Raw genomic sequence first — 288,358 nt, forward strand, 5'->3', positions numbered from 1 at the left:
ATTATTAGCATTGCTTTTTTTTGCTGTGTAGGTGAAGGCAGCTATTATTCCCTGTTATCAGCCGTCTTAGTCTGTGAATGTGACACTTTCTTTATATATCAGTATTTTAGGAAGTGTCACAGGGCGGATGGTAACCGGAGCAGATCAATTCCTGGACACATTATACACTGCTCTAAAAAATAAAGGGAACAGTGAAATAACCCATCCTAGATCTGAATGAATGAAATCTTCTCATTGAATACTTTGTTCTGTACAAAGTTGAATGTGCTGACAACAAAATCACACAAAAATCATCAATGGAAATCACATTTATTAACCAATGGAGGCCTGGATTTGGAGTCACCCCCAAAATTAAAGTTGAAAAACACACTACAGGCTGATCCAACTTTGATGTAAAGTCCTTAAAACAAGTCACAATGAGGCTGAGTATTGTGTGTGGCCTCCACGTGCCTGTATGACCTCCCTACAATGCCTGGGCATGCTCCTGATGAGGCTGAGTATTGTGTGTGGCCTCCACGTGCCTGTATGACCTCCCTACAACGCCTGGGCATGCTCCTGATGAGGCTGAGTATTGTGTGTGGCCTCCACGTGCCTGTATGACCTCCCTACAACGCCTGGGCATGCTCCTGATGAGGCTGAGTATTGTGTGTGGCCTCCACGTGCCTGTATGACTTCCCTACAACGCCTGGGCATGCTCCTGATGAGGCTGAGTATTGTGTGTGGCCTCCACGTGCCTGTATGACTTCCCTACAACGCCTGGGCATGCTCCTGATGAGGCTGAGTATTGTGTGTGGCCTCCACGTGCCTGTATGACCTCCCTACAACGCCTGGGCATGCTCCTGATGAGGCTGAGTATTGTGTGTGGCCTCCACGTGCCTGTATGACCTCCCTACAACGCCTGGGCATGCTCCTGATGAGGCTCAGTATTGTGTGTGGCGTCCACGTGCCTGTATGACCTCCCTACAACGCCTGGGCATGCTCCTGATGAGGCTCAGTATTGTGTGTGGCCTCCACGTGCCTGTATGACCTCCCTACAACACCTGGGCGTGCTCCTGATGAGGCTGAGTATTGTGTGTTGCCTCCACGTGTCGGTATGACCTCCCTACAACGCCTGGGCATGCTCCTGATGAGGTTGTGGATGATCTCCTGTGGATGATCTCCTCCCAGACCTAGACTAAAGCATCCGCCAACTCCTAGACAGTCTGTGGTGCAACGTGACGTTGGTGGATGGAGCGAGACATGATGTGCTCAATCGGATTCAGGTCTGGGGAACGGGGGGCCAGTCCATAGCTTCAATGCCTTCATCTTGCAGGAACTGCTGACACACTCCAGCCACATGAGGTCTGGCATTGTCCTGCATTAGGAGGAACCCAGAGCCAACCGCACCAGCATATGGTCTCACAAGGGGTCTGAGGATCTCATCTCGGTACCTATTGGCAGTCAGGCTACCTCTGGCGAGCACATGGAGGGATGTGCGGCCCTCCAAAGAAATGCCACCCCACACCTTTACTGACCCACTGCCAAACCGGTCATGCTGAAGGATGTTGCAGGCAGCAGATCGCTCTCCATGGCGTCTCCAGACTCTGTCACATCTGTCACATGTGCTCAGTGTGAACCTGCTTTCATCTGTGAAGGGCACAGGGCGCCAGTGGCAACTTTGCCAATCCTGGTGTTCTGTGGCAAATGCCAAGCGTCCTGCACGGTGTTGGGCTGTGAGCACAACCCCCATCTGTGGACGTCGGGCCCTCATACCATCCTCATGAAGTCTGTTTCTAACCGTTTGTGCAGACACATGCACATTTGTGGCCTGCTGGAGGTCATTTTACAGGGCTCTGGCAGTGCTCCTCCTTGCACAAAGGTGGAGGTAGCGGTCCTGCTGCTGGGTTGTTGCCCTCCTACGGTCCCCTCCACGTCTCCTGGTGTACTGGCCTGTCTCCTGGTAGCGCCTCCAGCCTCTGGACACTACGCTGACAGACACAGCAAACCTTCTTGCCACAGCTCGCATTGATGTGCCATCCTGGATGAGCTGCACTACCTGAGCAACTTCTGTGGGTTGTAGAGTCCGTCTCATGCTACCACGAGTGTGAAAGCACAACCAACATTCAAAAGTGACCAAAACATCAGCCAGAAAGCACTGGTACTGAGATGTGGTCTGTGGTCCCCACCTGCAGAACCACTCCTTTATTGAGGGTGTCTTGATAATTGCCAATAATTTCCATCTATTGTCTATTCCATTTGCACAGCAGCATGTGAAATTGATTGTCAATCAGTGTTGCTTCCTAAGTGGACAGTTTGATTTAACAGAAGTTTGATTTACTTGGAGTTATAGTCTGTTGTTTAAGTGCTCCCTTTATTTTTTTGAGCAGTGTATATAGTCGGGTCCTGATATAAAGGAGCAGCTGCAGCGATCGGCCCCTGTCAGGACACGTGGATCGGCCCCCGCTGGGAAGTCAGGGCTGTTACATCTCTGCTGTCAGGAAAAGGGTCACTCCTGACTAATAGAAAACAGTCAGGAGAGGGACTGTGCTGCATCCAACTGTAACAAACCCTCAGCTCTACCATACAGTCTCACACCCTTAAGTTAATAGTTGGTTCCATAGGACAATTGGGTGCAGTTTACCCCACTGCGTAGATTTAGATATGCCCCTTTATCCAGCATCAGCGTACTCACTGCCAGCCACAAACAGAGACCCCCATTCTCCTGCAGAGGAGCAGAGTACCCTCTGCCGGGCACAGACAGAGACCCCATTCTCCTGCAGAGGAGCAGAGTACCCTCTGCCGGGCACAGACAGAGACCCCCATTCTCCTGCAGAGGCGCAGCGTACCCTCTGCCGGGCACAGACAGAGACCCCCATTCTCCTGCAGAGGCGCAGCGTACCCTCTGCCGGGCACAGACAGAGACCCCCATTCTCCTGCAGAGGCGCAGAGTACCCTCTGCCGGGCACAGACAGAGACCCCCATTCTCCTGCAGAGGAGCAGAGTACCCTCTGCCGGGCACAGACAGAGACCCCCATTCTCCTGCAGAGGCGCAGAGTACTCGCTGCCGGGCACAGACCGAGACCCCATTCTCCTGCAGAGGAGCAGAGTACCCACTGCCGGGCACAGACAGAGACCCCCATTCTCCTGCAGAGGAGCAGAGTACCCTCTGCCGGGCACAGACAGAGACCCCCATTCTCTTTCAGAGGAGCAGAGTACCCACTGCCGGGCAGAGAGAGAGACCCCCATTCTCCAGCAGAGGAGCAGAGTACCCTCTGCCGGACACAGACAGAGACCCCCATTCTCCTGCAGAGGCGCAGAATACTCGCTGCCGGGCACAGACAGAGACCCCCATTCTCTTTCAGAGGACCAGAGTACCCACTGCTGGGCAGAGAGAGAGACCCCCATTCTTCTTCAGAGGACCAGAGTACCCGCTGCCAGGCACAGAGAGAGACCCCCATTCTCCTGCAGAGGAGCAGAGTACCCTCTGCCGGGCACAGAGAGAGACCCCCATTCTCCTGCAGAGGCGCAGAGTACCCTCTGCCGGGCACAGACAGAGACCCCCATTCTCCTGCAGAGGCGCAGAGTACTCGCTGCCGGGCACAGACAGAGACCCCATTCTCCTGCAGAGGAGCAGAGTACCCGCTGCCGGGCACAGACAGAGACCCCATTCTCCTGCAGAGGAGCAGAGTACCCTCTGCCGGGCACAGACAGAGACCCCATTCTCCTGCAGAGGAGCAGAGTACCCGCTGCCGGGCACAGACAGAGACCCCCATTCTCCTGCAGAGGCGCAGAATACTCGCTGCCGGGCACAGACAAAGACCCCCATTCTCCTGCAGAGGAGCAGAATACCCACTGCCGGGCACAGACAGAGACCCCCATTCTCTTTCAGAGGAGCAGAGTACCCACTGCCGGGCAGAGAGAGAGACCCCCATTCTTCTTCAGAGGACCAGAGTACCCGCTGCCAGGCACAGAGAGAGACCCCCATTCTCCAGCAGAGGAGCAGAGTACCCGCTGCCGGACACAGAGAGAGACCCCCATTCTCCAGCAGAGGAGCAGAGTACCTGCTGCAGGGTACAGAGACCCCCATTCTCCTGCAGAGGAGCAGAGTACCCGCTGCCAGACAGAGACCCCCATTCTCCTGCAGAGGAGCAGAGTACCCGCTGCCGGGCACAGACAGAAACCCCCATTCTCTTGCAGAGGAGCGGAGTACCCGTTGTGGGGCACAGACAGAGACCACCATTCTCCTGCAGAGAAGCAGAGTACCGGCGGCCGGGCACAGACAAAGACCCCCATTCTCCTGCAGAGGAGCAGAGAACCGGCTGCGGGGCACAGACAGAGACCCCCATTCTCCTGCAGAGGAGCAGAGTACTCGCTGCCAGGCACAGAGAGACCCCCCATTCAGAGGAGGAGCAGGGCACCCGCTCCCAAAGACAGAGACCCCTATTCTCCTGCAGAGGAGCAGAGAACCGGCTGTGGGGCACAGACAGAGACCTCCATTCTCCTGCAGAGGAGCAGAGTACCCGCTGCCAGACAGAGACCCCCATTCTCCTGCAGAGAAGCAGAGTACCCGCTGCCAGACAGAGACCCCCATTCTCTTGCAGAGGAGCAGAGTACTCGCTGCCGGGCACAGACAAAGACCCCCATTCTCCTGCAGAGGAGTAGAGTACCTGATGCAGGCACAGACTGTGCCCACCTTGGACACGGTGGCAGCCGCTGTGCACTTGGCTTTTACATGTCTGATCTGCTGCCTGCGTCTCCCTCCAGCAGATCGATACTAACATGGAAAAGCCCCCTGACCACAGACGAGCTGTAGCAATGCAGATTGCCCCCTCACTGAGCGCCATCTGCTCCCCCTAGTCGTGGGGGTGATTAGGCAGAAGTAACGGGAGCTTTTCATATCTTACCTGTTGTAGCCACCACTTATGTGACCCCCACGTCCCGCAGGCATCGCCTCCTCATATCACAAGACAAGTGTATGGAATATTGTTTATTTAATAGGCCTCAGTGTCCCCCAGCCAAGGACCCCTCCTCTGCCGCTCCAGTAAAACCCTGTTCACATTACCACTGAAAAAGCCACCAAAATGTGCAGAATCCACCATGGAAACGCTGCGGTTTTACCACTGCAAAAGGTGAAAGTCATCATGGAGGCACACGAGACCACCTACCTTAATGCTTCGGGGGAATAGTGCAGATATTGAGAGTAATGTGAACAGGGCAAAACACTGACCCAATAGCAGAGAGCACAGCGGGGTGGGGTATATATAATATATACTATGACATATGGCAGTGTCGTACATCTGATTGTCAGCAGCACAGATAAACCTACAGAATAACAGATTATTAATGTCAGCTCGCAGACACCCCAAGATAGATTTAAAGGGGGCTCTGAGATAAAGAAAAAAGTTTGGCAACTTTCTCCTTTACTTTGTGCTTTGATTCTTCGCCAGTCAGAGCAGCCGCCAGTCAGAGCAGCCGCCAGTCAGAGCAGCCGCCAGTCAGAGCAGCCGCCAGTCAGAGCAGCCGCCAGTCAGAGCTCCACTTGCTTTTTAGAGAATGAAAACCCTCAGAAGGCATCAGGTCAGGATGGGTTTTCAGCTTCAAGAACAAAATAATGTTTACATTTACTGACAGGAAGCTGAGATCTCGACAAAGGCGAAGAATGGCAGCAAAGAGCAAAAGGTGGCTGCAGAACGTCTCACTGTACAGCGATTACTATATTTACATAAGGCTGCACCGGCCCTTTAAATGGTTTGCTTGACTTTGGGGACCTGGAAAATCCACCATTGTTCCTGTGATGTCTGTAAGTAAAAGAGCACTTGGAATAAAGGCAATTAAGATGCTCTGTTGTATAAGGCACACCGGACGAGGCGCTCACACAATGTCCGACAGGTCCTGCTCCGACCCCTCCAAGTCCAGAGACAGAAAGTGGAGCCAGTTCTGGATAAACCCCTGGCTGAACGTTCCTGTGTCCACGACCAGACCCCCGAGGAGGCAGCGGCCGCTCCTCTCCCGCAGCGCGATCCTCGCCTCTCGCTCGGTGACGTTGTAGCTGATGTTCAGCAGCTGAATAAGCAGCAGATAGAACAATCCGGCGGTGACAATGGCGCAGTACCACACACACGTGAAGGCAAACGATGTGCTGGCAAAACACAGAACAGCTCAGTAAGAGGGGAACTCCATCTACAGCACTGAAAATTACACAGCACAGACGCACGCACAGCCAAGACAGCCGGCCGGCCGGCCGCACGCACAGCACAGCCAAGACAGCCGGCCGGCCGCACGCACAGCACAGCCAGCCGGCCGGCCGGCCGCACGCACAGCACAGCCAGCCGGCCGGCCGGCCGCACGCACAGCACAGCCAGCCGGCCGGCCGGCCGCACGCACAGCACAGACAGCCAGCCGTACACACAGCACAGACAGCCAGCCGTACACACAGCACAGACAGCCAGCCGTACACACAGCACAGACAGCCAGCCGTACACACAGCACAGACAGCCAGCCGTACACACAGCACAGACAGCCAGCCGTACACACAGCACAGACGTGTACACAGTACAGACCAAAAGTTTGGACACACCTTCTCAATTAAAGATTTTTCTGCATTTTCATGACTATGAAAATTGTACATTCACACTGAAGGCATCAAAACTATGAATTACCACATGTGGAATTATATACTTAACAAAAAAGTGTGAAACAGCTGAAAATATGTCTTATATTCTAGGTTCTTCAAAGTAGCCACCTTTTGCTTTGATGACTCCTTTGCACACTCTTCAAATTTGAACAAATCCCCAACAGTGTCACCAGCAAAGCACCCCCACACCATCACACCTCCTCCTCCATGCTTCATGGTGGGAACCAGGCATGTAGAGTTCATCCGTTCACCTTTTCTGCGTCGCACAAAGACACGGTGGTTGGAACCAAAGATCTCAAATTTGGACTCATCAGACCAAAGCACAGATTTCCACTGGTCTAATGTCCATTCCTTGTGTTCTTTAGCCCAAACAAGTCTCTTCTGCTTGTTGCCTGTCCTTAGCAGTGGTTTCCTAGCAGCTATTTTACCATGAAGGCCTGCTGCACAAAGTCTCCTCTTAACAGTTGTTGTAGAGATGTGTCTGCTGCTAGAACTCTGTGTGGCATTGACCTGGTCTCTAATCTGAGCTGCTGTTAACCTGCAATTTCTGAGGCTGGTGACTCGGATAAACTTATCCTCAGAAGCAGAGGTGACTCTTGGTCTTCCTTTCCTGGGGCGGTCCTCATGTGAGCCAGTTTCTTTATAGCACTTAATGGTTTTTGCAACTGCACTTGGGGACACTTTCAAAGTTTTCCCAATTTTTCGCACTGACTGACCTTCATTTCTTAAAGTAATGATGGCCACTCGTTTTTCTTTACTTAGAATTTGTATTATGGCAAGAAAAAAGCCGCTAACAGTCTATTCAGTAGGACTATCAGCTGTGTTTCCACCTGACTTCTGCACAACACAACTGATGGTCCCAACCCCATTTATAAGGCAAGAAATCCCACTTATTAAACCTTACAGGGCACACCTGTGAAGTGAAGACCATTTCCGGTGACTACCTCTTGAAGCTCATCAGGAGTATGCCAAGAGTGTGCAAAGCAGTCATCAAAGCAAAAGGTGGCTACTGTGAAAAACCTAGAATATAAGACATATTTTCAGTTGTTTCACACTTTTTTGTTAAGTATATAATTCCACATGTGGTAATTCATAGTTTTGATGCCTTCAGTGTGAATGTACAATTTTCATAGTCATGAAAATACAGAAAAATCTTTAAATGAGAAGGTGTGTCCAAACTTTTGGTCTGTACTGTACATACATATATTTATTCACACACAAGAACTCTGCAACCAGTCAGTGAGAGACAGACATCACCCAACACTCAGTCCCCGAGTGATCGCACACAGAGAAGACGCATTACCTGTAGTCATCATAGACTCCCGGACAGTAGAATAAGGCACTGAACACACTGCGATCCCAGCACACAGAACCGAGCGTCATCACCATCCCGTATACAGAAGTGAACTGGAAAACCACAAGCAGCAAAAGGAAGGATTTGTGGTTGCGAGATCCAATACAGTTATTAATCCTGCAAAATGAGAACATGAAACTACTATAATACTGCCCCTATGTACAAGAATATAACTACTATAATACTGTCCCTATGTACAAGAATATAACTACTATAATACTGCTCCTATGTACAAGAATATAACTACTATAATACTGCCCCTATGTACAAGAATATAACTACTATGATACTGCCCCTATGTACAAGAATATAACTACTATGATACTGCCCCTATGTACAAGAATATAACTACTATAATACTGCCCCTATGTACAAGAATATAACTACTATGATACTGCCCCTATGTACAAGAATATAACTACTATGATACTGCCCCTATGTACAAGAATATAACTACTATAATACTGCCCCTATGTTCAGGAATATAACTACTATAATACTGTCCCCTATGTACAAGAATATAACTACTATAATACCGCCCCTATGTACAAGAATATAACTACTATGATACTGCCCCTATGTACAAGAATATAACTACTATAATACTGCCCCTATGTACAGGAATATAACTACTATGATACTGCCCCTATGTACAAGAATATAACTACTATGATACTATTCCTATGTACAAGAATATAACTACTATGATACTATTCCTATGTACAAGAATAAAACTACTATAATACTGCTCCTATGTACAAGAATATAACTACTATAATACTGCTCCTATGTACAAGAATATAACTACTATAATACTGCCCCTATGTACAGGAATATAACTACTATAATACTGCCCCTATGTTCAGGAATATAACTACTATAATACTGCCACTATGTACAAGAATATAACTACTATAATACTGCTCCCTATGTACAAGAATATAACTACTATGATACTGCCCCTATGTACAAGAATATAACTACTATAATACTGCTCCCTATGTACAAGAATATAACTACTATAATACTGCCCCTATGTACAGGAATATAACTACTATGATACTGCCCCTATGTACAAGAATATAACTACTATGATACTGTTCCTATGTACAAGAATAAAACTACTATAATACTGCTCCTATGTACAAGAATATAACTACTATAATACTGCTCCTATGTACAAGAATATAACTACTATAATACTGCCCCTATGTACAGGAATATAACTACTATAATACTGCAGCTATGTACAAGAATATAACTACTATAATACTGCTCCTATTTACAAGAATATAACTACTATAATACTGCACCTATGTACAAGAATATAACTACTATAATACTGCCCCTATGTACAGGAATATAACTACTATAATACTGCCGCTATGTACAAGAATATAACTACTATAATACTGCTCCTATGTACAAGAATATAACTACTATAATACTGCCTCCTATGTACAAGAATATAACTACTATAATACTGTCCCCTATGTACAAGAATATAACTACTGTAATACTTCCCCTATGTACAAGAATATAACTACTATAATACTGCTCCTATGTACAAGAATATAACTACTATAATACTGCCCCCTATTTATAAGAATATAACTACTATAATACTGTCCCCTATGTACAAGAATATAACTACTGTAATACTGCCCCCTATGTACAAGAATATAACTACTGTAATACTGCCCCCTATGTACAAGAATATAAGTACTGTAATACTGCCCCCTATGTACAAGAATATAACTACTGTAATACTGCCCCCTATGTACAAGAATATAACTACTGTAATACTGCCCCCTATGTACAAGAATATAACTACTATAATACTGCCCCCTATGTACAAGAATATAACTACTATAATACTGCCCCCTATGTACAAGAATATAACTACTATAATACTGTCCCCTATGTACAAGAATATAACTACTATAATACTGCTGCTATGTACAAGAATATAACTACTATAATACTGCTGCTATGTACAAGAATATAAGTACTATAATACTGCTGCTATGTACAAGAATATAACTACTGTAATACTGCCCCCTATGTACAAGAATATAACTACTGTAATACTGCCCCCTATGTACAAGAATATAACTACTGTAATACTGCCCCCTATGTACAAGAATATAACTACTGTAATACTGCCCCCTATGTACAAGAATATAACTACTATAATACTGCCCCCTATGTACAAGAATATAACTACTATAATACTGCTCCTATGTACAAGAATATAACTACTATAATACTGCTCCTATGTACAGGAATATAACTACTATAATACTGCCCCCTATGTACAAGAATATAACTACTATAATACTGCCCCCTATGTACAAGAATATAACTACTGTAATACTGCCCCCTATGTACAAGAATATAACTACTATAATACTGCTCCTATGTACAAGAATATAACTACTATAATACTGCCCCTATGTACAAGAATATAACTACTATAATACTGCCCCTATGTACAAGAATATAACTACTATAATACTGCCCCTATGTACAAGAATATAACTACTATAATACTGCTCCTATGTACAAGAATATAACTACTATAATACTGCCCCTATGTACAAGAATATAACTACTATAATACTGCTCCTATGTACAAGAATATAACTACTGTAATACTGCCCCCTATGTACAAGAATATAACTACTATAATCCTGCCCCTATGTACAAGAATATAACTACTATAATCCTGCTCCCTATGTACAAGAATATAACTACTATAATACTGCTGCTATGTAAAGAATATAACTAGTGTAATACTGCCCCCTATGTACAAGAATATAACTAGTGTAATACTGTCCCCTATGTACAAGAATATAACTACTGCAATACTGCCCCCTATGTACAAGAATATAACTACTATAATACTGCCCCCTATGTACAAGAATATAACTACTGTAATACTGCCCCCTATGTACAAGAATATAACTACTATAATACTGCCCCCTATGTACAAGAATATAACTACTATAATACTGCTGCTATTTACAAGAATATAACTACTATAATACTGCCCCCTATGTACAAGAATATAACTACTGTAATACTGCCCCCTATGTACAAGAATATAACTACTGTAATACTGCCCCCTATGTACAAGAATGTAACTACTATAATACTGCCCCCTATGTACAAGAATATAACTACTGTAATACTGCCCCCTATGTACAAGAATATAACTACTGTAATACTGCCCCCTATGTACAAGAATATAACTACTGTAATACTGCCCCCTATGTACAAGAATATAACTACTGTAATACTGCCCCCTATGTACAAGAATATAACTACTGTAATACTGCCCCCTATGTACAAGAATATAACTACTATAATACTGCCCCCTATGTACAAGAATATAACTACTATAATACTGCCCCCTATGTACAAGAATATAACTACTATAATACTGTCCCCTATTTATAAGAATATAACTACTATAATACTGTCCCCTATGTACAAGAATATAACTACTATAATACTGCTGCTATGTACAAGAATATAACTACTATAATACTGCTGCTATATACAAGAATATAACTACTGTAATACTGCCCCCTATGTACAAGAATATAACTACTGTAATACTGCCCCCTATGTACAAGAATATAACTACTGTAATACTGCCCCCTATGTACAAGAATATAACTACTGTAATACTGCCCCCTATGTACAAGAATATAACTACTATAACACTGCCCCCTATGTACAAGAATATAACTACTATAATACTGCCCCCTATGTACAAGAATATAACTACTATAATACTGCTCCTATGTACAAGAATATAACTACTATAATACTGCTCCTATGTACAAGAATATAACTACTATAATACTGCCCCCTATGTACAAGAATATAACTACTATAATACTGCCCCCTATGTACAAGAATATAACTACTATAATACTGCCCCCTATGTACAAGAATATAACTACTATAATACTGCCCCCTATGTACAAGAATATAACTACTATAATACTGCCCCCTATGTACAAGAATATAACTACTATAATACTGCCCCCTATGTACAAGAATATAACTACTGTAATACTGCCCCCTATGTACAAGAATATAACTACTGTAATACTGCCCCCTATGTACAAGAATATAACTACTGTAATACTGCCCCCTATGTACAAGAATATAACTACTATAATACTGCCCCCTATGTACAAGAATATAACTACTGTAATACTGCCCCCTATGTACAAGAATATAACTACTGTAATACTGCCCCCTATGTACAAGAATATAACTACTATAATACTGCCCCCTATGTACAAGAATATAACTACTATAATACTGCTGCTATGTACAAGAATATAACGACTAATACTGCTCCTATGTACAAGAATATAACTACTATAATACTGCCCCTATGTACAAGAATATAACTACTATAATACTGCTCCTATGTACAAGAATATAACTACTATAATACTGCCCCTATGTACAAGAATATAACTACTATAATACTGCTCCTATGTACAAGAATATAACTACTATAATACTGCCCCTATGTACAAGAATATAACGACTATAATACTGCTCCTATGTACAAGAATATAACTACTATAATACTGCCCCTATGTACAAGAATATAACTACTATAATACTGCCCCTATGTACAAGAATATAACTACTATAATACTGCTCCTATGTACAAGAATATAACTACTATAATACTGCCCCTATGTACAAGAATATAACTCCGATAATACTGCCCCTATGTACAAGAATATAACTACTATAATCCTGCCCCTATGTACAAGAATATAACTACAATAATCCTGCTCCCTATGTACAAGAATATAACTACTACAATCCTGCTCCCTATGTACAAGAATATAACTACTATAATACTGCCGCTATGTACAAGAATATAACTACTATAATACTGCTCCTATTTACAAGAATATAACTACTATAATACTGCACCTATGTACAAGAATATAACTACTATAATACTGCCCCTATGTACAGGAATATAACTACTATAATACTGCCGCTATGTACAAGAATATAACTACTATAATACTGCTCCTATGTACAAGAATATAACGACTATAATACTGCTCCTATGTACAAGAATATAACTACTATAATACTGCTCCTATGTACAAGAATATAACTACTATAATACTGCCCCTATGTACAAGAATATAACTACTATAATACTGCCCCTATGTACAAGAATATAACTACTATAATACTGCTCCTATGTACAAGAATATAACTACTGTAATACTGCCCCCTATGTACAAGAATATAACTACTATAATCCTGCCCCTATGTACAAGAATATAACTACTATAATCCTGCTCCCTATGTACAAGAATATAACTACTATAATACTGCTGCTATGTAAGGAATATAACTAGTGTAATACTGCCCCCTATGTACAAGAATATAACTAGTGTAATACTGTCCCCTATGTACAAGAATATAACTACTGCAATACTGCCCCCTATGTACAAGAATATAACTACTATAATACTGCCCCCTATGTACAAGAATATAACTACTGTAATACTGCCCCCTATGTACAAGAATATAACTACTATAATACTGCCCCCTATGTACAAGAATATAACTACTATAATACTGCTGCTATTTACAAGAATATAACTACTATAATACTGCCCCCTATGTACAAGAATATAACTACTGTAATACTGCCCCCTATGTACAAGAATATAACTACTGTAATACTGCCCCCTATGTACAAGAATATAACTACTATAATACTGCCCCCTATGTACAAGAATATAACTACTGTAATACTGCCCCCTATGTACAAGAATATAACTACTGTAATACTGCCCCCTATGTACAAGAATATAACTACTGTAATACTGCCCCCTATGTACAAGAATATAACTACTGTAATACTGCCCCCTATGTACAAGAATATAACTACTGTAATACTGCCCCCTATGTACAAGAATATAACTACTATAATACTGCCCCCTATGTACAAGAATATAACTACTATAATACTGCCCCCTATGTACAAGAATATAACTACTATAATACTGTCCCCTATTTATAAGAATATAACTACTATAATACTGTCCCCTATGTACAAGAATATAACTACTATAATACTGTCCCCTATGTACAAGAATATAACTACTATAATACTGCCCGCTATATACAAGAATATAACTACTATAATACTGCCCCCTATGTACAAGAATATAACTACTATAATACTGCCCCCTATGTACAAGAATATAACTACTGTAATACTGCCCCTATGTACAAGAATATAACTACTGTAATACTGCCCCCTATGTACAAGAATATAACTACTGTAATACTGCCCCCTATGTACAAGAATATAACTACTATAACACTGCCCCCTATGTACAAGAATATAACTACTATAATACTGCCCCCTATGTACAAGAATATAACTACTATAATACTGCTCCTATGTACAAGAATATAATTACTATAATACTGCTCCTATGTACAAGAATATAACTACTATAATACTGCCCCCTATGTACAAGAATATAACTACTATAATACTGCCCCCTATGTACAAGAATATAACTACTATAATACTGCCCCCTATGTACAAGAATATAACTACTATAATACTGCCCCCTATGTACAAGAATATAACTACTATAATACTGCCCCCTATGTACAAGAATATAACTACTATAATACTGCCCCCTATGTACAAGAATATAACTACTATAATACTGCCCCCTATGTACAAGAATATAACTACTGTAATACTGCCCCCTATGTACAAGAATATAACTACTGTAATACTGCCCCCTATGTACAAGAATATAACTACTGTAATACTGCCCCCTATGTACAAGAATATAACTACTATAATACTGCCCCCTATGTACAAGAATATAACTACTGTAATACTGCCCCCTATGTACAAGAATATAACTACTGTAATACTGCCCCCTATGTACAAGAATATAACTACTATAATACTGCCCCTATGTACAAGAATATAACTACTATAATACTGCCCCTATGTACAAGAATATAACTACTATAATACTGCTCCTATGTACAAGAATATAACTACTATAATACTGCCCCTATGTACAAGAATATAACTCCGATAATACTGACCCTATGTACAAGAATATAACTACAATAATCCTGCTCCCTATGTACAAGAATATAACTACTACAATCCTGCCCCCTATGTACAAGAATATAACTACTATAATACTGCTGCTATGTACAAGAATATAACGACTAATACTGCTCCTATGTACAAGAATATAACTACTATAATACTGCCCCTATGTACAAGAATATAACTACTATAATACTGCTCCTATGTACAAGAATATAACTACTATAATACTGCCCCTATGTACAAGAATATAACTACTATAATACTGCTCCTATGTACAAGAATATAACTACTATAATACTGCCCCTATGTACAAGAATATAACGACTATAATACTGCTCCTATGTACAAGAATATAACTACTATAATACTGCCCCTATGTACAAGAATATAACTACTATAATACTGCCCCTATGTACAAGAATATAACTACTATAATACTGCTCCTATGTACAAGAATATAACTACTATAATACTGCCCCTATGTACAAGAATATAACTCCGATAATACTGCCCCTATGTACAAGAATATAACTACTATAATCCTGCCCCTATGTACAAGAATATAACTACAATAATCCTGCTCCCTATGTACAAGAATATAACTACTACAATCCTGCTCCCTATGTACAAGAATATAACTACTATAATACTGCCGCTATGTACAAGAATATAACTACTATAATACTGCTCCTATTTACAAGAATATAACTACTATAATACTGCACCTATGTACAAGAATATAACTACTATAATACTGCCCCTATGTACAGGAATATAACTACTATAATACTGCCGCTATGTACAAGAATATAACTACTATAATACTGCTCCTATGTACAAGAATATAACGACTATAATACTGCTCCTATGTACAAGAATATAACTACTATAATACTGCTCCTATGTACAAGAATATAACTACTATAATACTGCCCCTATGTACAAGAATATAACTACTATAATACTGCCCCTATGTACAAGAATATAACTACTATAATACTGCTCCTATGTACAAGAATATAACTACTGTAATACTGCCCCCTATGTACAAGAATATAACTACTATAATCCTGCCCCTATGTACAAGAATATAACTACTATAATCCTGCTCCCTATGTACAAGAATATAACTACTATAATACTGCTGCTATGTAAGGAATATAACTAGTGTAATACTGCCCCCTATGTACAAGAATATAACTAGTGTAATACTGTCCCCTATGTACAAGAATATAACTACTGCAATACTGCCCCCTATGTACAAGAATATAACTACTATAATACTGCCCCCTATGTACAAGAATATAACTACTGTAATACTGCCCCCTATGTACAAGAATATAACTACTATAATACTGCCCCCTATGTACAAGAATATAACTACTATAATACTGCTGCTATTTACAAGAATATAACTACTATAATACTGCCCCCTATGTACAAGAATATAACTACTGTAATACTGCCCCCTATGTACAAGAATATAACTACTGTAATACTGCCCCCTATGTACAAGAATATAACTACTATAATACTGCCCCCTATGTACAAGAATATAACTACTGTAATACTGCCCCCTATGTACAAGAATATAACTACTGTAATACTGCCCCCTATGTACAAGAATATAACTACTGTAATACTGCCCCCTATGTACAAGAATATAACTACTGTAATACTGCCCCCTATGTACAAGAATATAACTACTGTAATACTGCCCCCTATGTACAAGAATATAACTACTATAATACTGCCCCCTATGTACAAGAATATAACTACTATAATACTGCCCCCTATGTACAAGAATATAACTACTATAATACTGTCCCCTATTTATAAGAATATAACTACTATAATACTGTCCCCTATGTACAAGAATATAACTACTATAATACTGTCCCCTATGTACAAGAATATAACTACTATAATACTGCTGCTATATACAAGAATATAACTACTATAATACTGCCCCCTATGTACAAGAATATAACTACTATAATACTGCCCCCTATGTACAAGAATATAACTACTGTAATACTGCCCCTATGTACAAGAATATAACTACTGTAATACTGCCCCCTATGTACAAGAATATAACTACTGTAATACTGCCCCCTATGTACAAGAATATAACTACTATAACACTGCCCCCTATGTACAAGAATATAACTACTATAATACTGCCCCCTATGTACAAGAATATAACTACTATAATACTGCTCCTATGTACAAGAATATAATTACTATAATACTGCTCCTATGTACAAGAATATAACTACTATAATACTGCCCCCTATGTACAAGAATATAACTACTATAATACTGCCCCCTATGTACAAGAATATAACTACTATAATACTGCCCCCTATGTACAAGAATATAACTACTATAATACTGCCCCCTATGTACAAGAATATAACTACTATAATACTGCCCCCTATGTACAAGAATATAACTACTATAATACTGCCCCCTATGTACAAGAATATAACTACTATAATACTGCCCCCTATGTACAAGAATATAACTACTATAATACTGCCCCCTATGTACAAGAATATAACTACTGTAATACTGCCCCCTATGTACAAGAATATAACTACTGTAATACTGCCCCCTATGTACAAGAATATAACTACTGTAATACTGCCCCCTATGTACAAGAATATAACTACTATAATACTGCCCCCTATGTACAAGAATATAACTACTGTAATACTGCCCCCTATGTACAAGAATATAACTACTGTAATACTGCCCCCTATGTACAAGAATATAACTACTATAATACTGCCCCTATGTACAAGAATATAACTACTATAATACTGCCCCTATGTACAAGAATATAACTACTATAATACTGCTCCTATGTACAAGAATATAACTACTATAATACTGCCCCTATGTACAAGAATATAACTCCGATAATACTGACCCTATGTACAAGAATATAACTACAGTAATCCTGCTCCCTATGTACAAGAATATAACTACTACAATCCTGCTCCCTATGTACAAGAATATAACTACTATAATACTGCCCCTATGTACAAGAATATAACTACTATAATACTGCTGCTATGTAAAGAATATAACTAGTGTAATACTGCCCCCTATGTACAAGAATATAACTAGTGTAATACTGTCCCCTATGTACAAGAATATAACTACTGTAATACTGCCCCCTATGTACAATAATATAACTACTATAATACTGCCCCCTATGTACAAGAATATAACTACTATAATACTGCCCCCTATGTACAAAAATATAACTACTATAATACTGCCCCCTATGTACAAGAATATAACTACTGTAATACTGCCCCCTATGTACAAGAATATAACTACTGTAATACTGCCCCCTATGTACAAGAATATAACTACTATAATACTGCCCCCTATGTACAAGAATATAACTACTATAATATTGCCCCCTATGTACAAGAATATAACTACTGTAATACTGCCCCCTATGTACAAGAATATAACTACTGTAATACTGCCCCCTATGTACAAGAATATAACTACTGTAATACTGCCCCCTATGTACAAGAATATAACTACTATAATACTGCCCCCTATGTACAAGAATATAACTACTGTAATACTGCCCCCTATGTACAAGAATATAACTACTGTAATACTGCCCCCTATGTACAAGAATATAACTACTATAATACTGCCCCCTATGTACAAGAATATAACTACTATAATACTGCTGCTATGTACAAGAATATAACGACTAATACTGCTCCTATGTACAAGAATATAACTACTATAATACTGCCCCTATGTACAAGAATATAACTACTATAATACTGCTCCTATGTACAAGAATATAACTACTATAATACTGCCCCTATGTACAAGAATATAACTACTATAATACTGCTCCTATGTACAAGAATATAACTACTATAATACTGCCCCTATGTACAAGAATATAACGACTATAATACTGCTCCTATGTACAAGAATATAACTACTATAATACTGCCCCTATGTACAAGAATATAACTACTATAATACTGCTCCTATGTACAAGAATATAACTACTATAATACTGCCCCTATGTACAGGAATATAACTACTATAATACTGCCGCTATGTACAAGAATATAACTACTATAATACTGCTCCTATGTACAAGAATATAACTACTATAATACTGCTGCTATGTACAAGAAAATAACTACTATAATACTGCCCCCTATTTATAAGAATATAACTACTATAATACTGTCCCCTATGTACAAGAATATAACTACTATAATACTGCCCCCTATGTACAAGAATATAACTACTATAATACTGCCCCTATGTACAAGAATATAACTACTATAATACTGCTCCTATGTACAAGAATATAACTACTATAATACTGCCCCTATGTACAAGAATATAACTACTATAATACTGCTCCTATGTACAAGAATATAACTACTATAATACTGCCCCTATGTACAAGAATATAACGACTATAATACTGCTCCTATGTACAAGAATATAACTACTATAATACTGCCCCTATGTACAAGAATATAACTACTATAATACTGCCCTTATGTACAAGAATATAACTACTATAATACTGCTCCTATGTACAAGAATATAACTACTATAATACTGCTCCTATGTACAAGAATATAACTACTATAATACTGCCCCTATGTACAAGAATATAACTACAATAATCCTGCTCCCTATGTACAAGAATATAACTACTACAATCCTGCTCCCTATGTACAAGAATATAACTACTATAATACTGCCCCTATGTACAAGAATATAACTACTATAATACTGCTGCTATGTAAAGAATATAACTAGTGTAATACTGCCCCCTATGTACAAGAATATAACTAGTGTAATACTGTCCCCTATGTACAAGAATATAACTAGTGTAATACTGCCCCCTATGTACAAGAATATAACTACTATAATACTGCCCCCTATGTACAAGAATATAACTACTATAATACTGCCCCCTATGTACAAGAATATAACTACTATAATACTGCTGCTATGTACAAGAATATAACTACTATAATACTGCTCCTATGTACAAGAATATAACTACTATAATCCTGCCCCTATGTACAAGAATATAACTACTATAATCCTGCCCCTATGTACAAGAATATAACTACTATAATCCTGCCCCTATGTACAAGAATATAACTACTATAATCCTGCTCCCTATGTACAAGAATATAACTACTACAATCCTGCCCCCTATGTACAAGAATATAACTACTATAATACTGCCCCCTATGTACAAGAATATAACTACTATAATACTGCCCCTATGTACAAGAATATAACTACTATAATACTGCTCCTATGTACAAGAATATAACTACTATAATACTGCCCCTATGTACAGGAATATAACTACTATAATACTGCCGCTATGTACAAGAATATAACTACTATAATACTGCTCCTATGTACAAGAATATAACTACTATAATACTGCTGCTATGTACAAGAATATAACTACTATAATACTGCCTCCTATGTACAAGAATATAACTACTATAATACTGCCTCCTATGTACAAGAATATAACTACTATAATACTGTCCCCTATGTACAAGAATATAACTACTGTAATACTTCCCCTATGTACAAGAATATAACTACTGTAATACTTCCCCTATGTACAAGAATATAACTACTGTAATACTTCCCCTATGTACAAGAATATAACTACTGTAATACTTCCCCTATGTACAAGAATATAACTACTGTAATACTTCCCCTATGTACAAGAATATAACTACTATAATACTGCTCCTATGTACAAGAATATAACTACTATAATACTGCCCCCTATTTATAAGAATATAACTACTATAATACTGTCCCCTATGTACAAGAATATAACTACTGTAATACTTCCCCTATGTACAAGAATATAACTACTATAATACTGCTGCTATGTACAAGAATATAACTACTATAATACTGCCCGCTATGTACAAGAATATAACTACTGTAATACTGCCCCCTATGTACAAGAATATAACTACTGTAATACTGCCCCCTATGTACAAGAATATAACTACTGTAATACTGCCCCCTATGTACAAGAATATAACTACTATAATACTGTCCCCTATGTACAAGAATATAACTACTGTAATACTTCCCCTATGTACAAGAATATAACTACTATAATACTGCTCCTATGTACAAGAATATAACTACTATAATACTGCCCCCTATTTATAAGAATATAACTACTATAATACTGTCCCCTATGTACAAGAATATAACTACTGTAATACTTCCCCTATGTACAAGAATATAACTACTATAATACTGCTGCTGTGTAGAAGAATATAACTACTATAATACTGCCCGCTATGTACAAGAATATAACTACTGTAATACTGCCCCCTATGTACAAGAATATAACTACTGTAATACTGCCCCCTATGTACAAGAATATAACTACTGTAATACTGCCCCCTATGTACAAGAATATAACTACTGTAATACTGCTCCCTATGTACAAGAATATAACTACTATAATACTGCTCCCTATGTACAAGAATATAACTACTATAATACTGCTCCCTATGTACAAGAATATAACTACTATAATACTGCTCCTATGTACAAGAATATAACTACTATAATACTGCTCCTATGTACAAGAATATAACTACTATAATACTGTCCCCTATGTACAAGAATATAACTACTATAATACTGTCCCCTATGTACAAGAATATAACTACTATAATACTGCCCCCTATGTACAAGAATATAACTACTATAATACTGCCCCCTATGTACAAGAATATAACTACTATAATACTGCCCCCTATGTACAAGAATATAACTACTATAATACTGCCCCCTATGTACAAGAATATAACTACTATAATACTGCCCCCTATGTACAAGAATATAACTACTATAATACTGCCCCCTATTTACAAGAATATAACTACTATAATACTGTCCCCTATGTACAAGAATATAACTACTGTAATACTTCCCCTATGTACAAGAATATAACTACTATAATACTGCTCCTATGTACAAGAATATAACTACTATAATACTGTCCCCTATTTATAAGAATATAACTACTATAATACTGTCCCCTATGTACAAGAATATAACTACTGTAATACTTCCCCTATGTACAAGAATATAACTACTATAATACTGCTGCTGTGTAGAAGAATATAACTACTATAATACTGCCCGCTATGTACAAGAATATAACTACTGTAATACTGCCCCCTATGTACAATATAACTACTGTAATACTGCCCCCTATGTACAAGAATATAACTACTGTAATACTGCCCCCTATGTACAAGAATATAACTACTATAATACTGCTCCCTATGTACAAGAATATAACTACTATAATACTGCTCCCTATGTACAAGAATATAACTACTATAATACTGCTCCTATGTACAAGAATATAACTACTATAATACTGCTCCTATGTACAAGAATTTAACTACTATAATACTGTCCCCTATGTACAAGAATATAACTACTATAATACTGCCCCCTATGTACAAGAATATAACTACTATAATACTGCCCCCTATGTACAAGAATATAACTACTATAATACTGCCCCCTATGTACAAGAATATAACTACTATAATACTGCCCCCTATGTACAAGAATATAACTACTATAATACTGCCCCCTATGTACAAGAATATAACTACTATAATACTGCCCCCTATGTACAAGAATATAACTACTATAATACTACTCCTATGTACAAGAATATAACTACTATAATCCTGCCCCTATGTACAAGAATATAACTACTATAATCCTGCTCCCTATGTACAATAATATAACTACTATAATCCTGCTCCTTATGTACAAGAATATAACTACTATAATCCTGCTCCCTATGTACAAGAATATAACTACTATAATCCTGCTCCCTATGTACAAGAATATAACTACTACAAAAGTGCCCCCTATGTACAAGAATATAACTACTATAATCCTGCTCCCTATGTACAAGAATATAACTACTACAAAAGTGCCCCCTATGTACAAGAATATAACTACTATAATACTGCCCCCTATGTACAAGAATATAACTACTGTAATACTACTCCTATCTACAAGAATATAACTACTATAATACTGCTCCTATGTACAAGAATATAACTGCTATAATACTGCCCCTATGTACAAGAATATAACTACTATAATACCGCCGCTGTGTCTGTTTCACCTGCTCCGGCACGGCGGCTCCTCCACTTACCACACACAGTGGTGGTCCAGCCTCTGGACACAGCTCCCGCAGATTCGGCAGTGGCCGCTCCGTGGAGATCTTAGGACTTTGCAGATATGACACCAGTTCTTGTCTGTCAGTAGATTTTCCTCCTGAGGGGGTCGATCCTCAGATTCCCAGACCCCATTGGCTGACCCCGTCTTACCCCTTGCTGCCCCCCGGGGGCTGGATGTGCTCTTGTTGACGTAGCCCGGATCCCGCTTTGCTTTTGCTAGACACAGAAGGGTCAGCAAGAGGCCGCAGGTGATGGCTGAGAAGTGGCCCCAGCCGATGTGGCCCTTCAGAAGCACCTCCTGCACAAAGTTATAGTACATGTAGCCCAGAGAGAAGAGGGCCAGGCTGAGGAACAGGAGGGTCTTCCCCTTGCGCCGATGCGTCAGCTGATAATACCAGATCACCAGTACGGGCAGCGAGCAGAGGACCACCACCCCCAGGAGAACATGATAAGCTGCCACATGGAGGGAGATGGGCAGCAGCACCAGCGGGGGCAGGACACTCAGGTTAACCTTCCTCGCACCACGAATCCACGGGACACGGAAGCGATCAGACACCGTCCCTATTGCCCTCGCCAAGACCTCCGGCTGCAGAGACTTACAGGTGATCCATCTGGAGGAAGAAGAGCAGAGACCGTGACACGACCCAAAAGAACCGGATTAAGGGTACAGGAAGCATCAAAGAGGCACAGCCCAGCTGGTCCTAAGAGGAAACAGTCAGCAAGCTTGCAGCTCCTCTAATGTGGGGGTAATGTATGTACACAGTGACTTCACCAGCAGAATAGTGAGTGCAGCTCTGGAGTAAAATACAGGAGGTAACTCAGGATCAGTAATGTAATGTATGTACACAGTGACTGCACCAGCAGAATAGTGAGTGCAGCTCTGGAATATAATACAGGATATAACTCAGGATCAGTAATGTATGTACACAGTGACTGCACCAGCAGAATAGTGAGTGCAGCTCTGGGGTATAATACAGGATGTAACTCAGGATCAGTACAGAATCAGTAATGTATGTACACAGTGACTGCACCAGCAGAATAGTGAGTGCAGCTCTGGAGTATAATACAGGAGGTAACTCAGGATCAGTAATGTAATGTGTGTACACAGTGACTGCACCAGCAGAATAGTGAGTGCAGCTCTGGAGTATAATACAGGAGGTAACTCAGGATCAGTAATGTAATGTGTGTACACAGTGACTGCACCAGCAGAATAGTGAGTGCAGCTCTGGAGTATAATACAGGATGTAACTCAGGATCAGTAATGTAATGTATGTGCACAGTGACTGCACCAGCAGAATAGTGAGTGCAGCTCTGGGGTATAATACAGGAGGTAACTCAGGATCAGTAATGTAATGTATGTACACAGTGACTGCACCAGCAGAATAGTGAGTGCAGCTCTGGGGTATAATACAGGATGTAACTCAGGATCAGTAAAGTAATGTATGTACACAGTGACTGCACCAGCAGAATAGTGAGTGCAGCTCTGGAGTATAATACAGGATGTAACTCAGGATCAGTAATGTAATGTATGTGCACAGTGACTGCACCAGCAGAATAGTGAGTGCAGCTCTGGGGTATAATACAGGAGGTAACTCAGGATCAGTAATGTAATGTATGTACACAGTGACTGCACCAGCAGAATAGTGAGTGCAGCTCTGGAGTATAATACAGGAGGTAACTCAGGATCAGTAATGTAATGTATGCACACAGTGACTGCACCAGCAGAATAGTGAGTGCAGCTCTGGAGTATAATACAGGAGGTAACTCAGGATCAGTAATGTAATGTGTGTACACAGTGACTGCACCAGCAGAATAGTGAGAGCAGCTCTGGAGTATAATACAGGATGTAACTCAGGATCAGTAATGTAATGTATGTGCACAGTGACTGCACCAGCAGAATAGTGAGTGCAGCTCTGGGGTATAATACAGGAGGTAACTCAGGATCAGTAATGTAATGTATGTACACAGTGACTGCACCAGCAGAATAGTGAGTGCAGCTCTGGGGTATAATACAGGATGTAACTCAGGATCAGTAAAGTAATGTATGTACACAGTGACTGCACGAGCAGAATAGTGAGTGCAGCTCTGGAGTATAATACAGGATGTAACTCAGGATCAGTAATGTAATGTATGTGCACAGTGACTGCACCAGCAGAATAGTGAGTGCAGCTCTGGGGTATAATACAGGAGGTAACTCAGGATCAGTAATGTAATGTATGTACACAGTGACTGCACCAGCAGAATAGTGAGTGCAGCTCTGGAGTATAATACAGGATGTAACTCACGATCAGTACAGGATCAGCAATGTAATGTATGTACACAGTGACTGCACCAGCAGAATAGTGAGTGCAGCTCTGGAGTATAATACAGGATGTAACTCAGGATCAGTAATGTAATGTATGTGCACAGTGACTGCTCCAGCAGAATAGTGAGTGCAGCTCTGGAGTATAATACAGGATGTAACTCAGGATCAGTAATATAATGTAAGTACACAGTGACTCCACCAGCAGAATATTGAGTGCAGCTCTGGTGTATAATGCAAGCGATTGTCCATGAGCTCCTTTTCTCTATATTGGAATTTTCTTTTATAAAGTGATTATGAGTCTTTTAATCTTCAGTCCTCGCACTCAAGACTTTGGGGTCCCTGTAGACTTAGGACCTTACACTTGTGATGTGCCCTCGTCTTGGGGGGCTGTGACTAGTGGGGGTCTCTTACCTGTCACAGGCCTCGTCCAGGTCCTCGCAGTCACACAGACAGGCGGCCAGGTGACTCCTCTCGCCCTTCTGGTTGATGTACTCACAGCAGCACAGAACGTCATCAGTGTCTCGCCCGCCTTGTGTCGCCCTCTTTTTCCTGACTCCGTTCATAGCTGCTTCTTTTGCTATAGAGGCCAAACGTCCAACACCTGGAGGGCGCAGCGGGCACCCGAGGGTCGCATCATCAGACGGAGCGCCCCCTACTGGTCACTGAAAAATAAGATTAGTTAAGACTGCGCAACCAGCAGCCTCACCCCAATCCCCACAGTCGCCCCCTCCGCCGCCTCACCCCAATCCCCACAGTCGTCCCCACCCAATCCCCACAGTCGCCCCCTCCCCCGCCTCACCCCAATCCCCACCGTCGCCCCCTCCCAGGCCTCACCGCAAACCCCACCGTCGCCCCATCCCCCGCCTCACCCCAATCCCCACCGTCGCCCCCCTCCGCCACCTCACCCCAAACCCCACCGTCGCCCCTTCTGCCGCCTCACCCCAAACCCCACAGTCGCTCCCCTCTCCCCCGCCTCACCCCAAACCCCATCGTCTCCCCCTCCCCCGCCTCACCCCAATCCCCAGTCGCCCCCCTCCGCCGCCTCACCCCAAACCCCACCGTCGCCTCACCCCAAACCCCACACCCCACCGTCGCCCCCTCCGCCGCCTCACCCCAATCCCCACAGTCGCTCCCCCCTCCCCCGCCTCACCCCAAACCCCACCGTCGCCCCCTCCCCCGCCTCACCCCAATCCCCACCGTCGCCCCCTCTGCTGCCTCACCCCAATCCCCACCGTCGCCTCACCCCAATCCCCACCGTCGCCCCCTCCGCCGCCTCACCCCAATCCCCACCGTCGCCTCACCCCAATCCCCACCGTCGCCCCCTCCGCCGCCTCACCCCAATCCCCACCGTCGCCTCACCCCAATCCCCACCGTCGCCCCCTCCGCCGCCTCACCCCAATCCCCACAGTCGCCCCCTCCCCCGCCTCACCCCAAACCCCACCGTCGCCCCCTCCGCCGCCTCACCCCAAACCCCACCGTCGCCCCCTCCGCCGCCTCACCCCAATCCCCACCGTCGCCCCCTCCGCCGCCTCACCCCAAACCCCACCGTCGCCCCCTCCGCCGCCTCACCCCAATCCCCACCGTCGCCCCCTCCGCCGCCTCACCCCAAACCCCACCGTCGCCCCCTCCGCCGCCTCACCCCAATCCCCACCGTCGCCCCCTCCGCCGCCTCACCCCAATCCCCACCGTCGCCCCCTCCGCCGCCTCACCCCAATCCCCACCGTCGCCCCCTCCGCCGCCTCACCCCAATCCCCACCGTCGCCTCACCCCAATCCCCACCGTCGCCCCCTCCGCCGCCTCACCCCAATCCCCACCGTCGCCCCCTCCGCCGCCTCACCCCAAACCCCAGTCGCCCCCTCCGCCACCTCACCCCAAACCCCACCGTCGCCCCTTCCGCCGCCTCACCCCAAACCCCACAGTCGCTCCCCTCTCCCCCGCCTCACCCCAAACCCCATCGTCGCCCCCTCCCCCGCCTCACCCCAATCCCCAGTCGCCCCCCTCCGCCGCCTCACCCCAAACCCCACCGTCGCCTCACCCCAAACCCCACAGTCGCTCCCCCCTCCCCACCTCACCCCAAACCCCACCGTCGCCTCACCCCAATCCCCACTGTCGCCCCCTCCGCCGCCTCACCCCAATCCCCACAGTCGCTCCCCCCTCCCCCGCCTCACCCCAATACCCAGTCGCTCCCCCCTCCCCCGCCTCACCCCAAACCCCAGTCGCTCCCCCCTCCCCCGCCTCACCCCAAACCCCACCGTCGCCCCCTCCGCCGCCTCACCCCAATCCCCACCGTCACCCCCTCCGCCGCCTCACCCCAATCCCCACCGTCACCCCCTCCGCCGCCTCACCCCAAACCCCACCGTCGCCCCCTCACCCCAAACCCCACCGTCGCCCCCCCCGCCGCCTCACCCCAATCCCCACCGTCGCCGCCTCACCCCAAACCCCACAGTCGCCCCCTCCGCCGCCTCACCCCAAACCCCACCGTCGCCCCCCCGCCGCCTCACCCCAAACCCCACCGTCGCCCCCCCGCCGCCTCACCCCAATCCCCACCGTCGCCCCCTCCGCCGCCTCACCCCAAACCCCACAGTCGCCCCCTCCGCCGCCTCACCCCAAACCCCACAGTCGCCCCCTCCGCCGCCTCACCCCAAACCCCACAGTCGCCCCCTCCGCCGCCTCACCCCAAACCCCACCGTCGCCCCCTCCCCCGCCTCACCCCAAACCCCACCGTCGCCCCCTCCGCCGCCTCACCCCAAACCCCACAGTCGCCCCCTCCGCCGCCTCACCCCAAACCCCACAGTCGCCCCCTCCCCCGCCTCACCCCAAACCCCACAGTCGCCCCCTCCCCCGCCTCACCCCAAACCCCACCGTCGCCCCCTCCGCCGCCTCACCCCAATCCCCACCGTCGCCCCCTCCGCCGCCTCACCCCAAACCCCACAGTCGCCCCCTCCGCCGCCTCACCCCAAACCCCACAGTCGCCCCCTCCCCCGCCTCACCCCAAACCCCACCGTCGCCCCCTCCGCCGCCTCACCCCAATCCCCACCGTCGCCCCCTCCGCCGCCTCACCCCAATCCCCACCGTCGCCCCCTCCGCCGCCTCACCCCAAACCCCACAGTCGCCTTGAGTCCTAGAGTCACCCCCTCGCCCTAAACCCCCGAGTAGCCCCTCCCCGCCTTGCCCCGAACCTCAGTCACCCCCAATCATTGCTCGCCCAAAACCCCAAACCCGTCCTCAGTATGTCAGCCTCTCCCGGTATTGGGGGGCCGCTACCCTTCCCCCCTCCTGCTCCACTCCCGCGTCTCCCGGTTACCTGTGCTCTGCGTCCTGTCTTCCTCTCTCCTCTCAGTGACTGACTGACTGACCGGCAACAGCTGAGGGGCGTGTCCACACGTCCTCTTTCAGCCCCTCCCACATCACATGATCGGGGACCTTAACTGTCTGCTGCCCGCGGAGCCCGCTCCCTCTCACTATTAGCTGCATTTCCTGTTTGTCGCGGACACAAAGTGTTACTGCTCATCATCTGCCGGATGGAGGCGCCCTCTGTACACTTATATACGGCGGTACAGCTGCAGGCCCCTCCGCTGCCGGAGCCCTGAACTCCTTGTTGGGTGTACCAAGATGGCGGCCGCAGGTGTGAGGAGTTGTGTGCGGTTCCGCCCCTCTCCCTGTGCTGATTCTCCGTCTTCCTGGGCTCTCGGTGTGGCGCCCCCTGTCTGTGCTGCCCATCAGTGAGATCCCGCCGCCCCATTCATCACTTCTGATCTTTGCGGGTCACGTCTTCGCTTTTTGTCTTTTATTCGCCAACTTTTTTTTTTTTTTGCGTCAAATTCCAAATAAAAAATTAGTTTTATTTGTGTCTTCCTGCAAGGAGCGGAGCGAAGTGCGGAATAAAGCCTGACATTGGGTAAAAGCCGCATTTCATCAATCTGGATAAGGAAAGTTGTCAAAATTTTTTTAAAAAAAAACGAAAACAAGAAAGACAACTTCAAAAGTGTCACAAAACATAGTCTGAGATGATGAAGATATTTCTTTACCTGTTGAATAAAGTTTCTGAACTTCTCAGGGTGGACAAAAATAAAAATTAAGCAAAAAAAAAACCCCCCCCAAGATTTTGTTGATTTTCGGGGGCGCAGAGGTCTCCTGGGATTCAGAGAGACGTGAAATATTCAGACAAGCAGAGAAGATTCTGAACAAAGCAGAAAGTGACCTGTGACCGAGGCCGCGTCCTCCGGGGGGCAGACTGAAGACCTTCTCGCTGGGCAGAATCCTCCGACGTCGGCGGCTTTTCTTTTATTCCAGAGGTTGTAGAATTCCAGGAAACTCCAAACGTCTATTTCCGGTGAAACGTGCTCGTTCACACTACGTTTTTTCGACGCAGTAAATAATGCAGCGTTTTACAGAACCGGCAAAGTGAATCAGATTTCACAAGTACTTCTCATTTTGGAAGAGAAGGCCATTGTGATCCTTCCTCATTAGCCCAGAAGTCCTAGTATCAGCTCACAAGGACTTTTTCATGGATTTTTGGAGTTTCCCCTTCACAAAAACCTGACACAGAAAGGAGACGGTCATGCCAACCTGGAGGGGCTTCACTCCTAGGCTGGAGGCTGAGTAGGAGAAGGATCCTGAAGGTCTCTCAGGTGAAGTAGATAACGTCAGTCTCACATCCAGAAGACGTTCGACAGCCAAAACTCTTTCTCAAGCCCTCCTCAAGGTGCCGCACTAATTAATGACCCTTATAAGATGGTACGTCCGTCTTATGGCTTCTTCAGAAGGGTTCTCCGAAAGGCCTCAAGTCAGTAGATGCTTGGTCCGAGGGAAGAGATTGCGATGAATTGTCCTTGATCCACTTCCTTCCTGGGATTTGTCTTTGGTCCTGAAGTGCCCTTTTGAAGGTTCTTTAAGGAAGAGTTTTTCTGCCAAGACGTTCCTAATGTCTAAATCATCGTCCAGAAGAGTTCTGAGCCCCAAACCCTCTCAAGAAATAAATTGTGTTCCCGGTTTTCCAGTCTGAAGAACGGAAACCTGACAGTGTTCACTTGCTGGATGTGAGGCCGTCACCGGCCTTTAGACTCTGAGGCCTCTTTCGGCAATTCTTTGGGAAAGGACAGAGACAGCAAATCCACCATGGCCAGATGGCTGAGAGATCTTGAGGTTTTCTACACTCTCATAGGGACTTGACTCTCCTCCGAAGAGAAAGGCTCGTTCCATAAGATCCAACGGAGCCTCCCAGGCCGAAAAAGTTGTAGTACCACTGGACCAAATTTGCACGGCGGCAGCATGGTCGTCTCTATCCACCCCCAGGAGGCCTTATCTCTTGGATCTCTGCAGATGGCAGGGTGCTTAAGGCTGGAGCCAAACCTACTCTCTTCCATGGAGTGTTGTATCTGCTCCTTAGGAGGAACAAGAAGTGTCAAATTCCAGAGGCGGCACAATATTTGGGCACAATTACAGTATTGGATTAATTACCTGCTGATTGTTGTATCTTCTATCCAGCCATCAATGGTCATTAACTCCTTGTGTACGTGCTCCCTACTGACAAACAGGAAATGCAAATTCCAAGCAAACGAATTTTGCACATCCTACTCCCGTGATCATATATACCCCCCGCTAATATAGAGGCTGATACACACCTGATAATATACCATGCTAATGTGGGGGGGGGGGGGGGTTGGGGACCTGAGCTCAAGACTGAAGGACACTGACTGGTCTCCTCCTACTAGGGTCATTGTAGCCAAAAGTTTCCTATCTGTCTCCCTCCCAGCCAGTGAGGGGTTAACCCAGCACGGACACACCAGCCTCCCTCATAAATAGATTCTATACCCCCCCCCCGGACCCTCCTGTGAGTTGACGATGGACAGGAGTATATAAATATATTCCTAATGGAGATCAATAGATGCCTATTTCCCGGCTCATCCTTCTCCATTATCTGCGGGGGAGGGGGAGATAGCTCCAATCAGCAGATCCGCCGCCAACTTCTCTGGGACACATTATGGGAAGGTTTTGCTGCGGTTGACCATTTCCCAGGATCGGTCTCTAGCTGAGGAGGTAGAACCTGCTCCAATACATACAGCATAAGGGATACAGAAGTCTCTAGTAACATCCAGAGCTGCATTCACAGTTCTGCTGGATGTGATTAGATTATAGAGATGGGACTCAGGATCTGGAAAAGTCCTTGTAAAGTGACGCAACCTGTTCTGTAGACTATTTACTATGATGTCCTAATATTACAGGGCTGCCCTATACTTGTCAACATTTAGGAAGTGATTCAGGAGTTTCTGGGGGGGGCATATGGGGCAAAATATATTATAACATACCCTCCACCCCAACAAAAGGCTTTAGAAGCACAAGTAGACCCACATCCAAAAAGAAATACAGCCCCTCTTCCTGAAATGAAGGTGAACCAGAGCCCCTAAATACAAACCCCCGGAAATAAATGCAGACCTCAGATCATAGACCCCAAAAACAAAAGCCAAACCAGCCCCACCAAACTAATAAAGAACCCCAAACCAGACCCCCAACAGGGCAAACGTAATTCTGCTGAATATTATTTTATATTAACTTTATCAATACTGAGCAGAACTAAGTCTGTGACTCGCTGATAATACATGATATGATGGGGCTGATTGTAACCGGTAATCTGTAGCCGAGAATCAAAACCACAGAATTTACGGATTTTTATAAAGCTTATAAATCCTCCTGCTCCTGTTATTCAGCCCTTGTACCATGATCAACAGCTGCCAACACAGTATGATGCCCCGACACCTATCAACACACAGTATGATGCCCCTACACCTATCAACACACAGTATGATGCCCCTACACCTATCAACACACAGTATGATGTCCCCACACCTATCAACACACAGTATGATGTCCCCACCGCTGCCACACACAGTATGATGTCCCCACTGCTGCCACACACAGTATGATATCCCCACCGCTGCCACACACAGTATGATGCCCCGACACCTATCAACACACAGTATGATGCCCCTACACCTATCAACACACAGTATGATGTCCCCACACCTATCAACACACAGTATGATGTCCCCACCGCTGCCACACACAGTATGATGTCCCCACTGCTGCCACACACAGTATGATATCCCCACCGCTGCCACACACAGTATGATGTCCCCACTGCTGCCACACACAGTATGATGCTCCCACACCTATCAACACACAGTATGATGTCCCCACCGCTGCCACACACAGTATGATATCCCCACCGCTGCCACACACAGTATGATGTCCCCACTGCTGCCACACACAGTATGATGTCCAGACCACTGACACACACAGTATGATGTCCCCACCGCTGCCACACTGTCACGGGTGTGTTGCCACGAAGATCGTCACGAGTACACAGCCTGACTTCTCGCAGCTGACTTGTTGGTGCTTTGTGTTTCTCGGCAGTGAGGGAGTTAATTCTCTCTCTCTCTCTGGGCTAGATGAGGTCCAGCCTCGCCCAGCTGCAATCAATACTTCTGTAGTGAGACTCCTTCATATACCTGCTGGTCTGTCTGGGAGGTGTCGGTGAAAGCATTTCATTCAGACTGACAGAGCGGATCGTGGTGTTTGGAGTTGCTGAGATAAGTGTACTTGGAAGTGTTTTTTCCCTTTCCTCGCTTTATCATTTATCTCCTTTCCCTTTGGTTTTCCCTCTGTTGTAGTTGAGAAGTTGTTTGTATGCAAGGTGGTTTTGGTTTTTCCCTTGTACTGTCTCGTTCGTCTAAATACTGTGTTTGGGCATATTATTTCTTGTTCCCTTTGGTTGTGATTGGGGTCCTTCTCAGGACTAGATTACTGAGGTGCAGGGATCTTCAGGAGGTAGGGGTTACGCTGGCGGCCTGGACCTCTGTACCTTTAACAGTACCTCCAGGTTGAGGGATTAGTCAGGGCCCCAGCTTAGGGTCAGCTTAGGCCCCCTACCTCCAGTATACAGAGACAGCGTGACATTTTCACCGACCCACTTAGTTTTTCTCCAGCTACTATGGATCCAGTAGCCGGTCTAGCTCGGCAATTGCAGAGTTTGTCCATGGAGCTGGCGGACGTTAGGTCCAAGGTTTGGCATCCTCAGGAGCAAGCCGGACCAGAACCTAAAGTAGCTCTCCCTGATAGGTTCACTGGGGGGCGGGACAAGTTTTTTGTTTTCCGGGAGGCATGTAAATTGCACTTTCGGCTGCGGCCTCGGTCATCGGGGAGTGAAGAACAAAGGGTGGGAATTGTCATCTCGCTCCTACAAGGGGACCCACAATCTTGGGCGTTCTCTCTTCCCCCGGGTTCCCCGGCTCTCCAGACAGTGGATAGGTTTTTCGCTGCCCTGGGACTCGTATATGATGACCCAGATCGGATCTCTCTTGCTGAGTCTAAGTTACGTAGGATCCAGCAGGGAGATCGTCCGGCGGAGGAATTCTGTTCGGAGTTCCGTAGGTGGGCCACGGACACCCAGTGGAATGACCCGGCTCTTAGGAGCCAGTTTTGTCATGGTTTATCCGACAAATTACAGGATGTGTTGGCACAGTATGACTCTCCCGTGTCTCTGGAAGCCGCTATGGCCCTCGCTATTCGCGTGGACAGACGGCTTCGGGAGAGGTGCGGGATAACTCTACCCCCTGTGATGACTCCACCTCCTACAAGGTCCCCTCATATGGTGGTTCCCCTGGTCAGTCCAGAGGAGCCTATGCAATTAGGAGGGACATCATTTCGGGGGAGGGGACCGGTGGTGTGCCATAAGGCAGGAAGGTGTTTCTTCTGCGGGAGAAAGGGACATTTTATTGGGGGGTGTCCATCCCGTCCCTTGCAGAGTGAAGAGTCGTCGGAAAACTGTTGATCCCAGGTTGTGTGGTGGACGGCAATCTGGGAGTAGGTATTTCGTCCCTAGGTTCGTCTCAGTTTCTCGTACCGGCGGAGGTGGTGGTGGGTACGAGAACTGAGAAGATATCTGTTCTTCTGGATAGTGGGGCCGGGGCTAATCTGGTTGATGCTCGGTTTGCCCGGGTTCAAGGTATGCGGTTGAGTGAGTTGGCTAAACCCATCCCCATATTCTCGATCGATGCCAGGCCTCTCGGGCAGGGAAGTTTTTTGCAAGTTGTGCATGACGTAAAACTTCAAGTGGGGGCAATACATAAAGAACTGTTGTCTTGCTACGTGTTGGAGGGTCTTCCCACTCCTATTGTGTTGGGCCTTCCTTGGTTAGCTAAGCATAACCCGGTTATTAATTGGCAAACCAGGGAGATAAGCCAATGGAGTAAATTCTGTAATAAAAACTGCATGAACACGGTCATTGGTGCGGTTACTCCTTGGGTCTTACCTCCATTTCTGGCGGACTTTGAGGATGTATTCTCGGAGAAAGGGTGTCAGGAACTACCTCCTCATCGCGTGTATGACTGTTCTGTAAAACTGCTCCCAGAGGCCAAGTTACCTAAAGCTAGGTTGTATAACCTTTCTGGTCCTGAGAGGCAGGCCATGAAGGATTATATCTCAGAAAGTCTGGCTAAGGGGCATATTAGACCTTCATCTTCACCGGTGGCTGCGGGGTTCTTCTTTGTTAAGAAGAAAGATGGAGGCCTACGCCCTTGCCTGGATTTCCGTGAACTTAATCGGATTACGGTCCGAGATCCGTATCCGCTCCCACTTATTCCCGATCTCTTTAATCAGATCGTGGGTGCCAAATGGTTTTCTAAGTTGGATCTCAGGGGGGCGTACAATCTGATTAGGATGAAGGAGGGGGATGAGTGGAAGACGGCGTTTAACACTCCGGAGGGGCATTATGAGAACCTTGTCATGCCATTCGGTCTGACTAATTCCCCGGCGGTGTTCCAACACTTTGTTAATGACATTTTTCGCCGCTTGGTGGGACAGTTTGTTGTCATATATCTGGATGATATCCTAATTTACTCGCCGGATCTGGTGTCTCATCAGGAGCACGTTAGGCAGGTGTTACAGATCTTGCGGGATAATAAACTGTATGCCAAGTGGGAAAAGTGTGTGTTCGCCGTACAGGAACTCCAGTTTTTAGGCTTCCTGGTTTCAGCGTCCGGTTTTCGTATGGACCCTGGGAAAGTGCGGGCAGTTCTTGAGTGGGATCGGCCAGAGAATCTTAAGGCACTACAACGTTTCCTGGGGTTTGCTAATTATTACCGAAAGTTCATTCGTAATTTCTCGTCCATGGTTAAGCCTCTCACTGACATGACTAAAAAGGGGACGGATTTTTCTAGGTGGTCTGACAAGGCTTGTCAAGCATTCTCCTCTTTGAAAAAATGCTTTGCCTCGGCGCCCATACTCATTCAACCTGATGCGTCTCAGCCATTCATTGTAGAGGTAGACGCTTCCGAGGTAGGGGTGGGAGCAGTATTGTCACAAGGTTCGTCCCCTGGTAAGTGGCATCCGTGCGCCTTTTTCTCTAAAAAATTGTCGTCCGCTGAGAGGAATTACGATGTCGGCAATAGGGAACTCTTGGCCATTAAGTTAGCTTTTGAGGAGTGGCGCCATTTTCTGGAGGGGGCAGTTCATCCGGTCACCGTCATCACCGATCACAAGAACCTGCTATATCTGGAGTCCGCGAAACGTCTGAATCCCAGACAAGCTAGGTGGTCATTGTTTTTTACCAGGTTTAATTTTGTCGTTACATATCGTCCTGGGTCAAAAAATGTAAAGGCGGATGCCTTATCTCGTAGTTTCCCGGGGGCCGGGAATACGGACGACCCGATTCCTATCCTTCAGGAGGGGGTGGTGGTTTCGGCAGTATGCTCTGAGCTGGAGGAGGAGGTATTGGAGGCTCAGGGGGACGCCCCTGTTGGACCTCCAGGGAGATTGTTTGTTCCAGATCAGTTGCGACAAAAGGTGATCGAGGCACACCATAACTCAGTTTTTGCAGGACACCCGGGGAGTAAAGCAACTGTGGATCTCCTCTCGCGTCGGTTTTGGTGGCCTAATTTACATAAGGAGGTGGTAACTTTTGTCGCGTCCTGTGGGGTTTGTGCGCGCTCTAAGACCTCACATACCCGTCCGTCTGGGGCCCTCTTACCTTTGAAGATCCCGGAGCGTCCTTGGACTCATCTGTCTATGGACTTTATTACGGACCTCCCTCCGTCTTCGGGTAAAACGGTCATACTCGTTGTAGTGGACAGGTTCAGCAAGATGGCACATTTTATCACTCTTCCGGCTCTCCCTAATGCTAAAACTCTTGCGCAGGTGTTCATTGGGGAGATTGTGAGGCTTCACGGGGTACCCTCCGAGGTGGTGTCTGATCGGGGGTCTCAGTTTGTGTCTAAGTTCTGGAAGGCGTTTTGTGCACGGCGGGGGATGCAGTTGTCATTCTCATCGGCTTTTCATCCTCAGACCAATGGTCAGACGGAACGTATGAACCAGAGCTTGGAGACATATCTCCGGTGTTTTGTGTCAGAGAACCAGGAGGACTGGGCTTCTTTCTTACCTCTGGCAGAGTTTGCTGTTAATAATAGGCGGAGCGAGTCCACTGGTAAGTCCCCGTTTTTTGGGGCATATGGTTTTCACCCCCAGTTTTGTACTTTCAGTGGGGGGGGCTCTTCGGGGGTTCCTGAGGAGGAACGATTTTCCTCATCACTCGCTTCAGTATGGAGAGGGGTGCTGAAGAATCTGAATACTATGGGGAACCGATACAAACGTATGGCTGATAGGAGGAGAGTGTCTGGTCCGGACCTAAGTGTGAACGATCGGGTATGGTTGTCTACCAGGAATATAAAACTTAAGGTTCCCTCCTGGAAACTGGGTCCCAGGTTCATCGGGCCGTACAGAATCAGTTCTATTATTAATCCGGTGGCATTCCGTCTTGACCTCCCCCCTACGTTTAAAATTCACAACGTGTTTCACAGATCATTGCTTAAGAGGTATGTGGCGCCGGTGGTACCGTCACTTTTACCTCCCCCTCCAGTGGTTGTCAATGGTAACTTGGAGTTCCAGGTATCGAGGGTCATTGATTCACGCTTTAATCGCCGGTCCCTTCAGTACTTGGTTCATTGGAAGGGGTATGGTCCTGAGGAGAGGATGTGGGTTCCTGCGTCGGATATTAACGCAGACCGATTAGTTCGGGCCTTCCACACGACGCACCCGGATAAACCTGGCCCTGAGGGTCCGGAGGCCCCTCGTAGAAGGGGGGGTACTGTCACGGGTGTGTTGCCACGAAGATCGTCACGAGTACACAGCCTGACTTCTCGCAGCTGACTTGTTGGTGCTTTGTGTTTCTCGGCAGTGAGGGAGTTAATTCTCTCTCTCTCTCTGGGCTAGATGAGGTCCAGCCTCGCCCAGCTGCAATCAATACTTCTGTAGTGAGACTCCTTCATATACCTGCTGGTCTGTCTGGGAGGTGTCGGTGAAAGCATTTCATTCAGACTGACAGAGCGGATCGTGGTGTTTGGAGTTGCTGAGATAAGTGTACTTGGAAGTGTTTTTTCCCTTTCCTCGCTTTATCATTTATCTCCTTTCCCTTTGGTTTTCCCTCTGTTGTAGTTGAGAAGTTGTTTGTATGCAAGGTGGTTTTGGTTTTTCCCTTGTACTGTCTCGTTCGTCTAAATACTGTGTTTGGGCATATTATTTCTTGTTCCCTTTGGTTGTGATTGGGGTCCTTCTCAGGACTAGATTACTGAGGTGCAGGGATCTTCAGGAGGTAGGGGTTACGCTGGCGGCCTGGACCTCTGTACCTTTAACAGTACCTCCAGGTTGAGGGATTAGTCAGGGCCCCAGCTTAGGGTCAGCTTAGGCCCCCTACCTCCAGTATACAGAGACAGCGTGACACACACACAGTATGATGTCCCCACCACTGCCACACACAGTATGATGTCCCCACCGCTGCCACACACAGTATGATGTCCCCACTGCTGCCACACACAGTATGATGCTCCCACACCTATCAACACACAGTATGATGTCCCCACCGCTGCCACACACAGTATGATGTCCCCACTGCTGCCACACACAGTATGATATCCCCACCGCTGCCACACACAGTATGATGTCCCCACTGCTGCCACACACAGTATGATGCTCCCACACCTATCAACACACAGTATGATGTCCCCACCGCTGCCACACACAGTATGATATCCCCACTGCTGCCACACACAGTATGATATCCCCACCGCTGCCACACACAGTATGATGTCCCCACTGCTGCCACACACAGTATGATGTCCCCACCACTGCCACACACAGTATGATGTCCCCACCGCTGCCACACACAGTATGATGTCCCCACTGCTGCCACACACAGTATGATATCCCCACCGCTGCCACACACAGTATGATGTCCCCACCGCTGCCACACACAGTATGATGTCCCCACTGCTGCCACACACAGTATGATGCTCCCACACCTATCAACACACAGTATGATGTCCCCACCGCTGCCACACACAGTATGATGTCCCCACTGCTGCCACACACAGTATGATGCTCCCACACCTATCAACACACAGTATGATGTCCCCACCGCTGCCACACACAGTATGATGTCCCCACTGCTGCCACACACAGTATGATATCCCCACTGCTGCCACACACAGTATGATATCCCCACTGCTGCCACACACAGTATGATATCCCCACCGCTGCCACACACAGTATGATGTCCCCACTGCTGCCACACACAGTATGATGCTCCCACACCTATCAACACACAGTATGATGTCCCCACCGCTGCCACACACAGTATGATATCCCCACCGCTGCCACACACAGTATGATATCCCCACCGCTGCCACACACAGTATGATGTCCCCACTGCTGCCACACACAGTATGATGTCCCCACCACTGCCACACACAGTATGATGTCCCCACCGCTGCCACACACAGTATGATGTCCCCACTGCTGCCACACACAGTATGATATCCCCACCGCTGCCACACACAGTATGATGTCCCCACCGCTGCCACACACAGTATGATGTCCCCACTGCTGCCACACACAGTATGATGCTCCCACACCTATCAACACACAGTATGATGTCCCCACCGCTGCCACACACAGTATGATGTCCCACACCTATCAACACACAGTATGATGTCCCCACTGCTGCCACACACAGTATGATGCTCCCACACCTATCAACACACAGTATGATGTCCCCACTGCTGCCACACACAGTATGATGCTCCCACACCTATCAACACACAGTATAATGTCCCCACCACTGCCACACACAGTATGATATCCCCACCGCTGCCACACACAGTATGATGCCCCCACCACTGCCACACACAGTATGATGTCCCCACCGCTGCCACACACAGTATGATGTCCCCACTGCTGCCACACACAGTATGATGCTCCCACACCTATCAACACACAGTATGATGTCCCCACCACTGCCACACACAGTATGATATCCCCACCGCTGCCACACACAGTATGATGTCCCCACTGCTGCCACACACAGTATGATGCTCCCACACCTATCAACACACAGTATGATGTCCCCACCGCTGCCACACACAGTATGGTGCCCCTACTGCCCCCAAAAAGTATAATCCCCCACACACAGTTGAATATGATCTCTCCATTAAACCACATATCCAAGCCCTCTCCACCTCCTGCCGACTCCAACTCAAAAATATCTCCCAGATCCGCACATTCCTCAACCATGAATCTACAAAAACACTAGTGCACGCCCTCATCATCTCCCACCTCGACTACTGCAACCTCCTGCTCTGTGGCCTCCCTTCCAACACTCTCGCACCCCTCCAATCCATCCTAAACTCTGCTGCCCGACTAATCCACCTGTCTCCCTGCTATTCCCCGGCCTCTCCTCTCTGTCAATCCCTTCACTGGCTCCCCATTACCCAGAGACTCCAGTTCAAAATCCTAACCATGACATACAAAGCCATTCACAACCTGTCTCCCCCATATATCTGTGACCTAGTCTCCCGGTACTTACCTGCACGCAGCCTCCGATTCTCACAAGATCTCCAGCTCTACTCCCCTCTTATCTCCTCTTCCCACAATCACATACAAGATTTCTCCCGTGCTTCCCCCCTACTCTGGAACTCTCTACCCCAACATATCAGACTCTCGCCGAATGTGGAAACCTTCAAAAGTAACCTGAAGACCCACCTCTTCCGACAAGACTACAACCTGCCGTAACCACCGCTCCACCATACCGCTGCACGACCAGCTCTACCCTCACCTACTGTATCCTCACCCATCCCCTGTAGATTGTGAGCCCTCGCGAGCAGGGTCCTCGCTCTTCCTGTACCAGTCAGTGACTTTTATTGTCTAAGATTATCGTACTTGTTTTTTATTATGTATACCCCTATCACATGTAAAGTGCCATGGGATAAATGGCGCTATAATAATAATAATGACCCCCACACTCCCCCCATACATTATGATGTCCTCCCACTCAATATGATGTCCCCCCCCCCCACCTTCCACACACAGTATCATGTCCCCCACATAATATGCCCCCACAGTCATGACCGCGAAGGGCGGTTACCAGATACTAATGATGGAGAAGGGCAGTTACCAGATACTGATGATGGAGGCGACAGGCGAACACCAGATATTGATGGAGGCGACGGGCGGTCACCAGATATTGATGGAATTACCATTTCTCTTCTGTTCATTCACTTTACATTTTGTTAATTGATAAAAATAAACTATTATTGTTACTCTGTGTCAGGGGTAACAGCCGAGAGATCACACAGATTCCACCACTGCCACCAGTTTGTCAAGGACAACACTATGCTGCCTCCAATCGTCAGGACAATTACACAATTGACTGACAAGGATGAGGCCGCGGCTTCTTCCACTACTCGGCCAGTTATTGGTGCACTCATACTGAGCGTATGGTATATACACCTCTGATTCCAACGCATGGAATGTGTGTGTATATATATATATATATATATATATATATATATATATATATATATATATATACACAGTACAGACCAAAAGTTTGGACACACCTCATTTAAAGATTTTTCTGTTTTTTCTTGACTATGAAAATTGTACGTTCACACTGAAGGCATCAAAACTATGAATTAACACATGTGGAATTATATACTTAACAAAAAAGTGTGAAACAACTGAAAATATGTCTTATATTCTAGGTTCTTCAAAGTAGCCACCTTTTGCTTTGATGACTGCTTTGCACACTCTTGGCATTCTCTTGATGAGCTTCAAGAGGTAGTACCGGAAATGGTCTTCCAACAATCTTGAAGGAGTTCCCAGAGATGCTTAGCACTTGTTGGCCCTTTTGCCCTCACTCTGCGGTCCAGCTCACCTCAAACCATCTTGATTGGGTTCAGGTCTGGTGACTGTGGAGGCCAGGTCATCTGGCGTAGCCCCCCATCACTCTCCAACTAATGATGGTCCAACTAAACACAAACTGGATGGAATAGCATGCCGCTGCAAGATGCTGTGGTAGCCATGCTGGTTCAGTATGCCTTCAATCCCCAACAGTGTCACCAGCAAAGCACCCCCACACCATCACACCTCCTCCTCGATGCTTCACGGTGGGAACCAGGCATGTAGAGTTCATCCGTTCACCTTTTCTGCGTCGCACAAAGACACGGTGGTTGGAACCAAAGATCTCAAATTTGGACTCATCAGACCAAAGCACAGATTTCCACTGGTCTAATGTCCATTCCTTGAGTTCTTTAGCCCAAACAAGTCTCTTCTGCTTGTTGCCTGTCCTTAGCAGTGGTTTCCTAGCAGCTATTTTACCATGAAGGCCTGCTGCACAAAGTCTCCTCTTAACAGTTGTTGAAGAGATGTGTCGGCTGCTAGAACTCTGTGTGGCATTGACCTGGTCTCTAATCTGAGCTGCTGTTAACCTGCGATTTCTGAGGCTGGTGACTCGGATAAACTTATCCTCAGAAGCAGAGGTGACTCTTGGTCTTCCTTTCCTGGGGCGGTCCTCATGTGAGCCAGTTTCTTTGTAGCGCTTGATGGTTTTTGCAACTGCACTTGGGGACACATTCAAAGTTTGCCCAATTTTTCGCACTGACTGACCTTCATTTCTTAAAGTAATGATGGCCACTTTTTTTCTTTACTTAGAATTTGTATTATGGCAAGAAAAAAGCAGCTAACAGTCTATTCAGTAGGACTATCAGCTGTGTATCCACCAGACTTCTGCACAACACAACTGATGGTCCCAACCCCATTTATAATGCAAGAAATCCCACTTATTAAACCTGACAGGGCACACCTGTGAAGTGAAAACCATTTCCGGTGACTACCTCTTGAAGCTCATCAAGAGAATGCCCAGAGTGTGCAAAGCAGTCATCAAAGCAAAAGGTGGCTACTTTGAAGAACCTAGAATTTAAGACATATTTTCAGTTGTTTCACACTTTTTTGTTAAGTATATAATTCCACATGTGTTAATTCATAGTTTTGATGCCTTCAGTGTGAATGTACAATTTTCAAAGTCATGAAAATACAGAAAAATCTTTAAATGAGAAGGTGTGTCCAAACTTTTGGTCTGTACTGTATATATATACACTGCTCAAAGTTCACTTCCTGGACACATTATACACTGCTCAAAAACATAAAGGGAACACTGAAATAACACATCCTAGATCTGAATGAATGAAATCTTCTCATTTAATACTTTGTTCTGTACAAAGCTGAATGTGCTGACAACAAAATCACACAAAAATCATCAATGGAAATCACATTTATTAACCAATGGAGGCCTGGATTTGGAGTCACCCCCAAAATTAAAGTGGAAAAACACACTACAGGCTGTTCCAACTTTGATGTAATGTCCTTAAAACAAGTGAAAATGAGGCTCAGTATTGTCTGTGGCCTCCACGTGCCTGTATGACCTCCCTACAAAGCCTGGGCATGCTCCTGATGAGGCTGAGTATTGTGTGTGGCCTCCATGTGCCTGTATGACCTCCCTACAACGCCTGGGCATGCTCCTGATGAGACTGAGTATTGTGTGTGGCCTCCACGTGCCTGTATGACCTCCCTACAACGCCTGGGCATGCTCCTGATGAGGCTGAGTATTGTGTGTGGCCTCCACGTGCCTGTATGACCTCCCTACAACGCCTGGGCATGCTCCTGATGAGGCTGAGTATTGTGTGTGGCCTCCACGTGCCTGTATGACCTCCCTACAACGCCTGGGCATGCTCCTGATGAGGTTGCGGATGGTCTCCTGTGGGATCTCCTCCCAGACCTGGACTAAAGCATCCGCCAACTCCTGGACAGTCTGTGGTGCAATGTGACGTTGGTGGATGGAGAGAGACATGATGTCCCAGATGTGCTCAATCGGATTCAGGTCTGGGGAACGGGCGGCCAGTCCATAGCTTCAATGCCTTCATCTTGCAGGAACTGCTGACACACTCCAGCCACATGAGGTCTGGCATTGTCCTGCATTAAGAGGAACCCAGGGCCAACCGCACCAGCATATGATCTCACAAGGGGTCCGAGGATCTCATCTCGGTACCTAATGGCAGTCGGGCTACCTCTGGCGAGCACATGGAGGGCTGTGCAGCCCTCCAAAGAAATGCCACCCCACACCATTACTGACCCACTGCCAAACAGGTCATGCTGAAGGATGTTGCAGGCAGCAGATCGCTCTCCATGGCGTCTCCAGACTCTGTCACGTCTGTCACATGTGCTCAGTGTGAACCTGCATTCATCTGTGAAGAGCACAGGGCGCCAGTGGCCACTTTGCCAATCCTGGTGTTCTGTGGCAAATGCCAAGCTTCCTGCACGGTGTTGGGCTGTGAGCACAACCCCCCATATGTGGACGTCAGGCCCTCATACCACCCTCGTGGAGTCGGTTTCTAACCGTTTGTACAGACACATGCACATTTGTGGCCTGCTGGAGGTCATTTTGCAGGGCTCTGGCAGTGCTCCTCCTGTTCCTCCTTGCACAAAGGTGGAGGTAGCGGTCCTGCTGCTGGGTTGTTGCCCTCCTACGGCCCCCTCCACGTCTCCTGGTGTACTGGCCTGTCACCTGGTAGCACCTCCAGCCTCTGGACACTACACTAACAGACACAGCAAATCCTGGATGAGCTGCACTACCTGAGCAACTTCTGTGGGTTGTAGAGTCCATGTCATGCTACCACAAGTGTGAAAGCACAACCAACATTCAAAAGTGACCAAAACATCAGCCAGAAAGCATTGGTACGGAGAGGTGGGCTGTGGTCCCCACCTGCAGAACCACTCCTTTATTGAGGGTGTCTTGATAATTGCCAATTATTTCCATCTATTGTCTATTCCATTTGCACAACAGCATGTGAAATTGATTGTCAATCAGTGTTGCTTCCTAAGTGGACAGTTTGATTCCACAGAAGTTTGATTTACTTGGAGTTATATTCTGTTGTTTAAGTGTTCCCTTTATTTTTTGAGAAGTGTGTGTATGTATAAAATATATACAGTACAGACCAAAAGTTTGGACACACCGTCTCATTTAAAGATTTTTCTGTATTTTCATGACTATGAAAATTGTACATTCACACTGAAGGCATCAAAACTATGAATTAACACATGTGGAATTATATACTTAACAAAAAAGTGTGAAACAACTAAAATATGTCTTATATTCTAGGTTCTTCACAGTAGCCATCTTTTGCTTTGATGACTGCTTTGCACACTCTTGGCATTCTCTTGATGAGCTTCAAGAGGTAGTCACCCGAAATGGTTTTCACTTCACAGGTGTGCCCCACTCGTTTTTCTTTACTTAGCTGCTTTTTTCTTGCCATAATACAAATTCTAACAGTCTATTCAGTAGGACTATCAGCCGTGTATCCACCAGACTTCTGCACAACACAACTGATGGTCCCAATCCCATTTATAAGGCAAGAAATCCCACTTATTAAACCTGACAGGGCACACCTGTGAAGTGAAAACCATTTCCGGTACTACCTCTTGAAGCTCATCAAGAGAATGCCAAAAGTGTGCAAAGCAGTCATCAAAGCAAAAGGTGGCTACTTTGAAGAACCTAGAATATTTTTAGTTGTTTCACACTTTTTTGTGTGCAAAGCAGTTGTAACGGATCCGGAGGTGGAACCTCTGAGCTGCAATACAAAGGGGAAGTCCTTGTAAGGAAGCGGGTGATTCCCAGGAAAGGCAAGCAGGAAGTCACAGCAAGTGACAGGGACAGTCTCTGGGTAAGCAGGCAGGTGGTCACGGCAAGTGACGGGGAGAGTCTCTGGGTAGACAGGCAGGAGGTCACGGCAAGTGACGGGGACAGTCTCTGGGTAGATAGGCAGGAGGTCACGGCAAGTGACAGGGACAGTCTCTGGGTAGATAGGCAGGAGGTCACGGCAAGTGACGGGGACAGTTTCTGGGTAGACGGCAGGTACCTTCAACCCAGCGGGCAGATAGACACGGCAGGTACTGGCAGGTGCTTCCGGGTAAGCAGGTGGATAGCCGCGGCAGGTGCTGGCGGGTGCTTCCGGATAAGCAGGTAGATAAACTCAGCGGGTGCTGGCAGGTGCTTCCAGGTAAGCAGGTAGATAAACTCAGCGGGTGCTGGCAGGTGCTTCCAGGTAAGCAGGTAGATAAACTCAGCGGGTGCTAGCAGGTGCTTCCAGGTAAGCAGGTAGAGAGATACAGCAGGTGCCGGCAGGTAGCAGACAGGTGACAGGCAGGAATTGACAGGCTAGCGGAGGGACCTGAGGGCTGAAGCAGAGGTGAAGACAGTGCGACAACTGTTGCTCGGGCACCTCCATTTTGGAGGAGGTGCCTTAAATGTGGGAAGTCCTCTGGCCATTGGCCGGGGACTTTTTAGGAAGACGCGCGCAGTCCCTTTAAGAGGGGGGGAAGTGCGCGCGCGCGCCCTAAGTACTCAGCTGGAGGAGGAACGCGCGCCGGCCACAGCAGCGAACGGAGCTCAGGGAGAAGCCGCGCCAGGAGCCGGGGGGCGAGAGAGACGGTGTCCCTGTCTGACATGGGGCAGAAACGCCGCTGCGAAGACAGAGAGAGGAGCGATGGAGGGACCCACGTGAGGAGCGCGGAGGTGAGAGGGACGGCGTCCCTGCCTAGCAGAGGGCAGGGACGCCGATGCTACAGTTCACCCCCCCCCCCTTTATGCCCCCTCTTCTTTAGGCCAGAAAGAAATTTATCAAGGATGAGCGGGGCATGGATGTTCTCCCGGGGCTCCCATGTTCTCTCCTCAGGACCAAGCCCCTTCCAATCCACTAGAATAAAGGTCTTTCCTCTTACCCTCTTGGTGGCCAGAATGCTCTCTACCTCAAACTCGTTTTCAGCGGAAACCGGAGCAGGAGGCGTACCTGAAGACTTGGAAAAAGAGTTAAGTTGGCCGGGAGTTTCAATTTATAGGCCACCGGGTTGATTTGCTTGATAACTTCCAGTGGGCCGATGAACCAGGGCCCTAACTTGTAGGAAGGAATCTTGAGCCGGACATATTTGGACGAGAGCCAGACCTTATCTCCAGGACGGAATTGGAGCGGATCCAGATGTCTCTTGTCAGCCTGTCTCTTCATCCGCTCGGAGGACTGAAGAAGTGCGGATCTGGTACTCTCCCAAATGGTGGAGAATTTGATAACAAGAGATTCCGCGGCCGGGTTGTCCACCAAGGCGGAGACGGGAAACGGGATCCGGGGATGTTGGCCGTAGACTGTAAAAAACGGGGATTTGGAAGAGGATTCGCTCTCGTGATTATTGTAGGAGAATTCGGCCCACGGTAAAAGATCCACCCAATCGGAATGGTGGACATTAACAAAGTGCCGGAGGTAACTGGTTAAGATTTGGTTGATCCGCTCTACTTGACCATTGGACTGTGGGTGATAAGCAGAAGAGAAGTCCAAGGTGACCCCCAGCAGTTTACAAGTGGCTCTCCAGAAGCGAGAGGTGAACTGAACCCCTCGATCGGACACGATGTGGAGAGGAAGACCATGGAGACGGAAAATATGATGAATAAAGTCCTTAGCCAACTCAGATGCAGACGGAAGACCCGGCAGGGGAATGAAGTGGGCCATTTTAGAGAAGCGATCAGCGACCACCCAAATGACCGTACAACCAGCAGAGACAGGGAGATCCGTTATAAAGTCCATGGCTATATGCTGCCACGGGGCAGCAGGTACGGGAGGAGTCAGAAGGCGGCCGGCTGGCAGATGTCTAGGAACCTTGTTGCGGGCGCAGGACGCACAGGCCGAGACAAAGTCTATTACCTCCTTGCGCAGGGTAGGCCACCAGTAATGCCGGGCAATAAGCTGGAGGGTCTTCTTTAGGCCAGCATGGCCGGCTAGCTTAGACGAATGTCCCCAGTGCAGAACCTTCTCACGATCAGGTACTGTCACGAACGTCTTACCGGGTGGAAGACGATTCAGATCCAAGGGAGCCACTTGCATTACCTTGGCGGGGTCGATGATGTGCTTAGGCCCCTCCTCTAGATCGGAGAACAGAAAGGATCGGGACAAGGCATCGGCTTTGATATTTTCGTCTGCCGGGCGGAAATGAAGAATGAAATCAAAGCGGGCGAAGAACAAGGACCACCGAGCCTGGCGCGGGTTAAGTCTTTGGGCACTCTGGAGGTAAGCCAAGTTTTTGTGGTCCGTATAAATTATTACCGGGTGAAGAGCCCCCTCGAGCAGGTAACGCCACTCCTCCAGTGCCAATTTAACGGCTAACAATTCTCTGTCTCCTATAGAATAATTGCGCTCAGACGAGGAGAAGAGCTTGGAGAAGAAGCCGCAGGTTACCATTCTCTCCGGCTCCGGAGGAGGAAGCATCTACTTCTAAGAAGAATTGTTTGTTGCAGTCCGGATGGTGCAGCACAAAAGCGGAGGAGAAAGCTTGTTTCAAAGAAAGGAAGGCCTCTTCAGCCGCGGGCAGCCATTCTTTGGAACTAGCGCCCTTACGGGTGAGCGCGGAGATAGGGGCAGTCCGGGAAGAGAAGTGCGGAATGAAGAGGCGGTAGTAATTGGCGAAGCCCAGGAACCGCTGAATAGCCTTCAACCCCTCCGGTCGGGGCCACTTCAGGATGGCAGAAAGTTTCTCAGGATCCATTCGTATGCCGGTCTGGGAGATGACGTAGCCCAGAAATGGAAGCGAGGTCTGCTCAAAGAGGCACTTCTCAAATTTTGCGTAGAGGTGGTTCTGCCTGAGCCTGAGCGGGACCTGACGAACGTCCCTCCGGTGTGTGGGAAGATCCGGAGAGAAGACCAAGATGTCGTCCAGGTACACCACCACGCAGGAGTAGAGAAGGTCACGGAAGATGTCATTGACCAACTCTTGAAAGACGGCGGGAGCATTACAGAGGCCGAAGGGCATTACGAGGTATTCCTAGTGGCCATCCCGGGTGTTGAATGCCATCTTCCATTCATCCCCCCGACGGATACGGACCAGGTTATACGCCCCACGGAGATCCAGCTTGATGAAGATTCTGGCACCCCTCAGACGGTCAAATAATTCAGGAATGAGCGGAACGGGGTATTTATTCTTCACCGTGATCTGGTTAAGACCTCTATAGTCTATACAGGGACGGAGTGAGCCATCCTTCTTTTTAACGAAGAAGAAGCCTGCTCCCGCCGGGGAGGTAGATTTCCGGATAAATCCCCGGGCCAGATTTTCCTCGATATATTCAGACATGGCCCGGGTCTCGGCAGCGGACAACGGGTAAATACGCCCACGGGGTGGAGTAGCGCCGGGTACCAGGTCGATTGGGCAATCGTATGGTCTATGGGGGGGGTAATGTCTCTGCTTCTTTCTTGTTGAAAACATCAGCATAAGACCAATAAGGAACCGGTAGGCCGGGTAGATTGGCTGGAGTAGGAGAAGGACGAGCAGGACGAACAGGAACTAAACAAGTCTTATGACAGTCCTGCCCCCGAAGGACTTCTCCGGTCTGCCAATTCAGCACGGGTGCATGTCTCTGGAGCCAAGGAAGGCCTAACAAAAGGGCGTGAGAGAGTCCAGGTAGAACATAGAAGAAGATCCTCTCAGAGTGCAGCATTCCCACCTGCAAAGTTATAGGTTCGGTGATGAGTTGGATGGTTAGCGGTAAGAGCCCTCCATCCACGGAGGCGACAGATAAGGGTTCAGCCAAAGGTTTAGTGGGAATGCGGTATTTCTCTACCAGGGACTGGAAAATGAGGTTTCCGGCAGCTCCAGAATCGAGTTGAGCTAGTTCAAAGTAGCGGTTCTCCCTGCAGATGATAGAGACCGACAGCATCAGAGATGGAGGGGGTTTACTCTTGTCTAGGACGACCTCTCCGAGCGATCCTAGACACTGGCATTTCCCGGCCTCTCCGGGCAGGAACGGATCCGGTGCTCCTTACTGCCACAGTAGAAACAGCTCCCCTCGGTACGGCGTGACTCTTGACGGGTTTTGACCATCTTGGTCTGGTCGACCTGCATGGGCTCTGGCGAGTGCGCCCGGGGAGTTACAGAGGAAGAGACGGGTTTCTGGAAAGTGGGAGCAAGGCGGGGAAACCTCCTCTCACGGGTGACCTCTTTGGTACGCTCCTGGAACCGGATGTCAATCCGGGTGGCAAGTGTTACTAAGTCATCCAGGGAGGTAGGAACGTCCCGACCGGCGAGTTCATCTTTAATCCGGCCTGATAGGCCTTCCCAGAAGATGGACACCAGGGCCTCGTTATCCCAGGCAAGCTCGGAAGCAAGGGTACGGAACCGTATGGCATATTGGCCCACGGTGAGACTCCCTTGGCGGAGGCGTAGCAGAGAGGAGGCGGATGAGGTCTTTCGTCCTGGTTCGTCGAAGACTTTCCAGAAAGCCATGAGAAAGGCTGGCAGTTTGGACACCAGGGGGTCTCCTCTCTCCCATAGGGTATTTAGCCAAGCCAGTGCCTCCCCAGTGAGATGGGACATGATGAAGGCCACTTTGGCCCGGTCGGTGGTGAATTGGTGTGCCAAAAGTTCGAAGTGCAGGGTGCACTGGTTAATGAAGCCTCGTGCCAGGCCCGGGTCTCCACCAAAACGAGGCGGGGCGGATAGGCGGGGACCGGGAAGGGATGCCATGGTATTGATGGGCAGCGACGCTGCCGGGGTAGGAGTCGTGTGACAGGAAGCAGGTCCCGATGAGGCAGTCAGTGTGTCCAGGCGGGAGTTAACATTACGCAGGTGGCTCAGGATGGACTCCTGTTGGGACCTCTGACGGGATAGTTCATGGCATAGGTCCGAGAGCGAGGGAGCTTGGGCGCCACCGGGTTCCATGGCCCGAGCAAACTGTAATGGATCCGGAGGTGGTACCTCTGATACCTCTGAGCTGCAATACAAAGGGGAAGTCCTTGTAAGGAAGCGGGTGACTCCCAAGAAAGGCAAGCAGGAAGTCACAGCAAGTGACGGGGACAGTCTCTGGGTAAGCAGGCAGGTGGTCACGGCAAGTGACGGGGACAGTCTCTGGGTAGACAGGCAGGTGGTCACGGCAAGTGACGGGGACAGTCTCTGGGTAGACAGGCAGGAGGTCACGGCAAGTGACGGGGACAGTCTCTGGGTAGACGGCAGGTACCTTCAACCCAGCGGGCAGATAGACACGGCAGGTACTGGCAGGTGCTTCCGGGTAAGCAGGTGGATAGCCGCGGCAGGTGCTGGCGGGTGCTTCCGGATAAGCAGGTAGATAAACTCAGCGGGTGCTGGCAGGTGCTTCCAGGTAAGCAGGTAGAGAGATACAGCAGGTGCCGGCAGGTAGCAGACAGGTGACACGCAGGAATCAGGCTGGACTAGACAGGCTAGCGGAGGGACCTGAGGGCTGAAGCAGAGGTAAAGACACAGTGCAACAACTGTTGCTTGGGCACCTCCATTTTGGAGGAGGTGCCTTAAATGTGGGAAGTCCTCTGGCCATTGGCCGGGGACTTTTTAGGAACACGCGCGCGGTCCCTTTAAGAGGGGGGAAGTGCGCGCGCGCCCTAAGCACTCTGCTGGAGGAGGAACACGCGCTGGCCACAGCAGGGAACGGAGCGCAGGGAGATGCCGCGCCAGGAGCCGGGGGGCGAGAGAGACGGTATCCCTGTCTGACATGGGGCAGAGACGCCGCTGCGACGACAGAGAGAGGAGCGCTGGAGGCACCCACGTGAGGAGCGCGGAGATGAGAGGGACGGCGTCCCTGCCTAGCAGAGGGCAGGGACACCGATACTACAGCAGTCATCAAAGCAAAAGGTGGCTACTTTGAAGAACCTAGAATATAAGACATATTTTCAGTTGTTTCACACTTTTTTGTTAAGTATATAATTCCACATGTGTTAATTCATAGTTTTGATGCCTTCAGTGTGAATGTACAATTTTCATAGTCATGAAAATACAGAAAAATCTTTAAATGAGAAAGTGTGTCCAAACTTTTGGTCTGTACTGTATATATTTTATACATACACACACTTCTCAAAAAATAAAGGGAACACTTAAACAACAGAATATAACTCCAAGTAAATCAAACTTCTGTGGAATCAAACTGTCCACTTAGGAAGCAGCACTGATTGACAATCAATTTCACATGCTGTTGTGCAAATGGAATAGACAATAGATGGAAATAATTGGCAATTATCAAGACACCCTCAATAAAGGAGTGGTTCTGCAGGTGGGGACCACAGCCCACCTCTCCGTACCAATGCTTTCTGGCTGATGTTTTGGTCACTTTTGAATGTTGGTTGTGCTTTCACACTTGTGGTAGCATGACACGGACTCTACAACCCACAGAAGTTGCTCAGATAGTGCAGCTCATCCAGGATTTGCTGTGTCTGTTAGTGTAGTGTCCAGAGGCTGGAGGTGCTACCAGGAGACAGGCCAGTACACCAGGAGACGTGGAGGGGGCCGTAGGAGGGCAACAACCCAGCAGCAGGACCGCTACCTCCACCTTTGTGCAAGGAGGAACAGGAGGAGCACTGCCAGAGCCCTGCAAAATGACCTCCAGCAGGCCACAAATGTGCATGTGTCTGTACAAACGGTTAGAAACCGACTCCACGAGGGTGGTATGAGGGCCCGACGTCCACAGATGGGGGTTGTGCTCACAGCCCAACACCGTGCAGGAAGCTTGGCATTTGCCACAGAACACCAGGATTGGCAAAGTCGCCACTGGCGCCCTGTGCCCTTCACAGATGAAAGCAGGTTCACACTGAACACATGTGACAGACGTGACAGAGTCTGGAGACGCCATGGAGAGCGATCTGCTGCCTGCAACATCCTTCAGCATGACCTGTTTGGCAGTGGGTCAGTAATGGTGTGGGGTGGCATTTCTTTGGAGGGCTGCACAGCCCTCCATGTGCTCGCCAGAGGTAGCCTGACTGCCATTAGAGATGAGATCCTCAGACCCCTTGTGAGACCATATGCTGGTGCGGTTGGTTCAGGGTTCCTCTTAATGCAGGACAATGCCAGACCTCATGTGGCTGGAGTGTGTCAGCAGTTCCTGCAAGATGAAGGCATTGAAGCTATGGACTGGCCGCCCGTTCCCCAGACCTGAATCCGATTGAGCACATCTGGGACATCATGTCTCTCTCCATCCACCAACGTCACGTTGCACCACAGACTGTCCAGGAGTTGGCGGATGCTTTAGTCCAGGTCTGGGAGGAGATCCCACAGGAGACCATCCGCAACCTCATCAGGAGCATGCCCAGGAGTTGTAGGGAGGTCATACAGGCACGTGGAGGCCACACACAATACTCAGCCTCATCAGGAGCATGCCCAGGCGTTGTAGGGAGGTCATACAGGCACGTGGAGGCCACACACAATACTCAGCCTCATCAGGAGCATGCCCAGGCGTTGTAGGGAGGTCATACAGGCATGTGGAGGCCACACACAATACTGAGCCTCATCAGGAGCATGCCCAGGCGTTGTAGGGAGGTCATACAGGCACGTGGAGGCCACACACAATACTCAGCCTCATCAGGAGCATGCCCAGGCGTTGTAGGGAGGTCATACAGGCACGTGGAGGCCACACACAATACTGAGCCTCATCAGGAGCATGCCCAGGCGTTGTAGGGAGGTCATACAGGCACGTGGAGGCCACACACAATACTCAGCCTCATCAGGAGCATGCCCAGGCATTGTGGGGAGGTCATACAGGCACGTGGAGGCCACACACAATACTCAGCCTCATCAGGAGCATGCCCAGGCGTTGTAGGGAGGTCATACAGGCACGTGGAGGCCACAGACAATACTGAGCCTCATTTTCACTTGTTTTAAGGACATTACATCAAAGTTGGATCAGCCTGTAGTGTGTTTTTCCACTTTAATTTTGGGGGTGACTCCAAATCCAGGCCTCCATTGGTTAATAAATGTGATTTCCATTGATGATTTTTGTGTGATTTTGTTGTCAGCACATTCAACTTTGTACAGAACAAAGTATTCAATGAGAATATTTCACTCATTCAGATCTAGGATGTGTTATTTCAGTGTTCCCTTTATGTTTTTGAGCAGTGTGTATATATATATATATACACAGTACAGACCAAAAGTTTGGACACACCTTCTCATTTAAAGATTTTTCTGTATTTTCATGACTATGAAAATTGTACATTCACACTGAAGGCATCAAAACTATGAATTACCACATGTGGAATTATATACTTAACAAAAAAGTGTGAAACAACTGAAAATATGTCTTATATTCTAGGTTCTTCAAAGTAGCCACCTTTTGCTTTGATGACTGCTTTGCACACTCTTGGCATTCTCTTGATGAGCTTCAAGAGGTAGTCACCGGAAATGGTTTTCACTTCACAGGTGTGCCCTGTCAGGTTTAATAAGTGGGATTTCTTGCATTATAAATGGGGTTGGGACCATCAGTTGTGTTGTGCAGAAGTCTGGTGGATACACAGCTGATAGTCCTACTGAATAGACTGTTAGCTGCTTTTTTCTTGCCATAATACAAATTCTAAGTAAAGAAAAAAAGTGGCCATCATTACTTTAAGAAATGAAGGTCAGTCAGTGCGAAAAATTGGGCAAACTTTGAATGTGTCCCCAAGTGCAGTTGCAAAAACCATCAAGCGCTACAAAGAAACTGGCTCACATGAGGACCGCCCCAGGAAAGGAAGACCAAGAGTCACCTCTGCTTCTGAGGATAAGTTTATCCGAGTCACCAGCCTCAGAAATCGCAGGTTAACAGCAGCTCAGATTAGAGACCAGGTCAATGCCACACAGAGTTCTAGCAGCCGACACATCTCTTCAACAACTGTTAAGAGGAGACTTTGTGCAGCAGGCCTTCATGGTAAAATAGCTGCTAGGAAACCACTGCTAAGGACAGGCAACAAGCAGAAGAGACTTGTTTGGGCTAAAGAACACAAGGAATGGACATTAGACCAGTGGAAATCTGTGCTTTGGTCTGATGAGTCCAAATTTGAGATCTTTGGTTCCAACCACCGTGTCTTTGTGCGACGCAGAAAAGGTGAACGGATGAACTCTACATGCCTGGTTCCCACCGTGAAGCATGGAGGAGGAGGTGTGATGGTGTGGGGGTGCTTTGCTGGTGACACTGTTGGGGATTGAAGGCATACTGAACCAGCATGGCTACCACAGCATCTTGCAGTGGCATGCTATTCCATCCGGTTTGCGTTTAGTTGGACCATCATTTATTTTTCAACAGGACAATGACCCCAAACACACCTCCAGGCTGTGTAAGGGCTATTTGACCAAGAAGGAGAGTGATGGGGGGCTACGCCAGATGACCTGGCATCCACAGTCACCAGACCGGAACCCAATCAAGTTGGTTTGGGGTGAGCTGGACCGCAGAGTGAAGGCAAAAGGGCCAACAAGTGCTAAGCATCTCTGGGAACTCCTTCAAGATTGTTGGAAGACCATTTCCGGTGACTACCTCTTGAAGCTCATCAAGAGAATGCCAAGAGTGTGCAAAGCAGTCATCAAAGCAAAAGGTGGCTACTTTGAAGAACCTAGAATATAAGACATATTTTCAGTTGTTTCACACTTTTTTGTTAAGTATATAATTCCACATGTGGTAATTCATAGTTTTGATGCCTTCAGTGTGAATGTACAATTTTCATAGTCATGAAAATACAGAAAAATCTTTGAATGAGAAGGTGTGTCCAAACGTTTGGTCTGTACTGTAAATATATATATATATACACATACACACACACATACATATATACATATATATATATACACACATACACACACACACACACACACACCGGTACGGTCAGCTCCACAATAACACAAGACAGAGATATACAAAGATGTTCCAAAATGTACAAAACAATACAGCATAAACAATTACATAAAATATAAAGGATAAACAGAAGAAATGTACTAAACCTGATGTTGCAGGGTTGGCTTTGTCTATCTATTATGAAGGGAAGCTCTTTGTGTTTAAGGGGGAATCGGTACAGAACCACAGAACACTGTGGCTCCCAGGACTGACAAATGACGAAAACCCAAGCTCTGATTTTATTAAATTAAGGTTTCACCCACATACCTCCCCTCCTGTGACTCCTCCGGTGGGCTGGTCATGGGATGTGACTAGTTTTTGTTTTTTTTTAAAGAAAATTAGGGATTCCCAACTTCTACGCTATCTTTGCCCCTGGAGGTCCCAGGCAGGAGATATTACTGTCACGTTTATTATCAAGATATTACATTTCTATAGATCGGAGACATGGCATCCATCTGCTGGTACTAATTTGGGAGGTGTTGCCGCACCCGTCTAGTGACATAAGACAATGTGTTACATTCGCCATGACTCCGAAGATATGACTCTCAGGTTTGTCATGTCTATGCAGTTCATAAAAACCTCAACCTTCATAATTTACAAAGCAGATTAAAGTAGATTGCCTGTCACCTCTGTGACACTGGCATGCAAGGGCCATATAGCTGTCACCTCCCCCATTCTTCTGAAAGCTGAGGAATGGAATAGTGTCGGTGGTCAGATGACCAACATCATTCAGATAAATAATTGTAAATGCAGCTCTGGATGTGACTGAGGTGTACACCAAGAAGAATAGTGATTGCAGCTCTGGACGTTACTGGTGTATAAGATGTAACGCAACAACATGTTAGTAAATACAAACTTCGGATGTGATTGGAATATAAAGCATAATGTAATAGCTGAATAGTGAATGCAGCTCTTGGTGCCGCAATGTAAGAGAAGGATGGTAAATGCAGCAACGACGAAACAGTGAACGTAGCTTTGGATGCAATTAGAGTACAGAATAAGAAGAATAGTGAATGCAGCTCTGGATGTGTTTGAAGTAGAAAACTTGATGTAACAGTAGAACTGGGAATGCAGCTCTGGGAGTGCATTTTGCTATATTAATTTTACATGCTGAATCTACAGGTTGCGTGTTATTTTCTGGTCTCATCCAGAGCTGCACTCACTATTCAGTGACTTCATCATGTGTTATTCTAAGGTCCGGTCCAGAGCTGCACTCACTATCCTGCCGTTACCGCATAAGATGAGAGGTTCATCTTCCCGGGATCCCGTTGTAATCGTTCGCTCAGATTGAGACGCGACGTACAAAGCATTTCCTTTAATTTAAATAATCTCGTAGTAAACGTCACACATCCTATTTACACACATAAAAAGGTCGTATACAGACAACGTGCACAACCATGAGCCCTGAGAGTGGGCAGAGAGCGCCCCCTATCATCGCAGGTCGGGTCACTTCCACCATGGGGAATATTGGGAAGATTTAGACTAAAACCTGAGAAATCGTCAAATTGTACAAAAAAAAAACAAACATCATTATAAATAAATTTACAGAAGTTCTCCAGGATTAGATAAATATGGCCGCAATCTTCCAGAAGCAGCGCCACCCCTGTTCTGAGGTGGTGTCTGGTATTGCAGTTCTGTGGACAGAGGTGGAGCCGCTTCTGCAAGAAAGCGTCCATCTTTACTAATCCTGGAGAATCCTAAAAACCTAGCAGCTTCAGAGAATGGAAAGCAACCGCGCTGTAAACCGTAGGACGCTCCTCGCTGGGGGAAGAGGATGACGGCCATCCAGCAGTCACCGCGCCCCTTTAAGCGGCCATATTCCATCTTGCTAACTCCCAGAAGCCTCTTCTTCCTTGGACTTGATGAGGTCGAAGCTTTTCTGGAGGATGAGGAGGGAGCTCTTCAGCTGAATAAGAAAGTGAAATGGTGGCGATTAGCTGACCTGCAGGGGATAGAGCTCCCTGCCGGACCCCCGAGCCCTCGCTACATGTCACCAATATGGCTGCTGTTACCTGCTCCAGTGTAGTGATGGAGTCCTTCAGGACGCCTTTCAGTGCGACTCCCGGCCCTTTCCTGCGCAGGGCGTCTTCTCCCTGGATGGCCGCACTAGGGTTTAACCTGGAGAAGAGGACACAAAGGTGACATAATATGGAGGGACTGGAGCAGCGCCTTATAGACTGACAGCAGAGGTGGTATCCATCACTCCAACCAGATAATGGGGTGCAGCGATGGTCACACCCTGACCCCAAATCTCTCCTGATCCCGCACATGAGCCACGCTGCCACCTGTGCGATGATCAACTCTGCATACAAGTCACGCGGGGCATCTACTCACTTGCTCGGCCGCTCCTGCTGGATGTGGACGTGGTAGAAGGACTGGGCGGCCTGCTCGATCCTCGACAACTTGATGAACAGAGTGATGTTTAGCAGAACCAGCAGCACCAGACTGAGGAAGAAGAAACGTTACAGGGGTGGAAAGCGGGACAGGAATCACAGAGAAATCAGTGAGGCCGGGACCCTGCAACAAAGGATTATATGACTGATCCTATACTAATCCTGAGTTACCTCCTGTATTATACTACAGAGCTGCACTCTCTATTCTGCTGGTGCAGTCACTGTGTACATACATTACATTACTGATCCTGAGTTACCTCCTGTATTATACACCAGAGCTGCACTCACTATTCTGCTGGTGCAGTCACTGTCTACATACATTACATTACTGATCCTGAGTTACCTCCTGTATTATACTCCAGAGCTGCACTCACTATTCTGCTGGTGCAGTCACTGTGTACATACATTACATTACTGATCCTGAGTTACATCCTGTATTATACTCCAGAGCTGCAGTCACTATTCTGCTGGTGCAGTAACTGTGTACATACATTACATTACTGATCCTGAGTTACATCCTGTATTATACTCCAGAGCTGCACTCACTATTCTGCTGGTGCGGTCACTGTGTACCTACATTACATTACTGATCCTGAGTTACATCCTGTATTATACCCCAGAGCGGCACTCACTATTCTGCTGGTGCAGTCACTGTGTACACACATTACATTACTGATCCTGAGTTACATCCTGTATTATACTCCAGAGCTGCACTCACTATTCTGCTGGTGCAGTAACTGTGTACATACATTACATTACTGATCCTGAGTTACATCCTGTATTATACTCCAGAGCTGCACTCACTATTCTGCTGGTGCAGTCACTGTGTACCTACATTACATTACTGATCCTGAGTTACATCCTGTATTATACTCCAGAGCTGCACTCACTATTCTGCTGGTGCAGTAACTGTGTACATACATTACATTACTGATCCTGAGTTACCTCCTGTATTATACTCCAGAGCTGCACTCACTATTCTGCTGGTGCAGTCACTGTGTACATACATTACATTACTGATCCTGAGTTACCTCCTGTATTATACGGCTCCTGTGATTGTGTAACCTATGGACTTGCACTGTATAATATATACTCCCTTATCTGCTTGTTATCTCCCTTATTTCCGGATGTGCAGGTGATAGGACGGGCGCTCGCCTCGGCTCACGGTGCCGTTCTCCACATTGTCATTAGTCTGTGCCATTAACGCAGAGCAGTTGCTGGGATGTACGATCATTAATGACCCTGCTGTCGTCTTGCGGCGGAGGCCTGATGGTCACAGACCTGGCTGCAGTTCTTCTGCTTCCCCTATAGCAGGCATGTCAGACTCAGACACACAGAGGGCCAAAATGAAAAACTTGGACAAAGTCGCGGGCCAACCAGTATACAGTATAATGGCCCCACATAGGGGTGGTGGTTCTGGTGTCTCAGGCCAAATATAATCACTCTGCAGGCCAGATTTGGCCCACGGGCCACAGTTTGACATGTATGGCCTATAGATATATTGCTAGGTAATGCATTTTAGAAAACTACAAATCCCAGCATGCCTGGAGATAATTAGACCTTGTACTAAATATTATTCAAATGTAGAGATGACAAAGATCTACACGACCTGGTTTATCCCACCATAGAGATCTCTACTGAGCGCGCTCAATCACTGCAATTTTATCCCACCATAGAGATCTCTACTGAGAATGCACAATCACTGCAATTTTATCCCACCATAGAGATCTCTACTGAGCGCGCTCAATCACTGCAATTCTATCCCACCATAGAGATCTCTACTGAGCGCGCTCAATCACTGCAATTTTATCCCACCATAGAGATCTCTACTGAGCGCGCTCAATCACTGCAATTCTATCCCACCATAGAGATCTCTACTGAGAATGCACAATCACTGCAATTTTATCCCACCATAGAGATCTCTACTGAGCGCGCTCAATCACTGCAATTCTATCCCACCATAGAGATCTCTACTGAGCGCGCTCAATCACTGCAATTTTATCCCACCATAGAGCTCTCTACTGAGCGCGCTCAATCACTGCAATTCTATCCCACCATAGAGATCTCTACTGAGCGCGCTCAATCACTGCAATTTTATCCCACCATAGAGATCTCTACTGAGCGCGCTCAATCACTGCAATTCTATCCCACCATAGAGATCTCTACTGAGCGCGCTCAATCACTGCAATTCTATCCCACCATAGAGATCTCTACTGAGCGCGCTCAATCACTGCAATTCTATCCCACCATATAGATCTCTACTGAGCGTGCTCAATCACTGCAATTCTATCCCACCATAGAGATCTCTACTGAGCGCGCTCAATCACTGCAATTCTATCCCACCATAGAGATCTCTACTGAGCGCGCTCAATCACTGCAATTCTATCCCACCATAGAGATCTCTACTGAGCGCGCTCAATCACTGCAATTCTATCCCACCATAGAGATCTCTACTGAGCGTGCTCAATCACTGCAATTCTATCCCACCATATAGATCTCTACTGAGCGCGCTCAATCACTGCAATTTTATCCCACCATAGAGATCTCTACTGAGCGCGCTTAATCACTGCAATTCTATCCCACCATAGAGATCTCTACTGAGCGTGCTCAATCACTGCAATTTTATCCCACCATAGAGATCTCTACTGAGCGCGCTCAATCACTGCAATTTTATCCCATCATAGAGATCTCTACTGAGCGCGCTCAATCACTGCAATTTTATCCCACCATAGAGATCTCTACTGAGCGCACTCAATCACTGCAATTCTATCCCACTATATAGATCTCTACTGAGCGCGCTCAATCACTGCAATTCTATCCCACCATATAGATCTCTACTGAACGCGCTCAATCACTGCAATTCTATCCCACCATATAGATCTCTACTGAACGCGCTCAATCACTGCAATTTTATCCCACCATAGAGATCTCTACTGAGCGCGCTCAATCACTTTCCTAATCGATCATACGCGTTCATCCTTTTCATATCTGCAATATATCTTGCATTAGTTTCTCTGATGAAGTGGTGTAAACAGTGATACGTGTGGGATTTCTGAGCGTTCCAGACCTGAGCGTTCTATGACTTACCCCCCAACTGTGACCCCTTACCCCCGGCTGCTATGCATTTGTACTTCTTGTATTGATCCATGCCTTTCTTCTTTCATGTGCTCTCACTTAGATGTTTTATGCATTAGAGGGTTATTCCTGCACATTTAGGCGAGGCCGGGGCATACATTTTGCAGGTAATTTGTCTTTGGATTTTGCTGTCCCCATTACCTATATGGGCCCATACTGCAGGGGTGTTCGCCCTATAAGCTACAGGACTCTAATTCACGTCTGTTTTCAGATTTTTGACTAAAGTTTCTTACCCGTGATATTACTAGGCTGTTTCTCTATGATGTTGCTTTCTTTGTACTTTGTATGTGTATTATGGTAACCTGTCTCGTGGACCCCAATATGGCATCGTACCCCAGCATGGGCACAGAGGGTACACACGGGTATACGAGCCCCCCACTGCACCACACGTTATATGACCTGGTACTCACAATATGCTCATCACGATGATGATGATTGAGTTCCTCCGGCCGACGTCTCTTCTTACTACAGGAGAAGAAAAAATGAAGGTTTTACTAATTTATGTGTCAGGTGCCAACCGGGGTACAGAGCCGCCGGGCGTCAGTCACTACGCGGGATCCGGGTATATATGTACAGCACCCAACCCCACCAACCTCAGGGTATATACAGCGCCTGACCCCACCAACCTCAGGTTGTATACAGCACCCGACCCCTCCAACCTCAGGGTATATACAGCGCTCACCCTGACCTACACTAATGGTATATACAGTCCAATCATCCATGTGGTATATACAGCGCCCGACCCCACCAACCTCAGGGTGTATAAAGCGCCCGACCCCACCAACCTCAGGGTGTATAAAGTGCCCGACCCCTCCAACCTCAGGGTATATACAGCGCTCACCCTGACCTACACTAATGGTATACACAGTCCAATCATCCATGTGGTATATACAGCGCCCGACCCCACCAACCTCAGGGTGTATAAAGCGCCCGACCCCACCAACCTCAGGGTGTATAAAGTGCCCGACCCCTCCAACCTCAGGGTATATACAGCGCTCACCCTGACCTACACTAATGGTATACACAGTCCAATCATCCATGTGGTATATACAGCGCCCGACCCCACCAACCTCAGGGTGTATAAAGCGCCCGACCCCACCAACCTCAGGGTGTATACAGCGCCCGACCCCACCAACCTCAGGGTATATACAGCGCTCACCCTGACCTACACTAATGGTATATACAGTCCAATCATCCATGTGGTATATACAGTGCCGGACTGCCCGTGTGCTTCCCCTGTGACCCACTAGTAAATCCAGGGGGCCATCATCCTCTGCAGAGTCCATCGTGTACACACATGTAGTAGACACGTCTGTCATTCAGCACAACTCCAGTATCCCCAGTGATGTGCCCCTCATAGGACTGCAGGACACCAACCCCCATCATCCATACCCCGCATCAGCATTCAATCACACATTCAGCTCTGCTACATCTGGGAAATGTCTGTTCATAGAAAACGAAAACATAATAAGTGATAATAACTCTGGGGCCCGAGCTGCAGATGTCACCTGTGTGCACCGGCTCCGCACCAAATCTCATGCCCCCAGAATCCAGCTGGGGGCCATGTTTGGTCATGTGATCTGCGGGGCTGCGGCTGTGCGTCCATCTCCTTCTTCTAATACTGGTGGATTTGGTGCCTTCCTGCAGCGTGGAGCCCGAAGTTTCCTCCTCCACCAAATCCAACTCTGCAGAAAGTATATACAGAGACGGTTATATCTGGGGTGTTACATAGGACTGCAGAACATTATCTGGGCTCCGCATTGTGTTTGATCTTTGGTCTTACATAGGAGTGCAGAAATGTGTGCTATGCACTGTGTGTGCTCTGTGGCGTTACACAGGACTGCAGAGATCAGTGCTCAGCACCGTGTGTTATCTGTGGCGTTACATAGGACTGCAGATATCAGTGCTCTGCACCGTGTGTTATCTGTGGTGTTACACAGGACTGCAGAGATCAGTGCTCTGCACCGTGTGTTATCTGTGGTGTTATATAGGACTGCAGAGATCAGTGCTCTGCACCGTGTGTTATCTGTGGTGTTACACAGGACTGCAGAGATCAGTGCTCTGCACCGTGTGTTATCTGTGGTGTTACACAGGACTGCAGAGATCAGTGCTCTGCACCGTGTGTTATCTGTGGTGTTATATAGGACTGCAGATATCTGTCCTCTGCACTGTTATCTGTGGTGTTACATAGGATTGCAGATATCGGTGCTCTGTGGTGTTACATAGGACTGCAGATTTCTGTTATCTGTGGTCTCACCTAACTGTTTGAAGTAATCCTCCAGGCCGCCCCATGAGTTCCTCTCGATGAAGGTCTTGACGAGACCCCACGGCTGCTTCTTGTACTTCACATCTGTGCACACCCTGGAGACACATCAGAACCAATCAGAGCAGGCCAATCATCTCAGGTACCCGCCCCCGAGGAGCCACCACACGGGCACAGCTCTGCGGATTAGTATTCATGGGCCCCTGGTGCTTACCGCAGTCTGCACTTGTGCTTGGAGGCTCGGGAGATGCAGTACTTGTTCACAGTGTAGAAGTAGTCGTGGTACGGGACGTCGTGTGTGAACACCTCCGTCTCCACAGAGTAGTACTGGCCCTCCTGACTCTCCTTATACAGGGTCTGAAATGGGTAAAACGTCATAGTCCGCACAATAACGTTACCCTGCTCCTTCCCCTGTCACACTGTGACCTCCCACAAAATCAGCGCACCCGCTCCTGAAATACTTTGTGCTGCTGCACACAATCTACCCGCAAGATCAGTGCATTCCTCTCCAAAAAATACTCTGTGCTGCTGAGTACACTGCTCCTTCCTTAATTTATCTCCCAGTCTGTGACCTCCCACAAGATCAGTGCATTCCTCTCCTGAAATACTTTGTGCTGCTGAGTACTTTGCTCCTTTCACCATATAGCGCTCATTCTGTGCCCTCCTGCAAGACAAGCTCATCTCCTGAAATACTCTGTGCTGCTGTGAGTACTTTACTACTGTGCAACTCTTAATCTGTGACCTCCCTCAGGAGCAGTGCACTCATTTCCTGAAATACTCTGTGCTGCATTTTTTGCCCCAAGGGATTAGTGACGTGAACCTACATATAGCATGATGGAAGGAGCGGATGGCAGCTGCAGACCTGACATACGCAAACATCGCCCGGGCATCTCCCTCTGCTGATGGAGGGGGCATTTAGGACCCTGTAGAGTAGCCGGACCGCCGGTGGATGTTATAAGGTCCCGGGTTGTTCCTGCAGCACAGCGGCGCCGGCCTCCATTCCCCACCGTGACTAATGTGCTGAGTGCGGAGCAGGTTATATCGATCCACTGTGCTCTGCAGGGTGTAATGTGCGGTATAATGGACTATTATTATGTTATTACCCAGAGACGGCCATCAGGAGATTTATCTGCCTCTGTACCGCTCCCCATCCGTACCCCCGGCTGTGTCTTAAAGGGTCTCTATCGCTACATTAAGTTTTTAATATACTTGATGTTCCAGATCTCGGCTTGCTGTCAGTGAATGATATAAAGCAGCAGTGCTGCTTGGATTGTCAGCGACAGGGGCAGGGAAGCATGGTGACCCCCGGCCAAGAAATACTGCCCCCTGTATGCCACCCTGCAGAAGAAAAATCAGGAGCAACCTAGTCCTCCTCCCCTCGGCCGGCACAAGGGGCAAAATGCAGTGATCTTATTGCATCTCCTGTGCTGGGACGCCGGCGTCTTGAAGGCCATAAGTGACACAGCTCCAGATGGCGCTGGCCCGGAGAGATGTCCAGCACAACACCGCATTGTTGCTCATCAGGACGGAGTAATATCCACCGTTACCTGTTTGTCTGTAGCTGACGTGAACTTTCCGATCAGCGGGTTATTGATGGTGATGGTGTAGGTCTGTGTCCTCGTCTGATTGCCGCTGCCGTCGTGCTGCCAGGGGGTCGACTCCAGATCTGAATGACAGAGATGGATACGAAATTACACGGCGAAGTAAGGAAATCACCATCTTCATCAACATCTACGTCCTGCCTGACTGCTCGCTAGGTGTGGACATTGATATGGACGGTCACTGACCAGCCGAGGGGCCTCACTGACCAGCCGAGGGGCCTCACTGACCAGCCGAGGGGCCTCACTGAGGTCTGGTGCCGTCATCTGAACTCACCAAACACCTTCCGGGAAGAGTAGAACTTCTGCATGAAGCGCGACGGTGTGAAGAGAAGCTGGAACATTCGCTCTGCGCTGATGTTGAAGACGCGGTTGATGTATAATCTGCCCTCCACCTGCTCCTCTTGAAGACGCTCATCTGGAGGAGGACAAAGAGTTAATCAGGAGTCGTATTTAAGGGCACTGCCAACCTTTTCTATGATAAGGCACATGGGCAGTACCAACCACAATCACAAGGGTGTGGGAGAATCCAGTGTTACAGCCCCTTCTTCCTGCTGAATCTGGAGGACCAGGGATCAGTAGCCCCATACATCACACAGTCCTCTCTTATCTCTTGGAAGGGTCCACAGCACAGGAACATTATTCAGGTGGGACCTACCCTAAAAGTAACCCTCTAGGAAAAGAACCAGATTGTCCAGAGCGGCCACCCCCTGCCCCATACCTTCCCCAGAGGAGTCAGAGCCGGTAGTCCTTTCCGCCTGCTGGTTTTCATTTCCATTGAGGTCCAGGGCCAGGGTGGGCGTCCCGATGTGCGTCCGGAGGCTGCTCTTCCTGGTTGAGCTCAGGAGGGGGCTTCTCCCAACCGCCTTCTCCCCCTGACCCTCTTCGGACGGGGTCTGGCCTGTTATCTAAAATAATCAGAGGGTCAATCAATAGTGGGGAGTCCTACAGACTAATAATCATCCATCCATCCATCCCCCCCATGTGGCACCACCGTGCTGGCCATCCCCCTCTCCCATGCGGCACCACCGTGCTGGCCATCCCCCTCTCCCATGTGGCACCACCGTGCTGGCCATCCCCCTCCCCCATGTGGCACCACCGTGCGGGTCACCCCCCCCCCCATGTGGCACCACCGTGTCTAACAACTAAACTCCATTTCTAATAGCACTACCCTCAGCATCCCATAAAGCCAATCATATCCCCACTGGAGCTCTGCAATCCTCCCTGAAGTACAGGCAATCCAACCCTCAGTACTGAAGCTCCGTGCTCAGAAACATGGCCATGTGCCCAGGATGGCACTCCCTGCCCGCTACCCACAGGTGTCTCACCATCTGCAGTAGGTTCAGTGAATCAGTCTCGGTCTGGGATACGACATCTCTGGTGAGAGATCCGCTCTTGGAGGTCTTCTCAATCTTCTCTCCGAAGTCTTCGGCGGCCGGCTTCAATGGAGTCCTACAGTACAGAGGAGGAGCGATGCAGACAGGCGGATGATATGACATTCATTCCTGGTCTAATTACTGATAATTACAGATGTGCCCTTAATTACACCTGTGTGCGGCACCCTCCCAGCCCTGGAGAGCAGCCTACGTCACCTCACCACGGATCCAGAGACGTCCATTACCTCCTCACAGGCCCAAGATTAGTGATAAGGACCATAAAAAGGGGGAGCTTATCTCAAGCAGGGGCGGGGATCAAAAGGTCACATGATTTTACATTTAAATATTGTGAAAAGTGAATCTTTCAGTAATGCAGCCTTAGGATTTGAGTGTGTTCTCCTTCATTATCTTTGAACCACCAGAGTTTATAATCTAGAGGCATGTAAAAACAGACATAAGGCAAAGCTTGTTGGCGGGGCGCCCTCTTACCTGGCCGGTGCGGTGTCCTCTGGCGGGACAGTTAGGTAATCCATCTCCTCATTATTCAGGCCCAGTTCAGTCCCATAACTCTGCTGCACCAGCTGCCAGAACTCCTTCTTGGTGAGAGCCTGTGACAACAAAAGTGGCTGACTGATACTGGGCTCACACCACAGGGGCCCTCCGGACCACCCCAGCCCAGATCAGGGCCTATCGACAACAACTCAGACAGAACAGACCCCTCACATTTTCCCTTTTGCACCATCATAATGAACAGACATCCAAGGCTAGGCTGCAGGGTGACAGGGAGGCCGCCCGGGAAGGCTAGGCTGGAGGGTGAGAGGGAGGCCGCCCGGGAAGGCTAGGCTGGAGGGTGAGAGGGAGGCCGCCCGGGAAGGCTAGGCTGGAGGGTGACCGGGAGGCCGCCCGGGAAGGCTAGGCTGGAGGGTGACAGGGAGGCCGCCCGGGAAGGCTAGGCTGGAGGGTGACAGGGAGGCCGCCCGGGAAGGCTAGGCTGGAGGGTGACAGGGAGGCCGCCCGGGAAGGCTAGGCTGGAGGGTGACAGGGAGGCCGCCCGGGAAGGCTAGGCTGGACGGTGACAGGGAGGCCGCCCGGGAAGGCTAGGCTGGACGGTGACAGGGAGGCCGCCCGGGTAGGCTAGGCTGGACGGTGACAGGGAGGCCGCCCGGGTAGGCTAGGCTGGACGGTGACAGGGAGGCCGCCCGGGTAGGCTAGGCTGGACGGTGACAGGGAGGCCGCCCGGGTAGGCTAGGCTGGACGGTGACAGGGAGGCCGCCCGGGTAGGCTAGGCTGGACGGTGACAGGGAGGCCGCCCGGGTAGGCTAGGCTGGACGGTGACAGGGAGGCCGCCCGGGTAGGCTAGGCTGGAGGGTGACAGGGAGGCCGCCCGGGAAGGCTAGGCTGGAGGGTGACAGGGAGGCCGCCCGGGAAGGCTAGGCTGGAGGGTGACAGGGAGGCCGCCCGGGAAGGCTAGGCTGGAGGGTGACAGGGAGGCCGCCCGGGAAGGCTAGGCTGGAGGGTGACAGGGAGGCCACCCGGGTAGGCTAGGCTGGAGGGTGACAGGGAGGCCACCCGGGTAGGCTAGGCTGGAGGGTGACAGGGAGGCCGCCCGGGAAGGCTAGGCTGGAGGGTGACAGGGAGGCCGCCCGGGAAGGCTAGGCTGGAGGGTGACAGGGAGGCCGCCCGGGAAGGCTAGGCTGGAGGGTGACAGGGAGGCCGCCCGGGAAGGCTAGGCTGGAGGGTGACAGGGAGGCCGCCCGGGAAGGCTAGGCTGGAGGGTGACAGGGAGGCCGCCCGGGAAGGCTAGGCTGGAGGGTGACAGGGAGGCTGCCCGGGAAGGCTAGGCTGGAGGGTGACAGGGAGGCTGCCCGGGAAGGCTAGGCTGGAGGGTGACAGGGAGGCTGCCCGGGAAGGCTAGGCTGGAGGGTGACAGGGAGGCTGCCCGGGAAGGCTAGGCTGGAGGGTGACCGGGAGGCCGCCCGGGAAGGCTAGGCTGGAGGGTGACAGGGAGGCCGCCCGGGAAGGCTAGGCTGGAGGGTGACCAGGAGGCTAGGCTGGAGGGTGACAGGGAGGCTGCCCGGGAAGGCTAGGCTGGAGGGTGACCGGGAGGCCGCCCGGGAAGGCTAGGCTGGAGGGTGACCAGCAGGCTAGGCTGGAGGGTGACCGAGAGGCCGCCCGGGAAGGCTAGGCTGGAGGGTGACAGGGAGGCTGCCCGGGAAGGCTAGGCTGGAGGGGTGACAGGGAGGCTGCCCGGGAAGGAGGGATATGAATGCTGCAGCTGAATCCTCCTGTCCGGAGCGTCTGATAACAAGCAGAGCCGGTTCCTCCCTGATAATAACCATATAGCGGCGTTTCCCGGGACGTGTGATTATTATACCAGGAATATCCCGTCACATTCCAGACAGCGGCATCATCCTCATACGTCAGGGATATTCCAGGAGATCACGGTCGGGGAGGTGACGGGGGGCATTATGTGGCTCTATAACACACGGGAGCTGGGGGAGGAGGCTGAGCACGATGTGGCGGTACAGACCGGGGCAACAAAGAAGTCATGTGAATGGGCACTGTGTAATGCTTCATTTCTCCTGTGGGGGCGCTGCATGGAAACTGATCACATTGCTGCCAGTGTCAGACTACAGCCATTTGTGGCTGATCCCTGCAGGCCGACACTTTGGAATCAGCTTGTTCTCAGAGTAACTGTCCATATCAGAGAACCCCTTTAAAGCCTAAACAGAGCCCACCACAGTGCAAATGGTGAATACTACTAAATCCTAAAACCATACTGGTCCCTTGTTCATATGGGTGGAATATCCACCACCTCATCTACATCATCCACATGAGGGCGCCATCTTCAAGAATTCAGAGGTCCTTCGATATCTTGGGCTCCACCAATCAGATCTTCTGTCAACTTTCTCCCCGATGCTCGTGCCTGTACTTCCCCTTTAAATCTCTCCTCCGGGATGTGACATCCTCCCTAATCCATCCTTCAGCTACATAATTACTGGAGGACAAATAATCATTATAATATACCAGAACGTGATAACTATTAATCCTGGGGATGAACGGCTCCAGCTACATTCATTTTTTGCTATTTTATAAACTGTGCTTTACTCGCCTATCTCAGGTCCAGCACGGAGCCTCCACCATAGCTCGCAGTGTCGGAGAGCTGAGCGGCTCATGCCATCTACTCAGGAAGTCAGTGACCTTACCGATTGGCTAAGGTGACGTCAGCACAGGCGACAATAGGCACAGGCAGAGCCCAGCCCTGGACCTGGGAAGTGTGAGTAATGCACTTTTTTTTTTTTTTTTTTTTTTAACTCAATTTGCAGCCAAGGGAGAGACTATTTATATTTAAATGAAACATATTGTACACCCTGTAACACAGGTGAGTATGTTATTATCAGTCGTGATGACGTGGCCGCACCGGCGGTGGATAAGCAGTACGGTATACAGGTCTGTGATGGTATCGGTGGAATGTGGTCTGGAATATTTAGAAACAAAGCGACAATGTAACCTTCACTTCACTGGAGACAACTATGCAAAACTGCCGCTAAACACCTGGAACCGGCAGTGGATTTACATCTCAGGGGCCACAGGACAGAGAAGGGGACGCGTTCACCATGTGCCGAGCTTGTGCTTATACACAGCAGCCGGTCAGAACAAGAAGAGGAAAGAGACAACGCGAGCCTCCGACGACCGCAGCCTCCAGCACACAACGCAGCGGAGCTGGAGACTCCGATCACGGCCGTGCACACATGGAAAGAGCTGCAGCCGAAGAGATTCAGACGACTGCAGACTTGTGCACGGCCCCACAATGTCCGGACCTCCACTTGCCGGCTCCAGAATCCCAGATAGGCGACATTCGCTTGTACAACGTTTCCATTATTTGGCAAATGTTTGTAAACCAGGAGGAACAAGGACGTTGTGATACTGGGAACGACACGCAGGAGCAAAGCCACCGAGGGCCCAGACTGAAGGTTCACCTCCTCCAGAACATCAGAAGACAAAGAGCGTTGGAAAAGAGAGGGGGCAAAAAAAACAGAGAAACACCGAAAAAACCTGAAGACCCCCACATCAGGACAGAACGACTTAGAGAAGTGCGGAGAGTCGTACAGGAGCAGGGTGGTCCTGATCACAGTTTATAGGGGTCTCATGGGAAAAAAAGTTTTTAAAAAGTTCGGCAACTTCATAACAGACTTTGAATTTTAATTGCTCATCACTTTCGATATCTCTGCATGTTGTCGGTCAATGTGAACCTTCATATGTACAATAAAAACACACAACCATAGGAAAAGGTATGTCCAGATGGTGCGGAGGTGGTGCGAGGGGCTGGTGAGTGGGGGGCAGAGCTTTAGCATTGCCATATGAGCCAAAACTAACACTACTCACAGCTGAAAGTTTGTTACAGTTGAATCAAGTCAATACAATCCCATGTTCCTCCAGACTGATACATTGTAACAAAGCTCGGATCAAAGCTTCAGCAGAAAGTTAGTGCTGGGTTCACTTCACACAGAATTGTCTGGATCGCGAAAAACGGTAACAAACTCTGAGCTGTGAAGTCGCAGATTAGCTCCGATCAGGGTTTCACTGAAGGTTCTGTTCACTGACAGCAAGCGAAGATCTCGAAGAGTCGGTAATTATAAGTATATGAGAAAGCTGTAGACTTCCCTTGAGGGACACTGAACTCATTTGCCTTTTCTGGGTGCGTCCTGTCGCCTAAATTATCAGTAATCGTCTCCTGACCGTCGTATTTGCTACTAATCCACACCTGACAGCGGATCCGACCCATAATAGAGAGTAAGCTCTGCAGCCGCACTGACTGGATGGGAGGGGGCGCTCTCCAATCTGAGGCTGCGGACCAGGTAGCAGCAGTGACTTATCTCACTCACGCCACATACAATAGATATGAATGTAATAAAGAGAAGGTTCTGTATATCTACTGTATATCTGTTATCTATACAACCTGATTCTGAGCACAAGAACATTCAGCGAGCGGCAGCACGGGCGATTAGCTCCTGTGTCTGCTGATACCCGGCCGAGTGCCGCACACCTGCACGGACCGGAGGTGTCACCTGGTGGGGTGTGAACGCCGCACATGACTTCAGGTGCACAGCACAGACAGCGGCACAGCGAAGCTGCAGGGCAGTCCTCGGTACAGTCTCCTAGACAGGATCCCTACAGATCCACTCACCTGCTCTGCACAGCCGGAAGGTCAGCCGGGCGCCCAGGTGAAATCCTCACCCGGATCCTGACCCCGATCTCTCAGTGTTTGGCTGCTGAACCTTCTGTTATCATTTCACTTCCTAGTACACAGGATACAAGAGGGCAGCACCATCCAAACCTGACAGTGTGCTCCCAGAGCACGCCCACACCACCGCATGCACAGGTGAGGAGGCTTAAAGGGGCAGCGCACTCTGTACACCACCAACAGCAGCAAAGCAAGGTTATAGAATTCATCTATCTATCATCTATATATCTCATACACCAGAATATTTGTGATGCTTCATGTTTTATTACTACGTCTCTATACGCTATGTACAACTATAACTACTATAATACTGCCCCCTGTGTGCAAGAATATAACTACTATAATACTGCTCCTATGTACAAGAATATAACTACTATAATACTGCCCCCTATGTACAAGAATATAACTACTATAATACTGCTCCTATGTACAAGAATATAGCTACTATAATACTGCCCCTATGTACAAGAATATAACTACTATAATGCTGCCCCCCATGTACAAGAATATAACTACTATAATACTGCCCCCTATGTACAAGAATATAACTGCTATAATACTGCCCCTATGTACAAGAATATAACTACTATAATACTGCCCCTATGTACAATAATATAACTACTATAATACTGCCCCTATGTACAAGAATATAACTACTATAATGCTGCCCCCATGTACAAGAATATAACTACTATAATACTGCCCCCTATGTACAAGAATATAACTACTATAATACTGCTCCTATGTACAACTATAACTACTATAATACTGCCTCCTATGTACAAGAATATAACTACTATAATACTGCCCCTATGTACAAGAATATAACTACTATAATACTGCTCCTATGTACAAGAATATAACTACTATAATACTGCTCCTATATACAAGAATATAACTACTATAATACTGCTCCTATGTACAAGAATATAACTACTATAATACTGCCCCCTATGTACAAGAATATAACTACTATAATACTGCCCCCTATGTACAAGCATATAACTACTATAATACTGCTCCCTATGTACAAGAATATAACTACTATAATACTGCCCCCTATGTACAAGAATATAACTACTATAATACTGCCCCTATGTACAAGAATATAACTACTATAATACTGCCCCTATGTACAAGAATATAACTACTATAATACTGCTCCTATGTACAATAATATAACTACTATAATACTGCCCCCTATGTCCAAGAATATAACTACTATAATACTGCTCCTATGTACAAGAATATAACTACTATAATACTGCCCCCTATGTACAAGAATATAACTACTATAATACTGCTCCTATGTACAAGAATATAACTACTATAATACTGCCCCTATGTACAAGAATATAACTACTATAATACTGCCCCCTATGTACAAGAATATAACTACTATAATACTGCTCCTATGTACAAGAATATAGCTACTATAATACTGCCCCTATGTACAAGAATATAACTACTATAATACTGCCCCTATGTACAAGAATATAACTACTATAATGCTGCCCCCTATGTACAAGAATATAACTACTATAATACTGCCCCCTATGTACAAGAATATAACTGCTATAATACTGCCCCTATGTACAAGAATATAACTACTATAATACTGCCCCTATGTACAATAAAATAACTACTATAATACTGCCCCTATGTACAAGAATATAACTACTATAATGCTGCCCCCTATGTACAAGAATATAACTACTATAATACTGCCCCCTATGTACAAGAATATAACTGCTATAATACTGCCCCTATGTACAAGAATATAACTACTATAATACTGCCCCTATGTACAATAATATAACTCCTATAATACTGCTCCTATGTACAAGAATATAACTGCTATAATACTGCTCCTATGTACAAGAATATAACTACTATAATGCTGCCCCCTATGTACAAGAATATAACTACTATAATACTGCCCCCTATGTACAAGAATATAACTGCTATAATACTGCCCCTATGTACAAGAATATAACTGCTATAATACTGCTCCTATGTACAAGAATATAACTACTATAATACTGCTCCTATGTACAAGAATATAACTACTATAATACTGCTCCTATGTACAAGAATATAACTACTATATTACTGCCCCGATGTACAAGAATATAACTACTATAATACTGCCCCCTATGTACAAGAATATATCTACTATAATACTGCCCCTATGTACAAGAATATAACTACTATAATACTGCTCCTATGTACAAGAATATAACTACTATAATGCTGCCCCCTATGTACAAGAATATAACTACTATAATACTGCTCCTATGTACAAGAATATAACTACTATAATACTGCTCCCTATGTACAAGAATATAACTACTATAATGCTGCCCCCTATGTACAAGAATATAACTACTATAATACTGCCCCCTATGTACAAGAATATAACTGCTATAATACTGCCCCTATGTACAAGAATATAACTACTATAATACTGCCCCTATGTACAATAATATAACTCCTATAATACTGCTCCTATGTACAAGAATATAACTGCTATAATACTGCTCCTATGTACAAGAATATAACTACTATAATGCTGCCCCCTATGTACAAGAATATAACTACTATAATACTGCCCCCTATGTACAAGAATATAACTGCTATAATACTGCCCCTATGTACAAGAATATAACTGCTATAATACTGCTCCTATGTACAAGAATATAACTACTATAATACTGCTCCTATGTACAAGAATATAACTACTATAATACTGCTCCTATGTACAAGAATATAACTACTATATTACTGCCCCGATGTACAAGAATATAACTACTATAATACTGCCCCCTATGTACAAGAATATATCTACTATAATACTGCCCCTATGTACAAGAATATAACTACTATAATACTGCTCCTATGTACAAGAATATAACTACTATAATACTGCTCCCTATGTACAAGAATATAACTACTATAACACTGCCTCTATGTACAAGAATATAACTACTATAATACTGCTCCTATGTACAAGAATATAACTACTATAATATTGCTCCCTATGTACAAGAATATAACTACTATAATACTGCCCCTATGTACAAGAATATAACTACTATAATACTGCTCCTATGTACAGGAATATAACTACTATAATACTGCCCTCTATGTACAAGAATATAACTACTATAATACTGCTCCTATGTACAAGAATATAACTACTATAATACTGCCCCCTATGTACAAGAATATAACTACTATAATACTGCCCCTATGTACAAGAATATAACTACTATAATACTGCCCCCTATGTACAAGAATATAACTACTATAATACTGCTCCTATGTACAAGAATATAACTACTATAATACTGCCCCTATGTACAAGAATATAACTACTATAATACTGCTCCTATGTACAAGAATATAACTACTATAATACTGCTCCTATGTACAAGAATATAACTACTATAATACTGCCCCCTATGTACAAGAATATAACTACTATAATACTGCTCCTATGTACAAGAATATAACACCTATAATACTGCCCCTATGTACAAGAATATTACTACTATAATACTGCCCCCTATGTACAAGAATATAACTACTATAATAGTGCCCCCTATGTACAAAAATATATCTACTATAATACTGCCCCCTATGTACAAGAATATATCTACTATAATACTGTTCCTATGTACAAGAATATAACTACTATAATGCTGCCCCCTGTGTACAAGAATATAACTACTATAATACTGCCCCCTATGTACAAAAATATATCTACTATAATACTGCCCCCTATGTACAAGAATATATCTACTATAATACTGCTCCTATGTACAAGAATATAACTACTATAATACTGCCCCCTATGTACAAGAATATAACTACTATAATACTGCCCCTATGTACAAGAATATAACTACTATAATACAGCCCCCTATTTACAAGAATATAACTACTATAATACTGCTCCTATGTACAAGAATATATCTACTATAATACTGCTCCTATGTAGAAGAATATAACTACTATAATACTGCCCCCTATGTACAAGAATATAACTACTATAATACTGCCCCTATGTACAAGAATATAACTACTATAATACTGCTCCTATGTACAAGAATATATCTACTATAATACTGCTCCTATGTACAAGAATATAACTACTATAATACTGCTCCTATGTACAAGAATATATCTACTATAATACTGCTCCTATGTACAAGAATATAACTACTATAATACTGCCCCCTATGTCCAAGAATATAACTACTATAATACTGCTCCTATGTACAAGAATATAACTACTAATACTGCTCCTATGTACAAGAATATAACTACTATAATACTGCTCCTATGTACAAGAATATAACTACTATAATACTGCCCCCTATGTACAAGAATATAACTACTATAATACTGCTCCTATGTACAAGAATATAACTACTATAATACTGCCCCTATGTACAAGAATATAACTACTATAATACTGCTCCTATGAGCAAGAATATAACTACTATAATACTGCTCCTATGTGCAAGAATATAACTACTATAACACTGCTCCTATGTACAAGAATATAACTACTATAATACTGCTCCTATGTACAAGAATATATCTACTATAATACTGCTCCTATGTACAAGAATATAACTACTATAATACTGCCCCCTATGTCCAAGAATATAACTACTATAATACTGCCCCCTATGTACAAGAATATAACTACTATAATACTGCCCCCTATGTCCAAGAATATAACTACTATAATACTGCTCCTATGTACAAGAATATAACTACTAATACTGCTCCTATGTACAAGAATATAACTACTATAATACTGCTCCTATGTACAAGAATATAACTACTATAATACTGCCCCCTATGTACAAGAATATAACTACTATAATACTGCTCCTATGTACAAGAATATAACTACTATAATCCTGCCCCTATGTACAAGAATATAACTACTATAATACTGCTCCTATGAGCAAGAATATAACTACTATAATACTGCTCCTATGTACAAGAATATAACTACTATAACACTGCTCCTATGTACAAGAATATAACTACTATAATACTGCTCCTATGTACAAGAATATATCTACTATAATACTGCTCCTATGTACAAGAATATAACTACTATAATACTGCCCCCTATGTCCAAGAATATAACTACTATAATACTGCCCCCTATGTACAAGAATATAACTACTATAATACTGCCCCCTATGTCCAAGAATATAACTACTATAATACTGCTCCTATGTACAAGAATATAACTACTAATACTGCTCCTATGTACAAGAATATAACTACTATAATACTGCTCCTATGTACAAGAATATAACTACTATAATACTGCCCCCTATGTACAAGAATATAACTACTATAATACTGCTCCTATGTACAAGAATATAACTACTATAATCCTGCCCCTATGTACAAGAATATAACTACTATAATACTGCTCCTATGAGCAAGAATATAACTACTATAATACTGCTCCTATGTACAAGAATATAACTACTATAACACTGCTCCTATGTACAAGAATATAACTACTATAATACTGCTCCTATGTACAAGAATATATCTACTATAATACTGCTCCTATGTACAAGAATATAACTACTATAATACTGCCCCCTATGTCCAAGAATATAACTACTATAATACTGCTCCTATGTACAAGAATATAACTACTATAATACTGCTCCTATGTACAAGAATATAACTACTATAATACTGCTCCTATGTACAAGAATATAGCTACTATAATACTGCTCCTATGTACAAGAATATAACTACTATAATACTGCTCCTATGTACAAGAATATAGCTACTATAATACTGCTCCTATGTACAAGAATATAGCTACTATAATACTGCTCCTATGTACAAGAATATAACTACTATAATACTGCTCCCTATGTACAAGAATATACAGCAACTACTGTAACACTGTCTCATGTAGAAGAATATAACTAGCAAAAAATTACAAAAGACCTTGAAACCCCCTTTAAGGGTTCCGATGGCTTCTGCTACTTGCAGATGTCGGCTGTGTGACACAGCTGTTCTCTGCCAGGTACGGTGAGTCGGGTATGGTTAGCTCGCTCCATACACCTCAACCGGTGCATGACATGTAGAAGGGGTTAAACCACCAGTATAAAGTCAGGACCGTGCCGCACGTCTATGCGTGTTGCTTCCCCCTGATTACAGTAATTTCCCCTGTGTCGCTGCCTGGCTCTGCTACATTATAAAGCGTGAATGAGGAAGCTCTGGCCGCTTCTATAGAACCTCGACAAGACCACATGTGGCTGACAACTGCAGACAAAAGAACAGGTTTGTGTTCGGTGCAGGACCTTTGTTTCCTCGCTCGGAGATCATCCACATTTTTATGTAACCTGGATACTGGTTTTGTCAACGAAAATGTAACACGCACACGCCAGGCACGGAGAGCACCGGAAGTGACTGTCCGGCAGCAGCACCGCGCTGCTCTCAGATGGCTAACAAGATCTGAAAATCTCTTATTTGTAAATATATGATAGTGGCAGGGTGAGCGTTAGAGAGATCCAAATCCCCTGTACAGATGCAGGACTACATGACACATTCTGGAGTGCGGCAGCCACCACTAGGTGGAGCACTGGATACAGTCTATACATTGAACTCAATACTAACTCTGTATGCAGTGAGCTCCCTCTAGTGGTGGCTGCAGGAATTAAAAAAAAGTGGAATTATCCTGTACCCCCAGTGTCAGTATCATTATTCGGTACCCCCAGTGTCAGCGTCATTACCCTGTACCCCGAGTGTCAGCGTCATTACCCTGTACCCCGAGTGTCAGCGTCATTACCCTGTACCCCGAGTGTCAGCGTCATTACCCTGTACCCCGAGTGTCAGCATCATTATCCTGTACCCCAAGTGTAATTGTGGTTATCCTGTACCCCGGGTGTCATTACCCTGTACCCCCATTGTCAGCGTCGTTATCCTGTACCCTGAGTGTCAGCGTCGTTATCCTGTACCCTGAGTGTCAGCGTCGTTATCCTGTACCCTGAGTGTCAGCGTCATTATCCTGTACCCTGAGTGTCAGTGTCACTATCCTCTACCCCGAGTGTCAGTGTCATTATCCTGTACCCTCAGTGTCAGTGTCATTATCCTGTACCCCGAGTGTCAGTGTCATTATCCTGTACCCTCAGTGTCAGTGTCATTATCCTGTACCCCAAGTGTCAGTGTCATTATCCTGTACCCTCAGTGTCAGTGTCATTATCCTGTACCCTCAGTGTCAGTGTCATTATCCTCTACCCCGCGTGTCATTATCCTGTACCCCGAGTGTCAGTGTCATTATCCTGTACCCCGAGTGTCAGTGTCATTATCCTGTACCCTCAGTGTCAGTGTCATTATCCTGTACCCCGAGTGTCAGTGTCATTATCCTGTACCCTCAGTGTCAGTGTCATTATCCTGTACCCTCAGTGTCAGTGTCATTATCCTGTACCCCGAGTGTCAGTGTCATTATCCTGTACCCTCAGTGTCAGTGTCATTATCCTGTACCCCGAGTGTCAGTGTCATTATCCTGTACCCTCAGTGTCAGTGTCATTATCCTGTACCCCGAGTGTCAGTGTCATTATCCTGTACCCTCAGTGTCAGTGTCATTATCCTGTACCCCGAGTGTCATGCTTAAATAGATGTCCTTCCTCATCTCTGTACCCTCATACACCTGAGTGTACCACCGAGGAGCTGCGCCCGCCGTTCTCACCCTACATCCCTCGGACACCTCAATAATCACCTGCTCCGGCATCTTCCTCCTTTGCTTGCAGCTCATTCTCTCAGTATTACAGGCTGAGCTGGTGCAGGGCTCGGTGGCTCAGGTGCAGGGCTCGGTAGCTCAGGTGCGGGGCTCGGTGCAGGGCTCGGTGGCTCAGGTATGGGGCTCGGTGCGGGGCTCGGTGGCTCAGGTGTGGGGCTCGGTGCGGGGCTCAGTGGCTCAGGTGTGGGGCTTGGTGCAGGGCTCGGTGCGGGGCTCGGTGGCTCAGGTGTGGGGCTCGGTGCAGGGCTCGGTGGCTCAGGTATGGGGCTCGGTGCGGGGCTCGGTGGCTCAGGTGCGGGGCTCGGTGCAGGGCTCGGTGGCTCAGGTGCGGGGCTCGGTGCGGGGCTCGGTGGCTCAGGTGCGGGGCTCGGTGCAGGGCTCGGTGGCTCAGGTGTGGGGCTCGGTGCGGGGCTCAGTGGCTCAGGTGTGGGGCTTGGTGCAGGGCTCGGTGCGGGGCTCGGTGGCTCAGGTGTGGGGCTCGGTGCAGGGCTCGGTGGCTCAGGTATGGGGCTCGGTGCGGGGCTCGGTGGCTCAGGTGTGGGGCTCGGTGCGGGGCTCAGTGGCTCAGGTGTGGGGCTTGGTGCAGGGCTCGGTGCAGGGCTCGGTGGCTCAGGTGTGGGGCTCGGTGCGGGGCTCAGTGGCTCAGGTGCGGGGCTTGGTGCAGGGCTCGGTGCGGGGCTCAGTGGCTCAGGTGTGGGGCTCGGTGCAGGGCTCGGTGGCTCAGGTGTGGGGCTCGGTGCGGGGCTCAGTGGCTCAGGTGCGGGGCTTGGTGCAGGGCTCGGTGCGGGGCTCGGTGGCTCAGGTGCGGGGCTTGGTGCAGGGCTCGGTGCGGGGCTCGGTGGCTCAGGTGCGGGGCTCGGTGGCTCAGGTGTGGGGCTCGGTGCGGGGCTCGGTGGCTCACGTGCGGGGCTCGGTGGCTCGGGCAGGTGATGTCTCCAGGTCTCAGGCTCCTAGGTTGGGCTTGTTCGCTCTGTGCTGATGACCTGTAGTAACACTCTCCTCTTGGCCAACAATGATGCCCTCTGCCCGGCACCAAAGGGCACAGTGTGCAGTTCTATGAGTGGGCGTTACTATGATTAGTGACACAAGCGATGTGATATGGGGAGTATATCATACATGCATAATATGTGGGGCTATACACGTGTGTGATACGGGGGTGTTATATAATACAAAACAGAGGCAAATTACCAGCTCCCCCTCTTGTGGCTTCTATCCGGTCCGGGATCCGTGATCAGCGCTACTACAGGCGCTCAGGTAAATGCTGAAAAGAAGTTGATTCAGATCCCAGGACGCCAAGTTTGATTAAAATGAGATGATAGCTTTATAGGGAACTATTGTAAATCCCCTTTTTCCCCCAATAGTTGGACTATAGTTCCACTTCTCTATTGCCCGCCTCAGGCTTTGTCTGGATTTTAATATGAATTAAATAAAGCTCTCATCTCATTTTAATCAAACTTGGCGTCCTGGGAGCTGGATCAACTTCTTTTCCTTCAGGTGTAATATAATACCTGTATGATATGGGGGGTTATATAATGTGTGTAATATAGGCTGGAGTTATATAATACCTGTATGATATGGGGGGGTTATATAATGTGTGTAATATGGGGGGGTTATATAATACCTGTATGATATGGGGGGTTATATAATGTGTGTAATATGGGGGGGTTATATAATACCTGTATGATATGGGGGGTTATATAATGTGTGTAATATGATGGGGGGGGGGTTATATAATACCTATATGATATGGGGGGTTATATAATGTGTGTAATATGATGCAGGGGTTATATAATGTGTGTAATATGATGGGGGGGTTATATAATACCTATATGATATGAGGGGTTATATAATCTGTGTAATATGATGAGGGGGTTATATAATGTGTGTAATATGATGGGGGGGTTATATAATACCTGTATGATATGGGGGGTTATATAATGTGTGTAATATGATGGGGGGGTTATATAATATCTGTATGATATGGGGGGGTTATATAATGTGTGTAATATGGGGGGGTTATATAATACCTGTATGATATGGGGGGTTATATAATGTGTGTAATATGATGGGGGGGGGTTATATAATACCTATATGATATGGGGGGTTATATAATGTGTGTAATATGATGCAGGGGTTATATAATGTGTGTAATATGATGGGGGGGTTATATAATACCTGTATGATATGGGGGGTTATATAATGTGTGTAATATGATGGGGGGGGTTATATAATATCTGTATGATATGGGGGGGTTATATAATGTGTGTAATATGGGGGGAGTTATATAATACCTGTATGATATGGGGGGTTATATGATGGGGGGGTATATAATACCTGTATGATATGGGGGGGGGTTATATAATGTGTGTAATATGATGGGGGGTTATATAATACCTGTATGATATGGGGGGTTATATAATGTGTGTAATATGATGGGGGGGTATATAATACCTGTATGATATGGGGGATTATATAATGTGTGTAATATGATGGGGGGGTTATATAATACCTATTTTTATATGGGGGGTTATATAATGTGTGTAATATGGGGGGAGTTATATAATACCTGTATGATATGGGGGGGTTATATAATGTGTGTAATATGATGGGGGGGGGTTATATAATACCTGTATGATATGGGGGGTTATATAATGTGTGTAATATGATGGGGGGGGGTATATCATACCTGTATGATATGGGGGGTTATATAATGTGTGTAATAAGATGGGGGGGGGGTATATCATACCTGTATGATATGGGGGGTTATATAATGTGTGTAATATAGGGGGGAGTTATATAATACCTGTATGATATGAGGGGTTATATAATGTGTGTAATATGATGGGGGGGAGTTATATAATACCTATATGATATGGGGGGTTATATAATGTGTGTGTAATATGGGGGGGTTATATAATACCTGTATGATATGAGGGGTTATATAATGTGTGTAATATGGGGGGGTTATATAATACCTGTATGATATGAGGGGTTATATAATGTGTGTAATATGTGGGGTGTTATATAATACCTGTATGATATGAGGGGTTATATAATGTGTGTAATATTAGGGGGGTTATATAATACCTGTATGATATGAGGGGTTATATAATGTGTGTAATATGGGGGGGGTTATATAATACCTGTATGATATGGGGGGTTATATAATACCTGTATGATATGGGGGGTTATATAATGTGTGTAATATGGGGGGGGGGAGTTATATAATACCTGTATGATATGGGGGTTATATAATGTGTGTAATAATGAGGGGGTTATCTAATACCTGTATGATATGAGGGGTTATATAATGTATGTAATATAGGGGGGAGTTATATAATACCTGTATGATATGGGGGGTTATATAATGTGTGTAATATGGGGGGGGTTATATAATACCTGTATGATATGGGGGGTTATATAATGTGTGTAATATGGGGGGGAGTTATATAATACCTGTATGATATTGGGGGTTACATAATGTGTGTAATATGGGGGGGGTTATATAATACCTGTATGATATGGGGGTTATATAATGTGTGTAATAATGAGGGGGTTATCTAATACCTGTATGATATGGGGGGGGGTTATATAACATGGGTGTTATGTGGAGGGAATCTCAGTGTCCATTAATCTCCATCCTGCAGATATCAGGGCGGCCTCATCGTCACCTATGGGATTGATATCACGGAGAAGATGCAGCACGTCAGGCGCGCAGGATGGAGGGTGATAATGTGGCATGCTGTGCAGCCGGTATCTGCTACATCAATGGCTGATAATCACCGACGTGACACTGGAGCGGTCCCAGCTACATGCAGCAGATACAGACACCATGAACCCTCATGGGACTGATGTATCAGGTCCCCGTCGTTGGAGATCCTCTGCAGAGGGCGGCCGTGTTATGTGGTTACACCATGGCGCGCGGTGTCAGTGATTCCCAGGGACGGCTCATCTGCTGCTCGGTGTAACAAGCAGTATACACGTAACACAGCATCTGAGGCTGAATTTAATATAAGATGGGCGTCACGTCATTGAATCCTTCTTATTGTTTCAGACGTCCAGGAGGGGACTATGAGACGAGAATGTGGCCAGACGGACGCAAGCGGCGGACTGTCACTGACGGCGGGGTAAGATCCAAGACGGACACTTGGCTTCCAGGCACTGGAACATGAAGCTCATGGACCTCCTGTGCAAAATCTCCAGCAGGACCCCCAACTATCACAGGTCTGTAATAGAATAGGTCTTCTCATAAGGACTAAAGAGGCCTTTGAGGCCTCGTAGGCAGCAGGGTCCAGGTGGGACGCTACCCCAGTGTCCACTTTAGCAATCCTCCATTCCTCCATTATCCTGTACAAACCACACAAGGTAAAAGGGGCCGTGTTTCGTGGACCATGAATAAATGATGGCAGACTGGTGAAAGTAAAGTGGTTGCCTCAGAGGAGACCATAGGATAGATGGTGATGGGGCTCCGGCTGACTCCGGGGGCCACTCTACAGATACATGCAAATATTACCGGACCCAGAATAACTAATTCCTCTTACAAAACACTTTCTCTGTACATTTGGGGCCTGCAGGGGATTCAACTGCTACCCTGCAAGTCAGTACAAGTCTGAGAGTGAGTCCTGCCCCCCATACTCGTATAGAGAGCCTGTGAGTCCTGCTTCAACCCCTACTCGTATATAAAGCCTGTGAGTCCTGCTTCCACCCCTACTCCATACAGAAAGCCTGTGAGTCCTGCTTCACCCCCTACTCGTATAGAAAGCCTGTGAGTCCTGCTTCACCCCCTACTCGTATATAAAGCCTATGAGTCCTGCTTCCACCTCTACTCGTATTGAGTCTGTGAGTCCTACTTCCACCCCAACTCGAATTGAGTCTGTGAGTCCTACTTCACCCCCTACTCGTATAGAGAGCCTGTGAGTCCTGCTTACACCCCTACTCGTATATAGAGAGTCTGTGAGTTCTGCTCCCCCCCTACTCAGAGAGCCTGTGAGTCCTGCTTCCCCTTTACTTCTATAGAAAGTCTGAGTCCTGCTTCCCCCCAACTCGTATAGAAAGCCTGTGAGTCCTGCTTCCCCCCTCCCCTACTCGTATATAAAGCATGTGAGTCCAGCTTCCCTCCATACTCATATATAAAGTCTGTGAGCCCTGCTTCCCCCATACTAGTATAGAAAGCCTGTGAGTCCTGCTTCCCTCTACTCCTATAGAGAGCCTGTGAGTCCTGCTTCCCCCATACTAGTATAGAAAGCCTGTGAGTCCTGCTTCCCCTCTACTCCTATAGAGAGCCTGTGAGTCCTGCTTCCCCTCTATACATATAGAAAGCCTGTGAGTCCTGCTTCCCCCTACTTGTATAGAAAGCTTGTGAGTCCTGCTTCCCCACTCTTATAGAAAGCCTGTGAGTCCTGCTTCACCCCCTACTCGTATAGAGAGCCTGTGAGTCCTGCTTCCACCCCTACTCAATACAGAAAGCCTGTGAGTCCTGCTTACACCCCTACTCAATACAGAAAGCCTGTGAGTCCTGCCCCCCCACTCGTATAGAAAGCCTGTGAGTCCTGCTTACACCCCTACTCAATACAGAAAGCCTGTGAGTCCTGCCCCCCCACTCGTATAGAAAGCCTGTGAGTCCTGCTTCCACCCCTACTCAATACAGAAAGCCTGTGAGTCCTGCTTACACCCCTACTCGTATAGAGCCTATGAGTCCTGCTTTACCCCCTACTCGTATAGAAAGCCTGTGAGTCCTGCTTCCATCCCTACTCCATACAGAAATCCTGTGAGTCCTGCCCCCCACTCGTATGGAAAGCCTGTGAGTCCTGCTTCACCCCCTACTCATATAGAGAGCCTGTGAGTCCTGCTTACACCCCTACTCGTATAGAGAGCCTGTGAGTCCTGCTTACTCCCCTACTCGTATAGAGAGCCTGTGAGTCCTGCTTCCCCTTTGCTTCTATAGAAAGTCTGAGTCCTGCTTCCCCCCAACTTGTATAGAAAGCCTGTGAGTCCTGCTTCCCCCCCTCCCCTACTCGTATATAAAGCCTGCGAGTCCAGCTTCCCTCCCTACTCGTATATAAAGTCTGTGAGTCTTGCTTCCCCCCTCCCATACTCGTATAGAAAGCTTGTGAGTCCTGCTTCACCCCCTACTCGTATAGAGAGCCTGTGAGTCCTGCTTCCCCTCTACTCATATAGGAAGCCTGTGAGTCCTGCCTCCCCTCTACTCATATAGAAAGCATGTGAGTCCTGCCTCCCCTCTACTCATATAGAAAGCCTGTGAGTCCTGCCTCCCCTTTACTCATATGGAAAGCCTGTAAGTCCTGCCTCCCCTCTACTCATATAGAAAGCATGTGAGTCCTGCTTCCTCTCTACTCATATAGAAAGCCTGATAAAAAGGAGGAACAAGGAGCAAAATGGTAAAGAGCAATAGAAATTTTAATAATTATGCATACTATCCGGAACACCCAGTACTCATAAGCTTATAACCCCCAGACCATTGCATTGGGTAAAGGCAAGGAAGATGGGAAAGAGCACGGCAGGCAAAAAAGAAGAAATCAAATATAAACCAGGGGTACACACAATATCCATTTAAGGCAGGAGTCTGCCATAATAACATGTAGCCCTGGTCAGTAAGTAACATGCCTTACAAAGGGATAGATGGAGAGCGCTGGGAAGGTGGTAAACCATGGTAAGAAGGAGCCCCCTGCTTCCCCTCTACTCATATAGAAAGCCTGTGAGTCCTGCCTCCCCTCTACTCATATAGAAAGCCTGTGAGTCCTGCCTCCCCTCTACTCATATGGAAAGCATGTGAGTCCTGCTTCCTCTCTACTCCTATAGAGAGCCTGTGAGTCCTGCTTCCCCCTACTAGTATAGAAAGCCTGTGAGTCCTGCTTCCCCTATACTTCTATATAGAGCCTGTGAGTCCTGCTTCCCATCTGTACATATAGAAAGCCTGTGAGTCCTGCTTCCCCCTACTCGTATAGAAAGCCTGAGTCCTGCTTCCCCCCTACTCATATAGAAAGCCTATGAGTCCTGCTTCCCCTCTACTCGTATAGAAAGCCTGTAAGTCCTGCCTCCCCTCTACTCATATAGAAAGCTTGTGAGTCCTGCTTCCTCTCTACTCATATAGAAAGCCTGTGAGTCCTGCTTCCCCCTTACTGACATAGAAAGCATGTGAAGACTGTTTCCCCCCTACTCATGTAGAAAGCCTGTGAGTCCTGTTTCCCCACCCAATTCATATAAAAAGGATGAGTCCTGCTTCCCCCCTACTCGTATTGAAAGCCTGTGTGTCCTGCTTCCCACTCCCAGTCATATAGAAAGCATGTGAGTCCTGCTTCCCCCCAACTCATATAAAAAGCCTGTGAGTCCTGCTTCCCTCATCTACTCATATAGAAAGCCTGTGAGTCCTGTTAGGAGGTTTGATGTGTGTAGCTGTATGTTACCAGGTCCCCCGTCTCTAGTCTGTTAAAGTATTTCCTGTATCCTGCGTTACTTTAGTCCAGTATACAGTATTTTGTCTGCATCCTGAAACCGCATCGGTGGCACCTGTCTGCTATCTCGAGACCTGTCAGTCTGAACCTGTCCCAGTGGCCGTCCTGTCTACACAGTCCGTTCCTGTCCCAAGTGGCCGTCCTGCCCTGTCTAAGAATCTGAATTAACGTTGTTGACCCTTGGGATCAGCTGCTACTGCCGGACGCCGCCTTGGTGTGGCACCTGGCAGCTACCTACCGCACAAGTCTCACCTCACCACTAGAGGCTCCAGTGAACACTAAGGTAGCTGCCCCTCCAGGGTAAGCCCGGTGCGTGGCACAGTGGGTTCACGAACCACGTGCGCCACCTATGAGCATAACACTAAGGTTGAGAATGTGTGGATGAGAGTGGTAGTGTTACACACAGAGACTATTTCTTTCATGGTGTTTCATTCATTACCAGCTAAAGTTGTGTTGGGTATGTCCTGGTCGCTGAAACAAGATCCTACCATCACCTGGGAGACTCGTGAGGTTAAGTCTTGGTGGAGTTTTTGGGTTTTTTTTTCAGTTGATTATCTTAATCCCTGGCATCTATGAGATCTCCTCTTCCAGATTACATTTAGTATTTTGAGGATGTTTTTTTCTGAAACTGAATGTTAAGTTCTTCCCCCACATATGATTGTACGATTGTGCTATCGAATTAATCTCAGGGGCCAAATTGCTTAAATCTCGTCTCTTTAATCACTCTCTTCTGGAAAGAGATGCCTTGAAAGAGTCCATGTAAAAGAGTCTCCCCAAGGGTCACATAAGGCTAAAGATGGAGGTTTGCGTCCTTGCTTACATTTCAGAGAGATTAATAAGATAACTGTCCGCCAAAGTGATGAGTGTAAGGCTATGTGCCCACGATGCAGAAATGAAGCAGAAATTTTCCTGAGGGTTTCTGCATCTCCTTGGCAGAAAAAATGCATGCGGATTTTACATGCGTCTTTTTCTGCGTCTTTACATGCATTTCCGCATGTGTTTTTTCAAGCGCTTTTCCAAGCCATTTTAAGCATCACTTGGCAAAGTGCTTGACAAGTTGGTCACACACTATATAAATCCATGTAACTGGCATGTATTTATATTGGGTGACCAAGTTATGATGCTGTAAATGCGGCATCAATAGTGGGAAAAAAAAAAATAAATAATAATAATAATACTCACTCACCTTTCCGGTGGCCCGCCGTCTCCTCTCCGGTGCATCCTGTGTCCCCGGCGTCCAGCGGTGGTGTAAAAGGACCTGCCATGATGTCATTTAGTCATGTGACAGGTCACGCGACCGCTGACGTAGGCTATGTGCTCACGATGCAGAATTGAAGCAGAAAATTTCCGAAGCGTTTCTGCATGTCCTTGGCAGTAAAAACGCTTGCGGATTTTACACGTGTTTTTTTAAGCGTTTTTGCAGCGTTTTTACATGCGGATTTGACTTGCGTTTTTCAAATGCATTGAGTAGTCAAATCCGCATGTGGAAATGCAAAAATAATGGACGTGCTGCGGATTTTTCCGCACAGAAAATCCGCTGTGGAAAATTCTGCAGCATGTGCACAGAACATGCGGATTATCATTGGGGACCATGGGGCACGGATTACCAAGCATTTTTAAAGTGTTTCTGCTGCGGAAATTCTTTTTTTTACTAATGGTACCTGGGCCTGGAGGAGAGTCTCTGCTTCTCCAGACCCAGGTACCAACCGCACATTGAACCACATAACATCCGCATGTATACATGCGGATATTATGTGGTTCAATGCAAGTCAATGGCGGCGATTTACGCCGCGATTCCGCAAAAATAATGGTTGTGCTGCGGATTTTTCCGCAATGATAATCCGAAGCACAGCACATGCGGATTATCATTGGGAAACATGGCAGACAACTTAACATGCGTTTTTAATGTGTTTTCGCGGCAGAAATGGCACCGCGGAAACGCATTAAATCCGCATCGTGGGCACGCAGCCTAAGACTGCCTTCAATAATGGGGTCACTTTGAGAATTTGGTGATGCCATTCGGTTTGACCAATGCTCCTGCTGTATTTCAGAACTTCATAAATGAACTTCTTTCTTCTTTGGTGAGTAGATTTGTGGTGATATTCTTGGATGATATTTTGATCTAATCGAGTTCTCGTGAAGAGTATCTGGAGCATGTTTGACAGGTGCTTCAGGTTCTTCGTGACAATCATTTGTTTGCCAAACTAGAGAAGTGTCAGTTTGAGGTGCAGCAGATTCAGTTTCCGGCTCATTTGGATTCTGCTGACTGTTTTCAGATGGATCCCGTTAAGGTACAGACCGTCCTTGATTGTGTGCAACCTACTAATCTTAAAGCTTTACAGAAGTTGTTAGGTTTTACTAATTATTATCGTAAGTTCATTAAAAACATCTCAGTTATAGTCAAATCTCTTACTAATATGACCAAGAAAAGTGCTGACTTTACTTCTTGGTCTTCTGAGGCTGTTGATGCTTTTGCTGCTCTCAAGTTAGCCTTTTCTAAAGTTCCAGTCCTCAGTCAACTCGATGCCGATTTGCCTTTTGTGGTTGAGGTGGACCTTCTGTGGGGATGGGTGCTGTTCTTTCACACAAGAAGGACAGTTACTTTCATTCCAGTGCTTTTTTTTTCTAGGAAATTCTCTGTCACGGGTGTGTCAGATGTGACAAACTGTCGCCCTGCAGTTGGTTGCAGAAGATCTCTTTGTTTGGCATTACAGACACCTTCTTAGATATGTCTCACTCTAGGACCCAGCAGCTACCTCCCTCCTGCTAATTGACACCCAGGCCTGGGTGTTTAAATACTTTCTGTTTGCTACAGGGAGGTGCGGGGATTATCACATGTTCCCTTGTGAAGGCTTGGAGCTGTTGCAGTCTGCTTACTTCCTCTCTGGTGCTAGGAGGACATTTGGTGTAATCTCTCTGAAGTCGGCTCAAGCTAAGTTACTTTCCCCTGTGTTTCTCTCCTTTGTTGTCTTTAGTTGTTAGTGGGGACTGACTAGTGCTCATCCCCCCTTCTTTATCCAGGGCCAAGCTCTAGGAAAACACAGGGTTTATGTTCCTGTGCGGCAATTGGTGAAGAATAGTGTTGAGCGAGCACTAAAATGCTCGGGTACTCGAAGCTCGGGCCGAGCTCGCCGTGATACTCGGGTGCTCGACCCGAGCAACGAGCCCAATGTTAGTCTATGGGAGACACGAACATTTTTGCAATGGCACCCCCGGCAGTCTTTTAAAAGCCTAACAAGTTCCCAAAACGATAGTGACAGTGCTCAAATGACATGGGGACAGCATGGGGATCGCCTCAGGAAGCATTTCTGACCCCCAGGTCACTGCTGTCAACAACGTGGTCAGAGGTATTAAGCCACTTTTAAGGGCTCATAATAAAACGTTCAAAAACGAAACAAACTGCTTTCCTGTGAAATATGTTAAGGAAGTTCTTTTCCAGGGTAAAGACTTGTGTATAAGGTAAAATAAATAACCCCCCAAAAAATACTCCTCCACACCTTGGGCTATGTTCACAAGTAGCATTTTTTTATGGTTTTTGCACTTTTGTAATGCTTTCAACCGTGACAAATGCATTCACCGGGAAATGTCATTTTAACATTTTACAACCTTATCTGGCCATGTACTGTGTGACACATGCATACAGTGCTGAAAAGACATGGGAACACCATGGGGAAGACCCCTGGAAGCATCTCTGACACCCAGGTCACTGCCTAAAAGTGTGCCCATCAGAAGTCATCCTTGCCGCATCAGAAGATGCAGACTTGCAACTATCCCCGTGCAAGTTCTTGTCCCAGGGCAGTGTTCAATTGTACCTCCCCCATTCCTTGCAATGCAAGCGCAAATATGCAGCCAACCCCCACCCACCCCCAGGCTGCAATACCATACTGATAGCTTGCATATGAAATTGGGCCTTTTAGGCATGTGGAGGCGGAATCAGGCCACCACGTCATGGCTGCGTTGGCGGCCTGGTATCCATACTCATTCCCCAGCCGCCCGGCAGCCGGGTGTCCACACTCGGTCCCCAGACGCCAGGGGGCGGCCGGGTGTCCATACTCGGTCCCCAGCGGCCGGGTGTCCACACACGGTCCCCAGCCGCCTGGGGGCAGCCGGGTGTCCATAAACAGTCCTCAGCCGCCCCTATTTCTCCTGTCAACTTCCCCCCACACACTTTTCTTAGCCCGGCCTGCTTTAGGGCAGCATTGGACGAGCCCACCAGAGAGCCAGACTCCTCCGGTGGGCCCTGGCTTCTCCATCAGGGGAGTTGAGAGTGCCAAGGTGAGGAGCATGATGATGATGATGATAGAAGTTAACATCTGCTTTGTTTTCTTGGAATGCAAGCGCATGTATGTAGTAGCAGCTAGGCCTGAGGTGGTCAGCATTTTGGCGCATATCCTACCTCCTCCGAGGATTGCTGGATGTTTTCCTGCTACTATCCCAGTTCTATGACTCCCGTTAAAACAAAGCTTCAGGTGATAAATGATGGATGAGGTGGTGGCAAAGGAGAAAGAGCAGGAGGAACAGGGACCATTCACATCAATATCAGGCCAGTCAACCACATATGTCTTGTAGGATATGTTTCTGTAACAAAAGGAGCTGTTCGGCTACACAGTTATAGGTCATACAGTGAGTGCAATGCCTACCAAAAATTTCGAGGCACTCCAATGCCCCTTGGAAATGACATGGAGGTCAGAGGGCCTTAACTAAACCTTTTTTTCCATTTATAGCAACTGGGTCTCCTGTACACTGTTGGCCTAAGCAGTGAATGGAAGGTTTTCCAAAAATTATGAGGAACTGCAATGCCCCTTGAAACAGACATTATTGGGGAGTGGGTCTCCCTTAGTGTTCGCCTATGCATTGAAAAGCAAAAGCTGACTAAAATTAGGAGGAAATGCAATGCCCGTTGGAAGAATGGTGGAGGTTAGAGGTAATTAAAAACAACATTTCTATGCCCCTTGGAAGAGCTGTGGAGTTCAGAGTGGCTTAAGAAGACGCTTTTAATGCCCCTTTGAAGAGACGTGGAGGTCCCAGTAGCTTAACAAGACGGTTTTAATGCCCCTTGGAAAAGTGGTGGAGGTCCCAGTAGCTTAACAAGACGGTTTTAATGCCCCTTGGAAAAGTAGTGGAGGTCGCAGTAGCTTAACAAGACGGTTTTAATGTCCCTCGGAAAAGTGGTGGAGGTTGCAGTAGCTTAACAAGATGGTCTTAATGCCCCTTGGAAAAGTGGTGGAGGTCCCAGTAGCTTAACAAGACGGTTTGAATGACCCTTGGAAGAGACGTGGAGGTCCCAGTAGCTTAACAAGACGGTTTTAATGCCCCTTGGAAAAGTGGTGGAGGTCACAGTAGCTTAACAAGACGGTTTTAATGCCCCTTACAAGAGCCATACAGTACAGCATCTTAAAAATATTATTCCCATTATTGGGGAGTGGGTCTCCCACGGTCTTTGCTTATGCCTTCCAAGCAAAACCTGACAAAAATAAGGACGGAGGAACTTTCAATAATGGCAACACGGACCACGGTCACCCTGGTGGTATAGTGGTGGTGGAGGCTGAGGATAAGGAGAAGAACATAAAACAGCCGAAATGAGGAAGCATATACCCATGTGTGGGTGTGAAGCGGTGCATGTGAATACACCTCCCGAAATAACACAGTGGATTTAACTTTGTTACTCTGCTGTCATTTGGTGGTGATGAGAAGTCTGGCCCAATCCAGCCCTTGTTCATTTTGATAAGGGTCAGCTTGTCAGCATTGTCAGTTGACAGGCGAGTGCGCTTATCAGTTATAATTCCCCCAGCGGCACTAAAAACACGCTCCGATAACACGCTAGCGGCAGGGCAAGCCAGGACCTCCAAGGCGTACAGAGCGAGTTCATTCCAAGTGTCCAGCTTGGATACCCAATAATTAAAAGGCACAGAGGAATCACGGAGGATGCTGGTACGGTCGGCAAAGTACTCCCTCACCATCTTTTGAAACTTTCCACTCCTTGTGAGAGTACCCCGCGCCTCAGGGTCTGTCCGAAGGGAGGGCCTGAGAAAACTGTCCCAGAAAGTTGACAGTGTTACCCTGCCTCTGCTGGAATGGAGTTGCCTCTCTCTTGCTTGTACGCCTTGGTTGGTCAACGAACTGTGACCTCTGCCGCTAGCGTGTTCAGATGGGAATTTTTTTTAACAGTTCTGCAGCAAGGGCCTTCTGGTACTGCCCCATTTTTGGAGACCTCTCCACCTCAGGAATAAGAGAGTGAAAGTTCTCCTTGTAGCGGGGGGTCTAAAAGTGTCACCAACCAGTAATGACTGTCACCCAACATTTTGACAAGGTGAGGGTCACGGTTAAGGCAGCGTAACATAAAGTCAGCCATGCGTGCCAGACTGGTAAAGGGCAAGACTTCCGTGTCCTCACCGAGATGACGACTGACCATGCTCTCCTCCTCCTCCCCCCTGTCCTCAGGCCACCCACGCTGAACCAACGGTATGACAGTTGTACAGGTACTACCGTCTACAGCGCATGATACAAGCTCCTGTTCTTCCTCCTCCTCCTCCTCCTCTCCCTCATTGTCCCCCAATGCACGTTGGGATGAGATGAGGCTGGGCTATGTGTAATCGACCACTATGGCTTCTTGATCCATCTCATCATACTCTGGCTGCACTGCCTCCTCTTTAATTCTCTGCAGAGAGCGTTGCAAAAGACAGACAAGTGGAATGCTGACGCTAATGATGGCGTCATTGCCACTCACCATCTTGGTGGACTCCTCAAAGTTTGTCAAGATGGTACATACAGTTAGGTCCATATATATTTGGACAGAGACAACATTTTTCTAATTTTGGTTCTAGACATTACCACAATGAATTTTAAACAAAACAATTCAGATGCAGTTGAAGTTCAGACCTTCAGCTTTCATTTGAGGGTATCCACATTAAAATTGGATGAAGGGTTTAGGAGTTTCAGCTCCTTAACATGTGCCACCCAGTTTTTAAAGGGACCAAAAGTAATAGGACAATTGACTCCAAGGGTATTTCATGGACAGGTGTGGGCAATCCCTTCGTTATGTCATTCGCAATTAAGCAGATAAAAGGCCTGGAGTTGATTTGAGGTGTGGTGCTTGCATTTGGAAGGTTTTGCTGTGAAGTAAACATGCGGTCAAAGGAGCTCTCCATGCAGGTGAAACAAGCCATCCTTAAGCTGCAAAAACAGAAAAAAAGCATCCGAGAAATTGCTACAATATTAGGAGTGGCAAAATCTACAGTTTGGTACATCCTGAGAAAGAAAGAAAGCACTGGTGAACTCATCAATGCAAAAAGACCTGGGCGCCCACGGAAGACAACAGTGGTGGATGATCGCAGAATAATCTCCATGGTGAAGAGAAACCCCTTCACAACAGCCAACCAAGTGAACAACACTCTCCAGGAGGTAGGCGTATCAATATCCAAATCTACCATAAAGAGAAGACTGCATGAAAGTAACTACAGAGGGTTCACTGCACGGTGCAAGCCACTCATAAGCATCAAGAATAAAAAGTCTGGACTGGACTTTGCTAAAAAACATCTAAAAAAGCCAGCACAGTTCTGGAAGAACATTCTTTGGACAGATGAAACCAAGATCAACCTCTACCAGAATGATGGAAAGAGAAAAGTATGGCGAAGGCGTGGTACAGCTCATGATCCAAAGCATACCACATCATCTGTAAAACACGGCGGAGGCAGTGTGATGGCGCGGGCATGCATGGCTGCCAGTGGCACTGGGTCACTAGTGTTTAATGATGATGTGACACAGGACAGAAGCAGCCGAATGAATTCTGATGTATTCAGAGCCATACTGTGTGCTCAGATCCAGCCAAATGCAGCCAAACTGATTGGTCGTCGTTTCATACTACAGATGGACAATGACCCAAAACATAAAGCCAAAGCAACCCAGGAGTTTATTAAAGCAAAGAAGTGGAATATTCTTGAATGGCCAAGTCAGTCACCTGATCTCAACCCAATTGAGCATGCATTTCACTTGTTAAAGACTAAACTTCAGACAGAAAGGCCCACAAACAAACAGCAACTGAAAACCACCGCAGTGAAGGCCTGGCAGAGCATCAAAAAGGAGGAAACACAGCGTCTGGTGAAGTCCATGAGTTCAAGACTTCAGGCAGTCATTGCCAACAAAGGGGTTTCAACCAAGTACTAGAAATTAACATTTTATTTACAATTATTTAATCTGTCCAATTACTTTTGGTCCCTTTAAAAACAGGGTGGCACATGTTAAGGAGCTGAAACTCCTAAACCCTTCATCCAATTTTAATGTGGATACCCTCAAATGAAAGCTGAAAGTCTGAACTTCAACTGCATCTGAATTGTTTTGTTTAAAATTCATTGTGGTAATATCTAGAACCAAAATTAGAAAAATGTTGTCGCGGTCCAAATATATATGGACCTAACTGTATGTCAGACATCCAGGTCCACTCCTGAGGTCTTATGTGTGGAGTCTGACCTGAATATCTACGGCCTTGTTGCATCTGGTACTCCACAACTGCTCTCTTCTGCTCACAAATCCTTTGCAACATGTGGAGGCTAGCGTTCCAACGTGTGGGGACATCACACACCAGTCGGTGTGACGGAAGCTGCAAATGCTGCTGCAACACAGCAAGGGCGGCGGAAGCTGTAGCCGACTTGCGAAAATGAGCTGACAGGCGGAATACTTTGACGAACAGATCTGGCAACTCGGGGTACGATTTAAGAAACCGCTGAACCACGAGGTTAAGCACATGAGCCAGGCATGGTACTTGTGTGATCTCGCCTCGTCTCAAAGCCGCCACCAGGTTACGGCCATTGTCGCACACGACCATGCCTGGATGTAGGTTCAGCGGTGTCAGCCACAGATCTGCCTGCTCTTTCACAGCTGTCCACAACTCACAAGCAGTTTGAGGTTTCTCACCTAAGCTTATGAGTTTCAGCACAGCCTGTTGCCGCTTGGCGGAGGCAGTACTGCAGTGCTTCCAGCTTGTAACTGATGTGGTGATATCTGAGATGGAGGCTGAACATGAGGAGGAGGAGGAGGATGATGATGCGCAGGAGCTGTACACTGTGGGGGCAACTCTGACTGACATAGGGCCCGCAATCCTCGGTGTGGGGAGGATGTGTTCCGTCCCAAGGTCCGACTGGGTCCCGGCTTCCACTATGTTTACCCAGTGTGCTGTCAGAGTGATGTACCATCCCTGGCCACAAGCACTTGTCTACGTGTCCGTTGTCAGGTGGACTCTCCCAGTAACTGCGTTGTTGAGGGCACGGCAGATGTTTTGGGACACGTGCTTGTGTAGTGCGGGGATGGCACACTGGGCAAAATAGTGTCGGCTGGGGACCGAGTACCGAGGGACGGCCACCGCCATAAGGTTGCGGATGGATTCCGTCTCCACCAGCCTAAAAGTCGTGAAATGTGCGAATTTAGGACTGTGGCCTGTGTGGCGTTAGCTGCGAATTTCTGCTTTCGTTCAAAGGTCTGGGATATGGACAATTGAACGCTGCGGTGGGACGTGGACGTCAACGTTGATGCTGTTTCTTGAGAAACTGCCATAACAAGTGAAGACTGAGAGGAGGGGGCATCTTTGCATGCAGTATGGACAGGGGATTGCCTTGCACACACAACAGGGGGTTCTATTGCACGCACAACAGTGGAAGAAGCAGTGGTGACACCCGCTGACACTGGTCGTGGACCCTGGGGTTCACCCCACAAAGTCGGGTGCTTTGCTGCCATGTGCCTGATCATGCTGGTGGTGGTCAGGCTGGTAGTTTTGTCACCCCTGCTGATGCTGGCATGGCAGGTGGTACAAATGGCCTTTTTGGGGTTATCAGCAGAGTCTTTAAAAAAATTCCTGACTCTGTTCTGTAAAGCCTTCAACCTTGACCCACCGGATCCACTGGACTGGATGACTCCAACGTTTTCCGCGCCCCTCCAGCCAACCTGGCAGTCAGTCTCCTCGAGGAAAAGACGAGTGGGAAACGTGAACAAAAACGCCCGAAAACTGAAACTTTACTAATGGTCTTACTCATCTAATTCTTTCTCTTTCAGGATGTCACCTGCATTGCATAAATTTTTCCTATATTACCCCCTTCTTTTTATTTCCTTTCCCTCTTTCCTCCCTTCCCTCCGCTCCCCCCCCCCCTTTTTTCCCCCCTCTCTCCACCTCATCTTCTCTCCCCATCCCTTAACCCCCCCCCTTCTTTCCTCTATCTGTCTCTTTATCTCCGTTCTCTAACCCTACCACCCCTCTCTTTCCCTCCCTCCTGTAGGGGTCTCCATTATTGAGCTATACCTTCTCTCCCCATACTGGTGGGCTCGATCCTGTTAACATCCCTGGGGTGGAAGAACCCATTAGAACATATTTCTTCCTTAGTTACTCCCAGTGGTGACTTGTCCATCCCCCGATAGGAGTACGGACCCTAATTATTCGCACCCCCCTAAAAAGGGGTAGCGGAATATTTATAACCCGTCTATGCTAGGATTCTCCAATCCAAAGGTCCTACTCTTGTACTCGGTCCAAACTTGCTTGGTACCTGGTTAACAACTATATTTGTAATGTTACTACACTTGGTTATTTCTATACATGTTATTATCCCTCTAGGTTTTAAATGCGTCAACTATGTTACTGTATCTAGAGTTCCTCTAAATACGACAGTAGAAATTCGAGAGACTCCCCAATTGAAACGTAAACCTCCACCGAAGGTCCGTATTGACTTCGAATATGGTTAGACTACTCACTTTGAATGTTAAAGGTCTCAACTCCCCTATTAAGCGGAGATTTACTCTGAAAGAAATGAGGGAATCTAACGCTGAGGTCATATTTCTACAAGAGACTCATTTGACTAACTCTGGAACATTTAAATTTGCACAAAACTGGTTTCCCCGAGCTTACTCGGCATCCTCACAATCGAAAAAGGCAGGGGTAGCTGATTTCCCGGCACTCCAGATCCGGACTACTTGTCTAGACCCACTAGGACGATACATAATACTTATGGGAGACATCGACGGTATCCAGGTTCTCTTATGCAATATATACGCCCCTAATACCGGTCAGATACCCTTCCTCACCTCTGTCCTGAATAAACTCAATCCTGACCGGAATTGCATGCACATTATTGGAGGGGATTTTAATCTTGCTTTTTCTGATAACTCTGACAGACTCTACATTCGACCCACCCCTGACTCACTTCGGAGAAGAGTACACGACTCGTTGCAATTCCGGAGATTACTACGTAAACACGGACTCTACGATTTGTGGAGGGTAGATAACCCGACAGCTAGGCAATTTACATTTTACTCTCACCCTCATCAGTCCCATAGTCGAATAGACTATTTTTTTTTTTTTGGTAACGTGATGACGCTACGATTCCTGAAGCGGGCGACTATAGGGACTATCTCTTGGTCTGACCACGCTCCCCTGACGATGGATCTTGAGATCTCATCCACCCGGACGAAACTTACACACTGGCGTCTTAACGAATCCCTTCTGACAAATAACATGACGAATGACATCCTGAAGACATCCCTGTTACATTATTTTTCTGAAAATACACCTACGGCCCCTTCACTCACTTCTCTGTGGGAAGCGCATAAAGCAGTTTTCAGGGGGGAGTGCTTAGCGCTATCCTCCCGTCTGAAAAAAAGATGCTAAACTGCAACACTCTGTCTATGAAGCTAAGCTTAAATCTGCTGAAGTCAAACTCATTGCGCGACCCAACCTCAGAGATCTGAAGGAAGTGATAGACCTCAGAACTAAATTGAAAGACCTGTCCATAAGAAAGGTGGAAAAGCTCCTACACTTCTCCCGTCAAAAGTACTATGAATATGGGAACAAAGCTCATACTATGTTGGCGAGACAGTTAAAGGAAAAAGCGTACACGAATGCCCCATATGGTATCAGAAACTCCCAGGGACTCATAAACTACGACCCTGACGGGATGGCTCGTGCCTTCTACGATTACTATTTTGCCCTTTATTCCTTGCCTCCTTCTATACCTCCTTCCTCTCCTCCTGCAGACGCTTTCTTAGAAGACTTTTTGACCTCATGCCGTCTCCCTAAAGTCTCGACTGAGGAGATTGAAGAAACGATTAAAAACCTACCTACCTCTAAAACCCCCGGGCCGGATGGTCTCCCGTACTTATAAAACCTAGGTGTCCCTACTCTCGCAACATATGGCTGCTTTATTTAACAGTTTTCTAAAGGGAGGTCCAATGCCTGCTGCTATGCTCCACTCATATATCACGGTAATCCCTAAAGAAGGCAAGGACCCTATGGAATGTTCGAGCTATCGACCTATCAGTCTTTTGAATTCTGACCTTAAGATTTTTACAAAAATCCTGGCGGAGAGATTGAATACCTGGCTCCCGCAGTTAATTCATAAAGATCAGGTGGGTTTCGTGCGTTTCCGTCAGGCAGGAGATAACACGAGACGCATTCTGGACTTTGATAGATGTGGTGAATAGAAGAGGCGACGAGGAACTTCTTCTAGGCCTAGACGCAGAGATGGCCTTCGATAGGCTGGATTGGACGTTTATGTTTTCTACCTTACGCCATTTTGGCCTGTCGGGGCCCTTTGTTACCGCCGTTAAGGCTCTCTACTCTTGCCCTGAAGCTACTGTCAGTTTGCCTCATGCCCACTCCCAACGTCTCCTCATACGTAATGGGACTCGCCAGGGATGTCCTCTCTACCCTTTACTCTATGTACTCAGCATTGAACCCCTGGCAGCCCAGATCCCTATTAACCCAGACATCACGGGGATCCGGACTGGGAGCAAAGACTTTAAAATTACCCTCTTTGCTGACGACGTTATGCTGTCCCTGACGAACCCCTTAATATCTCTCCCTAATTTGCAAAAGACACTGGATGTCTATTCTAAACTGTCTGGATATAAAATAAATTCGGGAAAGACTGAAGCCCTACCACTTAACATCACGGAACAGAGACTCACTTGCCTACAGCAATCATATAGATTTGCCTGGGGTTTGTCCTCCATTAAATACTTGGGTATATGTATCACCCCTAGATATGGAGAAATGTTCAAGGCAAATTTGCCCCCATTAATTAGAGATACCGAGAGACGCCTTAAACAATGGTCCTCTTTACCAATTTCATTCCTGGGAAAAATAGCCTCAATTAAAATGTCTATATTGCCCAGATTCTTATACCTATTTGAAACTATTCCAGTTAAAATACCGATGGGTACGCTTAAAACAATCCAATCCATGATATTAAAATTTATTTGGCATTCTGGCCGCCACCGTATTCCTAGATCGGTACTATGTGCCCCTAAATCGCAAGGAGGATTAAATTGCCCTGATATCGTTAAATACTACTACGCGACCCACTTGCGCCATATCCCCACCTGGTCAAAACTTCTCGCCTACAATAAATGGACGGAAATTGAAAAGCTGTGGTTGGCCCCCTGTCACCCGGCGTCCCTGATATGGGGTCCACCTAATGACATACCCACAGCAGCACTTTTAGGCCCTATGGCATTCACCAGGGAGATTTGGAGGTCCTCGAGGATGAAATTTCAGCTAGCGCCCCATACATCCTTCCTGACCCCATTCCTGTATAATCCGCACCTATCACATCTCTTCTCAGCAGGAATGGTTGCCACATTGGCACAGGCAGGTCTTTTCTGTTTTAAGGATCTGGTGGACCCTCTGACCAGGAAATTTAAACCTTTTACTGATCTGGTTGATAAATACAAACTACCACGAACCTTATTCTACTCATACCAGCAGATAATCCACTATTTCAGATCTAATTTTGGCCCACCTGAATCCCTCACCCCATCTAGATTTGAGCAGTTATGCGCCGACGTCCCTTCGACCAAGGGACTAATCTCAGACATATATTCTATTTTGCAAACCCCGACCCCATTACTTAATGTCCAACACTCCTACATGTCCAGATGGAAAAGCTGGCTAGGCCATACGCTAACTACCCAACAATGGCAATTGATTTGGTCTCGGGCCTACAAATACTCTGCCAACACCCTTTATAAAGAAAACCAGATAAAGATCCTGATGAACTGGTACCATACTCCAGAACTACTTCACAAAATGAATCATACCATCCCAGATATTTGCTGGAGATGTGGTGCCAATGGGGCATCCCTTTTCCACATATACTGGTCATGTCCAGGGATATTGAGCTATTGGGAAAAAGTGGAGCAGTTGCTAAGTGACGTCCTTGGGGTTTATATACCCCTAGACCCACATATATACGAGGGGCGATCCAAAAGTAATGACAATCGGTTATTTCTATTGCACACAGAAATTTAAAATAAAATGTTTTCTTCTCTCTTAGGTACCCACTAGTCCAGGAAAAAAAAAAAAACACTTAAATAGGCCAAGATTCCCGGGAGCTACATTCATTTGAATAGGAACTGCCGAGGAGTGAACATCAAAATGGAAAAAAACAAGCTCAGAGCTGTCATCAAATACCTCTGCTTGAAAAAAATTACTACCAAAGACATACACAGCGACTTGGTGGAAACATTGGGAGACTCTTCTCCTCCATATTCCACAGTTGCACGCTGGGCCAAGGAATTTAAGCTGGGAAGAACATTGACGGAAGATGAACATCGTGAAGGACGCCCATCCACGTCCCTCAATGAAGAAAACGTGAAAAAAGTTGAAGAAGTTGTATTGGCCGATGGAAGAGTGACTATCAGGCATGTAGCTGAGGTCACAGGGATCTCATATGGCAGTATTCAAAGAATCCTTGCAAAAGAATTGCATATGAGAAAGGTCTCGGCGCGTTGGGTGACAAAAATGTTAACCGACGAGCAAAAGAAGAAACGAGTTGACATTTCAATAGCAAATCTCGAAAAGTTCCAAGCAGACAAGGAGAATTTTTTGTCATGTTTTTTGACCATGGACGAGACCTGGATCCACCACTTTGATCCCGAAACGAAACAACAATCGATGACATGGAAACGAGCCAACGAACCGACGCCGAAGAAATTCAAAGTGTCAAGCTCAGCAGGGAAGGTTATGGCGTGTTTTTTGACGACAATAGCGACGTGATAACCGCTGTTGGGGATTTTTTTGAGGGTCAAGATCAAGAATTTTTTTCAAAGGAAATTCTAAGTTTAGAAAAGAGATGGACTAAATGTATAGACTTGTTAGGAGACTATGTAGAAAAATAAATTTTTTTTTTACTATATTCATTGTGTTTAGTATTGATTATCATTACTTTTGGATCGCCCCTCGTAAATGCTGAACCTCCCCCCTAGAGGACTAGAAAAATCAAAAAGTAAATTATTATTGCATTTACTGACGGCTGCTAAATGTTTGATCCCGTTATTTTGGCAAAAACCCATTGCTCCCGCGATTTCTGACCTTTACACTAGAATAAGCGACATCCACCTTATGGAAAAAATGACTGCAAACCTTCACAATACTGGAGATGGTTTCGAAAAAATATGGGGATTATGGGACCTGTTTAGAGAACGTTTCCGTCTATAACCCTTCTATGTTTGGAAGTTCATTGCTATGTTCTCACTAACCTGTAATAATGACAGATATTGTGTACTTGTAAGGAATATTCACCATGCCATGTGGAGCTCTGTTTACATCCTATGTTTCACTTCAAGATCGAAGAGAGTACTCTAGAGTTATATATCTATTCCCTTTACTGTTACTGTTTATTTTCCATATCATTGTCTCTCCACTCTGACTCTGTACCTCATTTATTTGCAAAATGAATGACAATGTCTTTTTTTATGAAAAATTTTTAATAAACACAAAGTTGAAACAAAAAAATTCCAGACTCTGGAAGACCTCCAGGTTGTACTGGCAAAGTCCCTCGTGTTGGTGTTACGGGGAACTGTTGCCTGCCTTCTGTCTGCAGCCACCACACTGCTTCTTCCTGCCTGTTGGGGTACTCTGCCTCCCTCCCCCTGTGTGCTGCTGGCCTCACTCTGCGTGTCCTCCTGCCACGTTGGGTCAGTTACTAGATCATCCACCACCTCCTCCTCTTCCACTTGCGCACCACGATCCTCCTCCTCACTTCCTGGCAATTGTGTCTCGTCATCGTCCACCTCTTGTGACAAATTGCCAGCGTCGCCTTCCTGTGGCCGTGGCTGTTCAAATATTTGGGCATCGCTACATGGGATCTCCTCTTCCACCACTTCAAGCGGAGCAGGCGAGGGGCACAAATATGGAAATGGACCAGTGAACAGCTCTTCAGAGTGTCCAACTGTGGGATCAGTTGCTGTCTGACGACACTCGGCATGGTGGAAGGAAGGAGCATCAGGGTGAGGAGGAGTATGCGGTCGAGACTCACGGCTACTAAGAGTTGACCGTGTGGAAGACAGGCCGGAGGTGGTGGTGCCCAGGTGACTGGAAGTATTATCTGCTATCCAATTAATAACCTGTTCACACTGATCAGTTCGCAATAGTGGTGCTGTTGTGTGCTTCCCTAGTAATTCGGTCAAGAAGTGGGAGCGAGAAGATGTGGCTGTTGGTTGTGGCACATTTTCACCTTGGCCACGGCCCCATCCTCTGCACGAACCATCACCAGAAAGTCCAGTTCCACGTCCCTTGCCACGCGCCTTGCCCATTGTAAAGGAAGTAAAATAGCTTACACTCGCACTATCAATGGAAAAAGGGTAATAAAAAGGAGATTAGAACCGTGGAAGTGGAAAACCACAGTTCTATTTCTCTGGCCTACACCAGACTCTTTTAAACAATCTGAACAATCAGGGAGAAAATATTACTGTTTTTCTTTACGGAAAAAATACCAAAAGCTGGATAATAGAGATTTTTTACTGTGGAACGGCAAAACCACAGTTAGGCTATGTGCCCACGTTGCATTTATGAAGCAGAAAATTTCTGCTGCATAAATGCAAGTCCTCTCCCGGAAAAACGCATGCGGAATTCCGCACGCGTTTATCGCGCATTTTTCGCGCGTTTATCACGCGTTTTCCACATGCGGAATTGCCTTGCGTTTTTTATGCATTGGACAAAGGCAATTCCGCTTGCGGAAACGCAAAATTAAATGACATGCTGCGGATTTTTGAACGCGGCATAAACGCTGCGGAAAAATCCGCAGCATGTGCATAGAACTTGCGGAATCCCATTGGGGACCATGGGGTGCGGATATACATGCGTTTTTCAAGCGTTTACGCTGCGGAAATTCCGCAGCATATACGCTTGAAAAATGCTACGTGGGCACAAAGCCTTATAATTTACTGGTGTATGTATACCAGACTTTTTTATATATATATATTTGCGGCTGAACAGTGAGCGACACACTCAAACTGTTTTTTTTTTAGATACAAATGGCCCAAAAGTGGATACTACAGAGGTTTGAACTGTGGAACTGCAAAACAACACTTCTGTTTCTCTGGCCTACACCAGACTATTTTCAACAGATATATTTGTGTCTGAAAAGTCAGAGACACACTTTTTTTTTTTTTTGGGGGGGGGACGACATCAATAGGTTAATAAGACGGGTATTTGTACAGTGTGAAGGAGGAAAAAAAAAAAGAGGATTTAGATGAAAAAAAAAGGATTTTTCCTGGCCCCCGAGACCTGGAGCGAAGTCCAGCAATTTCAGCAACAGGAGCACACAGGACTGTAATACAGCGTTTGCTGGTATAACCACTGCGTCTCCTATACAGCCTGCCTGCCTGCCTGATATCTGGGATGGATATTAGTCCTGAGAAGGACTGTTTGTTTGTTCTGGCAGCCTTTACAGACCCTACACTAACTATTTCGCAGTTTATATCTCTCCCTAAATCAGCAGCGCTGTCCCTACACTGTCTGATCCGGAGCGACTGTGTCCAAGATGGCGGCGCCCGGTTTTAAATACTCGAGGTGACGCTGTGCGGCCAGCCAATCACTGTAATGCCCACAACCAACATGGCTGCGGCATTACAGTGACTGGCTGGCAATCCCTGCATGTTCATTGGCTCTGTAAAGAGCGCCAAACATGCAGGGCGGAGACCCGAGCTCCCGCCCGAGTAACCCGGAAATGCTCGGTGCTCGCCGAACATCCCGAGTAGCGTGATGCTCGGGCGAGTACCGAGCAGTGTCGAGCATGCTCGCTCAACAACTAGTGAAGAACCAATATAGGGACGTTAGGGGAGACAAGGTGATATCAGATCAGCCTAGGAGATCTCCACTCCCCCTTTCCCTAGTGTCTGGGCTTCCTTCCCCTTTTCCCTTCGTGTTGCACTTAGTCTTTCCTACATCTTGCGTGACATTTTCACCGGCCGTACACATTTAAGATAAAAAAAACAAAAACTGACACATGGGACATTTGTGTGTTTTATTCTTTTGATATGGGTCAGTTGCAGAGCACGCAGAGCGGCTGCGCACTCTGTCTCTGGAGATGACTGGCCTCCCCTGTGAGGTTCAGCAACAGCATCAGCGGCTACAGGTCGCTAATGTGGGGGTCTCTGCAGGCAGGCCTGTCCAGCCTGAACCCAAGGTTGCCCTTCCGGACAGGTTTTCAGGAGGTAGGGACAATTTTTTTTGTGTTCAAGGAGGCCTGCAAACTGTACTTTAAACTTCGTCCTTACTCCTCCAGAAGTGAGAAGCAACAAGTGGGAATTGTGATCTCTCTATTGCAGGGCGATCCTCAGTCATGGGTGTTTTCTTTACTGCAGGATTCGGTTTGTCTCCAGTCTGTAGAGAGGTTTTTCGGGGCTCTGGCCCTCATCTATGATGACCCTGACCCTGTCTAGGCTACACCGCCTACAGCAGGGGAATCGGTCAGTGGAGACGCAGAGTTCTAAATTCTGTAGATGGGCAACGGATTCTAAATGGAATGACTCAGCCCTTAGAAGACAATTTTGTGAGCGGCTTACTGAGAGGTTGAAAGATGCCTTGGCTGTATATGATACCCCTCAGTCCTTGGAGGCTGCCATGTTGTTGGCTATACGTGTTGATAGACGCCTTCGGGATGGGTGGGTGAGACCACCATCTCAGGAGCCTTCTTGTTGGGGTTACGCCCCTTTGCTGGGGTAGCAGTCTGGCAGTGAACCAGTACTGGGGGAGGTGGAGGAACCCATACAGTTAGGGGGTCCCTCTGCATCATACACTTCCCCGGAGATTCGCAAGAAAAAAGATGTGGTTTTTTTTGTGGGAAAAAGGGACATTTTATTGGAGCCTGTCCTTCGATTCCTAAGCAAAAGGAGACTCAATTAACCCTTGGTAGTCTGGAGTTGGATAAGGAAGGGGTGCATTTATTGCCGACCTGCAGTTCCCGGTTTGTCCTCACAGAAGAGGTGGTGCTAGAGCGCAAAACTGACAAAAATTTCTGTGTTTGTTGACAGTGGAGCCGGAGTCAGTATGGTTGATGCTGAGTTTGTGAAAACTCATGGTCTTGCTTGCTATACTTTAGCTAGGCCTATTCCCATCTTTGCCATCGACTCAGCGCCACTTGCACAGAAAGCATTTACTCAGATTGTACATAATGTAACACTGAGGGTGGGGTCAGTTCATTGTGAAATAATCCCTTGCTATGTCCTGGACAGTCTTCCCACCCCAATTGTTTTGGGTCTTCCGTGGTTGGTGAAATATAATCCGTTGGTAGCTTGGCAAACAGGGGAGATCATTGAATGGGGAGATTACTGCCATGAGAACTGTTTAGATATTTTATTTGCTGCAGTCTCTATGGAAATATTACCTGCTTTTCTGTCTGGTTTTGAGGACGTTTTCTCTGAGAGGGGGTGTCAGGATTTGTCTCCTCATCATGCTTATGACTGTCCTATTAACCTGACCCCCGGAGCTAAACTACCAAAGTCCAGACTGTATAATCTTTCTGGCCCTGAGAGACAAGCCGTGAAGGATTTCATTGTGGAAAGTCTGTAGAAGGGACATATCAGACCCTCATCTTCGCCCGTGGCGGCAGGGTTCTTCTTCGTGAAGAAAAAAGGACTTAACTCATCTGAAACAGATGATGGCTCAGAGGACATATCTCCCAATTTGACCCCCTCTAAACATAGACCTAGAATGGAGAATACAACTCCTTCTTATAGGTCTCCTATTTTGATACCCATTAATACATATTGTGACAACTCAGACACCATTCTAATGAAGGAGAAACCTGTTAATCTTTCTCCATCAGAAAAATCCTTGCTAGACCTCCATTCATCCTCCATTCAACAACTGAACCTAAATATGATCAATGGATCCCAAAGCCTAAATACAACACTGAATGATGTTAATCAGAAAATCCACGACACAAATGAAAAAGTAAATCCATATCTGACAAACAATCTGCTTTGGAAAAGGATCATTCTTTGCTTAAAAGTGAAATAAAAACACTAAAATGAAAGCTTACAGATATAGAGGACGGCAACAAACGGAGAAAGTTTCCCCATCAGAACTGGCTCCATACATTAAGGACTTAATACATAAGACACTGCCATCAGTTCCTAATGCAGAACTGACAATAGACAGAGCCCATAGGCTACATAAACCTAGTTTTCTGTCAAGAGACCCTCTAAGAGAAGCGATTGTGAGAATACATTACTTCCAGGCTAAGAACCGCCTTCTAGACTACCTAAGGAAAAATAACTATCTACCTCCTCCTTACCAGTCAATAAAAATATTTCCTGACTTCTCAAAAGACACTTTAAACGCTAGGAAGTCCTTTGCTGGCATAACTAGCATCTTAAGAGCGAATAACATTTCGTATAAATGGGGTTTTCCTACCAGACTCACAGTCTTCTTCAATGGAAAATCCAACCTTATTCAAGACCCAGAGGACGGACGGAACTTTTTAAAACGCCACAAGATCTCCGAGGATGGTCATAATCCAGAACAAGGGAGAAAAGAAGACCCCTCGGAGTAAATTCATTTGAAGGTCTAACCATAAGTGGATACATAATAGTTTTATTATGCAAATTAACATAATTTCTTGTTATCCAAGTTTTATCTTTTTTTTCCTACAATGTCTTAATTCCAGGACTTGGTGCCGAACTTTCATCCTCCCCATTTTTCAGGATGAGGTATTTGAGAACTCGAGATATTCAGTTCCTGACCTCTTCCCCACGTCACATGAGAGAACTCACATTCTGGTTTGTATTTTGGTTTGTTTTATGATTTTACTTGTTTTCAGAACTTTGTGCTATTTAACTCTTCCTTTCTCAGGTCAATTATAATGTATGCATATTTATGGCTTACTAGTTACTACCACTGTTACAACATGATTGAAAATGGAGTTAAAATTTTTATCTTTGAATGTTAAAGGGTTAAATAGCCCATGTAAGAGGGTATTCTGTCTGGAGGGAAGTCAAAAGCTCCAAATACGACATTGTGGCATTTCAAGAAACCAAATTCTCCCAGAGCAACGCACCTCATTCCTCCCATAAGGACTATCCACATATGATTAGATCCTCTTCAGAGAAGAAAAAAGCTGGTGTGATCACAGCTAGAAGTAACTGTTTCCTTTCAATAATCCCCGACAATAATGGCCGATACCACATCCTGATTTGTATAATTGACACAATAACTTATACTTTAGTAAATGTACAGTACAGACCAAAAGTTTGGACACACCTTCTCATTTAAAGATTTTTCTGTGTTTTCATGACCTTGAAAATTGTACATTCACACTGAAGGCATCAAAACTATGAATTACCACATGTGGAATTATATACTTAACAAAAAAGTGTGAAACAACTGAAAATATGTCTTATATTCTAGGTTCTTCAAAGTAGCCACCTTTTGCTTTGATGACTGCTTTGCACACTCTTGGCATTCTCTTGATGAGCTTCAAGAGGTAGTCACCGGAAATGGTCTTCCAACAATCTTGAAGGAGTTCCCAGAGATGCTTAGCACTTGTTGGCCCTTTTGCCTTCACTCTGCGGTCCAGCTCACCCCAAACCATCTCGATTGGGTTCAGGTCTGGAGACTGTGGAGGCCAGGTCATCTGGCGTAGCCCCCCATCACTCTCCTTCTTGGTCAAATAGCCCTTACACAGCCTGGAGATGTGTTTGGGGTCATTGTCCTGTTGAAAAATAAATGATGGTCCAACTAAACGCAAACCGGATGGAATAGCATGCCGCTGCAAGATGCTGTGGTAGCCATGCTGGTTCAGTATGCCTTCAATTTTGAATAAATCCCCAACAGTGTCACCAGCAAAGCCCCCCCACACCATCACACCTCCTCCTCCATGCTTCATGGTGGGAACCAGGCATGTAGAGTCCATCCGTTCACCTTTTCTGCGTCGCACAAAGACACGGTGGTTGGAACCAAAGATCTCAAATTTGGACTCATCAGAGCAAAGCACAGATTTCCACTGGTCTAATGTCCATTCGTTGTGTTCTTTAGCCCAAACAAGTCTCTTCTGCTTGTTGCCTGTCCTTAGCAGTGGTTTCCTAGCAGCTATTTTACCATGAAGGCCTGCTGCACAAAGTCTCCTCTTAACAGTTGTTGTAGAGATGTGTCTGCTGCTAGAACTCTGTGTGGCATTGACCTGGTCTCTAATCTGAGCTGCTGTTAACCTGCGATTTCTGAGGCTGGTGACTCGGATAAACTTATCCTCAGAAGCAGAGGTGACTCTTGGTCTTCCTTTCCTGGGGCGGTCCTCATGTGAGCCAGTTTCTTTGTAGCGATTGATGGTTTTTGCAACTGCACTTGGGGACACTTTCAAAGTTTGCCCAATTTTACACACTGACTGACCTTAATTTCTTAAAGTAATGATGGCCACTCGTTTTTCTTTACTTAGCTGCTTTTTTCTTGCCATTATACAAATTCTAACAGTCTATTCAGTAGGACTATCAGCTGTGTATCCACCAGACTTCTGCACAACACAACTGATGGTCCCAACGCCATTTATAAGGCAAGAAATCCCACTTATTAAACCTGACAGGGCACACCTGTGAAGTGAAAACCATTTCCAGTGACTACCTCTTGAAGCTCATCAAGACAATGCCCAGAGTGTGCAAAGCAGTCATCAAAGCAAAAGGTGGCTAATTTGAAGAACCTAGAATATAAGACATATTTTCAGTTGTTTCACACTTTTTTGTTAAGTATATAATTCCACATGTGTTAATTCATAGTTTTGATGCCTTCAGTGTGAATGTACAATTTCCATAGTCATGAAAATACAGAAAAATCTTTAAATGAGAAGGTGTGTCCAAACTTTTGGTCTGTACTGTATATGCACCAAATATCCTTTTTGAATAAACTTATGAAAAAATTACAGGAATATCAGAAAGGAATTAGGTGATTTTTAATATAATCCACGACCAAAAAATTGGATACTTCGGCTTCACTCAGATAGAAAATGTTCACTTTAAAAAATTGGTTAATTAAAGAGCAGTTATATGATGTATTTAGATGTTTAAACTCGACTTGAAGGGAATATTCCTATTATTCTGACAATCACAAACTTACACACTCTTCAAAACTTCAAGGATAATTAAGTAGGTAATCTCTGTAGGTCAGACCATGCTCCCATAAAAATGTGTTTAAAATCTGCATCATCAAATAACTATGTCAACACATGGAAATGTAATTCCCTTTTGCTTCACTCCTCACCCTATAGAGAAAAAATTGATAATGCAATTAAACTATACTTTCAAGAGAATATTACACAAGAGGTTTCCCCTACTACCCATAAGGCAGTACTTAGAGGGATCCTCCTTATCCAACTCAATGCACAACACAAAAGTAAAACTAAAGAAAATATACAAAAAATCACCCAAAAGATTAGCAAAGGAATGTAAAAAACAACAAAATCCGACGGAAAAAAACTCACCTTGCCATAGTAAGTCTTAGAGCTGTACTTAAATCCATGCTTATGGATGATTATGACCAACTTATGAATTACATCAAACTTAATCATTATTATTCACATAATTAAATGACTAAGCTCATGGCTAATAAAGTTAAGAAAAAAACGTATAAAATCAAGAGTCGTTTTCCATTAAGAAAGATGGAATCAACTACAAGATATAGCGGAACAATTTGCTACATTTTATTCTTCCTTATACAATCTGAAAGAAGATAAAGAAACTAACCCAACCAAATATTAAAGGAATAAATCAATTCCTTTCAAAAGTTAAACTCCCGCAATTAAACTCAGAACAAATTAAATTATTAAATTTCCCTTTCTCTACTAACAAAACTGATATTGTCATTGAGAAATTTCAGCAAAATAAATCCCCTGGACCTGATGGAATATCCAAGGAATATGATAATTTACACATCATCTCTCTGCTCCCCTAACTTCTATGTTTAATCAAGTCACCAACGATGGCCTATTCCCACAGGAAGCCCTAATAGCCACCATTGTACTTATACCCAAACCAAATAGGGCCAAAACTAATATCCGAAAGATTAATTAAAATCACGCCCATACTAATGCATTCTGATCAAGTAGGGTTCATTAAGGGAAGACGAGCCTCAGATGCCACAAGAAGAATTTTTTAAATTTACTTACATTTGTGGAAAAGCAAAAACCCTTTCCATACTACTATCTTTAGACGCCGAAAAGGCATTTGGGATTTCATGATCGCCACTTTAACCCCTTAAGGACCCTGGGATTTTCAGTTTTTGCATTTACGTTTTTTGCTCCCCTTGTTCCCAGAGCCATAGTGTTTTTATTTTTCGGTCAATATGGCCGTGTGAGGTCTTATTTTTTGCGGGATGAGTTGTACTTTTGAACGACATTACTGGTTTTATCATATCGTGTATGGGAAAACGGGAAAAAAATTCCACGTGCGGTGAGATTGCAAAAAAAGTGCAATACCACAGATGTTTTTTTTTTTTTAAAATTTTTTTACCACGTTCACTGAATGTTAAAACTGAGCTGCCGTTATTATTCTCCAGGTCATTACGAGTTCATAGACACCAAACATGACACCAAATATTTTATTTAAGTGGTGAAAAAAAATTCCAAAGTTTGCTAAAAAAAAAAAAAAAAAAAAAAAAAAAAAGGCGCCAAGACCTGTAGCGTCTCCGTTTTTCGGGATCTGGGTCTGGGTGAGGGCTTATTTTTTGCGCACCGAGCTGAAGTTTTAATTGATACCATTTTGGGGTAGATCCGATGTTTTGATCGCCCGTTATTGCATTTTATTGCAATGTTGCGGCGACCAAAAAACGTAATTCTGGCGTTTAGAATTTTTTTCTCGTTACGCCGTTTACCGTTCGGATTAATTCTTTTTTTATATTGATAGATCGGGTGATTCTGAAAGCAGCGATGCCAAATATGTGTATGTGTTTTTTTTTGTTTGTTTTTTTATTTTGAATGGGGCGAAAGGGGGGTGATTTAAACTTTTTTATTTTTTTTTATTTTTTTTAAAAGCATTTTTTACACTATTCGCATGCTTCAATAGTCTCCATAGGAGACTAGAAGCAGCACTTGTCTGATTGCCTCTGCTACATAGAGGTGATGAGCAGATCACCTCTATGTAGCAGAAATGCTCCTGTGCTATGAGCGCTGACCACTAGGTGGTGCTTATAGAACTCTTTTCATGACAACCACTGGGGTCTGCTGCAAAATGATTATATTACCTAAATGACAGTATATTATCAGAACAATTCCGATTCAAGTCCCAGAAATATGGATTTAATCCCTTCATAAACAACTGTCCAATTATATATGGCAAAAAAAAGGCTCCGGGAATTTAAAAAAATGTTACCAAATATCCGAGCTTATTCTGAAGCTAATATTATTCAAAGCAGCAAATAGTTCACAGAAAAGGGGAAAACCAGCTGGACAGAAATGGAAAAAGTACACAGCGGAAATTATCCTCTAGATATACTTATCATTTCACATTTACTAGATCATTCCCTTCCACTACCAGTTAACATACTATTAAAATCCACTATTATATTGTGGCGCCCTGCTGCGCATTGGTGCCACAGAACCCAGAAGGGTGCATGGATGGACTTCTCCACAAGAGGCCATCACACATTCACATACCTCCACCCTACCACCTCAGAGCAGCAGAGGCAGCCCGTTAGGGATATATATAGGGAGGGTGGAGCCAGCAGCTCAGTCTTCAGTTGAGTCTTGAGTCAGACAGAGAGAGTCTGAGAGCGTGCTGACGCTCAGAGAGCAGCGAAGAGGCAGCGCGCTGGCTGCTGTGCTTAGGCGAGCCAAGGCCTACAGCACGTGTGAGGGCCCTGAGTGTGGCCGAAGGCGAGAGGAGAAGGAAGAAGTAGCGAGGGGGCAGAGGAGCATACCAGGCTCACCCCGAGATATATACCGGACACCGGGTCCGCGCTTACAGGGACATTTATACCCAGTAGGAACCACAGGAACCCCTGGAGGACTACAGGTCCCAGGTTTACCGAACACTGACTACAGTACGAGGGCTAGGAGTCACGGAGGCCCCAGCATCCAGGGAGAGTGATCTCCAAAAGAAGGCCCTACCACCAGGTCAGCAGGTGCAAGGAGAGAGACAGTAACCAAGCTAGGCCTAGTTCCAGGCAGGCCAGAAGCTTAGCGAGTAAAGCAACGGATCAGGAGGCCCTATACCCGCTCACTGGGGAGAGTCCAAAAGTGTACCCTTCGCCGGAGTACCGTGGACCGTGCCTGCATCATCACCAGTAAAGGTACTGGAGCTTACCCCGTGTGAGTGTCCGTCTTTCCTCTGGGACCGTCCTACCGTCTCTCTCCAGCATCCACCATCTACCCCTACACTGCCCTGGAGCCAGCTCTACCTGTGGAGAGCCACACCACCCCTGCTGCCGTAACACCAGCTCCAGAGGACCTGCTCCGCAGCGGCGGCTCCCATTGGCCGCATTCCACAGGTGGCGTCACAAACTTTCCAAATCCCCTATAAATATCCCCCTTTTCACTGACCGCCCTAGGTCACGGACCGAGCCAGCCACCGTGATATTCCTCATACCGGCATCCGTAAGAGGCCCGGCTGCCGAGTATCCCGCAGCCCAGGGGGCGCGTCAGCCTTATAGAGGAAATTATATAGCATTACAAAAGCAGCTACCCATTGGATAAACTTCCCTTATCTGTATTTCATGCTGCCCTTCCTAATTTTCCTATCGATAAATGGGAAAAATTTGGAATCTTAAACTGCTCTACTCTATTTACCGGCCCAAAAAAAACAAATCATTTATAAACTTTCTCTCCCTGAAAACGTTTCATAATCTTCCAGAAGAGGAATTCTACAATTTTCTTGAGCTTAGGAAATAAAGTAGAAAGAAACTCTCTATACCTATACTCCTCCCGAGAGCTATTATTTCCATGTTGGAAAATCTCACAAATGAGAATATCTGGAGCACAAGGAATATTTACGCTTTTTTTGTTTTTTAGATTCTGACGTCCATTTTGAAAAATCAAAAACTATGATAAAATGGGAAAAAAGATTTGAACTCGTATTTCACCCCAGAAATGTGGAAGAAAGCAATTGAAATAAGATAGAACTCTAATGTAAACTCTAATTTGCATGAAAACTACTTTAAAATTTTGTCTCGCTGTTTTTTTTTACACCAGCTAGACTAAAGAAAGCTTTTGTGGACTACTCTGATTCATGTTGGAGAAACTGCGGACAAAAAGCCAATTTTATTTCATATCTTTTGGACATTCATATGCTATAAGAAACAACTCTCTTAAGAAATACTATTCTATATGGTCTTCCTGGAACTTTTCCCTCCTAATAAGAATACCTCTCCAAACAAATAACCACATCTTCTTTTAGCCATAAAGTATACAGACTATTTATTATTTTAATATAATTAAACTGAAATCCTGTGATGCCATAACAATGATTATACTGTAGATGATCTACTGTGTTTTCACCTCCCTTTACTTATTTTCCTCATTTATCCTTCCCTTTCGTTTTCCACTTTCCTGTTGCATTCATCTCTCCCTTTCCTGACTTTCTTTCCTTCCTTTCCCTCCTGCATCTTTTCCCAGGTTCTTCCTCCAAGTTAAAAGTTTTGTTCTAGGATGATATAACTGTTGTAATACTACTATACTGTCTTTATCATATTTTATTTCCGCTTTCCTTTGTTTTGTAAAAAAAAAAAAAAAAAAGCTTAATAAAAAGTATATTATTGAAAAAAGATGGCGGCCTACGTCCCTACCCTCTTCCTCTGATTCCTGATTTGTTCAGCCAGGTTGTGGGAGCTAAGGTATTCTCCAAGTTGGATTTAAGGGGAGCCTACAACCTGGTTAGAATCAGAGAAGGGGACGAATGGAAAACAGCGTTCAATACCCCGGAAGGGCATTTCGAGAGTCTGGTTATGCCTTTCGGTTTGACCAATGCACCTGCGGTGTTCCAGCATTTCATAAATGACCTTTACCATCATTTGGTGGGCAGGTTTGTGTGTGGTGGTCTATCTGGACGATATTTTGATGTACTCACCTGATTTTGAGACACATTTGGGGCATGTTAAACAGGTGCTCCAGATATTAAGGGATAATAAACTATATGCCAAATTAGAGAAATGTGTTTTTGCCGTTCAGGAGGTGCAGTTTTTGGGGTACTTGTTATCTTCAGGTTTTCGGATGGATCCGGATAAGATGCGTGCAGTCATTGATTGGGACCGTCCCGAGAACCTGAAGGCTCTACAAAGCTTTCTGAGCTTTACTAATTTTTACTGGAAATTCATCCAAAATTACTCAGTAATCGTGAAACCCCTTACTGACATGACTAAGAAGGGGTCTAATTTTTCCAAATGGTCTGATGCCTCCCTCCAGGCTTTTTCTTCCTTAACCCCTTTACAGCCTGGGGCGTAATAGTACGCACCAGTCTGTCACCCCCTTTTCAGCGCGGGCTCCGGCGCTGAGCCCGCACTGAACCGGGCACATGTCAGCTGATTTATACAGCTGACATGTGCCCGCAACAGCCGCAACTGGAATCGCGATCCACTCGTGGCTGTTAACATTGGATTTTTTTTTCATCACTTAAATAAAAAAGAACCTATACATGTTTGGTATCTACAAACTCGTAATGACCTGGAGAATAAGAAGGGCAGGTCAGTTTTAGCATACACTGAACGTGATAAAAAAAATTTTTAAAAAAACATCTGTGGTATTGCACTTTTTTTGCACTTTCACCGCACTTGGAATTTTTTTTCCCGTTTTCCCGTACACGATAAGGTAAAACCAGTAATGTCGTTCAAAAGTACAACTCGCCCCGCAAAAAATAAGCCCTCACACGCCCATATTGACCAAAAAATAAAAACGCCATGGCTCTGGGAACAAGGGGAGCAAAAAAGGAAAATGCAAAAAACGGAAAATCCCAGGGTCCTTAAAGGGTTAAAGAACTGTTTTGCCACAGCACCTATACTCGGTCAACCCGATGTTTCTCAACCCTTTATTTTGGAAGTTGATGCATTGGAGGTGAGGGTGGGGGCTGTGCTGTCTCGGGGTCCGTTCCCTGGTAAATGGCTTCCATGCGCCTTCTTTTCTAAAAAATTGTCTTCGGCTGAAATTATGACATGGTAATAGGGAACTTTGGCGATCAAATTGGCGTTCGAAGAATGGCGACATTGGTTGGAGGGGGCTGTCCATTCTATTACTGACCATAAGAACCTGTCATATCTCCAATCAGCTAAACGTCTCAACCCTAGGTAAGCCAGATGGTCCCTGTTTTTACTAGGTTCAATTTTGTTGTCCTGGGGTCCAAAATGTCAAGGCTGATGCTTTGTCCCGGAGCTTCCTTGGTGGCGGTGACCATGAGAACCCTGCCCCAAAATTACAGAAGGTGGTAGTAATTTCGGCATTATATCCTGAACTGGAGGGTGAGGTGTTGGAGGCCCAGGGGGACGCCCCTGTCTCCCGCCCTTCAGGAAGGTTATTTGTACCATCGAATCTGCGCCGCAAAGTAATTAAGGAACATCACAACTCCGTGCTTGCCGGTCATCCAGGTGGTAAGGCAACCACGGACCTCCTCTCTCGTCATTTTTGGTGGCTGGGGTTGCATCGGGATGTGATTGAACACGTATCTGCTTGTAGTATTTGCATGCGTTCTAAAGTATCGCATACCTGTCCGTCTGGTACTCTTCTTCCGCTACCTATCCCTAGAAGGCCATGGCACATTTGTCCATGGCTTTTATTACTGACCTACCGGTTTCTGCAGGCAAAACGGTGGTTTTGGTGTTTGTAGATAGGTTCAGTAAAATGGTTCACTTTATCGCATTACCTGCACTTCCAAATGCCAAGACTCTTGCTCAGGTGTTTATCAATGAGATTGTGTAACTTCACGGGGCTCCCTCCGATGTGGTGTCAGATCGGGGGACACAGTTTGTTTCCAAGTTATGGAAAGCTTTCTGTTCTCGACTGGGAGTGAGGCAGTCCTTTTCCTCTGCCTTCCACCATCAGTCGAATGGACAGACCGAGCACGGCAATCAGAATTTGAAGACCTACCTCAGGTGTTTCATCTCCACAGTTTGGTACCTTTAGTGGGGGAGGAACTTCGGGAGTTCCTGAGGAGGAACGTTTTGCTTCATCGCTCTCCTCGGTGTTGTGGGGGGTTCTGAGTAATTTAAAGATCATGGGAAACAGGTACAAACGTATGGCTGACAAAACGCTTGCCAGGTCCGGACCTGAATGTGAATGACTTTGTGAGGTTGTCTACCAGGAATATCAAGTTGAAAGTTTCTTCTTGGAAGCTGGGACCTAGCTTCATTGGTCCCTATAAAATAACTACCATCATTAACCCAGCAGCGTTTCGTCTTGAGCTTCTTCAAGCCCTTAAGGTCCACAATGTTTTCCATAGGTCCTTACTCAAGAAATATGTGGAACCTCTTGAGCCCTAAGCCCTACAGCCGCCTTCAATAATGGTTGATGGTAAACGGGAGTTTCAGATTTCGAGGACTGTAGATTCTCGTCTCCAATGTCATTCCCTACAATACTTGGTGGACTGGAAGGCTTATGGTCCAGAATAGAGGATGTGGGTTACAGCATCAGAGGTGAACACTGCAAGGTTGGTTCGTTTATTCCACACCTCTTATCCTGAGAAACCTGGTCCTGAGTGTCTGGAGGCCACTAGTAGAGGGAGGGTATTGTCACGGGTGTGTCAGATGTGACAGACAATAGCCCTGCAGTTGGTTGCAGAATGTAGTGCCGGAGTCCCTGCCCTCTGCTAGGCAGGGACGCTGCTCCCCTCACCGCTCTGCCCCGTGCCCGCTCTGCTGTCAGCGCGCGCTCCTTCCCAGCGTCCTCCTCCCGCTCTGCTCTCAGCGCGCGCTCCTTCCCGGTCCCTGTGCTTAGGGCGCGCGCGCGCTCTCCTCCTCTTAAAGGGGCCGCGCGCGCCGTCCTAAGGAGTCCCCGGCCAATGGCCGGAGGACTTCATCATATATAAGGCACCTCCTCCAAAATGGAGGTGCCCGAGCAATGTTGTTTGCACCTGTGTCTCACCTGTGCTTCAGCCCTCAGGTCCCGTTGCCAGTTACCTGCCAGTTACCTGCCAGATTCTTGCCTGATTACTTGTTACCTGCCCGCTAGTCTGAGGTCCGACGGTCTGCCTTACTAATCCTGTCAGTCTGTCTAAGGACCAGCCTGCCCGCTCACCTGGGAGCGCACTTCAGCTACCTGCCTGCTTGCCTGAGGTCCGACGGTCTGCCTTCCAACTCCTGTCAGTCTGTCTATGGACCAGCTTGCCCGCTCACCTGGGAGCGCATATCTGCTACCTGCCTGCTAGCCTACCAGGAGGCTCCGCCGTCACGTGCTGTGACCACCTGCCTGTCCAGTGACTCCTGCCCGCTCACCTGGGAGCGCTCATCTGCTACCTGTCTGCTAGCCTACCTGGAGGCTCCGCCGTCACGAGACTCTCGCCTGCTCACCTGGGAGCTCACATCTATCTTCAGCCGCCACAGGTCGTACCAACCCTATACCTAGAGACTGCCCCGGTCACTTGCCGTGACCACCAGCCCGTTCACCCAGAGACTGCCTCGGTCACTTGCCGTGACCTCCAGCCCGTTCACTCAGAGACTGTCCCGTTCACTCAGAGACTGTCCCGTTCTCCTGCTGAGTCTTCCAGCCCGTCTTCCCTGGTTGCCACCCGCTCCCTTACAAGGACCGCCCCCTTGTATAGTAGCTCTGAGGTTCCGCCTCCCAGACCCGTTACACAGAAGATCTCTTCGTTTGGCATTACAGACACCTTCTTAGATCTGTCTCACTCTAGGACCCAGCGGCTACCTCCCTCCTGCTAATTGACACCCAGGCCTGGGTGTTTAAATACTTTCTGTTTGCTACGGGGAGGTGCCGTTGATATTCACATGTTCCCTTGTGAAAGCTTGGAGCTATTGCAGTCTGCTTACTTTCTCTCTGGTGCCTAGGAGTACGTTTAGTGTAATCTCTCTGAAGTCGGCTCAAGCTAAGTTACTTTCCCCATGTTTGTCTCCCTTGTTGTCTTTAGTTGTTAGTGGGGACTGACTAGTGGTCACCCCCCCTTCCCTATCCAGGGACAAGCTCTAGGGAAATACAGGGTGTAGGTTCCTGTGCGGCGATTGGTGAGGAGCAAATATATTGACATTAGGGGGGACAGGGTGATATCAGATCAGCCTAGGATGTCTCCACTCCCTCCTTTCACTAGTGTTTGGCCTCCCTTCCCCTCTTCAATTGGGGTGTTGCACTAAGTCTTTCCTACACCTTGCGTGACATTCTAACAAGCAGAGTCCAACTATGATATAGGCGATTGGAAACTCTTGGTGGTTAAGAGAGCTTTTGAGGAATTGAGACATTGGATGGAGGGGCTAGACATAGAGTAACGGTCTTTACTGTTCACAAAAATGTCCTGCATGTTGACGCAGCTAAGTGCTTGAATACTAGGGCCCGGTGGGCTCTCTTTTTTTGCTCGGTTTGATTTCTCTGTGACATATCTCCCTGGTGCTAAGAATGTTAAGGTGGATGTCTTATCACATAGTTTCATTCCAGAGTTGATGGACGAAAACTCAGTCAAAATTCTTAGTGAAGGGGTGGTGCTGGGTGCTCTGGGGATTAATCTCAGATAGCGCATTATGCAGGCACAGGATGGGACACCGGATGGTTTGCCACCTGGCCAGTTTTTTGTGCCCTACTCGCTTCGCACTGATTTTCTTACTGAAGTGCATGACTCTGTGTTGGCTTGACGTGCTGGTTCCTCTGCCACCTCGAGAGCTGTTTCCAGATCCTTATGGTGGCAGAGTGGTAAAAAGATGTGGACGAGTATGTCCGTAAGTGCAGGATTTGCCTCAGTTCTAAAGCCTCTTGCGAGGCTCCGGCAGGGATTTTTTTCCTAAAGAGGTTCCTTCTCGACCTTGGACCCACTTGTCTATGGATTTTGTCACGGATTTGCCTAATTCTGGTGGTAACACTGTGGTGTGGGTGGTGGTGGACCATTTTAGCAAGATGGTTCAATTGGTCCCACTACCAAAATTGCATACGGCTAAAGGTTTAGCTATATTGTTTATCTCTTACGTCGTTAAGTTACTGGTGTTCCTTAAAAAACATTATTTCCGATAAAGGGGTTCAGTTTGTGGCTAGCTTTTGCCGTAGATTTTGCTCCAGGTTGAGAATTAAGCTTTTGTTCTCCTCAGGTTATCATCCTGAGACTAATGGTCGGACACAGGGAATGAACCAGGAATTGGAACAATATTTAAGATGCTTTCTCATTTAATCAAGAGGACTGGGTGGATTGTCTTCCTCTGACTGAGTTCGCACTCAATAACCGCACCTTTACTGCTACCGGTACCTAACCTCGCCTTTTTATGTTGTGGGGGTTTTCATCTAATTTTTGGAGAATTTCCTGGTGTGCGGACCCAGAGGAGGAAAGATATTCATCTCGTTTGATTAAGGTCTGGAGAGAAGTTAAAAGAGGTCTGTTGATAACTTGCGATTGGACCAAGAGAACTGTCAACCGTAGATTTAGGAGGGCAACTGTCTTTAAGAAGGGAAATTTTGTCTGCTTATCCTTTAAAAATCTTCGTCTTAAAGTTCCCTGTAGAAAATGTGCTCCTAAATTTGTTGGACCGTATAAGATAATCAAGATCATTAATCTGGTGACAATTAAGCTCCAACTCCTGGTTGCATGGAGGATTAATAATTCCTTCTGTGTTTCTCTTCTTAAAAAGTTTGAAGGAACGCCGGGTCCTCAGAACAGTATTGAGGTTGACTTGGAGGAGGACAAGGAGTATGAGGTGGAACTAGTCTTGAAATTCAAAAGTTTCAGACGGCGACTGCAGTTTCTCGTTAAGTGGAACTGTTTCGGTCGGGAGGAGAACTCCTGGGTGGATGCTAAAGACCTACATGCCGATCGCCTAGTGAGGGAGTTCAATTTGCAGCATCAGCAGTTGGGGATCTCGGAAGGTCCAGTTGCCCCTCCTTGAAGGGCGGTGTGAGGACACGGGGTCTTCCGTGGGCGTAATACTATTCAGACAACGCAGGGTGAGGGCAAAACAGCGTGGCAATACTTTATTGAACCATAAAACGGACAATAAACACATGGAGCAGTCCCAGCAAAATACCCAAGATGGTGCAACATTACACAGTCTTCACCCTTCCGCTCCGCCCGCCTGGGATAGATCAGCTGCGACTTTGGGACTTCCAGGGCCAACTACCTCAACCAGTGGCCCCCCCACTTCTGGTGGGCCCCCACAGAGAGAAGGTAGCGGCAAGCTTAGGAAGCTACCAGTCCATTGAGGTACAAGGCCAGGAGACCCGAGGGTCCCACCCTGGCCTCTCTGAGAGTTTCCATGGGGTCAGATGACAGTCTGGTTCCAATCTGGCTTCTCCGAATGTCTCCATGGGTTCCAGGCGACTGGACGGTCCCTCCTGGCAACCCCAAACAACATATCCATGGGGCCAGGTGACTTCATCGTCCCAACCTGGTCTCCCCAAATGTATCCATGGTCTCTCTCGTGGTCAATAGAGCAGATTCGTATCTTTTCAGTCAGAGCTATATATCCTTAGGCTAGAATCATGTAGAATCCAAATCTGTGTCTCTTTGGTTAAAGTCGCCCTTCCAAGCTGATGGTGTGAAAACAGTCTCATCTTTGATTCTCCTTGTAAAGTCTCTTTTCAATCTCTGTCTCAAGTCTCTTAGCAGCAGGATAGAAAAACCCTTTTTATATTTACATATAAAGGTCAACAGTCACAGGTCAGAGGTAAAGGTGCAGGGCTCACTCAGGTCTCATTGTTTGAGCTAATCAATTTACATAGTTGGTATACAGTATGCTCTTTAAATCAAAATTCAGCTGGCTTTTTAGTACAATATGTAATTATCATATTAGCAAATATCATTGTTTCCAAACCCAAGAGGAGATAACAATCAGGGTTATACAAATACCAATCTGTCCTTCTTGAAATAAACATACATTTACAAGTCAACAGAAACACAAAGATAACAGTGTATTTCTCTTGATTTAACAAATCTAATCATCTGGCTAATTAAAATTTTAAGCTGTATCGTCACAGGGGGTACGGTCATGCATCTGGATTCGAACCCTTGATTCTGTGTTCTGTGTCTCTTTCCACTGAGCAACAACAGATACACATTTTCTTTGGGTGTTTTAGCTCTGTTATCTTTGTTTCTGTCGGTTTTGGGTAACAGGTGTTTTTCATTTACTCTGTTTCTCTGCCCTATCACCTCTCGGGTTCAGTTTTATATATACCCTTCCCTACTGGTGTTTCCTGCTGGTGATAGTCTTTGCTGGATTCATTCACTTGGCTGTAGGTTATGTTGGTTGCAGCTGTTTCTTGTGTGATTCCTTTATTCCTTAGGGAATTGCATCTCTAGCGATACTAGGAGTTGCATTCAGGATAAGCCGCCGTCGAGTGGGGGCGTCATTGCGTTTTCTTAGGGTGCCCACCTCCACTGTCAGGTAGAGTCAGACCAGGGTCAGAGGAGGGCTTTTCCTAGGGATCAGTCAGGTTCAGGTATTTGTCTCCCTGGTTTTTACCCTACCCGTGTTAATGTGCTTTCGCAATCATAACACTGACCCCCTACTCGTTTAGAAAGACTGTGAGTCCTGCTTCTCCCCCTACCATTATAGAAAGCCTGTGAGTGCTGATTCCCCCTCCCAGTCATATAGAAAGCCTTTGAGTCCTTCATCTCCCACCTACTCATACAAAAAGCCTGTGAGTCCTTCCCCCCCCCCTACTCACATAGAAAGCCTGTCAGTCCTGCTTCCCCCACCAACTCAGTACAGAAAGCCTGTGACTCCTGCTCTCCCACCCACTTATAGAGAAAGCCTGTGAGTCCTGCGTCCCCCACCTACTCAGTACAGAAAGCCTGTGACTCCGGCTCTCCCACCCACTTATAGAGAAAGACTGTGAGTCCTGAGTCCCCACCTACTCAATACAGAAAGCTTGTGAGTCCTGCTATTCCACCCACTTATAATTATAATAATAATAATCTTTATTTATATAGCGCCAACATATTCTGCAGCGCTTTACAATTCAGAGGTTCATATTCAACAGTCATAAGTAACATAGCTAAAGATAATACAATAATTAAAGCAAAAATAATGACGACCCTGCTCGTAAGAGCTTACAATCTACAATGAGGTGGGGGTGACACAAAGTACAATGGCTTATTTACAATGATGGTCCGGCCATCTTGAGGGGATGAGGGATAGATAAAGGCTGCATGAGCTTATCACCAGCCAGTATCTGTAGTGCTTTTGGGTTCGGTGGAGAGTTATGTGTGGAGAAATAAGGGATGGGCTATAAGAATATAAAAGGACTTCAATTAGGGAACGTGATAGGCCACCCTAAACAGGTGTGGTTTTAGGGAGCGCATAAAACTGTAAGTTGTGGTTCGTCCTAATTTCTTGGGGTAGAGCATTCCAAAGAATAGGTGCAGCTCGGGAGAAGTCTTGAAGCCGAGAATGGGAGGTACGGATTAGTGCGGATGTTAGTTGAAAGTCGCTTGCGGAGCGTAGAGAACAGGTAGGCCGATAAACAGAAATGAGGGAAGAGATGTAGGGGGGTGCCACACTGTGGAGAGCTTTGTGGGTGAGAACAAGCAATTTAAATTGGATCCTATAATTCATGGGCAGCCAGTGCAAAGACTGGCACAGAGCGGAGGAGTCTGAGTAACGGTTAGCCAAATAGATGACCCTGGCAGCAGCATTAAGGATGGACTAAATCGAGTGAGGGGGAGGCCAATTAATAGAGAGTTACATGGATCAGGGCACATATATAGAAAGCTTGTGAGCCCTGCTTCCCCCACCTACTCATTACAGAAAGCCTGTGAGTCCTGCTCTTCCACCCACTTATAGAGAAAGCTTGTGAGTCTTGCTGTCCCACCCACTTATAGAGAAAGCCTGTGAGTCTTGCTCTCCCACCCACTTATAGAGAAAGCCTGTGAGTCCTGCTCTTCCACCCACTTATAGAGAAAGCTTGTGAGTCTTGCTGTCCCACCCACTTATAGAGAAAGCTTGTGAGTCTTGCTGTCCCACCCACTTATAGAGAAAGCCTTTGAGTCCTGCTCTCCCACCCACTTATAGAGAAAGCCTGTGAGTCCTGCTCTCCCACCTACTCAGTACAGAAAGCCTGTGAGTCCTGCTATTCCACCTACTCAGTACAGAAAGCCTGTGAGTCCTGCTCTCCTACCTACTCAGTACAGAAAGCCTGTGAGTCCTGCTATTCCACCTACTCAGTACAGAAAGCCTGTGAGTCCTGCTCTCCCACCTACTCAGTACAGAAAGCCTGTGAGTCCTGCTATTCCACCTACTCAGTACAGAAAGCCTGTGAGTCCTGCTCTTCCACCCACTTACAGAGAAAGCCTCCATTTCTAGGTAGGCAGCCGAGGCGGTCACCTCTAATGTAATTTACAATAAGCCACAAGCCATTTTTTCTAAAGAAAAAGATTATTTATTTTTACTAATCAGAACCAGATACTTAAACATATTCTTGTTTTCATTTTTTTCAAATCTTTTTTTTTTTTTTCTAATTTTAGCTTTTTATTATTAGATTTTTTCTGTAAATACGGGGGCGATCATCTTGGTTGATCTGTTATTTCAGTTTAGATATTAGTTTTACAGCTGCCAAACAGACATAAAAAAAAATGTTTTTGGGAGATATTCATTGACTTGTATGCAGGAGTCCTGTGGGCGTGCTCTGTGATCTGTGCAGAGGTCATTGTGCAGGGAGGGTGCGGAGGCGAGCAGTCATATTTTTCTATTCTCTGTGATGGATGGGGTGTTACTTAACTTCAGATTTATAAAAGAGGTGTTTTATTGTAATCATGTATGAAATAATCTCCATCTCACATGAGAGACTAGTGTCGATTTATAGCAACTGAATAATAATCTCCAAAAAACAAGAAAACCAGCAACCATCATCGAATCAAAATAATGCAAGGGCAATATTAAACTAACAGAACTGACTTACCTTATCCAGGAGAACGTTCTGCCACATACGGAACAAGTTTAGGAAACTTCTGTCTCTTGCAGCAAATGATGTGAAAAAAAACTGAGGAGTAAAATATAGATATCATTAACCACTTCACATTCAATGTGCAATATAATGTACAATGTACATATATCTACTATAAGGCCACGGCCCCACTGTCAGTATTCAGACACTATTTTTTTCCCATGAGTGGGAGATAAAACCAGGAGTGGGTGATTAATGCAGAATTACATAGTAACATAGTATTTTTAAGGTTGAAGGAAGACTAAGTCCATCTAGTTCACCCCATAGCCTAACACGTTGATCCAGAGGAAGGTAAAAAAAAAACATGTGGCAAACACTAAGCTCCACATTGGGGAAAAATATTCCTTCCTGACTCCTGCTTTATCATCATACTGCCAAACAAAAAATAGAATAACACGCAATCAAAAAGATGAATATAAATAAAAATGGTACCGCTGAAAACGTCATCTTGTCCCGCAAAAATCAAGCCGCCATACAGCTCCATCAGCCGAAAAATCAAAAAGTTATAGCTCTCAGAATAAAGCGATGCAAAAAAATATTTTTTTCTATAAAATATCTTTTATTGTGTAAAAGCGCCAAAACATAGAAAAACGATATAAATGTGGTACCGCTGTAAACATACTGACACGAAGAATAAAGCTGCCTTATCAATTTTACCACACGCGGAGTAGAATAAAAAAATAAAAAAAAAAAAAATCCTGAATTGGTGGTTTTTGTTTATTCTGCCTCCCAAAAATCGGAATAGAAAGCGATCAAAAAATGTCACGTGCCTAAAAATGGCACCAATAAAAACGTCAACTCATCCCGCAAAAAAACGAGCCGTCACATGACTGTCGGCCAAAATATGGAAAAATTATAGCTCTCAAAATATGGCGAAGCAAAAACTAGATTTTACAAAAAATGCGTCTTTTAGTGTGTGACAGCTGTCAATCATAAAAACCCCATATGATTCTGGTATCTCTGTAGTCGCACCGACCCGAAGAATAAGGTCGTCTAATCACTTATACCGCACTAGGAATGGCGTAAAAAATAAACTCTCGGGTTAGGGTTGTGCTAGGGTTAGGGTTGTGCTAGGGTTAGGGTTGGGCTAGGGTTAGGGTTGGGCTAGGGTTAGGGCTGGGTTTGGGGTTAGGGTTGTGATGGGGTTGGGATTTTTTTCAAAAGTAAGAAAAAAAGATGATGATATGGCGACTAGTGTTGAGCGCAAGTGCTCGCTACTTGAGTTTGCATCGGGTGCTCTAGTATGCATTGAGTATCGTGGGTATTTGAGTGACATGCTCGAGTCTCCGCCCCATATGCTTCGCGGCCAAAAAAACTTTGTGGGGATTGCCTGCCATGCACGAACGATCCCCGCATGTTTTTTTTGGGTGTCTAATAACCGTGAAACATGCGGGGCAGGGACTCGAGCATGTTACTCGAGCACACGCAGTACATGGTGCATACCTGAGTACCCAATGCAAACTCAAGTAGCGAGCACTTGCGCTCAAGACTAATGACAACTTATTCAATATGATGACCTAATGTTATCAAATTCTGGGTTCAAAATGTTCACTATACCCCTTGATAAAATCCTTGAGGGGTCTAGTTTCCAAAATGGGGTCACTTGTGGGGGGTTTCCACGGTTTAGGCACACAGGGGCTCTCCAAACGCGACATGGTGTCCGCTAACAAATTGAATGGAAAATCGGCTCAAATTGTTAGCGGACATTGGAGCTCCCCCACAAGTGACCCCATTTTGGAAACTAGACCCCCCAAGGCACCTATCTAGATGCATAGTGAGCACTTGGAACCCCCAGGTGCTTCACAAATTGATTCGTAAAAATGAAAAAGTGGAAAAAAAATACTTTTTAATTTTTAAGAATCAATTTGTGAAGCACCTGGGGGTTCAAAATGCTCACCACCCATCTAGATAAGTTCCCAGGGGGGTCTAGTTTCCAAAATGGGGTCACTTGTGGGGGGTTTCCACTGTTTAGGCAAATCAGGGGCTCTCCAAACGCAACATGGCGTCCGCTAATTATTCAAGCAAATTTTACAATTGAAAATTCAAATGGCACTCCTTCCCTTCCGAGCCCTGCTGTGCGCCCAAACAGTGGTTTTTCCCCACATATTGGGTATCTGCATGCCCAGGGGAAATTGCACAACAAATTTTGGGGTCCTTTTCTTCCTGTTACCCCTGCGAAAATAAAAAAAAATTGGGTCTAAAGTAACATTTTTGTGATAAAAGTTAAATGTTCATTTTTTTCTTCCACATTCCAAAAATTCCTGTGAAGCACCTGAAGGGTTAATAAAGTTCTTGAATGTGGTTTTGAGCACCTTGAGGGGTGCAGTTTTTAGAATGGTGTCACTTTTGGGTATTTTCTGTCATAAAGACCTCTCAAAGTGACTTCAAATGTGATGTGGTCCCTAGAAAAATGGTTTTGTACATTTTGTTGGAAAAATGAGAAATCACTGGTCAACTTTTAACCCTTATAGCTCCATAACGAAAAAAAATTTTGGTTCCAAAATTGTGCTGATGTAAAGTAGACATGTGGGAAATGTTATTTATTAACTATTTTGTGTGACATATCTCTCTGATTTAAGGGCATAAAAATTCAAATTTTGAAAATTGCAAAATTTTCAAAATTTTCGCCAAATTTCCGTTTTTTTCACAAATAAACACAAGTGATATCGAAGAAATTTTACCACAATCATGAAGTCCAAAATGTCACGAAAAAATATTCTCAGAATCAGGGGGATCCGTTAAAGCGTTCCAGAGTAATTACCTCATAAAGTGACAGTGGTCAGAATTGTAAAAATTGGCCTGGTCATTAACGTGCAAACCACCCTCGGGGGTAAAGGGGTTAAAGCTCATTTGCCATTTATCAGCCCAAGCTTCTAGTTTACATAGATCCTCCTGTAATATAAAAGTGTCCTCCTCTGTATTGATTACCCTGCAGAGTTTAGTGTCATATGCAAATATTGAAATATTACTCTGTATGCCCCCTACAAGGTCATTAATAAATATGTTAAAAAGAAGGGGGCCCAATGCTGACCCCTGTGGTACCCCACTGTTAACTGAGACCCAGTCTGAGTGTTTTCCATTAATAACCACCCTTTGTTTCCTATCACTGAGCCAATTCTTAACCCACATACATATATTTTCCCCTATCCCCATTGTTCTCATTTTATGTATCAACCTTTTGTGTGGAACCGTATCAAAAGCTTTTGAAAAGTCCATATACACAACATCCACTGCATTTCCTTGGTCCAGTCCAGAACTTGCTTCCTCATAAAAGCTGATCAGATTAGTCTGACAGGAACGGTCCCTCGTAAACCCATGTTGACATTGGGTCATGAGGTTATTCTTCTTCAGATACTCTAGTATAGCATCTCTTAGGAAACCCTCCAGGATTTTACCCACAGTAGAGGTTAAGCTTACTGGCCTATAATTTCCAGGTTCAGTTTTTGTCCCCTTTTTGAATATTGGCACCACATTTGCTATACGCCAGTCATGTGGTACAGACCCTGTTATTATGGAATCTTTAAAGATTAAAAATAATGGTCTATCTATGACGTTACTTAATTCCTGCAGTACTCGCGGGTGATTGTCAACTTTAGTGATTTTTAGACGCCGCTGTACTTCCTGCTGGGTTAAGCAAGTGACATTTAATGAAGAATTTTTGTCATCACTGATCATGTTTTCTGTCATGCGATTTTCTTGTGTAAATACGGTTGAAAAAAAATCATTTAGCATATTGGCTTTTGCCTTTTTAACGAATATTTTGGGATTATTTTTACTTTCTCTGGCAATGATTCTCTCTGTCTCAATCTTTGCTGCCTTGATTTGGTTTTTACAGAATTTATTTAATTTTCTATATTTATTTAATGCTTCATCACTACCTACTTGCTGTAGTTCTCTAAATGCTTTCTTTTTGTACTTATTGCGCCCCTTACAGCTCTATTTAGCAATAGTGGTTTCCTCCTATTTCTAGCATGTTTATTCCCATAGGGTATATATTGTGCACAGGTCCTATTCAGGATGCTAATAAATGTCTCCCATTTGCTTTGTGTAGCTTTATGTCTCAGGATATCGTCCCAGTTTATTGCACTAAGATCATCTCTCAACTGTTGGAAATTTGCCTTCCTGAAGTTTAGTGTCCTTGTAACCCCTCTGCTACACATATTAAAGGTTACATGAAAACGTATTATTTTGTGATCACTATTACCTAAGTGACCCCCAACTCGTATATTTGATATGTGGTCTGGCCTATTGGTTAATATTAGGTCTAGCAGTGCCCCCCTTCTTGTTGGGTCCTGAACCAGTTGTGAAAGGTAATTGGCTCTCATATGTGGCAAAAAGCTATTATCTTAGCTTGATCTACATGTTTCTGTTCCCCAATGTATTTCAGGGTAGTTGAAGTCCCCCATAATAATAACTTCTCCTTGAGTTGCTGCTTCATCTATTTGCTTTATAAGGATATTTGCTTTATAAGGATATTCTCCGCTACTTCCATTATTTTTGGAGACTTATAACAAACCCCTAACAGTAATTTATTATTTTTTCCCCTTCCCCTTATCTCCACCCACAGGGACTCTACATTTTCATTAGATTCACATATATTCCCACGCAAGACGGGTTTTAAGGATGATTTTACATATAAACACCCCCCCCCCCTCGCTTGTTTGTACGGTCATTTCTGAACAGACTATAGCCCTGTAAATTGGTGACTTGCTTCCATTATACCTTTTCTCTGATTGCTCCTCACCTGGTTTTGGCTCCCACTCCTGAGAAAAAATACTGACCGATTACCGACCAAATACTGAGAGTGGGGCTGTAGCCTAATACTGTCCATACACACAAGAATATAACTACTATAATACTGCCCCCTATGTACCAGAATATAACTACTATAATACTGCTCCTATGTACAAGAATATAACTACTATAATACTGCCCCTATATACAAGAATATAACTACTATAATACTGCTCATATGTACAAGAATATAACTACTATAATACTGCCCCTATGTACAAGAATATAACTACTATAATACTGCTCCTATGTACAAGAATATAACTACTATAATACTGCTCCCTATGTACAAGAATATAACTACTATAATACTGCCCCCTATGTACAAGAATATAACTACTATAATACTGCCCCCTATGTACAAGAATATAACTACTATAATACTGCCCCCTATGTACAAGAATATAACTACTATAATACTGCTCCTATGTACAAGAATATAACTACTATAATACTGCTCCTATGTACAAGAATATAACTACTATAATACTGCCCCCTATGTACAAGAATATAACTACTATAATACTGCCCCTATATACAAGAATATAACTACTATAATACTGCTCCTATGTACAAGAATATAACTACTATAATACTGCTCCTATGTACAAGAATATAACTACTATAATACTGCTCCTATGTACAAGAATATAACTACCATAATACTGCCCCCTATGTACAAGAATATAACTACTATAATACTGCCCCCTATGTACAAGAATATAACTACTATAATACTGCTCCTATGTACAAGAATATAACTACTATAATACTGCTCCTATGTACAAGAATATAACTACTATAATACTGCTCCTATGTACAAGAATATAACTACTATAATACTGCTCCTATGTACAAGAATATAGCTACTATAATACTGCTCCCTATGTACAAGAATATAACTACTATAATACTGCTCCCTATGTACAAGAATATAACTACTATAATACTGCTCCCTATGTACAAGAATATAACTACTATAATACTACCCCTATATACAAGAATATAACTACTATAATACTGCTCCTGTGTATAAGAATATAACTACTATAATACTGCTCCTATGTACAAGATTATAACTACTATAATACTGCTCCTATGTACAAGAATATAACTGCTATAATACTGCCCCCTATGTACAAGAATATAACTACTATAATACTGTCCCCTATGTACAAGAATATAACTACTATAATACTGTCCCCTATGTACAAGAATATAACTACTATAATACTGCTCCTATGTACAAGAATATAACTACTATAATACTGCTCCTATGTACAAGAATATAACTACTATAATACTGCTCCTATGTACAAGAATATAACTACTATAATACTGCTCCTATGTACAAGAATATAGCTACTATAATACTGCTCCCTATGTACAAGAATATAACTACTATAATACTGCTCCCTATGTACAAGAATATAACTACTATAATACTGCTCCCTATGTACAAGAATATAACTACTATAATACTACCCCTATATACAAGAATATAACTACTATAATACTGCTCCTGTGTATAAGAATATAACTACTATAATACTGCTCCTATGTACAAGAATATAACTACTATAATACTGCTCCTATGTACAAGAATATAACTGCTATAATACTGCCCCCTATGTACAAGAATATAACTACTATAATACTGTCCCCTATGTACAAGAATATAACTACTATAATACTGTCCCCTATGTACAAGAATATAACTACTATAATACTGCTCCTATGTACAAGAATATAACTACTATAATACTGCTCCTATGTACAAGAATATAACTACTATAATACTGCTCCTATGTACACGAAAATAACTACTATAATACTGCCCCCTATGTACAAGAATATAACTACGATAATACTGCTCCTATGTACAAGAATATAACTACTATAATACTGCCCCTATGTACAAGAATATAACTACTATAATATTGCCCCCTTTGTACAAGAATATAACTACTATAATACTGCTCCTATGTATAAGAATATAACTACTATAATACTGCCCCTATGTACAAGAATATAACTACTATAATACCGCCCCCTATGTACAAGAATATAACTACTATAATACTGCCCCCTATGTATACTCTTGCTAAGTGCAGTGCAGGATTTCGGACGTTACCTTCTCGTTCTCTGTGCTGATCTGGATGGCATTGGGGATGAGACGAGCCGTTTTCTCTTTGGTCATGGAGGTGACCTCTCGGAGCAGTATACATATCTGCAGGGAGACATATTTCAGTGTCAGGATAACACCAGTGAACTAACTGTATAGTCAGAAAAACTGCTGAAAAGTTTGGTAATCCAAAATGGACTCCAAATATAGCTCCTCCACAGTGATCTGTTGGGGAGACCAGGAAATGTGCAGTTTCTTTACAGCGTCCCGACAATAATCCATTTGTCCCACGAAGAACCCAACTCAGCTACTTCTGGATGCATCGCTGAGCAGTGTAATGATGCGACCGCTCAGCCGTGCATCCAGGAGACACTGAGCTGACCGTGGGAACCGCTGCCTGTGACCGGCGGTAACCTCAGCGACGTCACCGCCGGTCACATTCAGCCGCGTTCTCATGCTCTGAACCGCTCAGGGTCTTCTGGATGCACGGCTGAGCGGTCGCATCATGCCACTGCTCAGCGATGCATCCAGAAGTAGCTGAGTTGGGCTCTTCGTGGGACAAATGGATTATTGTCGGACAGGTGAGGAATAATGTGTTTTTTTTATTATTATTTTGAAAATAATAAATGGGTAAATGAGGGTGGGGAGTGGTTATTTCAAATAAAGGACTTTACTCTGTGTCTTTATTACATTTGACTATGGGGCTAGTAATGGGGGTGTCTTAAAGACGCCTCTCCATTACTAACCCCTGGGCTTGATGTCAGCTGCCAATACAAGTCTGACATAAACCCCAACCCTATTACCCCACTGCCACCGCACCAGGGCAAGTGGGAAGAGCCGAGGCTAAGGGCCAGATTTGGCGCATCTTATGGATGCGCCATTTCTGGGGCGGCTGATGTTCTTAGTCTGGGAAGGGGGCCAATATCCATGGCCCATTCCGAGGTTATTAATATCAGCTCACAGCTGTCTGTTTAGTCTTTGCTGGTTAGTAATTTTAGAGGGACCCCACGTAATTTTTTTTCTGGGGTCCACCTTTTACTAACCAGTAAAGGCTAAGCAAACAGGTGTGAGCTGATATTGATAGTCTGGGAACCTGGCTATTGGCCCCTTTCCCAGAATATTAACAACAGCTCCCAAGGACGTGTGAAGGAGGCCTAAGGCAAGGACGTGCCCGGGCCGCGAGAGAGGGACAGATTGTAGACTTTCTACCGTTGCTAATAGATTAAAGTGGTATAGGGGAACCCTCCAAAATGTCCCCTCTCAAGCCCATACCTCCGCCCCCCTTGTTGACCCTGGTGTGGCCATTATAAACACTGTGGCGGACCTGTGGGTACGCTGTGCTTCCTTCTTGGGTTGGCCGTTCTCGCCCCCCACACAACCATTGTACATAAATACTGGTCACATGGGGGCGGTTTTTACCGAAGTTTCCCATCGGAAGATGTTGCTATGAAAGCAGATCCAGTTCTCGGAGAGGTAGAGGCGTCCTTGGAGCAGGATGTCCTTCTGTAGGGCACAGGCGTAATCTGGAAGTAAATGCGGACAGTTTATATCTACAGAGGTCACCAGTGTGATCCGCACCTCATCCTCACACCTCTGCCCTAGGGTGGCGCTATGGAGCACTGTGACTGAGGGATTCAGGGGGCGGCCGCCCCAGCTACGTATGGAGAGAATATCCACTGTACATCATGTTCTGGGGCTTTACTACTTCTAATAAAGAATTCGGAGGACAATATTATACATTAGGCGGCATCTCTGCACCATCATCCATGTGCACAGGTCTCTGCACCATCATCCATGTGCACAGGTCTCTGCACCATCATCCATGTGCACAGGTCTCTGCACCATCATACATGTGCACAGGTCCCTGCACCATCATACATGTGCACAGGTCCCTGCACCATCATACATGTGCACAGGTCTCTGCCCCGTCATAAATGCGGACAGGTCTCTGCACCATCATACATGCGGACAGGTCTCTACCCCGTCATACATGCGGACAGGTCTCTGCCCCGTCATACATGCGCACAGGTCTCTGCACCATCATACATGAGCACAGGTCTCTGCACCATCATACATGTGCACAGGTCTCTGCCCCGTCATAAATGCGGACAGGTCTCTGCACCATCATACATGCGGACAGGTCTCTGCCCCGTCATACATGCGCACAGGTCTCTGCACCATCATACATGAGCACAGGTCTCTGCACCATCATACATGCGCACAGGTCTCTGCCCCGTCATACATGCGCACAGGTCTCTGCACCATCATACATGAGCACAGGTCTCTGCACCATCATACATGTACACGGGTCTCTGCACCGTCATACGTGTGCACGGGTCACTGCACAGTCATACATGTACACAGGTCTCTGCACCATCATACATGTGCACAGGTCTCTGCACCATCATACATGTGCACGGGTCACTGCACCGTCATACATGTGCACAGGTCTCTGCACCATCATACATGTGCACAGGTCTCTGCCCCGTCATAAATGCGGACAGGTCTCTGCACCATCATACATGCGGACAGGTCTCTGCCCCGTCATACATGCGCACAGGTCTCTGCACCATCATACATGAGCACAGGTCTCTGCACCATCATACATGTACACGGGTCTCTGCACCGTCATACGTGTGCACGGGTCACTGCACAGTCATACATGTACACAGGTCTCTGCACCATCATACATGTGCACAGGTCACTGTACCATCATACACGTGCACAGGTCACTGCACCGTCATACGTGTTCACGGGTCTCTGCACCGTCATACATGTGCACGGGTCACTGCACCGTCATACATGTTCACGGGTCTCTGCACCGTCATACATGTTCACGGGTCTCTGCACCGTCATACATGCGGACAGGTCTCTGCACCATCATACATGTGCACGGGTCACTGCACCGTCATACATGTTCACGGGTCACTGCACCGTCATACATGCGGACAGGTCTCTGCACCATCATACATGCGGACAGGTCTCTGCACCATCATACATGCGCACAGGTCTCTGCACCATCATACATGCGCACAGGTCTCTGCACCATCATACATGTGCACAGGTCTCTGCACCATCATACATGTACACAGGTCTCTGCACCATCATAAATGTACACAGGTCTCCGCACCATCATACATGCGCACAGGTCTCTGCACCATCATAAATGTACACAGGTCTCTGCACCATCATACATGCGCACAGGTCTCTGCACCATCATACATGCGGACAGGTCTCTGTCCCATCATACATGCGCACCGGTCTCTGCACCATCATACAATCGGACAGGTCTCTGCACTATCATACATGTGCACAGGTCTCTGCACCGTCATACATGTGCACGGGTCACTGCACCGTCATACATGTTCACGGGTCACTGCACCATCATACATGTACACATGACCATCATACACATGTGGTCACAGGTCTCACCCACCTACTATGAGTTTCTCGCTCTCTGGTAAGTCCTTGAACAGTCGGCGAAACTCTTCACTCCTCTGCTTGTAGGTTGAGCTGGAGACCTGGGGGAGATGATAGATCCACAGTCAGCGGTGATATCCGCGGCCTCAGGCCCTGCATCCGGCGACCACACAGGGTACAAGGTGATGGGGCGAATGCTTCCTACCCTGGAGACCCCTTTATTCTGTATATTACAAGGAGTGTACACAAGAATGTTTCCATTCACTGACCGCATTCAGTCATCTTGAAAATGAGCAACTTCAACAAAAATGGGCTGACTGGTGGAAGACACTAAATGTCAGGTGTCACAGAGAAAAATTAAAATCCATAAGACCCCTCCAGGAGGGAGGACCAGCCGACACTTCAAACTCATTTTGAAGTAGGCCTCACATTGAACATTTGGGGAAGGGAAAGATAGGCTAATTAAAACAACCTTTGAAGCAGAGACCTCCTGCAGTGGCCAGGTAATTAAATAGGAAGGATCTTCCCTGGGAACCAGATACCAAAATGAGATCTGTTTACGAAAGGGAGGAGAACTATGGTTTCCCAGGAAAGGGCTTCCTATGATGAAAAAAAGATGAACAATTGCAGCTACACAGCCCGTCTCCGGTGTCCAGATGGGAATATTGGGGTTTGCATAGATTCGATAAGTATGGGAGATACTCTCGGCATCGTAGCGAAGAGACTGACGTGATGCATGCACTCACATCGCCGTGGGGCCACTGGAATGCCTCCAGCTTAATAACAGTCCAATAGCTGATGCTATACAGGTCATGTTTTATCCCTATGTAACGGTAAAATCACTCTAAAAAATATGATGTCAATATCTAACGCCTGGGACTTTCAGGGGCGAAGATATCCTGTAAGTTGGGGATCTCATAAAATTCTAACAGGCACTGCATATCCCAGAAACAAACCCCACGTGAGGCCACGAAGGGGAGGTATGTGGGCGCAGCATTGAGCTAATAAAAATGAAAGTTTGGGTTTCTGTCTTTGTCAGTCCTTGGAAGACATAGTTCTCTTTGGGTTCGGACCATTTTCCTAATCGCAGTGCCTCCCTCCGCTAAGCTCTGAGCCATTTCTGTCACATCAGGTTTAGTAAGTTTCTTTTGTTATCCCTTTTTATTTTATGTAATTGTATATATTGTATATTTTTGTTCCCATTCTGTAACATCTTTGTATATATTTTATAAACACCGCCTATCTTTTCGGATTAAATATATAACATTTAATAGCTCTGTTCCTCTTGCTCTGTAAACCATACCCCAAAGCCATATGCTACCTGTAACGGGTGTCCAATAGGCCTGTATAAAGGACTGATGGTGGCAGCTAGTAGTGGTTCCTTTTTTTGTAATTGTGGAACTGGCAGTGACCGTACCGGGGTTATATATATATATTCCATAAGTTGGAATTGGAAGTGTATATACCATACGCTCACTGTGAGTGCACCAATAACAGGCCTAGTAGTGGAAACAGACGCAGCCTCGTTCATCACTCGTCAGACAATTGTGTAATTTGCCTGACGATTGGAGGCAGCGGAGTTGACAACTGGTGGCAGGGGAGGAATCTGTGTGATCTTTCTGGTGTCATCTGTGACATAGTGGTAACAGTGGTGGGATCTGCGTACCTATGACATCAGGAATCCATTTAACACACGTTCACACCAAGTCCTGCAAAGCTCTGTTCCCTAATAGACCCAAGTGGATATTATCCCCCCGACATCCAAATGCCCCAATAGGGCAGATGATCAGGAACTGTCCAGGTAGGAGAACATTAGAGATATACAACAAAGGACAGTGCCACCCGGAGGAGGATTTATGTATTACGCCACATACTTATCATGTAGGTTTATGGAGCTGGTGATCATATGCCGCTTATACAGGAAGCACTCCGGCCATACAAGAATAATACGGGAGCGCTGTATGTGCCATGCTGAACCACAGACAGTGAGTAACACCGAGTGTCTGGTGACGATAGCGCAGAGCATCGCAGCTATGATAGAAAGGTGTATGGACACGCAGAGAATCACAGCTGTGATAGAAAGGAGTCAGGACACACAGAGCATCGCAGCTGTGATAGAAAGGTGTCAGGACATACAGAGCATCGCAGCTATGATAGAAAGGTGTCAGGACACTCAAAGCATCGCAGCTATGATAGAAAGGAGTCAGGACACTCAGAGCATAACAGCTATGATAGAAAGGAGTCAGGAGACGCAGAAAATCACAGCTATGATAGAAAGGAGTCAGGACACACAGAGCATCGCAACTATGATAGAAAGGAGTCAGGACACACAGAGCATCGCAACTATGATAAAAAGAAGTCAGGACACTCAGAGCATCACAGCTATGATAGAAAGGAGTCAGGACACTCAGAGCATCGCAGCTATGATAGAAAGGAGTCAGGACACACAGAGCATCGCAACTATGATAGAAAGGAGTCAGGACACACAGAGCATCGCAACTATGATAGAAAGAAGTCAGGACACTCAGAGCATCACAGCTATGATAGAAAGGAGTCAGGACACTCAGAGCATCGCAGCTATGATAGAAAGGAGTCAGGACACTCAGAGCATCACAGCTATGATAGAAAGGAGTCAGGACACACAGAGCATCGCAGCTATGATAGAAAGGAGTCAGGACACTCAGAGCATCGCAGCTATGATAGAAAGATGTCAGGACACTCAGAGCATCGCAGCTATGATAGAAAGGAGTCAGGACACACATAGCATCGCAACTATGATAGAAAGAAGTCAGGACACTCAGAGCATCACAGCTATGATAGAAAGGAGTCAGGACACTCAGAGCTATTATAGAAAAGAGTCAGGACACTCAGAGCATTGCAGCTATAATAGAAAGGTGTCAGGACAAGCAGCTATGATAGAAAGGAGTCAGGACACACAGAGCATCGCACCTATGATGGAAAGGTGTCAGGACACACAGAGAATCGCAGCTATGATAGAAAGGAGTCAGTACACACAGAGCATCGCAGCTATGATAGAAAGGAGTCAGGACACTCAGAGCATCGCAGCTATGATAGAAAGGAGTCAGGACACACAGAGCATCGCAGCTATGATAGAAAGGAGTCGGGACACACAGAGCATCACAGCTATGATAGAAAGGAGTCAGGACACTCAGAGCATTGCAGCTATGATAGAAAGATGTCAGGACACTCAGAGCATCGCAGCTATGATAGAAAGGAGTCAGGACACTCAGAGCATCGCAGCTATGATAGAAAGGAGTCAGGACACTCAGAGCATCGTAGCTATGATAGAAAGGAGTCAGGACACTCAGAGCATAACAGCTATGATAGAAAGGAGTCAGGAGATGCAGAACATCACAGCTATGATAGAAAGGAGTCAGGACACACAGAGCATCGCAGCTATGATAGAAAGGAGTCAGGACACTCAGAGCATCGCAGCTATGATAGAAAGGAGTCAGGACACTCAGAGCATCACAGCTATGATAGAAAGGAGTCAGGACACTCAGAGCATAACAGCTATGATAGAAAGGAGTCAGGAGATGCAGAACATCACAGCTATGATAGAAAGGAGTCAGGACACACACAGCATCGCAGCTATGATAGAAAGAAGTCAGGACACTCAGAGCATTGCAGCTATAATAGAAAGGAGTCAGGACACTCAGAGCATCGCAGCTATGATAGAAAGGAGTCAGGACACTCAGAGCATCGCAGCTATGATAGAAAAGAGTCAGGACACTCAGAGCATCACAGATATGATAGAAAGGTGTCAGGACACTCAGAGCATCGCAGCTAAGATAGAAAGGAGTCAGGACACTCAGAGCATCGCAGCTATGATAGAAAGGAGTCAGGACACTCAGAGCATCGCAGCTATGATAGAAAAGAGTCAGGACACTCAGAGCATCGCAGTTATGATAGAAAGGAGTCAGGACACTTAGAGCATCGCAGCTATGATAGAAAGGAGTCAGGACAAGCAGCTATGATAGAAAAGAGTCAGGCACTCAGAGTATCGCAGCTATTATAGAAAAGAGTCAGGACAAGCAGCTATGATAGAAAGGAGTCAGGACACACAGAGCATCGCACCTATGATGGAAAGGTGTCAGGACACACAGAGAATCGCAGCTATGATAGAAAGGAGTCAGGACATGCAGAGCAACGCAGCTATGTTAGAAAGGAGTCAGGAAATACAGAGCATCAAAGCTATGATAGAAAGGTGTCAGGACACCAGAGCATCGCCGCTATGATAGAAGGCAGGAAATGCAGAGCATCGCAGCTATTATAGAAAGGTGTCAGGACAAGCAGAGCATCACAGCTATCGTAGAAAGGTGTCTGGACAAGCAGAGCATCGCAGCTATGATAGAAAGGTGTCAGGACATGCAGAGCATCACAGCTATGATAGAAAGGAGTCTGGACACACAGAGCATCACAGCTATGATAGATAGGTGTCAGGACATGCAGAGAATCGCAGCTATGATTGAAAGCAGGAAATGCAGAGCATCGCAGCTATTATAGAAAGGTGTCAGGACACACAGAGAATCGCAGCTATGATAGAAAACGGTCAGGACACGCAGAGTATCGCAACTATAATGGAAAGGGGTCAGGACACACAGAGCATCACAGCTATGATAGAAAGGAGTCAGGACATGCAGGAACAATTCCAAGATTGGGGTTCTTGATCCCCGAGAATGAAGCTTTACCACCCCGTCTGAAATAGAAAAGGTAAAGCGAATGCCCTTGTGTATTCAAGGCATCAACCCAAAAGATGTACACAAGTGGCAACCTCTCCGAGTGCAGGGAAAGGGTTAACCTGAACGTGGAAACATCGTTTTGGAAAGATCCACGATTCCGCAGGGAACATTTGCTGCAGGGTTTTATGAGTAATCTGCAGAGCAGAACAACCTTAGACAATAAGACATAAAACGTTACCGTAGTTGGGGGGCGGCACAATGTATTTTATGTCACATGAAATAATAATATGGGTGCGGTGCAGGACAAGCCAATCCACCAGCACAGGCGCCACTGACGTCACTGCTAATCTGAGCCCCTCGTCCTGTGCCAGCAGATCTGCAATATACCCCCAATGTCAGCTGCCAGTCCATCCACGTGGCTCAGCGGCATCCCGGAAACACGGCACCGTATAGTTATATTATTGGGGGGTACTACAGCCCCGGTCATGAAGGCTGGTGTTTCCTTTGCTAGCGGCGTGCAGGAGTAAGACGCACCCGATCCATTAAGAGGAAACGCCAGCTAATGAGTTTGGCGCATCTTATCCGTGCCGCGCACCTCCGAGTTGGGGACTGGAGTAATATTTCTGGCATAAGAAACGCTGACACTTTCCATAAGTTTGAAGGGCGAGCATACCTACGCCCTGCTCCCTCCAGAGCCCCACCTTGTCCCACCACATTTTGATGGAGCAGCTTGAAATTGGCAAAAATCACAACATTTTTGCACAATTTTGCAACTATTCAAAGCATTTAACGGCAGTTTTCTGGTGTAAACACCTTGATGTATCGGCTCTTATGTTTGTATTATTTGAGCAGTGTATGGCTGCATTATATGAGCAGTGTATGACTATTATATGAGCACTGTATGACTGTATTATATGAGCATTGTATGACTGTATTATATGGGCACTGTATGACTGTATTATATGAGCACTGTATGACTGTATTATATGGGCACTGTATGACTGTATTATATGAGCACTGTATGACTGTATTATATGGGCATTGTATGACTGTATTATATGGGCACTGTATGACTGTATTATATGAGCACTGTATGACTGTATTATATGAGCATTGTATGACTGTATTATATGGGCACTGTATGACTGTATTATATGAGCACTGTATGACTGTATTATATGAGCACTGTATGGCTGTATTATATGAGCACTGTATGACTATATTATATGAGCACTGTATGACTGTAGTATATGGGCACTGTATGGCTGTATTATATGAGCACTGTATGACTGTATTATATGAGCACTGTATGACTGTATTATATGAGCACTGTATGGCTGTATTATATGAGCACTGTATGACTGTGTTATATGAGCATTGTATGACTGTATTATATGAGCACTGTATGGTTGTATTATATGGGCACTGTATGACTGTATTATATGAGCACTGTATGGTTGTATTATATGGGCATTGTATGACTGTATTATTTGGCACTGTATGACTGTATTATATGGGCATTGTATGACTGTATTATATGAGCACTGTATGACTGTATTATATGGGCATTGTATGACTGTATTATAAGAGCACTGTATGACTGTATTATATGGGCATTGTATGACTGTATTATATGAGCACTGTATGACTGTATTATATGGGCATTGTATGACTGTATTATATGAGCACTGTATGACTGTATTATATGGGCATTGTATGATTATATTATATGGGCACTGTATGACTGTATTATATGAGCACTGTATGACAGTATTATATGGGCACTGTATGACTGTGTTATATGAGCATTGTATGACTGTGTTATATTAGCATTGTATGACTGTATTATATGGGCACTGTATGACTGTATTATATGAGCATTGTATGACTGTATTATATGGGCACTGTATGACTGTATTATATGAGCATTGTATGACTGTATTATATGGGCATTGTATGACTGTATTATATGAGCACTGTATGACTGTATTATATGGGCATTGTATGACTGTATTATATGAGCACTGTATGACTGTATTATATGGGCATTGTATGATTATATTATATGGGCATTGTATGACTGTATTATATGGGCATTGTATGACTGTATGATATGAGCACTGTATGACTGTATTATATGGGCATTGTATGATTATATTATATGGGCATTGTATGACTGTATTATATGGGCATTGTATGACTGTATGATATGAGCACTGTATGACTGTGTTATATGAGCATTGTATGACTGCATTATATGAGCACTGTATGACTGTATTATATGGGCATTGCATGACTGTATTATATGAGCACTGTATGACTGTATTATATGGGCATTGTATGATTATATTATATGGGCACTGTTTGACTGTATTATATGAGCACTGTATGACTGTATTATATGAGCACTGTATGACTGTGTTATATGGGCACTGTATGACTGTATTATATGAGCACTGCATGACTGTATTATATGGGCACTGTATGACTGTATTATATGCGCATTGTATGACTGTATTATATGAGCACTGTATGACTGTATTATATGAGCACTGTATGGCTGTATTATATGAGCACTGTATGACTGTATTATACGAGCACTGTATGACTGTATTATATGGGCACTGTATGACTGTGTTATATGAGCATTGTATGACTGTATTATATGAGCACTGTATGACTGTATTATATGGGCACTGTATGACTGTATTATATGAGCACTGTATGACTGTATTATATGGGCATTGTATGACTATTATAAGAGCACTGTATGACTGTATTATATGGGCATTGTATGACTGTATTATATGAGCACTGTATGACTATTATATGGGCATTGTATGATTATATTATATGGGCACTGTATGACTGCATTATATGGGCATTGTATGACTGTATTATATGAGCACTGTATGACTGTATTATATGGGCATTGTATGATTATATTATATGGGCACTGTATGACTGTATTATATGAGCACTGTATGACAGTATTATATGGGCACTGTATGACTGTGTTATATGAGCATTGTATGACTGTGTTATATGAGCACTGTATGACTGTATTATATGAGCACTGTATGACTGTATTATATGGGCACTGTATGACTGTATTATATGAGCATTGTATGACTGTATTATATGGGCACTGTATGACTGTATTATATGAGCATTGTATGACTGTATTACATGGGCATTGTATGACTGTATTATATGAGCACTGTATGACTGTATTATATGGGCACTGTATGACTGTATTATATGAGCACTGTATGACTGTATTATATGGGCACTGTATGACTGTATTATATGGGCATTGTATGATTATATTATATGAGCACTGTATGACTGCATTATATGGGCATTGTATGACTGTATTATATGAGCACTGTATGACTGTATTATATGGGCATTGTATGATTATATTATATGGGCACTGTATGACTGTATTATATGAGCACTGTATGACAGTATTATATGGGCACTGTATGACTGTGTTATATGAGCATTGTATGACTGTGTTATATGAGCACTGTATGACTGTATTATATGAGCACTGTATGACTGTATTATATGGGCACTGTATGACTGTATTATATGAGCATTGTATGACTGTATTATATGGGCACTGTATGACTGTATTATATGAGCATTGTATGACTGTATTGCATGGGCATTGTATGACTGTATTATATGAGCACTGTATGACTGTATTATATGGGCACTGTATGACTGTATTATATGAGCACTGTATGACTGTATTATATGGGCATTGTATGATTGTATTATATGGGCATTGTATAACTGTATTATATGGGCATTGTATGACTGTATTATATGAGCACTGTATGACTGTGTTATATGAGCATTGTATGACTGCGTTATATGAGCATTGTATGACTGTATTATATGAGCATTGTATGACTGTATTATATGGGCATTGTATGACTGTATTATATGAGCACTGTATGACTGTATTATATGGGCATTGTATGATTATATTATATGGACACTGTATGACTGTATTATATGAGCACTGTATGACTGTATTATATGAGCACTGTATGACTGTGTTATATGGGCATTGTATGACTGTATTATATGAGCACTGTATGACTGTATTATATGGGCACTGTACGACTGTATTATATGGGCATTGTATGACTGTATTATATGCGCATTGTATGACTGTATTATATGAGCACTGTATGACTGTATTATATGCGCATTGTATGACTGTATTATATGCGCATTGTATGACTGTATTATATGGGCACTGTATGACTGTATTTGGGCCCTGTATGACTGTATTATATGGGCACTGTATGACTGTATTATATGAGCACTGTATGACTGTATTATATGGGCACTGTATGACTGTATTATATGCGCATTGTATGACTGTATTATATGCGCATTGTATGACTGTATTATATGAGCATTGTATGACTGTATTATATGGGCACTGTATGACTGTATTATATGGGCACTGTATGACTGTATTATATGAGCACTGTATGACTGTATTATATGGGCATTGTATGACTGTATTATATGGGCACTGTATGACTGTATTATATGGGCATTGTATGACTGTATTATATGAGCACTGTATGACTGTGTTATATGGGTATTGTATGACTGTATTATATGGGCACTGTATGACTGCATTATATGGGCACTGTATGACTGCATTATATGGGCACTGTATGACTGTATTATATGAGCACTGTATTATATGGGCACTGTATGACTGCGCTATATGGGCACTGTATTATATGGGCACTGTATGATTATTATATGAGCACTGTATGACTGAATTATTTGGACATTGTATGACTGTATTATATGGGCAGTTTATGACTGTTTTATAAGATCACTGTGTGATGTGATTCTATTACTTGGGCGCTGTATGACTGTATTATTCTAGCACCTTATGGCAGTATTATTTGTCCAGGCATGCATTATTACTTTGCCTTGTTTGGCTACATTACTTGGCCCCTGTGTGCCAGTGTCCTGTTCACACGGTGCAGTGTGGTGTCAGGAGGTGATTGCGGCCCAGCAGCGGGGGGTCACACATCCGGGTGGAGGTCCTCGTGTCCCCGGCTTTCCCTTCTATGAATCGTCCCTCCTGATGCTCCATTACCTGTCATATACTATATAGGCAGCATATAACTTTCTGCGTCCCTGTCTCTGGTCACGTTGCCCCATGTGGAGGAGCGATGTACACAGCCATGGAGGAGGACACCAGCTCCACGCTGGGACTGAAGAATAGAGCTCTGCACAAGAAATGTTCCTCCACAGTCCTTTGTAGGACGCTGAGATCTATGGAGCTGTTTGCTGTCCCCGCTTCTGTACCTGCCTGTGACATAAGTAAATCTATGGTCACGTCTGATTTCCATGCCCTGATCTGTGATTATGACTCCATGTCCTCCTCACTAGAAAGCCCCTTATATCTCGGCTTCCAAGTGTCACATAAAGGGGGGGGATATTAGGGCTAATTGTGATTAAACCATCAGAGCCTTAGTTAAATCCGCCATATAGTGCTCATATAATACCAACGTACTGTACCTAAAAACAGCGGCATACATGAGTCATCTAATCATAGATAGAGCTATACGGGGGGTGCTTGGTAGTGCCTACGGGGGCACATAACACATATGGTGGGTGGGGTCCCAATACAGGGTATGCATTGGGACCCCGGAGCTTCAAATTTCACTTATAACAGTACTGAATATTTAAAGTGTTTGCCAACTTTTGGGGGTGCAACATATTTTTTTTTTTTTACTTCAATTCATGTATTAGGGGCTTACAATCGTTTGTGCAGTTGGGTGTCATTAAAAAAAATGTCACCGTTTGGCCTTTGTTTTGTTCACATTCAACATTGATGTGGTCGGTGGTCATAAATCAGCTGAGAGGAGGTCGAAATATGTGCAAAGTTCCCGTCAGGCCATCAGAACGAGCTCACTGATGGACTCTCACAGAACTCATTCTGGAGCCAGCTATAGACTGTGCAGCACAGAGGCTACAGAAGGCAAACGGGGAACACTGTGGAGGAATCCCAAATGCAAAAGTGATCAAACATGATCCCCAAAGGTGGAATACCCCTTTAAGTGGCGCCCACTTCATCAGGAGCAGCAGCTGACCCTTGGGCTGGGGAACAGGGTGCACACCATGGAATCATCCCTGCTATAATATAAAGCAAAGTATGAGAAAGTGATGGGTAACATCTCGACGGCGCACAGGCCAGAAATAAGAGGAACGAGCACTGACATCTTGTGAGAGGAAAGGAAAAGAGGTCAGGGCCGGCGGAGAACAAGCAGGGGTGCAGGATAATCTCTGCAGGATCTGGGTCCTACCTTTGTCTTACTGTGCAGAGACGGGAGCACGGGCGAGTTGTCATTCAGACAGGAGGAATTTCTTTCTAGGCGTTGGGCTCGAATCTACAAGGCTTCCCCGAGACCAGATTCTAGGAAGGAGCCTCCACGCTGGACGATGTAGGAAAGTCCCACAAGAACGGACCCCCACGGTCCGCAGACCGATGCCCATCAGCAGCCGGCTCGCTGGTTACCAATACCTGCTTGCGCTGCTGCAGCCGGAGGTGTGAATGGCACAGACTGATAGTAAAGCGATTAATTAAAGGGGTTTTTCTGGTTGCACACGGAGAGCGGCTGCAGATTGCCAAATCCTGCCAGGGTGCAACATGCAAAAAACTGCCCGGATTCTCCTCTATTTCCGGCTCCAGCGGGCGGTCACGAGAGCGCAAGGCGAGTGCTGAAGAGCCACTTTTCCTGCTTCTCTCAATGACGAGAATCTGGCAATCGCATACGTCGGGTCACGCCAGCTGGAAGCCGAGGGGATCCTGACAGTTTGCATATTGCTCATCCACAGGATATGGCAATCTGCAGTCACAAAGAGCGACCAAGGGAGCAAGAAAAAAGCAAGAAGTATAGAAGAAGATGAAGCAGGGGGGCAAGATGTGGCCCCCAACAGACCCTACCACCCAGGAATCGGTCACCGCCATCATCATGAAGGCCCAGAGAAGGAGGTCGGCGGCCCACAAGTTACTTACACTGGCCTTCTGCTCCTCATCGGTTCCCCTGGGCTGTTCCAGAGAGGCTATTCTGGGCATGGGACTGTCGTCCGCTGGTCCGTTGGCTAGTACTGGCCTAGGCACAGCTGCCATCATATCCCAGTCTCTGGACCAGCCCCCCTCTTCTTATCCCATCTATTTCACGAGACTGATGGGGGAAAAATAGAAAGTGGTTATTGTGGGGGTGAAGATCTCTCCTGGTAGTAAACAGTTACTATGTCCTTTTAATGACTGCAAGCAGAGATCTTGAAAACTGTGATTAATTTTTGCAAAAACGATCATAAAAATTTGCATTTTATGTCAATGATTTCCTTACAAATACAATAATTATAATTCCCCAGAATTCCTCTAGAATTAGTCACAATCTGGGTGCAATTCCTTGTATTGCCACTAAGTGTCGCTGTTGCTTCAGCTATCTGCTGTAGCTTGCCAGTGCTATGTCACTCATGCAACACTGACACCTACAGATGTAGGGTGGTACTGCAACTTGTAAATATCTATATCTCAACTACAGTTAAAAACAAAAAAAAATAGTCATTAAAGGGTTTGTCTGCTTTGTACAATACCATAACAATAACTTATAAACTTATCACAACATGTATCCAGTTGCTAGGACCCTTTAGGATTAGCTGTAATCAGACAACTAGAGGTAAGTGTTTCATTTCCCTGCAGCGCCCCCACAGGGTAAATGAAGCATTACTCATTGCCCATTCACATTACTGGGTTATGTGTGTAATAGGACAGGGCAGGTCCTCCAGAGCAGGAGTCGCTCTTTACAAATGCTCCCCTCTACCTAATACATAAAGATACCCCGCCCCCCCTTTAATTCTGGACACAAATAAAACCTGAATATTTAAATTAAAAAAATATCATATTATTCCCCCCCATACATATTCAGTATTCTGAAAGTAGCCGCCTGGAATGATGCCACCCAGCACTTTACATTTATCTGCGACCTTCGTGCATTTTTTAATCACGCTTCATAGGTTTTGCAAATTCATTTTTATAAATTTATGTTTGCTGCTAAAAGTTTAATCTAAACCGAGCCTGAAAAAAAAAAAAGTTCAGGAGGTGCAGAGATCATCCACGCCTCTGAACACATAACGGCAAGAACAGAATAGACCAAATCTCTGTCCTTCATGTGTCACAAACATCGATTAATTAGGGGCCCGGGGGGGGGGGGGTAGATTTGTTACTGCTCAGCTCCTCATTAGTAGAAAATAAAGACCCATGTTAAATGGCACAATGAAACGGCACATATGCTCCTTGATTGCTAAAAGGGATGATAACAGGAAGAAAAGTCCCTGAAAATATACAGGAGAAAAGATGATAGTAACAAGCTGTGGTTAAGAGGGGTGATGACATGATGAAAAGTTCATGTATTCCCCTCCTTCTACCTGGCCTTGAGTCAATAGATGCCATCAAGGACAAAGATGACAGGAACAGACTGTGATTGTTAAGGTTGATAACAAAATGAAAAGTTTGGGTATTTGGTAAAAGGTAAGGTCATCAAGGAGAGTTGAAAGTAACACTATGTGATTAGACAGAGGGGTGATAACATGAAGAAAAGCTCTTGTATCCCTACCCTTCATCCTGGTGTCACTAGAGGCTGTACAAAGACGACAGCAACAGGATGTGATAGGTAAGAGGTAAGCTCATCAAGAAGAATTGAAAGTAACACTGTGATTAGACAGAGGGGTGAGAACATGAAGATAAGCTCTTGTATCTCTTCTCTTCACCCTGGTGTGAGCAGAGGCTGTACAGGGTGAGATTGGTAAGAGGTAGGTTCATCGAGAAGAGTTAAAAGTAACACTATGTGATTAGACAGAGGGGTGATAACATGAAAAAAAGTTCCCGTAGCCCTCCCAATTACCCGGGTATTTCCTGAGGCTGTACAGGGGGAGATGACAGCAATAGGATGTGATAGGTAAGAGGTAGGGTCATCAAGAAGAGTTGAAAGTAACACTGTGAATAGACAGAGGGGTGATAACATGAAGAAAAGCTCCTGTATCTCTCCCCTTGACCTGGTGTCATCAGAGGCTGTACAGGGTGTGATAGGTAAGAGGTAGGGTCATCAAGAAGAGTTGAAAGTAACACTGTGAATAGACAGAGGGGTGATAACATGATGAAAAGCTCCTGTATCTATCCCCTTCACCTGGTGTCATCAGAGGCTGTACAGGGTGTGATAGGTAAAAGGTAAGGTCATCAAGAAGTGTTGATAGTAACACTGTGATTAGATACGGGGTGATAACATGAAGAAAACCTCCTGTATCCCTCCCCTTTACCCTGCTATTTTTTTGAGGCTGGAGAGGGGGAGATGACGGTAACAGGATGTGATTGGTGAGAGGTATGATCATCGAGAAGAGTTGAAATTAACACTGTGTGATTAGTTGAAGGGGTGATAACAAAGATGTGGTATAGAAAAGCTCTGGTATACCTCCTGTTTACCGTGGAGGATGAATGTAACAAGATGGGATTGGTGAGAGGGGTGATAACATGAAGAAAAGCTCCTGTATACCTCCCCTTCATACTGGTGTCACCAGAGGCTGTACAGAGGAAGATGACAATAACAGGATGTTATTGGTAGGGTAAGGTCATCAAGAAGAGTTGAAAGTAACATTATGTGATTAGTAGGAGGTGGTGATAACATGTAGAAAAGCCTCTGAATGCCTCCCTTTTACCTTGGAGGATGAATTTACCAGGATGTGATTGGTAAGAGGCGTGGTAGAGTCAATGAGAAGAGTTGAAAGCAAGGGAAGAGTCACATGGCTGTATAAGTCGGAGATCACAACACAATGCTTGGACTGGCCGGCGGCTCTCCCAACCCGAGCGTGACAGCTGCATAGAAATAGCTGCTGTCATGCTTGGTTCAGAAGTGCTGCTGGGCAGTCCGAGCCTTGCATGTCAATCTAGGTCCGATTTATACGGCCATGTGACTCGTCCCTAACGCTATGTGATTAGTAGCAGGGGTGATAACATAAAGAAAAGCTCCTGTGTGCTTCATGTTTACCCTGAAAGATCAATGTAACAGGATGAGATTACAGGATGAGGAGTGATAACATGAAGAAAAGTTCCTATACCCCATTCAGGAGGCCAATGGAAGACAGTACAAGAAAGGAGATGAGCAGTACTCAGTACTACAGAGATGTTTGCGCTCTCACTTTTGCACTTGCACTTTTTTACCCTCTCCCTGATACTGAGCCTGGGGGTAAAGCCCATCACCCCGCTCCCAGACTTCACACCAATGCTGCACGGCCGCTACAGCAGACAGAGCTTTGACCCAGGTATCATGAGAAAGCTAAGATTCTGCTGTTTACAATAAAAAAATACCCGAAATATTGTATAAAGTAATGATGAATTATCAGGAGTCTTTGGCAGCAAAATACGTATTATATAAACATTGAAAGCCACCAAGAACAGATACAATTCAGTAGTGGTCGACTAGGAAGGCCGTCTTTGACCAGTTTTGTGACGTGCCCCCTCTTTGGGCACCTGGTGGGGTTAGGGATCCCCTGCGGATTGGCACTGCCCACCTCTAAAGCCAGAGATGCCATAGAAATCCTCCCTGTCACTGCAGACAAGAACTGACAGGCGATAGATACATTGTTGCAGGAAGATGAATGGTTACATAGTATCCAGGAAGGTTTGTCCTAGGATGTGTGGCACTGAGTCTGGGGAATAGGGGCGACTTCACCGATTTTTGAGGTTTTGTGTGAAATTAGGTCCAAATTTGCCTTTTTTTTTCTCTGTGTTTTTTTGTGTTGTTCCAATAAACACAAAGGAAATAAACCTGTGTATAACAAAACGTGACTAATAGCAAGAATTTTCTGGGAGAAATACTTCACTTTCTGAAACAATTCCAAGGGTGACAGCACTTTTGGCCACAATTGTGTATACAGGAGCATCTCACAAAATTAGAATATCATCAAAAAGTTATTTTCAGTTCTTCAATCCAAAAAGTGAAACTCATATATAGAGTCATTACACACAGAGGGATCTATTATATAGAGTCATTACACACAGAGGGATCTATTATATAGAGTCATTACACACAGAGGGATCTATTATATAGAGCCATTACACGCAGAGGGATCTATTATATAGAGTCATTACACACAGAGGGATCTATTATATAGAGTTATTACACACACAGGGATCTATTATATAGAGTCATTACACACAGAGGGATCTATTATATAGAGTCATTACACACAGGGATCTATTATATAGAGTCATTACACACAGAGGGATCTATTATATAGAGTCATTACACACAGGGATCTATTATATAGAGTCATTACACACAGAGGGATCTATTATATAGAGTCATTACACACAGAGGGATCTATTATATAGAGTCATTACACACAGAGGGATCTATTATATAGAGTCATTACACACAGAGGGATCTATTATATAGAGTCATTACACGCAGAGGGATCTATTATATAGAGTCATTACACACAGAGGGATCTATTATATAGAGTCATTACACACAGAGGGATCTATTACATAGAGTCATTACACACAGAGGGATCTATTCTATAGAGTCATTACACACAGAGGGATCTATTCTATAGAGTCATTACACACAGAGGGATCTATTATATAGAGTCATTACACACAGAGTGATCTATTATATAAAGTCATTACACACAGAGAGATCTATTATATAGAGTCATTACACACAGAGGGATCTATTATATAGAGTCATTACACACAGAGGGATCTATTATATAGAGTCATTATACACAGAGGGATCTATTATATAGAGTCATTACACGCAGAGGGATCTATTATATAGAGTCATTACACACAGAGGGATCTATTATATAGAGTCATTACACAAAGAGGGATCTATTATATAGAGTCATTACACACAGAGGGATCTATTCTATAGAGTCATTACACACAGAGGGATCTATTCTATAGAGTCATTACACACAGAGGGATCTATTATATAGTCATTACACACAGAGTGATCTATTATATAGAGTCATTACACACAGAGAGATCTATTATATAGAGTCATTACACACAGAGGGATCTATTATATAGAGTCATTACACACAGAGGGATCTATTATATAGAGTCATTACACACAGAGGGATCTATTATATAGAGTCATTACACACAGAGGGATCTATTATATAGAGTCATTACACGCAGAGGGATCTATTATATAGAGTCATTACACACAGAGGGATCTATTATATAGAGTCATTACACGCAGAGGGATCTATTATATAGAGTCATTACACACAGAGGGATCTATTATATAGTCATTACACACAGAGGGATCTATTATATAGAGTCATTACACGCAGAGGGATCTATTATATAGAGTCATTACACACAGAGGGATCTATTATATAGAGTCATTACACACAGAGGGATCTATTACATAGAGTCATTACACACAGAGGGATCTATTCTATAGAGTCATTACACACAGAGGGATCTATTCTATAGAGTCATTACACACAGAGGGATCTATTATATAGAGTCATTACACACAGAGTGATCTATTATATAAAGTCATTACACACAGAGAGATCTATTATATAGAGTCATTACACACAGAGGGATCTATTATATAGAGTCATTACACACAGAGGGATCTATTATATAGAGTCATTATACACAGAGGGATCTATTATATAGAGTCATTACACGCAGAGGGATCTATTATATAGAGTCATTACACACAGAGGGATCTATTATATAGAGTCATTACACACAGAGGGATCTATTATATAGAGTCATTACACACAGAGGGATCTATTCTATAGAGTCATTACACACAGAGGGATCTATTCTATAGAGTCATTACACACAGAGGGATCTATTATATAGAGTCATTACACACAGAGTGATCTATTATATAGAGTCATTACACACAGAGAGATCTATTATATAGAGTCATTACACACAGAGGGATCTATTATATAGAGTCATTACACACAGAGGGATCTATTATATAGAGTCATTATACACAGAGGGATCTATTATATAGAGTCATTACACGCAGAGGGATCTATTATATAGAGTCATTACACACAGAGGGATCTATTATATAGAGTCATTACATACAGAGGGATCTATTATATAGAGTCATTACACACAGAGGGACCTATTCTATAGAGTCATTACACACAGAGGGATCTATTCTACAGAGTCATTACACACAGAGGGATCTATTATATAGTCATTACACACAGAGTGATCTATTATAGTCATTACACACAGAGAGATCTATTATATAGAGTCATTACACACAGAGGGATCTATTATATAGAGTCATTACACACAGAGGGGTCTATTATATAGTCATTACACGCAGAGGGATCTATTATAAAGAGTCATTACACACAGATGGATCTATTATATAGAGTCATTACACGCAGAGGGATCTATTATATAAAGTCATTACACACAGAGGGATCTATTATATAGAGTCATTACACAGAGGGATCTATTATATAGAGTCATTACACAGAGGGATCTATTCTATAGAGTCATTACACACAGAGGGATCTATTATATAGAGTCATTACACACAGAGGGATCTATTATATAGAGTCATTACACAGAGGGATCTATTATATAGAGTCATTACACACAGAGGGATCTATTATATAGAGTCATTACACACAGAGGGATCTATTATATAGAGTCATTACACACAGAGCGATCTATTATATAGAGTCATTACACACAGAGTGATCTATTATATAGTCATTACACACAGAGGGATCTATTATATAGAGTCATTACACACAGAGGGATCTATTATATAGAGTCATTACACACAGAGGGATCTATTATATAGAGTCATTACACGCAGAGGGATCTATTATATAGAGTCATTACACACAGAGGGATCTATTATATAGAGTCATTACACACAGAGGGATCTATTACATAGAGTCATTACACACAGAGGGATCTATTCTATAGAGTCATTACACACAGAGGGATCTATTCTATAGAGTCATTACACACAGAGGGATCTATTATATAGAGTCATTACACACAGAGTGATCTATTATATAAAGTCATTACACACAGAGAGATCTATTATATAGAGTCATTACACACAGAGGGATCTATTATATAGAGTCATTACACACAGAGGGATCTATTATATAGAGTCATTATACACAGAGGGATCTATTATATAGAGTCATTACACGCAGAGGGATCTATTATATAGAGTCATTACACACAGAGGGATCTATTATATAGAGTCATTACACACAGAGGGATCTATTCTATAGAATCATTACACACAGAGGGATCTATTCTATAGAGTCATTACACACAGAGGGATCTATTATATAGAGTCATTACACACAGAGTGATCTATTATATAGAGTCATTACACACAGAGAGATCTATTATATAGAGTCATTACACACAGAGGGATCTATTATATAGAGTCATTACACGCAGAGGGATCTATTATATAGAGTCATTATACACAGAGGGATCTATTATATAGAGTCATTACACGCAGAGGGATCTATTATATAGAGTCATTACACACAGAGGGATCTATTATATAGAGTCATTACATACAGAGGGATCTATTATATAGAGTCATTACACACAGAGGGATCTATTCTATAGAGTCATTACACACAGAGGGATCTATTCTACAGAGTCATTACACACAGAGGGATCTATTATATAGAGTCATTACACACAGAGTGATCTATTATATAGAGTCATTACACACAGAGAGATCTATTATATAGAGTCATTACACACAGAGGGATCTATTATATAGAGTCATTACACACAGAGGGGTCTATTATATAGTCATTACACGCAGAGGGATCTATTATATAGAGTCATTACACACAGAGGGATCTATTATATAGAGTCATTACACGCAGAGGGATCTATTATATAGAGTCATTACACACAGAGGGATCTATTATATAGAGTCATTACACACAGAGGGATCTATTATATAGAGTCATTACACAGAGGGATCTATTATATAGAGTCATTACACACAGAGGGATCTATTATATAGAGTGATTACACACAGAGGGATCTATTATATAGAGTCATTACACAAAGAGCGATCTATTATATAGAGTCATTACACACAGAGTGATCTATTATATAGTCATTACACACAGAGGGATCTATTATATAGAGTCATTACACACAGAGGGATCTATTATATAGAGTCATTACACGCAGAGGGATCTATTATGTAGAGTCATTACACACAGGGGGATCTATTATATAGAGTCATTACACACAGAGGGATCTATTATATAGAGTCATTACACACAGAGGGATCTATTACATAGAGTCATTACACACAGAGGGATCTATTCTATAGAGTCATTACACACAGAGGGATCTATTCTATAGAGTCATTACACACAGAGGGATCTATTATATAGAGTCATTACACACAGAGTGATCTATTATATAAAGTCATTACACACAGAGAGATCTATTATATAGAGTCATTACACACAGAGGGATCTATTATATAGAGTCATTACACACAGAGGGATCTATTATATAGAGTCATTATACACAGAGGGATCTATTATATAGAGTCATTACACGCAGAGGGATCTATTATATAGAGTCATTACACACAGAGGGATCTATTATATAGAGTCATTACACACAGAGGGATCTATTCTATAGAATCATTACACACAGAGGGATCTATTCTATAGAGTCATTACACACAGAGGGATCTATTATATAGAGTCATTACACACAGAGTGATCTATTATATAGAGTCATTACACACAGAGAGATCTATTATATAGAGTCATTACACACAGAGGGATCTATTATATAGAGTCATTACACGCAGAGGGATCTATTATATAGAGTCATTATACACAGAGGGATCTATTATATAGAGTCATTACACGCAGAGGGATCTATTATATAGAGTCATTACACACAGAGGGATCTATTATATAGAGTCATTACATACAGAGGGATCTATTATATAGAGTCATTACACACAGAGGGATCTATTCTATAGAGTCATTACACACAGAGGGATCTATTCTACAGAGTCATTACACACAGAGGGATCTATTATATAGAGTCATTACACACAGAGTGATCTATTATATAGAGTCATTACACACAGAGAGATCTATTATATAGAGTCATTACACACAGAGGGATCTATTATATAGAGTCATTACACACAGAGGGGTCTATTATATAGTCATTACACGCAGAGGGATCTATTATATAGAGTCATTACACACAGAGGGATCTATTATATAGAGTCATTACACGCAGAGGGATCTATTATATAGAGTCATTACACACAGAGGGATCTATTATATAGAGTCATTACACACAGAGGGATCTATTATATAGAGTCATTACACAGAGGGATCTATTATATAGAGTCATTACACACAGAGGGATCTATTATATAGAGTGATTACACACAGAGGGATCTATTATATAGAGTCATTACACAAAGAGCGATCTATTATATAGAGTCATTACACACAGAGTGATCTATTATATAGTCATTACACACAGAGGGATCTATTATATAGAGTCATTACACACAGAGGGATCTATTATATAGAGTCATTACACGCAGAGGGATCTATTATGTAGAGTCATTACACACAGGGGGATCTATTATATAGAGTCATTACACACAGAGGGATCTATTATATAGAGTCATTACACACAGAGGGATCTATTATGTAGAGTCATTACACACAGAGGGATCTATTATATAGAGTCATTACACACAGAGGGATCTATTATATAGAGTCATTACACACAGAGGGATCTATTATATAGAGTCATTACACACAGAGCGATCTATTATATAGAGTCATTACACACAGAGGGATCTATTATATAGAGTCATTACACACAGAGGGTCTATTATATAGAGTCATTACACACAGAGGGATCTATTATATAGAGCCATTACACACAGAGGGATCTATTATATAGAGTCATTACACACAGAGCGATCTATTATATAGTCATTACACACAGAGGGATCTATTATATAGAGTCATTACACACAGAGTGATCTATTATATAGAGTCATTACACACAGAGGGATCTATTATATAGAGTCATTACACACAGAGTGATCTATTATATAGAGTCATTACACACAGAGGGATCTATTATATAGAGTCATTACACAGTGATCTATTATATAGAGTCATTACACACAGAGGGATCTATTATATAGAGTCATTACACACAGAGGGATCTATTATATAGAGTCATTACACACAGAACGATCTATTATATAGAGTCATTACACACAGAGCGATCTATTATATAGAGTCATTACACACAGAGGGATCTATTATATAGAGTCATTACACAGAGCGATCTATTATATAGAGTCATTACACACAGAGCGATCTATTATATAGAGTCATTACACACAGAGGGATCTATTATATAGAGTCATTACACACAGAGGGATCTATTATATAGTCATTACACACAGAGTGATCTATTATATAGAGTCATTACACACAGAGAGATCTATTATATAGAGTCATTACACACAGAGGGATCTATTATATAGAGTCATTACACACAGTGATCTATTATATAGAGTCATTACACACAGAGGGATCCATTATATAGAGTCATTACACACAGAGGGATCTATTATATAGAGTCATTACACGCAGAGGGATCTATTATATAGAGTCATTACACACAGAGGGATCTATTATATAGAGTCATTACACGCAGAGGGATCTATTATATAGAGTCATTACACACAGAGGGATCTATTATATAGAGTCATTACACACAGTGATCTATTATATAGAGTCATTACACACAGAGGGATCCATTATATAGAGTCATTACACACAGAGGGATCTATTATATAGAGTCATTACACACAGAACGATCTATTATATAGAGTCATTACACACAGAGCGATCTATTATATAGAGTCATTACACACAGAGGGATCTATTATATAGTCATTACACAGAGCGATCTATTATATAGAGTCATTACACACAGAGCGATCTATTATATAGAGTCATTACACACAGAGGGATCTATTCTATAGAGTCATTACACACAGAGGCATCTATTATATAGAGTCATTACACACAGAGGGATCTATTATATAGAGTCATTACACACAGAGTGATCTATTATATAGAGTCATTACACACAGAGCGATCTATTATATAGAGTCATTACACACAGAGGGATGTATTATATAGAGTCATTACACACAGAGGGATGTATTATATAGAGTCATTACACACAGAGGGATGTATTATATAGAGTCATTACACACAGAGGGATCTATTATATAGAGTCATTACACACAGAGGGATATATTATATTATATTACACACAGATCGCTCTGTGTGTAATGACTCTATATAATAGATCCCTCTGTGTGTAATGGCTCTATATAATAGATCACTCTGTGTGTAATGACTCTATATAATAGATCCCTCTGTGTGTAATGACTCTATATAATAGATCCCTCGGTGTGTAATGACTCTATATAATAGATCGCTCTGTGTGTAATGACTCTATATAATAGATCCCTCTGTGTGTAATGACTCTATATAATAGATCCCTCGGTGTGTAATGACTCTATATAATAGATCCCTCTGTGTGTAATGACTCTATATAATAGATCCCTCTGCGTGTAATTACTCTATATAATAGATCCCTCTGCGTGTAATGACTCTATATAATAGATCCCTCTGCGTGTAATGACTCTATATAATAGATCCCTCTGTGTGTAATGACTCTATATAATAGATCCCTCTGTGTGTAATGACTCTATATAATAGATCCCTCTGTGTGTAATGACTCTATATAATACATCCCTCTGTGTGTAATGACTCTATATAATAGATCCCTCTGTGTGTAATGACTCTATATAATACATCCCTCTGTGTGTAATGACTCTATATAATAGATCCCTCTGTGTGTAATGACTCTATATAATAGATCGCTCTGTGTGTAATGACTCTATATAATAGATCACTCTGTGTGTAATGATTCTATATAATAGATCCCTCTGTGTAATGACTCTATATAATAGATCCCTGTGTGTAATGACTCTATATAATAGATCCCTCTGTGTGTAATGACTCTATATAATAGATCTCTCTGTGTGTAATGACTCTATATAATAGATCGCTCTGTGTGTAATGACTCTATATAATAGATCCCTCTGTGTGTAATGACTCTATATAATAGATCCCTCTGTGTGTAATGACTCTATATAATAGATCCCTGTGTGTAATGACTCTATATAATAGATCCCTCTGCGTGTAATGACTCTATATAATAGATCCCTCTGTGTGTAATGACTCTATATAATAGATCCCTCTGTGTGTAATGAGCCTATATAATAGATCCCTCTGCGTGTAATGACTCTATATAATAGATCCCTCTGCGTGTAATGACTCTATATAATAGATCCCTCTGTGTGTAATGACTCTATATAATAGATCCCTCTGTGTGTAATGACTCTATATAATAGATCCCTCTGTGTGTAATGACTCTATATAATAGATACCTCTGCGTGTAATGACTCTATATAATAGATCCCTCTGTGTGTAATGACTCTATATAATAGATCCCTCGGTGTGTAATGACTCTATATAATAGATCCCTCTGTGTGTAATGACTCTATATAATACATCCCTCTGTGTGTAATGACTCTATATAATAGATCCCTCTGTGTGTAATGACTCTATATAATAGATCGCTCTGTGTAATGACTCTATATAATAGATCACTCTGTGTGTAATGACTCTATATAATAGATCCCTCTGTGTGTAATGACTCTATATAATAGATCCCTCTGTGTGTAATGACTCTATATAATAGATCGCTCTGTGTGTAATGACTCTATATAATAGATCGCTCTGTGTGTAATGACTCTATATAATAGATCCCTCTGTGTGTAATGACTCTATATAATAGATCGCTCTGTGTGTAATGACTCTATATAATAGATCGCTCTGTGTGTAATGACTCTATATAATAGATCCCTCTGTGTGTAATGACTCTATATAATAGATCACTGTGTAATGACTCTATATAATAGATCCCTCTGTGTGTAATGACTCTATATAATAGATCGCTGTGTGTAATGACTCTATATAATAGATCGCTCTGTGTGTAATGACTCTATATAATAGATCCCTCTGTGTGTAATGACTCTATATAATAGATCCCTCTGTGTGTAATGACTCTATATAATAGATCGCTCTGTGTGTAATGACTCTATATAATAGATCCCTCTGTGTGTAATGACTCTATATAATAGATCGCTCTGTGTAATGACTCTATATAATAGATCCCTCTGTGTGTAATGGCTCTATATAATAGATCACTCTGTGTGTAATGACTCTATATAATAGATCCCTCGGTGTGTAATGACTCTATATAATAGATCCCTCGGTGTGTAATGACTCTATATAATAGATCGCTCTGCGTGTAATGACTCTATATAATAGATCCCTCTGCGTGTAATGACTCTATATAATAGATCCCTCTGTGTGTAATGACTCTATATAATAGATCCCTCTGTGTGTAATGACTCTATATAATAGATCCCTCTGTGTGTAATGACTGTATATAATACATCCCTCTGTGTGTAATGACTCTATATAATAGATCCCTCTGTGTGTAATGACTCTATATAATAGATCCCTCGGTGTGTAATGACTCTATATAATAGATCGCTCTGCGTGTAATGACTCTATATAATAGATCCCTCTGCGTGTAATGACTCTATATAATAGATCCCTCTGTGTGTAATGACTCTATATAATAGATCCCTCTGTGTGTAATGACTCTATATAATAGATCCCTCTGTGTGTAATGACTGTATATAATACATCCCTCTGTGTGTAATGACTCTATATAATAGATCCCTCTGTGTGTAATGACTCTATATAATAGATCCCTCTGCGTGTAATGACTCTATATAATAGATCCCTCTGTGTGTAATGACTCTATATAATAGATCCCTCTGTGTGTAATGACTCTATATAATAGATCCCTCTTTGTGTAATGACTCTATATAATAGATCCCTCTGTGTGTAATGACTCTATATAATAGATCCCTCTGTGTGTAATGACTCTATATAATATAGGAGTTTCACTTTTTGTATTGAAGAACTGAAATAAATTAACTTTTTGATGATATTGTAATTTTGTGAGATGCTCCTGTATATACCAGATGATTCCTAACGGTTCACAGCTTTATCTACAATACATACCACTATAATACCAATCGTTCCGCGTACACTTGTTCTTATAATCGTCTCTCACCCAGTGATCCATGGCTTCTCTGTGATTCCGCTTCACGCTGTAACGTGTGTCCGCGCACCCCGCACACGTCTCCAGGTCATATAAAGCCTCCTCCTCACCGTACAATGTCAGGAGGACACCCACATACCGTCTCTTCCCGTCACGGCCGCATGTCTCACTACTGACAGTGTGATGGGGTTTACACAGAAAATGAGAAGAAGACGCAACTGCACGTTCACTAATGACTGAAAAATGTGCCGAGGCCGAAAATAATAATAACAATAATAATAATAATGTGTGATGTAAAAACCGAGAACAACAACGAGCAGCTCATCACATCACAGAAATGTCCCATCACGAGACCGCTGCCAAAATCCTCACCGCATTACTCTACATGAGAACCATAACGCTACCCTGCACCCGAGTCATTAACCGGTACCCCGAGTGTCATTATCCTGTACCCCGAATGTCAGTGTCATTATCCTGTATCCTGAGTGTCATTATCCTGTACCCCAAGTGTCAGTGTCATTATCCTGTACCCCGAGTGTCATTATCCTGTACCCCGAGTGTCAGCATCATTATCCTGTACCCCGAGTGTCATTATCCTGTACCCCGAGTGTCAGTGTCATTATCCTGTATCCTGAGTGTCATTATCCTGTACCCCGAGTGTCAGTGTCATTATCCTGTACCCCGAGTGTCATTAACCGGTACCCCGAGAGTCAGCATCATTATCCTGTACCCCGAGTGTCATTATCCTGTACCCCGAGTGTCAGTGTCATTATCCTGTATCCTGAGTGTCATTATCCTGTACCCCGAGTGTCAGTGTCATTATCCTGTACCCCGAGTGTCATTAACCGGTACCCCGAGTGTCAGCATCATTATCCTGTACCCCGAGTGTCATTATCCTGTACCCCGAGTGTCAGTGTCATTATCCTGTATCCTGAGTGTCATTATCCTGTACCCCGAGTGTCAGTGTCATTATCCTGTATCCTGAGTGTCATTATCCCGTACCCCGAGTGTCAGTGTCATTATCCTGTACCCCTAGTGTCAGTGTCGTTATCCTGTACCCCGAGTGTCATTATCCTGTACCCCAAGTGTCAGTGTCATTATCCTGTACCCCGAGTGTCATTATCCTGTACCCCAAGTGTCAGTGTCATTATCCTGTACCCCGAGTGTCATTGTGTCATTGTCCTGTATCCCAAGTGTCATTATCCTGTACCCCAAGTGTCAGTGTCATTAACCTGTACCCCGAGTGTCAGTGTCATTAACCAGTACCCCGAGTGTCAGCATCATTATCCTGTATCCCTAGTGTCAGTGTCATTATCCTGTACCCCGAGTGTCAGTGTCATTATCCTGTATCCCTAGTTTCAGCGTCATTATCCTGTACCCCGAGTGTCAGCGTCATTATCCTGTATCCCTAGTGTCAGCGTCATTATCCTATATCCCGAGTGTCAGCGTCATTATCCTGTACCCCGAGTGTCAGTGTCATTATCCTGTACCCCTAGTGTCAGTATCGTTATCCTGTACCCCGAGTGTCATTATCCTGTACCCCCAGCGTCATTATCCTGTACTCCAAGTGTCTTTATCCTGTACCCCAAGTGTCATTATCCTGTACCCTAAGTGTCATTATCCTGTACCACTAGTGTCAGTGTCATTATCCTGTACCCCGAGTGTCAGTGTCATTATCCTGTACCCCTAGTGTCAGTGTCGTTATCCTGTACCCCTAGTGTCAGTGTCGTTATCCTGTACCCAGAGTGTCATTGTCATTATCCTGTACCCCAAGTGTCATTATCCTGTACCCCAAGTGTCATTATCCTGTACCCCAAGTGTCATTATCCTGTACCCTAAGTGTCATTATCCTGTACCCTGAGTGTCATTATCATTATCCTGTACCCCGAGTGTCATTATCCTGTACCCCGAGTGTTAGTGTCATTATCCTGTGTGTAATGAGTCTATATAATAGATCCCTCTGTGTGTAATGACTCTATATAATAGATTCCTCTGTGTGTAATGACTCTATATAATAGATCCCTCTGTGTGTAATGACTCTATATAATAGATCCCTCTGTGTGTAACGACTCTATATAATAGATCCCTCTGTGTGTAATGACTCTATATACTAGAACACTCTGCTTGTAATGACTCTATATAATAGATCCCTCTGTGTGTAATGACTCTATATAATAGATCCCTCTGTGTGTAATGACTCTATATAATACATCCCTCTGTGTGTAATGACTCTATATAATAGATCCCTCTGTGTGTAATGACTCTATATAATAGATCCCTCTGTGTGTAATGACTCTATATAATACATCCCACTGTGTGTAAAGACTCTATATAATAGATCCCTCTGTGTGTAATGACTCTATATAATAGATCGCTCTGTGTAATGACTCTATATAATAGATCACTCTGTGTGTAATGACTCTATATAATAGATCCCTCTGTGTGTAATGACTCTATATAATAGATCCCTCTGTGTGTAATGACTCTATATAATAGATCCCACTGTCTGTAATGACTCTATATAATAGATCGCTCTGTGTGTAATGACTCTATATAATAGATCGCTCTGTGTGTAATGACTCTATAATAGATCCCTCTGTGTGTAATGACTCTATATAATAGATCGCTCTGTGTGTAATGACTCTATATAATAGATCGCTCTGTGTGTAATGACTCTATATAATAGATCCCTCTGTGTGTAATGACTCTATATAATAGATCACTGTGTAATGACTCTATATAATAGATCCCTCTGTGTGTAATGACTCTATATAATTGATCGCTCTGTGTGTAATGACTCTATATAATAGATCCCTCTGTGTGTAATGACTCTATATAATAGATCCCTCGGCGTGTAATGACTCTATATAATAGATCCCTCTGTGTGTAATGACTCTATATAATAGATCGCTCTGTGTGTAATGACTCTATATAATAGATCCCTCTGTGTGTAATGACTCTATATAATAGATCGCTCTGTGTGTAATGACTCTATATAATAGATCCCTCTGTGTGTAATGGCTCTATATAATAGATCACTCTGTGTGTAATGACTCTATATAATAGATCCCTCGGTGTGTAATGACTCTATATAATAGATCCCTCGGTGTGTAATGACTCTATATAATAGATCGCTCTGCGTGTAATGACTCTATATAATAGATCCCTCTGCGTGTAATGACTCTATATAATAGATCCCTCTGTGTGTAATGACTCTATATAATAGATCCCTCTGTGTGTAATGACTCTATATAATAGATCTCTCTGTGTGTAATGACTGTATATAATACATCCCTCTGTGTGTAATGACTCTATATAATAGATCCCTCTGTGTGTAATGACTCTATATAATAGATCCCTCTGTGTGTAATGAGTCTATATAATAGATCCCTCTGTGTGTAATGACTCTATATAATGGATCCCTCTGTGTGTAATGACTCTATATAATAGATCCCTCTGTGTGTAATGACTCTATATAATAGATCCCTCTGTGTGTAATGACTCTATATAATAGATCCCTCTTTGTGTAATGACTCTATATAATAGATCCCTCTGTGTGTAATGACTCTATATAATAGATCCCTCTGTGTGTAATGACTCTATATAATAGATCCCTCTGTGTGTAATGACTCTATATAATATAGGAGTTTCACTTTTTGTATTGAAGAACTGAAATAAATTAACTTTTTGATGATATTGTAATTTTGTGAGATGCTCCTGTATATACCAGATGCTTCCTAACGGCTCACAGCTTTATCTACAATACATACCACTATAATACCAATCGTTCCGCGTACACTTGTTCTTATAATCGTCTCTCACCCAGTGATCCATGGCTTCTCTGTGATTCCGCTTCACGCTGTAACGTGTGTCCGCGCACCCCGCACACGTCTCCAGGTCATATAAAGCCTCCTCCTCACCGTACAATGTCAGGAGGACACCCACATACCGTCTCTTCCCGTCACGGCCGCATGTCTCACTACTGACAGTGTGATGGGGTTTACACAGAAAATGAGAAGAAGACGCAACTGCACGTTCACTAATGACTGAAAAATGTGCCGAGGCCGAAAATAATAATAACAATAATAATAATAATATGTGATGTAAAAACCGAGAACAACAACGAGCAGCTCATCACATCACAGAAATGTCCCATCACGAGACCGCTGCCAAAATCCTCACCGCATTACTCTACATGAGAACCATAACCCTACCCTGCACCCGAGTCATTAACCGGTACCCCGAGTGTCAGCATCATTATCCTGTACCCCGAGTGTCAGTGTCATTATCCTGTACCCCGAGTGTCAGTGTCATTATCCTGTATCCCTAGTTTCAGCGTCATTATCCTGTACCCCGAGTGTCAGCGTCATTATCCTGTATCCCTAGTGTCAGCAGTATTATCCTGTACCCCGAGTGTCAGCGTCATTATCCTGTACCCCGAGTGTCAGTGTCATTATCCTATACCCCTAGTGTCAGTATCGTTATCCTGTACCCCGAGTGTCATTATCCTGTACCCCCAGCGTCATTATCCTGTACTCCAAGTGTCATTATCCTGTACCCCAAGTGTCATTATCCTGTACCCTAAGTGTCATTATCCTGTACCACTAGTGTCAGTGTCATTATCCTGTACCCCGAGTGTCAGTGTCATTATCCTGTACCCCGAGTGTCAGTGTCAATATCCTGTACCCCTAGTGTCAGTGTCGTTATCCTGTACCCCTAGTGTCAGTGTCGTTATCCTGTACGCAGCGTGTCATTGTCATTATCCTGTACCCCAAGTGTCATTATCCTGTACCCCAAGTGTCATTATCCTGCACCCTAAGTGTCATTATCCTGTGTGTAATGAGTCTATATAATAGATTGCTCTGTGTGTAATGACTCTATATAATAGATCCCTCTGTGTGTAATGACGCTATATAATAGATCCCTCTGTGTGTAACGACTCTATATAATAGATCCCTCTGTGTGTAATGACTCTATATACTAGATCACTCTGCTTGTAATGACTCTATATAATAGATCCCTCTGTGTGTAATGACTCTATATAATAGATCCCTCTGTGTGTAATGACTCTATATACTAGATCACTCTGCTTGTAATGACTCTATATAATAGATCCCTCTGCGTGTAATGACTCTATATAATAGATCCCTCTGTGTGTAATGACTCTATATAATAGATCCCTCTGCGGGTAATGACTCTATATAATAGATCCCTCTGCGTGTAATGACTATATAATAGATCCCTCTGTGTGTAATGACTCTATATAATAGGTCCATCTGCGTGTAATGACTCTATATAATAGATCCCTCTGCGTGTAATGACTATATAATAGATCACTCTGTGTGTAATGACTCTATATAATAGATCCCTCTGTGTGTAATGACTCTATATAATAGATCCCTCTGTGTGTAATGACTCTATATAATAGATCACTCTGTGTGTAATGACTCTATATAATAGATCCCTCTGTGTGTAATGACTCTATATAATAGATCCCTCTGTGTGTAATGACTCTATATAATAGATCACTCTGTGTGTAATGACTCTATATAATAGATCCCTCTGTGTGTAATGACTCTATATAATAGATCCCTCTGTGTGTAATGACTCTATATAATAGATCCCTGTGTGTAATGACTCTATATAATAGATCCCTCTGTGTGTAATGACTATATAATAGATCCCTCTGTGTGTAATGACTCTATATAATAGATCCCTCTGTGTGTAATGACTCTATATAATAGATCCCTCTGTGTGTAATGACTCCATATAATAGATCCCTCTGTGTGTAATGACTCTATATACTAGATCACTCTGCTTGTAATGACTCTATATAACAGATTCCTCTGTGTGTAATGACTCTATATAATAGATCCCTCTGCGTGTAATGACTCTATATAATAGATCCCTCTGTGTGTAATGACTCTATATAATAGATCCCTCTGCGTGTAATGACTCTATATAATAGGTCCCTCTGCGTGTAATGACTCTATATAATAGATCACTCTGTGTGTAATGACTCTATATAATAGATCCCTCTGTGTGTAATGACTCTATATAATAGATCCCTCTGTGTGTAATGACTCTATATAATAGATCACTGTGTGTAATGACTCTATATAATAGATCCCTCTGTGTGTAATGACTATATAATAGATCCCTCTGTGTGTAATGACTCTATATATTAGATCCCTCTGTGTGTAATGACTCTATATAATAGATCCCTCTGTGTGTAATGACTCTATATAATAGATCACTCTGTGTGTAATGACTCTATATAATAGATCCCTCTGTGTGTAATGACTCTATATAATAGATCACTGTGTGTAATGACTCTATATAATAGATCCCTCTGTGTGTAATGACTATATAATAGATCCCTCTGTGTGTAATAACTCTATATATTAGATCCCTCTGTGTGTAATGACTCTATATAATAGATCCCTCTGTGTGTAATGACTCTATATAATAGATCACTCTGTGTGTAATGACTCTATATAATAGATCCCTCTGTGTGTAATGACTCTATATAATAGATCCCTCTGTGTGTAATGACTCTATATAATAGATCACTGTGTGTAATGACTCTATATAATAGATCCCTCTGTGTGTAATTACTATATAATAGATCACTCTGTGTGTAATGACTCTATATAATAGATCCCTCTGTGTGTAATGACTCTATATCAGGGGTCTCAAACACGCGGCCCGCGGGCCGCATGCGGCCCCTGAGGCTGCTTTATGCGGCCCGCAGGCACAGACCCCTTGACGATCCCGACCTGGTCCAGGAGGAGCCGCCGACAGCAGCGCTGAATTGCCGCACAGAGACTGTTTCCCAGCACTGTATTTCCAATGCCAGCCGCTGGCCAATCAGAGGCCAGCAGCTGATAACTGCGTGTCGGCGCAGCGAGTATGACGTCATTGCCATATGCAGATGTCAGCTGCTGGCCTCTGATTGGCCGGCGGCTGACATTGAAAATGCTGTGCTGGGAGACAGTCTCTGTGCGGCAATGCAGCGCTGCTGTCGGCGGCTCCTCCTGGACCAGGTCGGGATCGTCAAGGGGTCGGACTCTGTGGTGCCTGCGGGCCACATCTGCAGGAAGGCCGCCGAGGGAACGGAGGACAGGTGAGAATCATCTTTTTTTTTTTTCCATTTTATGTGTGTGAAGAACAGCACAGGGGGCACAGAGCCACAACATGGGGACCAGGATGGGGCACATAGCCACAAGAGGGGACCTGGATGGGGCCCAGAGCCACAAGAGGGGACCTGGATGGGGCACATAGCCACAAGAGGGGACCTGGATGGGCACATAGCCACAAGAGGGGACCTGGATGGGGCACATAGCCACAAGAGGGGACCTGGATGGGGCACATAGCCACAGGATGGGGACCTGGATGGGGCACATAGCCACAGGATGGGGACCTGGATGGGGCACAGAGCCTCAAGATGTGGACCTGGATGGGGCACATAGCCTCAAGATGTGGACCTGGATGGGGCACATAATGGGGACCTGGATGGGGCACAGAGCCACAAGATGGGGACCAGAGCCACAAGATGGGGACCAGAGCCACAAGATGGGGACCTGGATGGGGAACATTGCCACAGGATGTGGACCTGGATGGGGCACAGAGCCTCAAGATGTGGACCTGGATGGGGCACATAGCCTCAAGATGTGGACTTGGATGGGGCACATAATGGGGACCTGGATGGGGCACAGAGCCACAAGATGGGGCACAGAGCCACAAGATGGGGACCAGAGCCACAAGATGGGGACCTGGATGGGGAACATTGCCACAGGATGGGGACCTGGATGGGGCACATAGCCCCAAGATGGGGACCTGGATGAGGCACATTAGTACAAGATGGGGACCTGGATGGGGAACATTGCCACAGGATGGGGACCTGGATGGGGCACATAGCCACAGGATGGGGAACTGGATGGGGCACATTAGTACAAGATGGGGACTTGGATGGGGAACATTACTACAAGATGTTTTCCATTATTACTATATGATGCTAATTGTAAGACAATATTACTGTATGTGGCCAATTGGGGGAAATAAAATTGTAAAAAAAATAAAAAATAAAATAAAGCATGAAAAAATATTGGGCACTAAAAATGCTGTTTTATATGTAAACTAAAGTAAACACAAAAAAGTGCACGTTTATTATCGCCACATCCATAACGACCCAAGCCATAAAAAAATAAACACGGCAAAAATGTTCAAAAGGTGTACACAAAAAAAAATGGTATCACTAAAAATGTCACATTGAACAAAGAATGCGGCCCCCCAAATTAAATTTTTTTCCATGTGCGGCCCATATACCCAGCCGAGTTTGAGACCCCTGCTCTATATAATAGATCCCTCTGTGTGTAATGACTCTATATAATAGATCACTCTGTGTGTAATGACTCTATATAATAGATCCCTCTGTGTGTAATGACTCTATATAATAGATCCCTGTGTGTAATGACTATATAATAGATCACTCTGTGTGTAATGACTCTATATAATAGATCCCTCTGTGTGTAATGACTCTATATAATAGATCACTCTGTGTGTAATGACTCTATATAATAGATCACTCTGTGTGTAATGACTCTATATAATAGATCCCTCTGTGTAATGACTCTATATAATAGATCCCTCTATGTGTAATGACTCTATATAATAGATCACTGTACGTAATGACTCTATATAATAGATCCCTGTGTGTAATGACTATATAATAGATCACTCTGTGTGTAATGACTCTATATAATAGATCCCTCTGTGTGTAATGACTCTATATATTAGATCCCTCTGCGTGTAATGACTCTATATAATAGATCACTCTGTGTGTAATGACTCTATATAATAGATCCCTCTGTGTGTAATGACTCTATATCAGGGGTCTCAAACACGCGGCCCGCGGGCCGCATGCGGCCCCTGAGGCTGCTTTATGCGGCCCGCAGGCACAGACCCCTTGACGATCCCGACCTGGTCCAGGAGGAGCCGCCGACAGCAGCGCTGAATTGCCGCACAGAGACTGTTTCCCAGCACTGTATTTCCAATGCCAGCCGCTGGCCAATCAGAGGCCAGCAGCTGATAACTGCGTGTCGGCGCAGCGAGTATGACGTCATTGCCATATGCAGATGTCAGCTGCTGGCCTCTGATTGGCCGGCGGCTGACATTGAAAATGCTGTGCTGGGAGACAGTCTCTGTGCGGCAATGCAGCGCTGCTGTCGGCGGCTCCTCCTGGACCAGGTCGGGATCGTCAAGGGGTCGGACTCTGTGGTGCCTGCGGGCCACATCTGCAGGAAGGCCGCCGAGGGAACGGAGGACAGGTGAGAATCATCTTTTTTTTTTTTCCATTTTATGTGTGTGAAGAACAGCACAGGGGGCACAGAGCCACAACATGGGGACCAGGATGGGGCACATAGCCACAAGAGGGGACCTGGATGGGGCCCAGAGCCACAAGAGGGGACCTGGATGGGGCACATAGCCACAAGAGGGGACCTGGATGGGCACATAGCCACAAGAGGGGACCTGGATGGGGCACATAGCCACAAGAGGGGACCTGGATGGGGCACATAGCCACAGGATGGGGACCTGGATGGGGCACATAGCCACAGGATGGGGACCTGGATGGGGCACAGAGCCTCAAGATGTGGACCTGGATGGGGCACATAGCCTCAAGATGTGGACCTGGATGGGGCACATAATGGGGACCTGGATGGGGCACAGAGCCACAAGATGGGGACCAGAGCCACAAGATGGGGACCAGAGCCACAAGATGGGGACCTGGATGGGGAACATTGCCACAGGATGTGGACCTGGATGGGGCACAGAGCCTCAAGATGTGGACCTGGATGGGGCACATAGCCTCAAGATGTGGACTTGGATGGGGCACATAATGGGGACCTGGATGGGGCACAGAGCCACAAGATGGGGCACAGAGCCACAAGATGGGGACCAGAGCCACAAGATGGGGACCTGGATGGGGAACATTGCCACAGGATGGGGACCTGGATGGGGCACATAGCCCCAAGATGGGGACCTGGATGAGGCACATTAGTACAAGATGGGGACCTGGATGGGGAACATTGCCACAGGATGGGGACCTGGATGGGGCACATAGCCACAGGATGGGGAACTGGATGGGGCACATTAGTACAAGATGGGGACTTGGATGGGGAACATTACTACAAGATGTTTTCCATTATTACTATATGATGCTAATTGTAAGACAATATTACTGTATGTGGCCAATTGGGGGAAATAAAATTGTAAAAAAAATAAAAAATAAAATAAAGCATGAAAAAATATTGGGCACTAAAAATGCTGTTTTATATGTAAACTAAAGTAAACACAAAAAAGTGCACGTTTATTATCGCCACATCCATAACGACCCAAGCCATAAAAAAATAAACACGGCAAAAATGTTCAAAAGGTGTACACAAAAAAAAATGGTATCACTAAAAATGTCACATTGAACAAAGAATGCGGCCCCCCAAATTAAAATTTTTTCCATGTGCGGCCCATATACCCAGCCGAGTTTGAGACCCCTGCTCTATATAATAGATCCCTCTGTGTGTAATGACTCTATATAATAGATCACTCTGTGTGTAATGACTCTATATAATAGATCCCTCTGTGTGTAATGACTCTATATAATAGATCCCTGTGTGTAATGACTATATAATAGATCACTCTGTGTGTAATGACTCTATATAATAGATCCCTCTGTGTGTAATGACTCTATATAATAGATCACTCTGTGTGTAATGACTCTATATAATAGATCACTCTGTGTGTAATGACTCTATATAATAGATCCCTCTGTGTAATGACTCTATATAATAGATCCCTCTATGTGTAATGACTCTATATAATAGATCACTGTACGTAATGACTCTATATAATAGATCCCTGTGTGTAATGACTATATAATAGATCACTCTGTGTGTAATGACTCTATATAATAGATCCCTCTGTGTGTAATGACTCTATATATTAGATCCCTCTGCGTGTAATGACTCTATATAATAGATCACTCTGTGTGTAATGACTCTATATAAGATCCCTCTGTGTGTAATGACTCTATATAATAGATCCCTGTGTGTAATGACTATATAATAGATCACTCTGTGTGTAATGACTCTATATAATAGATCCCTCTGTGTGTAATGACTCTATATAATAGATCCCTCTGTGTGTAATGACTCTATATAATAGATCCCTCTGTGTGTAATGACTCTATATAATAGATCCCTCTGTGTGTAATTACTCTATATAATAGATCACTGTGCGTAATGACTCTATATAATAGATCCCTCTGTGTGTAATGACTATATAATAGATCACTCTGTGTGTAATATCTCTATATAATAGATCCCTCTGTGTGTAATGACTCTATATATTAGATCCCTCTGCGTGTAATGACTCTATATAATAGATCACTGTGTGTAATGACTCTATATAATAGATCCCTCTGTGTGTAATGACTCTATATAATAGATCACTCTGTGTGTAATGACTCTATATAATAGATCCCTCTGTGTGTAATGACTCTATATAATAGATCCCTCTGTGTGTAATGACTCTATATAATAGATCCCTCTGTGTGTAATGACTCTATATAATAGATCCCTCTGTGTGTAATGACTCTATATAATAGATCCCTCTGTGTGTAATGACTCTATATAATAGATCGCTCTGTGTGTAATGACTCTATATAATAGATCCCTCTGTGTGTAATGACTCTATATAATAGATCGCTCTGTGTGTAATGACTCTATATAATAGATCCCTCTGTGTGTAATGACTCTATATAATAGATCGCTCTGTGTGTAATGACTCTATATAATAGATCGCTCTGTGTGTAATGACTCTATATAATAGATCCCTCTGTGTGTAATGACTCTATATAATAGATCGCTCTGTGTGTAATGACTCTATATAATAGATCGCTCTGTGTGTAATGACTCTATATAATAGATCCCTTTGTGTGTAATGACTCTATATAATAGATCCCTCTGTGTGTAATGACTCTATATAATAGATCACTCTGTGTAATGACTCTATATAATAGATCCCTCTGTGTGTAATGACTCTATATAATAGACCCTCTGTGTGTAATGACTCTATATAATAGATCCCTCTGTGTGTAATGACTCTATATAATAGATCGCTCTGTGTGTAATGACTCTATATAATAGATCCCTCTGTGTGTAATGACTCTATATAATAGATTCCTCTGTGTGTAATGACTCTATATAATTGATCGCTCTGTGTGTAATGACTCTATATAATAGATCCCTCTGTGTGTAATGACTCTATATAATAGATCGCTCTGTGTGTAATGACTCTATATAATAGATCCCTCTGTGTTTAATGACTCTATATAATAGATCGCTCTGTGTGTAATGACTCTATATAATAGATCCCTCTGTGTGTAATGGCTCTATATAATAGATCACTCTGTGTGTAATGACTCTATATAATAGATCCCTCTGTGTGTAATGACTCTATATAATAGATCCCTCGGTGTGTAATGACTCTATATAATAGATCGCTCTGTGTGTAATGACTCTATATAATAGATCCCTCTGCGTGTAATGACTCTATATAATAGATCCCTCTGTGTGTAATGACTCTATATAATAGATCCCTCTGTGTGTAATGACTCTATATAATAGATCCCTCTGTGTGTAATGACTCTATATAATAGATCGCTCTGTGTGTAATGACTCTATATAATAGATCCCTCTGTGTGTAATGACTCTATATAATACATCCCTCTGTGTGTAATGACTCTATATAATAGATCCCTCTGTGTGTAATGACTCTATATAATAGATCGCTCTGTGTGTAATGACTCTAATAGATCCCTCTGTGTGTAATGACTCTATATAATACATCCCTCTGTGTGTAATGACTCTATATAATAGATCCCTCGGTGTGTAATGACTCTATATAATAGATCGCTCTGTGTGTAATGACTCTATATAATAGATCCCTCTGCGTGTAATGACTCTATATAATAGATCCCTCTGTGTGTAATGACTCTATATAATAGATCCCTCTGTGTGTAATGACTCTATATAATAGATCCCTCTGTGTGTAATGACTCTATATAATTGATCGCTCTGTGTGTAATGACTCTATATAATAGATCCCTCTGTGTGTAATGACTCTATATAATAGATCGCTCTGTGTGTAATGACTCTATATAATAGATCCCTCTGTGTGTAATGACTCTATATAATAGATCCCTCTGTGTGTAATGACTCTATATAATTGATCGCTCTGTGTGTAATGACTCTATATAATAGATCACTCTGTGTGTAATGACTCTAATAGATCCCTCTGTGTGTAATGACTCTATATAATAGATCCCTCGGTGTGTAATGACTCTATATAATAGATCGATCTGTGTGTAATGACTCTATATAATAGATCCCTCTGCGTGTAATGACTCTATATAATAGATCCCTCTGTGTGTAATGACTCTATATAATAGATCCCTCTGTGTGTAATGACTCTATATAATAGATCCCTCTGTGTGTAATGACTCTATATAATTGATCGCTCTGTGTGTAATGACTCTATATAATAGATCCCTCTGTGTGTAATGACTCTATATAATAGATCGCTCTGTGTGTAATGACTCTATATAATAGATCCCTCTGTGTTTAATGACTCTATATAATAGATCGCTCTGTGTGTAATGACTCTATATAATAGATCCCTCTGTGTGTAATGGCTCTATATAATAGATCACTCTGTGTGTAATGACTCTATATAATAGATCCCTCTGTGTGTAATGACTCTATATAATAGATCCCTCGGTGTGTAATGACTCTATATAATAGATCGCTCTGTGTGTAATGACTCTATATAATAGATCCCTCTGCGTGTAATGACTCTATATAATAGATCCCTCTGTGTGTAATGACTCTATATAATAGATCCCTCTGTGTGTAATGACTCTATATAATAGATCCCTCTGTGTGTAATGACTATATAATAGATCGCTCTGTGTGTAATGACTCTATATAATAGATCCCTCTGTGTGTAATGACTCTATATAATACATCCCTCTGTGTGTAATGACTCTATATAATAGATCCCTCTGTGTGTAATGACTCTATATAATAGATCGCTCTGTGTGTAATGACTCTATATAATAGATCCCTCTGTGTGTAATGACTCTATATAATAGATCGCTCTGTGTGTAATGACTCTATATAATAGATCCCTCTGTGTGTAATGACTCTATATAATAGATCCCTCTGTGTGTAATGACTCTATATAATAGATCCCTCTTTGTGTAATGACTCTATATAATAGATCCCTCTGTGTGTAATGACTCTATATAATAGATCCCTCTGTGTGTAATGACTCTATATAATATAGGAGTTTCACTTTTTGTATTGAAGAACTGAAATAAATTAACTTTTTGATGATATTGTAATTTTGTGAGATGCTCCTGTATATACCAGATGCTTCCTAACGGCTCACAGCTTTATCTACAATACATACCACTATAATACCAATCGTTCCGCGCACACTTGTTCTTATAATCGTCTCTCACCCAGTGATCCATGGCTTCTCTGTGATTCCGCTTCACGCTGTAACGTGTGTCCGCGCACCCCGCACACGTCTCCAGGTCATATAAAGCCTCCTCCTCACCGTACAATGTCAGGAGGACACCCACATACCGTCTCTTCCCGTCACGGCCGCATGTCTCACTACTGACAGTGTGATGGGGTTTACACAGAAAATGAGAAGAAGACGCAACTGCACGTTCACTAATGACTGAAAAATGTGCCGAGGCCGAAAATAATAATAACAATAATAATAATAATGTGTGATGTAAAAACCGAGAACAACAACGAGCAGCTCATCACATCACAGAAATGTCCCATCACGAGACCGCTGCCAAAATCCTCACCGCATTACTCTACATGAGAACCATAACCCTACCCTGCACCCGAGTCATTAACCGGTACCCCGAGTGTCAGCATCATTATCCTGTACCCCGAGTGTCATTATCCTGTACCCCGAATGTCAGTGTCATTATCCTGTACCCCGAGTGTCAGTGTCATTCTCCTGTACCCCGAGTGTCAGCGTCATTATCCTGTACCCCGAGTGTCAGTGTCATTATCCTGTACCCCGAGTGTCAGTGTCATTATCCTGTATCCCGAGTGTCATTATCCTGTACCCCGAGTGTCAGTGTCATTAACCTGTACCCCGAGTGTCAGTGTCATTATCCTGTACCCCGAGTGTCAGCGTCATTATCCTGTACCCCGAGTGTCAGTGTCATTATCCTGTACCCCGAGTGTCAGTGTCATTATACGGTATCCCGAGTGTCATTATCCTGTACCCCGAGTGTCAGTGTCATTAACCTGTACCCCGAGTGTTAGTGTTATTATCCTGTACCCCTAGTGTCAGTGTCGTTATCCTGTACCCCGAGTGTCATTATCCTGTACCCCGAGTGTCAGTGTCATTAATGTGTACCCCGAGTGTCATTATCCTGTACCCCTAGTGTCAGTGTCGTTATCCTGTACCCCGAGTGTCATTATCCTGTACCCCGAGTGTCAGTGTCATTATCCTGTACCCCTAGTGTCAGTGTCATTATCCTGTACCCCGAGTGTCAGTGTTATTATCCTGTACCCCGAGTATCAGTGTCATTATCCTGTATCCCGAGTGTCATTATCCTGTACCCCGAGTGTCAGTGTCATTAACCTGTACCCTGAGTGTCAGCATCATTATCCTGTATCCCGAGTGTCAGCGTCATTATCCTGTACCCCGAGTGTCATTATCCTGTACCCCGAGTGTCAGTGTCATTATCCTGTACCCCGAGTGTCAGTGTCTTTATCCTGTACCCTTAGTGTCAGTGTCGTTATCCTGTACCCTGAGTGTCATTATCCTGTACCCCCAGTGTCAGTGTCATTATCCTGTACCCCAAGTGTCATTATCCTGTACCCCAAGTGTCATTATCCTGTACCCCGAGTGTCAGTGTCATTATCCTGTACCCCGAGTGTCAGCGTCATTATCCTGTACCCCTAGTGTCAGTGTCATTATCCTGTACCCCGAGTGTCATTATCCTGTACCCCCAGTGTCAGTGTCATTATCCTGTACCCCAAGTGTCATTATCCTGTACCCCGAGTGTCAGTGTCATTATCCTATACCCCAAGTTTCATTATCCTGTACCCCGAATGTCAGTGTCATTATCCTGTACCCCAAGTGTCAGCGTCATTATCCTGTACCCCGAGTGTCAGCAACATTATCCTGTACCCCAAGTGTCATTATCCTGTACCCCGAGTGTCAGCAACATTATCCTGTACCCCGAGTGTCAGTGTCATTATCCTGTACCCCAAGTGTCATTATCCTGTACCCCGAGTGTCAGTGTCATTATCCTGTACCCCGAGTGTCAGCGTCATTATCCTGCACCCCGAGTGTCAGCGTCATTATCCTGCACCCCGAGTGTCAGCGTCATTATCCTGTGCCCCGTCATTATCCTGTACCCCGAGTGTCATTATCCTGTACCCCAAGTGTCAGTGTCATTATCCTGTACCCCAAGTGGCAGTGTCATTATCCTGTACCTCGAGTGTAATTATCCTGTACCCAGAGTGTCAGCGTCATCATCCTGTACCCCAAGTGTCATTATCCTGTACCCCGAGTGTCATTATCCTGTACCCCGAGTGTCAGCGTCATCATCTTGTACCCAGAGTGTCATTATCCTGTACCCCGAGTGTCAGCGTCATCATCCTGTACCCCAAGTGTCATTATCCTGTACCCCGAGTGTCATTATCCTGTACCCCGAGTGTCAGCGTCATCATCTTGTACCCCGAGTGTCATTATCCTGTACCCCGAGTGTCAGCGTCATCATCCTGTACCCCGAGTGTGATTATCCTTTACCCCCAGTGTCATTATCCTGTACCCCCAGTGTCAGTGTCATTATCCTGTACCCCGAGTGTCAGCGTCATTATCCTGTACCCCAAGTGTCATTATCCTGTACCCCAATTGTCATTATCCTGTATCCCCAGTGTCATTATCCTGTACCCCCAGTGTCATTATCCTGTATCCCCAGTGTCAGTGTCATTATCCTGTATCCCCAGTGTCAGTGTCATTATCCTGTACCCCGAGTGTCAGTGTCATTATCCTGTACCCCCAGTGTCAGCGTCATCATCCTGTACCCCGAGTGTCATCATCCTGTACCCCCAGTGTCATTATCCTGTACCCCCAGTGTCAGTGTCATTATCCTGTACCCCCAGTGTCAGCGTCATCATCCTGTACCCCGAGTGTCATCATCCTGTACCCCCAGTGTCATTATCCTGAGATACAGCTGAACACATGATGTAGATATGAGGGTCTGCAGATATTCCTATACATCAGCACAGGATATTCCATGATCTTTGCAGTTTGTGGCCGGGAACAGCTGATGAATCCTGAGATTGTCCAGAGCCCACAATCACCTGGAAATCTGCAGGTTTGTGATGGCGCTGATGCTCGGGGCGTCACACAGCAGATACAGATCTGGAGCCCATAATTGCTCCTGGATTATATCTCTGGGCGCCGCTGGGGAGAGTAGACTCCATGCAGCCTAATAAATCCCGACTATCAGGCCGGCAGTCACTCGACAAAGTAGAACACGGGATGATTATTAGCCGGCTTAGGAATCATTGTTTGCGGCAGGACATCGCCCTGTGTAAAGAGGAGATGTGCTGCGGGGATCACTGATGCCCGGGCTGCACAGAACGACTGGCAGCGACTGCTCTCTGCACATGGAAGTGCGGTCGCCGGTATTCACACGTAGTTACCGACCATCATCGGTGTGTAGCCGATCAGCGGGTGGTTGTGGTCGACATGTGTAGTCTGTCTCTCCCACCTCTCGCTGCAGTCTTTTGGGGTCTGTCTCTCCCAACTCTTGCTGCAGTCTTTTGGGGTCTGTCTCTCCCACCTCCCGCTGCAGTCTTTTGGGGTCTGTCTCTCCCACCTCTCGCTGCAGTCTTTTGGGGTCTGTCTTTGCCACCTCTTGCTGCAGTCTTTTGGGGTCTGTCTCTCCCAACTCTTGCTGCAGTCTTTTGGGGTCTGTGTCTCCCACCTCTAGCTGCAGTTTCTTGGGGTCTGTCTCTCCCATCTTTCTCTGCTGCAGTCTTTTGGGGTCTGTGTCTCCCACTTCTCGCTCTAGTCTTTTGGGGTCTGTCTCTCCCACCTCTCGCTGCAGTCTTTTGGGGTCTGTCTCTCCCACCTCTTGCTGCAGTTTCTTGGGGTCTGTCTCTCCCATCTTTCTCTGCTGCAGTCTTTTGGGGTCAGTCTCTCCCACCTCTCGCTGCAGTCTTTTGGGGTCAGTCTCTCCCACCTCTTGCAGCAGTCTTTTGGGGTCTGTCTCTTCCACCTCTAGCTGCAGTTTCTTGGGGTCTATCTCTTCCATCTTTCTCTGCTGCAGTCTTTTGGGGTCTGTCTCTCCCACCTCTCGCTGCAGTCTTTTGGGTCAGTCTCTCCCACCTCTTGCTGCAGTCTTTTGGGGTCTGTGTCTCCCACCTCTCGCTGCAGTCTTTTGGGGTCTGTCTCTCCCACTTCTTGCTACAGTCTTTTGGGGTCTGTCTCTCCCACCTCTTGCTGCAGTCTTTTGGGGTCTGTCTCTCCCACCTCTTGCAGCAGTCTTTTGGGGTCTGTCTCTCCCACCTCTAGCTGCAGTTTCTTGGGGTCTGTCTCTCCCATCTTTCTCTGCTGCAGTCTTTTGGGGTCTGTCTCTCCCACCTCTCGCTGCAGTCTTTTGGGGTCTGTCTCTCCCACCTCTTGCTGCAGTCTTTTGGGGTCTGTGTCTCCCACTTCTCGCTCTAGTTTTTTGGGGTCTGTCTCTCCCAACTCTTGCTGCAGTCTTTTGGGGTCTGTCTCTCCCACCTCTCGCTGCAGTCTTTTGGGGTCTTTCTCTACCACTTCTTGCTACAGTCTTTTGGGGTCTGTCTCTCCCACCTCTCGCTGCAGTCTTTTGGGGTCTGTCTCTCCCACCTCTTGCAGCAGTCTTTTGGGGTCTGTCTCTCCCACCTCTCGCTGCAGTCTTTTGGGGTCTGTCTCTCCCACCTCTCGCTGCAGTCTTTTCGGGTCTGTCTCTCCCACCTCTTGCTGCAGTCTTTTGGGGTCTGTCTCTCCCACCTCTTGCTGCAGTCTTTTGGGGTCTGTCTCTCCCACCTCTCGCTGCAGTCTTTTGGGGTCTGTCTCTCCCACCTTTCGCTGCAGTTTTTTGGGGTCTGTCTCTCCCACCTTTCGCTGCAGTCTTTTGGGGTCTGTCTCTCCCACCTCTCACTGCAGTCTTTTCGGGTCTGTCTCTCCCACCTCTCGCTGCAGTCTTTTGGGGTCTGTCTCTCCCACCTTTCGCTGCAGTTTTTTTGGGTCTGTCTCTCCCACCTTTCGCTGCAGTCTTTTGGGGTCTGTCTCTCCCACCTCTCACTGCAGTCTTTTTGGGTCTGTGTCTCCCACCTCTCGCTGCAGTCTTTTGGGGTCTGTCTCTCCCACCTCTCGCTGCAGTCTTTTCGGGTCTGTCTCTCCCACCTCTTGCTGCAGTCTTTTGGGGTCTGTCTCTCCCACCTCTCGCTGCAGTCTTTTGGGGTCTGTCTCTCCCACCTCTCGCTGCAGTCTTTTGGGGTCTGTCTCTCCCACCTTTCGCTGCAGTTTTTTTGGGTCTGTCTCTCCCACCTTTCGCTGCAGTCTTTTGGGGTCTGTCTCTCCCACCTCTCACTGCAGTCTTTTGGGGTCTGTGTCTCCCACCTCTCGCTGCAGTCTTTTGGGGTCTGTCTCTCCCACCTCTCGCTGCAGTCTTTTCGGGTCTGTCTCTCCCACCTCTTGCTGCAGTCTTTTGGGGTCTGTCTCTCCCACCTCTCGCTGCAGTCTTTTGGGGTCTGTCTCTCCCACCTCTCGCTGCAGTCTTTTGGGGTCTGTCTCTCCCACCTTTCGCTGCAGTTTTTTGGGGTCTGTCTCTCCCACCTTTCGCTGCAGTCTTTTGGGGTCTGTCTCTCCCACCTCTCGCTGCAGTCTTTTCGGGTCTGTCTCTCCCACCTCTTGCTGCAGTCTTTTGGGGTCTGTCTCTCCCACCTCTTGCTGCAGTCTTTTGGGGTCTGTCTCTCCCACCTCTCGCTGCAGTCTTTTGGGGTCTGTCTCTCCCACCTTTCGCTGCAGTGTTTTGGGGGCTGTCTCTCCATCTTTGCACATCTAGAGGTGACATTTTGCCCCGTCTTCTTTGCACTCTCGCTCAGTGATTGGATGGAGATGTCTGTGATCAGCAATGTTCACTTCTTGTCACAGATTCTCTGGGATTTGGGTCTGGACTGTGACTGCGCCGTTCACACACATGACTATGCTCTAATCTAAACCCTCCATTGTAGCTCATGCAAGATGTTTAGGGTCGTTGTCCTGCTGGAAGGTGAACCTACGCCCCGGTCTCAAGTCTTCTGCAGCCTCTAACAGGTTTTCCTCCAGGATTGCCCTGTATTTAGCTCCATCCATCTTCTCATCAACTCTGACCAGCTTCCCTGCCCCTGCTGAAGAAAAGCTTACCCATCCCCTCAGCATGATGCTGTCTCCACCATGTGAGACGGTGGGGATGGTGTTTCCAGAGTGATGTGCAGTGTTAGTTTTCCATCAGTGTTTTGCATTTAGCCCTAAAAGTTCTCATTTGATCTCCTCTGCCCAGAGCCCCTTCTTCTATATGCTCGCTGTGTTCCCTACATGGCTTTTTGCAAACTGCAATCTTATGGCTTTCAAAAATGTCTTTCTTCCTTCCACTCTTCTATAAAGGCGAGATATGCGGAGTATACAACTAATAGTTGTCCTGTGGACAGACTCTCCCCCCTGAGCTATGGATCTCTGCAGCTCCTCCAGAGTGACCATGGACCTCTCGGCTGCTTCTCCAATTAGTTATCTCCTAGCTTGGGATGTCAGGTTAGGTGGATGGCCATGTCTTGGTGGGTTTGCAGTTGTGCCATACTCCTTCCATTTTGGATGATGGATTGAGATGTTCAGAGCTTGAGCTATTTTTTTTATAACCTAACCCAGCTGTACTCGTCTCCACAACTTTATCCCTGACCTGTCTGGTGTGCTCCTTGGTTTTCATGATGCTGTTTGATTCCTAATCTTCTCACGCAAACCTCTCAGGCCTTCCCAGATTACAGCTGGTTCACTGAGGGTTTTCATGTCCAGTGATTAGTTCACAAAAAAAAAAAAAAAATGACCAACTCTAAGGACAGCCATTAAAAAAGGTCTGATTTCAGGATGACCTTTATGTCTATAGTTGGCTTTACTGAAATACAGAATCTAGAGGTTTCAGGCCATTGGGTCTTTGTTTTAACCTAAGTTGACCAATAATTTATCACTATGACATTCCAAATACCACACGAATCCCATAATTGACGGTCGCTATATAACAAGTGTCATCACGGGGTGGATTCATTGCAGGGAGATATTTCTGCATTGTAGATCTACCTTTGCTCGATAAGCTAAAGTGCGTGAGTGTCCACGGTATGAGAAACTATTCTGATGGGACGTATCAAATATGCAGTTCGCAAGAATGTATTTCTTCTTGGGGGGCCCCTATAAGTGACCCGCTACTTGATAACCCTTTGTTAATGATCAGTCACTGGATGGTGCCGCTACATAGATGACCTTTTTTTTTTTTTTTTACAGAAGAAGGGTGTGTGTACCATCGAGACTGCTGCAATCAGGGGAAGTGGCCCGGACCAGGTTGTCTGCGTTCCTACTTTAAGGGGTGATGAGAACATGTGCCGGGGTGCCTTGTCCTCAGGTCCCACAAAGAAGGATCATAGAAAGGAGAATGGGGATACAAGCCCTGGTGTATGATGAATGGAGGTGTTAACCATCTTCAGATGGAGGCTCCATTTTCAAACTTTCTTTTTATGGGAACTTTATGTACTCTCTGCCCACGGCTATTGGGTGGTAAAAAAAAAAACAAGAGGGTAGGGAATTGGGCAAAAAAATTAATGAAAACAGTGAAGAGGGGAAAATCAAAGTCCAAAACCCAGCACTATAATAGTGGACTTATTTTGATCTTTGCTATGGGGTCAGCTCTGTCCCGGCACCACCACAGCGTCTTCCCCTGTTTTCCTCCTTGAGTCTCCTTCGATCCGTATATAGGAGCCGGTGTGAGGAGACATAATTGACCTATAAGTGCTGCTCATACACGCCGCGCTGCTAGCAGGTAAACAGTCCCGGCGGACACACCCAGCCGGAGGAGCCGGTTTTTCTGGAGCGTCGTGAAGGTGAGGAATAAATTAGTAATACGCTGCTGTTCTTCAATTACACATGCCATTACTGTCATTATATAACAAAGCTGCTTGTTACAATGTTGTTATTTATATCGAGACCTCGTGGATCGTCAGAGCCGCTCTCAGCCATAATCAGTGGTAAGCGGCGTCAGAGAGGAAGAAAGTGAGCGCCGCGATTATTTCCCTCCTACAATGATCGGGGGTCCATGAATCCTAACAATGTATTAGATAAAGCTCTGCAATTTTTCTATTAGCCCAATTCATTATATTTGCGCCTGTTTTCTCTCTAGCTTTTTATTTTTAATTTTCGTCTTATTCTGCTTTTAATTTTCACCTCTTTTAAAGTCTATTTTTCATGTGATCACCAGTGTTTTTTTTTTTTTTTCTTTTATGTTCGCCATTGTGGGCAGTTTGGGGGGTCTCCAGATGTTTTCGGCCAATTCGGCAATTGCAACTTTTTAAAAAGTCACAACATTTTGGAGCAAATGTTGTCCAGTCCCCTCCTGCAGTGATTCTAAATACTAATTAAATTTGGACGCAAATTTTGCAACAATTTAACGTGATAAAAAGTTTCAAAAAAAGTTTTAAAATGAAAAGTAAACAGTATTTTCTATTTTGTGCACGATTCATGAACCATGAAGAATTTGGCGTAAAAATAGCAATGTATACCATTAGGCAAAAAAAAAGGAAAAGTGACGAAAAAAAACAAAAAACAAATGATGAATAGGGCCCGGCAGCTGTGAATCCAGCTTTAGGGTGAGATAAAACGCTTACTAGAAAGCTGCAGCATGAAATACATTATACAGCAGCGCAGAGGAGTGTAGATATGAATCCAACTCTGGGGTGGGATAAAACAATTGCTAGAAAGTTTCAGCACAAAGGACATTATACAGCAATAATGAGTAGTGTAGCTGTGAATCCAGCTTCGGAATGAGATAAACACTGAACACTGTAGCTGTGAATCCAGCACTGGGGTGGGAAAAAACGCTTACTAGAAAGCTGCAGCATGGAAGACATTATACAGCACTACTGAGTAGTGTAGCTGTGAATCCAGCTCCGAGATGAGATAAACACTGAACACTGTAGCTGTGAATCCAGCACTGGGGTGGGAAAAAATGCTTACTAGAAAGCTGCAGCATGGAAGACATTATACAGCACTACTGAGTAGTTTAGCTGTGAATCCAGCTCCGAGATGAGATAAACACTGAACACTGTAGCTGTGAATCCAGGTCTGGGGTGGGATAAAACGCTTACTAGAAAGCTGCAGCATGGAAGACATTATACTGCAGTACTGAGTAGTGTAGCTGTGAATCCAGCTCTGGGATGAGATAAACACTGAGCAATGTAGCTATGAATCCAGCTCTGGGTAGGAAAAACTGCAGCAGGGCTCTGTGTGTGTGTCTGTGGCTCTCTCTGACACTCTATTACTCCCCCTCCCCTCTCTCCATAGATTTTAATAAGCGGCTGTGATCTGATCCCTCAGTGAGCTGGCATTTTTGCAGACTGAATGATGAGTTCAGGAGGAGGGGGAGGGGAAGTGTCTCATAAGTGGAGAAAAAAAGCAGAATTCTCTAATAAGATCTATTACAAAGTTTCTTGCATTTGCTTACACTATTGATTTATGTAAACTATATAAAAACCACAGTGACCATTAATCAGGATCTGCAAGTAGAACTGAGGCTGAACCTGCTATCCTTGCCCTGCTCACACTGCTGTAGGTTTTGTTACAATGTATCAGCGCAGTTTCAGAACAAATCTCTCTATGGTTCTGGAGGCCGCAGTCACATCCCTGCGCAGCCGTACGCTGCAGGACACCGCTGCTGGGTTTTGGCTTCTAGATGAAAATAAGATTGTTTCCATTCACTGACAGGTCTAGAAAACAATAAGGAGCTGATACACGAAGCCTGAGCTGTCGCATCTCATCAGCGAAGCCTCCCCAGTGACGTCGATGGGAGTTCGGGTGACCCTGGGGGGTGAGCGCTCTGTCGCTGTGTCTATCCCCTGCAGCGTGCTGACCCAGGGACTGCAGACATTTGACACATTGCACAGATTTCTGCTGCTTCTTTTGTGTCTGATGTTGTTACCTAACTTCTTACAGGTATTTAATATCCTAACTAAATCACAATGGACTCCCAGTCTTAAAGGGGCACTCCTGCTGATCAGGACCCATGCAAAGAACTGTGGTGCCCATGCAAATAATGAAGGCGAGATATGGAAATAATGCTGGAAGCCACCATGTGCCGGACTGACGTAAGCACAGATACCGGAGGAGGGGGAAACTGACAATAGGAGATATGGTTCCCCAGGGCCCCTCAATGTGTATTCTGCCTGTACAGTCAGGTGGGGGGTACATTAGGCCTCAGGCGGGAGCCATTAGTGTGAGGCCGCTGACCTCCTGCCTTATTGTCTTTACCCCTGTATTAAGGCTCGGACTGGCCCACAGGGGAACCGGAGAATCCTCTGGTAGGCCGCTCCTGTGATGGACTGCTAATAAGTAGTGTAATTACACTTCATTCACAATCTGCAGAGAAATGTATCTGATCCTTCATTAAACAAGCTAGCCAAATTAATATTGTATAGAAGTAAAAATAAATTTGTGTACTAAGAATCAATGTTACTGGTGGGTCCAACGCTGCCTATCTCACATCAGTGAACCCACCTTCGCCCCGGCCATGATGGAGCCCCACAGAGAGGGTCTTGAAGGGAAACTCTGGCCATAAATAAAAGTGATGTAACTGGACTGATATAAGGGAGATACATAATATAAAATATCAGCGACCGCCGCTCCATCAGTCACATGATCGGAGGGTCTCCAGACTGGCTCTGCGGGGTCTACCTGTAGTTATGAGAGTGAGAGCTATGGCTCCGGCCCCACTTTCCACCTTTTAGCCCTTCTGTTGTCAGCTTAGTTGCGGCTCATTGCTGCTTATGGAAAAACTTACATCATTTTCCATTTTCTCTTCTAATTTCCAAGAACGAGAGCCATCACCGGCCACGTCACCCCCTATCACCACGGATCCTGGAGAGTACAGGGTCTGGTGGCTATTATCTGGCATAGTGAGGAGGATTGTGGGTAAAATTATGAAAATCTGACATCATAATTGTGATATCCACCTCATATAGACTACAGACACAAGTTCTCAGATTGCAAATGTGGGAACCTGGCCGATCTCTTTCTAAGCTGAGTCCAGTGGGCGGAGTTATTCATTGGCTGCCTCCTTCCCTATGTCACCGTGCAAGCAGAGATCACGGTTGATTGCTGAGAAGTACCGCCCACATGACTCCTAAGACTAAAACGCACAGGAAGATAAATTATTAAAATGATAGCTATACCAAGTCCTTTCCCAATCTGCTCAGCTCCTCTTCCTCTATAATCCTGGTAGATAGGACAACTTGTTTTCTTTGAATGACAAAACGCTTATTACCTGCAGCCACCACTAGGGGGAGCTCACAGTAGACTGTTTATATATCAAAATAACCATAGTCACACAGTATGCAGCCAGCTCCTGAGCTCCCCCTAGTGGTGGCTGCAGGAAGCAACGTGTTATATCGTCACTCCGGATGAAAAATTTAACTTTGAACCTTTCTAAAGATATTTTAGAAACTGAATAAGCGCAGAAGGTTGGACCTAAAGGCTGCATGGAGTTAATACATGGGGAGTCATTTTAACGTGGGTGTATGGAGAATGCTCAGGAGCTGAACTCGCATCTTACTTGGTTGGTGCTGTCTGCGTCATACAGCCAGCACCTACTCCTAAAAGTAATGTGTCTGGGCTTCATAGGAGATCATAAACAATCACTATCCGCTACAAAACTGTTGTTTGCAGGCTGAAGACCTCAAGGGGCCTAAAAAAAATACAGTAAAAAGTTTTAAAAATGATAGAAAAAAAATATGAAAAATAAAAATATAACATATTTGATATCTCCCAAGTCCACAAGAGTCCAATCTATCAAAATCAAAAATGCCAAAAATTGCTGTTCTTCATTTTTCACCCTTCCCTTCCAGTTTAAAGAAAAAAATCCCATCCAACTTTTCCACTTCTACAAAGTCCGATTGATCAAAAGGTAAAATGATTCAAACCATATGATAAACCTCGTAGAGCAACAAAAAATATCAAAATGCCAGAAATGATATTTTTTAAGTACTACAACAAAAAGCGATCAAAACGTTGCAAAAAATACAGTTTGATGAGCAAAAAAAAAAAAACCCCAAACCCCACATGGCTCCATCGATGGAAAAATATAAAAGCTACGAGACTCGGAAAACAGCGACACCAGATTTTGGTCATTTACACATTTTTTAAAAATGTTTTAACTACTAAAATCTAAAAATCAAAAGGCGTTTATCGAGGGGAGTCTAATATCCATGTGGGGTAATGTCCTTTACTATCTGGTACTTCTTGTAAACCTTACGCTTTTTCTTCTATATTGTGTTTTTTGGCCCCATGACTATTGGTGTAACATTTGCAGTCGCAGAAGTCGCACCCGTGATCGGGCCCTTGGAGGAGACACTGGATAAGCCCCGCTCCCTCTGATAAGCCGCAGACTGATTTATGTCCAAAGCGCAGGGAGCACGTCAGTGGCGCTACGACGTAACCAGCAGGAAGAAGGAGCAGAGCTGCGTCCCTCATTGTGCTAGTGGGATGACGTGAGATTCATTGTAATTAATTTTTTAAAGCGCTAAAGAGGGTATGAAAATGCTATTATATAGGGGCACAAATAATACATGGACGTACAAGGGGGCATAATTAATATGACGGCACATGGGAATTATAATACATGAAGGTGCAAAAAGGCATTAATATGGTAGCACAATGGGACACTGATAATATATGGTGGCATAAGGGGAATTATTAATACATGGAAGCACAAAGGGATTATTATTATATGGTGGCATAGGAGAGAATTAATATATGGTGGCACATGGAAGCATTAATACATGGTGGCACAAGGGGCATTATTAATATATGGTGGCACAAGGGGCATTATTAATAAATGGTGCCACAAGGGGCATTATTAATATATGGTGGCACAAGGGGCATTATTAATATATGGTGCCACAAGGGGCATTATTAATATATGGTGGCACATGGAAGCATTAATACATGGTGCCACAAGGGGCATTATTAATATATGGTGGCACAAGGGTGCATTATTAATATATGGTGCCACAAGGGGTATTATTAATATATGGTGCCACAAGGGGCATTATTAATATATGGTGGCACAAGGGGCATTATTAATATATGGTGGCACAAGGGGCATTATTAATACATGGTGGCACAAGGGGCATTATTAATATATGGTGCCACAAGGGGCATTATTAATATATAGTAGCACAAGGGGCATTATTAATATATGGTGGCACATGGAAGCATTAATACATGGTGCCACAAGGGTGCATTATTAATATATGGTGGCACAAGGGGCATTATTAATAAATGGTGCCACAAGGGGCATTATTAATATATGGTGGCACAAGGGGCATTATTAATATATGGTGCCACAAGGGGCATTATTAATATATGGTGGCACAAGGGGCATTATTAATATATGGTGCCACAAGGGGCATTATTAATATATGGTGGCACAAGGGGCATTATTAATATATGGTGGCACAAGGGTGCATTATTAATATATGGTGGCACATGGAAGCATTAATACATGGTGCCACAAGGGGCATTATTAATATATGGTGGCACAAGGGTGCATTATTAATATATGGTGGCACAAGGGTGCATTATTAATATATGGTGCCACAAGGGGCATTATTAATATATGGTGCCACAAGGGGCATTATTAATATATGGTGGCACATGGAAGCAATATATGGTGGCACAAGGGGCATTATTAATATATGGTGGCAGAAGAAGCATTATTAATACATGGTGGCACAAGGGGCATTATTAATATATGGTGGCACAAGGGGCATTATTAATATATGGTGGCACAAGGGTGCATTATTAATATATGGTGGCACATGGAAGCAATATATGGTGGCACAAGGGGCATTATTAATATATGGTGGCAGAAGAAGCATTATTAATACATGGTGGCACAAGGGGCATTATTAATATATGGTGGCACAAGGGGCATTATTAATATATGGTGGCACAAGGGTGCATTATTAATATATGGTGGCACATGGAAGCATTAATACATGGTGCCACAAGGGGCATTATTAATATATGCTGGCACATGGAAGCAATATATGGTGGCACAAGGGGCATTATTAATATATGGTGGCACAAGGGGCATTATTAATATATGGTGGCACAAGGGGCATTATTAATATATGGTGGCACATGGAAGCATTAATACATGGTGGCACAAGGGGCATTATTAATATATGATGGCACAAGGGGCATTATTAATATATGGTGGCACGAGGGGGCATTATTAATATATGGCGCCACAAGGGGCATTATTAATATATGGTGGCATAGGGAAGCATTAATATGTGGTGGCACAAGGGGGCATTATTAATATATGGTGGCACAAGGGGGCATTATTAATATATGGTGGCACATGGAAGCATTAATATGTGGTGGCACAAGGGTGCATTATTAATATATGGTGGCACAAGGGGCATTATTAATATATGGTGGCACAAGGGGCATTATTAATATATGGTGCCACAAGGAGGCATTATTAATATATGGTGGCACAAGGGGCATTATTAATATATGGTGACACAAGGGGGCATTATTAATATATGGTGGCACATGGAAGCATTAATACATGGTGGCACAAGAGGGCATTATTAATATATGGTGGTACAAGGGGCATTATTAATATATGGTGGCACATGGAAGCATTTATACATGGTGGCACAAGGGGCATTATTAATATATGATGGCACAAGGGGCATTATTAATATATGGTGGCACAAGGGGGCATTATTAATATATGGTGCCACAAGGGGCATTATTAATATATGGTGGCATAGGGAAGCATTAATATGTGGTGGCACAAGGGGGCATTATTAATATATGGTGGCATAGGGAAGCATTAATACATGGTGGAACAAGGGGGCATTATTAATATATGGTGGCATTGGGGAGAATTAATATATGGTGGCACAAGGGGGCATTATTAATGTATGGTGGCATAGGGGAGAATTAATATATGGTGGCACAAGGGGGCATTATTAATATATGGTGGCATAGGGGAGAATTAATATATGGTGGCACAAGGGGGCATTATTAATATATGGTGGCATAGGGGAGAATTAATATATGGTGGCACAAGGGGCATTATTAATATATGATGGCACAAGGGGGCATTATTAATATATGGTGGCATAGGGGAGAATTAATATATGGTGGCACAAGAGGCATTAATAGTTAGGGGCATTATTATTATTATATTGTGGAACAAGGGCACATTATTAAAATATGGGAGCACAAGGGGGCATTATTATTATATGGTGGTATAGGGGAGAATTAATATATGGGGGTATTATTAATACATGGAGGCACAAGGAGCCATTAATATAATATGGAGTCACAGGGGTAAACCTATCCATCTACCTGCTATACTTCGGCATATACCAGCACACACCAGTGTATCCTATAAGTAGTTTTCTTGCTCTCCGACCTCCGGACATTTTTGGCACCGAATGTTTTTTCCACTAGTGAAATGATAATAATGAGATTATTTTCTGACACATTTCTTTTTCCCTATAATAAACTCTCCACGCGCTCAGTATCACCGCACTGACGAGGACAATCAGCTCTCCGGGTCATTTTTACCGCACATTGAACGTCATAAGAGCAAAACCCAAAAAATAATGGCAGAATTTCATTATTCTTTTACCACTTGGATTATTTTCCCCCATTTTCAGCGCATTATGTGATAACAAAAGAACATTCAAAACTACGACGCACAAAACAGCGCTCGCACCGGGGCGTCAATAGGAAGCTATAAAAATGAGTATGGAAAAAATGAAAATTGTGTCCCCCCCCGCCCCAGCCTGATCCTCAGCTAATTTGCATATTATTTCCCATGACGCATTGCGATGCTGAATATTGTAAGAACCAGTAGTGGGCTTCATTGTAGGTGGTTTCAACTGGTCCAAAATGACTCTTACTGCTCCGGAAGCCCAAAGACCATATACAGAAAAGTTCTGGTAGGTGTTGAGCGAACGCACAGACAATATAGACATATAGCGGCGGTGTCTGGGCGTCCGCAGCGGGGGACCCGGCACACGTCAGTCTGCAGATGGCGGTAATGTCACATCAGTCCATACAGCAGCAGGTGGCAGGCGATCGGCACCGTGGGGACTCTCCATCACCCATCATTGTGCCAAGGTGCCGCCATATGGTGCACACAGCAATACAAGGCTCCAACAGGACTCCTTCCTTCCTGGACTGTCAAAAGGGCCGACGAATCATATATATATACATATATAAATATATATATACACACAGAAAAGACGATTAACCCCTTCTAACCCACAAACATAACAACATGAGAACCATAACATATGTCAGAGGAAATAGTGAAAATGTCAGATATCGCACAAGTCACTGCCCAGTGGCTGATACCAGCGAGAGTGAGAAACAAGTGGCGCCCCTGTATATACATATATATACACCGGCAGGAATGACTCTTACCTGTCCGCTCTGACTCCTGGAGGAAAGTGCGGCGCTCGCATTCATCTACTGTAACCTGACAGCTCACCGGACAAACAGGTCCTCCTGACAGCTCAGGTGCGCGCTCACCTGGAACAGACCATTGTGCCGCAGGGACGGGGGGGGGCGATTTATGGCAACGTATTCAGGACAAGAAGAGACAATCTGAGCTCATTCTGGAGGATTCCAAGATACCGGGAGACACGAGGGAGATACAAAGGCCCGACACCCCCCGTCACAGGACACGAGGGTCATCTCCACAGAACAAGACCGAATAATGTAACATCCCGAGAGAGACGATCACAGCCTGAGAACTGCTAACCACGACCCCCGAGTCCTGGACCCCGAGTGTCAGTGTCATTATTCTGTACCCCGAGTGTCAGTGTCATTATCCTGTACCCCGAGTGTCAGTGTCATTATCCTGTACCCCAAGTGTCACTATCCTGTACCCCGAGTGTAAGTGCCTTTATCCTGTACCCCGAGAGTCAGTGTCATTCTACTGTACCCCGAATATCAGCGTCATTATCCTGTACCCCGAGTGTAAGTGCCTTTATCAGATACCCCCAGTTTCAGTGTCATTATCCTGTACCCCCAGTGTCAGTGTCATTATCCTGTACCCCCAGTGTCAGTGTCTTTATCCTGTACCCCAAGTGTTAGTGTCATTATCCTGTACTCCGAGTGTCAGTGTCGTTATCCTGTACCCCGAGTGTCAGTGTTATTATCCTGTACACCGATTGTGTCATTATCCTGTACCCCGAGTGTCAGTGTCATTATCTTGTACCCCGAGTGTCAGTGTCATTATCCTGTACCCCGAGTGTCAGTGTTATTATCCTGTACACCGATTGTGTCATTATCCTGTACCCCGAGTGTCAGTGTCGTTATCTTGTACCCCGAGTGTCAGTGTCATTATCCTGTACCCCGAGTGTCAGTGTCGTTATCCTGTACCCCGAGTGTCAGTGTCATTATCCTGTACCTTGAGTGTCAGTGTCATTATGCTGTACCCCGAGTGTCAGCATCATTATCCTGTACCCCGAGTGTCAGCATCATTATCCTGTACCCCGAGTGTCAGTGTCATTATCCTGTACCCTGAGTGTCAGCATCATTATCCTGTACCCCGAGTGTCATTATCCTGTACCCCGAGTGTCAGCATCATTATCCTGTACCCCGAGTGTCATTATCCTGTACCCCGAGTGTCAGCATCATTATCCTGTACCCCGAGTGTCAGTGTCATTATCCTGTACCCTGAGTGTCAGCATCATTATCCTGTACCCCGAGTGTCAGCATCATTATCCTGTACCCCGAGTGTCAGTGTCATTATCCTGTACCCCGAGTGTCAGTGTCATTATCCTGTACCCTGATTGTCAGCATCATTATCCTGTACTCCGAGTGTCAGCGTCATTATCCTGTACCCCAAGTGTCAGTGCCATTATCATGTACCCTGAGTGTCAGTGTCATTATCCTGTACCCTGAGTGTCAGTGCCATTATATTGTACCCCAAGTGTCAGCGTCATTATCCTGTACCCCGAGTGTCAGTGTCATTATCCTGTACCCTGAGTGTCAGCGTCATTACCCTGTACCCCGAGTGTCAGTGTCATTATCCTGTACTCCGAGTGTCAGTGTCGTTATCCTGTACCCCCAGTGTCATTATCCTGTACCCCCAGTGTCAGTGTCTTTATCCTGTACCCCAAGTGTCAGTGTCATTATCCTGTACCCCCAGTGTCAGTGTCTTTATCCTGTACCTCAAGTGTCAGTGTCATTATCCTGTACCCCGAGTGTCAGTGTCATTATTCTGTACCCCGAGTGTCAGTGTCATTATCCTGTACCCCGAGTGTCAGTGTCATTATCCTGTACCCCAAGTGTCATTATCCTGTATCCCGAGTGTCAGTGTCAATATCCTGTACCCGAGAGTCAGTGTCATTATCCTGTACCCCCAGTGTCAGTGTTATTATCCTGTACCCCGAGTGTCATTATCCTGTACCCCGAGTGTCAGTGTCATAATCCTGTACCCCGAGTGTCATTATCCTGTACCCCCAGTGTCAGTGTCATTATCCTGTACCCCCAGTGTCAGTGTCATTATCCTGTACCCCGAGTGTCATTATCCTGTACCCCGAGTGTCAGCGTCATCATCCTGTAACCCGAGTGTCAGTGTCATTATCCTGTACCCCGAGTGTCAGTGTCATTATACTGTACCCCGAGTATCAGTGTCATTATCGTGTACCCCAAGTGTCAGTGTCATTATCCTGTACCCCAAGTGTCAGTGTCATTATCCTGTACCCCGAGTGTCAGCGTCATTATCCTGTACCCCAAATGTCAGTGTCATTATCCTGTACCCCGAGTGTCAGCGTCATTATCCTGTATCCCGAGTGTCATTATCCTGTACCCCGAGTGTCAGTGTCATTATCCTGTACCCCGAGTGTCAGTGTCATTATCCTGTACCCCGAGTGTCAGCATCATTATCCTGTACCCCGAGAGTCATTATCTTGTACCCCGAGTGTCAGTGTCATTATCCTGTACCCCGAGTGTCAGCATCATTATCCTGTACCCCGAGTGTCATTATCCTGTACACCGAGTGTCAGTGTCATTATCCTGTACCCCGAGTGTCATTATCCTGTACCCCCAGTGTCAGTGTCATTATCCTGTACCCCGCCCACAAGGTCCTGTACCCCGAGTGTCATTATCCTGTACCCCGAGTGTCAGCGTCATTATCCTGTACCTTGAGTGTCAGAATCATTATCCTGTACCCCGAGTGTCAGTGTCATTATCCTGTACCCGAGTGTCAGTGTCATTATCCTGTACCCTGAGTGTCAGTGTCATTGTCCTGTGCCCCGAGTGTCAGTGTCATTATCCTGTACCCCGAGTGTCATTATCCTGTACCCCGAGTGTCAGTGTCATTATCCTATACCTTGAGTGTCAGTGTCATTATCCAGTACCCTGAGTGTCAGTGTCATTGTCCTGTACCCCGAGTGTCAGTGTCATTATCCTGTACCCCGAGTGCCATTATCCTGTAACCCGAGTGTCAGTGTCATTATCCTGTACCCCGAGTGTCATTATCTTGTAACCCGAGTGTCAGTGTCATTATCCTATACCTTGAGTGTCAGTGTCATTATCCTGTACCGCAAGTGTCAGTGTCATTATCCTGTACTCCAAGTGTCACTGTCATTATCCTGTACCCCGAGTGTCAGCGTCATTATCCTGTACCCCGAGTGTCAGTGTCATTATCCTGTACCCCGAGTGTCATTATCCTGTACCCCGAGTATAAGCGTCATCATTATGTACCCCGAGTATCAGTGTCATTATCCTGTACCCCGAGTGTCAGAGTCATTACCCTGTACCCCAAGTGTCACTATCCTGTACCCCGAGTGTAAGTGTCAATATCCTGTACCCCGAGTGTCAGTGTCATTATCCTGTACCCCGAGTGTCATTATTCTGTACCCCGAGTGTCAGTGTCATTATCCTGTACCCCGAGTGTCATTATCCTGTACCCCAAGTGTCAGTGTCATTATCCTGTACCCCCAGTGTCAGTGACATTATCCTGTACCCCGCCCACAAGGTCCTGTACCCCGAGTGTCATTATCCTGTACCCCGAGTGTCAGCGTCATTATCCGGTACCTTGAGTGTCAGAGTCATTATCCTGTACCCCGAGTGTCATTATCCTGTACCCCGAGTGTCAGTGTCATTATCCTGTACCCCAAGTGTCAGTGTCATTATCCTGTACCCCGAGTGTCAGCGTCAATATCCTGTACCCTGAGTGTCAGTGTCATTATCCTGTACCCCGAGTGTCATTATCCTGTACCCCGAGTGTCAGTGTCATTATCCTATACCTTGAGTGTCAGTGTCATTATCCAGTACCCTGAGTGTCAGTGTCATTGTCCTGTACCCCGAGTGTCAGTGTCATTATCCTGTACCCCGAGTGTCATTATCCTGTAACCCGAGTGTCAGTGTCATTATCCTGTACCCCGAGTGTCATTATCCTGTAACCCGAGTGTCAGTGTCATTATCCTGTACCCCGAGTGTCATTATCCTGTAACCCGAGTATAAGCGTCATCATTATGTACCCCGAGTATCAGTGTCATTATCCTGTACCCCGAGTGTCAGAGTCATTACCCTGTACCCCAAGTGTCACTATCCTGTACCCCGAGTGTAAGTGTCAATATCCTGTACCCCGAGTGTCAGTGTCATTATCCTGTACCCCGAGTGTCATTATTCTGTACCCCGAGTGTCAGTGTCATTATCCTGTACCCCGAGTGTCATTATCCTGTACCCCAAGTGTCAGTGTCATTATCCTGTACCCCCAGTGTCAGTGACATTATCCTGTACCCCGCCCACAAGGTCCTGTACCCCGAGTGTCATTATCCTGTACCCCGAGTGTCAGCGTCATTATCCGGTACCTTGAGTGTCAGAGTCATTATCCTGTACCCCGAGTGTCATTATCCTGTACCCCGAGTGTCAGTGTCATTATCCTGTACCCCAAGTGTCAGTGTCATTATCCTGTACCCCGAGTGTCAGCGTCAATATCCTGTACCTTGAGTGTCAGTGTCATTATGCTGTACCCCGAGTGTCAGCATCATTATCCTGTACCCCGAGTGTCAGCATCATTATCCTGTACCCCGAGTGTCATTATCCTGTACCCCGAGTGTCAGCATCATTATCCTGTACCCCGAGTGTCATTATCCTGTACCCCGAGTGTCAGCATCATTATCCTGTACCCCGAGTGTCAGTGTCATTATCCTGTACCCTGAGTGTCAGCATCATTATCCTGTACCCCGAGTGTCAGCATCATTATCCTGTACCCCGAGTGTCAGTGTCGTTATCCTGTACCCCGAGTGTCAGTGTCATTATCCTGTACCCTGATTGTCAGCATCATTATCCTGTACTCCGAGTGTCAGCGTCATTATCCTGTACCCCAAGTGTCAGTGCCATTATCATGTACCCTGAGTGTCAGTGTCATTATCCTGTACCCTGAGTGTCAGTGCCATTATATTGTACCCCAAGTGTCAGCGTCATTATCCTGTACCCCGAGTGTCAGTGTCATTATCCTGTACCCTGAGTGTCAGCGTCATTACCCTGTACCCCGAGTGTCAGTGTCATTATCCTGTACTCCGAGTGTCAGTGTCGTTATCCTGTACCCCCAGTGTCATTATCCTGTACCCCCAGTGTCAGTGTCTTTATCCTGTACCCCAAGTGTCAGTGTCATTATCCTGTACCCCCAGTGTCAGTGTCTTTATCCTGTACCTCAAATGTCAGTGTCATTATCCTGTACCCCGAGTGTCAGTGTCATTATTCTGTACCCCGAGTGTCAGTGTCATTATCCTGTACCCCGAGTGTCAGTGTCATTATCCTGTACCCCAAGTGTCATTATCCTGTATCCCGAGTGTCAGTGTCAATATCCTGTACCCGAGAGTCAGTGTCATTATCCTGTACCCCCAGTGTCAGTGTTATTATCCTGTACCCCGAGTGTCATTATCCTGTACCCCGAGTGTCAGTGTCATAATCCTGTACCCCGAGTGTCATTATCCTGTACCCCCAGTGTCAGTGTCATTATCCTGTACCCCCAGTGTCAGTGTCATTATCCTGTACCCCGAGTGTCATTATCCTGTACCCCGAGTGTCAGCGTCATCATCCTGTAACCCGAGTGTCAGTGTCATTATCCTGTACCCCGAGTGTCAGTGTCATTATCCTGTACCCCGAGTATCAGTGTCATTATCGTGTACCCCAAGTGTCAGTGTCATTATCCTGTACCCCAAGTGTCAGTGTCATTATCCTGTACCCCGAGTGTCAGCGTCATTATCCTGTACCCCAAATGTCAGTGTCATTATCCTGTACCCCGAGTGTCAGCGTCATTATCCTGTATCCCGAGTGTCATTATCCTGTACCCCGAGTGTCAGTGTCATTATCCTGTACCCCGAGTGTCAGTGTCATTATCCTGTAACCCGAGTGTCAGCATCATTATCCTGTACCCCGAGAGTCATTATCTTGTACCCCGAGTGTCAGTGTCATTATCCTGTACCCCGAGTGTCAGCATCATTATCCTGTACCCCGAGTGTCATTATCCTGTACACCGAGTGTCAGTGTCATTATCCTGTACCCCGAGTGTCATTATCCTGTACCCCCAGTGTCAGTGTCATTATCCTGTACCCCGCCCACAAGGTCCTGTACCCCGAGTGTCATTATCCTGTACCCCGAGTGTCAGCGTCATTATCCTGTACCTTGAGTGTCAGAATCATTATCCTGTACCCCGAGTGTCAGTGTCATTATCCTGTACCCGAGTGTCAGTGTCATTATCCTGTACCCTGAGTGTCAGTGTCATTGTCCTGTGCCCCGAGTGTCAGTGTCATTATCCTGTACCCCGAGTGTCATTATCCTGTACCCCGAGTGTCAGTGTCATTATCCTATACCTTGAGTGTCAGTGTCATTATCCAGTACCCTGAGTGTCAGTGTCATTGTCCTGTACCCCGAGTGTCAGTGTCATTATCCTGTACCCCGAGTGTCATTATCCTGTAACCCGAGTGTCAGTGTCATTATCCTGTACCCCGAGTGTCATTATCCTGTAACCCGAGTGTCAGTGTCATTATCCTATACCTTGAGTGTCAGTGTCATTATCCTGTACCGCAAGTGTCAGTGTCATTATCCTGTACTCCAAGTGTCAGTGTCATTATCCTGTACCCCGAGTGTCAGCGTCATTATCCTGTACCCCGAGTGTCAGTGTCATTATCCTGTACCCCGAGTGTCATTATCCTGTACCCCGAGTATAAGCGTCATCATTATGTACCCCGAGTATCAGTGTCATTATCCTGTACCCCGAGTGTCAGAGTCATTACCCTGTACCCCAAGTGTCACTATCCTGTACCCCGAGTGTAAGTGTCAATATCCTGTACCCCGAGTGTCAGTGTCATTATCCTGTACCCCGAGTGTCATTATTCTGTACCCCGAGTGTCAGTGTCATTATCCTGTACCCCGAGTGTCATTATCCTGTACCCCAAGTGTCAGTGTCATTATCCTGTACCCCCAGTGTCAGTGACATTATCCTGTACCCCGCCCACAAGGTCCTGTACCCCGAGTGTCATTATCCTGTACCCCGAGTGTCAGTGTCATTATCCTGTACCCCAAGTGTCAGTGTCATTATCCTGTACCCCGAGTGTCAGCGTCAATATCCTGTACCCTGAGTGTCAGTGTCATTATCCTGTACCCCGAGTGTCATTATCCTGTACCCCGAGTATAAGCGTCATCATTATGTACCCCGAGTATCAGTGTCATTATCCTGTACCCCGAGTGTCAGAGTCATTACCCTGTACCCCAAGTGTCACTATCCTGTACCCCGAGTGTAAGTGCCTTTATCCTGTACCCCCAGTGTCAGTGTCATTATCCTGTACCCCCAGTGTCAGTGTCATTATCCTGTACCCCGAATGTCATTATCCTGTACCCCGAGTGTCATTATCCTGTATCCCGAGTGTCAGTGTCAATATCCTGTACCCCGAATGTCAGTGTCATTATCCTGTACCCCGAGTGTCATTATCCTGTACCCCGAGTGTCAGTGTCATTATCCTATACCCCGAGTGTCAGTGTCATTATCCTGTACCCCGAGTGTTAGCGTCAATATTCGGTACCACGAGTGTCAGTGTCATTATCCCGTACCCCGATTGTCAGTGTCATTATCCTGTACACCGAGTCTCATTATCCGGTATCCCGAGTGTCAGTGTCAATATCCTGTACCCTGAGTGTCAGTGTCATTATCCTGTACCCCCAGTGTCAGTGTTATTATCCTGTACCCCGAGTGTCATTATCCTGTACCCCGAGTGTTAGTGTCATTATCCTGTACCCTGAGTGTCGGAGTCATTATTCTGTACCCCGAGTGTCAGTGCCATTATCCTGTACCCTGAGTGTCAGTGTCATTATCCTGTACCCCGAGTGTCAGTGTCAATATTCGGTACCACAAGTGTCAGTGTCAATATCCCGTACCCCGAGTGTCAGTGTCATTATCCTGTACCCCCAGTGTCAGTGTCATTATCCTGTACCCCAAGTGTCATTATCCTGTATCCCGAGTGTCAGTGTCAATATCCTGTACCCCGAGAGTCAGTGTCATTATCATGTACCCCCAGTGTCAGTGTTATTATCCTGTACCCCGAGTGTCATTATCCTGTACCCCGAGTGTCAGTGTCATAATCCTGTACCCCGAGTGTCATTATCCTGTACCCCCAGTGTCAGTGTCATTATCCTGTACCCCCAGTGTCAGTGTCATTATCCTGTACCCCGAGTGTCATTATCCTGTACCCCGAGTGTCAGCGTCATCATCCTGTAACCCGAGTGTCAGTGTCATTATCCTGTACCCCGAGTGTCAGTGTCATTATCCTGTACCCCGAGTATCAGTGTCATTATCGTGTACCCCAAGTGTCAGTGTCATTATCCTGTACCCCAAGTGTCAGTGTCATTATCCTGTACCCCGAGTGTCAGCGTCATTATCCTGTACCCCAAATGTCAGTGTCATTATCCTGTACCCCGAGTGTCAGCGTCATTATCCTGTACCCCGAGTGTCATTATCCTGTACCCCGAGTGTCAGTGTCATTATCCTGTACCCCGAGTGTCAGCATCATTATCCTGTACCCCGAGAGTCATTATCTTGTACCCCGAGTGTCAGTGTCATTATCCTGTACCCCGAATGTCAGCATCATTATCCTGTACCCCGAGTGTCATTATCCTGTACCCCGAGTGTCAGTGTCATTATCCTGTACACCGAGTGTCATTATCCTGTACCCCCAGTGTCAGTGTCATTATCCTGTACCCCGCCCACAAGGTCCTGTACCCCGAGTGTCATTGTCCTGTACTCCGAGTGTCAGTGTCATGATCCTGTACCCGAGTGTCAGTGTCATTATCCTGTACCCTGAGTGTCAGTGTCATTGTCCTGTGCCCCGAGTGTCAGTGTCATTATCCTGTACCCCGAGTGTCATTATCCTGTACCCCGAGTGTCAGTGTCATTATCCTATACCTTGAGTGTCAGTGTCATTATCCAGTACCCTGAGTGTCAGTGTCATTGTCCTGTACCCCGAGTGTCAGTGTCATTATCCTGTACCCCGAGTGTCATTATCCTGTAACCCGAGTGTCAGTGTCATTATCCTATACCTTGAGTGTCATTATCCTATACCTTGAGTGTCAGTGTCATAATCCTGTACCCCGAGTGTCAGTGTCATTATCCTGTACTCCAAGTGTCAGTGTCATTATCCTGTACCCCGAGTGTCAGCGTCATTATCCTGTACCCCGAGTGTCAGTGTCATTATCCTGTACCCCGAGTGTCATTATCCTGTACCCCGAGTAAAAGCGTCATCATTATGTACCCCGAGTATCAGTGTCATTATCCTGTACCCCGAGTGTCAGAGTCATTACCATGTACCCCAAGTGTCACTATCCTGTACCCCGAGTGTAAGTGTCAATATCCTGTACCCCGAGTGTCAGTGTCATTATCCTGTACCCCGAGTGTCATTATCCTGTACCCCGAGTGTCAGTGTCATTATCCAGTACCCCGAGTGTCATTATCCTGTACCCCAAGTGTCAGTGTCATTATCCTGTACCCCCAGTGTCAGTGACATTATCCTGTACCCCGCCCACAAGGTCCTGTACCCCGAGTGTCATTATCCTGTACCCCGAGTGTCAGCGTCATTATCCGGTACCTTGAGTGTCAGAATCATTATCCTGTACCCCGAGAGTCATTATCCTGTACCCCGAGTGTCAGTGTCATTATCCTGTACCCCAAGTGTCAGTGTCATTATCCTGCACCCCGAGTGTCAGCATCAATATCCTGTACCCCGAGTGTCAGTGTCATTATCCTGTACCCCGAGTGTCATTATCCTGTACCCCGAGTATAAGCGTCATCATTATGTACCCCGAGTATCAGTGTCATTATCCTGTACCCCGAGTGTCAGAGTCATTACCCTGTACCCCAAGTGTCACTATCCTGTACCCCGAGTCTAAGTGCCTTTATCCTGTACCCCCAGTGTCAGTGTCATTATCCTGTACCCCCAGTGTCAGTGTAATTATCTTGTACCCCGAATGTCATTATCCTGTACCCCGAGTGTCATTATCCTGTATCCCAAGTGTCAGTGTCAATATCCTGTACCCCGAATGTCAGTGTCATTATCCTGTACCCCGAGTGTCATTATCCTGTACCCCGAGTGTCAGTGTCATTATCCTGTACCCCGAGTGTCAGTGTCATTATCCTGTACCCCAGTGAAAGTGTAATTATCCTGTACCCCGAGTGTCAGCGTCATTATCCTGTACCCCCAGTGTCAGTGTCATTATCCTGTACCCCGAGTGTCAGTGTCATTATCCTGTACCCCGCCCACAAGGTCCTGTACCCCGAGTGTCATTATCCTGTAACCTGAGTGTCAGCGTCATTATCCTGTGCCCCGAGTGTCAGTGTCATTATCCTGTACCCCGAGTGTCATTATCCTGTATCCCGAGTGTCAGTGTCATTATCCTGTACCCCCAGTGTCAGTGTCATTATCCTGTACACCGCTCACAAGGTCCTGTACCCCGAGTGTCAGCGTCAATATTCGGTACCACAATGACACTGACACTTGAGGTATAGGATAATGACACTCGGGGTCCAGGATAATGACACTGACACTCGAGGTATAGGATAATGACACTGACACTCGGGTTACAGGATGATGACGCTGACACTCGGGGTACAGGATAATGACACTGACACTCGGGTTACAGGATGATGACGCTGACACTCGGGGTACAGGATAATGACACTCGGGGTACAGGACCTTGTGGGCGGGGTACAGGATAATGTTACTGACACTGGGGGTACTGGATAATGACACTGACACTTGGGGTACAGGATAATGACACTCGGGGTACAGGATAATGACACTGACACTCGGGGTACAGGATAATGACACTCGGGGTACAGGATAATGACACTCGGGGTACAGGATAATGACACTGACACTCGGGGTACAGGATATTGACACTGACTGTCGGGATACAGGATAATGACACTCGGGGTACAGGATAATGACACTGACACTGGGGGTACAGGATAATGACACTGACACTGGGGGAACAGGATAAAGGCACTTACACTCGGGGTACAGGATAATGACACTTGGGGTACAGGGTAATGACACTGACACTCGGGGTACAGGCTAATGACACTGACACTCGAGGTATAGGATAATGACACTGACACTCGGGGTACATAATGATGACGCTTATACTCGGGGTACAGGATAATGACACTCGGGGTACAGGATAATGACACTGACACTCGGGGTACAGGATAAAAGAAGACTGAGAGGAGACTTAATAGCTGTCTACAAATATGTCAAGGGCTGTCACATTGTAGAAGGATCATCTTTATTCTCATTTGCACAAGGAAAGACTAGAAGCAATGGGATGAAACTAAATGGGAGGAGACACAGATTAGATATTAGAAAAAACTTTTTGACAGTTAGGGTGATTAATGAGTGGAACAGGCGACCATGAGAGGTGGTGAGTTCCCCTTCAATGGACGTCTTCAAACAGAGGCTGGACAGACATCTGTCTGAGATGATCTAGTGAATCCTGCTTTGAGCAGGGGGTTGGACCAGATGACCCAGGAGGTCCCTTCCAACTCTACCATTCTATGATTCTATGATTCTATGATAATGACGCTGACACTCGGGGTACAGGATAATGACACTGACACTTGGGGTACAGGATAATGACACTGATACTCGGGGTACAGGATAATGACACTGGGTATAGGATAATGACACTGACACTCGGGATACAGGATAATGACACTGACACTCGGGGTACAGGATAATGACACTGATACTCGGGGTACAGGATAATGACACTGACACTTGGGGTACAGGATAATGACACTGATACTCGGGGTACAGGATAATGACACTGGGTATAGGATAATGACACTGACACTCGGGATACAGGATAATGACACTGACACTCGGGGTACAGGATAATGACACTGATACTCGGGGTACAGGATAATGACACTGACACTTGGGGTACAGGATAACGACACTGACACTCGGGGTACAGGATAATGACACTGGGTATAGGATAATGATGCTGACACTAGGGGTACAGGATAATGACACTGACACTCGGGTTACAGGATGATGACGCTGACACTCTGGGTACAGGATAATGACACTGGGGGTACAGGATAATGACACTGACACTGGGGGTACAGGATAATGACACTGACACTGGGGGTACAGGATAATGACACTCGGGGTACAGGATAATGACACTGACACTCGGGGTACAGGATAATAACACTGACACTGGGGGAACAGGATAATGACACTGACACTGGGGGTACAGGATAATGACACTGACACTGGGGATACAGGATAATGACACTGACACTCGGGGTACGGGATAATGACACTGACACTCGTGGTACCGAATATTGACGCTGACACTCGGGGTACAGGATAATAACACTGACACTCGGGGAACAGGATAATGACACTGACACTCGGGGTACAGGATAATGGCACTGACACTCGGGGTACAGGATAATGACACCGACACTCAGGGTACAGGATAATGACATTAACACTCGGGGTACAGGATAATGACACTAGGGGTACAGGATAATAACACAGACACTGGGGGTACAGGATAATGACACTGACACTCGGGATACAGGATAATGAGACTCGGGGTACAGGATAATAACACTGACACTTCGGGTAAAGGATAATGACACTGACACTCGGGGTACAGGATAATGACACTGACACTCAGGGTACAGGATAATGACACTGACACTCGGGGTACAGGATAATGACGCTGACACTCAGGGTACAGGATAATAACACTTGGGGTACAGGATAATGACACTGACACTGGGGGTACAGTATAATGGCACTGACACTCGGGGTACAGGATAATGACGCTGACACTTGGGGTAAAGGATAATGACACTGACCCTCAGGGTACAGGATAATGACACTGACACTCGGGGTACAGGATAATGACTCTGACACTCGGGGTACAGGATAATGACACTGATACTCGGGGTACAGGATAATGACACTGACACTCGGGGCACAGGATAATGACGCTGACACTTGGGGTAGAGGATAATGACACCGACACTCGGGGAACAGGATAATGACGCTGACACTTGGGGTACAGGATAATGCACTGACACTCGGGGTACAGGATAATGACACTCGGGGTACAGGATAATGACGCTGACACTCGGGGTACAGGATAATGACGCTGACACTCGGGGTACAGGATAATGACACTCGGGGTACAGGATAATGACGCTGACACTCGGGGTACAGGATAATGACACTCGGGGTACAGGATAATGACTCTGACACTCGGGGTACAGGATAATGACACTGACACTCGGGGTACAGGATAATGACACTGACACTCGGGGTACAGGATAATGATGCTGACACTTGGGGTAGAGGATAATGACACCGACACTCGGGGAACAGGATAATGACGCTGACACTTGGGGTACAGGATAATGCACTGACACTCGGGGTACAGGATAATGACACTCGGGGTACAGGATAATGACACTGACACTCGGGTAGAAGATAATGACACTGACACTCGGGGTGCAGGATAATGACACTGACACTCGGGGTCCAGGATAATGACACTGACACTTGGGGTACAGGATAATGACACTGACACTCGGGATACAGGATAATGACACTGACACTCGGGGTATAGGATAATGACGCTGACACTCGGAGTACAGGATAATGACACTGACACTCGGGGTACAGGATATTAACACTGACTGTCGGGATACAGGATAATGACACTCGGGGTACAGGATAATGACACTGACACTGGGGGTACAGGATAATGACACTGACAATGGGGGAACAGGATAAAGGCACTTACACTCGGGGTACAGGATAATGACACTGACACTCAGGGTACAGGATAATGCACTGACACTCGGGGTACAGGATAATGACACTTGGGGTACAGGATAATGACACTGACACTCGGGTAGAAGATAATGACACTGACACTCGGGGTGCAGGATAATGACACTGACACTCGGGGTCCAGGATAATGACACTGACACTTGGGGTACAGGATAATGACACTGACACTCGGGATACAGGATAATGACACTGACACTCGGGGTACAGGATAATGACACTGACACTCGGGGTACAGGATAATGACACTTGGGGTACAGGGTAATGACACTGACACTCGGGGTACAGGCTAATGACACTGACACTCAAGGTATAGGATAATGACACTGACACTCGGGGTACATAATGATGACGCTTATACTCGGGGTACAGGAAAATGACACTCGGGTTACAGGATAATGACACTGACACTCGGGGTACAGGATAATGACGCTGACACTCGGGGTACAGGATAATGACACTGACACTTGGGGTACAGGATAATGACACTGATACTCGGGGTACAGGATAATGACACTGGGTATAGGATAATGACACTGACACTCGGGGTACAGGATAATGACACTGATACTCGGGGTACAGGATAATGACACTGACACTTGGGGTACAGGATAATGACACTGACACTCGGAGTACAGGATAATGACACTGGGTATAGGATAATGACACTGACACTCGGGTTACAGGATGATGACGCTGACACTCTGGGTACAGGATAATGACACTGGGGGTACAGGATAATGACACTGACACTGGGGGTACAGGATAATGACACTCGGGGTACAGGATAATGACACTGACACTCAGGGTACAGGATAATAACACTGACACTGGGGTAACAGGATAATGACACTGACACTCGGGGTACAGGATATTGACACTGACACTCGGGATACAGGATAATGACACTGACACTGGGGGTACAGGATAATGACACTGACACTCGGGGTACGGGATAATGACACTGACACTCGTGGTACCGAATATTGACGCTGACACTCGGGGTACAGGATAATAACACTGACACTCGGGGAACAGGATAATGACACTGACACTCGGGGTACAGGATAATGGCACTGACACTCGGGGTACAGGATAATGACACCGAAACTAAGGGTACAGGATAATGACATTAACACTCGGGGTACAGAATAATGACACTAGGGGTACAGGATAATAACATTGACACTGGGGGTACAGGATAATGACACTGACACTGGGGGTACAGGATATTGACACTGACACTCGGGGTACAGGATAATGACACTGACACTTGGGGTAGAGGATAATGACACCGACACTCAGGGTACAGGATAATGACACTGACACTCAGGGTACAGGATAATGCACTGATACTCGGGGTACAGGATAATAACACTGACACTTTGGGTAAAGGATAATGACACTGACACTCGGGGTACAGGATAATGACACTGACACTCGGGGTACAGGATAATGACACTGACACTCAGGGTACAGGATAATGACACTGACACTCGGGGTACAGGATAATGACACTGACACTCAGGGTACAGGATAATGACACTGACACTCGGGGTACAGGATAATGACGCTGACACTTGGGGTAGAGGATAATGACACCGACACTCAGGGTACAGGATAATGACACTGACACTCAGGGTACAGGATAATGCACTGATACTCGGGGTACAGGATAATGACACTCGGGCTACAGGATAATGACACTGACACTCGGGTAGAAGAAAATGACACTGACACTCGAGGTGCAGGATAATGACACTGACACTCGGGGTCCAGGATAATGACACTGACACACGGGGTACAGGATAATGACACTGACACTCGGGATACAGGATAATGACACTGACACTCGGGATACAGGATAATGACACTGAAACTCGGGGTACAGGATAATGACACTGACACTCGGGGTACAGGATAATGACACTGACACTGGGGGTACAGGATAATGACACTGACACTCGGGGTACAGGATAATGACGCTGACACTCTGGGTACAGGATAATGACACTGACACTGGGGGTACAGGATAATGACACTGACACTCGGGGTACAGGATAATGACACTGACACTCGGGGTACAGGATAATGACACTGACACTCGTGGCACCGAATATTGACGCTGACACTCGGGGTACAGGATAATAACACTTGACACTCCGGGTACAGGATAATAACACTTGACACTCCGGGTACAGGATAATGACACTGACACTCGGGGTACAGGATAATGACACTGACACTCAGGGGACAGGATAATGACACTGACCCTCGGGGTACAGGATAATGACACTGACACTGGGGGTAAAGGATAATGACGCTGACACTCGGGGTACAGGATAATGACACTCACTCGGGGTACAGGATAATGACACTGACACTCGGGGTACAGGATAACGACACTGACACTTGGGGTACAGGATAAAGACACTGACACTGGGGGTAAAGGATAATGCCACTGACACTGGGGGTACAGGATAAAGGCACTTACACTCGGGGTACAGGATAATGACACTGACACTCGGGATACAGGATAATGACACTGACACTCGGGGTACAGGATAATGACACTGATACTCGGGGTACGGGATAATGACACTGACACTTGGGGTACAGGATAATGACACTGACACTCGGGGTACAGGATAATGACACTGACTCTCGGGGTACAGGATAATGACGCTGACACTCGGGGTACAGGATAATGACACTGACACTCGGGTTACAGGATGATGACGCTGACAGTCTGGGTACAGGATAATGACACTGGGGGTACAGGATAATGACACTGACACTGGGGGTACAGGATAATGACACTGACACTGGGGGTACAGGATAATGACACGCGGGGTACAGGATAATGACACTGACACTCGGGGTACAGAATAATAACACTGACACTGGGAGTACAGGATAATGACACTGACACTCGGGGTACAGGATATTGACACTGACACTCGGGATACAGGATAATGACACTGACACTGGGGGTACAGGATAATGACACTGACACTCGGGGTACGGGATAATGACACTCGTGGTACCGAATATTGACATTGACACTCGGGGTACAGGATAATAACACTGACACTCGGGGTACAGGATAATGACACTGACACTCGGGGAACAGGATAATGGCACTGACACTCGGGGTACAGGATAATGACACCGACACTCGGGGTACAGGATAATGACACTAACACTTGGGGTACAGGATAATGACACTAGGGGTACAGGATAATAACACTGACACTGGGGGTACAGGATAAAGACACTGACACTCAGGTTACAGGATATTGACACTGACACTCGGGATACAGGATAATAACACTGACACTCGGGGTACAGGATATTGACACTGACACTCGGGATACAGGATAATATCACTGACACTCGGGGTACAGGATAATGACACTGACACTCAGGGTACAGGATATTGACACTGACACTCGGGATACAGGATAATGAGACTCGGGGTACAGGATAATGACACTGACAATCGGGGTACGGGATAATGACACTGACACTCGTGGTACCGAATATTGACGCTGACACTCGGGGTACTGGATAATGACACTGACACTCGGGGTACAGGATAATGACACTGACACTCGGGGTACAGGATAATGACGCTGACACTCGGGGTACAGGATAATGACACTGACACTCGGGGTACAGGATATTGACACTGACACTCGGGGTACAGGATAATGACACTGACACTCGGGGTACAGGATAATGACACTGACACTCGGGGTACAGGATAATGACGCTGACACTTGGGGTACAGGATAATGTCACTGACACTCAGGGTACAGGATAATGACGCTGACACTCGGGGTACAGGATAATGACACTGACACTCGGGGTACAGGATAATGACACTGACACTCAGGGTACAGGATAATGACACTGACACTCAGGGTACAGGATAATGCACTGACACTCGGGGTACAGGATAATGACACTCGGGGTACAGGATAATGACACTGACACTCGAGTACAAGATAATGACACTGACACTCGGGGTGCAGGATAATGACACTGACACTCGGGGTCCAGGATAATGACACTGTTACTTGGGGTACAGGAGAATCACGTTGACACTCGGGGTACAACATAATGACACTGACACTCGGGGTACAGGATAATGACACTGTGGGTATAGGATAATGACACTCGGGGTACAGGATAATGACACTGACACTCAGTGAACAGGATAATGACACTGACGCTCGGGATACAGGATAATGACACTCGGGGTACAGGATAATGACGCTGACACTTGGGGTAAAGGATAATGACACTGACCCTCAGGGTACAGGATAATGACACTGACACTCGGGGTACAGGATAATGACTCTGACACTCGGGGTACAGGATAATGACACTGATACTCGGGGTACAGGATAATGACACTGACACTCGGGGCACAGGATAATGACGCTGACACTTGGGGTAGAGGATAATGACACCGACACTCGGCGAACAGGATAATGACGCTGACACTTGGGGTACAGGATAATGCACTGACACTCGGGGTACAGGATAATGACACTCGGGGTACAGGATAATGACGCTGACACTCGGGGTACAGGATAATGACGCTGACACTCGGGGTACAGGATAATGACACTCGGGGTACAGGATAATGACGCTGACACTCGGGGTACAGGATAATGACACTCGGGGTACAGGATAATGACTCTGACACTCGGGGTACAGGATAATGACACTGACACTCGGGGTACAGGATAATGACACTGACACTCGGGGTACAGGATAATGATGCTGACACTTGGGGTAGAGGATAATGACACCGACACTCGGGGAACAGGATAATGACGCTGACACTTGGGGTACAGGATAATGCACTGACACTCGGGGTACAGGATAATGACACTCGGGGTACAGGATAATGACACTGACACTCGGGTAGAAGATAATGACACTGACACTCGGGGTGCAGGATAATGACACTGACACTCGGGGTCCAGGATAATGACACTGACACTTGGGGTACAGGATAATGACACTGACACTCGGGATACAGGATAATGACACTGACACTCGGGGTATAGGATAATGACGCTGACACTCGGAGTACAGGATAATGACACTGACACTCGGGGTACAGGATATTAACACTGACTGTCGGGATACAGAATAATGACACTCGGGGTACAGGATAATGACACTGACACTGGGGGTACAGGATAATGACACTGACAATGGGGGAACAGGATAAAGGCACTTACACTCGGGGTACAGGATAATGACACTGACACCCAGGGTACAGGATAATGCACTGACACTCGGGGTACAGGATAATGACACTTGGGGTACAGGATAATGACACTGACACTCAGGTAGAAGATAATGACACTGACACTCGGGGTGCAGGATAATGACACTGACACTCGGGGTCCAGGATAATGACACTGACACTTGGGGTACAGGATAATGACACTGACACTCGGGATACAGGATAATGACACTGACACTCGGGGTACAGGATAATGACACTGACACTCGGGGTACAGGATAATGACACTTGGGGTACAGGGTAATGACACTGACACTCGGGGTACAGGCTAATGACACTGACACTCAAGGTATAGGATAATGACACTGACACTCGGGGTACATAATGATGACGCTTATACTCGGGGTACAGGATAATGACACTCGGGTTACAGGATAATGACACTGACACTCGGGGTACAGGATAATGACGCTGACACTCGGGGTACAGGATAATGACACTGACACTTGGGGTACAGGATAATGACACTGATACTCGGGGTACAGGATAATGACACTGGGTATAGGATAATGACACTGACACTCGGGGTACAGGATAATGACACTGATACTCGGGGTACAGGATAATGACACTGACACTTGGCGTACAGGATAATGACACTGACACTCGGAGTACAGGATAATGACACTGGGTATAGGATAATGACACTGACACTCGGGTTACAGGATGATGACGCTGACACTCTGGGTACAGGATAATGACACTGGGGGTACAGGATAATGACACTGACACTGGGGGTACAGGATAATGACACTCGGGGTACAGGATAATGACACTGACACTCAGGGTACAGGATAATAACACTGACACTGGGGTAACAGGATAATGACACTGACACTCGGGGTACAGGATATTGACACTGACACTCGGGATACAGGATAATGACACTGACACTGGGGGTACAGGATAATGACACTGACACTCGGGGTACGGGATAATGACACTGACACTCGTGGTACCGAATATTGACGCTGACACTCGGGGTACAGGATAATAACACTGACACTCGGGGAACAGGATAATGACACTGACACTCGGGGTACAGGATAATGGCACTGACACTCGGGGTACAGGATAATGACACCGAAACTAAGGGTACAGGATAATGACATTAACACTCGGGGTACAGAATAATGACACTAGGGGTACAGGATAATAACATTGACACTGGGGGTACAGGATAATGACACTGACACTGGGGGTACAGGATATTGACACTGACACTCGGGGTACAGGATAATGACACTGACACTTGGGGTAGAGGATAATGACACCGACACTCAGGGTACAGGATAATGACACTGACACTCAGGGTACAGGATAATGCACTGATACTCGGGGTACAGGATAATAACACTGACACTTTGGGTAAAGGATAATGACACTGACACTCGGGGTACAGGATAATGACACTGACACTCGGGGTACAGGATAATGACACTGACACTCAGGGTACAGGATAATGACACTGACACTCGGGGTACAGGATAATGACACTGACACTCAGGGTACAGGATAATGACACTGACACTCGGGGTACAGGATAATGACGCTGACACTTGGGGTAGAGGATAATGACACCGACACTCAGGGTACAGGATAATGACACTGACACTCAGGGTACAGGATAATGCACTGATACTCGGGGTACAGGATAATGACACTCGGGCTACAGGATAATAACACTGACACTCGGGTAGAAGAAAATGACACTGACACTCGAGGTGCAGGATAATGACACTGACACTCGGGGTCCAGGATAATGACACTGACACACGGGGTACAGGATAATGACACTGACACTCGGGATACAGGATAATGACACTGACACTCGGGATACAGGATAATGACACTGAAACTCGGGGTACAGGATAATGACGCTGACACTCGGGGTACAGGATAATGACACTGACACTGGGGGTACAGGATAATGACACTGACACTCGGGGTACAGGATAATGACGCTGACACTCTGGGTACAGGATAATGACACTGACACTGGGGGTACAGGATAATGACACTGACACTCGGGGTACAGGATAATGACACTGACACTCGGGGTACAGGATAATGACACTGACACTCGTGGCACCGAATATTGACGCTGACACTCGGGGTACAGGATAATAACACTTGACACTCCGGGTACAGGATAATAACACTTGACACTCCGGGTACAGGATAATGACACTGACACTCGGGGTACAGGATAATGACACTGACACTCAGGGGACAGGATAATGACACTGACCCTCGGGGTACAGGATAATGACACTGACACTGGGGGTAAAGGATAATGACGCTGACACTCGGGGTACAGGATAATGACACTCACTCGGGGTACAGGATAACGACACTGACACTTGGGGTACAGGATAAAGACACTGACACTGGGGGTAAAGGATAATGCCACTGACACTGGGGGTACAGGATAAAGGCACTTACACTCGGGGTACAGGATAATGACACTGACACTCGGGATACAGGATAATGACACTGACACTCGGGGTACAGGATAATGACACTGATACTCGGGGTACGGGATAATGACACTGACACTTGGGGTACAGGATAATGACACTGACACTCGGGGTACAGGATAATGACACTGACTCTCGGGGTACAGGATAATGACGCTGACACTCGGGGTACAGGATAATGACACTGACACTCGGGTTACAGGATGATGACGCTGACAGTCTGGGTACAGGATAATGACACTGGGGGTACAGGATAATGACACTGACACTGGGGGTACAGGATAATGACACGCGGGGTACAGGATAATGACACTGACACTCGGGGTACAGAATAATAACACTGACACTGGGAGTACAGGATAATGACACTGACACTCGGGGTACAGGATATTGACACTGACACTCGGGATACAGGATAATGACACTGACACTGGGGGTACAGGATAATGACACTGACACTCGGGGTACGGGATAATGACACTCGTGGTACCGAATATTGACATTGACACTCGGGGTACAGGATAATAACACTGACACTCGGGGTACAGGATAATGACACTGACACTCGGGGAACAGGATAATGGCACTGACACTCGGGGTACAGGATAATGACACCGACACTCGGGGTACAGGATAATGACACTAACACTTGGGGTACAGGATAATGACACTAGGGGTACAGGATAATAACACTGACACTGGGGGTACAGGATAATGACACTGACACTCGGGGTACAGGATAAAGACACTGACACTCAGGGTACAGGATATTGACACTGACACTCGGGATACAGGATAATAACACTGACACTCGGGGTACAGGATATTGACACTGACACTCGGGATACAGGATAATATCACTGACACTCGGGGTACAGGATAATGACACTGACACTCAGGGTACAGGATATTGACACTGACACTCGGGATACAGGATAATGAGACTCGGGGTACAGGATAATGACACTGACAATCGGGGTACGGGATAATGACACTGACACTCGTGGTACCGAATATTGACGCTGACACTCGGGGTACTGGATAATGACACTGACACTCGGGGTACAGGATAATGACACTGACACTCGGGGTACAAGATAACGACACTGACACTCGGGGTACAGGATAATGACACAATCGGTGTACAGGATAATAACACTGACACTCGGGGTACAGGATAATGATGCTGACACTTGGGGTACAGGATAATGACACTGACACTCGGGGCGCAGGACAGTGACACAGTTTTCCTATCAGTAATGTTGTTCCTCCTGTCGCTGCTATCTGAGAACCCTCTGTGTATTATTAACCACTCAGGTAAGGTGATCCATCTCTCTAATCTAGGACACCTGGAAAATACATGTACGGTGGATATAAAAAGTCTTCACATCTCGGTTAAAATCCTACGTTTTAGTTATGTAAAAAATTCTACCAAGAAGAATCATTGTAGAATTTTTTCCACTTTTATTGTTGTCCATAATCTGCACAATTCAATTAAGAAACAAACGAAAATCATTTTGAGAGGAAAAATAAAAAAACAAAAACAATGTGGTTGCATAAGTGTCAGCACCCTCCTATATTTGAGGATGTGGTCGTCTTCAGAATCAGCCAATCACATTTCCCCTTTTTACACATTAGTCAGCGCTCGGCCGCCGTCATACACAGAGATTCTGATTAACCCCAGAGAAAGTGTCGCTGTTTTAGGAGGATTTTCCTGACGTTTTTTGGGTTCATAAACAGCTGACAACACAGCAAAGGATCTCATTGTGGAAAGTTATGAGATAGGAGAAGTGAACTAAAAAAATGCCCAGGCATTGGATCTACCATGGACACTGTTAAGACGTCATCAAGAAGAGACTGAAATTTGGCACGACAGCGACGTTACCTAGAGCTGGAGGTCCCTCAAAAACTGATGAAAAGATAAGAAGAAAATTGGTGCTGGAGGCTGCAAGAAGCCGATAGAAACATTAAAGGAGCTGCAGGAATTTCTGGGCAGTCCTGGTTGTGTCCTGCATGTGGCAACAATCTCCCATATTCTTCATCTGTCCAGCCTGTGGTATAAGGGGGCAAGATGGAGTCCTTTTCTTATAAAGAAAAACATCCGAACCTGGCTATGTTTTGCCAGAACCTCCATCACATCTGCCAAAAGCCTGTGAGAAACATTTTATGTCTGATGAGAGCAAGGGAGAAGTTTTTGGCCATAATTCCAAAAGGTGCAAATCTAACACTGTGCATCACCAGCAGATCACCCTCCCCATAGTGAGGCATGGTGGGGGCAGCATTGTGCTTTGGGGCTGGGTTTCGGCAGCTGGAACTGGGGCTTTAGTCAAGGGGGAAGGAATTATGGACAGTTCCAAATATCAGACAATTCTGCAACAAAAACTTCAGTCTTCGGAAAACGAAGAGTAATTTCACCTTTCAGCACGATGACACTAAGTAACCTCCAAATCACCAAAAGAATGGCGTCTCCAGAAGAAGATGGACGTTCTGGAATGATCCAGCCCGAGCCCAGTGACAATCTGTGGTGACCTGAAGAGGGCGCTCTACACAGGAGATGCTCCCGTAATCTGACAGATGTGGAGCTGCTGCCAGGAGGAGCGGGAAAAGATCGCCAATTCTGCATGAGTCGTGCTGATAGACCCCGACCCAAAATGCCTGAATGATGTCATGAATTTACATGGGACTTCACCAAAATGTTAGTGTAAGGGTGTGCAGATTTATGCAACCACATTATTTTTGTTCTTTATTTTTCCACATGGAAAGATTTCAGTTGATTTTTGATCTGATTTGTGTAGATTATGGGAGACGATAACACAAATCGCCCATTTCTCTACCTATAGTAAGGTGACCGGTGGCCCCCGCAGATTGGAGGAACGGCCCCGGCCGGCACTATGACATTTCTAGGGTTTTCTTTATGACAATGGCAGATGCAGATCACGGGGGGGTCGCGCAGTCAGGACCCTTCTCACAGGAGGCAGTAAGAGAGACAAGACTTTAGCCAAAGCAGAAAAACACCCCTTATCCCTAAGTTAGGACCCGGCCCAAACCCCACAGTTACAAGGCTGAACTCTGCCTACCTGCAGTCACCAATAGGGGGCACTCCGAAGCAGCTTTATACCACCGCTATGGTGAACAGCCTCAGAAACACTAATGCTGAGAACGACACTATCACTTCGGTGGAGGACCCCTTTAATACTCAGACAGCCCCTTTGACACTTTAGTAGAGAGGCTTTTTAAAACTAAAGTAGAGCGCCCCTTTTATACTATGACGATGGGTCTACTAACATCATGGAGAAGAGACTGTTAGGTACAATGGTGGAGATCTGCATTAACACCATGAAGGAGACCCCCTTTTATAACTGTGAAGCCCCTTTAACACAACAGTGGAGAACATTTCTAACATTATGGAAAAAGTGCCCCTTTTACACTGTGAGGAAGACCCCCTCATACACTATGGTAGAGAGTCTCTTTATCACCATGTCAGAGAGCCCCTTTATTATCATAGCACAGACCCTCTTTATCACCATGTCAGAGACCCCCTTTATCACCATGTCAGAGACCCCCTTTATCACCATGTCAGAGACCCCCTTTATCATCATGTCAGAGACCCCCTTTCTCACCATGTCAGAGACCCCATTTCTCACCATGTCAGAGACCTCCTTTATCACCATGTCAGAGACCCCTTTTCTCACCATGTCAGACACTCCCTTTATCACCATGTCAGAGACCCCCTTTATCACCATGTCAGAGACCCCCTTTATCATCATGTCAGAGACCCCCTTTCTCACCATGTCAGATACCCCCTTTCTCACCATGTCAGAGACCCCCTTTATCACCATGTCAGCGACCCCCTTTATCACCATGTCAGAGACCCCCTTTCTCACCATGTCAGAGACCCACTTTCTCACCATGTCAGATACCCCCTTTCTCACCATGTCAGAGACCCCCTTTATCACCATGTCAGAGACCCCCTTTCTCACCATGTCAGAGACCCCCTTTATTATCATAGCAGAGAGCCCCTCTAGCACTCAGCAGTCGGCTGCTTCTCCTCCCCTCTCGTGTTGTGTCGCTTCCCCTGGGGTCCGGGAGTTTCCTATTCTCTGGGCAGATAATCCTGAGGGTAGAATCAGGGTCCGCACTGCGGCCGCGGCTCTAATTACACCGACATCGCAGAGAACGGAGGAAACGTCTCCCATCTCCAGTCATTGGCACAAACATCTCCTCCAAGCCTGGTGTGAAAGACGACGCGAGGATGATTAGCACTCTGCTATGTATATAGGGCAGCACGGAGGCTCAGTGGTTAGCACTCTGCTATGTATATAGGGCAGCACGGTGGCTCAGTGGTTAGCACTCTGCTATGTATATAGGGCAGCACGGTGACTCAGTGGTTAGCACTCTGCTATGTATATAGGGCAGCACGGAGGCTCAGTGGTTAGCACTCTGCTATGTATATAGGGCAGCACGGTGGCTCAGTGGTTAGCACTCTGCTATGTATATAGGGCAGCATGGTGGCTCAGTGGTTAGCACTCTGCTATGTATATAGGGCAGCACGGAGGCTCAGTGGTTAGCACTCTGCTATGTATATAGGGCAGCACGGTGGCTCAGTGGTTAGCACTCTGCTATGTATATAGGGCAGCATGGTGGCTCAGTGGTTAGCACTCTGCTATGTATATAGGGCAGCACGGTGGCTCAGTGGTTAGCACTCTGCTATGTATATAGGGCAGCACGGTGGCTCAGTGGTTAGCACTCTGCTATGTATATAGGGCAGCACGGTGGCTCAGTGGTTAGCACTCTGCTATGTATATAGGGCAGCACGGTGGCTCAGTGGTTAGCACTCTGCTATGTATATAGGGCAGCACGGTGACTCAGTGGTTAGCACTCTGCTATGTATATAGGGCAGCACGGTGGCTCAGTGGTTAGCACTCTGCTATGTATATAGGGCAGCACGGTGGCTCAGTGGTTAGCACTCTGCTATGTATATAGGGCAGCACGGTGGCTCAGTGGTTAGCACTCTGCTATGTATATAAGGCAGCACGGTGGCTCAGTGGTTAGCACTCTGCTATGTATATAGGGCAGCACGATGGCTCAGTGGTTAGCACTCTGCTATGTATATAGGGCAGCACGGTGGCTCAGTGGTTAGCACTCTGCTATGTATATAGGGCAGCACGGTGGCTCAGTGGTTAGCATTCTGCTATGTATATAGGGCAGCACGGTGGCTCAGTGGTTAGAACTCTGCTATGTATATAGGGCAGCACGGTGGCTCAGTGGTTAGCACTCTGCTATGTATATAGGGAAGCACGGTGGCTCAGAGGTTAGCACTCTGCTATGTATATAGGGCAGCAAGGTGGCTCAGTGGTTAGCACTCTGCTATGTATATAGGGCAGCACGGTGGCTCAGTGGTTAGCACTCTGCTATGTATATAGGGAAGCACGGTGGCTCAGAGGTTAGCACTCTGCTATGTATATAGGGCAGCACGGTGGCTCAGTGGTTAGCACTCTGCTATGTATATAGGGCAGCACGGTGGTTCAGTGGTTAGCACTCTGCTATGTATATAGGGCAGCACGGTGGCTCAGTGGTTAGCACTCTGCTATGTATATAGGGCAGCACGGTGGCTCAGTGGTTAGCACTCTGCTATGTATATAAGGCAGCACGGTGGCTCAGTGGTTAGCACTCTGCTATGTATATAGGGCAGCACGGTGGCTCAGTGGTTAGCACTCTGCTATGTATATAGGGCAGCACAGTGGCTCAGTGGTTAGCACTCTGCTATGTATATAGGGCAGCACGGTGGCTCAGTGGTTAGCATTCTGCTATGTATATAGGGCAGCACGGTGGCTCAGTGGTTAGCACTCTGCTATGTATATAGGGCAGCACGGAGGCTCAGTGGTTAGCACTCTGCTATGTATATAGGGCAGCACGGTGGCTCAGTGGTTAGCACTCTGCTATGTATAAAGGGAAGCACGGTGGCTCAGAGGTTAGCACTCTGCTATGTATATAGGGCAGCACGGTGGCTCAGTGGTTAGCACTCTGCTATGTATATAGGGCAGCACGGTGGCTCAGTGGTTAGCACTCTGCTATGTATATAGGGAAGCACGGTGGCTCAGAGGTTAGCACTCTGCTATGTATATAGGGCAGCACGGTGGCTCAGTGGTTAGCACTCTGCTATGTATATAGGGCAGCACGGTGGCTCAGTGGTTAGCACTCTATGTATATAGGGAAGCACGGTGGCTCAGAGGTTAGCACTCTGCTATGTATATAGGGCAGCACGGTGGCTCAGTGGTTAGCACTCTGCTATGTATATAGGGAAGCACAGTGGCTCAGTGGTTAGCACTCTGCTATGTATATAGGGAAGCACGGTGGCTCAGTGGTTAGCACTCTGCTATGTATATAGGGAAGCACAGTGGCTCAGTGGTTAGCACTCTGCTATGTATATAGGGAAGCACGGTGGCTCAGAGGTTAGCACTCTGCTATGTATATAGGGCAGCACGGTGGCTCAGAGGTTAGCACTCTGCTATGTATATAGGGAAGCACGGTGGCTCAGTGGTTAGCACTCTGCTATGTATATAGGGAAGCACAGTGGCTCAGTGGTTAGCACTCTGCTATGTATATAGGGAAGCACGGTGGCTCAGAGGTTAGCACTCTGCTATGTATATAGGGAAGCACGGTGGCTCAGAGGTTAGCACTCTGCTATGTATATAGGGCAGCACGGTGGCTCAGAGGTTAGCACTCTGCTACGTATATAGGGCAGCACGGTGGCTCAGTGGTTAGCACTCTGCTATGTATATAGGGCAGCATGGTGGCTCAGTGGTTAGCACTCTGCTATGTATATAGGGCAGCACGGAGGCTCAGTGGTTAGCACTCTGCTATGTATATAGGGCAGCACGGTGGCTCAGTGGTTAGCACTCTGCTATGTATATAGGGCAGCATGGTGGCTCAGTGGTTAGCACTCTGCTATGTATATAGGGCAGCACGGTGGCTCAGTGGTTAGCACTCTGCTATGTATATAGGGCAGCACGGTGGCTCAGTGGTTAGCACTCTGCTATGTATATAGGGCAGCACGGTGGCTCAGTGGTTAGCACTCTGCTATGTATATAGGGCAGCACGGTGGCTCAGTGGTTAGCACTCTGCTATGTATATAGGGCAGCACGGTGACTCAGTGGTTAGCACTCTGCTATGTATATAGGGCAGCACGGTGGCTCAGTGGTTAGCACTCTGCTATGTATATAGGGCAGCACGGTGGCTCAGTGGTTAGCACTCTGCTATGTATATAGGGCAGCACGGTGGCTCAGTGGTTAGCACTCTGCTATGTATATAAGGCAGCACGGTGGCTCAGTGGTTAGCACTCTGCTATGTATATAGGGCAGCACGATGGCTCAGTGGTTAGCACTCTGCTATGTATATAGGGCAGCACGGTGGCTCAGTGGTTAGCACTCTGCTATGTATATAGGGCAGCACGGTGGCTCAGTGGTTAGCATTCTGCTATGTATATAGGGCAGCACGGTGGCTCAGTGGTTAGAACTCTGCTATGTATATAGGGCAGCACGGTGGCTCAGTGGTTAGCACTCTGCTATGTATATAGGGAAGCACGGTGGCTCAGAGGTTAGCACTCTGCTATGTATATAGGGCAGCAAGGTGGCTCAGTGGTTAGCACTCTGCTATGTATATAGGGCAGCACGGTGGCTCAGTGGTTAGCACTCTGCTATGTATATAGGGAAGCACGGTGGCTCAGAGGTTAGCACTCTGCTATGTATATAGGGCAGCACGGCGGCTCAGTGGTTAGCACTCTGCTATGTATATAGGGCAGCACGGTGGCTCAGTGGTTAGCACTCTGCTATGTATATAGGGCAGCACGGTGGTTCAGTGGTTAGCACTCTGCTATGTATATAGGGCAGCACGGTGGCTCAGTGGTTAGCACTCTGCTATGTATATAGGGCAGCACGGTGGCTCAGTGGTTAGCACTCTGCTATGTATATAAGGCAGCACGGTGGCTCAGTGGTTAGCACTCTGCTATGTATATAGGGCAGCACGGTGGCTCAGTGGTTAGCACTCTGCTATGTATATAGGGCAGCACAGTGGCTCAGTGGTTAGCACTCTGCTATGTATATAGGGCAGCACGGTGGCTCAGTGGTTAGCATTCTGCTATGTATATAGGGCAGCACGGTGGCTCAGTGGTTAGCACTCTGCTATGTATATAGGGCAGCACGGAGGCTCAGTGGTTAGCACTCTGCTATGTATATAGGGCAGCACGGTGGCTCAGTGGTTAGCACTCTGCTATGTATAAAGGGAAGCACGGTGGCTCAGAGGTTAGCACTCTGCTATGTATATAGGGCAGCACGGTGGCTCAGTGGTTAGCACTCTGCTATGTATATAGGGCAGCACGGTGGCTCAGTGGTTAGCACTCTGCTATGTATATAGGGAAGCACGGTGGCTCAGAGGTTAGCACTCTGCTATGTATATAGGGCAGCACGGTGGCTCAGTGGTTAGCACTCTGCTATGTATATAGGGCAGCACGGTGGCTCAGTGGTTAGCACTCTGCTATGTATATAGGGAAGCACGGTGGCTCAGAGGTTAGCACTCTGCTATGTATATAGGGCAGCACGGTGGCTCAGTGGTTAGCACTCTGCTATGTATATAGGGAAGCACAGTGGCTCAGTGGTTAGCACTCTGCTATGTATATAGGGAAGCACGGTGGCTCAGTGGTTAGCACTCTGCTATGTATATAGGGAAGCACAGTGGCTCAGTGGTTAGCACTCTGCTATGTATATAGGGCAGCACGGTGGCTCAGAGGTTAGCACTCTGCTATGTATATAGGGCAGCACGGTGGCTTTGCAGCGCTGGAGTCCTGGGTTCAAATCCCACCAAGGACGACATCTGTAAGTTTGTATGTTCTCCCCGTTTTTGTGTGGGCTTTCTCCCACACTCCAAAGACTGACAGGGAATGTAGATTGCGAGCCCTGATGGGGACAGTGCCGGAATATTATAGTGTTATATAAGTAATGCAAAATAAATTATAATAGCTACGTGTCCTGTGGTGACGGCGGCCATGATGGTGCAGTGCGACCACAACTCGCGTATTGTGACATTTCTATCCCTGCGTGTCCTGGGACCGTCAGCAGCAGATATCCGCCATTCACACATAACTGGAGCGGCAGCTCACGTGACGCTGATTATGTTTCCATATGACGAGAGGCCCCAAAGTAACGGCCGCCAATAACACGCAATACTCTCCATACAAAGCGGCACAAAAGTTTTATAGGAACTTTCCATTCATCCCTCAACTTTAGGACTTAACCCTTAGTGCTCTCTAATGGTGAAGGAAAGCAGAAAATGCCATAGATAGATGATAGATAATAGATAAATAATAGATAGATGATAGATAGATGATAGATAATAGATAGATAATAGATAGATAATAGATAGATAATAGATAGATAATAGATAATAGATAGATAATAGATAAATAGATGATAGATAATAGAGAAATAATAGATAGATAATAGATAGATAATAGATAATAGAGAGATAATAGATAGATGATAGATAATAGATAGATAATAGATAAATAGATAAATAGATGATAGATAATAGATAAATAGATAGATAATAGATAGATAATAGATAGATAATAGATAGATAGATGATAGATAGATAATATATAGATAATAGATAGATGATAGATAATAGATAGATGATAGATAACAGATAGATAATAGATGATAGATAGATGATAGATAATAGATAGATGATAGATAGATAATAGATAGATGATAGATAATAGATAGATGATAGATAGATAATAGATAGATGATAGATAATAGATAGATGATAGATAGATGATAGATAATAGATAGATGATAGATAATAGATAGATGATAGATAATAGATAGATAGATGATAGATAGATAATATATAGATAATAGATAATAGATAGATGATAGATAATAGATAGATGATAGATAACAGATAGATAATAGATGATAGATAGATGATAGATAATAGATAGATGATAGATAGATAATAGATAGATGATAGATAATAGATAGATGATAGATAATAGATAGATGATAGATAATAGATAGATAATAGATAGATGATAGATAATAGATAGATGATAGATAATAGATAGATAATAGATAATAGATGATAGATAATAGATAGATGATAGATAATAGATAGATAATAGATAATAGATGACAGATAGATAGATAATAGATGATAGATAGATAATAGATAGATAATAGATAGATAATAGATAGATAGATGATAGATAATAGATGATAAGATAGATAATAGATAGATAATAGATGATAGATAGATAGATAATAGATAGATAATAGATAGATAGATGATAGATAATAGATGATAAGATAGATAATAGATAGATAATAGATAGATGATAGATAATAGATGATAAGATAGATAGATGATAGATAGATAATAGATAATAGATAGATAATAGATAATAGATGATAGATAGATAATAGATGATAGATAATAGATGATAGATAGATAATAGATAATAGATAGATAATAGATAATAGATGATAGATAGATAATAGATAGATGATAGATATTCTGGACATTACCCAGAAGCTCCACTCTGCCCCCCATGTTCCGGGGGTCCTCTCCAGGCTCGGGGTCTCCTCTGGCCACATCTTGCTGACATCTTCAGCCTCCTCCTGTACATAATGACACGTTATAAATTATAATCGCTCCCTGTAGTGTTTGGCTCCCCCAGTCCGGTATGATGTGGCCCCCGCTCTCACCTCTATGGCCCCGGTGTGATGTGGCCCCCACTCTCACCTCTGAGGCCCTCGGTATGATGTGGCCCCCGCTCTCACCTCTGCGGCCCCCGGTATAATGTGGCCCCCGCTCTCACCTCTGTGGCCCCAGTGTGATGTGGCCCCTGCTCTCACCTCTGTGGCCCCAGTATGATGTGCCCCCGCTCTCACGTCTGTGGCCCCGGTATGATGTGGCCCCCGCTCTCACCTCTGTGGCCCCCAATATGATGTGGCCCCCGCTCTCACCTCTATGGCACCGGTATGATGTGGTCCCGACTCTCACCTCTGTGGCCCCGTTATAATGTGGCCCCCGCACTCACCTCTATCCTCTATGGCCCCAGTATGATGCGGCCCCCGCTCCCACCTCTATGGCCCCAGTATGATGTGGCCCCCGCTCTCACCTCTATGGCCCCGGTATGATGTGGCCCCCGCTCTCACCTCTATGGCCCCGGTATGATGTGGCCCCTGCTCTCACATCTATGGCCCCGGTATGATGTGACCCTCGCTCTCACCTCTATGGCCCCGGTATGATATGATCCCCGCTCTCTCCTCTGTGGCCCCGGTATAATGTGGCCCCCGCTCTCACCTCTGTGGTCCTGGTATGATGTGGCCCCCGCTCTCACCTCGATGGCTCCGGTATGATGTGGCCCCTGCTCTCACCTCTATGGCCCCGGTATGATGTGGTCCCCGCTCTCTCCTCTGTGGCCCCGGTATAATGTGGCCCTTGCTCTCACCTCTGTGGCTCCGGTATGATGTGGTCCCCGCTCTCACCTCTATGGCCCCCGGTATGATGTGGCCCCCGCTCTCACCTCTATGGCTCCGGTATGATGTGGCCCCCGCTCTCACCTCTATGGCCCCCGGTATGATGTGGCCCCCGCTCTCACCTCTGTGGCCTGGTATGATGTGGCCCCCGCTCTCACCTCTATGGCCCCGGTATGACGTGGCCCCCGCACTCACTTCTATGGCCCCCGGTATAATGTGGCCCCCGCTCTCACCTCTGTGGTCCTGGTATGATGTGGCCCCCGCTCTCACCTCTATGGCCCCGGTATGATGTGGCCCCTGCTCTCACCTCTATGGCCCCGGTATGATGTGGCCCCAGCTCTCACCTCTATGGCCCCTGGTATAATGTGGCCCCCGCTCTCACCTCTGTGGCCCCAGTGTGATGTGGCCCCTGCTCTCACCTCTGTGGCCCCGGTATAATGTGGCCCCCGCTCTCACCTCTATGGCCCCAGTATGATGTGGCCCCCGCTCTCACGTCTGTGGCCCCGGTATGATGTGGCCCCCGCTCTCACCTCTGTGGCCCCCAATATGATGTGGCCCCCGCTCTCACCTCTATGGCACCGGTATGATGTGGTCCCCACTCTCACCTCTATGGCCCCAGCATGATGTGGCCCCCGCTCTCACGTCTGTGGCCCCGGTATGATGTGGCCCCCGCTCTCACCTCTGTGGCCCCCAATATGATGTGGCCCCCGCTCTCACCTCTATGGCCCCGGTATGATGTGGCCCCTGCTCTCACCTCTATGGCCCCGGTATGATGTGGCCCCAGATCTCACCTCTCTGGCCCCCGGTATAATGTGGCCCCCGCTCTCACCTCTGTGGCCCCAGTGTGATGTGGCCCCTGCTCTCACCTCTGTGGCCCCGGTATAATGTGGCCCCCGCTCTCACCTCTGTGGTCCTGGTATGATGTGGCCCCCGCTCTCACCTCTATGGCCCCGGTATGATGTGGCCCCTGTTCTCACCTCTATGGCCCCGGTATGATGTGGCCCCAGCTCTCACCTCTATGGCCCCCGGTATAATGTGGCCACCGCTCTCACCTCTGTGGCCCCAGTGTGATGTGGCCCCTGCTCTCACCTCTGTGGCCCCGGTATAATGTGGCCCCCGCTCTCACCTCTATGGCCCCAGTATGATGTGGCCCCCGCTCTCACGTCTGTGGCCCCGGTATGATGTGGCCCCCGCTCTCACCTCTGTGGCCCCCAATATGATGTGGCCCCCGCTCTCACCTCTATGGCACCGGTATGATGTGGTCCCCACTCTCACCTCTGTGGCCCCGTTATAATGTGGCCCCCGCACTCACCTCTATCCTCTATGGCCCCATGGCCCCAGTATGATGCGGCCCCCGCTCCCACCTCTATGGCCCCAGTATGATGTGGCCCACGCTCTCACCTCTATGGCCCCGGTATGATGTGGCCCCCGCTCTCACCTCTATGGCCCCGGTATGATGTGGCCCCTGCTCTCACATCTATGGCCCCGGTATGATGTGGCCCTCGCTCTCACCTCTATGGCCCCGGTATGATATGATCCCCGCTCTCTCCTCTGTGGCCCCGGTATAATGTGGCCCCCGCTCTCACCTCTGTGGTCCTGGTATGATGTGGCCCCCGCTCTCACCTCGATGGCTCCGGTATGATGTGGCCCCTGCTCTCACCTCTATGGCCCCGGTATGATGTGGTCCCCGCTCTCTCCTCTGTGGCCCCGGTATAATGTGGCCCTTGCTCTCACCTCTGTGGCTCCGGTATGATGTGGTCCCCGCTCTCACCTCTATGGCCCCCGGTATGATGTGGCCCCCGCTCTCACCTCTATGGCTCCGGTATGATGTGGCCCCCGCTCTCACCTCTATGGCCCCCGGTATGATGTGGCCCCCGCTCTCACCTCTGTGGCCTGGTATGATGTGGCCCCCGCTCTCACCTCTATGGCCCCGGTATGACGTGGCCCCCGCACTCACTTCTATGGCCCCCGGTATAATGTGGCCCCTGCTCTCACCTCTGTGGTCCTGGTATGATGTGGCCCCCGCTCTCACCTCTATGGCCCCGGTATGATGTGGCCCCTGCTCTCACCTCTATGGCCCCGGTATGATGTGGCCCCTGCTCTCACCTCTATGGCCCCCGGTATAATGTGGCCCCCGCTCTCACCTCTGTGGTCCTGGTATGATGTGGCCCCCGCTCTCTCCTCTGTGGCCCCGGTATAATGTGGCCCTTGCTCTCACCTCTGTGGCTCCGGTATGATATGGTCCCCGCTCTCACCTCTATGGCCCCGGTATGATGTGGTCCCCGCTCTCACCTCTATGGCCCCGGTATGATGTGGTCCCCGCTCTCACCTCTATGGCCGCGGTATGATGTGGCCCCCGCTCTCACCTCTATGGCCCCCGGTATAATGTGGCCCCCGCTCTCACCTCTGTGGTCCTGGTATGATGTGGCCCCCGCTCTCTCCTCTGTGGCCCCGGTATAATGTGGCCCTTGCTCTCACCTCTATGGCCCCGGTATGATGTGGTCCCCGCTCTCACCTCTATGGCTCCGATATGATATGGTCCCCGCTCTCACCTTTATGGCTCCGGTATGATGTGTCCCCCCGCTCTCACCTCTGTGGCCCCCGGTATGATGTGGCCCCACCTCTCACCTCTGTGGCCCCCGGTATGATGTGGCCCCGCCCTCACCTCTATGGCCCTGGTATGATGTGGCCCCCGCTCTCACCTCTGTGGCCCCCGGTATGATGTGGCCCCCGCTCTCACCACTATGGCCCCCGGTATGATGTGGCCCCACCTCTCACCTCTGTGGCCCCCGGTATGATGTGGCCCCACCTCTCACCTCTGTGGCCCCCGGTATGATGTGGCCCCGCCCTCACCTCTATGGTCCTGGTATGATGTGGCCCCCGCTCTCACCTCTGTGGCTCCGGTATGATGTGGCCCCCGCTCTCACCTCTGTGGCCCCGGTATGATGTGGCCCCCGCTCTCACCTCTATGGCCCCCGGTATGATGTGGCCCCGCCCTCACCTCTATGGCCCCAGTATGATGTGGCCCCCGCTCTCACCTCTATGGCCCCAGTATGATGTGGCCCCCGCTCTCACCTCTATGGCCCCCGGTATGATGTGGCCCCCGCTCTCACCTCTGTGGCCCCCAGTATGATGTGGCCCCCGCTCTCTCCTCTGTGGCCCGCGGTATGATGTGGCCCCCTGTATAATGTGGCCCCCGCTCTCACCTCTGTGGCCCCCGCTATGATGTGGCCCCCGCTCTGCTCTGCGCATTCTGCCGTCTCCTCCATTTCCGGATGCTGAGGATGCCGGTTGCTAGGTGACACGACTCCATAGTGGCTTCATCCCGAGCAGCGGTCTCCATGGCGACCACCGGGCCTGACACTTCCTGTATCCTCCCGTAGAGTCAGCAGCTGCAGTGAGTGAGGAGCATCGTGAGCACCGCCCCCTGGTGGCCGCACAGGGCAGCGCCCAGACACCCAGCGACTGAAGGAGCAGAGCATCAACAGGGGGACAGGAGACCGCACAGAGGCCGCTGCTGAGGACCCCCACACCTATGATATGGAAGGTCTGCAGCGGCTGAGGCGTACTAGGAGGTTCTGCAGCAGCTGAGGTGTGTATTATGAGGTTCTGCAGCAGCTGAGGTGTGTATTATGAGGTTCTGCAGCAGCTGAGGTGTTTTATGAAGTTCTGCAGCAGCTGAGGTGTCTGATGAGGTTCTGGAGCAGCTGAGGTGTTTGATGAGGTTCTGCAGCAGCTGAGGTGTGTATTATGAGGTTCTGCAGCAGCTGAGGTGTTTGATGAGGTTCTGCAGCAGCTGAGGTGTTTGATGAGGTTCTGCAGCAGCTGAGGTGTTTGATGAGGTTCTGCAGCAGCAGAGGTGTTTGATGAGGTTCTGCAGCAGCTGAGGTGTGTATTATGAGGTTCTGCAGCAGCTGAGGTGTGTATTATGAGGTTCTGCAGCAGCTGAGGTGTTTGATGAGGTTCTGCAGCAGCTGAGGTGTTTGATGAGGTTCTGCAGCAGCTGAGGTGTTTGATGAGGGTCTGCAGCAGCTGAGGTGTGTATTATGAGGTTCTGCAGCAGCTGAGGTGTTTGATGAGGTTCTGCAGCAGCTGAGGTGTTTGATGAGGTTCTGCAGCAGCTGAGGTGTTTGATGAGGTTCTGCAGCAGCTGAGGTGTTTGATGAGGTACTGCAGCAGCTGAGGTGTTTGATGAGGTACTGCAGCAGCTGAGGTGTTTGATGAGGTTCAGCAGCTGAGGTGTGTATTATGAGGTTCTGCAGCAGCTGAGGTGTTTGATGAGGTTCTGCAGCAGCTGAGGTGTTTGATGAGGTTCTGCAGCAGCTGAGGTGTTTGATGAGGTACTGCAGCAGCTGAGGTGTGTATTATGAGGTTCTGCAGCAGCTGAGGTGTGTATTATGAGGTTCTGCAGCAGCTGAGGTGTTTGAGGTTGTGCCGCAGCGGAGGTGTACTATAAGGTTGTGCAGCAGCTGAGGTGTACGATGAGGTTCTGCAGCTGCTGAGGTGTGTATTAAGAGGTTCTGCAGTAGCTGAGGTGTTTGATGAGGTTCTGCAGCAGCTGAGGTGTTTGATGAGGTTCTGCTGCAGCTGGTGTGTATTATGAGGTTCTGCAGCAGCTGAGGTGTGTATTATGAGGTTCTGCAGCAGCTGAGGTGTTTGAGGTTCTGCAGCAGCTGAGGTGTTTGAGGTTCTTCAGCAGCTGAGGTGTGTATTAAGAGGTTCTGCAGCAGCTGAGGTGTGTATTAAGAGGTTCTGCAGCTGCGGAGGTGTGTATTAAGAGGTTCTGCAGCTGCTGAGGTGTGTATTAAGAGGTTGTGCAGCAGCTGAGGTGTTTGATGAGGTTCTGCAGCCGCTGAGGTGTGTCTTAAGAGGTTCTGCAGCAGCTGAGGTGTTTAATGAGGTTCTGCAGCAGCTGAGGTGTTTAATGAGGTTGTGCAGCAGCTGAGGTGTTTGATGAGGTTGTGCAGCAGCTGAGGTGTTTGATGAGGTTGTGCAGCAGCTGAGGTGTTTGATGAGGTTCTGCAGCAGCTGAGGTGTGTATCAAGAGGTTCTGCAGCTGCTGAGGTGTTTGATGAGGTTCTGCAGCAGCTGAGGTGTTTGATGAGGTTCTGCAGCAGCTGAGGTGTTTGAGGATCTGCAGCAGCTGAGGTGTGTATTAAGATGTTCTGCAGCTGCTGAGGTGTGTATTAAGAGGTTCTGCAGCACCTGAGGTGTGTATTAAGAGGTTCTGCAGCACCTGAGGTGTTTAATGAGGTTCTGCAGCAGCTGAGGTGTTTGATGAGGGTCTGCAGCAGCTGAGGTGTTTGAGGTTGTGCAGCAGCTGATGTGTTTGATGAGGTTCTGCAGCCGCTGAGGTGTGTCTTAAGAGGTTCTGCAGCTGCTGAGGTGTGTATTAAGAGGTTCTGCAGCAGCTGAGGTGTTTAATGAGGTTCTGCAGCAGCTGAGGTGTTTAATGAGGTTCTGCAGCAGCTGAGGTGTTTGATGAGGTTGTGCAGCAGCTGAGGTGTTTGATGAGGTTGTGCAGCAGCTGAGGTGTTTGATGAGGTTCTGCAGCAGCTGAGGTGTGTATCAAGAGGTTCTGCAGCTGCTGAGGTGTTTGATGAGGTACTGCAGCAGCTGAGGTGTTTGATGAGGTTCAGCAGCTGAGGTGTGTATTATGAGGTTCTGCAGCAGCTGAGGTGTTTGAGGTTGTGCCGCAGCGGAGGTGTACTATAAGGTTGTGCAGCAGCTGAGGTGTACGATGAGGTTCTGCAGCTGCTGAGGTGTGTATTAAGAGGTTCTGCAGCAGCTGAGGTGTTTGATGAGGTTCTGGAGCAGCTGAGGTGTTTGATGAGGTTCTGCTGCAGCTGGTGTGTATTATGAGGTTCTGCAGCAGCTGAGGTGTGTATTATGAGGTTCTGCAGCAGCTGAGGTGTTTAATGAGGTTCTGCAGCAGCTGAGGTGTTTAATGAGGTTCTGCAGCAGCTGAGGTGTTTGATGAGGTTCTGCAGCCGCTGAGGTGTGTCTTAAGAGGTTCTGCAGCTGCTGAGGTGTGTATTAAGAGGTTCTGCAGCAGCTGAGGTGTTTAATGAGGTTCTGCAGCAGCTGAGGTGTTTAATGAGGTTCTGCAGCAGCTGAGGTGTTTGATGAGGTTGTGCAGCAGCTGAGGTGTTTGATGAGGTTCTGCAGCAGCTGAGGTGTTTGATGAGGTTCTGCAGCAGCTGAGGTGTGTATCAAGAGGTTCTGCAGCTGCTGAGGTGTTTGATGAGGTTCTGCAGCAGCTGAGGTGTTTGAGGTTCTGCAGCAGCTGAGGTGTGTATTAAGATGTTCTGCAGCCGCTGAGGTGTGTATTAAGAGGTTCTGCAGCTGCTGAGGTGTGTATTAAGAGGTTCTGCAGCACCTGAGGTGTTTGATGAGGGTCTGCAGCAGCTGAGGTGTTTGATGAGGTTGTGCAGCAGCTGAGGTGTTTGATGAGGTTCTGCAGCAGCTGAGGTGTTTGATGAGGTTCTGCAGCAGCTGAGGTGTGTATCAAGAGGTTCTGCAGCTGCTGAGGTGTTTGATGAGGTTCTGCAGCAGCTGAGGTGTTTGAGGTTCTGCAGCAGCTGAGGTGTGTATTAAGATGTTCTGCAGCCGCTGAGGTGTGTATTAAGAGGTTCTGCAGCTGCTGAGGTGTGTATTAAGAGGTTCTGCAGCACCTGAGGTGTTTGATGAGGGTCTGCAGCAGCTGAGGTGTTTGATGAGGTTGTGCAGCAGCTGAGGTGTTTGATGAGGTTGTGCAGCAGCTGAGGTGTTTGATGAGGTTGTGCAGCAGCTGAGGTGTTTGATGAGGTTCTGCAGCAGCTGAGGTGTGTATCAAGAGGTTCTGCCGCTGCTGAGGTGCGTATTAAGAGGTTCTGCAGCAGCTGAGGTGTGTATTAAGAGGTTCTGCAGCTGCTGAGGTATTAAGAGGTTCTGCAGCAGCTGAGGTACTATAAGGTTGTGCAGCAGCTGAGGGGTACAATGAGGTTCTGCAGCAGCTGAGGTGTATGATGAGGTTCTGCAGCAGCTGAGGTATAGTTGTAGTTTCTCCCCATGCTTTATGACCCTCAGCCTCCTACACGTGTGACCATCTGCAGGGTCGGTCGGTGCGTAATACACGACGTGGACTGTAATAATCGCAGCCAATCAGATGTCTCCAAAGATGAAGATGATGAATATGCAGTGGGAAAAGCCCTGTGTGACCTCCTACAAGATCAGCGCACGCTGCTCCTGAAATACTCTGTGCTTGCAGAGGACCTGCTTCTTTCTACCATACAACTCAGTCTGATGTTTCTCTCTTGAAATACTCTGCTCTGCTGCTCCGTAACGATTAGTTTGTGACCACCTACAAGATCAATATGTGGCACCCCAGGTCTGGTCGCCACAGTGGCAGCAATGTCATGTCTGAGAGCAGGTGGGAGGTTCCCTGGTTGGGGACATTTAGCATGCAGCACCTCCTGCCTCAGTCCAGGGAGGGGAGAAACCTGCCCTTTATAAACTGGATCTGGGGCGGGGTTAGAGAAGTTAGAGACAAGTTGCAGTGAAGTTGCAGATAGGGACAGGTCAGCAGCAGGCTGAGGAGTCCCTGTAGGCAGAGGAGGAATACGAGGCCTGGAGGGGAGCTCGAAGAGCTCATCCTGGCTAGAGACTTACTAAGCCGGACACTGGAGTCCGAGGCTGTGAGGGTTATAAGCTCAGCAGCAGAAAACCACCACGCAGGGGACTTCAAGTCCTCTGGCCCAAGGAAGCCCGGAGGCTCAGCCACACGAGAGGGACCACTACTGCCCCGGAGGGGTGAGAAGTACGGAAGGTCCGAGTCGCCAGTCATACGGGTGAGAACAACACGGTACACTCAGAGACGTGGGCTACCACCACACTACAGCGGGATAGCCAAGAAAGAGTGAAGTCAGGAAGGTAGGCCTACAAACTCCCCCTGACCAGCGGGATTTCCCAGTTGCTCTCAGACTGACCAGGCCTCCATTGTTAACCTGTATTCCGGACGGGTCCATTAACACCACCAACAGTAAAGACCCTGAATTGCATGACAGACTCCGTGTGGTTACTGCTGCTCCCGCGCACCATCACCACCAACATCCCTATTTACTACCCTGAGGCTAAACTCCTCCCGTGGGGGGTTATACTACCCTCTGCTGCGCACACAACATCAGCCTCTGCGGTCTGCCCTGCAGCGGCGGTTCAGTCTGACCGCAATCCACGGGTGGCGTAGTCGGACATTTAATCACAAAACCCTATAAATAGACCGCCATTTGTGTTGACCACCCTGAGCCACGGGACCGGGTCCCCGCCACGCAAGGACTACAACCCCCAGCATCCACAAAAGGTCCGGTTCCGGGTACACCCCCCCCCCAGGGGGTGCGTCAAATATACTCCTCTTCTGAAACACTCTGTGCTGCTGGGGATTTCAGCTCTATGTAGCACAAGCAGATTTGACAGTTTTAAAAAAAATAAAAGCGTCTTTTACATTTAAATTTATATTTTATTCTCAAGAATTTGAACAACTTTACACAGATTTCAAGTCATAAAACCAGAGCGGTACTGTCTCTTTAAATCTCTCTCTGTAACTTTTACAGCTTGAAGGGAAAACAAAAAAAAATGACAAAGAACCGAAGCAAAAAGCACATACAAGAAAAACACCAAAACTAATAGCCAGGAGCTGCTCACAGCGGCGCCCCCTGCAGGGAGCCCACCGATACTGCAATAAATACACAACTATCATCTTTACATATCTTGCATCAAGGGGTCAGACATCCCTCTCCAATGGGGGCAGGAGGGCATCTGGGGGGCTACACCACAAATGAGCGGACACGGGGGAGGAGGGGATGGAGCTTACAGTGATTTCATGAGCATTGTCTCCAGGTAAACAGAAGAGGTGGGGGAGGAGGGGTCCTCCGTGTGCCAGCGGGCATGATCTGGGCATCGGCATAGACAAAGATACATAAGAAAAGGAAATGTCTGCAGTCACCACTAGGGGGAGCTCACGGCATACAGATCTACACAGTCACCACTAGGGGGAGTGCAGTGTATACAGATCTATACTGTCACCATTAGGGGGAGCTCACTACATACAGATGTACACAGTCACCACTAGGGGGAGCTCACTACATACAGATGTACACAGTCTCCATTAGAGGGAGTGCAGTGTATACAGATCTATACTGTCACCACTAGGGGGAGCTCACTACATACAGACGTACACAGTCTCCACGAGAGGGAGTGAACTGTATACAGATGTATAGTTACCACTAGGGGGAGCTCAGTGTATACAGTCACCAGTATGTGAAGCTCACTACATACAGATCTATACTGCCACCACTAGGGGGAGCTCACGATATACAGATATCTGTAGTCACCGCTAGAGACAGCTCAGTGCATAAAGATGTAGTCACCACTAGGGGGAAACTCACGACATACAGATGTATACTGTCACAAGTAGGGGGGAGCTCACTACATACAGATTTATACAGTCACCACTAGGAGGAGCTCACTGCATACATATCTAGACTGCCACCACTAGAGGGTGCGCACTACCTAGAGATTTATACAGCCACCACTAGGGGGAGCTCACTACATACAGATTTATACAACTGCCCCCTAGTGGTCGCTGCAGGTAACATGTAACTCGTCTATGCAGATCTTAAAAAAAAAAAAATACTGATGGCATGAAGTGTCAGCGAGACTCACACAGAACAGGATTTCAGCCCATGCGGGATTTTCATTCTCTGACAACAAGCAGTGATCTTAAGAATGGTGCAGAATTTAATCTGTTACTATAGAAAGCTGCAGATCTCCAAATGCTCGTCATCCTCGGCGTCCATCTCTATAGTGTTATCTTGTGCTGCAGCCATATTAATTCCCGCCGGGCCGCAGCGTTGCCGCCTTCTTACACACAATACTGTTCTCATTCCACCTCTGTCTTGGGCCGGACAGATCCTCGGACGACGGGGGCAGAACCGGACTCAAGAAGTTCTGCAACTTTCCCGAATACTTCGCTCTTCAATTACAGTTAACAAGATCTCTGCTTACAGTCAGCAAATAGAAACCGCGCCGACCCCTCCTAGTGCAAGACCCCCGACCCGGTCCGGCTGAGACCCCGCACAGTGTGTGGACGTACAACATGGCGGATGGGGGGGTACAAACATGGCAGACGACACGGCCGCAGCTAACACACAACTCCATGCTGATTCCCATGGTTGTTGGTCGGTCTGGGGGCGCAGGGGGACGGGTTACAGTGATCGTACGAGCAGCACAAAAGCTCAGGTCATATATATTAGAGAATTGCTTAAAGGGCAATCCCCCATTACATTACTATCCACTTTGTATCTGCGGGATGACTCCCGATACTCTGCAGACAACGGCCCTTTGCGAGCGATTTCCATATAAATGCATTGGGGGATTGCTATTTAAGCGATTTTACAAAAAGATGGGATGACAAACACTGCTGGAATTAGTAAGTAACATATATATATAAATATATACCGACAGCTTGGCTCAGATTACTGTACACCGCAGCGATATACACAAACCACAGAAGGAGAATACCGATGGAGGAACTACAAGACCCAGCAAGTAGCCTCATTCGGGAAAGCATAGTCCCCGGCGATGCTGGAATGTGCAGAGCAGCGATCTGCAACCTGCGGCTGCTGCAAAACTACAGCTCCAAGCATGCGCTGTCAGGTTAAGCCTGCTGCGGCTGTCAGGGCATGCTGGGAGTTGTAGTTTAGCGACAGGTCGCAGATCACCGGGGTGGAGGGCGGCTCTGCTTGGCATTATTGACCTACACGATGGTCAATAGCTATCAGGTTGTTCAGACAAGATACATAAAGCAGCAGCAACTGCAGCAGCATCTCCCCCCTCCCCCGGCATCTGCAGAACATTCATTGACCACACAAAGGGGGTGACAGCTACACACGCCGCCATTAAAACGCTGGAATGGACGTGAAGGGTTTGGGGGCTACTACACAAGGGAGGGTGGGGTGTACAGATGTACAGGGGCCCCAGTCTCGACGCAGCAGCTGGGAGGTGTGAGATGATGGGGGTGGTGGTCAGCAGAAGACGCTCGCCCTCCATGGCTATTAGTCTTCTAGACTGCGGAAGGCGTTCTGCATGTCTTCCAGGAGCTGGTTATAGTCGGCCTTAATCTTGGCTTCCCCTTCTTTCGTTGGGTCCTGGAACAAAAAAAAAAAAAAGAAGAAAAATAGACGTCATAAAGGAGCGAAAACGGAAAGTCCAGTGGAGCGTGACGGACCGGCGCCGCCCCGCACGCAGGTGGAGGAGACTGTGTCCTCTCAGGAGAGAACTGGGCTGAACTGCACGTGACAAAGGATCCCATAGATCAGATGATCGCACGGTCAGGACAAGTACAGGGGGCTGATACAATTCTGATAACCCGCAGCTACCACTAGGGGGCGCTCAAAGCTTACTGAAGATGGAGTGGGGCGTGTGGTGAGCGCCCCCTTGTGGCTCCCGGCCAGTCTCTTTGCCTCCTGCAGGGAGTGTGGTGGAGATTTTGCTGCAGATCTGTGGATAATCTGCAGCAAAATAAACAATGACCCTTTTTCTGCAGCTTTAATATCCGCATCATGCAGCAATTCACATGCGGTACTTTCCCGCAGCTTTGCTGTGTTCTGATACAGATTTTATGCAATTCTGCAAGGAAAGTCGTCAGTGATCCCACTGTGTGGATTCTCCAGCCTGCGATGGGACACACGTGGACTTTACCTCCCATATTACACTACAGATTTATTCCGTGCATCGCCCTGACCTTGAATTTCATGGAGGTCAGTCTGTAAAGGATCTCTCCCATGTGTTCCCTAATGATCGCCCATGTGATCTTGTTGTCGCTCTGAGCGGTGGTCTCCACGGCGCGGCGGGCCATGTCATAGAAAGCAATCATGTTGTTGAGCATGCCGACCGTCTTGTAGAAAGGACAGAACCTGGAAGAGAAGAGACGACGATTACCGATCTGAAGGAATCTGCATTATCAGAATATATGACATATTCCGGCCCCAACGCCGGGGGACGCCTCCCGACCCTCCGGCCCCAACGCCGGGGGACGCCTCCCGACCCTCCGGCCCCAACGCCGGGGAAAGCCTCCCGACCCTCCGGCCCCAACGCCGGGGAAAGCCTCCCGACCCTCCGGCCCCAACGCCGGGGAAAGCCTCCCGACCCTCCGGCCCCAACGCCGGGGAAAGCCTCCCGACCCTCCGGCCCCAACGCCGGGGAAAGCCTCCCGACCCTCCGGCCCCAACGCCGGGGAAAGCCTCCCGACCCTCCGGCCCCAACGCCGGGGAAAGCCTCCCGACCCTCCGGCCCCAACGCCGGGGAAAGCCTCCCGACCCTCCGGCCCCAACGCCGGGGAAAGCCTCCCGACCCTCCGGCCCCAACGCCGGGGAAAGCCTCCCGACCCTCCGGCCCCAACGCCGGGGAAAGCCTCCCGACCCTCCGGCCCCAACGCCGGGGAAAGCCTCCCGACCCTCCGGCCCCAACGCCGGGGAAAGCCTCCCGACCCTCCGGCCCCAACGCCGGGGAAAGCCTCCCGACCCTCCGGCCCCAACGCCGGGGAAAGCCTCCCGACCCTCCGGCCCCAACGCCGGGGAAAGCCTCCCGACCCTCCGGCCCCAACGCCGGGGAAAGCCTCCCGACCCTCCGGCCCCAACGCCGGGGAAAGCCTCCCGACCCTCCGGCCCCAACGCCGGGGAAAGCCTCCCGACCCTCCGGCCCCAACGCCGGGGAAAGCCTCCCGACCCTCCGGCCCCAACGCCGGGGAAAGCCTCCCGACCCTCCGGCCCCAACGCCGGGGAAAGCCTCCCGACCCTCCGGCCCCAACGCCGGGGAAAGCCTCCCGACCCTCCGGCCCCAACGCCGGGGAAAGCCTCCCGACCCTCCGGCCCCAACGCCGGGGAAAGCCTCCCGACCCTCCGGCCCCAACGCCGGGGGACGCCTCCCGACCCTCCGGCCCCAACGCCGGGGGACGTCTCCCGACCCTCCGGCCCCAACGCCGGGGGACGCCTCCCGACCCTCCGGCCCCAACGCCGGGGGAAGCCTCCCGACCCTCCGGCCCCGACACCCGCTTCTAAGCTTCCATAACCTTACGCTGGAGATGGCTTCTGACCCTTGATACCCTTACACCAGGCACAGATCCTGACCCTACAAAAATCTATCATGGCACCACCAATGTGAAGATACGGCGCATACATCACCTGTCGTATGGAGTGTAGCCGTTCTGCTGAAGAAAGTCGTCCTTAATCAATTTGGCCACTTCCAGAGTGATCTTATCTGTTTCTGCCAATGAAGCCTGTAACACAGCAGTCGAGGTAATGGTGTTAGAGGATCCCCGGCCGGATACGGCACCCGGACACTGCACATACACAGAACATCACTTACCTTTCCCACCAGCTGGACGATCTCAGCCAGGTCCTCCTCCTCCTGCAGAATCTCCTTGGATTTGGTCCTGAGCGGCACAAACTCGGGGAAGTGCTTGTCGTAATATTCGTCCAGAGCCCGGGTGTACTTACTATAGCTGATCAGCCAGTTCACAGAGGGGAAGTGCTTCCTCTGAGCCAACTTCTTATCCAAACCCCAAAAGACCTGCACAAAGGAAGGAGACATCAGCAACACAGCAGCAGTGTATAAGAATACACCGGAGTCTCCACACACACAGCTCTGCTGCACGTCATAATACACCGGAGTCTCCACACACACAGCTCTGCTGCACGTCATAATACACCGGAGTCTCCGCACACACAGCTCTGCTGCACGTCATAATACACCGGAGTCTCCGCACACACAGCTCTGCTGCACGTCATAATACACCGGAGTCTCCGCACACACAGCTCTGCTGCACGTCATAATACACCGGAGTCTCCGCACACACAGCTCTGCTGCACGTCATAATACACCGGAGTCTCCGCACACACAGCTCTGCTGCACGTCATAATACACCAGAGAGTCTCCACACACACAGCTCTGCTGCACGTCATAATACACCAGAGTCTCCACACACACAGCTCTGCTGCACGTCATAATACACCAGAGAGTCTCCACACACACAGCTCTGCTGCACGTCATAATACACCGTAGTCTCCGCACACACAGCTCTGCTGCACGTCATAATACACCGGAGTCTCCGCACACACAGCTCTGCTGCACGTCATAATACACCGGAGTCTCCACACACACAGCTCTGCTGCACATCATAATACACCGGAGTCTCCACACACACAGCTCTGCTGCACGTCATAATACACCGGAGTCTCCGCACACACAGCTCTGCTGCACGTCATAATACACCGGAGTCTCCGCACACACAGCTCTGCTGCACGTCATAATACACCGGAGTCTCCGCACACACACAGCTCTGCTGCACGTCATAATACACCGGAGTCTCCGCACACACACAGCTCTGCTGCACGTCATAATACACCGGAGTCTCCGCACACACACAGCTCTGCTGCACGTCATAATACACCGGAGTCTCCACACACACAGCTCTGCTGCTCGTCATAATACACCGGAGTCTCCACACACACAGCTCTGCTGCACGTCATAATACACCGGAGTCTCCGCACACACACAGCTCTGCTGCACGTCATAAAACACCGGAGTCTCCACACACACAGCTCTGCTGCACGTCATAATACACCGGAGTCTCCACACACACAGCTCTGCTGCTCGTCATAATACACCGGAGTCTCCACACACACAGCTCTGCTGCACGTCATAATACACCGGAGTCTCCGCACACACAGCTCTGCTGCACGTCATAATACACCGGAGTCTCCGCACACACAGCTCTGCTGCTCGTCATAATACACCGGAGTCTCCGCACACACAGCTCTGCTGCACGTCATAATACACCGGAGTCTCCGCACACACACAGCTCTGCTGCACGTCATAATACACCGGAGTCTCCGCACACACAGCTCTGCTGCACGTCATAATACACCGGAGTCTCCGCACACACAGCTCTGCTGCACGTCATAATACACCAGAGTCTCCACACACACAGCTCTGCTGCACGTCATAATACACCAGAGTCTCCACACACACAGCTCTGCTGCACGTCATAATACACCAGAGTCTCCACACACACAGCTCTGCTGCACGTCATAATACACCAGAGTCTCCACACACACAGCTCTGCTGCACGTCATAATACACCAGAGTCTCCACACACACAGCTCTGCTGCACGTCATAATACACCAGAGTCTCCACACACACAGCTCTGCTGCACGTCATAATACACCGGAGTCTCCACACACACAGCTCTGCTGCACGTCATAATACACCAGAGTCTCCACACACACAGCTCTGCTGCACGTCATAATACACCGGAGTCTCCACACACACAGCTCTGCTGCACGTCATAATACACCGGAGTCTCCACACACACAGCTCTGCTGCACGTCATAATACACCGGAGTCTCCACACACACAGCTCTGCTGCTCGTCATAATACACCGGAGTCTCCACACACACAGCTCTGCTGCTCGTCATAATACACCAGAGTCTCCACACACACAGCTCTGCTGCACGTCATAATACACCGGAGTCTCCGCACACACAGCTCTGCTGCTCGTCATAATACACCGGAGTCTCCGCACACACAGCTCTGCTGCTCGTCATAATACACCGGAGTCTCCACACACACAGCTCTGCTGCACGTCATAATACACCGGAGTCTCCACACACACAGCTCTGCTGCTCGTCATAATACACCGGAGTCTCCACACACACAGCTCTGCTGCACGTCATAATACACCAGAGTCTCCACACACACAGCTCTGCTGCACGTCATAATACACCGGAGTCTCCACACACACAGCTCTGCTGCACGTCATAATACACCGGAGTCTCCACACACACAGCTCTGCTGCACGTCATAATACACCGGAGTCTCCGCACACACAGCTCTGCTGCACGTCATAATACACCGGAGTCTCCACACACACAGCTCTGCTGCACGTCATAATACACCGGAGTCTCCGCACACACAGCTCTGCTGCACGTCATAATACACCGGAGTCTCCGCACACACAGCTCTGCTGCTCGTCATAATACACCGGAGTCTCCGCACACACACAGCTCTGCTGCACGTCATAATACACCGGAGTCTCCGCACACACACAGCTCTGTTGCACGTCATAATACACCGGAGTCTCCACACACACAGCTCTGCTGCACGTCATAATACACCGGAGTCTCCGCACACACAGCTCTGCTGCACGTCATAATACACCGGAGTCTCCGCACACACAGCTCTGCTGCACGTCATAATACACCGGAGTCTCCACACACACAGCTCTGCTGCACGTCATAATACACCAGTCTCCACACACACAGCTCTGCTGCACGTCATAATACACCAGAGTCTCCACACACACAGCTCTGCTGCACGTCATAATACACCAGAGTCTCCACACACACAGCTCTGCTGCACGTCATAATACACCAGAGTCTCCACACACACAGCTCTGCTGCACGTCATAATACACCGGAGTCTCCACACACACAGCTCTGCTGCACGTCATAATACACCGGAGTCTCCACACACACAGCTCTGCTGCACGTCATAATACACCGGAGTCTCCGCACACACAGCTCTGCTGCACGTCATAATACACCGGAGTCTCCGCACACACAGCTCTGCTGCTCGTCATAATACACCGGAGTCTCCGCACACACACAGCTCTGCTGCACGTCATAATACACCGGAGTCTCCGCACACACACAGCTCTGCTGCACGTCATAATACACCGGAGTCTCCACACACACAGCTCTGCTGCACGTCATAATACACCGGAGTCTCCGCACACACAGCTCTGCTGCACGTCATAATACACCGGAGTCTCCGCACACACAGCTCTGCTGCACGTCATAATACACCGGAGTCTCCACACACACAGCTCTGCTGCACGTCATAATACACCGGAGTCTCCACACACACAGCTCTGCTGCACGTCATAATACACCGGAGTCTCCGCACACACAGCTCTGCTGCACGTCATAATACACCAGAGTCTCCACACACACAGCTCTGCTGCACGTCATAATACACCAGAGTCTCCACACACACAGCTCTGCTGCACGTCATAATACACCAGAGTCTCCACACACACAGCTCTGCTGCACGTCATAATACACCAGAGTCTCCACACACACAGCTCTGCTGCACGTCATAATACACCAGAGTCTCCACACACACAGCTCTGCTGCACGTCATAATACACCAGAGTCTCCACACACACAGCTCTGCTGCACGTCATAATACACCGGAGTCTCCACACACACAGCTCTGCTGCACGTCATAATACACCAGAGTCTCCACACACACAGCTCTGCTGCACGTCATAATACACCGGAGTCTCCACACACACAGCTCTGCTGCACGTCATAATACACCGGAGTCTCCACACACACAGCTCTGCTGCACGTCATAATACACCGGAGTCTCCACACACACAGCTCTGCTGCTCGTCATAATACACCGGAGTCTCCACACACACAGCTCTGCTGCTCGTCATAATACACCAGAGTCTCCACACACACAGCTCTGCTGCACGTCATAATACACCGGAGTCTCCGCACACACAGCTCTGCTGCTCGTCATAATACACCGGAGTCTCCACACACACAGCTCTGCTGCTCGTCATAATACACCGGAGTCTCCACACACACAGCTCTGCTGCACGTCATAATACACCGGAGTCTCCACACACACAGCTCTGCTGCTCGTCATAATACACCGGAGTCTCCACACACACAGCTCTGCTGCACGTCATAATACACCAGAGTCTCCACACACACAGCTCTGCTGCACGTCATAATACACCGGAGTCTCCACACACACAGCTCTGCTGCACGTCATAATACACCGGAGTCTCCACACACACAGCTCTGCTGCACGTCATAATACACCGGAGTCTCCGCACACACAGCTCTGCTGCACGTCATAATACACCGGAGTCTCCGCACACACAGCTCTGCTGCACGTCATAATACACCGGAGTCTCCGCACACACAGCTCTGCTGCACGTCATAATACACCGGAGTCTCCGCACACACAGCTCTGCTGCTCGTCATAATACACCGGAGTCTCCGCACACACACAGCTCTGCTGCACGTCATAATACACCGGAGTCTCCGCACACACACAGCTCTGCTGCACGTCATAATACACCGGAGTCTCCACACACACAGCTCTGCTGCACGTCATAATACACCGGAGTCTCCGCACACACAGCTCTGCTGCACGTCATAATACACCGTAGTCTCCGCACACACAGCTCTGCTGCACGTCATAATACACCGGAGTCTCCACACACACAGCTCTGCTGCACGTCATAATACACCAGTCTCCACACACACAGCTCTGCTGCACGTCATAATACACCAGAGTCTCCACACACACAGCTCTGCTGCACGTCATAATACACCAGAGTCTCCACACACACAGCTCTGCTGCACGTCATAATACACCAGAGTCTCCACACACACAGCTCTGCTGCACGTCATAATACACCGGAGTCTCCGCACACACAGCTCTGCTGCACGTCATAATACACCGGAGTCTCCACACACACAGCTCTGCTGCTCGTCATAATACACCGGAGTCTCCACACACACAGCTCTGCTGCTCGTCATAATACACCAGAGTCTCCACACACACAGCTCTGCTGCTCGTCATAATACACAGGAGTCTCCACACACACAGCTCTGCTGCACGTCATAATACACCGGAGTCTCCACACACACAGCTCTGCTGCTCGTCATAATACACCGGAGTCTCCACACACACAGCTCTGCTGCTCGTCATAATACACCGGAGTCTCCGCACACACACAGCTCTGCTGCACGTCATAATACACCGGAGTCTCCGCACACACAGCTCTGCTGCACGTCATAATACACCGGAGTCTCCACACACACACAGCTCTGCTGCACGTCATAATACACCGGAGTCTCCACACACACAGCTCTGCTGCACGTCATAATACACCGGAGTCTCCACACACAGCTCTGCTGCACGTCATAATACACCGGAGTCTCCACACACACAGCTCTGCTGCACGTCATAATACACCGGAGTCTCCACACACACAGCTCTGCTGCACGTCATAATACACCGGAGTCTCCGCACACACAGCTCTGCTGCACGTCATAATACACCGGAGTCTCCGCACACACAGCTCTGCTGCACGTCATAATACACCGGAGTCTCCGCACACACAGCTCTGCTGCACGTCATAATACACTGGAGTCTCCACACACACAGCTCTGCTGCACGTCATAATACACCGGAGTCTCCACACACACAGCTCTGCTGCACGTCATAATACACCGGAGTCTCCACACACACAGCTCTGCTGCTCGTCATAATACACCGGAGTCTCCACACACACAGCTCTGCTGCACGTCATAATACACCGGAGTCTCCACACACACGGCTCTGCTGCACGTCATAATACACCGGAGTCTCCACACACACAGCTCTGCTGCTCGTCATAATACACCGGAGTCTCCACACACACAGCTCTGCTGCACGTCATAATACACCGGAGTCTCCACACACACAGCTCTGCTGCACGTCATAAGAATACGCCGGATGTTGTGACTGAGCCAATGCTGCACCTTATAGGGAGAAAAAAACAACTTTTCACTGATGGAGGAAAAAAGGAGGAAGGGACATCACCTGCACAATGCCCAGGGTGGCCGAGGTGACCGGGTCCGAGAAGTCTCCACCGGGAGGAGATACCCTGAAACACACAACGTAGGACATGAATATATATATATATATCCTCCCCCAATAGTATATATGTATATAGCACAAAATGTAAGACAGCACAACACAGCACTCTGGCCTCAGACCATCACTGCACACATGCAGCAGTCAGCAGTATTATGAATGCAGCTCTGGATGTGCCTGGAGTAGAAGTCATTATGCAACTAAACAGGATAGAAGAAGATTGAGCAGCGCGATGAAAGGCGCCCCACAAGCGGGCGCTGTGCGGGGAGCGGGGGGCTCGCACCACTGGCTGTAGCCCCCTCCGACTCCAACGCACTTCAGTTTCTCTTGGCTGCCGGAGAGGAGATTGGCAGAAGCTCAAACTCCCCATGTGTGACCTGGCGCCGATCACCAGAACAACAACCCTTCACATCGGGGCTGTGACAAAGCAGCTGCCACACCGCTGCCCCGGACCTGGTCTAGCACCCCCAAATATCTGCAGAAGGGAAACGTACAGACCGGGCTACGCTGAAAAGCTCCACGGACCGATAAATTACCCCCTCATTCTCGGACTAATCAGCATCTCACATTACATCCATTTTATTTCTCCCTCCATCTATTATCCTCTTTCGCTCTTTTGCTCCCTCCCCTCCGCTCCCGCCTCGCTCTTTTGCTCCCTCCCACCTCGCTCTTTTGCTCCCTCCGCGCTCTTTTGCTCCCTCCCCTCCGCTCCCACCTCGCTCTTTTGCTCCCTCCCCTCCGCTCCCACCTCGCTCTTTTGCTCCCTCCCCTCCGCTCCCACCTCGCTCTTTTGCTCCCTCCCCTCCGCTCCCACCTCGCTCTTTTGCTCCCTCCCCTCCGCTCCCACCTCGCTCTTTTGCTCCCTCCCCTCCGCTCCCACCTCGCTCTTTTGCTCCCTCCCCTCCGCTCCCACCTCGCTCTTTTGCTCCCTCCCCTCCGCTCCCACCTCGCTCTTTTGCTCCCTCCCCTCCGCTCCCACCTCGCTCTTTTGCTCCCTCCCCTCCGCTCCCACCTCGCTCTTTTGCTCTCTCCCCTCTGCTCCCACCTCGCTCTTTTGCTCCCTCCCCTCCGCTCCCACCTCGCTCTTTTGCTCCCTCCCCTCCGCTCCCACCTCGCTCTTTTGCTCCCTCCCACCTCTTTTGCTCCCTCCCCTCCGCTCCCGCCTCGCTCTTTTGCTCCCTCCCCTCCGCTCCCACCTCGCTCTTTTGCACCCTCCCCTCCGCTCCCACCTCGCTCTTTTGCTCCCTCCCACCTCTTTTGCTCCCTCCCCTCCGCTCCCACCTCGCTCTTTTGCTCCCTCCCACCTCGCTCTTTTGCTCCCTCCCCTCCGCTCCCACCTCACTCTTTTGCTCCCTCCCCTCCGCTCCCACCTCACTCTTTTGCTCCTTCCCCTCCCACATCGCTCTTTTGCTCCTTCCCCTCCGCTCCCACATCGCTCTTTTGCTCCCTCCCCTCCGCTCCCACCTCGCTCTTTTGCTCCCTCCCCTCCGCTCCCACCTCGCTCTTTTGCACCCTCCCCTCCGCTCCCACCTCGCTCTTTTGCACCCTCCCCTCCGCTCCCACCTCGCTCTTTTGCACCCTCCCCTTCGCTCCCACCTCGCTCTTTTGCTCCCTCCCACCTCTTTTGCTCCCTCCCCTCCGCTCCCGCCTCGCTCTTTTGCTCCCTCCCCTCCGCTCCCACCTCGCTCTTTTGCACCCTCCCCTCCGCTCCCACCTCGCTCTTTTGCACCCTCCCCTCCGCTCCCACCTCGCTCTTTTGCACCCTCCCCTCCGCTCCCACCTCGCTCTTTTGCACCCTCCCCTCCGCTCCCACCTCGCTCTTTTGCACCCTCCCCTCCGCTCCCACCTCGCTCTTTTGCTCCCTCCCACCTCGCTCTTTTGCTCCCTCCCACCTCGCTCTTTTGCTCCCTCCCACCTCGCTCTTTTGCTCCCTCCCCTCCGCTCCACCTCGCTCTTTTGCTCCCTCCTCGCTCTTTTGCTCCCTCCCCTCCGCTCCATCTCGCTCTTTTGCACCCTCCCCTCCGCTCCCACCTCGCTCTTTTGCACCCTCCCCTCCGCTCCCACCTCGCTCTTTTGCTCCCTCCCCTCCGCTCCCACCTCGCTCTTTTGATCCCTCCCCACCGCTCACACCTCGCTCTTTTGCTCCCTCCCCTCCGCTCCCACCTCGCTCTTTTGCTCCCTCCCACCTCGCTCTTTTGCTCTCTCCCCTCCGCTCCACCTCGCTCTTTTGCTCCCTCCCCTCCGCTCCCACCTCGCTCTTTTGCTCCCTCCCCACCGCTCACACCTCGCTCTTTTGCTCCCTCCCCTCCGCTCCCACCTCGCTCTTTTGCTCCCTCCCACCTCGCTCTTTTGCTCCCTCCCCTCCGCTCCACCTCGCTCTTTTGCTCCCTCCCCTCCGCTCCCACCTCGCTCTTTTGCTCCCTCCCCTCCGCTCCCACCTCGCTCTTTTGCTCCCTCCCCTCCGCTCCCACCTCGCTCTTTTGCTCCCTCCCCTCCGCTCCCACCTCGCTCTTTTGCTCCCTCCCCTCCGCTCCCACCTCGCTCTTTTGCTCCCTCCCCTCCGCTCCCACCTCGCTCTTTTGCTCCCTCCCCTCCGCTCCCACCTCGCTCTTTTGCTCCCTCCCCTCCGCTCCCACCTCGCTCTTTTGCTCCCTCCCCTCCGCTCCCACCTCGCTCTTTTGCTCCCTCCCCTCCGCTCCCACCTCGCTCTTTTGCTCCCTCCCCTCCGCTCCCACCTCGCTCTTTTGCTCCCTCCCACCTCGCTCTTTTGCTCCCTCCCACCTCGCTCTTTTGCTCCCTCCCACCTCGCTCTTTTGCTCCCTCCCCTCCGCTCCCACCTCACTCTTTTGCTCCCTCCCCTCCGCTCCCACCTCACTCTTTTGCTCCCTCCCCTCCGCTCCCACCTCACTCTTTTGCTCCTTCCCCTCCCACCTCGCTCTTTTGCTCCCTCCCACCTCGCTCTTTTGCTCCCTCCCCTCCGCTCCCACCTCGCTCTTTTGCACCCTCCCCTCCCGCCTCGCTCTTTTGCTCCCTCCCCTCCCACCTCGCTCTTTTGCACCCTCCCCTCCGCTCCCACCTCGCTCTTTTGCCCCCTCTTGTCCCTCATCTCGCTCCCTCTTCTAGTCTCGCTCTTTTGTCCCCTCTCATCTCTCTTTCACTCCCATCTTTTACCCCCTTCTCCTTCGCTCTTCTCGCTCTTTTTCCTACTCTAATCTCTACTGCTCCCTCTCCTCCATTCTTATTTCGCTCCTTCTCCTGCTCTCCTTTCTGCTCTCATTTTGCTCCCTCTCTTACGCTCTCGTCTCGCTCTTTTGCCCTCTCTCATCTTGCTCCCTGTGCTCCGCGCTAGTCTCGCTCCCTCTTCTGCTCTTTTCTCCCCTCTAGTCTCTCTTTTGCTCGCTATCCTCTGCTCTCGTCTCGCTCTTTTGCCCTCTCTCATCTTGCTCCCTGTGCTCCGCGCTAGTCTCGCTCCCTCTTCTGCTCTTTTCTCCCCTCTAGTCTCTCTTTTGCTCGCTATCCTCTGCCCTCTCTCATCTTGCTCCCTGTGCTCCGCTCTAGTCTTGCTCCCTCTTCTGCTCTTTTCTCCCCTCTAGTCTCTCTTTTGCTCGCTATCCTCTGCTCTCGTCTCGCTCTTTTGCCCTCTCTCATCTTGCTCCCTGTGCTCCGCTCTAGTCTCGCTCCCTCTTCTGCTCTTTTCTCCCCTCTAGTCTCTCTTTTGCTCGCTATCCTCTGCTCTCGTCTCGCTCTTTTGCCCTCTCTCATCTTGCTCCCTGTGCTCCGCTCTAGTCTCGCTCCCTCTTCTGCTCTTTTCTCCCCTCTAGTCTCTCTTTTGCTCGCTATCCTCTGCTCTCGTCTCGCTCTTTTGCCCTCTCTCATCTTGCTCCCTGTGCTCCGCTCTAGTCTCGCTCCCTCTTCTGCTCTTTTCTCCCCTCTAGTCTCTCTTTTGCTCGCTATCCTCTGCTCTCGTCTCGCTCTTTTGCCCTCTCTCATCTTGCTCCCTGTGCTCCGCTCTAGTCTCGCTCCCTCTTCTGCTCTTTTCTCCCCTTTAGTCTCTCTTTTGCTCGCTATCCTCTGCTCTCGTCTCGCTCTTTTGCCCTCTCTCATCTTGCTCCCTGTGCTCCGCTCTAGTCTCGCTCCCTCTTCTGCTCTTTTCTCCCCTCTAGTCTCTCTTTTGCTCGCTATCCTCTGCTCTCGTCTCGCTCTTTTGCCCTCTCTCATCTTGCTCCCTGTGCTCCGCTCTAGTCTCGCTCCCTCTTCTGCTCTTTTCTCCCCTCTAGTCTCTCTTTTGCTCGCTATCCTCTGCTCTCGTCTCGCTCTTTTGCCCCCTCCCCTCCGCTCCCACCTCGCTCTTTTGATCCCTCCCCACCGCTCACACCTCGCTCTTTTGCTCCCTCCCCTCCGCTCCCACCTCGCTCTTTTGCTCCCTCCCACCTCGCTCTTTTGCTCCCTCCCCTCCGCTCCACCTCGCTCTTTTGCTCCCTCCCCTCCGCTCCCACCTCGCTCTTTTGCTCCCTCCCCACCGCTCACACCTCGCTCTTTTGCTCCCTCCCCTCCGCTCCCACCTCGCTCTTTTGCTCCCTCCCACCTCGCTCTTTTGCTCCCTCCCCTCCGCTCCACCTCGCTCTTTTGCTCCCTCCCCTCCGCTCCCACCTCGCTCTTTTGCTCCCTCCCCTCCGCTCCCACCTCGCTCTTTTGCTCCCTCCCCTCCGCTCCCACCTCGCTCTTTTGCTCCCTCCCCTCCGCTCCCACCTCGCTCTTTTGCTCCCTCCCCTCCGCTCCCACCTCGCTCTTTTGCTCCCTCCCCTCCGCTCCCACCTCGCTCTTTTGCTCCCTCCCCTCCGCTCCCACCTCGCTCTTTTGCTCCCTCCCCTCCGCTCCCACCTCGCTCTTTTGCACCCTCCCCTCCGCTCCCACCTCGCTCTTTTGCTCCCTCCCACCTCGCTCTTTTGCTCCCTCCCCTCCGCTCCCACCTCACTCTTTTGCTCCCTCCCCTCCGCTCCCACCTCACTCTTTTGCTCCCTCCCCTCCGCTCCCACCTCACTCTTTTGCTCCTTCCCCTCCCACCTCGCTCTTTTGCTCCCTCCCACCTCGCTCTTTTGCTCCCTCCCCTCCGCTCCCACCTCGCTCTTTTGCACCCTCCCCTCCCGCCTCGCTCTTTTGCTCCCTCCCCTCCCACCTCGCTCTTTTGCACCCTCCCCTCCGCTCCCACCTCGCTCTTTTGCCCCCTCTTGTCCCTCATCTCGCTCCCTCTTCGTCTCGCTCTTTTGTCCCCTCTCATCTCTCTTCCACTCCCATCTTTTACCCCCTTCTCCTTCGCTCTTCTCGCTCTTTTTCCTACTCTAATCTCTACTGCTCCCTCTCCTCCATTCTTATTTCGCTCCTTCTCCTGCTCTCCTTTCTGCTCTCATTTTGCTCCCTCTCTTACGCTCTCGTCTCGCTCTTTTGCCCTCTCTCATCTTGCTCCCTGTGCTCCGCGCTAGTCTCGCTCCCTCTTCTGCTCTTTTCTCCCCTCTAGTCTCTCTTTTGCTCGCTATCCTCTGCTCTCGTCTCGCTCTTTTGCCCTCTCTCATCTTGCTCCCTGTGCTCCGCGCTAGTCTCGCTCCCTCTTCTGCTCTTTTCTCCCCTCTAGTCTCTCTTTTGCTCGCTATCCTCTGCCCTCTCTCATCTTGCTCCCTGTGCTCCGCTCTAGTCTCGCTCCCTCTTCTGCTCTTTTCTCCCCTCTAGTCTCTCTTTTGCTCGCTATCCTCTGCTCTCGTCTCGCTCTTTTGCCCTCTCTCATCTTGCTCCCTGTGCTCCGCTCTAGTCTCGCTACCTCTTCTGCTCTTTTCTCCCCTCTAGTCTCTCTTTTGCTCGCTATCCTCTGCTCTCGTCTCGCTCTTTTGCCCTCTCTCATCTTGCTCCCTGTGCTCCGCTCTAGTCTCGCTCCCTCTTCTGCTCTTTTCTCCCCTCTAGTCTCTCTTTTGCTCGCTATCCTCTGCTCTCGTCTCGCTCTTTTGCCCTCTCTCATCTTGCTCCCTGTGCTCCGCTCTAGTCTCGCTCCCTCTTCTGCTCTTTTCTCCCCTCTAGTCTCTCTTTTGCTCGCTATCCTCTGCTCTCGTCTCGCTCATCTTGCTCCCTGTGCTCCGCTCTAGTCTCGCTCCCTCTTCTGCTCTTTTCTCCCCTTTAGTCTCTCTTTTGCTCGCTATCCTCTGCTCTCGTCTCGCTCTTTTGCCCTCTCTCATCTTGCTCCCTGTGCTCCGCTCTAGTCTCGCTCCCTCTTCTGCTCTTTTCTCCCCTCTAGTCTCTCTTTTGCTCGCTATCCTCTGCTCTCGTCTCGCTCTTTTGCCCTCTCTAATCTTGCTCCCTGTGCTCCGCGCTAGTCTCGCTCCCTCTTCTGCTCTTTTCTCCCCTCTAGTCTCTCTTTTGCTCGCTATCCTCTGCTCTCGTCTCGCTCTTTTGCCCTCTCTCATCTTGCTCCCTGTGCTCCGCTCTAGTCTTGCTCTTCTGCTCACTCTCCTGCTCTCTTCTCCTCTTGCTCTTTTGCCCCCCTCTAGTCTCTTTTCTCTCTATCCTCTGCTCTCATCTTTCTCACTTTTCTCTGATCTCATCTCTTTTTTCTCGTTCTCCTCCGCTCTCGTCTTGCTTTTTAGCCCTTTTCTTCTTCACTCTCGTCTTGCTCTTTTGCCCCCTCCTCTCCCTTTTCTCACTTATGTGGCCCTAATACCCCTGATAACAGGGGATGGGGTGACTACCTTGATCTTTTTGCCCTCCACAGTTTCGGCACACACTTTCCTGCAGCCATCTCTCCTCTCTGTTTCCTGCGGAGGACATGGCGGCTGCTCCGGAGGTTTTGTACTTGTTGGAGATACTTACGCCCCCACGATGCTGACGCTGCCTTCCCTCTCGGGGTTGCCCAGGCACTTCACCCGTCCGGCTCGCTCATAGAAGGAGGCCAGGCGAGCTCCCAGGTAGGCAGGATAACCGCTGTCTGTGCAGGAAGGAGGAGAAAACCATCGGACCGGTCAAATATACAATATATGGCTCAGATCCTCACAGGTAGGTCCCGTAATAGAACTTCTCCCCCCACACAACTGGTGCGGCTTATCTCTCCTATACACGAGAGCTGCAATACCATACCTCGCCACATAAATAATAGTGGAGCTGTTTTTAATACTAAGACCTTACCAGCGGGCATTTCTGCCAGACGTCCAGAGATTTCTCTGAGCGCCTCGGCCCATCGGGAGGTGGAGTCGGCCATCATACTGACGTGATAGCCCATGTCTCGGAAATACTCGGAGAGCGTGATTCCTGCAAGACAGAAGGTGGCGCATTCAATCTCACAACCTGTATGACCAGCAAGGGGCAACACACCCGAACCCTGCGCTTACCAGTGTAGATGGAGGCTTCTCTTGCGGCCACGGGCATGTTGGAGGTGTTGGCGACCAGTGAGGTTCTCTTCATGATGCTCTCCACTTTTCCGTCCGCCTCCATCGTCAGCTGGAACATAAACCAGATCCCTCAGTGTAAACCACAGCCAAAAAGCGACTGCCAAAAATACCAGCTGCTGCGACCGGAGAGTGCAGCACCGCAGACTGCCAAAAATACCAGCTGTTGCGACCGGAGAGTGCAGCACCGCAGACTGCCAAAAATACAAGCTGCTGCGACCGGAGAGTGCAGCACCGCAGACTGCCAAAAATACCAGCTGCTCCAACCGGAGAGTGCAGTGCGGGCGATGGCGGGTGCGAGGTCAGACTGCGGGCGCCTAGATAAGTTCGTCCATAAGTCTGCTGACTGTCTCCAAAAACATTCAGCAGAATGCAGAGTGCAGCTTTAAAGCTCATTGTTCTGCTCAGGATCAGTACTGTCACGTATGTACACAGAGACTGCACCAGCAGAATAGTGAGTGCAGCTCTGGAGTATAATATAGGATGTAACTCAGGATCAGTAATGTAATGTATGTACACAGTGACTGCACCAGCAGAATAGTGAGTGCAGCTCTGGAGTATAATACAGGATGTAACTCAGGATCAGTAATGTATGTACACAGTGACTGCACCAGCAGAATAGTGAGTGCAGCTCTGGAGTATAATACAGGATTTAACTCAGGATCAGTAATGTAATGTATGTACACAGTGACTGCACCAGCAGAATAGTGAGTGTGGCTCTGGAGAATAATACAGGAGGTAACTCAGTATCAGTAATGTAACGTATGTACACAGTGACTGCACCAGCAGAATAGTGAGTGCAGCTCTGGAATATAATACAGGGTGTAACTCAGGATCAGTAATGTAACGTATGTACACAGTGACTGCACCAGCAGAATAGTGAGTGCAGCTCTGGAGTATAATACAGGATGTAACTCAGGATCAGTAATGTAATGTATGTACACAGTGACTGCACCAGCAGAATAGTGAGTGCAGCTCTGGAGTATAATACAGGATGTAACCCAGGATCAGTAATGTAACGTATGTACACAGTGACTGCACCAGCAGAATAGTTAGTGCAGCTCTGGAGTATAATACAGGATGTAACTCAGGATCAGTAATGTAACGTATGTACACAGTGACTGCACCAGCAGAATAGTGAGCGCAGCTCTGGAGTATAATACAGGATGTAACTCAGGATCAGTAATGTAATGTATGTACACAGTGACAGCACCAGCAGAATAGTGAGTGCAGCTCTGGAGTATAATATAGGATGTAACTCAGGATCAGTAATGTAATGTATGTACACAGTGACTGCACCAGCAGAATAGCGAGCGCAGCTCTGGAGTATAATGCAGGATCAGCAATGTAATGCATGTACACAATGTCTGCCCTTTATTTCTGGGTTATTCTATATGTGAACATCTTCTACCGCTTTCTGGAATTACTTATGACTTGTCCCAGCTGCAGAGCTTCTCACCTCAGGAAAGTCCCTCAGGACTTCAGACATCTCGTTGCCTCTTTCTCCGCACCCTACGTAGATGATGACGTTGCTGTTCGAGTACTTGGACAATGACTGTGAGATCACAGTCTTACCACAACCGAAAGCCCCTGGGATGGCGGTGGTCCCCCCTTGTACGCACCTGCGGAGGGAATCGCACATCAGTCTCGCTCAGACGCGGCTCCATATTTGCTCATGTTCTCTACTTTCATTTCACCGATTTAATCCCGAGAATTACAGGACTAAAAAAAAATTTCTGTGCCCATGTTACATTAAAAACCGGAGAAAATGAACGCTGGATCTCTTCGGCCCGAGACGGTGACCCCCATGATCAACGGCAAATGAGAGGCCCGGACGGTGTACACTAGAAGTGATCGGGAAAGAGCCATCGATCGGGCATTTATGTGAATGACATCAAGCAGAGATCCTGAGACTGAATCACACATTGTATCAGGAACCGCAGAACGACTGATCCGCACACGGGACCGGACTCACGGGAACAGGGCGTCCAGCACTCTCTGGCCGGTCAGCAGAGGGTGGTTCGCCGGCAGCTTCTCGGTCACTGGCCGGACAGTTCTCACCGGCCAAACCTGCACCATGGTGAACTTCTCCTTCACACCCTCAAACTCCAGCTCCAGCACCACGTCCTGGGGAGGAAAGGACAGAAAAGGGTTAAAACCCTTCACATTGCCGGTGTGAGAAGGACATGCTGGATGGCATGGTGGGAGTAGTAGTGATCACATATCAAAAAATAACGCAGATTCAAGATGAATAGGATACATCCTGCCGGACAATAAAAGGATTCTGAGTGACTAGCAGCAGAATAGTGAGCGCAGCTCTGAGGTGTCTGTGAGCTGTGAATGGCCCTGCGCCTAGATAACGCATCCCTAAGGAGAATGAAAGCCGAATCTGCAGAATTCAGCGGTGAGACGCCTCATCGGCCCCTGCAAGGACCTTTTTTTAATTAGAATTTTCCTTTTTCCTCCACTCTTTCTTCCGAGACCCATAACCAGTTTACGTTTTCCGTCCCAAAAACCGTATTAGACTCGATTTTTTGCAAAACAAGTTGTACTTCTGACCAACATCATTCATTTTATTAAATAATGGACTGAGAAATGGGAAAAATCTAAGTGCGATGAAATAAGAGTTTTAAGGGTTTCATTGATCAGATTCTCCAGGTCGGAGAAAGTACAGAGAAACAAAACTTCTATCGTTAGTTTGTTGTTGTTTTTTTTGTTTGTTGTTGTTTTTTTTTAATAGTATTTTAATAGTTAAATAAAATCATTACTTTGCTAAAAAAATAGAATCCATTTTTTTTGTCAATGTTTTTCAGGCCTGTAGCTTTTTCTTTGCCCTTACTTTTCCATCGCTGGAGCTCGTTTTGTGTTGCGAGATGTTTTTTTTTTTTTTTTCTTTTTGCACAATATTTTATTGCATTTTTGGAATGAAGTGCGTTGACCAAAAAGCAGCAATTCTGGCATTTCGATTATGCTTTATTGCTATTTACAGAACACGCTAATTAATTTTATATTTTCAAGACACTTGACTCATGGACTTTACTCTGCAAAACATCCTACGGGTGCAAACATGCAACCACGCTCGAAGTAGAATATATGTCTTATGTCAAGGAGGGGATGTCTCTGCGATGTAATCTGTTATTTAAAGGGGGTCTCATTAATGAGATTCTCCAAATCGTCTCTTTAAAACTCATTGATTTCAATGAAAAAAAAAAAAATGTAATGCCTCTTTTCTCCTGTGAGGGCGCTGCAGGAAAATCAAAACACTTTCTTTTGGGTTTCATTCACAAAACAATAGACACCCAAATAAAAATACACAAAAAAAAAGCGTGGAGGGGGAGAAGATGCAAATGCTTCACGAATGTAAACAGAGCCGTAGATCTTACCGAGGTGTCGTAGTGCCCGGGCGGGGCCAGGTAGGTGACGGTTCCCCGGTTGCGAGGAGGAAGCATAATGTTGTGTTTGATAAGGGAGTTCTCAAATACGGATCCATAGATGTCTCCTCCGGTGATGTGACTGCCGACCTGCGGGAGAAACACAGAATTACACAATGAAGGCGGGGCAATGTAGAGCCCGCGGGGGTGAGAGGAGGCGAGCGATCCGGGCAATGCCGAGCCCGCTGGGGGTGGGAGAGGAGGCGGTCGATCTGGGCAATGCCGAGCCCGCTGGGGGTGGGAGAGGAGGCGGGCGATCCGGGCAATGCCGAGCCTGCTGGGGGTGGGAGAGGAGGCGGGCCATCCGGGCAATGCCGAGCCCACGGGGGTGAGAGAGGGGGCGGGCGAGGAGGCGGGCGATCCGGGCAATGCCGAGCCCACGGGGGTGAGAGAGGGGGCGGGCGATCCGGGCAATGCCGAGCCCGCGGGGGTGGGAGAGGAGGCGGGAGATCCGGGCAATGCCGAGCCCGCGGTGGTGGAAGAGGAGGCGAGCGATCCGGGCAATGCCGAGCACGCGGGGGTGAGAGAGGAGGCGAGCGATCCGGGCAATGCCGAGCCCGCTGGGGGTGGGAGAGGAGGCGGTCGATCTGGGCAATGCCGAGCCCGCTGAGGGTGGGAGAGGAGGCGGGCGATCCGGGCAATGCCGAGCCCACTGGGGTGGGAGAGGAGGCGGGCGATCCGGGCAATGCCGAGTCCACGGGGGTGAGAGAGGAAGCGGGCGAGGAGGCGGGCGATCCGGGCAATGCCGAGCCCGCTGGGGGTGAGAGGAGGCGGGAGATCCGGGCAATGCCGAGCCCGCGGGGGTGAGAGAGGAGGCGAGCGATCCGGGCAATGCCGAGCCCGCGGGGGTGAGAGAGGAGGCGAGCGATCCGGGCAATGCCGAGCCCGCGGGGGTGAGAGAGGAGGCGAGCGATCCGGGCAATGCCGAGCCCACGGGGGTGAGAGAGGGGGCGGGCGATCCGGGCAATGCCGAGCCCGCGGGGGTGGGAGAGGAGGCGGGCGATCCGGGCAATGCCGAGCCCGCGGGGGTGGGAGAGGAGGCGGGCGATCCGGGCAATGCCGAGCCCGCGGGGGTGGGAGAGGAGGCGGGCGATCCGGGCAATGCCGAGCCCGCGGGGGTGGGAGAGGAGGCGGGCGATCCGGGCAATGCCGAGCCCGCGGGGGTGAGAGAGGGGGCGGGCGATCCGGTCAATGCCGAGCCCGCGGGGGTGGGAGAGGAGGCGGGCGATCCGGGCAATGCCGAGCCCGCGGGGGTGGGAGAGGGGGCGGGCGATCCGGGCAATGCCGAGCCCGCGGGGGTGAGAGAGGAGGCGGGCGATCCGGGCAATGCCGAGCCCGCGGGGGTGAGAGAGGAGGCGGGCGATCCGGGCAATGCCGAGCCCGCGGGGCTGAGAGAGGAGGCGGGCGATCCGGGCAATGCCGAGCCCGCGGGGGTGAGAGAGGAGGCGGGCGATCCGGGCAATGCCGAGCCCGCGGGGCTGAGAGAGGAGGCGGGCGATCCGGGCAATGCCGAGCCCGCGGTGGTGGAAGAGGAGGCGAGCGATCCGGGCAATGCCGAGCACGCGGGGGTGAAAGAGGAGGCGGGCGATCCGGGCAATGCCGAGCCCGCGGGGGTGAAAGAGGAGGCGGGCGATCCGGGCAATGCCGAGCCCGCGGGGGTGAGAGAGGAGGCGAGCGATCCGGGCAATGCCGAGCCTGCTGGGGGTGGGAGAGGAGGCGGGCGATCCGGACAATGCCGAGCCCGCTGGGGTGAGAGAGGAGGCGAGCGATCCGGGCAATGCCGAGTCCGCGGGGGTGAGAGAGGAGGCGGGCGATCCGGGCAATGCCGAGCCCGCAGGGGTGAGAGAGGAGGCGGGCGATCCGGGCAATGTCGAGCCCGCGGGGGTGAGAGAGGAGGCGGGCGATCCGGGCAATGTCGAGCCTGCGGGGGTGAGAGAGGAGGCGGGCGATCCGGGCAATGTCGAGCCTGCGGGGGTGAGAGAGGAGGCGGGCGATCCGGGCAATGTCGAGCCCGCGGGGGTGAGAGAGGAGGCGGGCGATCCGGGCAATGTCGAGCCCGCGGGGGTGAGAGAGGAGGCGGGCGATCCGGGCAATGTCGAGTCCGCGGGGGTGAGAGAGGAGGCGGGCGATCCAGGCAATGCCGAGCCTGCGGGGGTGAGAGGAGGCGGGCGATCCGGGCAATGCCGAGCCTGCGGGGGTTAGAGGAGGCGGGACGGTTTCCAATAATAATCAGAAGATCTCTGACAGCCGGTGAGATCTGGTGTAGAGATGGTTGTACTCACCCGGAGACTCTTCAGTGGGGTGAACTCCCACTTGATGTCCTTGCTCAGGGCGGACACGTTCACACCCCGGGGGATGTAGATACTTTGTGTAGAGTCACTGATGTCTTTCAGGGGCCTCTGGATACCATCAAAAATAGATCCCATGATGCCAGGACCCAGCTCTACAGAGAGGGGCTTCCCGGTGCGTAGGACAGGGTCTCCCACAGATACCCCCGCTGCAAGAGCCACGCTAAGGAAATCCACGGTATAGACAACGAATACAAGAAATCCTCCACCGAATTCTCAAACCCCAGGAAAACACAGCTCCAGATCTCTGACAAACCTCCCCTGCACCCGACCCCGAGCGTACATAACGAAACACACAAATGTAAGTGTGACCACACAGTGACTTCTCCTTCGAAAGTCCCAACATCCACGGGGTCCGAATTATCAATACTCCAGAGCTGCACTCACTATTCTGCTGGTGCAGTCACTGTGTACATACATTACATTACTGATCCTGAGTTACATCCTGTATTATACTCCAGAGCTGCACTCACTATTCTGCTGGTGCAGTCACTGTGTACATACATTACATTACTGATCCTGAGTTACATCCTGTATTATACCCCAGAGCTGCACTCACTATTCTGCTGGTGCAGTCATGGTACATACATTACATTACTGATCCTGAGTTACCTCCTGTATTATACTCCAGAGCTGCACTCACTATTCTGCTGGAGCAGTCACTGTGTACATACATTACATTACTGATCCTGAGTTACATCCTGTATTATACCCCAGAGCTGCACTCACTATTCTGCTGGTGCAGTCACTGTGTACATACATTACATTACTGATCCTGAGTTACATCCTGTATTATTCTCCAGAGCTGCACTCACTGTTCTGCTGGTGCAGTCACTGTGTACATACATTACATTACTGATCCTGAGTTACATCCTGTATTATACTCCAGAGCTGCACTCACTATTCTGCTGGTGCAGTCACTGTGTACATACATTACATTACTGATCCTGAGTTACATCCTGTATTATACTCCAGAGCTGCACTCACTATTCTGCTGGTGCAGTCACTGTGTACATACATTACATTACTGATCCTGAGTTACATCCTGTATTATACTCCAGAGCTGCACTCACTATTCTGCTGGTGCAGTCACTGTGTACATACATTACATTACTGATCCTGAGTTACATCCTGTATTATACCCCAGAGCTGCACTCACTATTCTGCTGGTGCAGTCATGTACATACATTACATTACTGATCCTGAGTTACCTCCTGTATTATACTCCAGAGCTGCACTCACTATTCTGCTGGAGCAGTCACTGTGTACATACATTACATTACTGATCCTGAGTTACATCCTGTATTATACCCCAGAGCTGCACTCACTATTCTGCTGGTGCAGTCACTGTGTACATACATTACATTACTGATCCTGAGTTACATCCTGTATTATACCCCAGAGCTGCACTCACTATTCTGCTGGTGCAGTCACTGTGTACATACATTACATTACTGATCCTGAGTTACATCCTGTAGTATTCTCCAGAGCTGCACTCACTATTCTGCTGGTGCAGTCACTGTGTACATACATTACATTACTGATCCTGAGTTACATCCTGTATTATACTCCAGAGCTGCACTCACTATTCTGCTGGTGCAGTCACTGTGTACATACATTACATTACTGATCCTGAGTTACATCCTGTATTATACTCCAGAGCTGCACTCACTATTCTGCTGGTGCAGTCACTGTGTACATACATTACATTACTGATCCTGAGTTACGTCCTGTATTATACTCCAGAGCTGCACTCACTATTCTGCTGGTGCAGTCACTGTGTACATACATTACATTACTGATCCTGAGTTACATCCTGTATTATACTCCAGAGCTGCACTCACTATTCTGCTGGTGCGGTCACTGTATAATTCTGCACCCCTCTAAGGCCCCTGGATGAAGGATACAGGTCTCTTCGTAGACTTGGATCGTGGCCATGTCTCCTTCCAGACGGATGATCTCGCCGACCAGCTCGGAGTGTCCCACGCGCACAAGCTCGTACATGGCCGCTCCCGCCATATTGGATGCCGTCACCACTGAGCAAGAAACAAGACTGAGGGTCAAAAAGAGGACACAAAGCGTCGAGGAGGACCATAGGACGGCATTAATGACATATTTCCTAATGTCCTGGGCTGACAACCTTCATAGAATGGGGTGTCTTGTTGCTGCTTCCCCTTTAAATACACAGGAATTCTCCAGTCACATCCAAAGCTGCATCCACAATATATTTTGCTGAGGTCACTGCTGAAAGATAAACCTGTAGCAGCGGTACGAGGACGTGCTGCGCTCTGCTGCGTCACATCGTAGATGTAGCTTGATTCAGGATACGTTAACGGTGAGGTTTATGAAGTCAACCTGCTGGCCGAACTATGAATACAGCTCTGGATGTGACTAAAGGGATAAAATATGTACAAGAGGATGTCAGGAACAGGGATGAGTCCAGAATCGTAACATCGGTCGGCAGCTTCAGGGTGTGACGACACATCAGAGACTGAGCCCCCCGAGCGTCTGCCCCCCGCCGACACCGCTGCACTCACCGGGACCGGAGACGCCGTGCACGTAACCGAACCTGCTCTCCCGCTCTTCATCTCTGATCTTCAGTAATTTGGAAAAATCCATGATTACGTCTGAGAAGTTTCTGAAAGCAAAAAAAAAAAATCACTTTACTGCAGACTGCCGAAAAGACAGACTTAAAGGGGACCTACTTGTCAACGTGATATCTGATTACTAAATCTGTGGCTGATATAAGGAATGACCCCATGAGGGCGCTGCTCAGCTGGAGGCAGTGTGTGACAACCAGAAGCCATAATATAAAGGTTGTCAGGAAGGACGTCCTGGCAAACAGTCTGTAGGAGGATGAGGGGAGATAGGGCATATTAAAGGGGCACTTCTATCCTCACATATTAACTGGCTGATATATGGAGGGTCCCGCCTCTAGCATCCTCCATTATCTCCAGAATGGGGACCCCGATACTGGTCCTGCCAGCGGCTGCACAGAGAGAGTGAAGGAATAAACTGAGCATACAGATGATGGAGGCGACGGGCAGTCACCAGACACCGAGGGTGGAGGCGACGGGCGGTCACCAGACACCGAGGGTGGAGGCGACGGGCGGTCACCAGACACCGAGAGTGGAGGCGACGGGCGGTCACCAGACACCGAGGGTGGAGGCGACGGGCGGTCACCAGACACTGAGGGTGGAGGCGACGGGCGGTCACCAGACACTGAGGGTGGAGGCGACGGGCGGTCACCAGACACTGAGGGTGGAGGCGACGGGCGGTCACCAGACACTGAGGGTGGAGGCGACGGGCGGTCACCAGACACTGAGGGTGGAGGCGACGGGCGGTCACCAGACACTGAGGGTGGAGGCGACGGGCGGTCACCAGACACTGAGGGTGGAGGCGACGGGCGGTCAGCAGACACTGAGGGTGGAGGCGACGGGCGGTCACCAGATACTGAGGATGGAGGCGACGGGCGGTCAGCAGATACTGAGGATGGAGGCGACGGGCGGTCAGCAGACACCGAGGGTGGAGGCGACGGGCGGTCAGCAGACACTGAGGGTGGAGGCGACGGGCGGTCACCAGACACTGAGGGTGGAGGCGACGGGCGGTCAGCAGATACTGAGGATGGAGGCGACGGGCGGTCAGCAGACACCGAGGGTGGAGGCGACGGGCGGTCAGCAGACACTGAGGGTGGAGGCGACGGGCGGTCAGCAGACACTGAGGGTGGAGGCGACGGGCGGTCAGCAGACACCGAGGGTGGAGGCGACGGGCGGTCAGCAGACACCGAGGGTGGAGGCGACGGGCGGTCAGCAGACACTGAACGTCACACAGCTCCACACACCGTGTAGTGGCCATTTTCAGGTACTGCAGCTAAACGTCTAAGTGAATGTGCTCTGAGCAGCACAACTTACGGTTTTATGGAAGTTGTAATCAGCGCCGCACCCGGAAGTGACGTCACAAGCTGGAAATCTGCGATCGATCACCTAGAAGGAAACAGAAGTAAAAATTTAAAGGTGAACTGCGAGGAGGAGGAAACAGTAATGGACTCCCACTGAGGGTATCAGCACTGAATCAGATGACACGATGAGCAGATGAGCAGTATAAAGTATGGAGGAGAGAGAGGACAGAAGCCAAAGCCTCTGATGAGACAGGAGGTGGAGTACTGACATAACGTGTAACAAGTGGGGGATTGCAGCCGGAGCGCTGCCCGACAATTCGGGAATCTCTCACCCCGATAAGGATTCATCACCAAACTAACAGGTCAAGTGGCGGCTGTGTGTGAATGGAGGAGGGGCGAGAAGACAGACCCCCGTATCCCACACTCCGCAGATGGCACCTGATCCCCCATCCCTGCAGCATCTGTCATGTCTCCGAGAAGAGGAGGAAATAGGTGTTAATCCTCCAGAAGAAGCTCCGATCTGTGCAGCCGCCCGACAATATGTCTGAAAGGAGCACGAACGTTCAAATACGCGGGTTATATCAGTACTGGAGCGTTATAAGAGGGGCTGACATCAGTCACATATGCTGTAATGTCTGGAGGTTATATCAGTACTGGAGCGTTATAAAAGGGGCTAATATCAGTCACATATGGTGTAATGTCTGGAGGTTATATCAGTACTGGAGCGTTATAAAAGGGGCTAATATCAGTCACATATGGTGTAATGTCTGGAGGTTATATCAGTACTGGAGCGTTATAAAAGGGGCTAATATCAGTCACATATGGTGTAATGTCTGGAGGTTATATCAGTACTGGAGCGTTATAAGAGGGGCTGATATCAGTCACATATGATGTAATGTCTGGAGGTTATATCAGTACTGGAGCGTTATAAGAGGGGCTGATATCAGTCACATATGGTGTAATGTCTGGAGGTTATATCAGTACTGGAGCGTTATAAGAGGGGCTGATATCAGTCACATATGATGTAATGTCTGGAGGTTATATCAGTACTGGAGCATTATAAGAGGCTGATATCAGTCACATATGATGTAATGTCTGGAGGTTATATCAGTACTGGAGCGTTATAAGAGGCTGATATCAGTCACATATGATGTAATGTCTGGAGGTTATATCAGTACTGCAGCGTTATAAGAGGAGCTGATATCAGTCACATATGGTGTAATGTCTGGAGGTTATATCAGTGCTGGAGCGTTATAAGAGGGGCTGATATCAGTCACATATGGTGTAATGTCTGGAGGTTATATCAGTACTGGAGCGTTATAAGAGGGGCTGATATCAGTCACATGTGATGTAATGTCTGGAGGTTATATCAGTACTGGAGCGTTATAAGAGGGGCTGATATCAGTCACATATGGTGTAATGTCTGGAGGTTATATCAGTACTGGAGCATTATAAGAGGCTGATATCAGTCACATATGGTGTAATGTCTGAAGGTTATATCAGTGCTGGAGCATTATAAGAGGAGCTGATATCAGTCACATATGGTGTAATGTCTGGAGGTTATATCAGTACTGGAGCGTTATAAGAGGGGCTGATATCAGTCACATGTGATGTAATGTCTGGAGGTTATATCAGTACTGGAGCGTTATAAGAGGGGCTGATATCAGTCACATATGGTGTAATGTCTGGAGGTTATATCAGTACTGGAGCATTATAAGAGGCTGATATCAGTCACATATGGTGTAAAGTCTGAAGGTTATATCAGTGCTGGAGCATTATAAGAGGAGCTGATATCAGTCACATATGGTGTAATGTCTGGAGGTTATATCAGTACTGGAGCATTATAAGAGGAGCTGATATCAGTCACATATGATGTAATGTCTGGAGGTTATATCAGTACTGGAGCGTTATAAGAGGCTGATATCAGTCACATATGGTGTAATGTCTGGAGGTTATATCAGTGCTGGAGCGTTATAAGAGGGGCTGATATCAGTCACATATGATGTAATGTCTGGAGGTTATATCAGTACTGGAGCATTATAAGAGAAGCTGATATCAGTCACATATGGTGTAATGTCTGGAGGTTATATCAGTGCTGGAGCGTTATAAGAGGGGCTGATATCAGTCACATATGGTGTAATGTCTGGAGGTTATATCAGTACTGGAGCGTTATAAGAGAAGCTGATATCAGTCACATATGATGTAATGTCTGGAGGTTATATCAGTACTGGAGCGTTATAAGAGGCTGATATCAGTCACATATGGTGTAATGTCTGGAGGTTATATCAGTGCTGGAGCGTTATAAGAGGGGCTGATATCAGTCACATATGATGTAATGTCTGGAGGTTACATCAGTACTGGAGCGTTATAAGAGGCTGATATCAGTCACATATGGTGTAATGTCTGGAGGTTATATCAGTACTGGAGCGTTATAAGAGGCTGATATCAGTCACATATGGTGTAATGTATGGAGGCTATATCAGTACTGGAGCGTTATAAGAGGCTGATATCAGTCACATATGATGTAATGTCTGGAGGTTATATCAGTACTGGAGCGTTATAAGAGGCTTATATCAGTCACATATGATGTAATGTCTGGAGGTTATATCAGTACTGGAGCGTTATAAGAGGGGCTGATATCAGTCACATATGGTGTAATGTCTGGAGGTTATATCAGTACTGGAGCGTTATAAGAGGGGCTGATATCAGTCACATATGATGTAATGTCTGGAGGTTATATCAGTACTGGAGCGTTATAAGAGGAGTTGATATCAGTCACATATGATGAAATGTCTGGAGGTTATATCAGTACTGGAGCGTTATAAGAGGGGCTGATATCAGTCACATATGGTGTAATGTCTGGAGGTTATATAAGTACTGGAGCGTTATAAGAGGGGCTGATATCAGTCACATATGGTGTAATGTCTGGAGGTTATATCAGTACTGGAGCGTTATAAGAGGGGCTGATATCAGTCACATATGGTGTAATGTCTGGAGGTTATATAAGTACTGGAGCGTTATAAGAGGCTGATATCAGTCACATATGGTGTAATGTCTGGAGGTTATATTAGTACTGGAGCGTTATAAGAGGGGATGATATCAGTCACATATGGTGTAATGTCTGGAGGTTATATCAGTACTGGAGCGTTATAAGAGGCTGATATCAGTCACATATGATGTAATGTCTGGAGGTTATATCAGTACTGGAGCGTTATAAGAGGGGCTGATATCAGTCACATATGATGTAATGTCTGGAGGTTATATCAGTGCTGGAGCGTTATAAGAGGGGCTGATATCAGTCACATATGATGTAATGTCTGGAGGTTATATCAGTACTGGAGCATTATAAGAGGCTGATATCAGTCACATATGGTGTAATGTCTGGAGGTTATATCAGTACTGGAGCGTTATAAGAGGCTGATATCAGTCACATATGGTGTAATGTCTGGAGGTTATAACAGTACTGGAGCGTTATAAGAGGCTGATATCAGTCACATATGATGTAATGTCTGGAGGTTATATCAGTACTGGAGCGTTATAAGAGGGGCTGATATCAGTCACATATGGTGTAATGTCTGGAGGTTATATCAGTACTGGAGCGTTATAAGAGGCTGATATCAGTCACATATGGTGTAATGTCTGGAGGTTATATCAGTGCTGGAGCGTTATAAGAGGGGCTGATATCAGTCACATATGATGTAATGTCTGGAGGTTATATCAGTACTGGAGCGTTATAAGAGGGGCTGATATCAGTCACATGTGATGTAATGTCTGGAGGTTATATCAGTACTGGAGCGTTATAAGAGGAGCTGATATCAGTCACATATGGTGTAATGTCTGGAGGTTATATCAGTACTGGAGCATTATAAGAGGCTGATATCAGTCACATATGCTGTAATGTCTGGAGGTTATATCAGTACTGGAGCGTTATAAGAGGCTGATATCAGTCACATATGATGTAATGTCTGGAGGTTATATCAGTACTGGAGCATTATAAGAGGAGCTGATATCAGTCACATATGATGTAATGTCTGGAGGTTATATCAGTACTGGAGCATTATAAGAGGCTGATATCAGTCACATATGGTGTAATGTCTGGAGGTTATATCAGTACTGGAGCATTATAAGAGGCTGATATCAGTCACATATGGTGTAATGTCTGGAGGTTATATCAGTACTGGAGCGTTATAAGAGGGGCTGATATCAGTCACATATGGTGTAATGTCTGGAGGTTATATCAGTACTGGAGCGTTATAAGAGGGGCTGATATCAGTCACATATGGTATAATGTCTGGAGGTTATATCAGTGCTGGAGCGTTATATGACGGGCTGATATCAGTCACATATGGTGTAATATCTGGAGGTTATATCAGTACTGGAGCATTATAAGAGGCTGATATCAGTCACATATGATGTAATGTCTGGAGGTTATATCAGTACTGGAGCGTTATAAGAGGCTGATATCAGTCACATATGGTGTAATGTCTGGAGGTTATATCAGTACTGGAGCGTTATAAGAGGGGCTGATATCAGTCACATGTGATATAATGTCTGGAGGTTATATCAGTACTGGAGCGTTATAAGAGGAGCTGATATCAGTCACATATGCTGTAATGTCTGGAGGTTATATCAGTACTGGAGCGTTATAAGAGGGGCTGATATCAGTCACATATGGTGTAATGTCTGGAGGTTATATCAGTACTGGAGCGTTATAAGAGGAGCTGATATCAGTCACATATGGTATAATGTCTGGAGGTTATATCAGTGCTGGAGCGTTATATGACGGGCTGATATCAGTCACATATGGTGTAATATCTGGAGGTTATATCAGTACTGGAGCATTATAAGAGGCTGATATCAGTCACATATGGTGTAATGTCTGGAGGTTATATCAGTACTGGAGCATTATAAGAGGGGCTGATATCAGTCACATATGGTGTAATGTCTGGAGGTTATATCAGTACTGGAGCGTTATAAGAGGCTGATATTAGTCACATATGATGTAGTGTCTGGAGGTTATATCAGTACTGGAGCGTTATAAGAGGCTGATATCAGTCACACATGGTGTAATGTCTGGAGGTTATATCAGTACTGGAGCGTTATAAGAGGAGCTGATATCAGTCACACATGGTGTAATGTCTGGAGGTTATATCAGTACTGGAGCGTTATAAGAGGCTGATATCAGTCACATATGATGTAATGTCTGGAGGTTATATCAGTACTGGAGCGTTATAAGAGGGGCTGATATCAGTCACATATCATGTAATGTCTGGAGGTTATATCAGTACTGGAGCGTTATAAGAGGGGCTGATATCAGTCACATATGGTGTAATGTCTGGAGGTTATATCAGTACTGGAGCGTTATAAGAGGCTGATATCAGTCAAATATGGTGTAATGTCTGGAGGTTATATCAGTACTGGAGCGTTATAAGAGGCTGATATCAGTCACATATGATGTAATGTCTGGAGGTTATATCAGTACTGGAGCGTTATAAGAGGCTGATATCAGTCACATATGATGTAATGCCTGGAGGTTATATCAGTACTGGAGCGTTATAAGAGGCTGATATCAGTCACATATGATGTAATGTCTGGAGGTTATATCAGTACTGGAGCGTTATAAGAGGCTGATATCAGTCACATATAGGTTCTTCTCACTAAATTAGAATATCATCAAAAAGTTAATTTATTTCAGTTCTTCAATACAAAAAGTGAAACTCCTATATTATATAGAGTCATTACACACCGAGGGATCTATTATATAGAGTCATTACACACCGAGGGATCTATTATATAGTCATTACACACCGAGGGATCTATTATATAGTCATTACACACCGAGGGATCTATTATATAGAGTCATTACACACCGAGAGATCTATTATATAGAGTCATTACACACAGAGGGATCTATTATATAGAGTCATTACACACAGAGGGATCTATTATATAGAGTCATTACACACAGAGGGATCTATTATATAGAGTCATTACACACAGAGGGATCTATTATATAGAGTCATTACACACAGAGGGATCTATTACATAGAGTCATTACACACAGAGGGATCTATTACATAGAGTCATTACACACAGAGGGATCTATTACATAGAGTCATTACACACAGAGGGATCTATTACATAGAGTCATTACACACAGAGGGATCTATTACATAGAGTCATTACACGCAGAGGGATCTATTACATAGAGTCATTACACGCAGAGGGATCTATTACATAGAGTCATTACACGCAGAGGGATCTATTACATAGAGTCATTACACGCAGAGGGATCTATTATATAGAGTCATTACACGCAGAGGGATCTATTATATAGAGTCATTACACGCAGAGGGATCTATTATATAGAGTCATTACACGCAGAGGGATCTATTATATAGAGTCATTACACGCAGAGGGATCTATTATATAGAGTCATTACACGCAGAGGGATCTATTATATAGAGTCATTACACGCAGAGGGATCTATTATATAGAGTCATTATACGCAGAGGGATCTATTATATAGAGTCATTATACGCAGAGGGATCTATTATATAGAGTCATTACACGCAGAGGGATCTATTATATAGAGTCATTACACGCAGAGGGATCTATTATATAGAGTCATTACACACAGAGGGATCTATTATATAGAGTCATTACACACAGAGGGATCTATTATATAGAGTCATTACACACAGAGGGATCTATTATATAGAGTCATTACACACAGAGGGATCTATTATATAGAGTCATTACACACAGAGGGATCTTTTACATAGAGTCATTACACACAGAGGGATCTATTACATAGAGTCATTACACACAGAGGGATCTATTATATAGAGTCATTACACACAGAGGGATCTATTACATAGAGTCATTACACACAGAGGGATCTATTATATAGAGTCATTACACACAGAGGGATCTATTATATAGAGTCATTACACACAGAGGGATCTATTATATAGAGTCATTACACGCAGAGCGATCTATTATATAGAGTCATTACACGCAGAGGGATCTATTATATAGAGTCATTATACGCAGAGGGATCTATTATATAGAGTCATTACACGCAGAGGGATCTATTATATAGAGTCATTATACGCAGAGGGATCTATTATATAGAGTCATTACACGCAGAGGGATCTATTATATAGAGTCATTACACACACAGGGATCTATTATATAGAGTCATTACACACAGAGGGATCTATTATATAGAGTCATTACACACAGAGGGATCTATTATATAGTCATTACAAACAGAGGGATCTATTATATAGAGTCATTACAAACAGAGGGATCTATTATATAGAGTCATTACACACAGAGGGATCTATTATATAGAGTCATTACACACCGAGGGATCTATTATATAGAGTCATTACACACCGAGGGATCTATTATATAGAGTCATTACACACCGAGGGATCTATTATATAGAGTCATTACACACAGAGGGATCTATTATATAGAGTCATTACACACAGAGGGATCTATTCCATGTGTTTATTTCTGTTAATGTTGATGATTATGGCTTACAGCCAATGAAAACACAAAAGTCATTATCTCAGTAAATTAGAATACTTTATAACAACAGCTTGAAAAATGTTTTTAAAATCCGAAATGTCTGTTCAGTAAATGCCTCAATACTTGGTCGGGCTCCTTCTGCATCAATTACTGCATCAATGCGGCAATGTGGCATGGAGGGATCAGCCTGTGGCATGGAGGCGATCAGCCTGTGGCATGGAGGGATCAGCCTGTGGCATGGAGGGATCAGCCTGTGGCATGGAGGGATCAGCCTGTGGCCCTGCTGAGGGGTTATGGAAGCCCAGGTGACTTTGATAGCAGCCTTCAGCTCGTCTGCATTGTTGGGTCTGGGGTCTCATCTTCCTCTTGACAATACCCCATAGATTCCCTATAATAGATTCTCTATGGGGTTAAGGTCAGGCGAGTTTGCTGCCAATCAAGCACAGTGATACTGTTGTGTGTAAGCCAGGTATTGGTACTTTTGGCCGTGTGGACAGGGTCCAAGTCCTGCTGGAGAATGACATTTCCATCTCCAAAAAGCTTGTCGGCAGAGGGAAGCATGAAGTGCTGTAAAATGTCCTGGTAGACGGCGGCGCTGACTTTGGTCTTGATAAAACACAGTGGACCTCGACCAGCAGATGACATGGCCCCCAAACCATCACTGATTGTGGAGACTTCACACTAGACCTCCAGCAGCTTGGATTGTGGCCTCTCCACTCTTCCTCCAGACTCTGGGACCTTTTTAAATGCGTAGGAAGCCTTTGCAGGTGTTTTTTGTTAATTATTCTAATTTACTGAGATGATGACTTTTGTCTTTTCATTGGCTGTAAGCCATAATCATCAACATTAACAGAAATAATCACGTGAAATAGATCCCTCTGCGTGTAATGACTCTATATAATAGATCACTCTGTGTGTAATGACTCTATATAACAGATCCCTCTGCGTGTAATGACTCTGTATAATAGATCCCTCTGCGTGGAATGACTCTATATAATAGATCCCTCTGTGTGTAATGACTCTATATAACAGATCCCTCTGCGTGTAATGACTATATATAACAGATCCCTCTGCGTGTAATGACTCTATATAATAAATCCCTCTGTGTGTAATGACTCTATATAATAGATCCCTGTGTGTGTAATGACTCTATATAATAGATCCCTCTGTGTGTAATGACTCTATATAATAGATCCCTCTGTGTGTAATGACTCTATATAATAGATCCCTCTGTGTGTAATGACTCTATATAATAGATCCCTCTGTGTGTAATGACTCTATATAATAGATCCCTCTGTGTGTAATGACTCTATATAATACATGAGTATCACTTTTTGTATTGAAGAACTGAAATAAATTCATTTTAAATGATATTCTAATTTAGTGAGAAGCACCTGTATGATGTAATGTCTGGAGGTTATATCAGTACTGGAGCGTTATAAGAGGCTGATATCAGTCACAAATCATCATGTCTCTAGGGTCAGCATCTTCCCAGTCTGAAATGGCTGATAACAGAAAAATATATGCCATTGTCTGTCCTTGATGCGATAGGAGCAGATCAGAATGAGATGGACCCTTCTCCATCGGACCGCCCGGGATACAGTGTAGCGACTAGTCTTATCAGTCGTGCTGTCAGACCGCCACGTCCCCAGCTGCCGCCAGTCTCTGATCAGCAGGACCATAGAGCGAGCGCGGAGGACTCCGCTGTATCATTGTGGTATAAAGAGACCATTGCTGGGAAAACACAGGAGGGAAGGACGAGATCTGCACAGTCGTGTAATACACACAGGATCCAGTTTCGTACCAAGAAATGACACTTGGGGGAAGTAGTGTCACGATTAGGAAACATCGTCCAAAAACTTCCCCAACCAGTGACACCATTCACCCACTAGACTACAAGTCACAGCACATCTACAGCTTGTATTACACGGCAATGTGATGTTAGCACTCTGGAACAGGAATGGTAAAATGGGAAAGCTTATTCTTGCCATATTAGATAAGAGAGATCAACATTAACCGAGGAGTCCTGCACCTACAGGAGGAGAGAGCTCAGCATCTACTGAGGAGACCTGCACCTACAGGAGGAGAGAGCTCGTCATCCACCAAGGAGACCTGCACCTACAGGAGGAGAGAGCTCGTCATCCACCAAGGAGACCTGCACCTACAGGAGGAGAGAGCTCGTCATCTACCGAGGAGTCCTGCACCTACAGGAGGAGAGAGCTCGTCATCTACCGAGGAGTCCTGCACCTACAGGAGGAGAGAGCTCGTCATCTACCGAGGAGTCCTGCACCTACAGGAGGAGAGAGCTCGTCATCTACCGAGGAGTCCTGCACCTACAGGAGGAGAGAGCTCGTCATCTACCGAGGAGTCCTGCACCTACAGGAGGAGAGAGCTCGTCATCTACCGAGGAGTCCTGCACCTACAGGAGGAGAGAGCTCGTCACCTACCGAGGAGTCCTGCACCTACAGGAGGAGAGAGCTCGTCACCTACCGAGGAGTCCTGCACCTACAGGAGGAGAGAGCTCGTCATCTACCGAGGAGCCCTGCACCTACAGGAGGAGAGAGCTCGTCATCCACCAAGGAGACCTGCACCTACAGGAGGAGAGAGCTCGTCATCCACCGAGGAGTCCTGCACCTACAGGAGGAGAGAGCTCGTCATCCACTAAGGAGACCTGCACCTACAGGAGGAGAGAGCTCGTCATCTACCGAGGAGTCCTGCACCTACAGGAGGAGAGAGCTCGTCATCTACCGAGGAGCCCTGCACCTACAGGAGGAGAGAGCTCGTCATCCACCAAGGAGACCTGCACCTACAGGAGGAGAGAGCTCGTCATCTACCGAGGAGCCCTGCACCTACAGGAGGAGAGAGCTCGTCATCTACTAAGGAGCCCTGCACCTACAGGAGAGAGCTCAGCATCTACCGAGGAGCCCTGCACCTACAGGAGAGAGCTCAGCATCTACCGAGGAGTCCTGCACCTACAGGAGGAGAGAGCTCGTCATCCACCGAGGAGACCTGCACCTACAGGAGGAGAGAGCTCGTCATCCACCAAGGAGACCTGCACCTACAGGAGGAGAGAGCTCAGCATCCACCAAGGAGACCTGCACCTTCAGGAGGAGAGAGCTCGTCATCTACCGAGGAGTCCTGCACCTGCAGGAGGAGAGAGCTCGTCATCTACCGAGGAGTCCTGCACCTACAGGAGGAGAGAGCTCGTCATCTACCGAGGAGTCCTGCACCTACAGGAGGAGAGAGCTCGTCATCTACCGAGGAGCCCTGCACCTACAGGAGGAGAGAGCTCAGCATCTACCGAGGAATCCTGCACCTACAGGAGGAGAGAGCTCGTCATCCACCAAGGAGCCCTGCACCTACAGGAGGAGAGAGCTCGTCATCCACCGAGGAGCCCTGCACCTACAGGAGGAGAGAGCTCAGCATCTACCGAGGAGTCCTGCACCTACAGGAGGAGAGAGCTCGTCATCTACCGAGGATTCCTGCACCTACAGGAGGAGAGAGCTCAGCATCTACCGAGGAGCCCTGCACCTACAGGAGGAGAGAGCTCAGCATCTACCGAGGAGCCCTGCACCTATAGGAGGAGAGAGCTCAGCATCTACCGAGGAGTCCTGCACCTACAGGAGGAGAGAGCTCGTCATCTACCGAGGATTCCTGCACCTACAGGAGGAGAGAGCTCAGCATCTACCGAGGAGTCCTGCACCTACAGGAGGAGTGAGCTCGTCATCTACCGAGGAGCCCTGCACCTACAGGAGGAGAGAGCTCAGCATCTACCGAGGAGCCCTGCACCTACAGGAGGAGTGAGCTCGTCATCTACCGAGGAGCCCTGCACCTACAGGAGGAGAGAGCTCGTCATCCACCGAGGAGCCCTGCACCTACAGGAGGAGTGAGCTCGTCATCTACCGAGGAGCCCTGCACCTACAGGAGGAGAGAGCTCAGCATCTACCGAGGAGCCCTGCACCTACAGGAGGAGTGAGCTCAGCATCCACCCAACACATCCTGAACGCCCAGTACTCACACAGGGGCCCCATAACAGAACAGACATACAGACCAAAGGCTGCAGCCTTCACATCACAAACCAGGATGGAGGTTACCTCAGTATAAGGAGCCTGACAGCAAGCAGGGTCCCAGCAATCCCAGGTGACACGTGGATCCTAGATAGACACCACTAGTCAGGGGTCCTCACCCCCCCCCCCCCCCGGCATGCTCCATTACTGGCTGATGCTTACAGATCCTGCAGCTCCCCTGTGCCGGTGTCATCTCTGCAGCCGATGAGTCACCAAATTTCCAAGCTGCTTCTCTAAAGAGGAAGCTGCAGATTGTGCAGGATTTCCACATACCGCGGAGCTGCACCCTCCCCTCCAGAAATAGTCTCCAGCAGAGGGACCCCAATATCCCCCACACCCCCCGCAGTGTGTGACTTTGCTGCGAACAGGAGGACAAGACAAGGTCAAACGGGCATCACAAAGAAACTGCAGAAACTCACATCACCCAAGGGTAGAGAAAGGGTTAAGCTTCTTTTAAAGGGATCCTGCAATGTGGATTTGCTCCTTTAATTCTTTGCATCTTAGAGAGACCCCAATAAGACTGAACTGCAAACGCAATTGCACCCGCTAATCAACCAACCAAAAGGGCCAATAGAAAACCAAGGCCCCTATTATATTTTATTGTGTCCCCAATCCCTAAGCCCCAGTTACAGACTTATATTAGGGGGTCTTCAGAATTAGTCATCACTTTTCAATTCCCTGAGCAAGAGCTCTCACAACAGACCCCATAATCCTCACAGCTGAGGTTTTGCTTCAAATCTCTCTCAATAATCCCCTATTAGATAGATTGTTATATTGTATTAGAATGATGCAATGTATCAGTGTCGGAAAGTGGAGGAACTATCTGGACAGGACAGAGATTCAGCTCACAGCGGAATAATATAAGCAGGAATATTCCCATTCACTGACAGCAAGCAGAGATCGTAACAAGGACCAGAAATGAAAATGCCAATTATATTAGAAAACCTCTGCAATGCAGGTCAGTGGGCTGCAGAGCAGAAATCAACAAGCAGCCCGAGACTTATTATTCCACTGCACAGAGACAGGGTCAGCCCATCCCCCACGGTGACAGCGCAGGTGAGGTGTACAGGTAAAGTCTGACCTCACCTGTGTCAGCTGCAGCATGCGGTGTGTGCACAGAACTGAGCAGAAGATACAACTAACAAGAATGTATCCGAATAATCAACAGGAGTGAAGGAGACATTAACCCTTTCCATGATCACACAGCCCTGATACGCTCCATAGCAGGCAGCACAACCATAAAGGAGCCACCTGCTGCAAGACTACAAGTCCCAGCAGTGCACGGCTTCCATGGCCAGAGTAGTAATGAATACCGATGCCACAGTGGCGTCCCCTCCGCACCAGTACTCACAGTCAGGATCCACCGGTATGAATGGAGACCTCAGGGTGAGATCAGCTGCAGGAGTCACATGAGGAGCTGCACACTTCCCTGTTCACTGCTCAGCTGACCGGTCACCTGACTGTGAGCACAACCTCACTGAGCCAGATGAATCCTCCTCCTCCTCCTCTGTGCAGGAGAATCTGCTGCTCCACAAAGTACAAGGGAACCAACAGAATAATTCCTTGACTGTGCGCCGCCACTTTAAGAAGACAAAGATTTCTACAGAGTGACAATGTAATCTCCAGGGAAAAAGAGACAAACCCCAAGATCAAAGTCAAACTGCCCCCTAGAACATGACCACCTGCACAGCATCAGCCCTGCAGCCCTAACCCACTGAGACCCCCGACCCCACAATGTAGTGAACGCAGGCATACACGACCGGGATGCTCTGCGTATACTGCCCCCTCTATAGGAGTCAATTCTCACACACATCAAGGAGCCTCTGCTGCCCCTGCACTGACTGTACTAACCGCGAGCAGCCCCACCACATACCGGGAACCCCCCGCATACCAGGAACCCCCCACAAGACCCGGCCGCATACCGAGAAACCCCCCCCCCCCACAAGACCCGGCCGCATACCGAGAACCCCCCCCCCCCCCACAAGACCCGGCGAAATACCGAGAACCCCCCCCCCGCACGACCCAGCCGCAAACCGAGAACCCCCCCCCCCCCCGCAAGACCCGGCCGCATACCGGGAACCCCCCCCCCCGCAAGATCCGGCCGCATACCGGGAACCCCCCCCCCCCACAAGACCCGGCGAAATACCGAGAACCCCCCCCCCCCCGCACGACCCGGCCGCAAACCGAGAACCCCCCCCCCGCAAGACCAGGCCGCATACCGGGAACCCCCCCCCCCCGCAAGACCCGGCCGCATATCGGGAACCCCCCCCCCCGCAAGACCCGGCCGCATACCGGGAACCCCCCACCACAAGACCCGGCCGCATACCGAGAAACACCCCCCCCCCCCACAAGACCCGGCCGCATACCGGGGAACCCCCCCCCCCCCGCAAGACCCGGCCGCATACCGAGAACCCCCCCCCCCCCCCGCAAGACCCGGCCGCATACCGGGAAACCCCCCCCCCCACAAGACCCGGCCGCATACCGGGAAACCCCCCCCCCCCACAAGACCCGGCCGCATACCGGGAAACCCCCCCCCCCCACAAGACCCGGCCGCATACCAGGAAACCCCCCCCCCACAAGACCTGGCCGCATACCGGGAACCCCCTCCCCCTACAAGATCCGGCCGCATACCGGGAACCCCCCCCCCGCAAGACCCGGCTGCATACCGGGAACCCCCCCCCAAAAGACCCAGCCGCATACCGAGAAAACCCCCCCCCGCAAGACCCGGCTGCATACCGGGAAGCCCCCCCCGCAAGACCCGGCCGCATACCGGGACCCCCCCCCCCCAAAAGACCCAGCCGCATACCGAGAAACCCCCCCCCCCACAAGACCCGGCCGCATGCCGAGAAACCCCCCCCCCCCAAGACCCGGCCGCATACCGGGAAACCCCCCCCCCCCCAAGACCCGGCCGCATACCGGGAAACCCCCCCCCCAAGACCCGGCCTCATACCGGGAAACCCCCCCCCCCCCAAGACCCGGCCGCATACCGGGAAACCCCCCCCCCCCCCCCCCCACAAGACTCGGCCGCATACCGGGAAACCCCCCCCCACAAGACCCGGCCGCATACCGGGAAACCCCCCCCCCACAAGACCCGGCCGCATACCGGGAACCCCCCCCCCACAAGACCCGGCCGCATACCGGGAACCCCCCCCCACAAGACCCGGCCGCATACCGGGAGACCCCCCCCCCACAAGACCGGGCCGCATATCGGGACCCCCCTCCCTCAAGACCCGGCCGCATACCAGGAAACCCCCCCCCACAAGACCTGGCCGCATACCGGGAACCCCCTCCCCCTACAAGATCCGGCACATACCTTGTACCTCCCCACAGTACCTGCTGTATAACTTATACCCCCCCCCCACAAGACCTGTCGTATACCAGGAACCCCCCTACAAGACCCGGTGCATAGTCTCGGCCTGGTCTGTGGATCCCCCGCTCTCTGAGCGGTGCCATCAGATCTGTCACTCACAGCCTGAACTTTCTGGGAATCTCGGCAGATCTCCACACTGCACGTGCTCCTGTGCGACATCACATGGGGGGGGATTCCTGGGGGCCGCATTCCTCACAGCGCAGATAATGGAGACATTGTGGCGTTGTCACCCGACCACGGAAAACGATTTCCTAATGCCCCTTATGTAAAAGACGACTCATCACTGTGGGATGAACGCTCCGCAGCGCTCGCTGCCCATGTCACCGGACTCCTCACCTCTTCTTGCTGTCAGTGAATTGATCCATCTGGTGCACAGAGGAGCCGGAGACTCGGCATCAGAGCGCGGCCCCTATAATGATGCGTGTGCTGGATGCGACCAGGACGTCCACTACAACAGCAGAAGCGGGTTACATAAGGGGGGACACCGCCGATACTGAGAGATCCAGCCCCGGGGGGCGTCAAGCCCCTGCAGAGGATTGTAGGAAGACTCAGCGCAAGACCGCAGGAGAGTCCAGGTGACACCAGACCCCCCGGCCGCGGTATCACAGGGACCCCGCAGGAGCTCGGCCCCATCATATTATTTGCAGTAATGTTCTTTCATAGGGAGTAGAAGGCCGGAACCGCTGTGACCCCGAGCCCCCGACGTTACCCCCCCGAGACCCCTACTATACAGTAAATATTACACAAGGCCCCTGACCTGTAATATACGGGATATATAACATTATATTCCCTCCGCTGCACGGCGCCTTATACCGCCCCTCCCCCACTAATACTGAGAAGAGCCGCGAGCTGTAATCAGCGGCCGCCGTCCTCTAATCACCCGGAGATCAGTCACCCGAGACCGGAACAGGCGGAGAACCGCCGCCATCTACACCGAGGATTATAAGAATATAACGGACGAGGGATCTAATACTACAATGTACAGTGTCATCTACCGGACGGGGGATCTAATACTACAATGTACAGTGCGATCTACCGGACGGGGGATCTAATACTACAATGTACAGTGCGATCTACCGGACGGGGGATCTAATACTACAATGTACAGTGCGATCTACCGGACGGGGGATCTAATACTACAATGTACAGTGCGATCTACCGGACGGGGGATCTAATACTACAATGTACAGTGCGATCTACCGGACGGGGGATCTAATAATACAATGTACAGTGCGATCTACCGGACGGGGGATCTAATAATACAATGTACAGTGCGATCTACCGGACGGGGGATCTAATAATACAATGTACAGTGCGATCTACCGGACGGGGGATCTAATAATACAATGTACAGTGCGATCTACCGGACGGGGGATCTAATAATACAATGTACAGTGCGATCTACCGGACGGGGGATCTAATAATACAATGTACAGTGCGATCTACCGGACGGGGGATCTAATAATACAATGTACAGTGCGATCTACCGGACGGGGGATCTAATAATACAATGTACAGTGCGATCTACCGGACGGGGGATCTAATAATACAATGTACAGTGCGATCTACCGGACGGGGGATCTAATAATACAATCTACAGTGCGATCTACCGGACGGGGGATCTAATAATACAATCTACAGTGCGATCTACCGGACGGGGGATCTAATAATACAATCTACAGTGCGATCTACCGGACGGGGGATCTAATAATACAATCTACAGTGCGATCTACCGGACGGGGGATCTAATAATACAATCTACAGTGCGATCTACCGGACGGGGGATCTAATAATACAATCTACAGTGCGATCTACCGGACGGGGGATCTAATAATACAATCTACAGTGCGATCTACCGGACGGGGGATCTAATAATACAATCTACAGTGCGATCTACCGGACGGGGGATCTAATAATACAATCTACAGTGCGATCTACCGGACGGGGGATCTAATAATACAATCTACAGTGCGATCTACCGGACGGGGGATCTAATAATACAATCTACAGTGCGATCTACCGGACGGGGGATCTAATAATACAATCTACAGTGCGATCTACCGGACGGGGGATCTAATAATACAATCTACAGTGCGATCTACCGGACGGGGGATCTAATAATACAATCTACAGTGCGATCTACCGGACGGGGGATCTAATAATACAATCTACAGTGCGATCTACCGGACGGGGGATCTAATAATACAATCTACAGTGCGATCTACCGGACGGGGGATCTAATAATACAATCTACAGTGCGATCTACCGGACGGGGGATCTAATAATACAATCTACAGTGCGATCTACCGGACGGGGCATCTAATAATACAATCTACAGTGCGATCTACCGGACGGGGGATCTAATAATACAATCTACAGTGCGATCTACCGGACGGGGGATCTAATAATACAATCTACAGTGCGATCTACCGGACGGGGATCTAATAATACAATGTACAGTGCGATCTACCGGACTGGGGATCTAATAATACAATGTACGGTGCGATCTACCGGACTGGGGATCTAATAATACAATGTACGGTGCGATCTACCGGACTGGGGATCTAATAATACAATGTACGGTGCGATCTACCGGACTGGGGATCTAATAATACAATGTACGGTGCGATCTACCGGACTGGGGATCTAATAATACAATGTACGGTGCGATCTACCGGACTGGGGATCTAATAATACAATGTACGGTGCGATCTACCGGACTGGGGATCTAATAATACAATGTACGGTGCGATCTACCGGACTGGGGATCTAATAATACAATGTACGGTGCGATCTACCGGACTGGGGATCTAATAATACAATGTACGGTGCGATCTACCGGACTGGGGATCTAATAATACAATGTACGGTGCGATCTACCGGACTGGGGATCTAATAATACAATGTACGGTGCGATCTACCGGACTGGGGATCTAATAATACAATGTACGGTGCGATCTACCGGACTGGGGATCTAATAATACAATGTACGGTGCGATCTACCGGACTGGGGATCTAATAATACAATGTAAGGTGCGATCTACCGGACTGGGGATCTAATAATACAATGTACGGTGCGATCTACCGGACGGGGGATCTAATAATACAATGTACGGTGCGATCTACCGGACGGGGGATCTAATAATACAATGTACAGTGCGATCTACCGGACGGGGGATCTAATAATACAATGTACAGTGCGATCTACCGGACGGGGGATCTAATAATACAATGTACAGTGCGATCTACCGGACGGAGGATCTAATAATACAATGTACAGGGCGACCTACCGGACGGGGGATCTAATAATACAATGTACAGTGCGATCTACCGGACGGGGGATCTAATAATACAATGTACAGTGCGATCTACCGGACTGGGGATCTAATAATACAATGTACAGTGCGACCTACCGGACAGGGGATCTAATAATACAATGTACAGTGTGATATAATAATAATATAACGGCCGGTATTATTATATAATGGAGGGTTAGATATAATAATATGTACGGTGGGGGGTGGGGTTATAACCCGGGGGGCGGCAGTGTGTGCTCGCAGTCTCCGGTGGTGATGGCCGCCCTCCTCCTCTCGGGCAGTGATGGAGCTCCCTCCGGTGACACCCACCTGTCAGCCGCTCACCTGCCGCAGGTCGCTCCGCTGCTCCGTGTCTCAGGCCCGGCAGTAATGACGGCTCCTCTCCTCGTACTGCAGCAGCAGCAGCAGCTCCCGGCCGTCATTGATCAGCTGACCGCGCCTCCCTCACGTAACATCGCGATGGAAGCCTGGAAGGAGCGCCCGCCATCTTGGATGAGGGTCATCTGCCAGTCAATAGAGGCCCGACGCGTGACGTCAGACACATGTGTTCTCTGTGCTCTGATTGGCTGCACACCGGAAGTAGCGCGCCCTCCCTTCTCCAGAGCTCCCAACCACCTGACTTTTTATTTTTTTCTGAACATTTTATCAAAGAATCCAAGACAGACACATTGGAAAGCCATAATAATTAATGTGAATATAAGTGATCTGTGTCTCCGGCCCATAATATGAGACATCAGTGCCTTCACTGTAAAATGATAATTGCAGTCAGAATAAGACTAAACAAGTTTCTTCAACCTCCAAAATATCACAGACGCCTTAAAAAGTGCCGTGTTCCTGGAATTTCTGGCAACCTCGCCCCTAGCAACCGCTCCTGGCTCAGAGTTACGGTTGCTATGGGCAACTGCTCCCCTCATACCAACTAATATATATCGATTCATTTTTTTTTTAAGTTTTTACTGTTTTAAGGGACCAAAACCTGCGGCCGTTCTTCTCACTGCGATAGAGAAGAATTTCTGTCCAGAAATAGAAGAAACAATGGTCTCCGATGAAGTCCGCCATTGTGTACCAAGATGGCGGCGATGAGGCCCTTCAGTAGATCCCCTGCTACCATGGCCATCTACTGGCGTGCCACAACCGCGGCTGAGCGAAGGAACGGTCTCTCCACTAAAAAACTGCTGTCAGAGATTGATAGCGGCATTTAAGAGGTTAATCGGCATTGATCGCAGCTCTCGCGCTGACCACAGAGGTGTCTAGCAGCGCCTGCACCGTACACCCGCACCCCACGTGTCACGTATATCAGGTATATGTACAGCACCCGTTCACAAGGGGTTAACTTTAAAGTATAATTTCTTTTTTTTACATGATAATATATTGAAAAAATAAAAAGCTTTTTTTATTTACATTTTGTACACTTCAGTATCACGGTGTATTATACCTGTGAGACTAACCAGGATTTTTATTTCATACATCAATAGTGCACATGAAAATAAGAAACTTTTTAATACGTCTTATCAGAGAGATCTGCTTCTATCTCCTCCAGGACTGATCATTCACTTTGAATTTATTGGTAAAATCTTTGTTCAGTGAAGTCATATTTTCCCCTTAACACCTAAGACCTCATTAACAGGTCAGTGTGTCCGGTACGTGTGGTGTCCATTTCCACACCTACTGGAGTCACTGACACACATAGACCCATTCAAATGAATCAGTCTGTGCACATGTCAATGTGTTTGCACGGACCGTGTGTCCGTGGGCAAAACACCCTGACATGTCCATATTTTACACGCTGCACGGGCCCCCAAAAGGTCCCACGCTGATGACACACGGATGACATCCGTGTGTCATCAGTATCACACGTACCGGCGCCTGGGAATCAGCGGTACAGTCAGCAATGTTCCCAAACGCCGGGTGCTGAAGGCAAGTCTCATCATTGTCCCCTGCTTGCCCTGCGATCAGCGCCAGCAGGGGACAATGCTGACAGTTGTATTCTGCCCCCGTTGTGTCCAGAAAGTGTAAAGATAAGAATAAGATAAAAAATCCTTATACTCACCTGTCCGAAGTTGAAAAAATCAAGTGCCCCACGCTGTAATCCATCTGACCGACAGACGACCACACGCTGAGGAGCAGAGCAGAATGACTCGCTGCAGCGAGTGTGCCCCTGACCTGCACTGAGCTAAGTGAGTGGTCGGTCGCCTGTCCGTCGCCTGTCGGTCAGATGGATTACAGCTGATTGCAGCGCAAGCAGGGGTCAATGATGAGAGATTCCTTCAGCACCTGGCGCCTGGGAACAGCTCGAAATGTACCTCTTATTCCCAGGCGCCGGTATATGTGATCCTGTTGCGGCACACTGTTGCCACACATATGCCGCACAGGTAGACACGGACACGGATATCTCTGGTACTGTTTTTTCCAGTACCAGAAATATCAGAACTTGTGAAAGAGCCCTTAGTGACGGAGCAAATTAAGTCCTTCCACAAAAATGATCTTTTAGCCCCATTTTTTTTTCATTTTCACAAGGGTAAGAGGAGAAAATGGACCCCAAAAATTGTTGAGCAATTTATCCTGAGTACACCGATACCCCATATGTGGGGGAAATACAGTGTTTGGGTGCACGGCAGAGTTCAGAAGGGAAGGAGCACTGTGTGACTGTTTGAACGCAAAATTGGCTGGAATCGAGAGCTGACGCCATGTCGCATTTGGAGAGCCCCTGATGCGCCTAAACAGTGGAAACCCCCCACAAGTGACCCCATTTTAGAAACTAGACCACTAAAGGATTTTATCAAAGGGTATAGTGAACATTTTGAACCCACAGGTACGACACAGAATTTGATAACATTAGGTCAGCATACTTAATAAGTTGTTATTAGTGTTGAGCGCAAGTGCTCTCTACTTGAGTTTGCATCGAGTACTCGGGTATGCACCATGTATCACGGGTGCTCGAGTGACATGCTCGAGTCCCTACCCCGCATGTTTCATGGTTGTTAGACACCCAAAAAAAAACACGCGGGGATAGCTCGTGTATGGCAGGCAATCCATGCAACTTTTTTTGGCCACAAAGCATATGGGGCGGAGACTCGAGCATGTCACTCGAACACCCCCGATACTCAGTGCATACCCGAGCACCCGATGCAAACTCAAGTAGCGAGCACTTGCGCTCAACACTAGTCGCCATATCATCATCATTTTTTTTTCTTTACTTTTCAAAAAATCCAACCCCAACTCCAACCCAAACCCTAACCCTAACACAACATGAACCCCAACACAACCCTAATCCGAACCCTAACCACTACCCTAACCCCAACCACAACACAACCCTAACTCCAACCCTAACCCCAACCCTAACACAAACCTAACTCCAAACCTAACCCAACCACAACACAGACCTAACCCCAATCATAACACAACCCTAACACAAACCTATCCCCAACCCTAACCCTATATCTAACACAACCCTAACCCCAACCCTAACACAAACCTAACCCCAAACCTAACCCAACCACAACACAGCCCTAACCCCAACCATAACACAAACCTAACCCCAAACCTAACCCAACCACAACACAACTCTAACCCCAACCCTAACACAAACCTAACCCCAACCATAACCCAACCACAACACAACCCTAACCCCAACCTTAACACAAGCACAACCCTAACCCTAACACAACACTAACCCTAACACAGCCCTAACCCTAATCCTAACTCCAACCCTAACTGCAAAGAATCGAAAATCTATATATTTTTTTATTTTATAATCTTTACCTAACTAAGCTGGTGATAAAGGGGGATTTGATTTACTATTTTTTTTCTTTTGATCACTCTGATAGGGTCTATCACAGTGATCAAAAGGAATGAATAAGGGAAATTCCCTATTGTTGCTGGGTAGCGGCCGGCAGATCTCGGTGGGCACACTGTGCATGCGCCCGGCATTTTTTTTTTGCAGGAAGATGACGGAGGGCCGGGGTGGGGTGGGGCAGATCAGAAGATCCGGGGGGAGGGGGGGGGAGTACCGGGTGGGCTCGGGGGCATGTTTTCTCTCTCCAGAGGAAAGAAAAATCATTGTCACCATTTTAATGTGTATCGGGGGTCGTTAAGAGGTTAAATATATAGGAAATGACAGTTGGTGCTTGTAAAGTTCTGTGGAAGTGAGATGACGAGGGAGGAGCCAGAGGCAGCCACAAGCATAAGGGGAAGAGCTAAAGGCAGGCACAAACAGAAGGAGAGGAGCTAGAGGCAAACACAAACAAGGGGAGGAGCTACAGACAGATGCAAAACAGAAGGGGAGGAGCTAGAGGCAGACACAAACAGAAGGGGACGGAGCTAAAGGTGGACACACACAGAAGGGGAGGAGCTAGAGGCAGACACAAACAAGGGGAGTAACTAGAGACAGATGCAAACAGAAGGGGAGGAGCTAAAGGCGGACAAACACAGAAAGGGAGAAGCTAGAGGTAGACACAAACAGAAGGGGAGGAGCTAAAGGCGGACAAACACAGAAAGGGAGGAGCTAGAGGTAGACTCACACACAGAAGGGGAGAAGCTAGAGGCGGACAAAAACAAGGGGAGGGGCTAGAGACAGATGCAAACAGAAGGGGAGGAGGTAGACATAAACAGAAGGGGAGGAGCTAGAGGCAAACACAAACAGAAGGGGAAGAGCTAGAGGTAGACACAAGCAGATGGGGAGGAGCTAGAGGCAGACACAAACAGAAGGGGAAGAGCTAGATGTGGACACATGCAGTAGGGGAGGAGCTAGAGGCAGACACAAACAGAAGGGGAGGAGCTAGAGGTAGACACATACAGAAGGGGAGGATCTAGAGGCAGACACAGACAGAAGGGGAGGAGCTAGGGGCAGATACAAAACATTCTACAGCAAGTTCAAATGAAGTCGCAGTTACACTTCTCCATAGAATTTCATGAGTACCAACTGCCATCTCCTATCTCAGTAATAGTAAAGTCTGCCTTACCTGAATACATATTTTACCCGTGAATTGAGAGTGAATGATCAGTCCAGGAGGAGAAAGAAGTGAATTTCTCTGATAAGATTTATTATAAAGTTTATTATTTTCACATGTATTATTGATTTATGGGGGAATAAATTAAAACAAAAGTTACACTTTAACCCCTTTACGACGAGGTCAGTAATAGTACGTAGCTGCGCCCTGGGCCTTATGGACCAGCTACGTACTATTACGCGGGCTGCGATCGCGCCCGCACACAAGCTGTGCGTGGCGATCGCCACCGGGTGTCAGCTGATTGTCACAGCCGACACCCGGTGCTATGTGCCAGGAGTGGTCCCGCACCGCTCCCAGAACATTAACCCCTGAAATGCTGCAATTGAAGTCAATCGCAGCATTCCTGGAGCAAGGGGAGGTAAGTGCCGATACTTACCTCCTCTCCGGTGTCCCGCGCTGTCTGTGCCGGGTCCCGGATGTTGTCATGGTGACCCGATGTTGTCATGACGACATCCAGGTCACCAGGAGGCAAGAAGTTACTTTGGTCATGCGCACTGCGCGACCAAAGTAACTTCTGCATGCAGCGCTGACAGGCTGCACAGCACAGGGATGCTGCTGCATTCCTGTGCTATACAAGTGATCAGGCTGCAAAAGACCCATAGTGGGACATAGTGTACAAGTAAAAAAAGTGTCAGAAAATGGAAAAAAAAAAAAAATGGAAACATATTTAACAAAAAATGGAAAAAAAAAAAATCCCCAAAAATAAAAATATACTGTACCCATAAATAAATATTATTATAAAAAAAAATAAACCAATAAAAGTACACATATTTAGCATCACTGCGTCCAGAACGACCTGACCTATAAAACTTTCCCACTAGTTAACGCCTTTAGTGAACACGAGAAAAAAATAAAAATAAAAAACAAAGCAAAAAACAATGCTTTATCATCATACCGCCAAACAAAAAAATGGAATAATACGCAATCAAAAAGACAAAAGTAAAAAAAATGGTACCGCTGAAAACGTCATCTTGTCACGCAAAAAAAAGCCGCCATATAGCTCCATCAGCCGAAAAATAAAAAAGTTATAGCTCTCAGAATAAAGCGATACAAAAAATAATTTTTTCTATAAAATAGTTTTTATTGTGTAAAAACGCCAAAACATAAAAAAAATATATAAATGTGGTACCACTGTAAACGTACTGACCCGAAGAATAAAGCTGCCTTATCAATTTTACCACACGCGGAACATGTGATAAAAACGAAACAAACAAAAAAGAAATTTCTGAATTGTTGGTTTTTATTTATTCTGCCTCCCAAAAATTGGAATAGAAAGTGATCAAAAAATGTCACGTGGCTAAAAATGGAACCAATAAAAACATCAACTCATCCCGCAAAAAAACAAGCAGTCACATGACTCTGTCGGCCGAAATATGGAAAAATTATAGCTCTCAAAATATGGCGATGCAAAAACTAGTCTTTGCAAAAATAAGCGTCTTTTTAGTGTGTGACAGCTGTCAATCATAAAAACCCGATATCAATCTGGTATCGCTGTAATCGCACCGACCCGAAGAATAAAGTCATCTAATCACTTATACCGCATGAGGAAAGACGTAAAAAATAAACTCTGGGGTTAGGGTTGGGATTTTTTCAAAAGTAAAGAAAAAAAAAGATGACGATATGGCGACCAGTGTTGAGCGCAAGTGCTCACTACTTGAGTTTGCATGAGGTGCTCAGGTATGCACCGAGTATCGCGGGTGCTCGAGTCTCCACCCCATATGCATCGTGGCCAAAAAAACATTGCATTGATTGCCTGCCATGCACGAGCGATCCCTGCATGTTTTTTTTGGGTGTCTAACAACCGTGAAACATGCGGGCGGGGACTCGAGCATGTCACTTGAGCACCCGTGATACATGGTGCATACCTGAGTACCCGATGCAAAGTCACGTAGCGAGCACTTGCACTTAAGACTACAGTAATGACAACTTATTCAATATGATCACCTAATGTTATCAAATTCTGTGTCGTACCTGTGGGTTCAAAATGTTCACTATACCCCTTGATAAAATCCTTGAGGGGTCTAGTTTCCAAAATGGTGTCACTTGTGGGGGGTTTCCACTGTTTAGGCGCATCAGGGGCTCTCCAAATGCAACATGGCGTCCACTAATTATTCAAGCAAATTTTACATTCAAAAAGTCAAATG

At 46.7% G+C, this 288,358-nt stretch overlaps 3 protein-coding genes and 1 long non-coding RNA gene across 10 annotated transcripts; 1 reads left to right on the forward strand and 3 right to left on the reverse strand.

The window, feature by feature from the left end:
- Window positions 1–4,946: 4,946 nt before the first annotated feature.
- ZDHHC23 (zDHHC palmitoyltransferase 23) lies at window positions 4,947–29,356 on the reverse strand. Its single transcript, XM_073670861.1, has 5 exons — window positions 29,039–29,356; window positions 26,146–26,396; window positions 23,405–24,040; window positions 7,917–8,084; window positions 4,947–6,118 (listed from the first exon to the last, which is right to left on the reverse strand). Exons 2-5 carry the CDS (start codon window positions 26,295–26,297, stop codon window positions 5,851–5,853), a joined length of 1,224 nt encoding a protein of 407 aa, XP_073526962.1. The 5' UTR covers window positions 26,298–26,396; window positions 29,039–29,356; the 3' UTR covers window positions 4,947–5,850.
- A 27,745-nt stretch (window positions 29,357–57,101) lies between these two features.
- On the reverse strand, window positions 57,102–192,858 carry GRAMD1C (GRAM domain containing 1C). 3 transcript variants are annotated; one of them, XM_073668631.1, is made up of 18 exons: window positions 192,739–192,858; window positions 147,502–147,670; window positions 135,743–135,827; window positions 133,726–133,829; window positions 132,316–132,411; window positions 125,343–125,423; window positions 67,056–67,174; window positions 66,519–66,642; window positions 65,912–66,098; window positions 65,468–65,608; window positions 65,140–65,258; window positions 63,807–63,949; window positions 63,587–63,690; window positions 62,838–63,014; window positions 61,740–61,794; window positions 58,136–58,246; window positions 57,814–57,919; window positions 57,102–57,707 (listed from the first exon to the last, which is right to left on the reverse strand). In XM_073668631.1, exons 2-18 carry the CDS (start codon window positions 147,616–147,618, stop codon window positions 57,630–57,632), a joined length of 1,947 nt encoding a protein of 648 aa, XP_073524732.1. In that variant the 5' UTR covers window positions 147,619–147,670; window positions 192,739–192,858; the 3' UTR covers window positions 57,102–57,629. The 3 variants fall into 3 exon arrangements, with proteins under 3 accessions (XP_073524732.1, XP_073524736.1, XP_073524738.1); XM_073668635.1 differs by lacking the exon at window positions 147,502–147,670 and having other exon boundaries at window positions 192,739–192,852; XM_073668637.1 differs by lacking the exons at window positions 147,502–147,670; window positions 192,739–192,858 and having other exon boundaries at window positions 133,631–133,829.
- LOC141240326 (uncharacterized) lies at window positions 80,691–101,561 on the forward strand. The gene is made up of 3 exons (XR_012305582.1): window positions 80,691–80,866; window positions 83,260–83,836; window positions 101,394–101,561. It is a non-coding gene; the product is annotated as an uncharacterized lncRNA (long non-coding RNA).
- Window positions 192,859–234,518: 41,660 nt separating the features above from the next.
- Window positions 234,519–281,721, reverse strand: ATP6V1A (ATPase H+ transporting V1 subunit A). 5 transcript variants are annotated; one of them, XM_073668643.1, is made up of 16 exons: window positions 281,530–281,721; window positions 262,923–262,994; window positions 261,549–261,649; window positions 260,919–261,047; window positions 258,946–259,160; window positions 256,616–256,753; window positions 255,208–255,359; window positions 254,692–254,854; window positions 253,176–253,284; window positions 252,973–253,095; window positions 252,661–252,775; window positions 245,755–245,818; window positions 239,447–239,650; window positions 239,263–239,357; window positions 237,825–237,996; window positions 234,519–237,228 (listed from the first exon to the last, which is right to left on the reverse strand). In XM_073668643.1, exons 3-16 carry the CDS (start codon window positions 261,628–261,630, stop codon window positions 237,136–237,138), a joined length of 1,854 nt encoding a protein of 617 aa, XP_073524744.1. In that variant the 5' UTR covers window positions 261,631–261,649; window positions 262,923–262,994; window positions 281,530–281,721; the 3' UTR covers window positions 234,519–237,135. The 5 variants fall into 5 exon arrangements, with proteins under 5 accessions (XP_073524744.1, XP_073524743.1, XP_073524745.1 ...); XM_073668642.1 differs by having other exon boundaries at window positions 281,515–281,721; XM_073668644.1 differs by lacking the exon at window positions 281,530–281,721 and adding an exon at window positions 275,870–276,002.
- Window positions 281,722–288,358: the final 6,637 nt, after the last annotated feature.

Source organism: Phyllobates terribilis, unplaced genomic scaffold (assembly GCF_046119375.1).
Source record: "Phyllobates terribilis strain yellow unplaced genomic scaffold, ASM4611937v1 Scaffold_2__4_contigs__length_985480577, whole genome shotgun sequence".
In the NCBI taxonomy this organism is placed as follows: Eukaryota; Metazoa; Chordata; class Amphibia; order Anura; family Dendrobatidae; genus Phyllobates; species Phyllobates terribilis.

What these genes read in the sequence shown, in the direction of transcription:
- GRAMD1C (XM_073668631.1), bottom strand. Translation starts at nt 147,618, where the DNA reads ATGATGGCAGCTGTGCCTAGGCCAGTACTAGCCAACGGACCAGCGGAC. An exon ending in AGAACGTTCTCCTGGATAAG is followed by an intron (nt 67,175 to 125,342) that starts GTAAGTCAGTTC and finishes TTGTTGTCACAG; the next exon opens with GCTCTCACCAAGAAGGAGTT. An exon ending in CAGCAGGAGCGGCCGAGCAA is followed by an intron (nt 57,920 to 58,135) that starts GTGAGTAGATGC and finishes CCTCTTCTCCAG; the next exon opens with GTTAAACCCTAGTGCGGCCA.
- ATP6V1A (XM_073668643.1), bottom strand. Translation starts at nt 261,630, where the DNA reads ATGGATTTTTCCAAATTACTGAAGATCAGAGATGAAGAGCGGGAGAGC. An exon ending in GCACGGCGTCTCCGGTCCCG is followed by an intron (nt 261,048 to 261,548) that starts GTGAGTGCAGCG and finishes TTTCTTGCTCAG; the next exon opens with TGGTGACGGCATCCAATATG. An exon ending in TCTGGCAGAAATGCCCGCTG is followed by an intron (nt 252,776 to 252,972) that starts GTAAGGTCTTAG and finishes CTTCCTGCACAG; the next exon opens with ACAGCGGTTATCCTGCCTAC.
- ZDHHC23 (XM_073670861.1), bottom strand. Translation starts at nt 26,297, where the DNA reads ATGAACGGAGTCAGGAAAAAGAGGGCGACACAAGGCGGGCGAGACACT. An exon ending in CTGGACGAGGCCTGTGACAG is followed by an intron (nt 24,041 to 26,145) that starts GTAAGAGACCCC and finishes TTCTTCCTCCAG; the next exon opens with ATGGATCACCTGTAAGTCTC. An exon ending in GGAGTCTATGATGACTACAG is followed by an intron (nt 6,119 to 7,916) that starts GTAATGCGTCTT and finishes GTGTTTTGCCAG; the next exon opens with CACATCGTTTGCCTTCACGT.